Source organism: Xiphias gladius, chromosome 18 (genome assembly GCF_016859285.1).
Source record: "Xiphias gladius isolate SHS-SW01 ecotype Sanya breed wild chromosome 18, ASM1685928v1, whole genome shotgun sequence".
NCBI lineage: Eukaryota > Metazoa > Chordata > Actinopteri > Istiophoriformes > Xiphiidae > Xiphias > Xiphias gladius.
This window is the reverse complement of record NC_053417.1, coordinates 21,821,456-22,065,248: the sequence shown is the minus strand read 5'-3', so window position 1 is coordinate 22,065,248 and position 243,793 is coordinate 21,821,456. Positions and strand designations below refer to the sequence as shown.

Genomic DNA, 243,793 nt, shown 5'->3' with positions numbered 1-243,793 from the left:
AGAGAAACGATCCAGCCTCAGAGAGAACTGAAACTGTGTGCTATACACTTCAGAAGGAAAACATACCGTAGGCTCCAGGTGGTTCGCTCAGCCTGCATCTGGAAACGTCACTGCTCAACACTCATTTGCGTCTCAGAGAGGGTGGGAAGAGGAAAATTAAATGTCCATCCTCCCTCCTGCAAATCTAGTAATTTCTCATAAATTTGTCATTCGAGCCTTTACCTGCTTCTCTAGAAAAATATGACATCCTTTCTATGGAGGGACAAATTCCCATCTTTCCACCCCAGTCCTCTCTGCTGTAGAATCTTTGAAGTCTTCCAGTATTTCCACATTATTCCCCAGAATCAGGTGATTTCTCCTCAGGCAGGCCCTTGCTCTGCTTCCACGGTTTGTCCCTGTCTTAGATGGCATGGTTACTGTAGCTTATGTATGTCTGCTTGGAGGCCAGCACTGCAAGGAAAAGTGTAGGAGAAAGAAGAAAAGGGTTAAAAATGCAGTGGTTGAGATTCAAATAGACGTGAAACTGTAATCTTTCAGAGCACATGTTGGAGTCCAAATTGATGGGATGCTCTATTTATGGATGAATTCATCAATGAGAGCAGATTCAACCAATTATAATAGCAGGGTGTTATAATATAAAAATTGTATAAAAAGGAATGGCATCTCCTCTATCATTGTATTGCATGTAAACTGAAATGTGTCATTTGTGAAGTTGAAGACAGTAGAAATGTCTGTTTCAGAGGAAACTGTTATAGGTATGTAAAATAAAAATAGTTTAGGGCTGCAACCAATAATTACTTTTATCATCAATTAGTCTTCACATTGTTTTTGTCAAGTTCTCAAATAACTGTTTTAATCTATTAAACATCAAAAAAATTGTTTAAAAAATTTTCATCACAATTTTTTAGAACTCATATTGGTTGTTTTGTCTGAACCAACCCTGAAACTGAAAGATATTCAGTCTGCAATATTACACAGAGAAATCCTCATACTTGAAAGAATGGAACCAGATAATATTTGGCATATTGGCTTGAAAAATGAAGAGATGCCCATTAATTTTTTCTGTCAATCGAAATTTTACGATTGATTACGATTGAAAGTTATAATATTGGGGGGAAAAAAATTACTGTTGAATGTTACAAGTGAAGCACTGATTGCTTTTGCACATTTTAAAACTGCAGACATTTTAACAACATACTACCAATGAAATATTGATCAAGACACTGATGCAGAATCGGTCAGAATCACTGGCTGTTGCAATGGTCTTTCCAGTGTAAGTGCCTGCTATTACAGTATTCATGAAATCGGGGAAAACTCTGTCACAATTTCCTCGCAGCTGATTATATCATTACTTTGTATCAAAAAAAGCACTTTATACAGTCACCGAGCAGATCACAACATTGGTATAGAATACAATAGTAATCATTCAAATGCAAGTCTTTTACCACATGCAAAGACCTGAGATTTCTCTGTGCACCAAGCAATGCATGCAGCAGTCAGTCACTGTCTCACCACTTTGAATTGTAATTGCGTATTCGATGTACAATGCTATTAAGGCAATATGTGATCTGACTTGGCACCGTAAGAGTTGTCATCAATGTGTGATAGTAGTGCTCGTTTTTCTTGAATATTCTTTTCAAGTTTCGTTGAATTCGATCTCAGCTGCGATTAAAACACATAAGACATGTGACTGGAGGGCAGACCACAGAGGCCATAACAAGCCCAAACTGCTGGTCAAATGTGACCGCCATACCGTAAAGTACCTGTTTGTATGTGGGCCGTCATGCTTGTCTGCACACATGTCTATGTGCAAGTGTCAGCGTGTACCTGTGTTTCATTTTTTAAATAAAACTGTCCTCAGTGAGCATGCTCAGTGGAGGTAATCACAGTACAAATCTGCCAATCTGCCCACAGCAGCCTTGGCTGATTGAATATGTCTGAGGGGATGAATCCAATCAGAAGACAGCTGAAAGCCGGAGTCAGGGCAAAAGTGCTGTAGAAGAGAGATGTGTAATGGTAAACATTTCTGTATATTCGTCAGTGCCACGTTAGGTGTGTGAATGTGGGCGGCATTCTCACCATTTCATCCAAAGCATCTCTTCCAAAAGAAGCATTGATAAATGGACCTTATTTGAATATTTATGTGCTGCGAGGCCAAGATAAAGAATAGATGGTCCAGAAAGAATTGGAGCTGGCAGACCCATCTGTCTTTTCCTGTTCACTCTTATTGTTGTTGTTGTCCCATTACCACATATTCCTTCTTTTGTCAACAGGGAAACAAATTACAGGGGACACATGGCTATCGCTTGTCTCTTGCACTCAGGCAGAGTGGTGTCATCTTCCCACATTAACGGGCTTTACCATTCCGATTGGCCCTTTTACAGCACCGCACACCAATATTGTCTATCCAGGTTAATGTCTGTTGGTCAGGGGTGGATTTGTGAGGGTGTGATTACTGCCTTGTGCCATTCAGAGTGCTGTATTTTAGCCAGGGGCAGCGGGGATGCTTTGTGCGTAGTATACTGTTTGCAGGCACGGGTGTTGTGGTGAACATTAGCAGAAATTTTTCTGGGGGGAAAAAAAAGTGGTCATAAATAATAAAAGGGCAAAATCATTGTCTAATCAGGTTACCTGAGAGTCTAAAGTCCTTCACAAGGCTCCCTTCCCTCAACACAGTCTGACACATAAGCACAAAGAGCATTTGTTAGATTAACAGTTCAAACCAGAGCATGAGAATCAGCACCTATGTATGGGCTCTATAATAGGATAAGTTACAACAACTCCATTCTCAGGTCAAAAACAAAGGCATACAGTACATGCAAGTGTGGGTGCAGGCTTTGTAGTCCTAATACACATCATTCTGTACTGTTCAGCTTGTCAGAGTATAAATCAGGACCTTCAGTAATCGGAACATGTGGGGTTTCTTAATTGGATTTAAACCTGCCCCTACACAGGGACTGCCTACTCATATATTTTGTCCTGGTTGTTGAAATATCCTCTTTTCCACCACTGAGCCACCCGTGTCTTTCGTTGCTTTCAAAATCAGAATAGTGTGGGCACTCTGTCACACCTCCTTATTCATAAACCCCGTGTGGTGAGAGTTGGTGAGAATAGAACCGTTTTTCTCTCCCGTGTCCTCAAAATGCTGGATTATCCTGGTGAAACAGAAAAGTTACTTCCTGCCTTTTTGAAACACATTTTTAGTATTTCCAGTGTAGAACATAACAAAATTTAAACTATTATTGAACCTTGCCTAATCTAAGAAGAGTAAGATATTGTATTATTAAATCAATAAACTAAAGGCTGTAAGCGTTAGTTTGGCCTTCCACTGATCAATGAAATCCTTTGAATAATAGGGAACTGGGAGAACCCTAATCCTATGCTAGCAAGAGGCTAATTTGAAATCAGTTTCTGTTTATGTCATTGTCAGCGGCCCCTGTTCAAAGAGAAGCCACAGTGTAACAGCGCTTTAGCTTGCACTGAAACAGCACCCTAATTTCTCATATACTCATATAACGCTTGCTAATTTCCAAAACTGCTTAAGTGCAATATAATATTGCCATCAATTATGTTGTCACCTAAAAAGGAGTTAATTACTTCGAATAGACATGTTTTCTATAGCTGCTATTATTCTACACAAGTAGCTCATTGCATCAGCATGAAAATCAACTACTGGTTGAGGTCTTTTTTTCGCCTTTCCTGTCTCTTTATTGCTCCACCAGGCGTGATACCAACCTTGTGTTTCAAGACTTTCACAGAGTTCAGACTTGGCCTCTCCATTTGGCCTCAGGCCACCTTTGGGGTTGAACTTGTTGGACATGGTGGCTGCAGTGACCACAGCCTTCAGACTGCGCTTGCGCTTGGGCACGTTCTGCTCTGGATGGAAGAGAACCACGTACACCTTAGGCATGTAGAGCATTCCCAGCGAGACAGACGCACTGAGGCTTACGGAGATGGTCAGAGTTGTGGTCTGGATATACATCTGTATTGTGGAAGAGATGACAGTGGAGACAAAACAGAATCATTTGTTGAGGCCACCCTGAGTAATGGGCAGTGATGTTCTAGTTTTTTTTAGAATCTCATGTTAGGCTGATCACACAATATTGAAGGTTGAACCTGCACAGTTTGAATTTAGTCCATCAAGGAAAATCTGATTCACATCTATTATTCTGAGAGACAATTTTCTAATAAAGCAACAGAGAGAAGAATGGTTTCTGGGGCATGTGATGACTGAGGCTTTAAAAAGTCTTCCATGTATGACAGATACTGCAAGTCATATGTGAATAGCGGAGGATAATATTTTCATGTAAATCACAGCTTCTTATGTAGACACACTTAAGTTTGCACCACTCTCAGTATCCCATAATCATCACATAATAAGACATGGTGATGGCATACAGTGCCTTTTATTCCTATTCTTTCATTTTCATGTGCCGGGTTTATCACTCCTGAGCTCTGCTTTCTTTGGTTTGTTTGTGTATTTATGATATACAACTAATATAAGTGCTCCCCTAATGGGTGTCTATGTATTCTGCGTATAAATGTCTAAAATCCCAGGGTAAAAACAACAGCATAGGGATTGTGTACTCTCTGAAGCCAGTGACAGCTGCAACTCACAGCTGGGTAGCAGATATATAGCTACAGGCAACAACAATGGAGCAGAAAGAAACATCCTACAGCATATTGAAAGTGCCTGCCAGTGATTTTTCATTTATGATAATCATCCCAGTGCTCATACACAGTCCAGCTCTGATTTGTTGATGTAAGGAATGTAGTGAGTCGGTGCAGGGGCTGTAAAAATATAATAGGGATTTAAAATACTGATACATGAATATGAAATTCTTTGAATATTAATTGAAGCTGCCTAAACCAAATAAAGAAATGATATAGAAACATGATTTCTTCAATTTAAAGTTGTAGTTTCGTGAGCAAACAATTAAAACCCATCAAAGGAATCAGAAGACTTGTTTCTAAGTGAGCCGACTCCATCTTTTCACAGTACTCTACTTTCAAAAATATTAATTAGAAAAAAGAGGAAGAAGAGAACAACTGATTTATTCCTCTTGGATGAAAATTGCTGGGGTCATCTGAAGTTGGTGAACACAAAGTGAATAGTGTACAGTGGAAACACAGCTGGCAGACATCCTTCAAAGAGATCTGCCTGAGGTTTTTTTCTGACATTACACTCTCAGACATCACAAATGACTGAGTCGTTTGGCACGGGAATAGCCCACAGGGCCCTGAACCAGGCCAGCATGTCAACAGTTATAGATGAGATTTCCCGACATGGGGTTATGACATACATTGTTTGTATGTGAGCCTACATACAAACCATTTTATACAAACCATTTTAACTTTCAAGCTGAGACTTTTAAAAGTCTCAGCTTGAAAGTTTAAGCTTTAGGTAAGTGTCAGTTAGTGTTACTCTCGCAAGATAGGAGGTATTAATCGAACTGCATATGTTTTCAGTCGAGCATTCGTGTAGCTTCACTTTAGCTATCTTGAGTGTTTTTGTACAGGTGGGGCATTGATTTGTAGGGCATTCAGTCAGTTCAAGTGAGAAAGCAAAGATGTACAAAATGAAATAAATAGCATGACCTTTCATACAGTGACTATAATGATAAAGTAAAAAAAAAAAAAAAAACTATAGAGAATGCCTTGCACAAATTAAGTCCCCTTAAGCCATGTCAGTTGAGGTAAAAAGATGTCAGTGCAAAATGGAAGTGACGGGGTATTGTATTCTCTCATACTGCAAGCGGCACATGAGCATTCCTTGGCGATAGAAGGGGAGTGTTGTAATCTCCTGAGAAGATTACACGTGGCCTGGGGTGAGTGCGGAACAATATTGCTACCCCTCTGGGGTACAGAGTGGAGTCACTCTGTGAGGGTAGCCAAGACCCTTGTCCACTTCCATCGGCCCTGGTGACATAAATTTTCCTGACACGCTGATATGATTGCCAATCTGCTCCATCGGCACAGTGAGAGAACAGGGCTGGGGACAGAAACCATTATGAAGTTTCTTTGAAGCAGGATTGCTCCTTTTTGTCATTAAGCATCAAATCTCTGGTCCAGACAGCTGCCAGTGCTGTCCCTACCTATACGCAAAACATGTGAGCTGAAACACACTTCCATAGCTCTTCCTCCTCTTCCTCGTATCTAAATATTTTGGCTTAGGTTTTTCTGAATATACAAGAAATTACATTAAATTGCTTACAAAATATTTTTTTGTCTATACGTCCTGTTTGCCCCAGCACAACATGGGCCTTTTTCACAGCAGACATTTTGACATGTCGCAGTTGAAAAGCAAAAGTGAAAAATAACAAAATAAATAAATTCCATGCGGCTACCTTGGTTTCGGGCTCCTAGTATTGTACATGCGCTGGCTCACTGTCACGTTGCCGTGGCCTACTGGGATACTTGAATGGAATGGAGCCATCATAGTAATTAGTAGCACCTATGCTATTCCTACTATGACAAGTCAAAATATCTGCTGTGAAAAATGCCTATAGACCTTTTTCACAGCAGATATTTTGGCATGTCATAGCAAGAAAAGCAAAGATGTAATTAATAACATTATATATGACTGTATTCCATCCAGCGTGCTATTATTTTGCATACTTGCTCACTGCCATGGCTTACTGAGAGACTTAATTGAACTGAGCCATCGTTAATGAAATTTGTATCATGCTTTTCCTGCTATGATAAGTCAGAATTTCTGATATGAAAAAGGCCTGTTAACTCAAATTTGGTTTCGTCCAAACATAGTGTCTGGTTCTTTGGAACACAATTTACAAGGCCAGATCATAGTGAGCCATAGAGTATCAGGTTTTCAATTATTAATAGATGGGCTACTGAATAATGAGTATTTCAGCAAAGCATATACATTTTATTCACATTCAACATAATGGATTAATATTTAATGTTGTAAATAAGACAATACTAAATGAACAGGATACATTCCATCTGGGGAAATCGAAGTTGATTGCTTCTCAGAAAACTGGAAAATAAAATTTAAGTTTAGTGGGCCTTATTCAATCCTGATGTTTGGGTGTTTCTCATGATAGTTTATAGTTTGTGATTTTATTTTACAGCTAGACTGTCTAAAAAATTTTTTTTCATGTTGTATATCAATATGACCTTGATTGTCCAAATGCCAATTGGATTTTGTTGAAAACCTGTTAGACTGAGAGTTGAGTTCCTCTCTTAGTTTATCCACATGCTATTCCGTGGCAGAGATACAAATGAAGAACAGATTATTTGTATCTTGGCTGCCTGTTTCATCCCTGGCTGTGTTTATATGCTGATAACTTTAAACTGAGTGTCACTGTCAAATCATAAACCAGTTGACAGAATATCCTTTCCTCCTAGTATTGTATTCTCCACCAGCAATTTGACCAAATGGACTCTGGATTCTGCCACAAGGTGGTTCCATATTCATGGATAAAGTTGTTCTCTTTACTAGGCAGGCATTGTATTTATCAAAAGATGGTAATGCACTTTAGTAGTAAAAATAGTATTCTGGAAGAACGATAATCTCCGAACATTTTTGTTGGCAACTGGATAATGTTGTTAATGTTACTGATTTACTACAAGTATATTTTTTTTAAACTGCGGAGAACAAAAAGTGTGTCCCTCCCTCAAAGGGCACATTACCCATAGCCTTTGTCCAATAAACGCTTTCTATCTTTTAATAGGTGTTGAGGCATTTGCCTATACTATTATTTTATTAGTACCCAATGCAGTTTAAAGGCTGTCTAGTTTGTTATGGTGCAGTGCCATAGCATTCCCACACTGATGCTTGTATTGCAACCGGTAGTTTGACTATTCCACTCTCTGCTTTTTTAATGTACTTATGTATTGAACAAACTCAAAATTAGCACAGTTACAGCTAATTTGTGATTCAATTTCAGCTGACAAGAAAAATTAATTTTATGCTACTTCACAAAAACGCGTTATTTCTCTCTGTGTGCTTGAATGTGCAGTGATTGACTACTGGGCATTCCCACCCAGTGAAGCTGAATCAAACACACAGAAATACAATTAAAGAAAAACAAATCCAAGCAAACTTGAGGTGAAACAATTATCCTCAAAAGTTGATTTTAAAAGCCTTGTACTCCTCACAGTGGAGCACAAACCCATCTTCTCACGATGAATAGTGGCAGCATCCACAAACACCGAGGGTTATGCTACACAACAAACATAACTTGAGTGGCCATTTTCTTCACAATGAGACACAAAGGAACTATAAAAGAACTCCAAATGGAAAACTGACCTCCAGAATGCACAATTAAATTAATTGACTTGCTGCCATTGTGCTCTTTGTAAATACAGTGAAATTGGGGAAAGCTAAGTGAATGTATTGGCTTCTGTGCATAGATGTAAAAAAATACAATGTAAGAATGGGGCAAACTTTGTTGGTTATTTTACACTTCCACAACATTTCAAATCCAATATTTACCTTTTCTGCTGATTGTGAGGTCCCAAAGAAGATGGGGATGAAGGCAAGCCATACAATGCAGGTGGTGTACATGGTGAAGCCGATGGGCTTGGCCTCGTTGAATGTCTCTGGAACCCCCCTGGTCTTGATGGCGTAAACTGTGCAGGTGACCATCAGCAGCATGCTATAACCCAGCAGACAGATGAGGGACAGGTCTGATATATCACATTTCAGAACACCACGGGCCAGTTCAGGATTAGCTGTACGCTGGTCCTCGTAGTCGATGATGGCTTGTGATGGGTCAACACCAAACCAGATGCACACTCCAAGGAGCTGCACTGATATCAGGCTGAATGTGATGACTAACTGGGACGCTGGGGAGATGAACCGAGGGGCACTGACCGACATCTTGCCCTGCTCAAAAATCCTGTAGATCCGATTTGTCTTGGTAAGCAGTGCTGCATAGCTTATACTCATACCCAGGCCCAGGAAAATCCTTCGCAGTGAGCATATAACCACATCAGGTGTGGAGATCATGAGGAATGTTGTAGCATAGCACAGAAAGATACCCGTCAGCAGCACGTAACTCAATTCTCGACCTGATGCCTTAACAATGGGTGTGTCATTGTAGCGTATAAAGGTTACCACCACAAACAGCGTGGCCATGATGCCCAGGACAGCGATGAGAACAGGGATGACTGCCCATGGGGAGCTCCACTCCAGCTTGACAATGGGAATGGGAACGCAGCCAGTGTGATTCTCATTAGGCCGCAAATCAAAGCGGCACATTTTGCAGGTGTAAGTGTCTGCCTGATACTGGTAACCATCACAATTCTCGCAGTGCCAACAACATGGAATTCCCTTCACTGTCTTCTTGCGCTGGCCAGGACGGCAGGGTTGGCTGCAAATAGAGGAAGGGACTTCTTGTGTTCCACCAGGCCACTGCATCTCATTCATCTGGAGGGAAAAGTGTGAGAAAGTAAAAGAATTTGCTGAAATGTCCACAATACAGTGTTATACTCACACACTCATATACACCTTGAAACCCAAACAAGGTTAAAAAAAAAAAAAAAAAAAAAAAAAAATCTGTGCAATTATTCAGTATTAATGCATTTGGACAAGTTCATAATCACAATTAAAAAGCACTTTTAAACTAGGATTAAACTAACCTTTAAGGGTCAGTATATCAAAAACAGTAACACAATTTGCTACATATTGTTTCACTAGCTACATATTAAACCCACTACATAATGCATGAGGGCACAGTTCAGTTAACACATGGTAGATTAGTTTACCCACAGAGACTGTAAATGGGATATTTATGGCAGCTTTTTTTTAAAATTTTTTTATCAACACATCAATGTGTAAACTCACTGAATTATAACTGAACAGGAAATGACAGATGTTTAATTGCTTCCATGGAATGTTGTGCCTACTTGAGGAACGATAAGTAAATAGAGTCTAGTTTCCTGGCACTGCAGTCTCAACACAGTGCAATGCAGTATCATGTGCCTGGGCTGTCGCATGGACCTTATGTATTTTTATTACAATGCAGTTTGCTTAGGGCCTTATTAAGAGAAACGGGGTTCAGATAGGGAAAAGGAGTATTCAGCTATTCAAATAACCATCTGGATGGTCCAGGTGATAGGAGGTGACTGCCATGCAGGTGAAGCTGATAAGTTGATCTGTGTGCAGCAGTAACTCAGGACCTTGATATCTACATTAACTAATACCATACCTACAGTATGTGGATTAACGAAATAAAAATACTTGGGGGTTCATGTATAAATGAATCATAACAACATAAATAATGCATTCGCATTTGTTACCCAAAAGGTTTGGCATTTAAAACAAAGCAGTTTTGAAAGATATGCAACATTGCAGATCTGTGCTCCATGTATATGTAAATGTTGATGACGAAACTGGTAAATCTGTATCATTAATGACTGCAAATGTCAATCTAAGGTTAATGCAGAAAGATGGCCTTGTCTTTTTACTCCATTGTAGACCTATTCATATGAGCATAATTGTCAGTGGAAATGTTGTGGAAATGCCGTACAACACATGCTGTATTGAGCTAACGCATTTGTTAGCCTGTATGTTTGTAAATTTCAAAGCCAATCAGAAAGAGGTGGATTTATTATTATTATACTGTCGACTGTTGCCCTATAAAACCCAACATTGGTAAGATGCCTTCCGCATAATCTTTGGTAGCAGTGATAAATTATGAGAAGGTGAATAGATGAAGCTCGACTATATGTGACAATATTCGAGTTGCCGTAAATGTCACAGATAATGGTTGCATGTCAAAAGGCTGCTTTGGCAGTGTTGAAAAAAAATAAATTGAAATGAGAAAGTATGTTTTGAGATCATGTTGGCTTTAGGTACAATTGATGAAGGGTGCACTTCATTGCAGTTTTTTTCTTTTAAATAACTGTGACAACTGTGATAACCTTTCTCTTCCAATTCCTCCACACAAGACTGATGGTCAGAATAATCATTATAGTTGTTGAGGCTGCTGATTGTAGTTTTAATGCTATGTTCTTTTTGTATTTTCTTGTCAAGACTCAATGAGTTGAATTAGTAATGAAATGCCAAATAGCCAAATACGGGATGTCTGATGATAGGTCATTTTGGCTGATGGTCAAAGTCTAATGTAGATAATGAGCCCGATGACCAGCACAAAAATCTGCCGCTCACATTATCAGAAAACTTTCACAATCTCCCGGACATATTGTATCCAGTATTGAAAATATTCCTACGTCTAAGTGAAGCTGATCTGTCCAATGGCCAATGATCTTGTACTCTGTGGTGTTATTTGTGATCTGGTATTGGTAGATTTCATAGCGACCAGGAGCATCTCCATTCACGTTGAAGACCACTGGTGTGCCAGCAATTCCTGAGGATGAAAAAGAAAAGAGGATAAAATTTGTTATTGTTCTTTTAAAGGGCAGACTGTAACTTAATGCAGAATTCCAGTGCTGGACAGTACAGTAAAAACTCCTATTCTCACAATGCCCTGAGATTAAATGGGGCTACAGGGGGACCTCAAGCCAATGTTTTATAGTGTTGATGATGGGAGCAAAATAGATGTTGACAGGCATGTTGTCCTGGTCCTTTGAGTAGAGCCAGGCTTGCTGTCTGTTCATGTTCCCATATCATTTCACACTCCTTCATTCTGCTTATTGCCCCATTGCTTGTTATCCACAAGGTCCCCATTCAAAGTGGTAACGAAATGACAGCACTGATTTTGATTACCACTTTGAGGTCTCTCTCATCCCTCTGCTTCCCATTTCTGTCTGTTTCTGAGCCAACCCATAAACCCAACTCCAGCCTAAAACTTGTTATGAAATTGTGGTGTGAGGGAATGAGGACTCGTAGATGTAGTGATAAGAGCCCACCCCAGAGCGTCTCTGAGGAAAGGACCATTAATAGCATTTCCATTTTTATTTTCTCCTACCAAATTTGTTTTCTCTTCTTCAAATGCAAACTGCTAATAGTCAGCAATTCTGCATGACTATGACTGCATGTTGAAATGGGGTTAGAAAAATGCTATTAGTTAACTATTAGCAGAAATGTGTTTTTAATTGCCCCCAGTTACTATTTGTGTGTTGTGTACAATAGATTGCAGAGTTACATCAAAGGGATAAGAATGCATTTTTTTTTCAACAGAAAAAGGATATACATCATGCCCAGACCCTTGACTCAGTGTTTTCAAGCTCCTGCATTTTATGAAAGAGTTGTTCATGTTCCATAAATATTGACTATACTCTGCTCTGTCATAAGAATTATTCATTTGAGTGTTTTATTCTCTTTAATAGGTCACAGTATTGACTGTTGATCTTTCTTTGAACCTGTGAATCAGAGTTGGAAACCTGTGTCTCAGACTTTGAGACTAGACTTGTTTTTTCCCCTCTGACAATTTGTGTGTGTCAGAGGTGAGATTAAAACCCATAGGGTGTAATTGCATTAACACAATCCTGCTGCATTATCTAGAGGGCATGTCTGACAACAACAGGCAGTCATGTAATTATGAAGATTTTCTTGCCCATCTCAGCAATACAGGGAATTGAGTTGGATGTATTTTCCTACTAATTTGATTGCCTCAATTGATTAGTTTCACCTCTTAACTTGTAGAAAGGCATTGCAGTTTTCATGCACAGCCAGCAAATATTAACAAACTGCTTGTTTAATAACCAGGTCAAATTTTTGAGTAAACGCTGCAAAAGAAAACTCTTCAGAATGAATATATAGGAAAAACCATCTACTGCCATCAGCTGCAGCTCTGCACAAATGCACTGAAAATGAAATGGTCACGGTAAAATTATCTGTTAATTTAACTCTAAATGTGCTAAACTGGATTCATGACAGTGTGTGTACAAGACTCTATGTTAATTCTGTATGGAGAGAAAATGCGTGCAGGTCAGTGTGTAGGCACTGTATTATCACTAACATGCAATTTCAAATCAGATGAAAAAATATATAAACACGATTAACGTTTACGCATTGTAGTTGAGCAAAGGCTGGGAAACTGGGCTTTGGTTTTTGCATTCCTTAAATTCAAATTAGTCTAAATTTTCCCAGTAGTAACTAGTCTGCTAGTTGAAATTACAAACCTGTTGATGTTTTTCTTAATTTTAAGGCTTTTGTATTGAAGACTGAGGCACATTTGAAAGCTATACTTAACCTCTCTTAAGAACTGATAATGTATCCAAACAAAACAGTAATTTTTAGGATGTCATGATTGCAGTTAAACAGGAATGACCCTTCCACTCCATTAAAAGCCATTAGCCAAAAAGCCACAAGAAATCTAATGTGTTTACAAATGTTGAATAAAAACTGATCAAAATAAAATACGGATTTTGCTGCTGAACTTTAAAAGGGTGGAGGTGGCGTCATTGAACTCAATTGGGGCGGCTGTGGCTCAGGTGGTAGAGCGGGTTGTCCACTGATTGCAGGGTAGGCAGTTCTATCCCCGGCTCCCGCTGTCTGCATGCCGAAGTGTCCTTGGGTAAGACACTGAACCGTAAGTTCCTCACTTGTCAGTCGATTTGGATAAAAGCCTCTGCCGAATGAGTAAATGTAAATATTATGTAATGTAATTTCTTTGATGAGGGCATTTGCTGAAAACTCAACAATGCACGTTAAAGAAAACTGAATTATCATGCTTGTTTCATTAAATGCAAAGATTAATTTAAAATACCAAGATTCAGAGATGAAAGACGCTGTAATTTATCTCTACTCTAAATGGAGGCCGAGCTTTACATGGTTATTAGATATTAAATTGGGCAGAGTTAGGGGCCAATGCTGTGGTTGATTATCTTTTCAGAGTTCTCTCTTCTTTTATGACACTGACGTCAGGAATAGTTTAGTTACAAACTGTATTGTATCCTCACCTTCGCCTATTGCTTAATATTTCTAATTCACAATCCAATATGAAGGAGTATATACACGCTTCAACTTGAAATCTTATTTCTATATTATTCTATTATATATAAATTAGTAATCAAACCTCATGAAACCCGGCAGCTTTAATTGACTATGTTGAAACCCTGATGTTACAGCAAATCTTTAATCACAAGTTTAAAACTGTTTTCCTATCAGCTTTATGTCTTGCAAGGTTACTTTGCATTTTGCGTGAAACGAAATGTCTTAAGCAAAGCATTACCGTTAAGTACTGCTTAGTATGTACTATTCCTGAATGTAACCAGCTGCAGTTTCCTTCAGCAAATAATCATACCATGCATCAATAAGTAGTAACTTCATCTACAATATCTGTAGTGCTTGGGCTTCCTCTTTCCTTTAGTCAGCATGGATGACTATAGACAATTCCCAGAATACACTGGGATCATGTAGAGTTTGCTGCTGTTTTCCTACAAACCTTTTAAATTCTCCATCCCTTTGAGCCGAGAGACTCTTAAAAGCAAGGCAGTATTCCGGTAATGTGTAGCATTGATTTTTGTAGCCATCCTTGTTCTAAACCCAATGGCTTTGGTGCTGACAAGCATTCCAGTAAAATAACACCATAAATGAAGGAATACATAAAGAATTGAAGTTTAATTTTTTGACAAAAATCTGTTGTACAGGTTTCTGAGCAAAGCGCTACTCCTTTGCTAGGAAAATGGATCCGTCTTGTAAAACTAAGCAAATATGACTTCAGAATACAACTCCAAACAATTTTTGGTTTTATTTTTTTATTTTACACAAATGAGGACTGACCTCCTTACATACTAATAAGCACACACAGTAAAAGGTAAACAGTGTTTTGACTTTGAAGATGGGGCCTACAGTAAACACTGCAGAGCGCTGCAGAGCTTCCTTTCAATATCCATTAGGCATGAAGAGTAACTTCTGCAAACCGAAGTGTCAAATTAATCTTTTAACATCCGCAGCGATAAATGTCATGTTGACTATATTTGAAACAAAAAAAAACCATGTTCATACATCCCTAACTTATATTATTGTTTTTCAGTGTTTTCTCTGGTAAACACCATAGCATTCCTTACGTGAAGGTTGTTTTTCCTCAGTTTAGTTAGAAACAAAATTGATCCCTGTTGCTGCCAACTCCTACTGTCACCCTGCGGAGGCTGTACTACCATGTGCCTTCATGGAATAATGAGTCCAATAAGTCCTCCAAACTAGGCAACAAATTAGGTTGTTTGTCATGGTCTTCCAAAATGGCACATACAAGCTTTCCTGATCTGACACCCTTATCAACAGGACAACATTGTTCATCAGCACTCTAAAGTAAGACCATGATCTATGCTGGTTGCTATGGTTGAGGTCTGGTTAAGGCGAATAGATAAAGCCCGATTTTAGTTCTGAACTAGTTACCCTATTTTGAGTTTCCCTATTCTGATAATCAGGCTGAATCTCTGATAGACAAGTTGTCGTTGGACATTCAGTCTTGACTGGAACTGTTCTGTGATACAAACTGAACTGCGCTACAGGACAGAGACCATATTTTCTGCATCTTGCAGGCATCTACGGCTCCATATTTTCCTTTTTTTTCTTCTTACTTTCCATTCATGGTTTTGGAATTGTTAGTGGGCAAAACCAACCTTGGGGTTCTGTGCTTATGTTCAGTGTGATCAGCCAGATCTCGGCAGGTCAGTTTATCCGTACAGTGCTAACTTGTTCAGGTCAAGCACTTAGGTTGAATAAGATGTGTTGTTGTCAAAAGACAAAATTCAATTTTAGCCCAGCTTTAGATTCAGGTACTAAAACTACTTGGTCAACAGTAGGGAACTGTCATGTTTAAATAACTACTTGGCTGAGGTTAGGAAAATATTACTGTTAAAAGGAACCAGTTTTTGCCATTGGTAGTCAATAGGGAAACGAACAGCTGTGTCTCGTGTTTAACCCGGGTTGACCCGTCTGTCCATCCAAACTTCCTCCCTACAAGGTTTTTACCCTTATTAATAATGGGGCACTAATTCTGCCATTCTTCATCTCATACAAGAGCCATAATTCACATGGCCACTGGAACTTCTTGTCAGTTAACTTAAACATTTGTCGTATATGGCATTTGAGCAAATGACAAAGGCCATAATTTTTCTTGTGAGGAAAGTATCTAAAGTAACTAACTCCTTCATTTCCCTGACCATGAAGTTTTTCATCATGAGAGCCTAGTAGAGATTTAAACTGTTTTCCCCTAAAAATGTAGGGTTAGCCCCTGACCAACAAGTAGCAACTGTTGTGTTGTGTTCTTTGGAACATCCAGACAAATTGCAGGCACTGAAGCTGGCAGTTGAACTCTGGATTCTGCCACTCTGGACAAGTGTTTTTGTTTTTTTTGTTTTTTAATTTTCATGCTCAAGATCTTTTATTTTTTCTCATTTATTGTAAATTATTTCCGCTATGTACTTGCTGTGGCGCGACTGACCCTCACCCAACGATCCCACTCTGTAATTGTCATACAAATAAATGTATCTATTACTGTATAATCATCTGGGAGGGTGGAGCAGGTTTGAGACTGTGTCAAACCACTGTTCTTGCGTTCAGCTTGATTGCAGGAACATTCTGACCCTCTACTTCTCTGACGTACAATTATCTAAAGTTTTTAGAACTACTAATGCTGACCTAAGTTAGAACCCATGCTGCACACATGTTTATTATATCTTCTCGAGCCAGCAGTTGGAATTCAACCACACTTTGCTTTAATGACCTTATGTATACATCTTGTCTTGTACATGTAGGCCTATAATTAAAATTCAAAGTTTCAAAGTGCAACTTACTTGTTGGTGCAGTATATTGTAGTGTGTTAAGACTTTAAATTAATACCTAACTTTCCACATTCTAAATATCAGTTTGTCTACTCTTGTTGAATATCTTATCACGTTCATCCTCTTCAACACTTGTCATCTCACATTATGATTTCCAAAAGCAGTTGTCAGAGAGGAACAGCAGAAGACAAAACACTCTCAGTGTCTACAACACTAAGCTAACAAAGCCATTCCTGTGCAAATTGCACAAAAAAGTACATGAACTGGTCAGAATATGTACATCGTGTAGGCACTTTAAACTCATGCAGAAACAGGAAGAGAGCAAATATAGTCCAGTCAGGTTTTCCCCTTTAGTTGTTCCTCAGGTAACAAACAATTGCAAGAAAAAGAATAAGAATCTGTTTTAGCGGTGAAATATTCATATTTTAAAAATTTCTCTACTAACGTCCCTCATTATCATACTTAAAATGTTGTTGCATCATTGTGGAACAATAGCAGCTTATGCGGATGACATAAGAGGTTGTCTTCTAGGCCTCAGTGGAGGACTTACACTTAGTTTTATAGATAGCCAAAGTGAAAGTGAACTTCTGGGACTGTTTGAGACAGAAGAAAACCTCATTCAAAATAACAGTGACATTTGTACGCAAATAACTAAAATAAATTCAGCCCTGAAACATAATACTCAACAGCATTAGGTGTGGTTTGGGATTTCAGTTTTTTAGTGTCCTTTAATGAACACCAGTTCCCGTAAGCCATAGGCCATATAAAACATTACGGCTTGACAAAAGAGACGAGTCCGTGGGCCAGTTGAGGGGCCGTGGCTTGTAATAACAGCAGGTATGAGAGGCATGAACAGATGTTTTTAGAGATTTCAGCAGAGATTACAGCTGAAAAGTTGGAATGTTGAAACTGTTAAAATCACAAAGACGTCAAGCTCTAATCGCAAGTTTTGTAGAGGATATAGCCTGAACAAGACTGCATTTTGAAACCGATACTGACATTGATATATGGAAGTTTATATGATCTGATATGGTTTTATTGGTCAATAGTATTTTTTTTTAAACATAATATGAAACAATCTTGATGCAGATCCCTTAGATTTGTGTGTCTTGTTTTTTTTTTTTTTAAATACTACGATCATATACACACTAAATGGGAGATTTTACAGTTGAACAATCAACTTGTCAGCGGACAAACTGTGTAACATTGGCACTGTTTCTAAATGACCCCAACCCTAGTGGAGCATTTGTGTACTGCAATTTCTTGTTACTTATCAGCCAACAGCTGCGATAAGCTGATGTCGGCTGATATCGGCCAGGCTGATCCACTACTAGAGTGATGCCAATTTGTCTTGCAATATGGAAAATAAACCATCAGAGCATGTTTCATTTTTTCAGAAAGACCAATGAAAGAAATGCCTCATAAGGGATTGCATTAAGTTATAGAAGCTAGTGGAGGCTAAACAGGAAGTGACATCAAAACCTTGGCTCTCTATTACATTTTAGGTGTTCATCTGAAGCTTTTGCAGATAGTAGCTTATAAAATTCCATGGTCAAAGCTATGTGACCTGTTTTGTGTGTACATACAGTAAGTATATTTAACTCACAACTGTTTCTGGTCAGAGATAACGGCATACTAGATTTGCCAGTAACACTAAAAAAGTCGAGTTTAACTTTACTTAGGACAACCACTGGAAAACTACTGATGCCTGTTTTTGCCAGTGCTGTCTTTTAACTCTCTTCCCCCTCTCATTTATGTACAGTTTTAACTCCACAGCCAGTGCACTTCAAGCAGGAGATCTCTTGCGTGGGCAATTCAATGCTGACAAGATAAGGCGGGAAATCTCACAAAGCACAGCCCTTTGCACATCTTCAGCCACGATAAAACACACTGTTCCGCTGCTGATTGTCAGCCCTCCTACAGATCTCAGCCTCTTATACTTGCTGGTAGTAATTTACATTCAGTACCCCGATAAATGGAGACCACTGTATACTCGGAAAGCCTCTGCGTGAACATGTTAGTGAACCCAAAAATAGGTCATACAAGTTCGAGATCAGATGGCGCCACACAAATGCCTCGTAATGATACAGTTGTCCAAGAATGCTTTGGTAGAAATAAAGTGATTTCTTGTGATACCATATACACTCTTACTGAGTGAATGCTGAGTGAAATTGGTGGAACCTTATTTTTTTCTTCTTGTTTTTAATTGATAACAACTCATGCTTTATCTGCAGTAAATATACATGCAGCTGTGAGCCTACCAGGCTAGAATTAGGAAATACACACCTGTGAAGTTGACGTTGCGGATATACTTGAGCAGCAGCGTGCCGTTGATGGTATCCATCTTGGAGCAGAGGCCAACTTTTCCGTGACAGAGATCTTTGTGCATGTTGTGTAGAGCATGAGCCATGGAATAAACTGCGTCAATTACAAACTGTACCTTCCCCTCCTGTTCGTAGGATGAATCTTTCCCGATCCGCTCATGATCTACAAGAAAACATGAACAACGCAAAAATAACAACTCGTGAAATTTATGATATTTGTTCCCATGTTGTGTTTTACTGGCAATCATGACAGGCATTCAAGACTAGAATATTTAAATGAATGAAAATATAATAATATTCACAACAAAAACGCTGCTCCACAATCAGTCAAAAATGTAAGAACTAAATAAGATTGCTAGATGTGTAAAATCAAGCAAATGATAGCCTCCCAAGAGGCCTGATTACTCAATTGTGAACTCATCTTTTATTTTCACATATTTAATTTATTAGAGATTGGTGTTGAATTGTGCATGTTAACCATTGATTATGTGCTATTTCTTGTAGACATCAATCAAAGAATCCCCTTCTACAAAAAAAAAAAAAAAAATGGCCTCATGTCCAGCCTTTTTCATTATGGTGTGTCGATCCCTGATTAGACCCCCTCAAGATCATTCAACACAACTCTTTTGGTTCACATACCCTGATCTGCCTTTCTAATTGTAGTTAAAAGGCTTTGCAGCACTGCATAGCACCATGCCAAGATCTGAAGGTGTTTCAAATAGGTTAAACTAAGCACAGGTTTGTCAATACAAATATAGATTGGAAATGTTCTCAGAGCACTCTCAGGAGGTCTTGTTTATATGATCTCCTAGTCACGTGCCACCTCACATCTATTAATCAAGAGCAGAGAGTGTGATTGAGTGGTGGAGAAGGAGTGGAAGACACTGCAAGACAGGCCTAATCATTCTTCAGTATTAATGTAATTAGTTATGACAGGAGTATATTAATCATGGCTGAGGTTGTTCTAATGCTTTAAAAATGTGTTAATTGCCAAGCAAGGTTTCAATTAGGCTTGGTCCTTTTATTAGCCAATGCCCTGCCAGATGAGTTGAGCAGAAAGAGTACCTTTTAAAAGTAGCTTGAGTAGAAATATAGTTTACAAAAATCAGTCATTCTGCTGTAAGCAGCCTGTTTTCTTTTTTGGGTTTGTTAAAATTAATAGAAAACCTGCAGTATGAATCCAAGTCAGGACCTGTTTTTAGAATTTGTTTAGAATATTTCTTGTTATGTGGTGATAGTAAGCAGAGATGAAGGTAACTCTTTGTTTACTTAGTGACGGATAGAGCCACTTATTTGCATCTAAAGATTTCTGTGCCATCAAAACCTGCATCAGAGGGTTTTTTTTGTCGTTGTTGTTTTTAATCTTCATTTATGTAATTCTTAAATCTCAAAATAACAAAATGGTAGGAGAAATTAGCAGAAACAGGAACAGGACAAACGCTCACAGATCAAACACTGTTCTATATCAGACTTTAGTGCGGGTATACAGCGGTGATGAAGAGGGTTGAGTAAACAAAGCCACGCCACATGTGCACCGCTTTAACTGTCTTTTATTTATTACCCATTTGACTCTGCCATTCTTTCCTTCTAGTGTGCTGCTCACTTCCCTCTTTCTCTATCAAGGCAAGACTGAGTCTCGCAATCTGAATTTGTGACAGAAAGGTCCTTTGAGAGACACTTAAAATTTTAAATGCATGTGAATTACAGAGCAATGCAAACAAATCCCTCTAGGAAATGTGATATATTTTGTAATCAGAGACAGGGGAGACAAGTGATTGTTGAAGTTACAGATAACTTCTGATGCTTTTTTTAATTCTTTGTGACAGTGTCTCAAGAGCTTATTAATATCAAACCCAAAATCATGACATTCTGCAACGGAGATTCATTTGCATCGACTCAGTAGACGGTCAATGTCAGTCTGTTTCAACGTGCTTTGAAAGTTGATGCTTTTGTGGTATAATTGAATCCCCTCATTTTGAACTCTGCTCAACTTGAGGGGAAAAATGTTTGGAAAAGTAATTTGTATTACATCACCTCATTTCATCTTAATACCATTAAAGAATGACTTCAAAGAGTTATTCTGAATAATAGCGCATGTCAATAATACATAATGTGGAAAAGTGGAAATCAATTTGGTATGATAATAGTTGTGGGCAATTGTAGCCTGTCTCCTAATAACGGAGGAGTTCTTGTTGCTTTGACATTTGGTAATTATCATACACAAATATACAGTATAATTTAAATGATGTGCTTGCTGTCAACACAGGAGCAGTATTGGAGGTCTTTGCTCTCAGTTAAGGTTAACCTCCATGTTACTCAGCAAATACTCAGTCCTTTTCACTGTTTGCGTCAAGACAAGCACAACACAAGACAATGAAAACAGTGCCTCATCATCAGATAACAAAAACAAATTATAAAGCAGTTGATACAGGGGAATCATATTTTGTAAGATATCTGAGGCAGGAATTTCTTATCTCAATAGAGACACTTCATTTTAACAAGTGCTAGCTTTAAACAGATGAATAGTTTTTGTTTTTCTTGTTATTATCTATAAGCTCTCCTAGTATTTGCTCGTTTAGAGGAGGCAATTTAACATCAGTGACAAGGCTCTGAATGTTTAAAGAGCTTGAATATCGGCACTTATTCTGCAAATGTGCGCTACAGGCAAAGTGAAGCTGGAATAGACAGTCCATCTTTTTTTGTGGCTGTCACAGACTTTTAACCCCCCCCTCCTCTCTCTCTTTTTACACATACAGTAAATATACAGAGACATTATTTTGGCTCATTAATGGCATGATGTCTCAATGGTGTTGAGACGTTGAGACATCAGTGTCACAAGACCATTGAGACATTGGTCTTGAGACATTGCCAGCCAGAAGGTCCTGTATAAAGTTGCATGTCTGCGTTTTTTTCTTAAGCTCCAGTTTCCCCATTCAGTCCAAAGACATGCAGGTCAGGTAGACTGGTGGTTCCCAACCCTTTTGGCTTTTGACCCATTAAAGTGAAGAAATATGCGCTTGTGATCCTTTATCACAGGTTCTGACCTCATGTGGTATTTGATTTAAAACATTTTTATGGAAATGAACAGGTAAAAGCATCCAGTATTTAAAAAGAAAAAAATGACGAATATGTAGAAAAATCACAAGGCATAAACATAATCTTGTGCAGCAGTGTTTTTTTTCCCATTCTTATCCCTTTAATGATCATGTGGCCCCTTTAGGTTGGCAGTCACTGGGGTAGAATGAAAATTGTAGGTTGTGTGTTAAGTCCGTGTATCAGGGATCCAAACACAACTAGCTTTTTGGCGAATGCCACTTTTTTCACGTCAATTTGGGTGAATTGGTACGTACAACGCATCTGAGAAGACGGGATGTCAGTTTTTGACTGCCTGCATGGCTTAAGGCAAGAATCTCTTGACGGTATGTCAAGCTTGGAACTGTTCATTAGCCTGATAAGGTTGAGTTGTTTTGATTTAGTGAACATTAAAACCTAACATTAGCTAGTAACTGTAACGTTACGGACGTTAGGGCTCTGGGACTACTTTAACGTTACCAGCGTTACCATTTTGCCGACGATTACAACATAAGTTGAGCGCCTCAGCCTAAGTGCCAACTTCATGTTAACGTTAGCACCTGATGGTTCCATTTTCTTTATGCTAAGATAATATTGGCAAGGCTAATACTGTCATAACTCCAATGTAATTAAACAATTTGCTTTTGGATTTGTTTTGGAATTTGAGACTAATTCATGAGACAACGGTGTACACATTTAGCTAAGATGGACCTACGCTACTTTCGATGTAGTCAAACAGAAAACTTGTTATAGTAGCCTTACTATGTCGCTTGAGAAAAGGGGCAAATGCCAAGCTTAACGAAAACGACAGAAGCGGAATTGAAATTACCTTGTCAGAGTTTTTCTTTCAGTTGTAGTGGATTTGAAATCAATCTATAAATGTCATGTCTAAGTCCTGTCTTTTAACTGACCAAACAGCAGTTGCAATAACTGTACAGCGCCTGTGACAATGTAAATTAACATACTGTATAGAACTGACTGTAATGTTAGTGTTACTGTACCTAAAGGCTAAATTTGTGAACTGTGTTAAGATTTATCAACTTGTAAACCGTTGCCATGTTTATGTCAGATTTTATCTTCTATATTCTTGGCCTGGTCACAGCAAGAGCACAGCCAATAATTAAAAAGACTTTCTGGGGAGGAAACACCTGTTAATACATATATAAATTTTGTCTAACATCATATGTCAGTATCAATGTATAGGCTATGGTGTAAAACAGTAAAACTGTTCATTTTGGTAATTTGAATAGAACAGTGAATTAATGAACTAACTAATTAATCAAAGTTATAGAAAGAATATTGTCTAAATATAATTTCAAATTTTGCTTTTTAACTATGGTTTTGACAGGTTGTTATTTTTATTTTTTTTTGCATTATCTGAGTAAGAAAACAGCTGCAAATCTTTGATCTCAAAGTTCCTGTGGATGAATAAATCTTTATTAAAGTTGCATCTGCAATGTTTAGTTTTAGCTAAGGCTGCCCCCAACAAGTCGATAAATCGATGCATCAGTCGAGAAGACCCCAGGTCGACTGTGTAGTGTGAGCTGCCTCACAATACACAGAGCAATGCAGTAGCAACAGTGTGGCGGGCTGTAAACTTTACAAATCTCTTGTCTTGTCTTAAAATGACCAAACCACAAAACTAACTGTGATGAAAGTAGAGAGGAGTGACGGAAATAGACGGTAGCACAACTTGCTTCTGTTGGCCGTTCCAATACTCTCTCTCAAACATACTCTATATTTAAAGAGTTTATTCCTCTCAAACATGGCTTCTTTGAGAAGAGGGAGAGTGACAGGATGTTAAGAAGTGCCGCAGGAAGGTTAGTTAGAAGTGAAAAACAAGCAATTATATGAATGAAGCTTAAACCTTGCTGTTGTATCTTTTTATCAATGTTCAAGAGTGTTCAAGGCAACCTTGAGACTCTGAAAGAACACAATGCTCCAGAAAGCTGCAGGTCACACTGTATGTTCTTGCCATCAGTATTCCTTTGAATGGAGGCAAATTGTTATTTTTGCCTTCCTTTCATTCACGGTAGATCAAAAATTTCATTTTCTTACTCCTGCACACCTATTTCTTTCTTTGTGATGCTGAAAATTATAGGCTATCTGTTCAACTAAATGTGCTTAGATGATAAAGCAGACCGGATGGTTCTTTCAGTTTGGGTTGGGCGTAGTTCATTTTGTTCCACCGTAGGCGAGTCAACGACACATTCAAGCCACATTTCAGAATAATGCATGATACTATGTTCATGACTCACAATATTTTTTTAAAATGTTTGAAAAAAATTAAAAGGTGGGCAAATCCTTACTTGTTACTCTGTTGGCATTCGGTGTGTACAATATGCGTGTAGACCATTCTTAATATTCTCAATGTTTCTTGTATTTTTGTGCAAAAAGAAAAGAAGGTCTCTTAAATAAATAAATAGAAAGAAGGTCATTTACGCATTTCATCTTCCCATAGACTATAAGCAACATCCGGTGAATTTCCATGTTTATAAAATGATTTTTTTCTAAACTCTTGTCGGGTTTTACGTCAAATCTATAAGTTTAATTTTTTAATTATTTTTTTTTCCAATTGTAAACTGTTTGTATTTTACGTTCAGTCCAGTTGTGCCACGCTAGCAAGGTTCTAGTTATTTCTGCTGAAATTTACTTTTGTCATCATGTATCAGAAAACATACAATAATGTAGCGCTAACTTTAAGCAACTGTGTGTTTGGGGCAAACCCTCAGGTATTGTCTGCCTTTGGTTACATGTATTTTCCTGGTATGAAAGATGAGAAAGTCTCTAAAATAATACTTAAAATGATTTCTTACTGTGGCCCTATTGAGGGGCTTGACAAACTTTGGTCGACAGCCATAACAAAACCCTCTCATTTTTTTCTTTTGATTTAGAAGATTGGGCATCAACACCCAGAGAACAGAAATAGACTGCAGTGCTTGACAATGCTTCCCAAGCCATGGTCGGTCAGATGAAGTGAGCTCACTGTTGCAGCTGTGAGCTATGGATAGCAATTGAGTTTTTCTTGCTCTAAATGCCCTTAGAACATGAATTTATTAAAAGAAATGTCTAGGTATAAGAAATTTGGGATAGCAAATTACTTTTAAATGGGATACCACCCTTTCCTGTCATACAATGCAATTATTCTAAACCACTGCGGGTCAACAATAATTTCTGCACAGTGGAGAAAAACACCTTTTTTTTCTTTTCTGGTTCATTATTTCTCCAAACCTTGAGATTTGCATTGCATCTCCAGAGACTCCAAGAGCTGTCGAACACTGTTTAGTTGCACATGGTGTCCTTGATGTTTTCAGTGAGCTATGGGCGTCAGATAATTGAGCAGGCATGTGCTCGTGTCTGGTAGCCTTGATGACTCATGTCTGCAGGGATGCAACGCAACAGAGTGACTCAAGCCAGTTTGCTTCACTCAAACTGTGAGCCTCAACGTGTGCTGAAATGACGTCAACAAGAGGCATCACACCTGCGGAGGCTGTCATCTCGGCCAACAGCCCAGCCAGACAGAAAACTTTAATTATAGGAAATACTGCATGAAATGACTAGGCTGTGGGCAAATTGCTCTTCTCCATATTCTACTTCTTAATATGTTACATGTTACATGTATGCAAATTGAAGTGATGCTTTTAGAAAAAATTGCCATAGAGAAATAAAGCACTGTCATGCTTTTATGCAACAGCATTCTCAACAAGCAAATTTGAAGAAGAGAGTGTCTCAGTGCACCGCAAAATAATTATGACCGATGTGTCAGCCTTGCTCCTTACTGACCAATGCATCTCTAATGACAAGGAGAATCTCATGATACTGTGCAGCATCTTTCTATTGTTGCCGATTTGTCTCTTTCTTTTTTCCCCCCACAAATTCAGGCCCTGTATCAACCACTTCTTGTTCATTCTGCTCAGCAAAATGGGATCATGTTTTATGGGTCAGTAGTGTGAAATAGTGTGATGTACAGTGAATGGTCTGAGCAGATCAGATAGCAAACTTGAAAATTATTGGTTTCTACATAGCATACTTTTAAGGTAACTCTCTGTTTGAATTTCCTGTCGACGTCCCATGTCTAATTCGTTCCTGTAACCTGGACTTTCTGGTGTTCCTACTAATTCTGTGGTAGAAACAATAATCCTGTTCTTTTTATGATACCGAGAAAATAGAAATATCTAAGAGGAAGAAAGGCAAACTGGTAGTGCCCTTTTAAAAGGTTGATAGCACAGTTTTCAAATTTGAAACATCGAAGCAGCTAACTTACATAATGCTGATAATTTCTTACTTCCACATTTGTAACTATTAATTGTATTTGATATATCTTTTTCTTATCGCAGAAGTACTTTACACTCCAGGAACTCCAATCAAACTCGTTACCTAAATATTGCATTATGTTTTCCAGGCACAACTAGTCGAGTCCTCATCCTCAAATCCTTTTGTCCTTGAATGTTAAAAGTGACCTGCTGCTTGAGAATACAAAACAGTATGTAAGCTAACGTTACCTTTAGCTAACTAGCTGTAGCTAATTAAATCTGCTGGCGACGATTGTGATTTCAGCAAGAAATTACAAACCCGCTTTTGTCTACCTCTGTGTGAATTCAAGGATCCATTATTTATAGGATTATTAAGAATTTTGAGTAGTAAAGTTTCGACTGGCTGCTGTTGTCATTGTAAACTGCGTGTGATGTGTGAGAATGGAAAGCTTGACAGGTGCAGCAGTAACTTAAAGGAGCAACGCTTAACAAGGTCAGTTGGCAAATTGATTGAACATTGTTTTCCTAATCATTTCTAAATATCAGTTCAGTTATAACAATTGCCTATAGTAATTTTGACTTTTAAGCGATACACTATCTTATATTGTAACATACATGTGAAGAATTAGAGTAGGTTATGACCTGCGTACAGGTACTCTTGATAGTATTTTGCCACAGTCTGGGAATATCCATACAGAGTAGTAAAATAACTTGTGGCCTGGGGATGACAATGTAGATCTGAAACTACAAAGTCAACCTCGGCCTCTGAGGCAGCAATTACAACAGCAGTGGCAAAGGATGCGGCAATAGCATGGGAATTATACGTCTGCACTCTGTGTTGTTTTCCATGCACTCTAAGTCAGATACACTTTAATTTCTCAGTCCTGGAAGATGATCTGTTACTACCCTGCTGTTACGGCGCATAAATCAGTTGCCAGCGACTTGTATTGTGCGATTAAAAGCTTTGATATTACACAAACATACAATAATTACATGCCCATCTAATCATGTTAGTACTTTAAGAATATAATTTTCCATTCCCCGGTGGTTGATTACAGTCCTCCATAGATTTTTCAAGCAAGGAATTTACTTTTTCTACTTATTAAGCGTGTTATTAAAAACACTGTTAACACTGTGTAGGTTTTAAGTTTCTCCTAAAATTTTTCTTGTAACTTTTTACTTTGTATACTATGCTTGGTCTATACAATACAGTATTATAGTGACTAACAAACACCAAAAGTGGGGACAGGAAATGATTGTGCTTACAAAAGGAACAATTGGGAGGGTAGTTATAGTACTTGCAAAAGGCTCTGAGTGAAATGCCTGCACCTCATGCCTTTCAAAATGTACTGCGCCCCGGAGGCTACTCGGAGGAAGAAAAGGGGCTGCAGCAATTTAGCTCATAAGCAGCCACCATGACATGACAACTGATAGATACAGAAATCATTTAAGATTACGTGCGGATTGTTGGAAGCATCTTTCTCTTTTGCCAAGGGACGCAGTGTTGTTAAGAGAGTGACAATTCAATCTGTGCTTAATTGGTTAGTTTTGCCTGTTCGTCTACTGTACCAATTTAGTTTGTCTCCTATGGTGTTTGTTGACATTTTGAGGTTGCAGTGTCCTATACCAGCCAGATTAGGGAGCCAGAAAATAGAATTATACATGATCCACTGACAGCAAGACTCAACAATAAAATGCAGTGTTTATTATGTGATGTCCTCAAACAAAAATAACTAATCTTGTAATTCTGTCACTTCGGAAAAATGCTCACATTTTATCTACAGAGCTACTATACCATCTCTTCTACACATTGCGCTGATGCCGCCATCCCCATATGAGAGTGCTGAAATATCTCCAGAGGGCTCGAACAGTAACTTGTGGTTTCTGCCCATGCTATTCTGTTTTATGAGGATCACAAAAAGATCCAATCGCAACTCATGTGCTGCAAGTGCAACATCAGTTCTCTAAATCTCAAAAACGTTTCCTTTCAGAGAAACAGTAAATGGATCTCCCATGAACCATATGAGGTCATTTGAGTTCAACAACTCTCAAGCTGCGTACTTTTCCCGTATTCAATGTCAGTATACGCTTCTTACTACCATATTAAATAATCACCATCGTGGTTCAACAGTAGGCAGTGGAGTTTGATCTTCAACCTTATTTTCACTGAAAGTCTGCAAATGTACGAGTATTTATGTTGCTTTTTAGCCAAGATAAGTTTTTGCCATATTCAATTAATTTCGGAAAACACTGTCAAGAGCAGTATACCTTTAATAAAGAATATTTAAATTATTAAAATGTGCCTGATATGTGATATTCTCCCACACCCCTACAAGTCACTACATTTAGTTCCAATTTGAAATGTTGCACCAAAAACACAAATTTAGGAATGTGAACGGTGGTTCGCACCCTCACAGTCACATTGTGACGCTTTAAAGGGAAACTAAACCCTCAAATTCTGCTAGAACCCTCTCATGCAGCATATTTTTTACAAAGTAACAAAGGAGTGGGGGAGCAACGACTGTAGGAGGCATGGCCTCGTTGCGGCGTAGTGTGTAACACAGGGGGTCAGGGTACCCGGGAATGACCGACCGCTTCTCAGTGCAGCATGGACAGCAATCTAGAGCTGATAGTCAGAGTTAACCAGCCATGAGCAACTACTGTTAGACATTTATTGTGCTTTCAGAGAGTTTCTCTGTGGGTGTCTGTCTTGTAGCTGAGTTAGCAGCTCTACTATGAGACGCTCTCCCGCTGTTGGTGTGTGTGTGTGTGTGTGTGTGTGTGTGTGTGTGTGTGTGTGTGTGTGTGTGTGTGTGTGTGTTTGTGTGGGAGTGTCAGTTCATAGCCATAGCCATGTGGTTTATTGTGATTAACGTTACTCTTTGTCAGCCCTAAATAGCTTGTTATATCTGAATATAAGACAGTTATCGGTGGCGCCATGTGTTGTGTTTCATGTCACTGCAGAGGAATAAATCTCGTTCATGTACGACGTCGTCTTTCCAACAAGAGTCTTTACCAAGAAGAATCTATGTGTTATGTTCACAGTGGGGGGAAAAAAAAGAAAAAGACAAAAAACAGATATCAGATTTATCTCCAAGCTAATGTGGTCTCATTCTGCCAGTTGCAGGTGACAGTTATAAAGGCTGTTTAAAAGATTGAAGTTGCCTAACATTACGTACCAGGTTACTGCAGTTAATAAGCTACTGGTTAATTGCAAACTTGTTTAGGTAATAAACACATAAATGTCTTCCTTAGTGACAAAGATTATGCTCCCAAACTGTGATTTTATAAGGTGTACTTCACAAAAAGTAAAGTGTTGATCACATACTTTTATACTGAGTCATTCTGTGAGTTAATATAAATAAAGATGAAATTTACTAGCCTGTAGATTGATATTGTAGATGGATAGCATCCAATAATTCATGAAAACCTTGCCATTGCCAAATGCCCTCCGCCAGACATTTGTTTGTAACAATGTGCATAACTAAAAAATGTGTTTTACTGTGTGTTTTTGTAAAGAGCAAACAGTTTGTGTGGACTGGACTAACATGAGCAGTGTCAGTTACGAATTCTGAACAAGTGAAGGACAGGTGCAGTCCTCCAAACAGCTGGACATTTCTGAAAGGAAGAGAGCAGACAGCTTCTCCAGTGCTGGTATTTGTGTTGTACAATATGTCAATAAACAGATGGATATGTGAGGAATATATTGTCATTTGAAACATTACAGTTGCCAGCCTTAAATCAGTCAGTCTGGATTACTTGAGATGCAGTGTTGCACTGCGCAGTTGGGTGGGACATGGACCTGGAGACTCTACTGATTTTAATGACCTGAAAGCTTGTTTCTAATGGGCTGATTGGATTTTCTATTGATTATGTTTTCAGCACATGTGGTGGCACATTTTTGTGATTGGTATTGTCACCCACTGCAAATTGAACCAGCTAACAAACGAGTAATGGGAACATTAATTTCTCTCAGATGAAACTGGAGAGTCCTGTTCACTTATCTACGCCCATTACATTTCACCTAAATCAGAGAAGTGTGATTGTTTTCTCCCAGATGACAAATAAATTTAACCAATACATACCAAGCACACACACATGCACACGCACAGAACACACACATAATGTATTCACAGCAGACCCAATCAATATACTTGGTCATTGATCGAGTGCTTCCCATTGTGCCTTTACTGCTATTAAGTGTACACTCACTTGTGCATTTTTTGATGCCAGATCCTTTCTTAACAGCATGTCGACTAAGCTTGCACTGGAAGTTGTTCTCCCAGAACTCTGCGAACCAGATATTCCTTCGGTTGTTCTCTAATGTTCGGCTGATGAAGTAGCGATCAAAACCTGAAAGGAATGGGCGACAGATGCTGTTAGAATTTAATCTCTTACATTTTCGACATTGAATAAAGCTCTCTGTGTCAGGTTAAGGTAACTATCCATTTAATATCCTTTGTAACCAAAATGTAAACTCTGTTGCTGGAGGTTCTAGTCGATAACTTTGCCTATGATTTCAAATGAGCCAAGGTTTTATTGTTTCTAAAAGCCCAGCTTAAGACTTACTAGAGCAGAAGCAGTAAAAAAAAATTAAAAAAAAAAAACCCCAAATCCTATAGATTGCTCTTAGCTTAACAGTGAAAACAGTTCAAATGAAGGCACAGTGTCTGAGTATTATTGGATCTTTTAGAGTAAATGTAAAGGATTTTCATTTCACTGTGCTGACTTTGCTGAATTGTTATATGCTATCCATGGGCTTTCAAGAACATTATTCAAGAATCCAGTTCTGCTAAATCTTTTAAAGCCTTAGAGGAGTATGTAATTATTTAATAGCATAGAGACAAACACTAGACTTTACTGTATTTGTTGTTTTCACATGGCCACATTAAACTACAGTCTGAATGCATACTTTGTTATCCCTCGGCAACTTAATTCATGCTTTACCAACACTGTTAAAAATCAGTAGCCCTACATTTACAATGATAACATAAGGAAAATATACGTGATATGGTATGTTATTGATTTAATCAATATGAAAGGTGGGGAACTGTGATGATTAAACACTTTATGTCCAGTGTGTCTCTAAGTGGGGGAAAACGGTACAAAGTAGAAGCGCTCCACAATGAAATCATTTATTTTGAATGTAAAAGGGAGATATGATTAGTGGAGGGAAACATTCAATACTAATAAGCAGAAAAGTGGCAAAAATACCAAGATAAATTTTTGTTATAAAAAAGTTTAAAAAAAAAGTAGTAGTCGTGAGCACTTTGTAAGGTAACCTTAGGAAGTATGTTATGAGTACCTTTGATGGACTGTCGTTTGGGTAGGATGGTGACGGCGCCTTCTGCCATTTCTTCCTGGTTCAGAATTGGGGAGATTTTGGAGCCCCAGCTGTCTGAACCCACCCAGATGAAATGGCCTGTTTGATTGGCTTTCTTAGCTGCTTGAAGGAGCCGCCTTTGTGACAGAGAAGGGGAGTGATGTATAATTGGACCATGTGATGTTCAGTAGTCAGTGTTTTTATTTATTTCTGATATATTTCATTGCCCATACGGTACAGTGACATATCACCCATGAAAGAATGTTGCTACTTAAATGCACTCTAAAGAGGAAGCGTAGCTGCTATACAGCTGATTCCATGACTAGAATATTCCCTTCTGGGTCAGATAAAGTTGTCCTGAGGCACTCTGCCAACATGGGCACTCTGTCCATCCCCAGGGAAGTTCTTCCTGGCTGTGGCAGCATGACACACTTGCCACATTTGTCCAGGCTTGTTGCCAATGGAAGTAAGTTTAGGGAGTCGTAAAAAAAACTGACAGCAACCTCTGCTGTAGCAGCAGAGTTAGATCAAGAAAGCTTGAGCACGGCAACATAAAATTTAAAACCAGCCACCTGGCATGTAAAGCATTACTGACCCTTATATTGCCTCAAAGATGCTAGAGTAAAAAATAAATATTAAGCATCATATTGTAATGTACAAAACGTCAGCTTTTTTACATGGCAGATACCTTTTAGCATCTAATATAAGACTTTGCAGTAGCAATGAGAAGGACGGTATAACCTTGTAAATAATTACTACAGGTTTTTGTAAAATATGAAGTGGGTAAGCAGTGACTCTTCCTACCAACTTTATGTCTCTTTACCTTAGTTTTATGACCCCAAGGATTTATGTTTGGTAATGACCTTCCCTGAGTCTGGTCTCCAGAAATTTGGTGAAGTGAGCATGTCTTAAGATGCAATTATGTGCCCCCATGTAGGAAAAATGAAAGAAATAGATTCGCCCACCATCAGGAGATTACATACAGTAACAGAGACATGACTAGACGGTCTGACAAGTCTAATGTGAAAATAACACAGTGGGAGGTGAAGGTGTTGTCAGGGTCGTGGAAGGGCGTACCCACTTCCCTGCAACTTTGACAGCCCAGGTTCAGTTCCCATTTCACATTAAGTTCTTTAGTGTGAGTAAAATTGTACTTATGTTACAGTAAAACCTCTATGCCACCTTAAATAAAGTTTTTACTTGTTTGTTACTTTGCTACTTGCATAACCTGTTTTTTTTGGCCACTTGGTGTAATCACATTACACATTCATTTGATCCAGTGTTGATGTAAAAATATTCATTATAGAAGCTTTAAGTATTACCTGACATTTTACCTTACTAAACCACTGAAATTTTCAGGGGATGAAAAGGTCGAAATGACAGTTGTAATTTGTTTTATCGTTAAGTTTTCACATGATTAGAATACAAAACCAACAGTAGTTTAATTAAATAAGTTTTAATTAGTTTTAATTTCATTTACTTTTTTCAGAATTTGTAATCATCTCACTGAAAGTTATGAGACCGTGTTGTTGTTCCCACAGAGCAAGTACCACAGTACTGGACAAACCTACCTACCTGGCTGGATTATGAAAGGCTAACACAGAAACATTATTTTACTTACTCTTTATAACCTTGGAACAATGCAGTATATGTATACACAGAAACTGGTTAAGTATCACATTAAAGGGCTCCATCAAAACAGCTCTGGTCTCTTATACTTTCTAAGAAGACAATTTTTGGTTCTTATAAGGCTGCTGCCAGCTCACACTGGCTAGGTTGAAGGATAGAGCCATAATGCAGCGTTGAAATCCCCCCTTGGTTTCTGTAATTACTATATATCCAGGCTATTACCCGTTATCAGGGCCGGATTAAGTCAATGAGCACAGGGACTTCTGCCCTGGTCATCATCAAGAGACCAACCCAAATCACTGCCCACTCCTACTAGGAATACAATGGCCTACTAACTGGTTGCTGGGGAACATTTTCCCTCACAAAGCCACAGCAGTGCTTCGTGTGTTGATGCATCCTGCAGCTAATTAATACATTCCTAACACATACTATCCGTCTTAATAGTAGATAATGAATTTAAATTGATTCTTTTCTGGTAACAGTACTTTAGTATGGTATGGTAATATTCAAATAAATGGGGACAGCAGACCAGATGTCGAATCAGATGATAAAGCTATTGGTCAGATAGAAAGGACATAGTGGAGTGGACAAAATGTTAGAAAACACCTTTCGATATGGGCTAATGCAGCTCAAAATAGGTACAACACCCTTATGAAATATGGCTTCAAAACTGACCAGTCAACCCCTCTCTGACACAGCCTCAACAAAAAATAGCAGTTGTATAGTAATATCACAGTGTAAATATACTATGTTACAAGTTACGTTCTGGCATTCAGAATTTTAGTTAAGTACAAATACATTAGTTTTTCAGCCAATTACACTTAAATTATCTAAGGTTTTCATTATGTAGAATCAATCAATTATCTAGTGTTATATTATTATGTATATTCTTGGATTATTATTATTGATGTGTTAACATGCAGACAGCATTTTATTGTTGCAGATGTTGGACAGTTTCATCTATCAAAATGCTTCACATTTTATTTGTCGAACATATATTTTCAATCTAAACTCACAAAGTACAGTACTTGAGTAAATGTACTTAATTACATTCCACCACTGGGTAGTAGTTATTTGCAGGTAGCATTAGATCGCATTATTTTTCTGTTATCTCTGTGTTCAAAACTGCTTCACTTGCCTGTAGATACCTGTGATAATGTCTTCAGTGACAAGGTTAAGTAAATGTGAATACACCCAAATATAAACATATTTGCCATTTATAACTTATAAATATTAACATGTGGGTAGCAGACTGTATTTTTCAAGATAAGGGCAATTTCATTTCCTTATACACACAGGAGACATTTGTGACATTTTAACATCAGCTTCAAAGGCAGCTTCAGGTAAAGACATTACTAGAAAACATTTAGATGTTAGCAGATTTTGCAAACTCTTAAACTGCCTTACTTCAGCTTCTCAAAACTCAGTGTATTTTCATTTAAGGAAAAAAAGCAAACTAGCAGGTACATTTTATTAAGCAAGTATCCAACAGTTGTAGAGAAGAGTGAGGTTAAAAGCTATGGTAACTGACAGCAATTAGGATTTCACTGTTCTCACCTGATGTCATCCTCATTGGCAAAGATAATGACTACTCGGGCATTAGGATTCTCACTCAGTCGGCGAATGATCTTGTCAAACTCTCCAGCTCTTGGTTCACGTGGTATTTTCACCGACTGGGAAATGCACAAACCACCTAATTGGAAGACAAAAGAGAAAATTTTAAAAGACTTTAGAAAAAAAAACTTGCCTGTTCTTCTATAAAACATCTGAACAGATCTCATTAGCAGAGATTTTAACTTCAACCTCATATTAATGCTGCAATTTCAGATGAGTCTTTTTCAAGTTCTTTGTCACCCAGAAATATCTGCAGGAGTCTTCCTTTTTTAAAACTCAAACAAATCTTTTTCAGTCTTTGGACCTTTTTATGATAGATGCACTATTAAATGTGTACAGATGCAATATTTCACAGCACGTGGGATGTAAGGTATTAAAAAAAAATCTTTCCCTCGGCCACAAGAGGCAACTTTAAGGCATGGAGACCCATCATTTCAGTTTATGGTTCTGTCAGTGAGACCAGGGAAATTTGGGAGCATTTGGAAGTACATAAATTTTGTACTTTAAAGCTGGATCCATTTGTTCAGAGAGATTTTTCCTATTAAACAGGTTGTTTAATTTTCTTTAACCTAAAAACTACTTTTTACTAAATTTCTTCTTCTAGATTCTGGTTCTTGCCTGAGGATGGAACCACCTTTGAAAGACAGAGAGAAAAGAAACATGAAATATTTTGCCTAAATTTCCAATTAAATCACTCAATTAATTACATGCTGGCAAACTTATAGTATTGTCCAATGAAATTGATTAGTTTGGTTTACCTTGTTAGGCACTGGCCAGCTCAATACCTACACCGACTGTAATTCCCCATTCATCAGTTTGAAGGGAGTCCTCAGCGTTAGAGATGCTCTAGTACTGAACACAAGTCTAAAGGCGGCAGTGTACGTCCCCTGGCTACCACCAAGCCAAGGCTTTTTAATTCCCAATGCAACATTTGAGGATAACTGTTTTGTCGCCCTGCCAAAATGCCACAGAGAATATGTGCATGCTAATGAATTTCCCTTTCGTGACCCAGTACAAAGCCAGCCCAATGAACAATCAATGCAGGAATAATACCCTCTAGTTCAGTTCATGGCAGCCAGACTAGCACCATAAAACAAAGCCTGGCCCCAGCTCAGATACAAATAGGTTGGGAAACTGGAATTATGAGTAAAGAAAAGGGGATGCCATTAAATTAACAATGATGTTGGGCTGCTTTGCTCATGGGTACAAAAAGTCACTTCCGGTTAAGTCAGTGAGCGGCTTCAGTAAGTGGCCTTGTACTATTGTTTTGATCGTACGCTGGGGATGAATTTAATGATGTTTCCTATTTCTTCAGACCCATGGTTTTGCTATTTCACCGGGGCTGTTTATTCAGAAAGGCTGCGTGTATAGGTTACCTGTGGTCATGCATGTAACAGCTACAACACGACAGTTCTGGCTTATACATTCACTTGGCTGGTTAATGGATTAGCAGTTCGTTCACTAGAGGAATAGACTCATTCCTTTTTGTGTACTGGTCCATGTCTTGTTATTGAGTGTTGGGGGATGTTTCCTTCTGCACTCAGGCAGGACTTTTTTCTTTTTTTATCAGCATAGCCACATCAAACCCCTAATTTAGTTATTTTTCCACTTATAAAAATGAAATCAAATAGCACAATCAAAACAAATTTCATCATTCAATAGTCTGAAATTTCAAAGGTTACAAAATAGATATTATACTTAATGAGCTATAGGGCCAGCTGTATAAATGATAACACATGCCTAAAAGCCACGCATGTGCTATTTTCTGACTGTGACATACTTCAAACTAGTCATACCCATTTCTTTTTCCAGAGTGGCCCAAGGGTGACATGATAAGATGGACATTGAAACGGGTGAAAGGTGAAAAGACAAAACATTGTATGAGGTGGGAAAGCTGAAGGGAGGGCCACAAGATTGCCACAAGGGGCATGTGAGTACAATTCGTTATCCAATAGAGAAATACAAGAATACAATACAATACAAAGAAAGGTGCAACTTCTTTTTGATGAAATACTTTTGTATGCTCAATTTTATCCTTCTTTTCATTTGCATTGCAGGCATCATTTTATTTCCCTGGTGGCATATTCTTTTCATTTTATCCTTTATTTTTGAAGCACTTTGTAAAGTAGGTTTCTCTGTGAGTGCTGTAAACTAAATACTGATGTGCAATGATGGTGACTGAATCACTGGCACATCAATATCCTGGGTACAGGTGCATGCAACAGATCAATGATGTATGTGCTATACAGTAAATATCCAGATCCGTACCTAATGTTAGCTTGCAATGAGAACTGCTCTAGTGGTCTGTAGTCGAGAACCAGCAATGTGACACAATCTGTGAAATTGTGCCGCTTCTTTGCCATTCTTTCCACAATGATTGAAATTTTAAAACAGAACTATCTGTGTGCACGGCTTTATAAATCTGCATGTGCATAATTCTGTGTCACTACATGTACTGTAGTTTTAGGTGCCAGATGTTTTACTGAGAGATAAGTGAAATAAAATGTATGAAAGTGTGCAAGAAACAGTATGCAAATAAAGCCCTTTACAGTTGACAATATTTGCGCACCTCTCTACAATCTACATGTTCCTGATTGTTGAGTCTTTTATTAAACTGAAGCAGAGGTATATCAGGCTATCTCTCTGTGTCATTACACTAACACAACCCAAATGGGCACATGGGAAATTTAGCAGCAGCGTGGCGGCAGCGTTGGCAGCAGCGTAGCAGTAGCGTAGCAGCAGCTCTCTGATCTCAGAGACTCTATCAATCATTAGATTCTATGTCTTTTCCCTTACTGGTACTTAGGTCCCCCTTTCCCCCAACATCTGCTACGTGGAAGCATTCATCCCCTCCTTTTCTTCTCTCCACACATCACCAGCAGCAGGCCGCAGCATTACTTAACCTCTGGAGAGAATAGGGAGAAGACCAGGGGATAAGAACCCAACTTCTGGGATTTGAAGCACAATCAACAAGGCCCTCCATGGGCCCGGTGTTGTAACACTGTTATTTGAAGGGTAGAGACGGCAATTTGTTTTATTGCACCCACCATCCATTCAACTACGCATCTGTCCATCCATTCCATCCAGTATAGGATGGTCAAAGACATGGTCCCTTGACTCGAGGACCCAAATTCAAACCCTGTGACAGGGAACAGCTACTGAGTAAGAGTGTTTTTTCTTTTCTGTAGCTACTGCTACACCTTTCCCCCAATAAGGTTCACTATGTCTCATATTTTTTTATTATACCATTATATATGCCAAGCTGCTCCAAAATTACGTCTTAATACAACCTAAGTGTCTTTTAATTTGTCTTGGTAATTATAGGTCTTGCTCATTACATATTTTATATTAATGTTAGCTAACGAAACAAGTCTCTTTACAGGAATCTGATTTCAATAAGACACAATGCTAAATTCCAATTTGCCATTGGACAGGATGTAATTAGGGAAATCCACTGTAAGACTCTCCCTTCTCTTGTCGCTTCACCAAATCTCATCAGACTTCCCTCAGATTCAACCTGACCACCATCTCCGACCTAATGTTACTTTGTGAACACAAAAACATACTCTGTATGAGGCAATTATAAAGCAATTAATTACAAATGTGTAGCGGCCCAGAAAAATCCCACCATTTACCTTCCTATTTGTGTCTCCAGAGACATACAGGATAATTTGTTGATTAATTGCATCTATGCATTAAAATTGCCTGGATGTGATCTCTGCAGAGTAACAATTAGTGGCGTCTGTAAAAATAAACAGAACAACTGGTTTTTGCTTTAGGTCTGGCAAAGTGAAAAATGCTATAATTCATTAATCTTCATGTTTAGCTAGTTTGCTCATTTTCCATGATTACCTGTTGTATTGTGCCAAATCCCCAATAATCTATCCGTAAACCCAAGTATGCAATTGCAAAGTCAAATCAAATGACAAATTGAAGCATCTTTTATTCTGCATCTACTGCTGAAAACTTCATGAGCAGTATACTTCTCTCTCGCATCCTATACCGCTTTTAACTTCTGAGCCACATCTAAAAACCGCCTCTAAAAATATCTGTTGCTGAGGAGACTGCGAGCCTCCTCTCTCACGTCTTCCATTGTCGGCCCCAGTCTCTACCACCCCTCAGACCACTAATATTCCTTTCGCATTTGATACCCGTGGGAGAGACAGTGCTGCAATAAACATTAAATATTCCCTGACACTGTGGCTGATTGCAGTAGTGCAGAAGCACACACAATACACCCAAGTGGGCACTGTGATGAAGGTGCAGGTACAGAAATAGCCTCTTTATTGGGATGCCCTTAGTGGGAATACCTACACAAGCAAGCTTAATTTGCAGCTGAATAACGTTAATAGCATCAAAAATACAGTGTATTAAAATTAAAATAATTGAATTAATGTTTCTTCTACAGTACTGATGGTCAAATATTCAGTGGCTTTTGGCTTGAAATATTGTGACTTTTCTTCAACATTGACTGAAAACATCAACACTCTAGAAAGCCTGTTTGAGCTGCACAGAGCTTTGCTTTCCCACCTGCTTTACACAGCAATGTTGCTCTACCAATCCACTGATAGTACTGTACATACTTTCTGGCTGCTGACAAGCGTAATGTACAGAACAGCTATGCTCAGCCACAGTTGTGAGATCAGATTGGCTCACATTATACGTACAGATATTCTCAAATGAGATCAAAGTAATTGAAAATGTTGAAAACCAAAACAAGGTGATGTGGATAGCACTAAATAGGGAGATAAGTAACATCCCCCTCTGATTTAGGAAACTGTATACCAAATGATTTATGCAAATCAGTTGATCAGAGGTTCACAATAAACTGGCAATCTGTCCAATGTTTTCATGCCTTTCATCCAATGCATGCTGCGACACGCTCAGTTCCCTGAGAGGGAGAGAAAATGGATGGGTGGATGGAATTGATTTTAGACAACAAAAAACAACAGTACAGGTACAATCCTGACCACCCTTTTGTAGCAAAATATTACCCCTGAGCTGTAGGAACTGTGCTGTGTTTTAATATAAGTGCAGTACCTACTTCTACAGATTGTGTTTCCCAACTCTTGTCAGAAATACAGCTGCAAGTGAGTGGGAGTGAACTTTTGGGAGGAGGGAGAGTGAAAGAGTGGGCTGAAATCATTAGGGGAACTTGACCCCGAACTGAAAAAGACCAGGTTCAGCCCCATATTCAAGCAACCACCCTGCTAAAGTGTCGTGGAGCAAGACACTAAATCCCCCACAATCCCTGAGGCGCTGTTCTTTCAGTGTGCTCTCACCACACTGTGCAGGGCTGAGGGGATAAAATGAAATGTATTCCTCCTCAGGGGATCAATTATAGTGTAATATCCCATTATAATTGTTACAGATTGCTGAGCCGCAAAAAGCTGAGCCACATTCGAAAACTGGTTCCAGTTTAGAGCCAGATCTGAATTGTCCGTCCGTCGGAATCGTATGGCTCTGACCTTATCAATTCCTTTAATTGATGCTGGCATGTTTTTTGTGACAGTTGGGCATTGCAAAAACAGTGATATCAAACTCATGCATTTACTCTGCTGGAAACTTGCAACTTGAAGGATTCATGGCGGAGAGGAAGAAAGGCACCAAAGCGTGGCTCCATTTCATGAGGAAAGATGACATTAGCGCAATGCAGGCAGGCATGGGAGATTTTTTTTCTTTAACTAAGAAAATCTAAATGAAAATGGAACAACTTATCAGGGACTTGCTGAGTCTGCAGGTTAATATCAGAGAGCGGCTTTGGACTGGAAGTGATGAGCCCCGGGTTCACAATTGTTGTACTGGCGGAAAAATGAGGCTGAGCTATGGTTTAAGGTGAGGCTGGCGAGAGTCAAGTTTCCCCCCCCCTCAGATTTCACTAAGCAGGACACAAACACATGCCCTCTGTCTGGCTTTGCTCTGCTAGTGTAAATCTCTATACTGGAGAACTGATATGCAGAGTGACCAGAAAGACAGAAAGATCTGTACTCTTTATTGATAATTCGTGTTTTTTATCTATTCAGCAGTGCATTTTGAGGCTGTGCATTGTGATGAAGTCGAATTGGTCTTTATTGTATTGAATTTGTGTATTTGGCCACTTCATTCATAAATAAACAGAGGGAAAATGTTTGAAGAATCTGAAAATATAAGGCATGAAAAAACATTACACTGCTAGTGTAATGTTTACTCAAAATAAGTATTGCTAATATCCCATGAGACCACTTGAGTCAGTTTAAAACTTTTCAGCTTAAACAACTTCACAGAGTTCATACTGTAAATATTTGGAATACTATGTGTTTTCATTGATTTTGTTTCAATTAGAGACAGATCAGGATGTCGGAGGATTAAATAAAGTGGTACCAAAATATGTCAGCTATCTAAGATCAGCATTAAAAAAGTGTCGAGCTATTTAAAACATGGAACAACTGTCAGCAAATAGTTCAAAGAAAATCAATGCACAACGCAGAGGCTGCGTTTTTCTTTTTGTATGTAGTTCCAATTCTGTATGCATAACAAAAAATGTCCATTATACTATGACAGTTATTACTACGTGAGGCCTGTTTTTATCCTTACAGACAAATATTCTGTACCACTGTGATCCAGTATCTAAATAATACATACAGAATTACAATGAATACAAAAACAATGTTACAATACAAATTAATCAATCTACAAAATATCTCCCTACAATATGGTTTAAGCTTAGGACATCTATATTACTGGGTAGTTAAGGCCGATGTTAGGTGTTCTTCAATTCTCAATTCTCAATTAATCTTCTATAACATGTAAAGAAACCACCGATCAGGGCAGATTGCATGAAAGACTTCCGTGGCTTTGTGATTTTGTGTTTTTGTTTTGTTTTTGATAACTAACCATATCGTTTCTCTGTAACCCGGCCTTTTGTTATGTCATTGAAAGAAAGTGGTGCTGCTGAATATTTTGGTATCAAAGGAGCATAAGATGAAACAAAATGAAGCAATATGTAATTTTCCAGCTTTCTGTGTTGTCTTTTATAGTGGGTTTCAAATGTACTCAAGGGGAGATGCTCTGATGCTCATAAGAAAGACATCTACATGGTGATTTGTGAAATTAAATAGGATTAAAGAAGACTGATTAGTCTGATGCATCTCCCTATATGGTTTCTGTAAAAGTAGTATTCCTACATTTTTCTGTTAAAAAGATACCTCAAATAAAAGCATGTTCTACAGTATTTTCCATCACTGGCTGCATCAGTAATCATATTACCATAACAAATATTTGTTTACATCTTACTCTAACTGCTTACTAGGATTAAGACGATGTTCCAAATGTTACACATGCTCGTTCAGTCGATTCTCATCACATTAATGTCTTGCAAATGCTCCCTAATCTTGGCGATAAGTGTAGCTACCGATCAGTAATTTATCATATCTTATAAAATTTTTTGAGATGCCAGTATCTCTTACAAACAGGAGCTGCACTGTTTTAGCGTAGATGAACTTAGAAAAAGTCACACATTTTTTTGAATGCAAAAGTAATATTGTTGTTTTTAAAAATTGCATTGGTCTAATCTTTGATCTCTAAAACAAAAAAAATCATCCTCTCGGGTTTGTATTGATGACTCTGCAAACAGTCTGTGGAAGTATATATATATGAGACCCCAGCAACCTGGAACCAAGGGTGCACCCTGGCGTCAAAGTTGATGGATCAACTGAAAGTATCTGTTGGCATGGCCATTTTCTTAACCCAAATGGCGACCAGTCGTGGTATCACATCTGTCAGCAACTCTGCCCTATATCAGCATGCCATTCCCGGGGGGGAAATGGACCTGCTCTCTATTTATCCCCACAGTGCAGGGGGAGCTCACGGAGGGCATGAAGGCAGCAATGACAAAACATGTTATTGTGTGCGCATTATTCATCCCACACTGTTCTTTCAGTGTGGCGCATGTTTTAACCATGCATTACCACCATGGTAATGCGTGCTACTGGAAGCACATCATTATTTTAAGGGGAGGTTGGAAATTGAAAAAACAAAAAAGATATTGGCTAGTAAGTGCTGTCGACCTCTAATATGAGTACGGTGAACTCGGATTGTATACTGCGTTTTGTATAAATGAACGGCACTTTTTCTGATGAAAGTCCTTAACCAGAATGGATTCCCAAGCCACAGTCTGATTGGATACTGCATGATATACAACAGAGTTCAGTATGAAAGACTCTCTAGACTCTTGCTTTATTGTCATTTCAACCATATACAGCTAATATAGTACACAGTGAGACAAAACAATGTTCCTCCTGGACCAAGGTGCTACATAAAACAACAGAGCTACAAGGGACTACACAGAACTAAGACTACACAGAACACAGAACTACACTTGGGTCAGTCCAGTCACTGGGAATTGAGGAGCCTGATGGCTTGGGGGAAGAAACCGTTACACAGTCTGGCTGTGAGGGGCCCGAATGCTTCCGTATCTTTTGCCAGAAGTAGGAGGGTGAAGAGTTTGCGTGAGGGGTGCGTTGGGTCATCCACAGTGCTGCTGGCTTTGCAGATGCAGCATGAGGCTTAAATAACTGTGATGGAGGTAAGAGAGACACCAGTGATTTTCTCAGCTGTCCTCACTCTCCACTGCAGTGTGTGGCAGCCGGAGATGGTGCAATCCCCAAACCAGGCCATGATACAGCTTCTGCATCATGTGGTGAGGATGGAGGGTGGGAAACCACTGAATATCAGCAGTTCTTAAGGAACTTCAGTCTAAAGAATCTGTCAAACTGCAGGTAAAATAGATTTTTTCTCGTGAACCGTAGTTTTCAGTAAAACTATGGGTTCAAAAATAAACTTTAAAACATTGTATCTGCAACAACAGGGAATAGTTCTTTAAAACACCACCATGACAAACAATAAAAAAGATTATTTCAGCTTGGTGGTGTAAGCACAAATGATCTTTCTGCGCCGGCAGGAGCTTGAGAAATCCAACACTGCCCTATTTTTCGGCAAGTTCAGAACTGTGTTAATAGCAAAGGTTTTTTTTGTTCAAATGTGGCAATTTGGCCCGAGGATACACACTTCACATACAGAAATTTTGATAATGCATTTCATATTCTTCAGGAGAGAATAGTAACTCCATGTCATTGTCAGCTATTGAGCAGTTTTGCTGGAGAGCATGCTGTCAATTCAGCTGCCAGATCCTGAATGAAAAAAATCCTACATGACAGCAGGTTGTGGGGCAACTATAAATTAGATTTCAAATGACTGAACGACATTTCCCTTCTCAGTGTAAATGATTTATAAATCAAAGACAGGCCTCTAAGCACTGTGAAATGAGCTTTTCTGCACTGTGGCAAAATAACTCACCTGGCAACCATGGGATTTTTCGCCTACCGAGGAGAATTCACATAGCAAGGCTTTTAAGATGAAAATGTTGTTAAACCTCAGCTGAGGAGTTTAAAGTATATACTGCTTCGTCTCATGAGGCAAAGCAAAAATTAATGGTGCTGTGTAATCAGGCATGAGCACGGGCGAAGCGCCAGCGTCAGTCGGCCTTGAGGTACACATTCCCACATTGTCAAAGAGCTGCTGAAAACTTCCCTGCAACTACATGTGATGTGAGACTGTCAGTGTCTATCAGATGATATGATAGCTTCAGTAGCTAGCATACATTTCTGACAGCAGATGAGTGAAATAATGGTTGACATTCTAAATTTGATTCTCTTATTTTATCCTATGGCACATCACAATAGTTTCTTTATCAGTGCTCCGGATGTGATAAATAGCGTGGCTTTGCTGGCATTCCCCATCGTAACCTGCTGATAGTCCCTGCAGCAAGTTCGGTGTGGTCGCAGACAAAGAGCTGCAGCAGTATGAATGGTCAGTGGTGCTTTTTTGTTTTTGTCAGTACAGTACGGCACTACTTCAGGTACCAGTGCTCACCCGGCTATATACAGTATGACTCTGCTCGCTTTGGCGTGAATAACTGTAAGTGGCGAGACGTTTTTGTATCTATAAAATGATAAGCCCAAATTTGACCATCACGTGCCACTATATCGTTTCTACCCTGGCAATTAAATTACAGAAAAAGTGCTCGTGAGTGGAGCTGCAACAGTTAGTCGATGAATCGACAACGATTATGGTGATTGATACAACGTTTTAGCCATTTTTCAAGCAAAAATGCCAGAGGTTTGCTGGTTCCAGCTTCAAATGTGAAGATTTGATTCTTTGCTTTGTCATATATAATAGTGAACTGAATATCTGTGGGTTTTTAGACAGCTGATTGTATAAAACAATGAATTTGAATACATCACCTTGGGCTGCAGGAAATTGTGACAGGCATGTTTCTATTTTCTTACAATTTTTAGAGAAAAATATTAATTGATTTATAAAGAAAACAATCAACAGATTAACCGATGATGAAAGTAATCATTAGTTGCAGCCCTGCTCAAGAGCTACCTACTGAACAGTTGGCTTTGTATGCAGTGATTAGTAAGAATTGCTACTGTCTGTGAAGATTCTCGGTCATCCAGGCCATTATGTTTCCAAGTGCTGTACGAGGGCTTCAGAACTGAAGAAGCTTTTCAGATGAGAGGTGAAATCTCTTCAAGACCTCCAGCAGGTCCTGGTGCCTTTGTATAGCACTTGGAAAGAGTTGCTGCTCCATTCAGAGTTGAGAATTTAAAACTGCGCAAGCAACACGGATTTCAATTTGCAATTACGCTCTTTCCCCCAGAAAATAAAGAGAAGTGTGACACTCTAATCCTGTTGATTTTACTCAAAACCAGTGATACACTGTAGGTATGGAGATTTGAATTAATGACTACAGAGTCAATCTTATTAAATAGTGCAAAAATAGATTTCTAGGGGCTTGTGAAAGAGAGCTCTAACGGAGAACACCAATGCAAAGTAACGTTATAGGAAGACGGATCATAGCAGGATCAAACTACCTGAAGGTTCATCCATTTTGTGTTAAAGTGTCTTCACCTGTAATATTGCCTCCGGCATGCCCCTTGACAGCCTCGCTGGGCATCCAACTTCTCCAAGATACAGTAATGACCAAACATCTGATTAATTCTCCCCTTTGTTGAATTGTTATTGGGCCAAAGTCGTGGTGTAAATGTGTCTGCCTTTAACTTGGACAAGGTTGGATATTCAAGAACATCTGGCATATGTGCAGTAATTTACCAATTTAACTGTGTTAACTGTTTAACTGCGGACACGGGATATCTTATTTGCACATTTTGCAGACTAGCTAACTAAGTGGAAACTAACTTTCCACTTCCATTGCAATGATAAAATTTTATGTCAACCCAATTTTAATGCAAAAGATTAGATAGGATAACTGTAAACCTTTGAGCTGATAAACTTAACCCACAGATTCCAGCTTTGTTGTCTAAGTAGAAAGTTTGGGATATTCTTTCATGCAGACGTCTCAGTGACATGATAGAGATAAAGCACATTATGCAAATAGCAAATCTGTGGCAGAGTCTTGACAATCGTTCTCTCTCTGCACACCTGCAACTAAAACCCTTCACTGATTTTCAGACTGTCTGAAGAACGAAGATCCAGGTGGTTGAAAGTAACATAAAACAGCCTTTGAAAGTGTAGCAGTGACAGATTTAAAGAAATGAAACCATTTACTAAATGCTGCAAACTGCTAATCAAACAAGGTAATGAAGAGTGGAAAATAGAGAGTGCTAACTCGGCAGAGCAGCATAACAATGTAACTGAAGTGACGTTATAAAAAGAAGATGAAATTTAATCAAAATGTTACTGTTTGGATTTAGTAAATTCTTCCTTTTCTTCATTTGGTAAAGTCATAACAGATGTTAAAAATATATTGTACATACAGCAGTTTTCACACCTTTCTCACCTTCCACTGGATGGCTATACAGTAGTATAAATAATGTCAGCAGGCGAACAGTCTTGGGTATAACAGCTGAAATACAAAGGATACGCATGTGTCTTTTTAACCCTTTAGAAGCCTAACACAGCATTCATCAGGACTCAATGAGGCCTGAAGCAGGTGGAGCAGCTGTCAGAGGCCTGACAGGGATTTTCTGTGCTTGACATGTTGAGCCAAGGGGACATGAACTCCTTCCTTCCTTCCTCTCGTCTTTCCTTCATGCCTCCCTTGCCTCCTTTCTTTTTCACACAAAGTATACTTAGAATAAGAAGGTACATTGATCAGGAAATTTGTGGAAGCTACAAATTTGCATAATGCCAACACTGTATTTATTCTGTTGCTCTGGTAATTCGTTTTATCATGGCACAATAAGTCTATAAACATGAAATCAATTCATTACAAACACTACAGTGCTTTGTCTTGATCATTGTAATATCTTAAAAATATCTACAATATCATTATCTCATAAGGTGTATTTACATAATAAGTAATACCCTGTTTGTATTGCCCATACAGAACATTTAAAAATATCACTGAAAACCCTTTTTCAGACAATATTTTTTCACTCTGTGTTTCAGGTTAATGAGTATTCAAATCCTTCCTTTTGACATTTCCCTCATGACAAAGGGCGCAGTACGCAACCCTCATTTCAAACATTTGCATAATCTCCCTGTCATCCCTGTGCTGCTGTGTGCTGTCTTTACCCTCCACCTCCTCCCCTGCTTCAACTGTCATTTAATAAAAAAAAAAAAAATCAGCTTAATTAAGATTAGATTTGAAATCATCCACCCAACTAATCTTAGATGGTAATATTAGAATTTCAGTGTCCAAATTTGGGATAAGGGAAGCACACCAAGAAGCACTAAACAGCACTAAACGTTGTTACATATATATATATACACACATATTTAAAGTTTTACTTTATAGGCCTACCTGAGATAAATTCTCCCAATACTTTCATTTCAAAGAGTGTATCCACCTGACTCTGTAAAAATCCACAAAATGTGACTACATAAGGGATATAAAACATATATATATATATATATATATATATATATATATATATATATATATATATATATATTGTACACAATATCCACTGAAAGAATTTCACTGAAAGAAAATCACACTACTTTTCACAAGGTGACAATAAAATGACATGGTGTGTCAGCCTCCATTACTGCAGGGGACTGTACACTCTCTAATAAGGACACTGGAGGAACAACAGCTTTTCAGACAGAAGCACAAACAGGATGATATCTACTGAGGGAGCAAAGAATTGTGCATCAAGGACAGTCTTGCATTTCAGGGGTGGCAACAGCAAGACATCATACTGAAACACAGTTTTATCCCTCTTCTCTTGTAATTCTCTTCCATAATTACACTCCATCCTTAATCCCAGAGGGCAGTTTGATAGATGTTATACAAAAGGGAAGGACCCAAATGAAAATACAGTTTTTTGAAAACAGCTCTGCATCCTGAAGATGGAACATTTCAGTAACAGTCCAGCAACTGCAGATGAAATGATGTCTGCTGTATTGCCATTTGACAAACTGTCCTGATGATGACACTGTTCAGCTTGCCCAAATTCAGGGTCTGACACACTTGAGAGACCCATGCAAACAGGTTCTGCATGTGAAGCTTGCATGTTCTAACATTAAACAATTTATGCCTTCCCCCCAGTTCTTCAACTTCACTGCTGAGAATTCTTGTACTGGATCTGCTGTGTCCTATTCCATTGAAATGTGTTTTGGTTTGACTAAACTATTTCCTGCATGGCCCCCTTTAGAATTCATCTTCAATACTTTGCTCAAAATATAACCTGTTAGGTGTTTTAACCTGACATGACATTATAAAATTAATTACTAGTTTTTAAATAATGCATATTTATGCAGTGCACAATGACCATGGTTACAAAAAGGCAAGTAGCCTAGTTTGACACTGGTATGACTTTTTAGCTTCCTTAGTGCCGTGGTGCTAGGAATGGCAGTCGGTCGGTCTGATGGTTGGTTGGTTGATTGGCTGGTCGACCACTTTGGTCCAGATTAGAATATCTCAACAATGGATGGACGGATTGTCATGAATTAATGGTCGTCAGAGAGTGAAGCCAACTGATTTTACTGATCCCATGACTGTTCTTGAGCTCCACCATGAGGCTGACATTTTTTGTTGTATTGAAAATGTCTTGACAGCTATTAGATGGACCAAGAAATTTGGAATAGATATCCATATTGCCCAGAGGATGAATCATAATTATTTTGGTGATCCCCTGACTTTACCTCTAGTGCCAATAGCAGGTCAAAGTTTTCACTTTTCCAGTGAACTATATTTACATCTTACAAGGGCACAGAAATGTTGGTAAAGGTGTTCATGGTCCCCAGAGGATGAATCCCAATGACTTTGTTGATCCCCTGACTTTTCGTCTAGCTCCATCATCAGGTGAAATTCATTTTGTCTGGTCTATTTATATAACGGTTTGGTTTTCTTTACACTGAGCTTCACAGAAGCTTTTGCATGACTGTACTTTCTTGGTCACGTTATGACCCACCCAATCAATAAAATTACAATTTAAGCAAAAAAGTTACTTATTTTACAATGTACTGTATCGTATTATGGTTGAATTCACCAGTGACGCTGGTACTCAGTATGATAGCTCGAACATCCAAGGTTATATATTTTTTCGGTCGATGCTACAAGTATTGCGTATTTAGAGAGTACAAAACTTTATTCATGATTTTCATATTACTTATATTTATGAAATATTATAACTCATCTTAAACTTGTTCTAGATTTAATGTACAAAAGACAAAGTAATTTAAGGAGCATGCCACATTGTCTTAATTGTTATCACCCTTTTCAGCTCAAGTTCACGCTTGCCCTCACAGAAACACTGAAGATTATTCGCAACCACCTCTGAGATATCGACTGGCCCAGTGTCAAACTGTTTCTGCTCCATGGTAGTGATGCTCAAGTCCACTCAGTCTGATCAAATGCTGTGTGAGTTTCCAGTTAAATTCTCTTTCCACTTGAAAGCCCTGTAAGTTGGATCAAATGATATTTGCTACTCTTGCCAGCAGGACCTTGTGTGATCTTACATCTGACACAGCACTTCAACATCTACACCTCAACCCCCCTTCCCCAAAACCACTGCTACACACACACAAACAAACACACACACACACACACACACACACACACACACACACACACACACACCAATACTTTGTGAAAATGTTTATTTAATCTAAAGTATAAAATAGAAAAACAGTCAGCCTATAACTAGGGGTCTGTACACTTTTGAAAGTCAAATGTAATGAATTTATTTAATCCTATTCCCTTTTGCCCGGAGGCAAATGGACATACAGTAAAACTAAATGGATGTTTGAATGGCTGGATTACTTTTGATAGTCTATTTTTGTCACATTATGGGTGGAATTTTTACATTAGTCCTCCAGCCTTAAACAGAAACATTAAACTGCAGGGTGCTGTGAGGAAAAGGCTAAATTAAAAATGTCACAATATCCATTTATGAGCTTGAGATGAGGTGTGGACTCAACCGGACATAGAAATAAATTTCACCACAGAACCCAGGAGAACATCAATATTGAGGATGCTATCACAATAAATAAATACATAAACAGATCTCTTAATTTTGGTTTTTACAGTTTTGACTAAAGAAGTGCACAAGTCTTGTTGTTAGGGCTTATGACTGAATTACACATAATTATGCATACAACATTTATAAAAACATTTATTTGGATGGATTAACTATATACCAGACCATAATTATGACTCTAACAGAGCAGTAATAGATTGTTTCCAAGATGTTAATAGTTGCTGTTTTTTCACAAACAGTAGAAATTGAGCACAAAAGAAATAAATGTGTAATTTTATCCAATAAAACTGGAGAATCTATTGTATTTTTTACCTACATCATCATGCACAACTTTGCCATTCAAAGCTAAAATCGGCTTTCCTCCGCACAATGCAGCACGGTGAAAACAGGGCCACTGTGACAGTAGGTGGGTGAGACTGCCGCTCAGTATGGCCTTTGGCTGGTTAATGAGATAGAACATGTGGCCAGTTCTGATCTGGCTGTTTTATTATGTGAGCAGACAACTGCTGAACCCATTTAGCAGCCAAATACCTGTGGCTTTGATTTTGACAGAGCTGCCTGCTTGTCCTCTGTGTCTCTCTCACATAATCAATCAAAGCCAGAATTGGATTAAAGGACATGGGAATCAAACAATATTTTGGAAAACAGACATGTGAACATTTTGCAAAGATCCCCCCAGTCATCAGATTTAAAAACAGCCTTAGATGGTTTGACTTGACAGATATTTCTCTGAATTGTTTACAATAGAAAGGCTGCAAAAAGGGTGCAGTGTTTCTCTCTAAGCAATGATTTTGCCTGCATGGTTGATAGTTGTTGCCCAACATGCTGTCTTTTGCTGTCAAGTGGTTAAATCAAATGACAGTGAAATTTGAGGAAAAACAAGACTTTGGTCAAAACTTCAAGTACTTCGTATGTTGTGCCCCCTTGAGTTTCCTGAACAAACACAGCAGTACAAATGGCTTTTAGAAACCACATCAAATATCTACTAAGACAGCTGTTTGACCTTTATGTGCTGTGACATTCAAAACTAGAAGCTTCCTCTTCTTGTAGTGCATCTTTGTCTTGACATGTCTTTAGTCTTAGTGACACTGGGAAATGTACAGCAAACCTGGCAGGGCCTACATTTGTGTACTTGCTTGTGTATTTAGATACTTAAGCTGAGGCCTCAGTCAAATATGCCTTAGAGCTATACTATACTTCTACATGTGACCAGAATCCGATTACTATCTGCTACTAGAAAATAAGAAAAGTTGATTTTTAAGTACAAGTTGAAAGTGCAAAATTCAACCTTTATTCTGTGAATTAGCATTTCAGACATTCCATCGTGAGTTGGTGTCATAAAGCATGAAAAGAAAGAAAGAAAATACAAAATGAATGTGAATGTACATTTACACTCATGAGAAAATGATTTCAAGGTGCTGAATCATGGAAGACCATCAGCTCTAAAGTGGTTTAGTGGTTCTTATGTTTCCCTTGTTTTTGTTTGATTTATTGGTATGTATGCTGTATATACTATACTGTATTATATATTATACTGCCCTACTACTATAGTAACCGCTTCTTATCATAATGTTAGAGAAATTATTTTAATCACACTTTAGTCAAAACAGTGCTTGTGGCTATACATGTACAGATGTTGCAAGAGTTTCTGTTTTCTGCAGCAATTTGCTAATTGATAGCCTAAATTATAATTCAGATAGATGAACATAGTAGCATTTCATTTGTTGACATTGATGAAACCATTTCAAGTGTATTCTGAAAGACCTCATTTAAAGTGGCAATCTCAAAGATTTCAGTCCTGGTTGAACTACAGCTGCGGTCACAGGTGGTAACAGGGAATGCACTTTAATACTACAGGTCACAGAATTCTGGGGGGCAACAAAACAAACTATTGTTGTTTTAATAAAGAAGTCAGGCAATAATTGGCCTTTTTCCATCATCCTGCGAGCAACTGTGATCTGATTTTATGCGGCACAAAGCATGAGCCTGCAAACAGCAGGGCACAATGAAAGGAATTAGTTACGTGGCTGAGAAGTTGGAGGTGTGCAGCCTGTCGCCTACAGCTCTTCATCTAACAGCTCACTTTGGCTGCTCCTTCTTGTTCCATTATTCCCTGCAATATTTCAAACTTATCCTGATGATGCTCAGTAGCGCTAAATGCTAAGCGTCTGACAAACACATTACATTTCCTGTAACTACTTCATAATTAAAGTCATTTCATGTTTCGCCAGTTACATGTGTTTAATGTGAGGCTGCAGGATTAGGAAATGTTTGGTTTGCATTAACAGTAACTTAATACAGGATTTTTTTCCCGGGAATGTTGCCACAGACACCCAATTCCTAAATACTGCAAATATATAAATATTGCATTACTTTCATCAGTGGGCCATGAGCTCAATCACCATCGTGTTACCTCATTCAGTAATAGCGATTTAACAGACACTTGTTTACATCAAAATCTTTGAGATTGGATTGGATTGGATTATTAATAGCAACCATTAGCTGTATACAATAGATTTATTTTGTGAACTCTTTTGAGGATACTCTAAATTAATCCAAGGAACACAACAACAACACAATATACCACCCATACCACCATGCCCTACTAATAATACATGATCTTCATCTACATAATGCAACAAGCATGCTGCAGCTCTCCTTGGAGCTTTACAGAACCCTTCTAATTAAGGTGTGACCTGAGGAGGCACACTGGACTGTGACATGATATCACGAAATGCAGTAAAACCGCTTGGAAAGAATAAGATCTCTATAGCTGGAAATTGAGGTTTGCAGGGCTTTAAGCATTCATGACTCAGTGAGGGCTTGATGTAATGAATGGCTGTGCTGAGAGTGGATTGAAATGAATCGGAGGCACCTTCAGGGATTCTTCATTGGACTCCAAGTGAGACATTTTGAGCATAAAAAAACAGCGGATCCAGAAACATCCACACGTAGCTGTGAGTTCAAAGGAAAAATTTTACATTTGTTTATCATTGAAATGCATTGTATACTTACTACCCTTAAGGCCTAACGAAACTTGTGACTATGTTTCCTATCTCATAGAAGTCTTTTATTTTGACATTTTTTAGACCAGAGTTGTTTACACTTGCTTGTGGTCTTCTTCTAGTACATTACAGCCATAAACTCTTACTCAGTTATTTGATATTTTATTCAGCCTTCCACAGATACATAACTTTGTATAAAACTGTATTTTGTTCATGTAGAAACACTTTTTAAATTTTAAAAATACAATAAAAAGAGGGAATAAAACTCTCAGCTAAACCAACAAACAGACCTTGGATTTCAGCTCTTGAAAACAGTTACCTAGCAATTTATAGGGGAGTTAATTTTGACAATCGCGTTCCACCCACTCACTTAAAGGATAATTCCAACCTTTACATAACTGTAGAAGCCATTGTTACCATCTCTCTGTCTGTCCTTTTTATTGGAATTTGGAATTGTAAGGAACTGATGGGTTTTCAAAGGCTCACATCCAAATATTTAAATTATACGTGCCAGGTTAGGCTTTAATTTTTTATAAATAAAGAAAAAAATTAAAATGTTTTTCCAAAAAAATCATTACAAGCTCAAATCATACTGGAGCTGTCGTGTTGGGTTTTGAGTCCCCATTGTATGGATTGTAAGGCAAATAGGCAGCTGAGCTGGACAGACTGGAGGGCTCTGCAGGAGTTATCTGCTACCAGTGCCCCTCTAGGACGACTGATGACAGGCAGCAGCTTAGAGCTGGCAGAAAAGACAGGGATCCAGTGGCACAGAGAGTACTAGACATGTCGGTAGTCATTACATTCTGCTTCAGAAAGGGTCAGGGGTCAGGCTGAACGTGTGCTGGCAGCTTCCTGCGCCACACCGACTATGTTCCCAGAACTGTACGATGCAATCTCTTTATGTTGCTCCTGCTAGCTCTGCAGCCTCACTTTCACACCGTCACTGCTTCTCAGCATTTGACTTCATTGCATCCACTGAATGCACATGTGTAGCAGATATTCCCCAGAGGTAAGAGCAGAGCTTGCTAAGACAGATTTCAAGCAAAGAATTCAGATAACAGCATTAATCATACCCCAACAGTCTCTGTTTTACTGTACATGTCTCAGGAACATTGGCAAACAGTTATTAGGCAAACAATACCTTTGAAGTCCTGGTTGCACCATGAAGGACAAGTGTGAGATGTATTTGGAAGCTGTCTTTGTAGTGCAACAGCAACAGAAACTAGCTACCTCTGGACTAGCTTCTAGCACACAGGATTTCTGTACTGCACCTTTTTTTTTTAACATTTCAACATAAAAGCATAGGATCTTTTAGCAACAAATAACCTATGTTGCTTTCTGAATAACAACTCTCAGGTTAACTTAAATGCAGCACTATAAGCATAATGAAGTAAATCGTTTTTTTACAGTCAGCCTTGTTTACACGAGTTTGCTTATTGGGTGGTGTTTAAAAAATATATATTTTTGACAGACTGAATTGCTTTCCCACTCACAGGGGAACACTTTCAATGTGCTTTCAGTGCACAAAATGAGATTCACATAGTGAGAAACACTTTCAGATCCGTATGAATAAACTAGGATGCTTGTAAAAATGTTTGAAGAAAGACTCACCATCCTCTCGAGACTTTTGAATAAACGCATCAACGCCACTCTCTCCATAGTTTCCCTCCGAAGCTACAGTGGAGACATAGTTCCAGCGCATGGCTTTGACGATGTCCACCATGGCCTGGGCCTGGTAGGTGTCTGGGGGCACCACCCGGGAGAAGAAGTCATAGCGGGTGTTATCACTCAGCTCTGGAGCCGTGGAGGCATAGCTCACCTGTGGGATCTGAGAGAGATGGTGAAATGTATAAATAATATGCTTCATGTGAATGAATTATATGTACAGCAGGAAGGTTCCTTGCAGTTTCATGTACAAATACATGATTATAATATGACGCCTAACATCTGCTGAAATCTTTCAGCTGCTGCTTGGTGGTTATTCATCCTCTTCAGTTGGCACGCTGTTGCTTTAAATAGTCCTGACGATCACAGGCTTAGCTACAATACCTTCTGAGAAGTATTTTCCACACCAGTCAAGCAACACTAATCTGTTCATGAATTCACACTTGTCTCTAACATAATGTGAGATTTATATGGTGTTGAAAAACATATAAGCACAAGACGATCTCCCTTGAGCTGAAATAATACCCAATGTTCCTGTCAGAATTCACAAAGCCATTATTGTATAATGGGAAAACTATAAATATACTATAACCTTATTGTGTTACTTAGAACAATTTGAATGGAAGTAGAACACAATAAGGTCAAATGTTGAGGGACAGCTCGATAGAATAGAAGATAATCAAAAGCAAGTCAAACTTATTGAACTGATGGAGACTGCCTTTGGATAATCTTGAGAGAGTCATTGAAGGAAATCACAATATTATTTTGATAAATCTGTTTAAAAAACATCTCGGTTGACATGTAAAAACAGCTTAAGTTGGTGAGTGCAACCCTTTAGAGTTCTGGTTGTCTTCACATGTGGCTGTTCTAAAAGGTTTAACACCGTCTGCTCTTTCAGAAGCCGCATGTAGCAGGAAATTCTTAGTTGGTAATCTCAACTTTTGCTTGCTCAAGTTATTTCAGATTTGTGGCTGCCACAGCTTCTGTGATCTTCCTACTGTATGATGGCTTCTGTGCTGCACAGTTTGGAAAATAACTGACCAGATTTTATGGCATTCAATAATGTGTTTCATGGTTTAACTTTAAATATGGACACACTTTTTAGGCCGATGCCGATTCCCCAGGGTTGATTAATTCAGGCAGTAGATGTAGAGAGAGTCGCTGCTGCTTTGAAGGAGAACAGAGTTTGACTGCATTTGAGTCAGTTGGTGACCAGCCCAGTATTAGAGTAGACTGCTTATGTATCATGTATCTTTTTCATAGTAAGAACAAAAAACACTGAAAGCAATACACAAACAAAAAAAACGTAATGCTGATAAATTATGATTTTAAAAAATGTTGCTTGTAATTATTGCTCCGTTTTTGTAGTTTTTATGTTTTACTAATTATTTTAATAAAATAGTATTGCAATAATATTGCAATGTCTTTCGGATGTTAAGTTATAAGATCCAAATAGTCTACTTTTACTGTGCCTTTCATGATGAGTGACACGTAAATGAAATGTTGTTCATCCTTTCCAAATACTGTTTGTCATGGCACGTCAGTGTAGCCTTGGGGATTTTGACAAATGCTGTTACCCATTGAGCATCCATACTGAGATGAAGGGATGTGCGAATGGAGGGGTAAGCTGAATATGACACTGAAAAATACTTTGAAACCTTCATTATGTTAGAACAACATTAATTTGTTACAGCTTAGAAGACGTATTTCCAAGTAAAAATGGCGTGTTTTGTGGAAAACATATGTAGAGTAGCCGTATCCAGCAATGCTACATCAAAGTAAGCCTTACCCACCATCAGTCCGATTTTAACAATATTTTCTCCACTAAGTGCAGACAGACCGCTGAGGAAGTGATATCGTCCTTTCCTCTCTCCCTCACTTAACACAGCGGAGGCCTTTGATGTGGTCAGCTGTAGCGCTGCACTGATCCTGCTTCTACTGCGCTCCGTGCTCGTCGCCGCAGCCTGTGTTAGGAGCACAGCTGTTCAGTCTGTACCTATGACCTACAGCTCCTAACAACTCATAAAAACTCCGCACCAAACTTTTCTTTTTTTTTTGCCACAAGGATCCACTGGGTAAAGCCAGAACCTGTAATACCTGGTGTAATAACATCAGGTATTTGAGGTCCACTGTGCATTGGCAGGGGCTCAGTGCAGGCCTGGCTTCATAGTTAATGCCTTGTGATGCGGCAAACATGCCGATCAAAGGCAGCCTTGTTAACTCGATTGCTGTTCAATGAAGAGAATAGTTAGAGAAGGGAAATATCTGTGTGTGGTAATGGATGATGGGCATTTTGTATGTCAGCCTCCTGGAATGACGGCTTTTCAGTTTTCCTAGACCATCACACTGTGCTGTGTCCACACTGCCTTTCTGCCTTGGTTGTCTTGTTTTCAGCTGGAATTGCTTGTGCAAATTGCATTGCTTTTTTGCTTTTGAGCACTGAATGACATCAATGTTCGAGGCTGATGTGCTTCCTGCACGTGTTCCCCTGGGACGCTCTTAGAGAGACGGGCCTTGAGAGGATCTGAGTCTGCACCCCGCGGACCGGTGGCTGTCAGCTGACTTTTTGATTTAACACCTGGCGGTAACAGCCAGCTAATTCACAACTGACCCCCAAGTTTTCTTACTGTGTGTCTGCTTTGACAGCAGGCGGAACTGTCGTCTCTATACATCTTGTGTTTTTCTCCCTCTTGGTAGCGATGAAAGTGTGAACCGTTTTTTTTTTTCTCACACTCCTTTGAAGTCATGAGGTGGGATCTATCAAACTTAAATTAAACTGTTGTACAAAGGTGTTTGGAAAGTGTTAATGATGTCTGATTTTACATTATTCCAATATTCTAGCTCATAGCAGCAGAGTGAAAATGAGCCTTTTCGCCACTTGCACCAACAGTTTTTTCCGTTTCCGTGTCAGTGACAGTTGTGCTTATATTTGTTAACTTTGCAAAAATAGTTTGTTCGTTAGATTAAAATATAAGGTGATAACACATACATAAAAAGGTCTCTGGCCTGTCCTTTCTATAAAACAATAAAGAGTCGGTAACTAAATGAAAATTGAATGTTTTGTTTGTCATGCCAAAATATCTAGGTAAATGTTTTGCCCCCGATTTAGAATTTCTCTCTTTTTTTGTGTTTTTAATTTTGTTGCTGTCATGTATTGTGGTGAAGCTGTGACGTGTCTAGTCCCATATCTGCCAAGTAAGTGGGTGTTGCAGTGAAGCTACCCTGTGTTGTATTTTTCACCTGAGGGATTTTCACTGCTTTAACAATCTCACAATTTCAGCATTCTGTCAAGAACCGGGACAGGCAGAGCTTATCATGTTTGTGTTGGCGAGATTTCTTGCTCACTGGACTACAGCGATAGTCCTGAACAGTGTGCTTCCTCTAATAGAACACAGTCACTTCTTAGCATTGAGTCAGGAAATTAAATTCCTCAGCAAGGGCCCCCTCTGATCTCCCTCTAGAGAATCAAAAGAAAAAGGGATTGGGAGGAAAAATAAAATGATGATGTGATGTGTTGTAAAAAGGGAATGGGCTATTTGCAGCAATGAGAGAACATCTGGGCAGGGGTTTGACATATGAAAAATGCACAATGCAACTGGGTTTAGGACTAAACTTGCAGCCAGATTCAGTGGTAAAGATCTTAGTAGGCTGTTTAAAAATGTTCTTGTGGCTTATTTTTAGTGATGCTGTGTACACTTACCATCTGTTCAGGCTGAGACTAAAAAAGTTGAGCTTCCTGTCCTCTGATGTGAGCTCTTTGTGACCCAATTACTTCATACAGAGTATACAAATACAGTAACCCCCCCCCCACACTCACACACCCAAAGTTTGTAGAACTGCTTTAATCTGCCCCCCCCCCCACTCCAGCACTACCCATTTAATTGCTGATGGGCTTGGGAAAATATGCTTAATTGCTGTGATGTGAGTTTCAAGCTGATTTTTGATGCAGATTTAATATTTAAATCACTTGCTTTAAATAACTGTGCCTTTTTAAAAATTCAATGAGCTCATTTGGCACTGCATCAATGCAGGAGTAATGATGCTCATTAGAACTGTACAGAAAGATAATACATCTGTACTGTATTATGGGGAAGAAAAATCAAAAGCTTTAGCTGGGTTCTGGAAATGTTTCATCAAATACTTCCTGCAAATATGTTTGCGAAATATTTTTGATCTATGAAAACAGAAAGAAAGGGTTTTGCATGAACTAACTTTTTTGGTTAGTCTTACTGACAGTTATGCAGGACTGCTGTTACTGCTTAAGAGGTGTTGATGTTTCATCCTAATATATAGTATTACAAGGTAAAACTTGTAGTTGTGTTCAGTGACGTTTTCAGAACATCAGATTAGGCTAAAACCTTGCATCGTCAAAGGATGACAACTGACCATTCGCTAAACCCCTCCCCAAAATCACGACTATCCAATGATAGCTTAGCAACTGTAACTAGGCACGGCCGGCCTGCCAAGCTTTGTATTTCTCTATATGCCCAAGTGGTGTGTCTTTTGTTTGACCTTTCCAAAATCAAAAATATTTCATCTGCTTCATCTGTCTCTTACAGGTGAAATTGTAAGAAACAGATGAAACAGGGTGCTTATCTGTTCTCAGGTAAGCTGCAATACTAGCATGTCTGGCTAACTAGCTCGTAGTGACCAAGCGTTACTTCAAGGAGTGTATTATTACCTAACTACATTATTTTGTGAGATTACAGGTTACATCAGAAAAATCCCCGCTCATGCACTTCTACATCCACAGCAGAGTTTAGAGTCTCACTGACACCTGTAGATCAGATAAACAAAACATGGACCCACTCATGGAAAAACAGCCACCGGGAACCGTTAAATTTGCCGAAGTAATGGATTAGTCCTCGACCTAAAAGCCTTTTCTCTTGTAAAACAATAGAGCATAAATCCCAACTCTGCATTTCTGTCCAAGTATGTTTTTCTATAGTTAGCATCTCGTAACATTTTAATTACATTTTTATTTTGTAAGACTGTAATATAATACTAGGCCTAACTAGCTTCAGCCTGCAATACATGAACAATGGAGCTGTTTAATGATGCTGTTTTTTTACCTGGGACATGTAGCTTTATTGTTGGTTTTTGCCATCACATACATATTTAAGGCCCTTTTAAGTAAAAACTAGTCAGCTTGAAACTCACAGAGTTAGCGTTAATTAGCTCACTAGCTACAGCTTATAAAATCTGACAATAGTTGTCATTTTAGCCAAAGAAATGAATGGTCCATGGATAGAAAATCCAACTTTTCTATGCTTCTGTGTGAAATCAAAGAACCATTGTTTCAGAAATTACCATGATTCGAGTGGTAAATGTGGTTGTCAATGTAAACTGCGTAGGTGCAGTGCCAGAACGGAAAGCTTGACAGGTGAAGCAGCAGTAACTTAGAGGATCAGGGCTTAGTGAACAGTCAATTCCCCTCAGCCTGTCAGTATCCTTGAAGGAAACTGTACAAGTAGCTCCAATGATGGTGCTGTAGCTTCTAATTTACAGAACAGCTTTACACCTGTTTTTTTTTTTTTTTTTTATGTTCAGTCAGTGGCAAGTGCAGTTCTGTTTGTTCTCTCAGGAGGCCCTCGAGAGCCAAATGGCTCTCATTCGCCAACACCTGCAGGCACACATAGTAGTCTTCACCATTCAGTTAAGAAGCAGCTAGATGTAAGACTGGATCTTATCCAAGGTGAAGCCTCCAGTCTTACCCACTGATAAATGAAACAATTCTCTTCTTGGGATACTGATTGATCAAACCATTGTGTTGTAGACAATTTTTATGTGGTTTCCTATTTTCAGCTCCTCCACAGTTTCAGTGTTCTTGTCATTAAGACACCTCACTTCTGCTGAATATAAAGGTTGCGTTCTCTACAGCTTGGCTTGACCCTGTGACTAACTGTATAGCCAATCTGCTGAGTCATAAAGCACATTGTGATCTTTCCACCCATTGTTACCAAGATCAATATGGCGAAACCAAAGTGAACAATGCAAGCTCCACACAGATGCCTGGGCCAAGAATCAAACTCTGATCTGCCTTTCTGCAAGGTACCACAGGTGCTTATTTATTGTTTTTCAACAATCCATGTTTACAGCTCATTGCAAGAATCCCTAGTATTTCTTCCAGAATAAAGTAATGGCCTCTTGAGAATTGTTTACATTGGGTAATACTGCCTTTGACCTGCTGCAATCCCTTCTAGTATAATATATAACCTTTTAGCTTTAAGGGGGGAATCAGGATACTGAAAAAATGCAGGAGCCCTTCACCCTATTTTCACTGAAACTTGTTGTTCTGACAATACAGAACATTCCTATAGTGTATCAGGTAAGGAATTATTTTGCAATGATTACTGTAATGTAATTACTCATCAGTAATGTGCCAACTCTACTGCATGGCATGAAATGTCTAGGCTGTAATCACTGATCCTGGCTGGTTTGCCATCTGCACTGTGGTTCTGTGATGGCTGTCATAAAGTATGCTCTTTCTACTGCATACAGTTTAATTTTAATTCATGAAATGATGAGTTAAAAATTATTAAAACATTTTGCATATAGATGGACATGTTGTGCTATTTCTATTAACTAATGTGTTTTCCCCTCTGACAGTATTCATTCTGTTTTGCTCTTTATACTTCCTGCTTAAATCAAACTTAAATTGGGTTCAGCCAGTGTGCCGGGCTAAACTAAAACTAAGCTACTGCTAATAAACGAACCATCCCTACATTCAGCAGGGTAGCTGACTAGCAGCTCAACATCCGGGGTGTAGATCCCACAACTTTTGTGTTCTTAATAAATTCAGCCCTTTATAGGTTCAGGATACTCTAAAGCCCCAGATAGACAAAAAGTGTCTGACGTTACTGCACTTATTGTTCTCGAAGGATGGAAGTAAAACAGAGACATTAAACACTTTGGTACTGCTCCAAGCTTCAGTTCACAGTGAAAGTCCACTGACTGCTCTCCCCAAGCTTAAAAGCGTTATACTTGAAAAATGTTGACGTTTAGTGCACGTGGAAATTTGCTACCTAGTACACTATATTGACCCACCACCATTTATATGATAGTGCCCGGTAATATTCCAGACAGTACCTAGTTAGTTCAAGTCTACTAGTATATACGTTATATTGTACTGGTAAGGTGCTTTATTTGAATTGCAGAGATGAGCACTTAGAATTACTACACAATCAATCTATACATACTTACAAGTATGTGATACTACAGAAATCAACTAATGTATAATGATGATAATAAAAGAAAATATTCATAGTTTTGGTTTCAAAATGCAAGTGGATAGTAATTATTGTACAAGCAAAACACATTATAGTGTCCATGACACGCTAGCAGTCCCGCAATGCAATGCCTTACATTTGATGCAGTAGATGCAGAATTTACAATCATGTGACACTACACCCGTCAGTAATGTTATAAAATTATTCGTTAGTGTTCATATTTAAATTTTCTGCTCACTATACACTCTCAGAAGCAAAGAACGCCTGCACACTGAATACATTTTCCCAAAAAAAGGCAATTTATTGAATGAAGATACAACATTTTGACCTTACGTCTTCATCAGATACAGTAATGTTCAGTATGTGACCACAAAGGTCCACATAATATAAACTTCGCTTATTTCAACCCAGGCGTTCAATCAATCACATCAATATAGGCTACACATCAAATTATTAACAATACTTACAACAAGAAACTTGAAATCCACCGCTGGTGTACAGTCAAATTCCCTGAAACAAGGACCATCTGGATATAATGATGTAACTTGAGTAACTCTTGTATTTCATAGCATACCCCATAAAGTCAATGAAGATATAAAGCCAAAATGTTGGCTTTTTGGGAGCATTTATTCAGTGTGCAGGCATTCTTTGCTTTTGACACAGTTTTTGCTTTGCTACCTAGAAATGCGTTGGGATGTACATACACTACCATGAGGCACTGCTTGCTCATTATACAGTAAAATATTAAATGTCTGTAATGTAGAGAGTAGTGAGTGAAGCAGTGATTTTGGACATAGCCTTAGATGACACAAATAAACACCACCTGAATGGGGGTGTTGGTCACCCTAGTATCATGTCATTGGATTTTGTAATTGGATTTCGTGAGAACAGGCTGCACTTACAGCATGTACAGGAAAATGAGAACTGGTCTGGATTTTGATCAAAGATAGAAATTCAAACGTATTTGTTTAAATAAATACAAAGAGCTCAAACTAGGCTTGAATTTGTATATCTTATAATACTCGACCCGTATGCTACAAATTGTGGTTCATAGGAAACCAGATACACAAACATAGCATCAAACAGAGACAGGATTTAATAAACAATGACCAAAACTCCACTTCACATATCCTCTCCATACACACACACACACACACACACACACACACACACACACACACACACACACACACACACACACACACACACACACACATATATAGGCAATCTAAATCAATGACTGCTTCTGACTCTTTGCTCAGCACCTGGTACTTATGCTGTTTAGATCCTTAAGTGTGACAGTCATGTTTACAGGGTACAGGGTAATAGCAGATGTTCCTAGATGCTGTATGTGAAATAAGGGTCTTATTTATCAAGACTTTGATTATTCCGCTGTCATAATGAACTTTGTGGGATGATGTCTGAAAGAAAATGATATAAGGCAAGAAAAAAAGTTAAAGCAAAGTAAAAAATGGTCCCATATTAAATGAAAGTCACAGTTTTTACAAGACATGTTACATTTCCTGTATTCCCCTTCCTGCTTTACATTAATGTAGAATGCTTCCCTATGTTTTTATTGCTTTCATCACATTATATGCTATGACATATTTTTCCCTTGTCTTCATTTCTGTGCAAATTAGGTACACTACTCAATGAATTTGGCAGCAATTCAAAGCTTTATTTTACATGAGAAAGGGCTATAGAGGAAATATTTGCTCAAGTTCAATTAATAAATGCCAAGAATATTAGGGTCCCAGTTCTTCTTTTGAATACAAAAGCAGAAAACGGCAGCTCATATGTCCTCCTGAGTGTGTGCCTTAATACGAAAAGGTGAGTGGAGGTCATATTTGCAATGTAAAATGCAGTTGGGGGCTTTTCTTTAAAAGTGATGTATTTGTTTGTTATTGTTATTCATGTTTTCTAGGTTTTTTCCTGTAACTGTTTTCCCTGCTTTTTTTTATGTTTGAATATCTACCTATCACTGAGGGCAAATGAGCTGCATTAATTTAAAAATGCTCTCAATAACATGGTGTTGCTAAAAAATCTCTAGATTGTTCAGTGAACTTGTTGAAAGGGAAGAGGGATCGAAATATGTGTTTCCTCCAACAAAAGAAAATGAAATATGTTAGCCTTTGGTGTGCCTTCATATTTTATGAAGAACGACACATACATGTTTGAGCGTTGGAGCTTAATTGATTTATCGAGTGATGTTGTGTAAATTCAGCTGTATTTTCCACCATACCTAACTGCAGTTTCACTGATTGGTTTGCTTTCTGTCACCCAACGTCCCCAGGTCTCTTTCACTTCAGTGTTCCGAGACCTGATTTACAAGTTTTTCAGTTGTGAAAGCCCTGGGTGCGATATGATGTACAATACAGTCTACACAACTCCTTTTGTCGTCATTTGTTTATTTAATTGTGCACTCTCTCACATACACACACCAAACTCAGTGCAAAACAGTAGCCTTTTCTTCATTGTTACAGTTTGCATAAATCTTTGTATCTCTACAAAACGAGAAAAGACAGGAAATACTACATAAGAATTTATTCCCCAATCTTCCTGGGGGGTCGGGGGCCTGTTCCATTTCATTTCAACCATTTGTCTTAAATAGGTAGTTCATTTTTCATACTTTGCCTCAGCAAAAACAAAGCAAAACAAAATAATGTTGCACCTGAATTAAATATTTGATGGGCCGTGGTAGTTATTGTTTATCCCCTATTTTTAAAGTCACTCTGCGCTGTTTCTACACAGGGTTGTTTTTCAGTTTGTTAAGCTTTAGCAAGCATTAATTTGGCCAGTGGCAACTGTGATTAATTGTCTCATTACAAATTGAATTATTACGTGCGTTAAACATGCAAATGATTTCAACTAAAGGTTGAGAATGTTGTGGGATTTGAACCAAATGGCACTTTTGATTAATGAATCACTGCATAAACAATAATGCACTTGTTTAACACAAAATTTGAAAGGAAGTCTTAAAAAGTGCAATTAATGATAAGGTTTGACTGATCATCCGCCTGGTTATACTGAATAAGCTTTAGAAACCACACAAAAAAGTTGAACATGTGCTCAAAATACCATTGAAACTTTTAAAATTCTGACATAAAAATCCCTCTTTGCCTCAAGTGATTGATGTTATATATTATATTATATTTATTAAGCTATGAAAAACCAGGTTCTTGTATTAGAGGTCTGGGAGATTCACGATAGATGATTAATAAATGCGAAATACAATGAAAGGTCTGGATGTATTTGCAGTTACCACTATGGATATCTCTTTCATGTTCAGCATGAAACTGAACTGGTGCCCTCCTCCGTCTCTCTCCCTAGGCAACAGAAATTTCTACTGTAATGGTTCAAAAGGCATCAATGAAGGGAAAAGGGGAAATTCCCAGCAGTGCCTTGGGATATGAATGGATTTAATATTTCTGGGAAAGGTTCAGGACAAGGCCTGCACGCTATGTCAGATTCATACTTTATTCATCGATTCAGCCCAATCTTGAAAATGTCCTAAGCATCTTGAGGAAAGTGGTCCACAAACCTTCTACTGTATATTGAGGTGCCTGTTGTTCCTGCATATGAACCACATATTCCTGAAGAGTTTTACATCAAATTTATTTCAGTGCTTCACACCGATGACCACTGCCAGTTTTGTTTGATGGAGCCCCACCAAAAGCGACCAATGGTGCTGCAGCAGTGACTGCTTTTATTATCCTCTAGGCAACTTCACAACTTCTTTGTATAATGATATGCTTGATTCTTTCTTCTGTAATACTGATTTATGACCTATAGAAATCCAGCCCAAGCCAGTTCATTAAAGCTTTTGTATTTGAGCCTGTAGTTTGTTGGCAGTAGCCATAAACAGCATCAGCAGGCACAAACATTTGTTGACAGACAGCAGTGTTATCGGTAAAACTGGTGATAACGGAGGAAATGCAGCTAATTAAAAATAATGAGTTCACAACAAATCACATTCTCCTGAGCGTACACCCTAACCTGGTGGGAAATATCATGTTAAAAATACAAGAACGGATCTCCAACACATTCAGATAGGCTCATTTACAGTACTGCATTTCAAATGTGGCTTATTTAACCAGTTCAATTTCCCCCCTGCATAATAAGTGCGAAATGTATTCTAGAGCATTATATTTCTGCGTTGAAATAGTATGTTCTGTTACACAGCAGGTCTGCATGAAAAATTATATTTTTCCTAGCATCAGTGTGCCGTAGCCTTAATTTCCAATATTTTGGTACATTCAGTAAAGAAACAGTTTTTACAGGAAGAAAAAAAAAGGCAATCTTTTTGTTGATTCCCCTTTTGAGATAGAGGCAAGCATAATGCTGTTAGCAAATAACAATTATTGTATTTAGCACATTTTTTTCTGGAGATACACAGGATGTGATATGTTTTATAAAAGCAGTTGGATTGTGTATTATAACATTAGTATGTCCCAACACAGGCGAGCCGTTTGCAGACCTCCAGTACTTAAGGTACATTGTTTTTAGGTTGTCTTTACATCTATGGTAATTTGTGTATTTTAAAATGTTCTTATGTATATGGCTTTATTATTAGTATGTTGTTTTGAATGTTGTTAGCGTTGCAGTACGAGCTCACCTAGCCAAGGCCAATTCCTAACAACATTTGTTGTACTGTCAGTAAAGTGCATCAGATCAAGCATGATTTGATTTCTATGGGTGTAGCAAAACTGTAAATACAGTTTTAATTGAGATGTCCAAATTAAACATAACTAATATTCTTAGTAGTTTTCATTTTTTAAAGCCACTGTTTGTAGAAATAGAAAATGTCTGGCTTTGGTGACCCCCAGTGGTAGTTTAAGATTGTGTGACAGCACTGCAAGATGATGTTTTTTTTTTCCACTGGTACCATCTGTTAAATATAGAAAGATGGACTCCATAAATAATTGAGAACTACACCTTGTGTGTAGAGAAGTGACAACATTTATCTAGAATGGATAAAGACATTAAAAATGACATAAAATATGAAAATCCTCCCAGTAGACATTAAGAGTGATTGGGAATTCAGATGAGTACTCCCTGCAGGTGGACAACAGGGAGCCAAGTCGAGGCGTCATCAGCTCCATTTACAGAGGGTGTGTCCCAAATCTTTTCATTAATGCTCCTTCCTCCTTCTCCTCTTCACAACTTACTGTATTCTACTTTGGGAATCAAGTCGGCAAGACAAAGTAATGATTGATGGGAGAGATGGAGATACATATACTGTGACCTTCTGGCGTCTCTGCCCTGCCATGTAATGGAATAATACAGAATCTATGTAAAGAAAGAAAATTTGGTAGCATGGTTTTTGTCTTTGACTTTCACAATTATTATAGTTGCTCAAAATAACTAGCTTTCTGAGTGGGTGTTAATCCACATATGTGAGCAAACGAGCTTGTATTTTCCCTTTTCTCATCCTTCATGCACACAGTGGGAAACTGTGCCAGGCTAGACTACGCTGTGTGGGGTAGGTAGAAACACCCTGCAGAGGTTGCCCACCAAGTCCATTTTGGAGACAAGTGCTGTTTGTGTACAGATACTTTACAGATACTTTGTAGTAATTTGCATTTAAATTTTGCAAAAGTAAGCACTGTCTTACTTGTTCTCAACCGGCCAGGTATGCACAAAATATAAATATAATAAACATGTGTGCTCAGTACATAGGTAATGATCATAAAGTATATATATTGGTGCAAATATCTGTGTTTGTGTAAAACAGCATCTTCTATCCATTAGGCTTCCCAACATGCTTTGATCAGGTGATTTTCAACATCATAACTGGGAAAATATATATGTATATGTATGTGTATGTATGTACGTATGTGTATATATATATATGTGTGTGTATTTTTTTTTTCTTGCTCCCATGGAGGAATAAGGATTGAAGAGCTCATTTCGGAGGGGAGTGTAACAAGAAATAGAGGTCAGAGAAAGACCACTGCTGCCCAGTTGTTTTGTTCACAAAGACAAACTAAAAAGCCAAGCAAAATTGAATCCAACGTGTAATGTGAAGACTTGTATCAAGTGAACAAAGTAAACGTGTGTCATTGTTGTTGATGTGAAGAGCAGAAATTGGTGCTCATTTCTGTCAACCAGCAAACCAAGCCAGCAGATCCCAAGCACCTCTTAATAAAACTGTATCAGCGGGGAAATACAAAACCCAACAGAAAACGTGGGGAAAAAAATTACAAAAACAGGATAGAGCTTTGACTTAATTATTTCCTTTTCCTGCTGAAATACCAAACTAATCTCACACACGACAGAATTCTACCTCTCCCTGCTCCAGACCATAACAGGCAGTACGGAGGTCAGATGAGTTGGGGCAGTGTACTATATTTTCTGTGTTGATCTCATCAAAGATTAATGTAGACTAGATGCCTTTATGCTGCAACTTTTAAATCAGTCAGCGAACGAAGAACATAGTTTTGATCTAATTTAGTTCCATAAATGTGAGAAGACTTACTCCAGGCAACTTCCTTCTCCTTTAAGCATAACATTAATTGTGTTTGTTTTGCTCTGAAGAAACCTAAAACCTTTTGCAATTTGGGGGTTTATTCAAGGGAGGCTGTTTCTCTGCTTGGTGAATCAGTTAAGTATACACATTTGTAGACAATATAAGTCACTTTATTTTTTTTTCGAATGTGTCCCCACAGGAATCATGACCTGTTGCGATGTGGCAAAGATTAAGGGAAGATCTACCTACCGAAAATTATCCAAAGACAAATAGTCCCAGTATGTATAAATCCTTTTTAAAAAATAAGTAGTTGTGTTTACTGTATGTCCTTTTTCATGATCCTTACCTAAATGTTCAGGAAGGAGCCCAGACTCGGAGGACAAAGCTACTTAACAATAGTGGCTATTATATATTTATGATGTTATTCCACTTTTCCCCCTTCCCCTGTCTACATATAAAACAGCTCCCATGTTACGTATAAATTAGAGGTCCGTCAGCGACGCCAAACTGATGAGTAAGAGCAAAAACACTCCAAAGTCTTTTGAGGAAATGGTTTAACTAGGGTAGTGATATCGCTTCTTTCTTTAAATGTCAGTTTGGAGTGAGTTTTCTGTGGAGGCTGAAAGGAAGCATCCATTCTTAATCATTCTGTTTGAGTTCTATTAGTGCTTGCTATCCAGCAGTATTCAATCGCGATATCTCATAAAATTAAATACATTTTGATCTAAACAAAGGTGCACCAACTTGTTTACTGATGTGAATGATGCCGTTTCCAAGTTCTAATCCTGTGTTAATTGTTCGCTTATCTCTTCGTTTATATGTCAAAAAATAATTCTTGAATTGTTTTTCATCAAAATCCCACTTTTTTTTTTCTTCCTATAAAATCTTAAAATATTTTTGATATTTTTTACTTATCTTGAACTTGGAGGCGTATTCATAAATTGATCCAATCAAATGTGATTTGGGTTGATTAGCTGCCTATTATATAAACCCACGCCTAACCATTAGCTTGTAGATCTTAGCAAGCTGAACAATATCATAGGCAGACATATGTGTTTGAATCTGAAGAGGCAAAAATTTTGTTTACATTTCCAGTGAGCATCGCTCCTCTAACAGCGCGGGTGAGGGTGGTATGGTTAGAAGCCAACAATCCCTTACAAATCCGTATCTGACCACAGCCCTGTAACACTCTGCTGAGCAGTCAAATCAAATCAGGCGAATTTGATTTAGAAGTATATTCAGCGATTCTAATCCAATACACTTTTTGTCAAATTCAACGAATATCTCCTCACGGTCTGCTAGCTGTCTGTTCTGTGTGTGCACTGAAAAAAATCTGGTGTTTATGCACAGCCCTGGCTCTGTAAATGTGAAACAAACAAAGTGGCTCAATCAGCAACAGAGGGCGTTCCCGCTCGTGCACATGACAAGGGGGAAAAAAAAAAAAAAAAGAAGAGCGGAGATGGGGGAAGGGTGGCAGTGGGAGCAAGAGACGGTAAATCCGGCACATGCTTACATGCTGAACTCCACAACGTAATCACAATTTCCAAGAAGGAGAGATGGCTGAGAAACAGCCAAAGAGGATAGGCTCAGAGGAACAGACAAATTAAAAAAGAAGTGCCATGATCAGGCAAGGGCAAAGAGCTAAGAGACCTCTGAGAGTTGAAAGGCATGCAGGTGGATGTGGAGGTTGCTTTGTTTCTGCTTGACAGGTGTGTAAAACGTTAGTTTTAGCCAATAGGTGTTGTTTGCTCTATATCCTGGTATTTGTCCGTACGACATGCAAAAAGGTTTTTGTTTTTTTTTAGCCACAAAGACCTAAAAGCACAAGTTTGCTAGCAAAGTAGAATTATCTGGATTGATGCATAATAATGGAAACAGTCATTTTTGTTTTGAGTTGCCAGGTAACGTTACCTTCCTTGTTACCTTAGCTACAAACCTACGGTCCTCTCTTCTGTCACTGTAGTTTTGTAAAAATAGTCTAAACAACTCACTTTCACTAGTTTTTACGCCTTTATCTTTTGGATGCTGTGTTTGTGTGCGCGTTGTTTGTTTGATGAAGTTTTATATAATAAGGTTTGTTTTGCATCAGCTATGAGAGATTATCCACCTTGACGCCGTATAAGACGCTCTGGATTCCGCCATATTTCTCTCTTGCTCAGCTGGCTCAGCTGTTAGTGTTGTGGCCTTGACAATGTGCATCTATTAATTTGAAGGAGCACTGAAGGGAGGGGTGTATTTGTTTTGTTGTTGAGTTCGGATATCAACAGTCTCTCTAAAGAGTGACATTCACATTACAGAGGGTAAAGAAACTTTAACTGCTGTTTCACTGAAACGTCAGTAAGTATGCAGTTTTTAGCAGTACTCTGCTTCATTTTATGTAGCATAGCATGTAGCAGAGCACTGCAATTGCGTTTCATTCTTACTTCACCATCAGGGGCTTATTCTTCAGCTGTTTGGCTACCAGCGGAATAGTAACATCCAATCATATTCATGCAGGGGTAGAGCACTGCCGTTATAACATGGCACCTCTCACTATTACTCTGCTGATATGCTCATACCGGTGCCAGTCGCAGCAGCCCCAACCTCCTCCTTAACACCCTAACTAACTGCTTGTTGTATTCGCTCCTGAACAGAACCAGTGTCTACTGTTACAGTATGGCCAACAGTACTGGCGTCATAGGAACCCAATCATAATCAGTTTCCCTCTAGTGATGCAGAGACCATCACAAACCATCAGCTGGCTCTGACAGAATATTTCTGTGTGTAACCCAGCATGTTATGGCAGGATATTATTTGCAACATTTCAATTTATAATTCTTCCAGGCAGTACATTCTGAACATTATACGACACCTTTATTTTTAGATCCTTAATCCTTGATAAGAAAAGAAAAATCATAGAAAAGACATACTTTTAAGAATGAGGGTTTGCTTTTTCCCATTTCTTCTATTTACTCTTGTTATAATAATCACTATAACCTAAAAAATAATCTAATATTTAAATATTTAACCTTTAGACACTCTAAATATCTTATTAGTGAAAACAGTCCTGGTTGATCTGGTGACAGCTGTAGTTACGAGTGGTAACAGCAAATGTGGTTCAATACTTCAGGTCACAGAATTCTGGGGGGCAGCAAAACAAGCTATTGTCACTTTAATAAAGAAGTCAGGCAATAATTGACCTTTTTCCATCATCCCGTGAGCAACTTTGATCTGATTTTACACTGCACACAGCATGAGTCTGCGAACAGCAGGGCACAGTCAAAAGAGTTGGTTACCTCGCTGAGAAGTTGGAGGTGTGCAGCCCATCACCTACAGCTCTTCGTCTAAACGCTCACTGTGGCTGCTCCTTCTTGTTCCATTACTCCCTACAATATGTAAAACTGATCCGCTGTCTAAAAAGGCAGAAAATGACCATTGTCTTGCTTTGTAGATGCATTTTTGATGAACGATAGTGGTAAGTGCTAAGCACACTGACAAACACATTGCCTTTCCTGTGGCTACTTCATAATAAAAGTCAGCTCGTGTTTCACCAGTTAAATGCATTTAACGTGAAGCTGCAGCAGTAGGAAATGTTTGGTTTGCATTAACAGTAACTTAATATAGCATTTATTCCAGAAATGTCGCCACAGACACCCAGTTCCTAATACTGCATGTATACAAATATTGCATTACTTTCATCACTGGGCTATGGGTTCACTCACCATCGTGTTACCTCATTTGGCGATAGGTAGTGACTTAACAGACATTCATTTAAATGAAAATCTTTGAGATTTCCACTTTAAAGTGTCAAGCATTTAAAAAGCATTAAAATTCATGTTTACTTACCACTATTTATCTGAATGTTTTGCTAAACGTATCTCTGTTTTATCAGGTTGAATCCCGAGTGTCCAGTATATATAATAATAAATGTAAAGTACATACATTTTTGGTAAAACTTTAGCTTGGTAAAAACTATTACCAGTAAACCGCAGTTCTTCGGTAAACTGTAAATTGATTTGCTGTATCTAGACAAAGTTAAAAGACAAAAACAAGTGGTGCCTTTATTTGCTTTTACCTATACTGAAAAAAATATTGTGCATTTGTTCCTCTGTAGCCATTACATTACTACTCTGCACAAGGCAAACTCAAAAAAATCTGGTGATTGTAGTCCAAAAATCCAGAAAGCGAACTGCAAACAATCAGTTTCTATGATGAATGACAAAAATCATTAATTTGGAAAATGAATATTAGAAATATACAATAATTCAGCAATGTACAAATTAAAACCCCTTTTCCCTATTTTAAGGCTCCTGTTCATGTGCAAACTGATCAATATTGAATAAGTCAACAACGAATGTTACCTCACACACTCCCAGCAGCTTCCAACAAAGAACTATTGACCAGTGGCTGGTCTTACTGACCAAAAGATGCAATTACGCAGTTTACCCAAAATATTTTTAGTATATCATATTATATCCCTTCAATTTAGCTGTCAGCATAAACAAAGCATTTTTTTTGTCTCGGATATGATTCATTTTGTGCATTGACAAATTCAGTGTATAAAATCAGCAGGATTAAATAGAATTATCTGGCATCACTGCTGTCCTGCTGTGAAATACTTTTTGTGTTTGTCACACGCTCCTCTGTAAGATGCAAATCCCAACAAATGATGTATCTTTCTACAGATGAACTATTCACACCTCCGGGGCTTTCCAGTTCGGGGAAAACACACTAGCTCAGCAAAAAGCATCTGAGATATGGCTGTAAATAAGAAAGTGATGCAGAAACAGGGAGGAGGGATGAGTGCTGATGGGAAAGCCCCACCTTCTTCTTACAAGACAGTTCATTAAATACCTTTCACAGCCACCATGGCAGTATGCCTGCAATGAAAAGCACGATATACGCTCATGCAAGTCAAGGGGTTCAACCCGCTGTAGAAGTCCACTGATAAATGCCGAGACAGGAGCAGTGAGTGAACAGCCACACAGGAAGCACAAGGTAATCAGAGTTAGACTGGATCACGTTTATCTAAAGACAACATTTATCTAGGAAAACGCCTGATCGTCCACCTTGTTCTCTCCCTTATATCTTTTCATTGTTTGAATTGAAAGAAAGTAATGGAGAATGATATTTAACGACTATCAGCATTATGGAGTGTTTGGGAAACACTAAGTAGATTGTCCTTCAGAGCTGTGAATACATGGCAGTGGACTAGGCTACTAAGATAAGGTGGTTTTGTCCTATTTTCCTCAGCAGTCAGATCTAACATGTTATATAAGTGTGGACATTGTTATGGGAAAATTTAATTTAGTCTGAAACTAAAACACAAGAAACAAAAATAAGAGGGTCATCTGTCTTATGGGCCTTTTTACAGCGTTTGTCATGACATTGTAATTAAACGACCTCTTTCTAATGAGAATTCTCACAGCTATAATTTCTAGTTTAACAAATGTAACCATATAGATAAGCACCCTACAAGTTTTGATGGACTTTTTGTGGGGCATACCACTGACAGAGAGTCAAATTAATGACCTCCCTGGAGAGGAGGACTGGTGTATGGGGAGGCTTATAAATAGAGCAATGGTATGATGGAAAGTCTGTGATGTCTGTGTGTGGCTCCTACTGATTCTAGACGACCCACCAAGACTGGAACAAAAAAAATCTTTTTGGACTGCAGCAGGTATATATTGTTTCTTTTGAGTTAGTTATAACTCAGTCTGTAATCATCAGAAATTGCCTATTTTAATCTGCTTAAGAACCTCACGATAAAGAATGGTGGATAGAGTTGACACATTTACTAAACCAGCAAAATTGAGGATTAAGGTATGGCAAATCCATTCATATCAATATATTCGATATAAACAATGGATTGGCAACTAGATCTTGGCAAATTTTTGTATTGAGTTCACTTTCCCCTGCAAATTTGCAATGTTGACCAGCAGCAAGCAGTCCTGACAGTACAAAATGGAGAAAATTACTAAAGGTTATTAGTTGTGTGGCACCATCCATTTTTATTTTGCTTCCTCTGTTGGAGTATAATCTCTAATCCCCCAAGGAGGAAGTGTTTTAACACAGTTGTGAGACAGGAGTTGATGATGCATCTATGTCTCTGAATAAACTATGTAAGTTATTGTTCTGTAAGTGGCCAAGCTAGTGAACTTGCTAAGTGACAGTTAGTGAGCAGCTAGCAAACCCATTAGTAGAACCTGACTGATAAATCGGTGGGAGGATTTTATTGGCCAATTTAAACTAATCACAGATAATCAGTATCAGCATTTATAACGGCAGCATTTATAACTGGTAGTTTGTCTCAAAAGTTTAAAGCTGAGCTACTTGCTGGCTAGAACTGGTAATATTAGAGGGATTGTTAGACCAGCATAAAAAATAAACACGTCGACATTGAGACAAGTAAATGACAGTGAAAGCTGATTCAGACACTCAGACACTCCCCATGCCCCCTTGAATTACATTATGTACAGTTTTGAAAACAAAGGGGAGAGGTAGTGGTACAGTACAGAGAAACAGATGCTTGGGGTCCCAGCTGGCTAGCATGTAAGTGGTTAGCTCACCAGCTACAGTAGTTTACCCACTAACCCTGTGAGTAGTCGCTGCTTAACATGGATGAATTTTACTCTGCCACTCTCTGGTGTGACTAAGTCTTTAGACTGATTGATGGTTCAGTTTTATCTGATCTATTGTCATAAACCATATCTGAGACCATTTAGACTCACAAAACAAGTACAATGCGTAAAGGTTTCGGACAGCAGGTTTATCTCTGTTTTAATACTTAAAGGATATTTTGATGACGTGTTACATCACAGAGAAGTTCACCCCCCTTCAACGTGGGACTCAATTCCAAAAAGTCTAAAACAATCCAATCATAAGCAATCTTAGCCTAGTCTGAGGCCCTACTCCTGTGACGAATCAATATACTTGAGGGTGGAGGATGGAGACCAGGGGACTCGCAGTTAATAGGAAAGTGAAATGAGAATCTCCTTAAGTACCTCTACACCCTGTGTGCACAACAGGACTAAAGTGGCCCCTGAAGAAAGGTTATTACATCAACTTTTCAGTGCCTTCTTTGACGGGTAACAGCTCAAGAGCTTTTACTGATATCCTCAAGCCATCATTAATGTGTATATGGCGCTCAGTGATTCAAGGGTTTGGATTCATTAGAAAGAAACAACCAAACTGAGTGTATGCTTTGATTTGTGTTTTATCAAGATGTCAAATAAAGAAATGTTGTTCCTTGGGTCGTTGTATTTTCATAGCCATTTGGACCTTTTCTAATATCAATTTTGGCATGACAGAAAAACAAATTAAAATCGTCAGCCTTCTTGAATTAAATATACTGAGGATAATATAAATGTGTCCAAGTGATAATTTTAATTGGTAGAAAAGGAAACTTGAAAAGGCTGCTTTGAAAAATTAGCTAATTTTCCTTCTTTTGTTCTTGTTTTGGTGAATTCATTATTTTACCCAACATTCAGATTCAAGAAAAACTCTTCAAATAGAGTTATTAGTCTGTTCTGATTTGAACTGAACTAGTACAATGGAAATTAGAGTCAAGGTAGAGCGAGAGATGGCGACTGATATGAAACAGGTGTCAAGAGCAAAAAGGGATTGTCTTTTTCGTGTATTTTCTTTATCATTCAGTGGCTATTTTTCTCTGTAGTCGTGTCACATGCAAGTTTCTGATTGTTGCCCACCAAAGAATTACTTTTTGAGTCCAACATGCAGACAAAAGCCAGGTACAACTGGGCTCTATAAGATTTCACACTGTTGATCACAGCAGTTGGTGGAGCGCGTTACCCTGTATACTTTTATCTTTTGTAGCATAAGTGCGGTTGTATACAACTCACAAATCATGTACTCCGTGAGAAAAGTGTAGTATCTGTACCTACAGTAAAATGTATGGTGGGGCTAAAAACACTGATAAAATCCTTGTTCACTTTGATTAAACTGTGTTCTGTCAGATATTTACTTGCCTAATACTGGAATGGATAAAGGCTGGCATGAAGCATTGGCAAGTCATTATACATGACCTTTCCTTCAAACCAAAATCAATCATCTCAAAGTCACAGCCCTGGCTTATCAATACCTAAACAAAATGAAATGTACCATCCAATAGGGAGCCTTTACCATTTTGTAAGGATCACAGCTATTCACCAAAGAGCCATTTAAGTAATGCCTTTCATTGTTCTGCTGTAGTTGTTAGGTGGCATAAAAGCAATAGAGGAAAGGGCCGTATGTTATCAGTAAGAGTTAAGGAAATAATGCACAGACAGTCCTCCCATGGTTTCTCTGTCAATGATAATTGGTAATTCAGAGCATCTTCTAATGTTGATGTGAGCAGCCTAAGACAGAGCACACAAGAAGGATTAAAAAAAAAAAACCGGCAAGACTGCAGCTTGTTGTTTACTTTAATGGTTTTGTTTAAGGATACAGATGATTACATGGTGTGGGACCCAAAACTTGATAATCACTGCCATGAAATATGGAAGTGGAGGTAGACTCAGTCTGTTTCTATAATTTTAAAAGCAGGGTTATTAAACATGAATGTTTTCATGAAAGCTAAGGCAATCATTGTATTTGGATTACTGATGGAAACATGTCAAAAGCAGAGGTAAACAGAAAATCTGCAGCAGAAATCAGACCCTATAATCCAGCCAGTCTTTTATAACTCATTGATCCTTAATGGAAGAGACCTTTGTGTGAACCTCTGAAAATTTTCCTCTCCTATTCATTTCGCACAACTACACTTCAGCTAGTAATATGCCTTGATATGGTAATTGACCATTGGTAAACATTATTTATCATGCAGCTGTATTGGGAAATTGCAATTTGAGCAAATCCTTCTCTTGAAAATCTGTTTTCATTGTACATTTTTGTTTAGGGAGAATCACAACCGCTGACTTCAAACCACAGTTAAAGGTTCTGCTGTATCTTTATCCTCTTAGGACAATGAGGACTGTTTTCTGTCTTTCTTTATGTCTATCTGTTGGAAATGACAGCCTCTTAAGGTAGCTTACAGTTTGTTTCTGTGGTGGAAAAGTAAACTTTGCTACAAGATTGCTAAACAGATTTTGGGTTGCAGCCTCATAGACATCTGGAGATTCTTATTTCACAAGGTTGAGTAAAGATTTGATACAACCAAAAGTGCAAAGAAATTAAACGCAGCAGAATTTAGAATGTTTCTTATGGAAAACATATGTTCTAATTACAACCTGGTGCTATGTGACTAAGTATCATAGGGTTCAATTGAAATGAAAATGCATTTTGCATTCAAATTTGCATTTTTGTCTTTTCAGAAGTCTTAATTTGTGATTACACAACTAGTATTCACATTACTGGGCCTCAGCCTAATGCTTGATTCGTGCTTGTTGATTGTTGTCTGTGGTGGTAGTTGATTGCTGACCAAGTAGTTAGACTTTAAAGGACGTGATTGGACACACATTAAATCCACACAGCAGCCAATGTACTGAAATTTGTGTTTTCCTTTAGCAAAGCAATGGACCACCTAACTAGTTATGTAAGTTAGTCAGGAAAATATCATTTACATTAAGTCCCTTCATGCACTGTACATGTACATGCTAAAATCACCTATTTATGGGACATTCAACATACTAGTATCTACACTAGATGTGTCAGTCATCTATATTACATATGTGTGATGGAACACATCACTTCCATTTGCACAAAACAGCTGTCTATACCAGTTGACTCTATTTGTTTCCCACTTAAATTCAGCACTCTATTTGAAACCTCAGGAAGGGGAAGTATTGCAACCAAAGGATAAATACCTCTCTTGCTGTTCTCCACAAAAATATTTTCCATGTTTATCCTCCAAAACTGAACAAAAAGACACAGAATTCCATATGGGTGTGTTGATTTGTACTGGGCTGAAGAAACTTTTCTGCTTCAGATGTATCCCCCATGACACTTTCTGATTGATTGAGACCCATTGCCCTACAGTAACCCTTTGCCCAGTCAATGGGCTTTCATTAAAAATATCCTCCATCTAAAGACTAATTTTCACACATGCTTTCAGAAATGCATAGTCAAACGCAGTCACGTTTCAGATACTTTAACGATGAACCTGGTGGCACAGTGGTTGAAATATAAGGTTCTGCTGCTGTCCAAACATGAGGATACCGCAACAACACCACTGTTCTGGGAGAACAATTGCCACACACCGCCCAATTACTATCATATTCTACCTAGAGCTGACCAGAATGTTGAAAACAGCTTTAGTACTTGTGGTATCTTACAAATGGAGGGTCCGTTAATCAATATGCTCCCATGGTTCTATTTTCCCTAGAGACAAATGCTTGGCACTGAGGTGCTCAAAGCATTGCACATATAGTACAAATCGACAGCAGCAACCTGTCTGGGTTTTGTCAGGCAGCAGATGATGCCGTCCTTGGCTGTGTTGTTATCTCAGGTACTGAAAAAGAACATTTTCTGTACATGGTCTGTAACATTGAACATATTAAAATGAAACGCACTACAAAATACTTTAGTTTATTTACTGAATCGATTATAGATAAGCGTTTGTTTGTTTGATAACTGCATCTGCATGGCCTCTCATTTGATGTTAGCTTCAGTCAGTATGATGAAACAGAGTTATTTTATCAAACAGAAGCAATAAAGTGGGTCCCTCATGCATTTTTTCAATATAACCTCACAGTGACCTTAACCACCCTGACTGTTTTGTCTTTGTTTATGGAGTGATGAAGGGGAGAGCAAGTGAGGTATACAGAGTTAGAGAAAGAGGGAGTACTGTAAGTCTGTGGCCAGAGAGATCCCACTACGGCTACAAAGAGCAATGGCATGTTTGATTACATTTATGTTTGATTGAGTTTAGTGCTCCCTTAAGCTAGCTTGGAGAAAATGAGATTTCCCCTCCCAAAATATTACCCCGAATCTCTCTTCCAGGCCATCTATCAAGGTCCTATGCAGTTTACCACTTTGCCAATTTTACAGATCCCACCAGGTACTCTCAGACTATCCTTTTCTCCCACACATTACACTCATTTGACCATCGTAAGCCACTTAGACCTAATAATGATTACATTCTTTGAAAGTCAATGAAATCCTTGAAGCAAGCTCATGCTGTGATACCGACTCTCCACATGTTCTTGAACACTGCAGAACAAACACAGCTCTTCAATTATTTATATTGCAACATAAATTTCAGTTGTAACGAGAGGCTGTATGCACTTACAGCTCAGCAAAAATGCATACTGCTTGGTTGCAGTAATACATTACATTCCACATTGTGTAGCAGAAATGTGTCACAGTTTGAATATGGCACCCTACTCCTAACAAATGGAAAGAAAGGCCACATGCCACTCATACTGGCTGCTATCTGTCATTAAAATGAGGCAGAAACTAGAAAAACAGTATGAGAGAAGGAAACTAAGATCTTTTAGTGCATTGGGTGTGTATTTTTTTTTTTGCTTTATTTGTACTTTTTTTCTGCCCTTTGAACTGTGAAGAGAATGGAGCAGAGCAAAGGGAAAAGACAAACATACAGTATATTACCTTTGATTGCATCAGGCTGTATATATGTGCTCTCAATCTGTCACCCTTATCGTAGACATCTATCTCTCTCTCATCACATGGTTGCGGATTGGAGGACACTTATATAAAACAGTGAAGAGGGAAGATTTTATGTGAAACAAATCATTGTTTCATCATCTTTTTGTCATTTATCATCGCCTGCTCATGTGTTCATTGATTTTACAGTTTAATGCATCTCATTGTGTGTCATCACGGTGTTGCTCATCTAATGTCAACCCCCTCAAGGAGCCGTAAGTGGATATCAACACACCCTCATGTCCCCGGTTTGCACAGAAATGCCAGGAATACTCATTGATAAGACGACCAGCTCTGTGTCATTTTTAGCTTGATATCTCTTTGGCAACATTGTCCCCTCACAGCAAAGGAGGATCAATTGTATTACTGCTCTCCACCATTGAACACTATTGAGTTTTTGGTATCATAATGGCCATTTGATTGATAATTTATGTCTAGGTATAATTTATTGTCCAAAATGTTTGTTGTTATGCTATCAAGCTGTATGTTTTGGTGGCAATCTATACATTTATTTACTCTCTCTTGTGGACAGAAAGATGTTAATCACATCCACTGTAATGGTTACTATCGCTGAATTCTTTTGAGACCTAACGGGCCACTAATTAAACATGAAAAGATTTAAGCTCTGGGGGACCTTGTCACTCTCACTTAATTTAACTCAAAACATAGGTGTGCATACTGCAACAGCAGGTGTGGTGATATACAGTTTATCATGGCACAATCTTTTTTTTTTTTAAATACATTTTAATCACTTAGCAAATGTATTTGTGCACATGCATTATTTGTGCTTAGGCCTGAAGGACTTTTTAAAACGTAAACGACCACCTAAAATCAAGGTGAAGTAAAAAAACAGCTTTCGAGGCCAAGGCTCATGGCATGTTGGGCTGATATCTGTGGCCTAGCCTGTACTCTCCGCTGTGTTGCCAGCCCTTACTTGACTGTGTTCTTTCTAGCCTGATGGGTCTCTCTCGGCCCATAAAGCCGGCTGCTGTTGGTTACCTTGACATGAAGGACGTACATAAAAAACACATTAGTCTGGGTTATGGGTATCTGTTCTGTGTGCTGCTGCAAGCAGTGTGGAAGTCATTTTGACATTTAGCTTCCCAAGATTTTCTTCACTTGGATGAAAAGGAAAAATCTGTCGTCCTGCTCAATATCAAATGATATACATGGAATAATGACTATGATTGTGATCCACAATTATGGCTGGGTTATGTTGTAACTGAGCTTCTTTCCAAACATACATTTTCCTGATAGACACCACATATTGTATAAATGCTGAAGGTTTTCTCTCATTGACACATCTTTTCACCACTGTTGACCGGGGAGTTTCTTGTAGTGTTTAGTGCAGCTCCTCTCCCTCCCTACAGCAACATAGTTAGGATCCTTTGATCATGTCTCAACTGAGGCTCCTTGGCTCTCTGAGATGCTCTAGAGATGCTCACAGATTGCCATCATACACAAACCCTCTCTAGACTACTCGGGTAGGGGATTTGATTAGCGTATCATCTTAGCGTGGAGGTTCCCACGTAGGTCGGTGTGATTATGCCAAAGTGCAGCAACAGCCCTGGTGAGTCTAGATGTCAGCATTACCTGACGTCAATGAGAAACAGTCAGATGCAGCTCACATGCTGCAGTATAATGTTCCTACTGCCATTAAGATCCGATGTTCACATTCGTGTCAAGAATTTTAATCAACCTGCCTTTATACAGAAATAACACCAACATCCGTTCCAGAAAACCTGTATGCACTCCGGGAGAAAACCAAAGTCCACAAAAGTAGTATTTTACAAGAATCGGTTTTAACATTATAACTTGTCTTATAAATCATATTTAATTCTTGTTCTGTTGTTTTACGCTTCTACAGAGGCGAAATAGCGCACACAAGACAGGCTGGGTAAACAAATGGATCTAAATTACGCAATCTATCAATTCAAGAGGGACATGCAAATACCGAGCTGTCAGAGCCAAATGAAAGCCATTAGTTTGCAGCGATCAGAGCCTTTGAATTCCTTCGATATAGTTGACCTGCCCGACTGATGTCAGCAGCTATTCTAGTAATAACAGCAATGATGGCACCTGCCACAAAGAGGCAGTGATCAAGGTCGTGGTGTACAGGTGTTCGCAGTAATCTGTTATTTAATCTGTCTCTCCGTTCTACACTAGAAAGTAATTGTCATTTTATCACTGTAAAAGTGGCAAAAGTATGTGTACTCAAAAATGTCCATATGCATTGCGGGTTGGAAGGTGGAAAGAAAATAACAATTATAAGGACAATGGTGAGGTGCATCCACCTTGGAAAAGAAAAAAAACAAAAATGTGAAAACATTTCGTGTGTGTGTACTTGTACATGTATATTTGTGAGGACCAATTTCAGTTTTGGATCTTTGGAATGAGGACATTTTGGCCGGTCCTCAATTTGGGACAGACGTTCAAAAGGGCTGTTTGAGGTTTAAGACTCGGTTTTAGGGTTAAGGGTAGAATTAGGTTTAGGCTAGGGTCAGGGTAAGGTCACAGTTCGACTGATGCCCACTAGCATCTGCCTTGTATACCTACTTCTAAAACAGTGTGGTCGGAAAATAGGTATTGGGTATACGTACTTACTTTCTTATTACTATATATTGTTGAAGTGAGACACAAGCTTGAGTCGTATTCTGGGCGGAAATATACATAAATGCTGTCCGAAATTTTTCCCATATCTACACATTGTCCATCAACAAATGGTTTGCAATAGTAACACTTTACTTTAACCTCTCCATTCAGCATTAATAAGCATCATTTGAAAGTATTAATGTGTTTTTCAACAATTACACCTCTTCTTATAGCATCTGTAACTGGTGTGTAAATGTTTAATGAATGGCTGATAACACAGTATAAAATAATTAATTATATTTAATGATAGTTTATATGAATTCACACTATATGCAAACAAGTCGTTATAATTTATTACAAAAGATTAATGAATTGTTAATGCACATGTAAATTATTCACATGTATGTTTAAAAACATGTTGAGCTTTAAGGTTCATTCTCGACTGTGGAAATAGTGGTTTGACAAAAAAAAACAAAAAAAGTTTAACTTAAGGCCCACTAAATAGATATTTCTCAAAACTTTCAGTTGCATCTAATTGCTTTCATCAGCAGAAGAAGTTTGCTTAGTTGTCATTGAAAGTGAAGAGGTATCTATAAATAAAAAAATACCTATGACTATTTCAAATACTTAATATTTTATAGTCATACAAAATGTGACGGCGTATTTTATATAATTAGAACCGTGTTATATTGTTACACATTCATTAACTGTTATTACAAATGCACAAGAGACGTTATAGTTGTTGACAAACTCAATTAAGGTAATATAAAATGTCTTCATATAGGCTTACAACCACATTGTTGTAAGCAACCACAGTGTTTTACTGCTTATAAATGATAACACTTTATTTTAACTCCTAGTTATCCTAGCAAATTTAAAAAGTCCGTCCAGCAACACATGTAATCTGGGATGAAAAATAGCGGACGTATTGTAGACTGACTCGGTTTGTGACATTGTTATTTTTGATGTACTGATATACATACACATAGTCTGTCCTTTTCTGTTTTTCAGAATGCAAAAACTGCCTGCTTCAAAAGTGTGTGCGCTGAACACTGCCAGTATGTTTCACACTGAAATGACTCAAATCTCCTGACTAGAAATTCACATATAGGAAAATATTTGACTGTATTTAAAACTCATTTAATTAGAAGAGTAAAATATCAAAATTCTAGAAGATAAAATAGAAGAATCAAGCTTGCTTTTTTTCTTTTTAATTGAATGAATGTCAATTAAAAACTCTATGTCAAAACCCACATTTGAATCCCTCAGAGCGTCACATCCAGCACAGACCACAAAAATAACAATCTACCATCACCCAGAAATCATCCTAACTGAATGTCTCGAATGTCTCCAGGGCTTTGCTGTTCAGTATCCAGTTCACCATTTTGAGCTCCTCGTCTAACTGAGCTCCTATTTTCTTTCCACATTGTTTGATTTAATTATTTTATCTATATTTATCTTGTCTGGATTTTTGTGTGTACGCTGCAAAAGATAGTCTCTTTGTTAAAGTAGGGCACCTCTCTCATTAGACACTCCCGGTTTAAAAAAAAAAAAAAAAAAAAAAAAAACTGCACGAGGGTTTTGCACTTCATTATCATTCTTACCAACAAGAAAGTTCTCTTTCTTTTTTTCCTAAATGATTAAGCAGGTCCTCTCCGGCTCAGCGTATTTAACTGTGCAACTTTCAGCGGGTTGATTTGGAGCCATCAGTGGAGGAGGAGAAGAGAGGAGCTAACATTTAAACAAAAATGATGCACACTTACAAGCATCATGTTGTCTCTCTCACCATGGGTTTCTAGCATTTTTTTTTTTTTATCACTCTCAAGCTGCAGTCCCTCTTACATTCATTTTAAAAGAACAAACACAAGTGACACAAGCTGTAATTACAATACACAGAACTCCAATCTACTGTGGTTACTATTTAATGAGCAAACTGTTGGCTTGAACAAAATAAGCAGAAAGGCCCTTGTGAGTGATTCTGAGACCTAAAGTGTTACATGCGAGGAGAAAAAAGAGGGAAAGAGAGAATTTTAATTAGATGTTAATATTTGAGGATTTAGATGTGAACATGTTGAATAGTGTTTCAACGACATCAAAGGAAGGAATGTTTTCTTTATGCGGTAATCCTGTATGCCCTTTGCATGGACCATTGGCACAAGAGACATTTCTGCAGCCCAGGTCTTACAGTCGTTCTGTGTGGGAGTGATCATTTGCACAGCATCTACAGGGCCAGGGGGGCTGGCTGCGGGATCAAGAATGATTTGAATTTCAGTGAAATGAGGGATGTCAAGGTAATGCAGCCTACAGTACATAAGAGATGGAAGAAATGTGAGTATAATGTGTTTTGAATAATTAGGTTAAAAAGAACAGAATTTGCTACTCTGTGTTGAAAAATAAATGAGATTCAACACACCCATTGATGGGTTAAAATTAAATATAGTGTTAAAAATACATTTTGAAAAACTGACATGATTATCTTGTGTTGAGAGACATTTTATATATTTTTTAATTCCATTGAGGGTAAATGTTGTATTCTGTAAAATCCATTTTGAATAAGTAAGTTGTTAGTTGTTTTGGATACCTTGTATTTATGTTGATTGTAGAAGTCACATGACTAGACTATGGCCTAAAGAGAGCTGAAGTGATACCGGAATTTCTGGGTTCTGTTGCAGACAGAGTCCAGGTAAAAATCACACTGACATTTGTAACAAATGACTAAATGACTACATTACTAAAAATCTAAGCTTGGGACACAGCCTCACTCAGCAGTATGTTTTGTGGTTCACTGAATACTGTTTGGCTAGATCAAAATGTTTCTGTTGTTAACTGCCTTTACAGACTGCAATTTCCCATAAACCTAGACCACTAAAATGTCACCAGCTCGACAGAGGAGGCAAGTCCATGCGTGAGTTAAGTGGCTGTGGCTAGTTCAGACATGTCTGTGATAACAGCTGAAAGGGAGGGCCCATGATGTAGACTTTTTAGGCAACAGAGACTACAGCTAAAAAGGAGGTGTATGGGTGGAAATCATGGATATGGAAGAAACCGCGCTGAACATTTCTTCAGCAATTTTTATGCCTTTAATTGGCCACTGACAGTAGACAACAGGAAATGAGGGGAGATAGATGGGGGAATGGCGCGCAACAAACGTCCCTTGCAGAACGCGGATCAAAGATGTTGCAGTTTGTTGCCGGCACTTTAACCCCCTAGACCACCAGGGTGTCCCATGCTTGTGAATTTTAGTCTAAAGTTTTTTTGTATGCTAACAAGTTATTCGTTGTTTAACTTCAACTTCTAATAGTAAGTGCTGTTGCACATGGTCATTTATCTTTGAGACTGCACCAAGCTACACAAGTTGGTGAAATAGCAGCTAGCCCAGAGGTGATGTCAGGACTTCAGCTCTCTCTACATGAAGGAGCCGGAAATAACATCAGATATCCCCCAAATATCCCCCAAAGGCTGGAAGAAAATAAAGCCGAAAACATTTGGTAAATAAATCATCTGATGATGGAAACTCTGACTGGTCTGCACCTCACAGTGTATATGCTCCCAACACATTGCTGCAATGAAGACCGGAACGATTGGTTTGTTATACTGCAGGGCGATCCTGGATGTCCTGTAAAGATTTCTGGCTTTTCTTGGAGCAGTGCTGAGCCACAAGGCACAGAGGAAGACATTCCTGCACCTAGGGCCTTACAGTTACTCTATGTGGGACTGATACGTAACACAGAAGCACCCAGGGCTAGAAAGACACGTTGCGGGATCAAAGCAACACTGGGCTCTTGGATCTCCGTCCCCTCGGCCACATATTCCAAGCATAACCAGGCTAATGGGACTTTCCAGACAGAATCATGTGAGTTTGAAAACCTCTAAATGATGGAAGTAACAGGGCAACTGCAGTGCCGCCTGAAAGGTTTAGATCTCAGCTCTGCCAGAGATTTAAATTCCAGCAATGCCAGCATGCTGTGTCAAAAAATTGCCTGAGTAGCAGTTGTTGTTATCTGAACTTTGGTAATACCCCTGTGACTGCGACTTAAAATTTATCTTCTAATTTTTTTTCAACATTTATCGATCATACTGTGTATCATAGGGTCTCTCAGCAAATGTTTAGATAAGAATATTCTTGGGTATTCTCAGATAGCATATCAATATTCTTTGATATGCTATCTGTGCAACTATGTGACTGACAGATCCCGTTGCAACAGCATAAGTGTGGATAGAGAAATGATATACACAACATACAATATTTTCCACTGCAGCAAAGATTTCTGTGTAATTCTACCTCACTCACCTCCTTCCTTCTGGATATTTCCATGTTTATGTGGCACTCCTCTTTGTAGACTCAACAACAACACATGGATGTCCAGTATTAAGTAGAGATGGACAGAAGATACCATTTTTTCTGAATGTTTAAAAAAGGCCAAGATGCCTAAAATATTTTGATCTCAGAAACAAAAACTCTCTTGGGGGGTCTGGTAAAGTTTTGGATTTTGGATTTCAGTCCACATATTTAGAGTTTACTAAGAATAGTATGTTGAGCAAAAAAACATCCAGCTAGCTGCCGTCTGGAGGACCAAAATGCCTCATTATCTAGAGAGGTCAGGGGAAAATGCCAAAATGTTTGCTATCAGGAGCAAGAGCAAGCAAGAGCTCAGTACAATACTGTAGGTGACCAGAAAGGAATTTATAGTCAAAATACACACAGTACTGTTTGCAACTTAAGATTCACAACTCATCAGATCTTGAAGTAGTAAGTGCCAACTGAGTAATGGAGTGAAACTGGAGTGACAAAAATTGGTGGTTGATATGCGGATTTTGTTTCAGTGGCATATTTCAATTCTGAGTGGTATGTCATTGTCAGTTTTTGGTATGCCATTACTGCTCTACTGTCTTATGGCACATACAAGCAGTATGACACTCACGTGCTACTATCATATACCACTTATAACTGGTATATACAGATTAATGCTGACTGTCCACCACCATAAACGGTACAAGGGTTGTGTCACTCTCATTTTAGTGTCCTATGTCGATTCATAACGGTATGCCACTTTGAGTGGTAAAATGTCGCTTCTGTTCAACCAGCATGTGGCACATGGAAACAGCACGTCACTGGTGGTTCACTGACACGTTCCACTTCACAAGGGCTTATAATGATTTCTTTGGGTGTATGCCGCTGCTGCTTGTGGGATGGTGTTGTTGTGAGCCACATAAAAATGGTATGCCACTTTTGTTCCGCTGTCAGCTGTCACTCCACTGGCTATTACAATACAAAATTGGTAGCTATTTCCATTACATTATACTGGAAGAGAGCCACTCACTGTAGGCAACTGACATTAATGTGATAAATGTACAATTGATATTTATCTTAGCTGTGGCTAAGTTAGCTGTGGTACCTACATAGCCACTTTTGGACAAAATCTGACCGTTAATGCTGGCTGTGGGCCAATGGGCAACCTTGTCTGGTACCAATTACGTTTATATACAAGTAATTTGCAACTGCAAATACGTTTTGAAGGAAACGTTTTCTATTCATTCGCAAATATATTGATACCGAATGTGTCAGCAATATCCACTTGTATTGACTACAGCATTATTACACTTTTTTATGGTTATGTTTAGGCACTCACAGCACTTGGTTAAGGTTTGGGTAAGATTGTGGTCTGGTTTAATACAGAAAAAGTTCACAGTGACTTCAGACACATTATATTTATTACATTTTACCAAGCCATGATCTTTCCTTAAACCTAACCAGAGTCCTTTTTTTTTTTGCATATACCTAACTACAGGCGGGTCAATGGATGTAAGTCCTGGTCTCTGGTGTGACAGTTGTACGCTTTGTACACCAATTATCCACTCCAACCACCTCCTTGCGACTCTGCTGCCGTTAATAAATATAGTGCTTCATTCATTTAAAAATGAATCTAAAAAATGAATGTCTCACATCATAATCCAGTCAGCGTTTATGTGCCACAATAATGTAACTGGGAAAAAAGTTAAATAGTATATGAACATAATTTCTAGGGGCCAGGGTTGTAGTTAAAATTATGTCAAAATGTAACTTATTTATATACTGTACATATACAGTCAGGTCCATAAGTATTTGGATATTTTCATAATTTTGTCTCTGTGCACAACAACAATGAATTTGAAATGAACGCATCAATATGTGTTGACAAACGCAAGTGTTCACTTTCAGCTTTAATTCAAGGGGTTTCATAAAAATATTGAATTAACCGTTTAGGAATTATAGCCATTTTTGAACATAGTCCCTCATTTCCAGAGGCTCAAAAATAATTGAACAATTGAGAATTGATCAGTGTCATGGCCAGGTGGGACCTGATCACTTGTTATTTCATGATAAATTAAGCAGATAAAAGGTCTGGAGTTGATTCCCAGTGCATTTGGTAGCCGTTCATGGGAACTCTCAACATGTGGTCCGGTGAGGTGTCGATGCAAATGAAGGAGTTCATCATTAGGCTGAAAGAACAAAACAAACCTATCAGACAGATGGCAGAAACTTTAGGGGTGGCCATATCAACAATTCGGTACATTCTTAAAAAGAAGTAAAGCACCGGTTAAGCTCAGCAACGCCAAAAGGCCTGGAAGACCGCTGAAGAGAACTAAAGTGGATGATTGCAGAACTCTTTCCTTGGTGAAGAAAAAACCCTTCACAACATCTAGCCTTCATGAATGTAAATACAGAGGGTTTCACAACAAGGTGCAAGAAAAAACCAAATGAAATGGCAGTAACATGCAGTGTATTTGGTATACTGTGCTGTTGCCACAGCATGAGTATATGCCATTATAGAATTGTTTTATGCTGATGGACAGTGATATGTAGCAGCGGAAGACCAGCGACATGTCGTTTTCATCTGCCGTCTGCCAGCCTGAGAGCAGTGACATACCACTAGTTAAGATGAAGGATCGGAATGTGACACAAAAAAAAACAAAAGTGGCACTCCTTGTATATCAAGATATCTCCCAGTAAAACAGAAGTGACGACCTGTTTTTAAATTGTACACAGCAGTGGCATATTATAATCAGCCATTATCTGCATATACCGGTCTGAAGTGGTATATGACAGTGTGGTATGAGTCACAGTCCATTTATTAGTGTCATGGGCTAGTAGAATGGCCACAGCATACCAAAAACTAACAGTGACAGACCACTCAGAATCCACATGCTCCACCAAAACAAGAGTTGCATCACCCACGTTTTGATCTTGGTGCTGCTGGAACAGATGGTGTTTCCCTTCGTGGCCACAGTCCAAGGTTTTAGAAGGGATACCTCCAGCGGAATAACATGCCCTTCCCAGTGCTGACTTTTAATGCAGCCCTCCTCATTATCTAAGAGCAAATGTCAGCGACAGGTGTAAGCAGACTGAGAATGTGTAAATAGTTAAAGAAACTCACAGGGAAATTCATTATTCAGAGGTCATGCTTCGCAGTGCTTGTTATAGGTTTAGCTCACTAGTTAGTGTTAACTGCCTGGTACAGAGTAGTAACTATTAACTAATTTTCCTCACTCAGTCTGAATACATACTGTAGATTTGTGTCCATTGTTGAGCTGAAACAACTTATATTAGTCGAAGTTAGGACACTTACATTGACAGCTTATCCAGTATACAGTGTATATCAAAACTGTCCTTCTGTTTTGTTCTCGACGTGTTCTTCAGGGAAATTAGTCGCTTGGTTACTGCCAGGCTAGTAGGTGCTCTAGCCCATCGTCATGGCCGACTCAGCCACCCCAAGCGAACCCTAAGGAAGCCACAATGTTTATCATGATGACGAGCATTTTGTGCTCTGTGAGTAATTTCCCGAAAACACTATAAATATGGAATTTTTTTCCCTGAAATTAAACTTTTTGTGGTATTCAAGGTGTTCTTAATGCTGTATAATTTCAAGACAGATTCATGAAGATGGTTTGTGCTGTCCCCAGATTTCAACACAGCACTTTTATGATAAGGATGTGTGTGAATTTGCTGCTATTGTGTTCCTCTTTCGGCTGTCTGGATATCTTTGCTTGAAACACTGTCTCAGTATATTTTGCCAACAAACATATTCATTTCAGGTAGATGGAGTTTGCAAAATGCTGATGGCATGGTATACAAACGCTCCACCAGTGGTTGTGTGTTTGTGGCTGTTGTTGCTGATGCATGCATGACAGAAGATATTTTAGATAATGAGGTGTGTGACTGTACAGTGAATTTGTTTTGTTTTTTCAGCACGTTGGGTGCAAGATGTGGTTAATCTTATATAGTACATGCATGATTGAAACATATAATACATATAAGGAACATTGGTAGGTCATCTTTTTTTATGAAAAAAATTATTGCTCAAATTGATTACACTTTTTATTCGTCGGCATATTCATATATCGGGGTAAGGTTTCAATATTTAACCTAGGAAAATTTATTTTCCAATGCATTCATATTTGATTACACTCATATTATTAGGGTTTCGTCTTTCTTCAGTAAACTGCGGTTTGTTGTTTGATTAATTGATTTAGGTGAAGAGATTTACTTCCTCCCAGCTGGTAAATAGTGCACTGGGGAGGGGAGTAAAACAAACGATAGCTCTGCTGATATTTCTGCTGAAGGGTAGAGAATATAAATCGCCCTTCCTAGGAATGCATGACTGTGCATTTATTTAAAATAACAACTCAACGCTGCCTGCATTTGCTGAACATTGCTGTACACTCATCAATAAACATTAATTTATGGAAACGAGCTGATTATCTGTGTAAGAACAAGTCATTATGGTGCTTTGATAATTGAATCTCCTTCAAACTTTGCAGATGAATTTTTCTCATTTATCTGCTGACTGTTATTGCATTTTTGATTTGGTGTCTTCGGTACATTGCAGGTGCCACAGGAAAGGATTTTTCGTTCTTACACTCCTCTTTATGTCCTATTATCCAGTTCAGCTGTGAGAAACTGCTACTCAAAAAGTGGGAAAACAAATTTCATTTTTTGCCTCTCATTATTATCTCGACTCATCAGTGTCGTTGTAACTTTTCAGGGCATTTGTCCAAATCACAAGAGAAATCATGGAATGTCAGTCTCTTTTTGAGGTCAGTAAAGATGAAAGGGGAGACGTGAGTTAGAAATACTGCAATTGCTTTAATATATATATCTAAAAGCAAGTGAAATTATTCATTCAGATGGAAAAGTCTTCCAATCCATATTTGCATTGAAGAATATCAGGACTGAAAACTGCTTTTCTGCACACTTTAGAGTCTGACAAAGCTTTTTTTGTCTAATATTCTACCTTTTTTTCATAAGCCTACTGGTTACTGTAAGTCTGTTGACGCCTCATACTGAATTTTTAAAGCTTTTCTTTGCCCTAGGTGTGTAAACAGTGATGAAATCATGTCTAATTTGGTGAAATAAGTTTCGTACCATGCCCACCAGTGTTACACCCTCTGAAATACTGAGACCGCAATCTTGAGAGCCTGTTATGTCTCGCAGGCATTTAGTGGATAGTAAATGTTTTCTGATGTGTGAAACCTCAGCTGAGTAGCCCATGGAAGACTGTAGGTGTAGGTATTTTTGCAAAACACTGATCCCATCTAGTTATATGATTTCTATTTTGTTTTGGACAAATACCCAGAAAAGCTGCAACAATGACAGAGATTGAGAAACAAGGAATTACATTTGTTGTCCCAGTTTTTGACTAACAGTTTCCTACAACTGAACTGAAATTGCTGAACACTCACTACATAGTGACATAATTGTTTACTGCTCTTTTAATAAAAAGACATAAATAGATGGGGTGTAGCTTTTGTACAAAAGAAAATTAGACACTTAAATGATGGACTTTCAAAGTGCATACTCTGAGTTTCTTATATTACTCCAAATACAAAAAAATCATAATTCACTTATTAAAAAGTCACAGTGACTTCAGACACAGTGTGTTTACTTACATTTAACCAAAACTACAGTCTTTCCTGAACCTTTTACCAAACTGCTTTTGTTGCCTAAACCTAACCACAGATGGGACTGTGGATGCAAACCCCGGTCTCTAGTGTGACAGGTATGCACTTTGTATGCCCACCATCCACCCCAACTCCCTCCTGGCAACTCCAATGCCATTAATAAATGCAGCTCTTCATTAAAAAAACAACAAAAAAACAAACAAAAAAAACTACCTCTGAACAAAATTGCAGCCAGCAATGATGTTGCAACTACAACCTAATTGGGGAAACAGTTTAATAGTTTATGAACTAAATTTCTCAGAAACAGGGTTGATGGTGAACATTAGTGAATTTCAGCTGAGCAAAAGACACCCAGTCTGCCCAGTAAGAGAGACAGGGAAGACATTGTGGTGGCAGGAGTAGAGGATGAGGAACCTCAGGGAGAGGGAGAGCAGCTGGAGAAGCAGCATCAAGAGCTGAGCCTGCAACACAGGTATATAGCCTACTACAGTTACTACTACTTCATCCTCTCATGTTGGACTGAGGGCAGACCGGACGCTACTGATGTGGAAGACTTTCTACAAAAGACTCTGAACACAATTTAACACACTAAACACTGATAGGGATAAAGTGAAATATATTCTAAGTTTAAAATATAGGAGACAAGCAAACCTTATCACAAGAAGTCAGAGGAGAGTCTTACAATCATCTTTGTAGTGTTTCTTGAGACAAAGAACTTAGTCCCTATTTTTTATCTTCAACCCAAACACATCATCCAAAGAGACAGAAACATATATAATGTTCAAGCTCTGTCCATGCACTGGCCATAAATTGAAGCTCAGACACAGCATAGCTTAGCTTATTTCCATTTATGGTAAGGCTACAGGCTGCTCCAGAGGTAGGCCCCCTTTGACTCATAAAACATCTGTCTAAGGCCCCTGGGAGAGACCTTGAAACCTTTATAGGAGCATCAGTCGGTCCACTACTTTGGTCCTGGCTGAAATATCTCAACATCTATGTGATGGATCACTATCAAAATTGGTTCAGACATTACCGCCCCCCTTGGGATGGATTATAATAACTCTGGGGACCCCAGGCTTTTTACCTAGTGTAATTATCAGGTCCAGATTATACAGTATTATAATAATAACATTCCCATTAGTTTCAGCTGTACTTTTTTTTTTAGTGCTCATTAGCAACTTTTAGCATACTAAAATGCTAAACTTACATGGTGAATATGATAAACCTGTATGCTATCAGCATGTTAGCATGGTCTTGTGAATATGTTAGCATCCAGACATTATCATTTCACTCAAAGCAAAGTTGTGACTAAGTGCCGCCTCACAGAGGGGCTGGAACACCTGTAGACTCTTAATCTTGTTGTCGACTAAAAATGCCACAGTATAGGTTGGGCAATGTTAACGAGAACAACAACATGATAAATGGGACATCAGTTAATGTGCCTTTTAGTTACAAGACCAGAACAAATTCAAATTTGTGTTACTCAAAAAAAAATTATTACAATGTATTATCTACTTCTTCAGTGTACACACAACCGTAGAATTTTGTTTTACTGTCTTTTACACTTGACTTTTGACATGATACTGCTTCTTGGCTCTAAGCTTATTTTCCTTGCCACTGCACAAGAGGAGAACAAAGAAAAAAAAACAAATAAAGTAAAGCCACCCAAGTGGCACAGAAAAACAAAAAAGAAAGAAAATAAAAGTATTACTGACAACTTGTTTCATCCAAGAATCAACTGCTGCTAGTGTTTGCTGCTAACAATATTCACTGTCTCTCAGCTTAATGAGCCCTAGTGAGGCAAACATAGGCTCCAATGCCGGTGTCAGTGCAACAGAGGTGGTGTGTGTGGGGCAATGCCAACATACGCCCGGAGCCAGGGAGAGTTATATTTTAGAGTGATGATACTAAAGATGAGGAAGATGACAAGCAGCATCAAAATAAGATAAATGACACCATATCGATTCATATTCAATGAAGAGTGACATTAATTTCCTCGAGCTGGATGAACAGCTCCTGTGTCAGTGCACAGCTGTTGCTGTGTACCTTGAGGTCTTTCATTCACACACTTCTCATCCTAAACTTGCAGGTAATGAAATGACAGTTTAGACTGATAAAAGAAACAGCTATAAAAAGAAACTACCCACTGTCAGTAGTGACACAACTGCTGCAGAGAAAAAATAACTTTAACGATGCCATGAGGCTTCAATCTTGGATTGGGCTTCCTGACTACAACCTTAGCTGATGTTTATTTTTTAGGCTAATATTGATATTTAAGAGTTTTACAAGTCTGATATATTAGCCAATTATTTTGCATACTGGTAAACAATTTTCCTTGAATTTTTGATTTAAAGAGACAGTCAAATAAATTAGTCATGTGAAGAAAACTATTTAATGGAGACACTATTTCTAAATTTCCTCAAACTATCTTTGGCATTTATGTACTGCAATTTCTTTTTACTTACTGGCTGACCCATTCACTGATATAGCTATATCTGCAGTGAGCTTATATCTACCAATATACTGGCCCAGTGGATTTATCTAGCTCTGTTCATGACTACAATATTTTAACCGAAAGCCTGCATTCCAAACTGGGATTGTAGAGTTTAATTAAGTCCATCACTCCAGGGAGTGTCTTACAGGAAGATGTCATTAGTTGAACTAGGGTAATTGTAGGGTCCAGTGATTTTAGAGGTTAACCTATACCAGGGACAAAAGCATGAATACCTCTGCTGTATCAGTTTTGACTATTCTTTTTTATAAGGGTTAGTGGTGTAGGTCTGTTGTACGTCCACTACCTTATGGACCAGACTGAAATATCTCAACAACTATTGGATGGATTGCCACGAAACTTTGTACAAACATTCTTGGTCCCCAGAGGATGAAGCATACTAGCTTTGGTGATCGCTGGTTTTTCCTCTAAAGCCACCATCAGGTTGACATTTTTTTTAATGGTAAAATGTCTCAACAACTGATGGATGAATGGCAATGAAATTTGGTACAGACATTCATGCCACCCTCAGGATGAACTGTAATACAGTAACTTTGGTGATTCCTTAGTTGTCCATCTAGTGCCATAATCAGGTCAAAATTTCAATTTGTCAATTTGGTTTATGGCCAGATACTTGAAAAATTATAACATTCCCATCAGCCTTGGCTGCACTTTGTTTAATACTAATCAAAAATATGTTAGCATAATAACAAATGAAATTAGGTGCTTAATGCACCAGTCTGCCTAAATACAGCCTCATGGAGCCTCCAACATGTCTGTAAACTCTTTTTCTTGTTTTAATATGTCTCTTGCAAATTCCCAAACTTTATGAAAGTGGAATACTAAATGATTGAACTATCCTTTTAACTGCTAAAGTGGGTTCATTTGTCACGTGATCATAATGTCCATGTCATACTTGTTGTTAAAAAAAGCTTACCATCCAAAAAATCTGACACTGGTCAAGCTAAGTAGAAGCAACATCTCCCTTGTGAGCAACAGCAGGTATTCCTTATCAGCTTCACAATACATGTTAGACATTTGTTGGCCTGTGTGTGGACAATCCTTTGGGGAAACAGACCCTATCATAGTGTTTGTGCATTGTAGAGGTTTTCCATCCGATGCAGACTTACCACTCTACCAAATACCGGCTTTCATTCTGGGACCACCATCTATTTCATGTGTCTTTCTTTAATTCAAGAGGGAGCGGCTCTACTAAATAACTAAATCAAGATTAGCATTCGAATAAAAAACAAACCCGCACCAAAATGTCTCCTTCCTGTATTTAAAACATATATTCTGTTTGGTAAGCATGAAAGAGATTTGAATTTATTATACTTCCTCTGTGGATAAGCCCATCTGATTCATCAAACAGGGTATCCCTTCCTTTTGATTGTATAAACTCTATCAACGCTGAGCAGTCCACAGTCAGCCTCACTGCAAACTAATCCCTATTCACCTCCTGCAGTCATTCCACTGAATCCCTGTTCAATTTTCTTAAAATTCACAATTTAAAGAGAAAATGTATCTCCCAGAATATAACTCAAACTTTGTCTTAAAACCCGGAAATCACATTAGTGGAAGCAAAATTTCCTTAAGTGTATGCCTTCTGATGAGTTTAGAATCGTATTGTATTTAAAACAGGATCTATTATTCATGAGACGACAGTAATTCTAGTTTCTGCTCCAAAACAGACTGCAAGTTTATTAAATCCATAATTAGGACAAGGCTAAAGACCATGCCAAGACATTACATCCTATTAATAATCAAACACTGTGCCTAAGTGATGTTGTTTGTCTTGTACTATATGAGTGTAGAACTATGCCTTCCATTCACAATGACACATACAGTCTGTCTGCTGTTGGAACTACTAGGTGCTATATTGTTGATGACAAGGATGTCAGTGCTAATTAGGAGCAAATGGCTAATTATGCCCCGATGTTTACCTTTACCTGCTATCTGAGTATTTCATTTTTTCATTTTCCAAAGCAAACTAATTTACAACAAAGTCAAGTACCTACATTTCTCTGGCTGTGAAGTGGCAGTGACTGACAGAGTAAAGCTAACTAAAAAATGCAAAGCTCCGTTTCACTCAGAAACAGTTGAAATTGCCAGAAAAGGCTCTGCTCTTTAAGATGATTCCATAATGAGTCCAAGCAGCTAAACAAAACTGTTTTCTGTCTCCCGATTTTTTCAAAGGAGTACCAAGGCAACAGCCTCAAACAATAGAACCAACGCCACACCCGTCATCCCAGAAGTTAATACTCAGCCAATGTGAGCGAACAAGCTTGATGTTATTCTTCTTGGATGCTTACAAATGCTGTCTGTGTTGTGTGTCCTGTCTTTCCGTTTTCTGAATTAGCACCAGTAAAGAGGACGGATCAAACAAAACAAAACAAAGAACCAAAGAATTATGTTGGTCTTGAATAATTCCCCCGATTGACGGGTGCAGACTTAAGACCAATGATTTCTGCAAGATTGTTGATAAATGTGGGTGAGTCAGACTAAATATTCTCTGATGTAATGGCATAGGTTAAGTGGGGCTGTTGGGACTACATTTCCCAGCAGTCTTTTCTGGTAAATGAGATCTTATTTTCCGAAATACCTTTGGAAGTAAAGGCCCTGGTGTCTAATGAGTTCAAGGGAAAGTGTTTTCTATGTGCCAGTGTTTAAGATCCAGTGCATGTGTGGCTGCTGATGAAAGGAGCAGGATAATGAGACGTTTCCAAGGCCTGAAGCAGGAATTTATAACTGAGTCAGGCCTTGATATAATGAAAAACCATTGGCTTAAAGTACAAGTTTGGACTTTTGGCTTCTTAGTAGGTGTTGCGACTCACACTGGTAGAAGCTTACTTAGTTACAGTGGCATGTAGCAATGTAGTAGTAAGGCGCAAAACCAGAAACAGCAGGGCTGGCATGAAGCATTTTTAACATTACCTCACTGATTTAATTGAATTGGGTGATTGGTGGCTGCTTGAGTCACCTGACAGCGATCAGTTGATGTGTAAATAGCTTCAACGTTCAGCCTTTTGAGCATCCAGTAGCATAGCAGCTGTTTTAAGTCAGAGTTAATGCCAGTAGTGATTTCCTACCTCACTTCATTCAATAATGATCCCAGTCAACTACCAAGCAGTGAGCAGCTGTCCTGTCCTATTAATTAGTTCAGCATTAATGGTAGCTTTCCATTTGCTTAACTCTAGCTCATATACTGTGCATGGTCTAGAGAGTCTAGGAATAGCTGTATTTTCAGTCTGCTGGGCTTAGCAAGGCCTCCAGTTTATTTATCATGTCAGCAAGGCCTGAATCCCTTTACCCACTATGTACTGTCTTACCTTGAACATCCATTTTTACATTTCTGCATCCAAGCACCAACATATTGATGGTTTGCTTTTCTCATTTTATGTGATGGGAGCAGACTGGTCAGATATGTACAGTATCTGTCTTTCTAATTGGAGTAGGAGATATATTATATATAGATATATATATAGATATAGATATATATCTTAATATATTGTAACATGGTAACATCGAAGAGCAAAACAGAGCTAAAAAGAGAGTGAATATTGGACTTACTGTACATCAGTTAATGCAGGTTTTGGAATAGGGGGAATACAACCAATAGGCCTACACATGTTGCACCAAATTTCATGGTGAAATGCAGAAAATACTGTGAAATATATAGACATACACATGAAACTCTGATGACAAACTGTCTCTCTTATTAAACCTACAGGCTCCACATGGATTTGTGGTGGTCTAGCATTTGGCCTCCATTTAGGCCCCCCAAATAGAGCTCACAAAAATCCATCAGCTCCATGTGGACCCCAAATGTGCCTGCTCATGTGGGTCACTAATGCTGCCAACATGAGCTATTAGATGGGCATGTGAGCAATCATCCAAGAGCTACGATTGGGCTAGGGTGGGCTATCAGAAGGGCTCCTGTGAGCACTTACAATATCAAATTAGGAGATTCTTGCTGATTTCATCCCTACTTTCTAGGCACTCATTTAGAGGGATATTAAATGCTTTTTTTATCCAAAAACCTAAATGTTTTATATAAATTGTTCTCCAAAGGAATGGGTTCTTCTTCACGTCATTATACATATACAAGAGTGTGAATTTACAGTAATGCCTAATGCAGTGTGCCGGTTCTGTGCCTAAAATTTAAGAAATACTGACACGAAGTTGATATTGATGAAAGATTAGGATTTCTTCAAGAAAGCCACAGAATGCGAGCTGACAACATCACATATTAAATGAAGCTGTGCTGGACACACAATTTATGTATCTCAGGATTTCAGGAAGCGTAGAATAAGATGTCAGTAAGCCTCTCAGTATTGTTTCGTCTTTGCACCTTTCCTTCCATAAGGTCCCCTTTTAAAATCGATGGCTAAAAGAGGATGTCAGTTATCAATGAACGCTTGTGACAGAGCATGCACTCAGGAAAGCAGTGGAAAAAGAGGGGGATGTGGTGGAAAGTTTGCACATTTCCGTATTTTTGTTGAAAAATCCCAGTGACATGTTTCTGAAAATGATGTGTTATACTTGAAATAGGATCTAGCATCAGTCTGTGAACAGCAGAGAACTGTGCGCATGTAAGGTGAGTAAACAGAGAGGACTCAGAGATGAGGTGTAGAAACCTACTTGTCATTTTTTTCGGTGATATTCACAGGCCAGCAGTTGTTCTTGTGATTGCCACTTTCGATCCATCACAACAAACCAAAACTATTTCAAGCCCTTAAACATCTGCTTTTTGTTATATATACAATATTACCTAAAGGTACCACAGAAATGTTGACAGGTAGTATATATAATAGCTTCCAGTAGTATTTTTTATTGAATGCTAGTGCACCTGGCCACATTTTGTATGCAAAACTTCCCCATATTCCTGTAGCCACAGACTAAGGCTAATGTTAAATTGTCCCTGGCCAGACTGTAACTCCACCATTCTTCTACACCCCCGGATTTGCCAGTGTTGTTGCACTAAATAACTCTCACGCTGGACTGCCATGCCAGGGGGCATATCAGTAACAGTCTAACTCACCAGTGAAATACACAGGCCTCACATGGAGACAAAGAAACTCTAAAATATGCAGTTCTTTCTCAACCATGATATCACTGGCACCAGCACTCTAATCCATTACCCTAGACGCCTACACTGGAAGGGATCTGTGGATGCCTGATAAACACAAACATGAACAAGGCCCGAAGACTCTGCCCATATTTACTGTATGTTTTCCCCGCCATTATCGCTCAGTGGTTTAGTAGGAGGAAGTAGAGTACATGCCATTATATACAAACTCTTCTTGAACAAAACAGTTTGGGGTTACGCGACCCTAGGAAGCCATTTCACGGGCTGTTCCAGCACTTGAGGAAAGTTTTAGGATTTGCAGGTGGCTCCAGTGAGTATGGTGCCCTTTTTCTGCTGAACCACTAGAGTCTCTCCATCTCTTCAAACTTATTCACTTTTGTTCTCCCTCTTTCGTGCTGTTTCATTTCACTATCCTCTTTTCTGTTAAATAATTCCTCAAAGGTGGCCTCTAGCGACAAACAATCAAGTCTCCCCCCGTTCTCCAAGGCAACTCATTATCTGACCGCTTTATAATTGGTCAAGAGCTATTACAGATAGCTAATAAAAGTGGAAGTTGATAATTACTGGTCTGTCATGGAGTGTCAAGAAATGAGGAATAGTTGTATTTTGGAGTTGAGAGGAGAGGGTTGGAGTTCCCAGTTAAGGAGCAAAAGCTAATTAGAGCTGGTCTCCCCAAGCTCCGGCTGACAAGTCTGAGTGTCTCAGTATTTTGGAATAAATGGGAACAGGTGTTGACATGAATAGAGCTGAGTATATTTTTGTGTTTTGTGCTTCTCTGCCATCATCTCTCAAAGCATTTTCATCAAACAAATTCGGTTCACTGTTGTATTAATTACATGGATTCAATAGGATCCCAGAATACTTACCATTCTATTAATATACACGGTATCAAATACAACTGACTTATGTCTCATATTCAATAATGATGCTCCCTACACTTCTCTAGGTTTTCTGTTAAAATATAGTACCCACATTTTCTGTACTATTTGCCCTATGCACAAAAACAACCAATAAGGATCACTGGACAAAAACACAACATTACTACAGTGTAACATGGACAGAAGCAGCGATAGTCCTTTCTCCTGAAATCAAGTGTCCTGCAGGTTAAGCTCAAATTTTATTTGATGCAAAGGGTTAACAGGAGTCCCCTACGGCTAAGTTTTGATTTATAATTCAGCGTGTCATCCGATGATATCATCACAAGTGACGGTGGTCTACACCAACCCTGTCTCTTAAATATTACATTCATATACTGCTAAATGGTTTTCCCAAATATTTTTTGGTGGCAACGTAATCGCTGTTTGGATTACGTTCATTGTTGAATGACTGAAGTGCTACATACTGCAAGATCAGATATTTTGGCAAAAATAAATACAATATGTTGTGAACATTTTACTGATACATGCATTATCGATGTATTTATGACTTGCCAAAGACGTAAATTAACATAATTTCCTCATTACGTTGATAGAAAATGTAATCTGTTTCCTTCAAAACATATCTGCTGTTGAAAATTAGTTGTGTATAAACGTAACTCCTAGGCAACTCTGTCTCCAAAACATTGCGTTTCTGTACAACTGATGTGACAGTAACGCACTCTATATGCCCACCATCCGCACCAACCACCTCCTTGCGACTCCACCTGCGTTAATAAATCTGGGGCTTCATTCATTCAAAACATATATCGCCTCTGAACATAGTCCAGCCTGTGATTGCGTTTCCCACAAAATGTAATTGCTGTCGGAGTTCAGTTGTATAGAGACGTAATTTCTAGGAGACAGTGTTGCCTTCACACATTCTTATAGAACCGGCTTTTGCCTTGTTTGATCACTGAACAGGATGCCAACCTTACTGGTGCACAATCGCCATAATTTTTCATTCTTTCATTCACTTTGATATGGGAGGGTCCGTCTTGTTATATTATTTGAATATGAGAGTACTCCATGCAGTTGCCATATTAGATTCTTTCCTTCACTGTGATGGAGAGCAGGGGTCACAGTGAGCAGAATGTTTGCAGCTAAGATGGCTTTGGTAGGTGTGTGTTTCATGAAAGGGAGAATATAACTGAGCCTTTTTCTAACTTGCTCCATGTTGTCATTATTATTAACAATCTCTCCTGGCAACAGAAAAGAAAAGCAGCCCATGCTGACCAATCACAATCTAGCCCCACCTTGCACTTACACTTTTGAGTAGGCGTACCTCAGCTGTGCTGTAGCTGCCGCGGCTACATGTGAAGGCTCTATAGGTATCCATAATTCAATCTAAACGTAATTCAATCTTTATGGCAGGCCTGTGAAATGTCACAGCTGTTGCTTGAAAATCTTGCAATGCAAGTTTCAGTTGGCCAAAAAAAAAACCCAAAACAAACAAGAAAAGGTTGAATTAGGTATTTAAATCTGCTTTAGTTCAGCCTTACATAATGGTACATAATGTTTATTACAATCCTAGTTAACAAACTTAAATTAGTTTAGCAGTACATGAAAATAAATAAAATTACTGAATAGAAAGTTATAAACATTGACTCGTGAACGGATGCAGCTGTTCTCAAGGCCTTGATTTTTGAGAGGACAATTTTTGTGAGTTAGGATTTAGCAGAGAACTGCCGGTTGTTGAATAGATTTCCACTGTCTAGGATTGTCAGGCATTTTTTCTAATGCGACTGAATATAATGTTGTGTTGCTCAAATTACAGCAGAGCACGTTTAGAGAGTATCAGCCGTGAGTACCACCTGTAAATCCAACATTTAGTTCAGATTAAAGCTGACAGCAGCCCTCATCTACTGTGTTGTTATAACTTTTAATTCAAAACTGTTTGAACTTCTCTCAGCTTTGCACACACATTTACAACTTATATTCAAAGCCCTCCAATTTATTTTCATTCTATCATTAGTTTCTTTTAGATTCAGTCCTCTGCTCAAACACCTAAAACCCATTTTGTTTCCCATAATCAACTACAGAGCACTTTGCTTTTTGCTATTTTTTAGAAGTGGAAAATGACTCACGGATGTTCATGACATTACTATATTTGCCACAGGAACAATATGGGCTCAGAAATCTGATTGGCTGTTTGCAGATAATAAGTACTAAATCTCCAGCTGGAGTTGTATTAGTTCCCAGGTATCACCCTGGTCGCGCCACTCAATACAAAATGAAAAGGCCTCTGTTACTTAGCAATCTTGTTGCTGACATTGTGAATATTTACAATTTATAAAAAATGTAAAATGTCATTGTTACCTAATAGCAAACATCTGGTAAGCAACGGAACGGATGAACAGCTAATGTTAGTCTTTGTCAAAGCCAAAAGCACCTTTTCCACCTGTTCCTCCTGTTGTTTTCAGAAATCTGTCACGTCCAGAGGGATTCCTGCTTAATGCCATCTTGTCATGAACTCTACAACATTCACGACCTCATTTTAATGCAGACATTTGGAGCCTTGAGCAGTGCAAGCACCCCGACATGCAGTGCGGGGTGAGGGCTGGCAATGGGTTTCAAGGTGGTAGGCTCTCAACCTGCCTGTTTACTTCTACTCCAGTTAATTATTACATACTGTATTTTTCCAGAATGTGTTTTGTGCCTTTCACTGTAATTTTCCATAACTGAAGCAATGATTGCTGGATATTAAATGGTGGTTAAAGCATATTTAGTGATGAGTGGCTTACTGATGTAACTGTTACACTTGAAGAAATCTGTTCTATACATGGCTTAGTCACTTGAGTAGATCCACTATCACCCATATAGTAACATCCCTATGCGTTCCTGTGTGTTTACTGTGTATAAGATTAAGTACATGACATACTACATGACTGGATAATCGATCAATCAGTGAATCTATTCTGTGAAATGTGGCTTCATGTATGTAGCTCAATAGATGCCATACCTTTTAAATTTAAACCCAGTTTAAACATTTTGTAAAACAGCATCCACTGATGAGTCCTGGGTCCTTTTTGTTGTTTGATGATGCGTTTTACTTGTACCTGTCATTAGGGGGCCAACTAATGACTGCTGTAATAGACATGTTTTGCATGCAAGCCACAAGTCTCACTTTCTCTGTCTGGACAGTTAACATTATCATCCTTCATGTTTTAACTGGAATGCAATTTGTTTGACATCTGGGTTGGTTTTTTTTTTTTTTGCCTGTTTGTTTACATTTTTTTTTTAACCTATAATATTTAACCTATAATCAATAGCTTGTCTCCCGTAAGAAATATATTTCTTAAATATTTGTAACAGTGATTGTACTGTGAGTGGTGTATTATTTCCAATCCAAGTATGAACCTCAACGCAGATGAAAAGTTTTAAGTGAAGCATGTCTGTTCTGACATTTTACATCTCGGTTGTTGCTCTTTAGAATGTAGCTGCGTAAACACTCTGGTCAGCGCAAAAGAGACTGACAAATTCACAGCGCCGCTGAATTATTCAAAGCACGCTGCCATCCATTCATCCTGCCAGCTCTTAAAGCCTCTGACTGCACTATTGATCTGTATTCTTTTGGTGTACCCCATCGGATGTGTATTGAATGACCAAAATCAAATGAACAAGAATCGTTTAAAAAAAAAAAAAGTTTTAAGCTTTTAAACTGATACAGGCAAACATCCCGATGGCAAGTTTTTCAACTCAAACCTATGTAGAACATCTGTTATTCAGTAACTCTAAAATATAAATCTAGGGTAGGTTTTATCTGTCCTTTTAATATTATGGGATTTGAGTCCCCTCTGAATATCCCTTAAGTACTTGAAGGCAACTGATTAGGACCACTTAATTATCTATTACAAAGCTATTAAGAACCTCTTCCTAAATAAAAAAAAAGATGTAACAGGGTTGTTTCTTTCCTTTCTGTGACAGACCATAGAAAAGAAGTGTTATAGTAAAACAAAGTATTTTTTAAATCTAAACTAGTTTCTGGATCACCTCTTTAAGGTGAAATAAGAACGTTTTAGTAGAACAACACAACACAATTTACCACAAAATGAAAGAAATGTGTCTCTAAATGTTCCGATGCTTTGAGGGTGTACACAGAATTATGAATGGTGTGTGTCTGTGTTGTTTAGGGTGGCATTATCTCCCATATTGTAAAGCATTTTAATTGCTGATAACTAAGTGTGCTGAAGTGCACAAAAGATAATGCAAATTACATTTAATTTGCATAGATTGCTTAATCAAATTAAAAGCCGTCCCACAGAGACCAATTCAATAGAATCTTTTGGCAGCATTGTCTCAACAGTTGAAACTGGTGTAAACAAGAGGGAAACAGCTCAATCTCATTGGCTCAACTCATATAACCCTGAACAACTAGACCCCAACTAAGTCATAACTCATTTTCATTCTTCTCCCTGTCTTCCCCCTTAAGTTGTGTTTCTTTATCAGGGAGTAGATCAAGGTCAGCCTACACCTACATGTGCAACTTCTCTGGGACTCAGAGTACTAAAGAAAGGCATTCCTTTGCAAACCCCGATAGTTGGTTTTTGAATATTGCATTACAGCTTTTTCCAGCTTAACTTGCAGAAAAGAGAAGTGGGGCGGTGAAAAGCATTGATAGCACATGCCGTGTGCAGCAGTTATGAGACAACAGAGTGGGTTGAGTGAGTGTGCCTGCAGTTTCTCTTGCTCAAAATCAAGCTGTGCCTAGCTAATGTCTGTTAGCAGTGCAGGCTGATTGCCTGAGTGTTTCAATCTAGTCATTCCTGGGTGTGCTTTGACATTGATGCCAACAGACAGCTAACTTATCCATGTGTAAGCAAACCAGGCTTTTCACCTGAGGCAGATCTTTGAAGTTTAGGACCTGCAAATGGAAATAAGAAGAAACATTGGTGTAATACTTTTGATGTGGCTTTTACAAAGACTGACGGCAGCATAAAATATTTATAACAATCAGTAAATTTGCTGAAAATCATAAAACTACAAACTGTTGTAGCACTGCGTCAAAGTTACCACTGATCAAATGTTGTTATCAAAATCACATGACACAGAACTCGAAAAAGTGTGTGGCTGTTGAAAGCCCCATGTTAGTCTGATATCCATTATAGCTGCAAATGGTAGACCTATGCACCCAACTCTGACTTCCCCATCTAAGGCTAAAACGCATGTTATGTCCACAACAGGCTCATACTGAGCCATATATAACACATTACCTTTAGCAATAGTGACATGCAGTATGTTGTGTAATAACAGTATTGGAAGTTAAAATTAGCTTTTGTTTGTGGTGCGCTGGTCTGTCCTGGTAATTCTGGACAGACCGCAGAACTCACTGTGGAGAGGTTTTAGCATTTTCTGCCTTTAAAAGTCTCCAATCAAGGAAGTGAGGTTTGTAGATTATCCAGGAGATTGTCTCTGGAGAGGTGTTAGTTTTCAATGCAGCGAATCAACAAATGAATTTCCTGTTCTTATTATCATATGTGGAGAACAAAAGGGAATTTTATAATGTGCCTCAGTGTCACATGCAATCCACATCATTTATTATGTAACATTAAATTACAAGGAAATGTATTCATGCATGAAGCACATGTGATTAATTTGCAGTACATTCACCAAAACAATTAGTCAGCCACGTCTTGTTGTTTACTAATTAAAAATGTTGCTGTTTACTTCACTGAGCTCCACCTAACGGATTCAGGGCTGCTTTAAAAACTATTTTCCTATCATCTTTCCTGTAGACACATCACGGACACCATTTTCGCTGACCAGAGTTAGCTTTTGTGCTTTTAAAACATTTAACAAAAGTGAGGTAAAAAGGGGAAAAAAAAACACTCTGCTGCAGCTGCAGATTCACTGAAGGTGTCCGTGTCAGGATCTGATGCCTCCATTAACACTGACTAGTTGATTAACTGTGAGAACAGTACACTGGCAGGTAATGTATTCACTAAGTCGATGGTAATGGCTTTTAGACAAGAGTGTCACTGTCTGCACCGGTTCATTTTTTTTTTTTTAGAGGAGACACATGCTGTTACGAGACAAGAGACTGGCTGGATGCCTTTTTTTTTTAAATTACAATGCAATCTTTTGTTATTAAAAACATTTTTCCCCTTAAATGTTTAAAATTGCGGCTAATTTCATAAACCATTCAATGGTTTCAAATTGATAATTGATTAATAACCATTTTCTCGTCATTCTCCAGCCTTAAACCTTATCCTGTGCAGCTGATCCAATGGTAAAAAAACCCACATCGATTAAACCCAAAGTTTCCTCAGGGTTTATCTGGGACACTCAGAGCCTACTAAGTACCATTGAAAGTAATTTCTGTTTGTATAAAACCAAGTTTCAACCTCACATTGGGCATAATTACCCGTTTTCTTTAATTGAATATAATTATGTAAAGCTTTTTCCCCCTTGGCTGCTTCATTGCTCATAGGGAGGAATATTTTCAGTTACACTGTTAGAGGTATTTCTCCCATTAACAGGAAATTATTTTTAAAGAAAAAGGGTTTTAGCGTTTTCATTTCGCATGCATCAAAAGTCATACCTTGCACACAGTATTGTATCTGATATTTTATTCGGAATAGTAGAAGAGAAATAATGTTGAGAAGATTTTTTTTAAAAAGCACTAACTACTCTCGGGATTCACATAATAAAGATAAATCTGTGCTGCAAGAAATGTCATCTCAGCATGTTTTCCACTCAGACACAAATAATAAACACTAAGTGAGTTCACGTTTCTCCAGAGGCATTTAACAGATTGTTTGACACAATGGAAACTCAACTATTTGTATCAGAAATATTTGTTTTTCTGAACATATCAATGACAGAATTAACAGAAAGTTTAATTTGCCATGCTCGTTCACACATATCATTTAAATCTAATGGCACAACACCTTTGGATGACTTTGGAACAAGTCCACCCACTCACGGTACTCTTCTCCATGTTGATACTGCTGGGGCTTTAAGAAATGGTCATGCTTCAACAGGGGTCAGTGGGATCTTGTGGATTTACAAGCTGTACTGTTGACTTTGCAGTGTCATTGAAGACAAAAAAGACGGTAAATCAGGGGTCAAACAAAAGACAGGAAGTTGTAATTTTAAGAGTAGTAAATCCTCTCTCTGATTTAGAAAGTCATGCATGCTAAAATTAGGAATGTGACATTGTTAATGTGATTAAACCGCCACTTTGTTGACATTTAATTTACTAAAAATCAGCTGTGTTGCGAGCTGCCAGTGTCCCAGAGAACTGCTGAGGCTGTGGATCTCGTCTCAGTTTATAGAATTTCATTGAGGAGCCCAACAGGGTAGAGATCTCCACCCTCAGATGATATCGTGTCATGTGAAAGTTCTAAAAGTAGCTTGTGATGCAAGAGCATCCTTCACAGTGACCCCAGAGCTCCTGGGGTTACATCTGTGAAATCTGCAGAAGTTTAATGTAGACAGACGGGGGGAGTAAAATCTATTATAAATTAAGGTTTAAACAACACGGTAGCTTGAATCACTAGATATAAAGCAATTTCCACCAGTAAAGAACATTATCTTCTACTTATATGTGAACATGATTTGTCATGCCATGTCTTCATGTCATTTTATCTTAAGTCCAATCTTCAGATATTTGCTTAGAGTGGGGCCACCACACCTTCTTGTAAGTATAACTGAAACCGACCTCCCAAGTAAAACAACAATATCTGCCCAAAAACGTACATATGACCTACACTGTAGTAAAGTTACACCTACTGATTCTGCCCACGGATAACGATCCCATAGGTTGTCTGTGCACGCAGGTTATTATGACCCATAGTTGCTCTGTATTGTTAGGTGACCTCAGGTGACCGTAGTAATTATCACGGGAGCAAAGGAGGGAGTCAGGTGAAGTAGTATAAAAAGAGAAAAAGTCTGCATTAGGAGGAATTTGGGGTGGATAGATGAGTTGACAGAACAGAGGACTTTCACACAAGAGGCTGCTGTTTGATTCCCGTTTGAAACCAATAATCACTGTTGCTTCCTTTATCAAGGACCCTTCCATTCCATTAACTTCTATTTTCCTAAACCTAACCAAGTAGTTTTTGTGACGGTGACCTTTCCACAACTTTAACGGCATGTTTGTTATTTTTACCGTGACTACGAAGGTCTGTTACGCCTGCCGCTGGTACACTCCTAAAGGTCGTAACTGAGGGTACGGACAAATAACTTATATGGTCATGTAAGTCGGAGGACTTGTCTCTTAAACATGACGACAATGTTTCTCTGACTCAATGTACGATCACCGGAATCTAAGAATCGTTCTGTTTTCATTGTCTTAAAATGAGCTCTTCATATCGACATAGGGAGCGGGTCCTCGTCTGCAGAGCCTGCCATGCTGCACTGCCATGTTTCTACAGTGAGGTCAGATCCTAAAAAGGCTTATACATGTTGTTCTGAAGGGCAAATACAAACAGCATATTTTGTTGTTTAATCTGTTGCTATAACTTCACAAATCTGCAAACAATTTTAAGAAATTTCAACACAGCTTTCATCTGTACATCCAGCTCAAGGATTAATATATAGTTAAGTTTGCTGTAATTGTTGTGTCATACAAATTTCATGATAGAGTTACATAAATTATACGCTTGGTTAGTTTAACTAGCAAATCAAGTTCTACAAAATAAAATTTTAATCCTGAAACTATGCATCTTAAAAATGCAGAACAGAGTCTAGACTTATACATGTGGAATTTTGGTAACATGGTCAAATGGTTTTTGGCATTTTCAAGTGCCCTCAAACGTGAAACAGCATTAAGTATTAAAGCCTCAAAGGATGTCCAATATCCAACGTCCACAAACACTTATCCAGCTTACATTATTATTATTGAAGTACTTAAATACTTCAGGGGAAGCCAGGAGTGCAAAACTACCAGCTATAATGTGGTGCAACCAAAACTGCATAAGATGACCTACAAGATACAGTATGTTACATCAGAGGGCCAACTGTTTAACTGTAACAAATTATATTATATGAGGCGGATCAGCAGTGACTAATACAAAGCACCTCAAGAGACAAAACACTGCTTCTACGTGAAATACAAATCGCTGGTTCCTGTGAACAAAGTTTCACAAAGAATCTGTGGCTTAGCAGCCTCATGAGAGATGACTATTATTCTTTTTTTATTACTATTCTTATTACTGTTATAGTCAGAACTGCAAAGTATAGCTACATGGTAAGAGTCTGTTGGGGCTATGGGTAAAGCGATAATACTGAATTTTAAGCATTCAATCCGCCCACAGATTAGATTACTGTTGACACACGATTTCACCACAAGAATTAAGTAAATTATCCTCAGAGGAGGAATCAGAACAGAGATGTTGACAGTTTGCCGCTAGTATGTAAGTAAAAGAAAGTTAGGACGTATTTATCTAAAGTTTAATATCAGCATTTCACCTTTTGAGAAATCAATAGCAATGTGTTCCAGGTCCAAACACCAACTTTAAGTCTCAGAAGGATAAGGTAAACATGTCAGGAAATGAGGCATGTTGTCACTACAGCTTTAAGACACTGGGTCAATATCCAGGCGTGTGTTTGTAATGGAAGGTCTTCAGATCTTGATTGTTTAATGACTGCAGGTTAAAGAAACAAGGTGACGGGGGCCAGTCTGTAAGGATTTATCATGTTTTTACTGAGTGAAGAAACTCTTGAAACAATAATTAGCCTGCAAATGAGAATTGATCCTCCTATTTGCAGCCAGTGTCATAGGACAATGGTTTTAGATATCAACTGGTTTCAAACATGGGAGCCACTGTATAGTCATACAAATAGTCTCTTCCTGTGACGGCAGGCTCCACCTTTGCACTGTAGCACAAACAGAAAACTGGGAGTGCCTGATGGTATCGTAATAGAAGAAAAGTTAAACAAATTCATGAGATTAGCGGGACCATCTGGTGTGAGAACATTAGAAATGTATACTAGAGATAGAGGTAATGGCTTTAAAAAAACAAATGAATAGTGTACTGCCACCACAAAGCCTGTTAGCATACATAAATATCAGCTGTTAAAGTCACTGAGTCCATTTCATTCAGGCTGTTCACCAATATTTTGAAATAGCAAAACAACCACATTATTGATTTTCTTGGCATGTCACTAAAAGTCAAGACTTTTCTATAAGAAACGATAAGCATATATTCTAGAAGTAATCAATGTCATATTCATCATATGGATCTGCAGCTTCAAAAAAAATTATAAATTATGTCTCTGGAGCATGTATTGGGTGAGATTAGGTTAATCAATTGAAATGATTTCTGCTGGGACAGTCAATGGAATTAATTTAGAAATTCATTAGTAGAAATTCTTGACAGTGTCCTCATTAGATCTTTCTGGCGCTGCACCTAGTAAACTACAGCACATTGGTATATACAGTTTTGGGAAGTTATGCTTTTGTTGGCTCTTGCATTTTACAGAGTGTGTTTAGAGTTTATATTTGCTTAATTAAAATATGTATCCCCATACGACATTCTAATTAAACATCACTCAAAGCTGAATGTAGCTAGTGCTCAGCACATGGCATCTTTTCTCCTATCTAACAGCAAGTATGACTATCAGCCTGGTTGATATATTGTAGTCATTACAGTCAAAGAAACTCATATAATGTGTCAGTATCAGTGCATGACTATTACCATCAGCCTGCTGCTGTGGATTTTTAGTCCATTAGTCAATGTTTTTAACCATGCTAGCGGCAGGGCTCATGGGTTAGTAATGTTGGTTTGTCAGCCATTGGATCTACCACTTTGGTCCGGACCGAAATATCTAAACAACTATAGGATAGATTGCCATGAATTTTTGTACGGACATTTGTGTTGCCCAGAGTTAGAATCCTAATGACTTTGGGGATCCCCAGATTTTCCATCTAGCACCAACAGCAGGTTAAAATTTTCACATATCCAGTGAAATATCTCAACATCTACTGGATGGATTGGCACAAAATTTTGTACAGAAATTCATGGTTCCAAGACAATTCCCTAACTTTGCACTATGAGGTTCACATTGTGGTTTTGAGGGGAAATGTTTCGACAGCTGCTGGATAGATTTCAGTACAGTATTTTTGGTACAGACATTCATGTTCCCAACAAGATGATTTGTAATAACTTTGGTGATCCCTTAACTAGTGCCATCATCAGGTCAAATTTTTAATTTGTCCAATACTTAAGCAGTCTATCACTAAATATCTCAAAAAACGAATGACATTTCCATCCGCATCTGCTGAATTCTGTTTAGTGCAAATTACCAAACATTAGTATGCCAATATGTTAAGCTAAGAAATTGAACATGGTTATCATGGTACTTGCTAAATGTCAGCATCTTAGCACTATTCCTGTGCACATGTTAGTGCGGCTGTAGGGCAAAATACATTGTATGGACGATTAAGTTCACTGAATACACAGTAAAGGAAGAAATTGCAGATGATCCTGCCATTCAGCACGTTCCACAGTAACATCAATTGCAGCAAATGGAAGAAAATGTAGATTTTTTAAAATAATACTTTATTATAACATTCATTGTGGCTGTCACTTTAGAATATCCGTGTGCTTAACACAAAACCAAATCATAATTTTGAAAGTTTCAAAAGAACTGGCCCCAGTCCTATTTATTTCAGAAATTGTAGCTTGAATGTTCTGTTTTCATGGTAAATCCCAACTGCCTCTGACCAGAATGCGAATCCCTTTGTGTGACACAGCAGTGACTCATGGGAGCCTCAATGTTGTCTCATGTGCTGGAAGGCTGGATCATGTCCAAGCTGCTTAGCCTGAAGGCAGCCAAACTTTCTCTTTCTGTCCCTACTGCAGGGTAGGCTGAGGATATCAGCTGGCATTAGGCTGACAGAACAATCGCTTTAAGATCTCAGGCAACTTTACAGTGGCTGTATGACAATTTTATTATATTGACCTTTACTTGCTTGTATGTTTTATATTTATTGGTCAAGAAAAGTGCACAGAAGTTGCTGAGCCGGAATTAATAACTAACAGAGCTTCAGATCATCACTCATTTTTCCCTGCTGACACTGTCACTTTGATTGCTCAAATTTAAAAAAAAAAAAAAAAAAAAGATCACTCTCCTTCAATCAATATGGAAGGTACCATAGCACCCCAGATTAATTTTCATTTAAATGTGTTTGAGCTACTCAAGGTTTTCTGTTTTCTCTTCTGGGGCTTCCAACCTTTGTTAAAGTAACATTTAAACAGCAAAGCCTCACACACCAGGATTGACGGATTGGTGGGTTGATGGTGAGATTATGCAGGTGAGACAGTTCCAAGCCTTTAATCCCATGCTCTTTTCAAGGAAACTATGTGATGGCTGTGCTCTGTTTGTTAAATTCTTTTGTGAAGATGTGAGTTTCTTAAATTTTTATAGAGAAGTCAGAGCAAGCAGCCAGATGCACAAATAAATGTTAGAAATTGGGAGATTGCAACCACTGTGGTAAAGTGACAGTGCCAGCACAAAGAACATAAATGAACCCTGTGGATATTTATGTTGTGCTCTTCGCTGCCCCTCTCTTGGCTTTGAGAATTTCACAGCAATGCTCAACAGAGTGAAATCATACATTTGAAAAAGAAAAGACATTTGGCCCCTCCTGCCAGCATTTCCTCAGTAGGCCTGTTAGTGCACATTAATTAAATGCCAGAAATTAATTTCAGTGAAACCTAACATATCGAGAAAGAGAATGCACAGGAGGAGACAGCCACACAGTAGCTTTTTGTCCCTGTGCTTGGTGATTACCAGCAGTAGTTCGGATTTGCCATCAGTGGTTTTCAAAAGGCAGGAGAAAGGGTATAAAATAGTGCCAAGAATAAAATACAAGGTTTTGGGCAGCCCTCACTCATGACTGTCCTGGGAATTGACCGCTCAGCTTGGGTGGGCAAAGTGAGTTGAGTCGGAACTAATCCTGAACCAAAGGAGCTGTTCCTCTGTAGCAAGAGCATAGTAGATGGGGGACGTCTGCAATCGGGGGTCGAGAGAGACAGCTTCATGGATTTGGTCTGCTCAGTTGTAAAAGTCAAGTTGAGGGGTAAAGATTAAACCATGGAAAGCCCACTGGACTGTGAACACACTGCGGCTTGTTTGTAAGGCATTTATTTGATTCGCTTCCCTGTTTGTTTGCATTGGTTGGACTTTGCGGGAGCAGGGATTTCAGCAAGTACATGGGATTTGTTGGGTACAGGTGGGTGGGTGTGAGGGACTGGGCTTCATGAATGAACTAATGTAGCATAGTGTGCACCAAAATTACCCTTAGCACAGAATGGGAGTGTGCCCAGTCAGAATCAATTCTCCTGTCCAGACCTCTCTCTCCTCAATTACCACCAGGTTCCAGGGTGTTGAGGCTCTGTGAAGGTGACAGGGCACAGCATGGGAGCACTGTCCAGGTGTGATGAAGCACTAACAAGTCATAGTGTAGCATCTAGCCATACTACATTCTGAGGAATATAAGTCCCAAAGTAATATAGCATTTATTAAAAAATATGCCCTTCTTACACTACTATTACTAAGTTAGTAGACATCTCACCAAATTACTTAGTTATGTGAGAACGGTCGCTTGTAGTGACAAACCAACAGAGAGTTATCACCAAACTCTGCAATCTCAGTTTTATGAAGCGTTTTAGCATCTTTCAGGTCATTGTTTTGGTTTTACAGTCCGCAGCATTACTGTTTTGATTATGTCATATCACTCTCATCAACCTTATTTTCAGCACACAGCTGTTTTCAACAAGAACGAAAAAAACGCTGTGACAAGAATGCGTTGTTAGCAACTAGAAGGTAAACGCAGTGAAGCGTTAAAAAGCTAAAAAGCCACATATTTCCCTCAGAAATTGGTGACCAAAACTGGGTTAAAAGGAAAGTGAATATTGGACTTACATTCGAAGCCAGTAAACACAGCTTCAAATGAATGCTAATGTTTCTCTGTGTCTGTAGAATGTGTAAATAGGCAACTGTTCGCTAACATGCTTGCCATAACAACTTTATGTTTTATGGCTAATGACTAATTAAGGTCACAAAAAAAAGTGATTAATGTAGTTTAACCATCTCATAATATTTGGATAGTCATTATTGATTCATGGTGTTTAGTGAACATGTCAAATTGGCTTCATAATCAATTTAGCTACACAATCTATTTTTCTGACTTGTACCCTTTCAAACACATTTCTGTAGCGTCACAGCAACATTTTACATAAAACATTTTATTTTAATGCTGCTGTAGTTTTAATCAGCTCTGACATTGATTGAAAGTGATATTCACCTTTATGGCTAGATGAATAGATTGACCATTAACAAGTGCAAGTAAAGAGCAGCTGTGTGCATATTTTTTAGGGGCCTCTAAATCTTTCAGTGTATTTTCACTGTAGGCTGATGGGGTAATGCAACAAGAGCCCTGTCTCAACACAGTGAAATGCTGACGGGGAGTAAGGCACTGTGCCTGAGGATCTCTGCCTCTGTCTCTAGTGAGGGAAAAGAGAGGCGGATGGAAGGTCTCTGCCTCACAGACAGCACAGCAGGCAACTAGTTAACCCTCTTCTTTCTACCAGAGTATACCCAAGTACCATCTCTCTTCCTTCCACCTTTCTCCACAGTTCGTAGCTCACTCCTCCACAGAGGCCAGACCTAGTCTGACTGTGCCTGCTTGTACCTAATTTAGAGAGCTGCTGTGTTGAAGTTGCCCAAGCTACACCCACCTTTGTCTGAAACCGTATGATTGTCTCAGCATGTCAATCTAAAGACCTGAAACACAATGCGTGCTCCTGCGGTTTCAGACTGTTGCAGCTCAAGCCAGTCAGTATGGCTGTTTTCAGTGATGTGTAAGAGACACAATCAAAAGCCCGGGGCTTTAATTACACTCATGTGTCTTGAGTATTATAAGCAACCAACCACAAACTACAACAGGACCTGGTTCACTTTGCTCCTGCTTATATAGCGGCATAAAGAACCAGCTGATGAAAACAGGACAGGAGCTGGACCCAGTGATGAGGGGATGCAGACAAGGGAGCTTTCAACCCCAATCCCTAAGAGTAAATTATGTAACAATATAGTAAAATATTCATGACACACTATGGGGACAGAATCCTGCCTGCTCTGAAGTGCTGAGCAAACATTTAGCCCTGAGCCACTCTGACTGTGAGGAGGATAACGAAAAGTTTAAAAGTAAGGAGCTAAAAAACAATTGCAAGCATGAAGCCAGTTACATTATAGTCAAAGATTCTTGCCTTGTGAGGATGGCAAGCAGCGTCAGTTCCAAAATTATGTCGGTGATATATTATGTTTAGGTTGTATGCTTTCATGCCTTTCGTGCCTTTGTATGTATCAAATTTTATGAAGCAACTTTAACAAAATACTGTGGGGAAAAAAGGAGCCACAACATTCCAGCAGACATAAAGCCATAAGGAACTACTGACCAGCACATCATGGTGCATACACCCATGTAGAAACTGTATCATATACAAAAAAAAGACTCACTATCATCAGTTTAGCTTCAACGCAACAGCTCGGGTGATAAAAAGAAATAGGTTGAAAGGTTGATAGAAGCCAAGACCGACTTTTGAAGTCATTAGAGGGAAGTGGTGAGCAGCGAAGCCCTCCATGCCACTCAGTGGAGTGGAGTCCTGCTTATGGTTTTATGTGACTTTAATGATGTAGAAAAATACCGGAACCTGCTGAGACGTGCCATGCGAGAGTACAACCTTAGCTTTACTTATTAATCAATATCCTTGTGGCCTGTGCAGAGGATTGCATTTAATTGCAGATGAGTGGTTTCTGATGGGTCGGATATTCCACAGTGTGAAACTGAAATTGTAGTTGTTCAAACAGGCCTCTATGAAAGCTCATCATAACGTGTTTAAAGTAAAAAATCTGCTCTTGGATATTATTACATTTTAGCTATCAATAGTATGTTTTCTGTATGTCTTGTCTGTATTCCATTAATTATTTTTAGGTATACCCACTCTGCCTCCACAACTCATCTTCTACTTCAGTTAGTGATTATCTGAATTTCCCACAATGCCTTTGGACAACTGCCAGAGAATGAGCCTAATTTTTGTTACCAAGTCCTCAGACGTTCAGGCATTGCCACCGGAGGTGAGAGAAAAGGAAAACTCGGCCAACTAACTGACCAATACTCTGTAACATCCTTCTAGTTTGCCTTATAACAGCGTTAGAGGCTCTAAATATATTGCGGGTATTTGTTTTTTGCAATACTAATGCATTGCCTAGCAGCATTGTCACCTGTAAAATGATAAAGTTTTTACCTGAAGTAAAATGCAATCAACAAATTCATTGATTATCACTTACAAGCCTAATTCTACTATGAAACACGTTATTGAACAAAATATCACAGTAATTATACTAAATCAAGCAATTAAATCAAGTAAATTCAAATATAATGCAAGTGAGTAAAACAGATGATGGTGGATAGTAGAGATGATGAGCTAAATTAGAACAGTGGGAACATTTTATCATCTTGTTTTCATGATTTACAATAAATTTGTTTTCACGTAGATTAAATCCTGATGAGAAAATGTTAGAAACAAGGTTACAAATTAACTTATACAAGGAGTGATATGCATCTGGTGCACTACAGAGGGTCTATCTCATGCATATGCAATATCATCTTGTGACCCACTGTAGTGTTAATACTATTAAAAATATCAAAAACTGTATTATTATTTTCACCTGGGGCAACTTTTGGGCCCCATACAAATCACATTTCCATGGTTTCTTGTTTCTCTATCAGTATGATTCATGAAAATTGTTCCACCTGTCAAGTCCAAAATGGAAGATAAGTTGATTAAAGGCTTTTAGCTTTTCTGCTACAAAAGTTTATTTGAAATCCTACAGGAATAAATAGCCTAGCTAAAGAACAATGCTTTAAGAAAGGTTGCCACCATTGTTGTAACGGGTTTTTGCTTTTATTTGTAATTAATGTTTTTTCTGTTATATACATTATTTTATGTTCAGTGCTACTGTGAGGTGTGGGGTGTTTTTCAGACAGGCTTGATGAATTTTTCTGTCAGATTTTAGCTGTATGAATAGAGTCACGGTCCATATACCTGATTGATATGTGCTGTCAAAAAAGGTTGCAAACATCTCCAGCCTTAAAAAGGCTGGACAACTCATTATCAGAGTGTTACATATACAGACTGGAGAAATTCTAGGATAATGTTGGGACAATTGTTGATTTTCCAGGTTAGTTTTTTATATATACAGTGGGGGCCAAAGGTCTGAGGCTACTTTCCAATTGAGTTGAATGGGAAAGTGGTCTCAGACTTTTGCACCGCACTGTATATATACTGTACAGTCTGTTCTTTTTCTTTGAAATAAAGCACGACTACGACCAAACTGCCTTTTTACTATCCATGTTTTATCGTGAGTGTACTGCTAAGCTATGTTATTGTTCTGAAACAAACTTGAAATGTGTCAGAAATCTTTAATGCTCCACTGACACAGGACTTCCTGATACATTTTAAAGCTGAAATGATGTGAACTGTACATTTGGAGACTGAATACCCTGTGTTTTTGCCCGTTAGCCACCAATGAGGCTGATGTATTTGCACATACTCCATCACCTAAAAGCCTGTTCTACGCTTTTCTATCCTTCCATCTGATCCCACTGTCGATGCTGAGAGTCAGACAGGTGCAGAGCATGGTTATTCTGCTGCAGCGATTTGATATGCAGAACATGCTCAGCTAACGGCAGCACCCAATATCTCTCAGAACTTTATTATGTCAAGGATAGAGTGGATATTGTAGGATTTTACCCAGAAATGGCACAGGCCATTCAACGCATGCATGACCAGCCCAAAAAAGTGACACACAACACTCTTATGTGTCAGCTATCTAGTGTCATGAGTGGCTTAGAGAGAGGGGCTTTTTAGCAACCATCTCTTGAAATATAGAGTTTCCTGCTTGGAGTGAACTGGTAGCATCTTGTAACATTTTCCTCTGTCCCTCAGTTTGATTTGCCAGTCATGCTCAAGGCCCCGTCAAGGAGGCTGTTCAAGCCCACTGGGCAGATACCTTAAGGCCATTGTCCATCAAAAAATGATTCCTGCTTTGGTACATCTAAGGCCTATCATAATCTTAGTTTCACTATACTTGCACAAAACTAATTTTTTGCCCAAGAACAGTGAGTCTTGGATGGTGTAGCTCAATGCCCTTTAGAGAAGAAAAAAAGAGAGAAATTCAAAAAAAAATTTTTCCCTTTGCACGATTTGGCATACTGTTTGGAACACACAGCAACTCGCTGGCAAAATCCTGCCAAAACAGTGGCTTGCCAATTAGCTGTGTGAAGACATCTCACAAGCCTTTGAGTGGACAGACCCTCCTCTGGCAGTTCATGTGCCCTTCACAAGGAGTCTGGCTGCATTAACAACCGTGTTTGGTGGAACATTTAAAGTTGGAAAGTTATGGAATAGCTTAATGTGTGGCAGTCAGCCTGGTTTTTAGGCAAACTCTTTATCCTGCCACTGTTGGCCTCTACAAGGAGGTAAAGATGGCAGGGATATATTTTTTGGTTATGTATTTATGTCTCACTTACTCCCTGAATGGTGGTCATTGATGGCCTACTGTAGACACATCTACCACACACTCAGTGCAACTGGGTCCTGTGCAGGTTAATTTGTGATAGTGTGCTGGGGGAGTGTACTGACCAACCTGTGTTTGTAGGCAAACGACTGCTTGCTTCTACAGTGTTATGCAATGAGACGTCACGTATGAGGTGTCACCAACCTCCTATTTGCTTATTTGATTGTGAAGGCTGTGTGACAGGTCTGTGCAAGGCACTAGAAAAAAATTGTGGTTTTAGAGGACTGGTGCTTGTGATGGCTGGACACTGATCCCAGCCGTGTGTCAGACACCTCATCTACAAAAAGCAGAAAGAATGTAGTAGCGCAGCATTTATTCTGGTTGACTTGTGACATGTCAATCAGGCTTGTGATGTGGCGTATTGTACTATTCACCCTCTTGCCCTCTGCTGAGCAGTTAGTCGGCCCCTAGAATTGCAGCAGACAAGTGAGACATTGTTGAATCAATCTCACAGTAGGTGATTCAGGCCTCGACTTCTATAGGGCCCTTTTAAAAGACGAAGCCTGTGTGAATAGAACAAAAGCTACAGTGGCGTCCAAAAGTGTGGGACCATGAAAGTGTCTGTTGCTATTTGGAAGCTCTAACCACGTTGTGTGCCACTCTGCTAGTCACTTCAAACATAAACGGATTAGTTACAAGGAAAGTAAAGCCATTATGTACTTTATGCTCAGCCTCTATAGGGTTAAATACATTCATGCTGATTGTTTGGCTTGGCAATGATCTGACTGTCTCCCCTATCTAATCCGTTACGGTTATGTGCATTCACTACCACATGTTGTTCCAGGGTCTCATAATAATTATTGAACAGTCTCTTACCTTCCGTTCTTCTCAGAAGTACTAGAAAGAATTGTGTCTCAGCAGCTTTCAGACCAGATATCCAACAGTAATCTTTCTGAAGCTTTTCAATCTGCTTTCCAGGCCCGTCAGTCCACTGAAACTGCACTTGCTATAGTAGTGAATGATCTTATGCTTCTATGGATTCAGATTTCACCTCTGTGCTTCTCTTATTCTATATCAGTGCAGCTTTTGATACCTTATATGCAGTCACGGAATTAATTGACACTGTTACGCTGATGATACTCAGCTGTATCTTCCTACAAAAGACCCTTCTCAAATTATCAATTAGAGGCCTGCTTGTCTGCTGTGAAGAGCTGGAAGTAAAAAGATTTAGATGCTGGTCATTTTCTTTCGATCGGCATATTTCAAGACATCACCAAGATGGCCTGTCTGTAACCTATGAAACATAGCTAAAAGTCAGTGTTTTCTGTCTGTGGCAGATGCTGAGACCTTATTTCATGCTGCAGACTAGAATATTTTAATGTTTTGTTTTCAGGCCTGCCACGTGCTAGTACTAAAAATCTTCAGAATCACTGGGTCAGAATTCTGCAGCTGGCATTTTAACTAAATCCAGAAAATTTGACCACATTACACCCATTTTAGCTTCCCTTTACTGGGTCCCTTTCAATGTCAGGTCAGCCTTTAAGGTGCCTTTAATGAAATACAGAATCATAAACTGGCAGGCCTTGTCATAACTGTCTGATCCCCTTAAACCTTATATTCCACCCCGTGCTATTCATTCTCAGAGTACAGGGCTCCTCATTGTCTCCAGAGTTAAAAAGAAAAGGCTGCAGAGCCTTTTCCTATTGGGTCCCCTGCCTCTGGAACAACCTCCCTGCTGACATCAGACTGTCTGACTTCGTAGAGGCATTTAAATCCAAACTTAATACTCATCCTTATGCCTTAACTTCCAGTTTGTAGGTTATTCTTTGATTACTTCATGCGTAGTACCTCTTGCCATTCTCCCACCAGAGGATCCATGTCAGTCTTAATTAATCCATTAAACCTAGTACGTACAGTATAGACCATGTTGTCCATCCAACGAGATTACTGTAAACTTTCTGATAACCACTGCATCTCTCTAACCCTCTGTTTATTCCCTGAAGCACATGAGCGTCCAGGTTGCTCTGCTGCTCATCCTGAGGTTTCTTCCATTTTTTCCCATCCTAGGTTTTTTTTGAGGAGTTTTTCCTTGTTCTATGTGACGGTCTAAGGACAGAGGGTGTTGTAATGCTGTACAGATTAAGTCCTTTGAGGCAAATATGTGATTTGTGATATAGGGCTATATAAATAAAATATGACTTGACTTGATTAGACTGTACATTTAAATTTTTAGTCAGTAGAAGCCTGAAGAGCTCATAAGAGGACCTCAACGTTCTTCATAGAGGGTTACGATATATAACCACTGTCTTTCTTACTGCATGTACTCTGGCATGAATAGCGTGATATTACAAAAAAAAAAGACAGCCTGTTTTGACACAGTCTTTATGCTCATTATTTTGGTTGTGGCCTGTAGTTTGCTTTGACAGCACTAAGCAGGTAATACAAAAGTCCTGTCATATATTGTTTACGTTTTGCTCTCATTTGCACATTATATTTGCATCTGGTGAGCCAACACAATGTAGAAGCTCATTTTACACACAATATTCAAAAGCAATGCAATGAGCTCATGGTGCCACGCATGACTTCTCTGAATTAATTAGAGGAGGGCAACACTAAGGACTCTTGGCAAATTAATGTCATTAGTGAGGAGAATTATGGTGTAATGATCAGCGCCTAGTGTGATTTAAGCTTAGGAGGAAAATAAAAAGGTCAAAAGAAAGGCAATAAGAACACGGACTGGGACATGCTGAATAAGAGTGTATGTTGGTGATTTTGTGTGTTTGTATTTGTGTAGTGACATTGGCACGGTATAACTGAAAGTCTGAACTCAAAAATATATTGCAAAGAATATGCTGTATGGAATTATATTAAATAGCCGTGATCTGCAGAAAGATAGTGAAGTAAAGTAAACTAAGAAGTAGATCTTGTGGAAGAAACTGACCTTGAATAGACGTAAAATGTTGGCTACCATGATTGACACGGAGCTGGCGGACGCACCAATCACTCCCACCACTCTCTCAGGCTTAGTGATGATGGGTGGCCCTCCGCTGAGACACTTGACATCAGTTGAGTCTTTCTCAATCAGTGCCTGAACAAACGTCAGTGACTGTTCCAGAGCATGGGTGTCCCGGGAGCAGGTGTCCAGGATGCGTGCCCCTAGAGTGATGTTTGGCAGCAGCTCATTGTCATTATTGATACGATCCAGGGCAAATAACATGGCCTCCAGCCTATGGATCCCTTTCTCCTTCTTTAGCTCCCCACAGGCTTTGCCATCGTTCCCTCTGGCATGCACCGGGAACAGTCCACCCAGAGATATGTCCCCATCAATGCGTATTGAATTGAGATGTGTGTGGCCTGGCATCTTGGGTTTGGCTGCTAAGGCAATCAATAAATAACAAGCCAGCAGCAACACCCAGCAGCAGACACCCCTATGGTCCCAAATCCACACTCTTTTAAAGCCTCCTCGTAGAGTCATAATGAAAGGCTAAATCCGCATCCAAATACAAATTCAAGTCCTTTGAAAATGAAAGAACTGCATGCATATAACCACACACACATACAAATGTCCTTAAGGTTAGCTGCAATGTTTTTCAGAGCCCAGTCTTTGCTTCAGAAGTCTCTTCTCATGGTTTCTAGCTCTGACACAAATTCGGTAATACTAATTATGCAGCCTCGCTCTCTTTATCTCTTAGCCTTTCTTCTTTCCTCTGTGTTTTTCAGTCGTTTCCTGCACCTGTGATTGGTGTCTACATGCAATAACTAAACAATGCAGGGTGAGCTGAGAAAGGGTGAGTCCACAGAGAGAGTTCTCATAAGGCAAGAACAAAGGTGGGAAGTTTGCCTCCTGTCTCTCCTTCTCTAGAACCAATCGGGTGCATTTAGTTTTCCTTCAAGCGGGCAGAATGTCAAGAGACAAGCCAGTGGGCTCCACAGCAGGCTCCTGAAAAAAGAGAGTAGAGATGTGTGAGACACTGAAGAAACAGCAGTAAAAGCAACTTCTGTGCATAAAAGATAATGAAAGATTAAATGGAATCACATTAATCTGACATTAACAAAATACATTTATGTTTATGCAGGGGTTTGTCCTGTATTTGTCTACAACATAGTCGAGATTTTGTCTCTGTTATGGAATCTCCTACAAAGTATTACTTATGTCAGTGGACGGGAGATGTGCTGCATTGTCAGACTCTCCATAATGTAATTGACATGAAATTCAGAACCACAAAGCGCATTTGCATTGGACAGTCAGAGTTCCAGCCTAGTTTCCAGATCCTAAAATTCAAGCAGAAATAATACCTAAACCCCGCACTCCACGTAGGAAATCCGTTCTGTGTTGCATCCATGTCTCAACTGCTTTCAGAGCACTGCAATGAATTATTTCTATGTGCCTTGAGCATAACTGATTCACTGCTGCTTGGCACCGCTCCATAGACTTCATAGCCACACACTGTTCTGCTCATGTAGATCGTCTCCAGAGTGTTTTACCAAAAAGTTATGAAATATAGAGCTAAATTAAGAGCACGGGATTCTGATTCTGATTATGTGTGTGCGCGTGCGTGCGTGCGTGTGTTCGTGCGCTCTCTCAACAGTAGGTTGGCTTCCTCTATAATGCCAGCCTAATACAGCAGTGGATCTGGCCACAGTGGGAGAGGCCTGGAGCCCTCTGTGTCTGTCTCTCTCTCTCTCTCTCTCTCTCTATCCCTCTCTCAATTGACCGTCACACACACATACTGTATCCGTCAGGCTTTACTTCATGCTGCTTTTGTATGCTAACATACAGACTCCTGCCATGCCAGGCAAAAACATGTTCTGTATCAGAAAGTTGTGCTACATTGCAGCAGCTGTCAAACCCATCACTGTGGAGCAGTGATATTTTGCAGTTATTTTAATGGGGATGCAGGTGTAGTGGTTGGCAGTAATGTATTTTTTTTCATCTCTCATCGTTTTCTCTAATGTTGAATACATATTTGGAGAACTATCTCATTGAGGTTTTCAAGAGATTTTTGCCACAACTCATGAATTATAAACAGCTTTGCCATCTGTTAGTCATATGTGCATCTTTGCTTTCTTTCACTTTGGACATCAAATCAAATAATAAAGATGCCCTGCTCAAACCACTACACTGTGGCCTGTCTTGTGCTGCTTCTCCCATCCTGCTGGGAACCAAAAGGAGATATTTATATCATGCTGCACAGATCATCCCTTTAAAACGCAGCATCCATAATGTATGAAAGCCTACCAGTCGCTGCAAAACATCTCGTTCTAGGGGAAAGCCTAGAAGAGAAGGAAGAGGAAAGGGTGGCTACACGGGCTTGCTCTTTTGTAAAAGAGTTGAAAACAGGCAAACAGATAGAGAAGCAAACTGCCCCACATGCCCGGGTAATGATGATGGAGCAACACCTGCTTTTTATCCAACACCATCAGACATTTTTTACAAAAGCACCACAAAGAGGAAAATGGTCCGTGTTGTATGGACCATGATAATTCTCCAGAGCACTCTATGCTTTGCTGTGAAAAGGTTAGCAATATTGGTTGCTTCATTTTTGGTGTGGTTGCATTTCTCTTTGTAGGCAACAATGCCCACAAATGATAATTTTCCACGGGATCATAATCTAAGCCTGGAAATTAAGGAGAAGAGCTGTAGGCAAAGAATCTGCTTCATATTTCAAATCAGCCCATCCTTCATCATCGTGATTACAAACTAATAAAGCCACAATCGGGATAATTACAGTTCACTGCTGAACAAAACAAGCAGATAAATGTCTTGAGGGCTGGACAATTCTCTGGTAACCGAGTTAGGTTTTAGCCTTGACATCTCAGAGATAAAGTCCTCTGTGCCTCTGGAAATCTTTTTGGATGGGGTGGACAGCAGTGCCCCTTCATTGTCATCACTCTCTGAAACACTGCATGCACAGTGGCAGCTTTACCAGATGTTTAGTCACAAGGCCCAGATGGGCAGAGCAGATAAACATCAGCTGTCTGCAGAGAGTGGGAGTTGGGGGAAATTGCAGAATCCTCACAGCAACCGTCTCCTCTCACTGTGACGAGAAGGAACTCCAGCTTCCACTGCACTTGACCACTTTCCCCTGCTGCTGTGTGCACTGCTACACTGATGGCGAATAGAGCTGAGGGTTTTAGTCCAGTAAAGGTTTCACTACGGTGGAATTACCCATTGCTATAGAATTCACTTTTGAATGCAATATTTACTGGAGTGTGTCTAGAAATTAAGAAACAAAGAAGCCTTTTTTTTCAGCATTTGTGTACTTGTACATGGTTGAGTGAGTGGGAACCATTCATTTAAGTTCAATTAATCACTATTAAAATCTCTTTACATTGTACAGCAAATCAATCAGACTAGTGCGGTGCCCATTTAAAAGGCGCCTATTATTTCATTGATAGTTCAGTTTTATTCAATCATCTAATCATTATCTAATTTCCAAATCACTGTTGTGTAATGATATTAATCAAAATATACTGGACCACAAACTCAAAAGGATTGCTGTGACACATACACTCACTTGCCTATTTATTTAGTGCACCTAGATAAAACTAATGCAGTATAATTCAAGTTTACAATAAATCCTCTCTTCGTGAGGATTATAATGTACAGCTTGTATTGAATCTGTTTTGAGAGAGGATGTTGATTTATTTTAATGGTCGTTTTGGAGGTGTTCCTAAAATTTTGCCAACCTTAATTGATAGAAACGGGATGGACAAAATATTAGAAACACCTGTCAGTATAACCCACTACAGTTCAACCGCACCACAAATTACAGCCTCCAAAATGACCATTAAAATAAATCAACACCTCTTAAACAGAGTCAATAAAGACTGAACATTATAATCCTCATGAGGGGAGCGTTTATTGCAGGCCTGTTGTATTACACTGCATTAGTTTTAACTAGGTGTACTTAATAAATTGGCAAATGTGTGTATATGAATTTAATCTGTGTGGCATATTAACCCTTTCCCTGAACAGGAGAATCAGTATTTTTACTGAATAACTTGACTCAAAACTTAGCTTGGGTATGACATGGATTTATTTCATCACTGGAATATAGTTTAGTTTTAAAAAAATGAAAAAATACAGTGGTCGAATAACAGCGTTAGATGACGCATGGTGTAACGTTACTCGATCATAACAGCAGCAGTGCTCTACTTGATCTGCCTGTTAATAATCCTAATATATCATGCTTGGGTGAGGGTAAAAAATAAACAATACGATGCGGTCTTGCTGTCGCTCCACAGTCAGCACTGCACTTCCCTGGGTCCTCAACACTACACACGGGAAGTCTGAAGTCGATTGGATGAGCAGTTGGTGATAAAATCAAAGGACAGACAGAGATTCCTCCATTTATAGGTAGATTTGCAACAGTAAATAGCCAATGAAGCCATCTCACCGGTTAGTATCTCACAAATGTTCAGTTAACTTACAACAGGTTTTTCACTTTAAATTAGATTGAAGAGACTCAAGGTAAACGTGGATGAGTGTGCAGGAAACAGTGATTTTAGGTCGTTTCATTCTCTCTTTACATGTGCAGTTGTTAATAAAAAGGTCAGTGATGAATCAAATAAGGCCTCATACATCATGACTGGCTGTCAACAAATGACAATTGTGGAGAAAGAGCCCTTCATGATTAGATTTTTGGAGACTTTGTAGAATCTGTTGCTAATTGTTTCCTTGGCAATTAGCTGCATGTCTTTGGATTTTTTTTCTCTTTCTTTTTTTTTCTCTCTCTTCTGACATGTCGATCGAATGCAATTCTCTTAAATTTCTAACAAAGCGTGGAAACGTTTAATGACCACTAGGGGGACTTCTCTTGGGGATTTAACCAAGCATTGGTAGCTGGAAAAAGATGAAATGCTAAAATGAAGGGCCACCTAAGAACTGCGTCTGAAACAGTCTGGAAAAGTACAAATCTTATCTCTGCCTAATGATCAAAGATTGCCGACAGTAATACTAAATTTTGAATCAGGCCTTGGCTCCTCGCCAGCCACCACCAAGCCACAGTGACAAACAGATTCACGGCAGACTGCTTCTGAGGCAACTCAGCCAGTAATTAGCAACTGCCTTGCTATAAAAAGGTTTTTGTTTTGTCTTAATTTTTAAACCAAGTCTGGTTTTAGCCTTAGCTTGAGATTCAATTCACACTGTATATAAGAAAAAAGACATCCAAGTGATTATAGCAGCCGCACTCAACCACATCCTTCCACTACGAACCTTCATTCACATTTAATGCTTCTCGTAATCATGTGAATAATATCTCAGTTATTGTTTATAGCATCAAGGCCGTCACACTAAAAGTCTTGTATTGCAGTGAGTGTCTCCTACGCAACAAGCTTTCGATGAATACTTGAACTAACTTGAACTAAGCAGGAACGCCCACAGGTGCTGCAGCTGATATCCGCATCCACAGTGATTTTACAGTGTGTAAAGCCGTACAACCAAGGTAAACTAGTGTGAAAGTATTCATTTCAGAAATACTAAATAATCTGTACAGAAAATACTGGTGCTACAGCTGTACAGCTTTCTTTAAATTATTTGGTGGTGTCACATTTTGCTGTTTTATTCACTCAGTTTTAAACACTGAAAAGCGCCAAAGAAATGCAAAAAAGGCACACCCCTCATTTTTACATCCTGTCATCTCTGCAAAGCCTCACAATGAAATGCATCCCGCTAATAGGTCCGTGGGAGAGGAGCTGTGCGCCGTCCGACAGTGATGTCCTAATCCGACAGGGAACTGCTGCTTTGGCCTCTGCTTCAGCAGGGGAGATACCTAGGCCCAAAAGGTCAATATGATCACAGCAGAGAATGGAGATAAAGTCCTCAGTAGATGGAGTGTTACACCGCCAGCATGGCTGGCTGCTACAGTCTGTTAGAAAAATACAGATAAGGTTTCTGTAGCTTCAGATTTGTTGTTTACTCCTATTTGCATGTTCAATCAGTGCATTTTATTTTTTTATGTGCATGATCAGGTACTATATGAGTTTAACTGCATGTGATTTAAAAAAAAAAAAAAAAAAAAAGGAAGGATGTTGCAGTAGCTTCTCGTGGCACAGTGCGCAGCTGTTTTTAAGGTACCTGTCATTTTAACATTGTTGTCTTATTTAAAAAAAATCCAGAAATCCATCAGAGGACAGAATTCTAATCTTCAGGCGCCTCTGTATCATTTTTCTGTGACACTGACAGTTTCTGTGTCAGTTTCTGCTGAAATAGAAAAGAAAGAGGAGCTTAATTATTACTGGCGTCAAACTGATGACTGTCACCATTGTTTTTAGACAATAAAGGCATTGGGTAAAAAAAAAAAAAAACACTCGTCAATGCCAAGGGGACTAGTGACAGATCCTTTAAAAGCAGTGACTCACCCTCTATGGTATTCGAGAAGAATGCAGTTTATTTACAACACAGTATATTGTAGGAGAAGAGAATGTAATGCAGTCTACAGCATGTTAGAAATGTCTTGTTACCATGTTTATATGTGTAATTGATTTTTTTTTTTTTAGATTTATTGTCCTTGCAATTAGTTAATTACATGCTTGGAATTACATATTACATAAGGAGCTGCTGTTTCTGATGTGGTGCTAGACTTGGGATTTTCAAAGTCTGACTACCCCTCAGACAAACCTCACCCCAGGGATCTTTTTTTTGAGTGCAACATGAAAGAGTTAACATTAAAGTTTTTATCGCTCGTATTATTAGTCTTTGTTTTACTTTGACTTGAGGGATACTCGTGCTCTATGTTTTGGAACTACAGCCTTTATTTGTTTACATTTTGGCAAACTGGCCCCATTATAAATATGCTGAAGTAGCTGTTGGCAGTTTCTGTTTGCAGTGTACCCATGGACGCACAGACAACTATTACTGGATCACTTCCATACGGAAGAAAACCTAAAAATGTGATGATTCTCAGGCAAGTACTGGAGTTATAAGATGGGACTTTTTTCTCTTATCTCTAAGCAGATTTATGGATGTTTATTTGCAAAGGACATTGGAAATAGTCATATCCTCACTGAATCTTAAAATATGCTTAACATGTCTGTGTGCTCAGAATGTGACTGAATTATGACTCTGAGAATTGGATCTGGGGTGATCTTCAACTCTACACAGTGGGATGATCTGCTATGCAGAATTGTTTTCCTTAAAGAGAAAGTGGCGAATGTTGCACAAATCTCAAAGGATGCATTGTATTCTGAGTCAGTGTCACCTTAGTTCTGTGTGAAATGTTCCTTGTATGATGAGTCATATTCAAGGTAGTGGAAAAAAAAAACAAGATTTCGGGGACATAGAAAGTACTTGAAAGGAACGGAAAGCAGAAGAGAGTGTGCACAAAGCTTTATTACATGCATTGTAACTCTATATACTAGCCTATCCGCCTTCATCCCATTTCCATAACAGACATCAGGCACCCTCCTCTAAGTTAATTCCCCTTTTTCTCCATTACCCTCTTCCCCCTCTCCAGGACACTGTCCATTAGCTTCCTCCAGCAGAGGTGGAGATATTAGGGCGGATTCATTAACACTTCTCCATGCAAAATGCAGATTCCATTAACAAACAGTCTTTGTTACTGCCCTGGGCTAACGGGGAAAATGATTCAAGGCTCTAACAGTGAAAATCCAGAATGGAACAAAAGAAAATCTCTTTAAATAGGTCATAGAAGCATAATAATGACATTACACATTCACAGGCCTGTTTATTTTTTTTTATACTGTACATCTTTAATCTAATAGTATCTTGGTTATTGAAAATATTCTCAAATTTGATTCATTTAAGTTTAACTTTACAAATCTATCAATACAGACTGCATGAAGACAGAAAAGAAAAAAATGTGTGCGTATGAACAGCAGCACACGCTGTTTGAATACATAACTTCCCTTCAGCTGGAACCCCTTTATTGCCTCTATAGATCAGGACAATAGAAATGAATCGCAAAATTAAACTGTTGGTCAGATGCAATGCCTCTTTATACAGATTCTGTGCCACATGACGCAATTTCCACTGTAAGCAGTGTTAAACCATGTCTTTCCCTCCTGCATGTACTTACAATGTGAATTATTCATGGCCAAATACTTCAAGCCTCTGTCAACATATGCGGAATTAATGTTAGAAAGATCGTGGGGGGGGGCTGCTATGACTTTGTCCTGGTGTTTCTTTTATCTGTAATTCAAGACAGGTCTTTTTTTCAAGAGAGAAAGATAAGAGATGTGTGTATGCGAGGTAGTGAAGCAATGATGTCCCACTTTGCTTGAACTAATTTTTCATGTTGCACTACAGTTAACAACATCAGCACACAAAAAGCACCCACTGAGCTTCGCTGTTGAGGAGCCAAGTGCAGCAGTTCGGAAATGCTTGGATCATAACGTTCTAAATATGGACAAATGAGACAGAGGAGTGGACAGAATGAAGACTACCAACAACCAACAACCAAATAAATTGCCGCTTGTTTGCATTATTGTGAACCATGACTCAGAAAGAAATCCTAATATAGATTCACCAGTCTAAACCGCATTAGTACAAAAATAATGAACATGTTGAACATGCCAATTGCTCCACATGTGGCTCTTGATTTGCCAGGGGTCTGAACTAGAGAATGAATGCAACTGATCGAACTGATTGATAGTCAAGCCAGATGACGCTGTGACACTTCGACCCGTCAGATCAATACACTTGTGTCATACGTGGCAGGATGAATGATCAAAGAGACGGGAATGACACATACTTTATTATCATTATATGTGGAAGAACTAAAATTTGAATTTATTTTTCACAGTTAGGGCTGAGTTGAGGACCATTTAGAAATGAATTTAGACGTATACAACCATTCTTAGGTACACCTACATCTTTTAGTTTCAGGTACATTTCAGGCTATGTCCTTCCAACGCCAAGTGGAAATTAGATCGCTGTAAGTCTGAAGAAAACAACAACAGAGCTAAAGACAAAGCTAACAGGCAAATTTCTCACAAGCTTGATCCCTAACGTGAAAAACGTCTTATGTCTGCTGCACAGACATCAAACGAAGGAAGACTGTGGCAGCTGCCATGTAAAGCAGTCCCTGAACCGGTAAATCTCTTCCCGAGAGCGGCACCCTAATAGTCAAGTAATAGCTGGCTAACAGTGCTGAGCACATTTCAGAGTGAGCAGGGGAGATAGTTTCGTCACAGAAAGCAAATGCTCCGAGTGCACCTCCCTCAGTGGTGACAATAGGTGGGCAAAGACGTATTTGTGAGGAATCACATATTTCAAATCACACATTGAGCTTCTAAGTATAGCCCGGGTTTATCTGCGCTCCTGGAGACAGAAGCTATGAATACCGTATCCCTCTGGTTGCTGCCACCCTGTCAAAGAGGGTTTCAATGTTGAGGCATGCTTGAATGGATAAAGTGGAATTTTTATCATGAGAACACCGCCATTTACTTCTCTTGTACATTCCTTTACATACAGATGTGGGATGCAGTGAGGGGCTGACTGTTCCTGAAGGGCTCTAAGAAAACATTATGTTTGAAAAGATAAAGGAAGAACGAAGGCATTAGAAACTCCCAGTTCTTTCCTGAAAACTCTTTACATCAGCAAGTGATGTCCCAGTTTAAAATGAGGGCCAAGTGTTCAACAGGGGAATCAGGGCGGGAGGCAGTCTGTTTACTGTGTCTGTTTCAGCTGCTGGAGCTCAGTGGTGATTTCTACTTTATTCTTTGTACCCAAAACTTACTTCCAAGGCCCGGTAAAAGCAGGCAAAATTAGTTCTGTCAGTTCAGAGGGGTACAGCTCTGCATCCCTCCTATGATTTCACTGCTGAACACCTGGTCCTCATTTTCACTGGCACCGGCACCGGTGGAGATCGCCATGCATCACTTTCCGTGATGCTGTGTTTTTCAGGAAACGTGGAGTGAGCGCCAAACCCGTACAGCACAGTGCCAGGTTTTGCCAGATGGGTGTGGTTTCCACACAATTTACATTTGGCTCACAAGATGGAATGTGCCGTATGTGATGTCCTGAAACAGTGGTGGTTCCACGTGACGCAAACAGTGGCAAACACTGGAGACTGGTAAATGCAACCAATTCACATGGCATAAGTAAAAATAGCAAATATTATCTTTTCCAACGTTTGCAAGTTGCCCAAATTTGAATGTACACTTTGACATCAGTCTTACAGAAAGTGCTAAAACATTTTAATACGTTACCCTTCCTGATATTTATGCTATACACCCAATACTTAATGCAACTTGTTTCCCTCAAGAGGTAGCCAAACTACCTGCCACTGTTTAATCATCTTTTTTGGACTGTCAGCCGATATGGATTTAATGTAATACCTGCCTCTCGTTCTCCGTCTAAGTGGCTCTCCCCACCCCTGTCACTACATAGCATGTGCCGTGCCGTGTAGCTGGACATGGGTGGGGATCGGGTAAATATCATAAATATCGGGAAGGGCGCAATTTCCACTACTTAAAATGTTGTTGCACTGTCTGTAGGGCTACGGACAACCATGATTGATGACAAAGTGTACATTCATCTTTAGGCAACTAGCAAATGTTGGCAAAGATAAAGGTTACTCAGCGCACCCTGAATAATTTCAATGAGTGTTAGGAGGTCACAGCAGCAGGCACTTAATAACTCATCTCTCTCCCAGTGCACAGAGCAAGGCAGTGATGCTCGAGTTTCATTTGTCCCCTGTACAAGAGCTCAGCTGAACCTCTCAGGAATTTTAATCTGTTGTGGTGTTCCTACCCTGTTATACTCTATTTATTTCTTTACGGACATATTTATCAGATTTATTGTTTTCACCAAGATCATAGCTTCTAGTGTTTTTATTGATTTTTAATGTTCTTGTATATCCATCTTTCATTGTACTGCTTCTAGAATACCTGCACTTGTTGTCAGTGGTGCCTAGTGAGGTAACCTTTGCTGCAAAAGTAATCACCCCTACCCCACTGGGGACAAAAGATGAAGCTGTTGAGCTGCTCATAGGGACTCTTGCTATTCTAGGAAGGGAAGGGAAGCTAATATATACCGTACATTGCTATAATTATCATAATACTATACTATAATACTATAAAATACTATAATACTATGCTAAATAATATAATAATAACATATAGCTAAAGTTCTGTTCATGTTCCTGAAAATTACCTTCATACACAACTTATTTGCAACAGGAAATATGTTTAGAGAGAAATATACTGCTATCTGCATTACGTTTTTAGTAGTAAATTTACTGATCATGTCTACAAATTAACAAATGTTTCATTCTGAAATTATCAGTATGAATATGTTCAGTATGAAATGTTACGGGAAAAGTTTTCACATATTAGGAAATACGCTTTTTTGCGTTCACCAGTAACCTCCTGGAGTCCTAGCTAGCTGTTTCCCCATGTTTTCAGTCTTTGTGCTAATCTACCACCTCCCTTTGACTTTTGTGCATTGTTAGAATATGGAGTCCGTGGACTTCAAAAAAACATCGCAAATGAACATAATGCATGTGGCAATTACAATTCCTCTAAAACAGATAGACAGGACCATTTTGTAATTAATACATATCATTTTTAAGGAAACTTGGTTGCAGTAAAATAGCTGTGGTTACATACAATATCCCCAAAAAAATGAAACCTGTATATGTCCTCCAAAATAACTTCCCTTGCTCAGGCTTCTGTGGAAAAGATGTTTTCACAGATCGCACTGTAGTGTGGTACAGTAACTCCATGGTATGCTATGTTGTGCAGTGATGTGCTGCTGTTGAGCCACTGGAGCATCAGGCCACACACTCCTGAGCTCATATTAAAGGTCCCTGTCAACATCACAGCCAGTACAGTTTCAGGCACACTCACTTCCTCTTGCTGTCATCTTTCCCTTTTAGTGGTATCATTACTAAAAAACTAGAGAGCAGAGCCCAGCTTACTTAATGCTATCTGTCAACACTGAAATCTCTCTTCTATTTTGCCATTCATCTCTTCTTAGAGGGAACTATCCAGCTTCAAAGGGTACCCTGTCAGCCTTTGGTCTGATGACATGGATTTAATCCCCAGACTAAAGATTGTATAAAAGCGATTTTTTTTTGCCCTTCTTCATCATGTCAAATCTGCATGCTGGGCAGCTGAAGTGTGGGGTGAAAGAACATGTTATGAGTCTGCCAAGAGGAGTGGAACTGAAAGCTAAATACAGGAATATAAACAGTGAATCAAAGGGTATTAGGATGTAAGCTTTGCATCATTGCTAATTGGGTTGCCAGTGCGCTGTTATTAAAATCTGCCACCCCCCCCCCTTCCAAGCCACATTCTGCAATTCTGGGTAGAAAGTGTCTTGCAAACCAGGAGAGAGGTACAGTAGAGCGCTGCAGGCAAATAGTGCATGATGATTGTTACAGTCAAACGAACGATACAGCAGTGTGTATTATCCAACTGAGCATGGAATGGAAGCAAATCACAAAATCATTAAAAGCAAATTTAAGATTTTGTCAACGCTTAATCTGTGCAGGTGTCCCCTTGGCATATTCCTCTTTGTAGCCTTTCCCTCACCATTTTCTGTCTGTTTCATGTTTAGGTAGCAGTTATTCTCTGTACTCAGTTGACGGTTTGATGTTGGTGTGGAGGGGATGTCCTTTTCATTTACTGTTTTACGATCCTGCTGTTGTGAAGTGTTTCAAGGCCATAACTCTGATTAACGGCTATGCAAATACACTTCACTTGACTTTGTGAACACAATATCTAAAATCTGACCTTACACATGCTTTCTTAGTTGAAGAAGCACTGAACCAACTCATGAGACATACATAGATCTTTCAGAGAAGGTCCAGCACATGGTTTTGGGACAACGGCTTAGCCACAGTGCTTGTCTGCTGTGATCCAGCTGCCATCAGAAACCTCTGAGCTGTTCTGCTGCAGAGGCTGCCCCCAGACTTTCTACTGTATGAGCTCCCTTCTGGGAACTTTGAAGCAGTGGCAGTGAGCTGCAGTGATTAAGGCGTTAATGGCCAAATGAGACGTGATGATGGGCTGTCCAGCTGACCATCAATCCCACCAGAGCTCAGTGTCCAAAGCCAGGTTACCTTACACAGTCCATATCCAGTGTTCACAAAATAAGTGTGACCTAATGCAAGAATACATCCAACTTTGCTTTTTATACTGTATCTGCCGTGTCAAAACGTCAAATGTAGTTATAACATGATTCAAAACTGAAACGTACACAAAAAGGACTTTTGTTTTCTCATAGGCTGCTGTCTGCCTCTAGAATACTCTGGATTTTATACACAATTTTGTGCTGATACTTCATTGCAAGATACAATTCATATATTTAGAGCTGAAGCAATTAGTCAATTAACGGATTAGTTATTTGACAGAAATTGAATCTGCAACAGTTTTGATAATTGGCCAATCGTTTAAACAATCTTCAAAGGAAAAATGCCAAAAATTCTGTGGTTCCAGCTTCTCAAATGTGAATATTTGCTGGTTTTCTTATGTTTCCATGATAGTAAATTGAATTTCTTTGGGATTGGGATTCTTGGCTGGAAAAAACAAGCAATTTGAAGACGTCATCTTGAGAATTTCTCACCATTTTCTGGCATTTTATGAATAAAATGAATAGTCAATTAATCAGAATATATCAATAATGAAAAGAATAATTTGTTGCATCTCCACATTTATTAACACCCCAATTAGTTTTATTTGAGCCTGGTTAAGTGAGAAAGATCAACTCAATTTCAAATTTATTATCATCCCAAAGAAAATTTGGTTTTCAGCCTGGAATTAAACATATTGATTATATGAATTCACCAATGAATATAAGCAACAAAAATCTATAGTCACAAACACAGAAATATAAAATGTAAAAATATAAGAGTATGAAAAATATGAGAAAGAAATGGTTAAATGTTCCGAGATTATCTTAATGTCTGCCCTATAAATCGTCAGATTCATTAATAAACACAAAAAACAATAGAAAAAGTAAAAAAGTTAGACGTTGAAATTACTCGTTGGTCTCCCCCGCCGACTTCAATAAAATAGAAAGTAGGTCCACCATGTCAATGCACTGTAACAGTGGATACTCAGGGCTTTGTGCCTCTTTTGTGGCTTTCAGCGGGAAACATTTGATTCCAGGCTTCTCCCTGTATAGTCTCAGTGCTGACATCCTTGTGTCTGATCTTCAATGTGCCATAGATTCAGGGTCCTGACATACTAAAATTACAAAATGCTTAGATTCTCCTTCTCCATCTCTCTTTGCAGTATCCATATTTAAAGGCTTGCTCTGAGCATCTTGGGTTTTTACAATTGAAAACAACCCCTTAATTATTCACCCATCTATGCTTTATTTCGTGATTTTCACAGCCTCCTTAGTTCTCTTTATCTCTCCCCTCGGTCTTTTCTGTTGAATTCTCAGCAGCAGATAGTGGGAGGATACAAACCTCCCTCTGTAGTAAAGCTTAGCATAAACCAAGCCAACTTTGTGTAAGGCAGTCCTTTAAGTGTAGCGTGGAACCTGATAATTGTTCCTTTCATCTGTCTTGTTAATTCTTGGATCAAAGGAGATGAGGCAGGGCATGAATAGGACATTGACTGCAAACCACAACATGGAGTTGGAGTTGGACGGATTAGGAGACCCACAACACTGCCATCTTTGCCTGGAGATCAAGGCAACATCTAGGCAAAGCATTTTTGTGAAAACTGTCTGTTTCATGTCCCTCTTTGAGACTATAACAAAACTCTCACCGGTTGCCTTCAAAGATGCTCAAATACTGTTTAGGCAAACCCCTGCACAAGTTTCCAGGCCTTGTGTGTGCTTCTGCAGTCATCTCACATAGCTGAATTAAAAAATTTTGTTCTAGTAATTGTGCTTAAAAATTAATGCAGGTTTTGAGAGCCAGTCTACTGCAAGCATTCATCATGTTCTGACAGCTTCCCCAGAAGATTAAGCATTCAACCTCAATGCCAGAGGAAAATAGGGAGGAGCTCAGATGAAAAACAGGGTCATTAATTTGAGGCTCCTCAGCGGAAATAGGTGTCTGATTGAGCAGTTGGGATTTTCTGAGAAGAACGCTTTGAAAAAGACTTTGATCCATAAGGGATCGTGTAAAAGATTTGTATGAGTGTCTTTGTGAAATATGGCACAGCTGGATACTGGGTGATACTGTGGTGAAGATTAGTATGGAAGTATTATTTGTCTTCTAGTGATGCGCTGATCTTTTGGTTCTGGATGAGAAAACAAAAGCCGATCACTAAGTCCATCAGGTGCTGTCTGTGTGCTAATCTAAGGTGCATTTAAAATAGATTCATTGCACAGCAGTTTATTGGCCCCCCTTTACACAGAAGTCAACTTATTTAGGAGATTAGATGCTAAAGAGTGAAATGATGACACTTGAAACAAGTACTTTAATCTTCCCCCTTTGGAGGGGACGAGTATTCAAATTATTACAAGATTTCAGAAGCACCATTTCCAAGTTTGCTCTCAAACATTTATCTCGTTCAGTCTTTCTCCAAACTTTGTGGGTCTGCCTGAAACCTTTTAGTCTGAGTACCTTACCAATCAACGTTAATTTGTTCTAATGGATTTAAAGATCTAAAGGAGACATTTTGCATTAATTTTTCAATAGGGTAATTAAAAAATAGAGCAGTATTTGTAAAAACTGTTTTTTAGTACAATTACTGTATTTAGTGTACTCAAGTGATAAAAATGTACCTTTTAACAACAGCATAATTATTAGGAAATACTAAGAGAAAATATCCAAATGTTTTAAAGTATAGAACGGTTGTTGTTGTTGTTACGTCTAACTCTCAGTGTTGGTGTGGGAAGGGTGTAGGCAGAAGACGACTGGGTCCTATTGACCAAACCAGTTTCCAGGACATGATTCCTCACTGGCCTCCCACTTGGGAGCACGACCAGTTGTGTTTAATGGAGCCAAGCCAGAAGCACGGCCCCCCCGCAAATGAACCAGGGTCTCAACAGTGGTACACAGGCCTGACCTAACTAACCAGTAACTGTACTTTCAACCTGCTGTAGTGAGCATTTTAAAATATTTGAAACTAAAACTATCAGTACCTACTTTATGCCTTTATGGTGGCTCAAAAGATATGCATCTGGACCCATTACGTGCCTGTTATTGTAGATGTGTGAAAAATGTACCTTTTCAGAATGTGAATACACTTCTTCTGTATCTCTATTTTTTGGTGAGTAGGTTAGCTAAGCATGAATGCTCTTTTTCAGCTACGCCCTACTGCACACAGTCACAGCTGGAGGCTGCACAGTACACTCACAATTTTATCTGTTGGTCACTGAGAAGCCCCAGTGGAGCTGTTGCCTCTGACTAACTGGTCTTACTACGTCCGGAAGTAAAACCTTGACAAAACAACAAAACACAGAAGTTTGCACACAACTTTTTATTTTTTGCCAATATGCATCACACCTAAAACTATTGTTGTGAAACCTTCTGTAATTTGTATTTAGAATAGCCAGATTTCCAACACAATACAAGCCTTCTGGTGCCTGAATGTAAAATAGCCATTACAGTAACTATTAGTGTTATAGTCATGTGTATTCTAGCTTGCAGTGGATAGGGAGTTCAGTGGACAGATTGCTAGTTCTCTATAGACACACAGAGAAACACATTCAGACTGAAATTAAAACCCACAGGCAGTTTCGACTTTTCAGTTCACCTAACCTGCATCTCTTTGCAAACAACAAACAAAGGTAGTATCCTCAACAACACCACTAGTAAATTTTTTGCGAAATTAAAGAGACCCTGTGGAGTTTTGACCACTGGCAGCACCATGGAGCAATGTGATGATGAGCCAGTCCTGGTTTTTTTCTTGTGTTCTTATAGCACACAAGAACGCATATATATATATATATATATATTCATATATATATTTACACATATATATATATATACATATATATATTTACACATATATATATACATACACAGGCACAAGCAGGTGATATACTATATTATTATCATTAACTTTATTATTAAACTGACTGACCATTGATAGCAATAATGGGTCACAAAATGTAAAAATGCATTTGCGAAATGTGGAAAAGAAGTAGATAGCAAGCCAATGTAAATATGAATGCAAACAATTCAGGTTTTGAAATATTCAAATAAAATCAGCTTTACAAACGTTTTATGAAGGAAATGCATTAAACACATTTGTTAGGCCTCAAGGAAACACTACAATACAATGCATTTTAACTGAAATAAAACCCACAGAGTATCTTTAAAATATGGGTGTTTTTTCGCAGGATACAGGAAATGTATTTAGTACAGAAAATTTAACCATACACAAGTTCACATTTTGAATAAACACACATTTTGAATAAATTTGCACAATCTGTGGACGCTGCAAACCAGTCACATAACGTATAAAGGCCTGTGGCTACACTCTAGCTTTGTTTCTTAACATACTGTACTGTATATGCATCGCATGTCTTGTTGCTAATAAAGGTCCTGTCAAGCAAAGCCAGGGGGCTGCTTTGCTATGCCATTGCATAATTCTACAGGTCTCCCTTGTCAGCTCTCCAAAGCTCCATGTGCTCGACATGAGGCATCAAAGCAAGAGAACAAGGGTCACAACCACTAGACATATCATTAATCACAGAATCTGTGGGTTTTAGCCTGGGATTATCCATCCCTTGGGGGGCTGAGTCAGTTATGGAGTCCCCCGTAGGTGCTGCAGCTTGAGGGAAATGTCATTCGGCTGGTGTCTGATGGACTCTGCCCTGGTTGAGGCAATCTGCAGAGAGGATGAAAGGGCTGAAACATTGATTTCACTTCAAGAAGCAGGTGGGAGGAAAAGGGAATAGGAGCCAGTCAGAAAAGCCTTCAAACTAGCAGTCTATTCCCAGTTGAGGGAAATGTAGTCAGATAAAGTGTGGCAATGCCCGTGTGGGTGCAGCAAACTCGAGACGATTCAGGTCACTTTCTCAAAGTAATCTCTTATGATTGCTTCTACTCCTTCTTTCATCCATTCACCTTATATTTAAAAGTCGGGGGAACCAGCAGTAGAATACATACAGTATGGTATGTAAGAAAAATATTGAATCACAGCCATTTTTATACACAGTCCCTCATTTTTAGAGGCTCAAAAGTAATTGGACAGTTTTCAGTCAGACAATCAGTTTCATGGCCAGGTGTGGCCTGTTCTGTTGTTAGATAAAAGGTCTGGAATTGATGCCAAGTGTTGAATTTGCATTTGGTAACTGTTCATGGGAACTCTCAAAATGCCGTACAGATTACTGTTGATGGCAGTGAAGGAGTTCATCATTGGGCTGAAAAACCAAACAAACCTATCAGACAGTTAGCAGAAACTCTAGGAATGGCCAAATCAACAATTTGGTACATTCTTAAAAAGAAGGAAAGCACTGATGAGCTCAACAACACCAAAAGGCCTGGAAGACAGCTGAAGACAACTAAAGTGGATGATTGCAGAATTCTTTCCTTCGTAAAAAAAAACAAACCCTTCACAGCATCAAACCAGGGTAAGAACACTTTGGAGGAGGTCAGCGTATCATTATCAAAGTCTCCAATTAAGAGACACTTTGATGAATGTAAATACAGAGGGTTTAAAACAAGGTGGAAACCAATTGTAATGTTCAAGTACAGAAAGGCCAGATTAGACTTTGCCAGAAAACATCTCAAAAAAAGCCTGCCCAGTTCTGGAACAAGATTCTTTGGACAGAAGAAACCCAGATTAACCTGTACTTGAATGATGGGAAGAGAAGAGTATGGAGAAGAGAAGGAGCGCCGCATGATCCAAAGCATACCACATCATCTGTCAAACATGGTGGAGGCAGTGTTATTGCATGGGCATGTATGGCTGCCAATGAAACTGGGTCACTGCTGTTTATTGATGATGTGACTGCTCATAGAAGTAGAAGGATTAATTCTGAAGTGTATAGGGCTATATGATCTGGTCAGATTCAGCCAAAAGCTGCAAAACTGATAGGACGGTGCTTCACAGTACAGATGGATAATGACCCCAAACATACTGTGAAAACAACCCAAGGGCTTCTCAAGGCTAAGAAATTGAATATTCTTCAATGACAGAGTCAGTCACCTGACCTCAGCCCAGTTGAGCCTGCTTTTCACTTTCTGAAGACAAAACTGAGGGCAGAAATACCCAAAAAAAAGCAGCGACTGACATTGACTGTATGTATGTACTTAACTGTACATATAATAGCCCCAGTAAAACCCTCTTTTGTGTCAAGCTATTTCTGTAGAATTTTCAGATGTACTACATCATACTCTGCAGTGTATAGAAATGTGTAAACTTTATCTGAGGATGTGTGAATTCATTTTCCTAAATGTTTATGTAAAAGTGAAACAAACACAGGTGACATGATAAGGATTATACAGGTAAACATATTCAGAGAGAATTAAAGGATTAAATTCAGAGCTACTTTCATTATTGCACAGTTCTTTTCTTAATCCACTCCTCTGAAGGTACTAGTTTTCTACCCAGATTTTGCAAGATTAAAATGGAAATAATGTGCCACTGACATAGACAAAGAGGTGAGGATGAGATGAAAAATATTGGTAAAATACTGTACAAAATTAAAAGTGTCATATTTGAATCCCTCTGTTATCAGAAGGCATTTTGTTCCCTGCTGTATCACCCAGCACACTGTCCAGGGCATTCCAGGTTGATTTCATGAGTTGTCTGGGACAAGGAGAACAGGTGCCTAGTTTACTGACCTCACCCCCTAAAGAGAGGGAGGGGGGGGGGTCACCCGCCCCCAAGGCTGTTGTCTTAACCTGCGTGATTAATGGTGCATTAAAGAGATGGCAGGTCTTTGAGCCCATCATGACTCTCACATTGCCTCTTCATTATTAATGCCAGTGCAAAGAGCCTGTTTAATGAGCCAGAACTCTCTCAGTGGATGTTGATTAGGCATGTGATGGGTGTAAAGGCTCACCCTTCTGGATGTACAGTACATTCAGAAAATATTCAGACCCCTTCAGTTTTTTCCAATCCTGTTATGTTGCAGCCTTATGCTAAAATCATTAGTCGTTTTTTCCCTTATCAAGCTACACTCCCCCATAATGACAAAGCAAAAACAGAATTTTAGAAATGAATTTTTTTCAAACTTATTATAAAGGAAAAACTGAAATACTACATATCACATTCAGACCTTTTCCTATGACACCTGAAATTTAGCTCTGGTGCCTCCCATTTCTCTTGATCATCTGTGAGATGTTTCTATACCTTCACTGGAGTCCAACTGTGGTACATTCAATTGATTGGACATGATTTGGAAAGGCACACACTTGTCTATATAAGGCATCACAGCTGACAATGCATATCGGCGCAAAAACCTAGCCATGAGGTCAAAGGAACTGCCTGCAGAGCTCAGAGACAAGATTGTGTCGAGGCAGATCTGAGGAAAGCTAAAAACATTCTGCCATCTTGAACTTTCCCAAGAGCACAGTGGCCTCCATAATTCTTCAATGGAGGAAGTCTGGAATGACCAGGACTCTTCATGGAGCTGGCCGCGCAGGCCATACTGAGCAATCAGGGGAGAGGAGCCTTGGTAAGAGAAGTGACCAAGACCCCGATGGTCACACATCGCTGAGTTCCAGAGATCCTGTGTGGAGATGGGAGAAACTTCCAGAAGGACAACCATTACTGCAGCACTCCACCAATATGGGTTTAATGGCAGATTGGCCAGATGGAAGCCTCTCCTCAGTGAAAGACACATGAAAGCCCACTTGGAGTTTGCAAAAAAGCATCTAAAGGATTCTCAGATGGTAGGAAGCAAGATCATCTGGTCTGATGAAACCATGATTGAACAGTTTGGCTTAACTCGAAGTGTCATATCTGGACAAAACCAGGCACTGCCCATCACCTGCTTAATACCATCCCAATGGTGAAGCGTGGTGATCGCAGCATCCGTTGTCAGGAAGACTGGTCAGGGTTGAGGGAAAGCTGAACGGAGCAAGATACAGAGGTATCCTTAATAAAACCTGTTCCAGAGCCCTCAGTACCTCAGACTGGGCTGAAGGTTCACCTTCAAACAGGACAATGACCCCTAAGCACATAGCCAAAACAACGCTTAGGGACAATTCTGTGAATGTCCTTGAGTGGCCCAGCCAGGGGTTCAACCATCTCTGGAGAGAGCTGAAAATGGCTGTCTACCGACGGTCCCCAACCAAACTGTCAGAGCTTGAGAGGATCTGCAGAGAGGAAATGCAGAAAATCACCAAATCCAGGCGTGCAAAGCTTCTCAAGTCCTACACAAGAAGACCCAAGGCTGTAGTCGCTGCCAAATGTGCTTCAACTAACTACTGAGTAAATGGTCTGAATACTTCTGTCAATTTAATATTTCAGTTTTTCACTTTTAATTTGCAAAACATTCTAAAATTCTGTTTTCACTTTTTGATTATGGGGTATTGAGTGTAGATTCATCAGGGGGAAAATTTATTTAAATCATTCTAGCATAAGGCTGCAACATAAAAAATGTGAAAAAAGTGAAGGGGTCTAAATATTTTCTGAATGCCCTGCATGTACCTTTCAGGGAATGAGATTTTTTTTTTTTTTGCCTTTGCTTTTGGCTGATATATATAGTTGGGGTTTTTTTTGCTTTTTTATCTTTAACAACCGAAGTTTGAGTCACAGAAAAGCTTGGTACAGTTAGAGGAGTTGACATGTGATAGATGTCTTGGTCAGATTAGCCCACTAAGGCCCTGCAACGCCCTAATAACTTTGATTTTTTTATTTCAATTTAAATATCTCTTGAATTTTACTAATTAAAGTTTATACATAGGTTAATGCTGTGAGGACACATTATAAAGGAATAGTTGGACTCTCTCTTGCCAAAAGTTCAATATCTTTGTCTACATGGTAAAGATTGTATGAAACTATAGCTATTAGCTGGTTATCATAGTTCATTTTAGAATTGGAAAAATAGGGACTACTATCCTGGCTGACAAACTCAAAGTCACTAGCCAAGACATAGTTCAGCTCATGACAAACCCCCCAAAGTGAATAAGTGTTTTTCCTAAAAATATAACTGTGCCTGTAACACAAAAGAATACCAGATGCAACTGTTTTAATCTCCGTCTGTCCCTTTTGTGTTTATATTTGGTTTGGTGTGTGTAATTTCATAGATTCTCCTCTCATTGAAGTGACACATTTATTCTTTGACATTCATTATACTCGTTTCCTATGGAGCAAGCTAAACAATTAGAGAGAACAGGTCAAATTAAAATAGCAATTTAGAGCAATGGTTGTACTGGATTTTACCACTAGCTAGATGACTGAATGAGTGAGTCCATTTGACCAAAGGAGAAGTGAAATTGCCGTTGTGCAGCCCCATCACCTTTCATCAATGTATAACCATTTATGGCTTTTCTGACTTTTTGACAATACAAATCCACTATCTAGATCAATGAATAAAAAAAGATCACAATATGTACTGTTTTTCAGAGGACATCTTATGCAATACCTTGTGTTTTAATGTTAAAACTATTTTTACTACTATAGCCCAAGGACCAAACATACTTTTTTTTCTTTCTTTTGTAAATATTTTCAAATCTTTGTTATACAGTTAATGCTTGGCACTGCATGGTGACATAGAAAATTACTTTTCCATCACATTTATTTCTGTTCTTTGGCTTACATTACATCTATCCAAAAAAAATCTGACGCTTCGAATATTCCTTACTAATTCAACAATCATATTTTTAGCAAAAAAGTGCACATGAGCTGTTTTTAGAAAGACTGATGGGAAGTTGAGATCACTGTCCAGGGATATATGTGAACCAAGTCTTTATATGATGATATATCTGTGGTCATGTATGGCCAACAGCAATTTTCTGATGGTGCAGGGACAATTGAACCAACTAGGTTATCTTTGCTCTTGTTAGGTTAGTAAAACATGATCACAGCAAGGCCAAATAATGTGTGCTGCCTCATTATCTCTGCCTACCTGACAGGAGAGGAGTGGCAGGGAGAACCACAGGCATGTTAATCACTGTCATTGACCAGCACATACATTTCAGAGGGGCAACATGCAGGTCTGCACTTGCCTTTGACAAGGAAACTTTAAGGTGTACACTTTTTAATGAACATCACTGCATTGCACTGTTATTTCTTGTTTAATTGCACTAATTTACACATATGTGCAAGACTCTGAAATTCCTAGGCTCCTTGCAAATTATTTCTTCAATTCTTCAAATAATCTGAATTTCTTTCTGGAACATATTAGCATTTATTTATTTATTTTTTTTTTTTTTTTTTTTGGTCACGCAACATCATTTAGCAGCATCTGTGCAACAATGCAGCTTTGAGTGCAGAACAATAACCAGTTTCTAGGGAGAACGTTCGTGCACAATTCAACAAATGAATCCATGAAGGAACAATTACTTTGACTGGCTGCTATTATCCGTTCAAACAGTAGCAATGTTGCAACAAAGGTAGCAATTAAGAAACGTTCTCCTTAAAGACGAGGCTACATTTCTGAACAGCTCTAATTACAGCAGAGAATAAAGCTCGTCTATCTGCGGTGCTCCTATCAAAGGTCTATGCTGTTGTAACTGCTGTGAGGGCTAGAAAGGTTTCCACATTATAGTAATCACTTTAATTTCCTTACATAATCAGCATAATCAGAGCTCTCTTTAGTTTTTGTGCAACAAGGGTGAAGAAGAAGATGAACTCTCCCAGTGTCAACCAGTTCTTTGTCACTCACATTGTACAGCATCAACACTTGATGAATACAGAAGCAGATGTGTTAGAAATCTGAACTCATAGACAGCAGCAACCTTCTGTGTTCTCCATTCTTGAAAAAATGCATTGTTCTGTAGCATTTTGTTAATGGTCTACTGATAGTGGTGAAAGTCCGGGACAAGCTGGGCACAATGACAAAAGATAAAATGCTCCAAGCATCGTTGTTCATCTCTTTGAAGTGAGGGTGCTCAGTAATTCTCAGCTCTTAATGGTTTTTCTTGTCCTTAAGCATATGGGCTACAGTTATTTTTTCCTCTTTTGTCACTTTCCACTGGACATTGGAATCTCACCATCAATCTCAGTGACTGCAGCAGATGGATCAACCATCCTGTGGCAGACACAAACAAATACAAACACTAAATGCTTGCCCAGTCAACCAGCAGATCTGATAGAATTGCAGGTTTAGAAAACTGTGTGTGTGTGTGTGTGTGTGTGTGTGTGTGTGTGTGTGTGTGTGTGTGTGTGTGTGTGTGTGTGTGTGTGTGTGTGTGTGTGTGTGTGTGTGTGTGTGTGTGTTTGTGTCAGTATGTGCCAGTATGTGCATATGTTAAGGGTTTGTGTATCTCCCTCTAAGACAATTCAGTGTTGCCTAGATACACAGTGCATTATCTGATACAGAAACGACACAAATAATTTGTAATGCTACAACACGCTGCAATTCATGAAGTAAATATATAATTTTCTCTTTTAATTTCACATAATGAATCAGGAATGATCCAAAAAATTGTTTTCTGCCACACAAAAAACAGTAAACACATACAGTGACACACCAAATAATCTTAAAGCCAATCCTTAAACTTTATTTACTTTATTTTTTTTAAGTACTGTACTTGAGTACAGTTTTGAGGTACTTTACTTGAGTATTTCTATTTTATGCTACTTTATACTTTCACTTTCGGCCAATATTGTACTTCTTACGCCTGTTTTACCTAATACCTCGAATTAACAGCACAATTTGAGATGCCATCAATACATTTTTTTACATCCCCGAATGTCAGACTGAACATCTGTGACTGACTGAGTGAAGCTTATTCAGTGAGTGATAGAGTTGAGTTTGTGATGGAGTTACACCATTGGTCGGCTAGTCGAATGTTGGAGTTTCCTCATTGGCCATTGCTGTTTCAAAATGAATTTATGCAAACAGTTTCTATTACATCATTAGGGGGGTGTTTACAGGCAGTTTTGCCAACTTCGTGTCTTTGTCGCTAAATTTACCAACTTTCCAGACTCCTTTAGGGACTGTTTTCCAAAAGAGCACCTAGCGACAAATCTAGCAACTTTTTGGACAAAGCTTAGCTACTTTCCGATGTTGAGAGTCGCCAGTATTGCCCCACGAGCGCGAGGTCGGGGTTTCCCTCCGCAGACACACCTCTCTATACGTCTCATTCAGTCGACAGCAAAGTCGCTTACACAAACATGAATCAGCTTCTAACTTTCTCTCTGAGCGATCATTTAACAAGTAAATATGGCCTAAATCACAGCAAAGCCATTGTCTTTAACCTATGTGTATGATGATTTTGTAAGACGACGGCACAGGTATATAATCAGGATTTTAGCAGTGCAGGGCAGAAGCTTGAATATGGCTTGGAAGTGACGGCTAGTTAACTTAACTGGCCACATTTCAGTCACTGTTTGATACATGTTCCATTGTCTGACAACAGAAACAGAAAAACATGTAAACGAGAACAGGTTTATTGGGAATTCGTCTGGATTAAATTGCTGTATATGTGAGTACAGACAGTAGGAGAGAAGCAAACAGATAAAGAGCCAAAACCGGCTGACACTAGGCAGAATGCAAAGACGATGTGATGACGTGAATGAATATGCTAATTAGTATATTTCGTCATTGAGCAACATTAAGTGACTTTTCGAGCAGGCTTTAGCTAATTTCTATTGAAGTAGTTGTTTACAGCGGCTCCACAACAGTTTTCAACTACGTCCCCAATTTCGCACTTTGACCACACACGGTCCAGCAATATACGAGGTTTTGACCTAGTCTTGTTTACATTTTACAAGGGCCAGAGAGAGAGAGAGAGAGAGAGAGAGTGTTACTTGGAAAGAATCATATCGATATTTAAATTTTCCAAAAGTTCATGCATAATGTGGTTTGAATCTGTTGCACTGCATTGATGTAGTTGAATCTCCGACTTTTATATCAGTTTTCATATGAGCTGAGTTCATCTTTACACCCCTAGCATATACTATATAGCGCACCTCACTGGGTAGATCATATGACTAAAACTGCTGGTTTTGAGCCATACTGTAATGTAATTCCCTCATGGTAGGATACAGCATTTTTTGATCAAAGTTTACACCAAATGGTTTTTATTAAAGTTCCACCTGAAGGGTTCTCACACTGACTTAAACATATGGTAGTAAAATCCTTCATTTATGTGTGTAAATGGGTGTGTTCGTGTTTAAATATGTGCCTGTCTCCATGGCAGTTTTGGCAATAGTTGCTTGACATGGAGTCAGTTCATCAAAAAGAACCTTGCTTATTAAATCAACATTTGCGATGATTCTATAAAGACTACCAAGATTTCACATCAAGACATTAGCACCTGTGTAATTTCAAGGCCTAACTTACTGTATCTGTAAGTGAATACAGTAAAAGTGCTGAATAAATATTGGTAAAGAAAAACTATGTAACATGCATTATAGCAATGCATAAGGGAGCTGCACCTTGCCTGTGCTTCTGTTTTCAAAAAAATGCACAATTTCCACACTTTGATAATGCCCTGAGGCTTTGGAAATGTGATTTAAACCATGGAACATACATTCAGCATCTGTTCCCCTCCCGCAGAGACCAGAAACCTTATCTGAAACTTTAATGTTTTATCAGACCCTATCTGCCTTAACATGTACTGGAAGAAACCACATGCGCACAGGGATACTGTGGAGGACAGACGCTCTGTTAAAATGCTTTAGGAGCACTGGGAGCCTAGAATGCCATACTGTGACATAGAGAACATTATTGACATGGATTTCTGGTTATTAGCATACTGAAATTTGACAGTAGAAGTGAGAAGAGCAGAGAGCTAATGTGCTCACCGTGACATTTCCCTGTGGCCCTGTCAGATGAACTCTCATAACCCCTTTAGCTTTTCTCATCTCCAAGAGAGTTGCTGGAGTGAGGGTCAGGTCACTTCCTGCTTATCTGTCACAGAGACACAAGAGGATGGAAGCTGGCAGAGAAGGAAAGCATTCTCTGGGTCACTGCAATATGTTCTCTCGGCTCTACTGTGCTGTTTTTGCTAGTCAACTTTCCTATTAGAGGCAAAGAAAAAGTGCTGCTCACTATGCACATAAAATGTCTCAACAAAAACCATGATTTGCTTAAAGTTACTCTCTCAAGAAGTTCTCTGTTGTGAACGAAGTGACAAGCTTTACCAAGTTTAAGTGAGGATCGAAGCTTTGGCCCGGAAAATGAAATATCCGCACCCCTGTGAAAGCACTGTCACTGTCTTTGGGTGACATCACAGTTTCCAACACAAGTGTCAAATCATGTGCTCTGTGAGGGAAAGAGTGGGCTGGTTTCATTTTAACCATAACTACACCAGAGTCTGTTTATTCACAAATCTGTTCAAGTGAGACGTGAAAGTTTTGCAAGTGCTGAAATTCAGAAAAAATCAAAATAAGGTCGAGGAGAGAATGGCTGCAGGAACAACAGAAATGGCCACAGAAAAAGGCTTCAAACCCTGGGTAACAGAGTTGGAAAAGTCCTGCGGATTAGATTGTACATATGATATCTGTGGTTCATCTTCATCTCATTAGGGACGAGTTTGTATTTCTCACTCGATAAATCAGTGCTATTACACAATTAACACAGTTCAACAGCTTCAATTAATTTCATTACCATAGAATGTGCCCACCTTGTGAGCCAATGAAGAAGCATTGGATATAACAGACTTCTGTAGTGTTGTTGGAATCACTGATCTGACACACATTTGCGTCATCAGACGATGAACGACAATATACATATTTATGTAGGCTTGTCACCAAACTTTAGGTGAGAAACAAAGCTGTGACTAATTTTCACCATCTCCTTAAATTAGACGGATGAATGTGTAATAATATATTTATCATATCCACCCGAATTAAAGGCAGCCAGTGTCATTTTGTATGTATTGCATGTACCCCAAAACTATATACAGAAACTGTATACAGAAATATACCTATAGGCCCTATTTACAATTGACTCAAGTGTCCTGTATGCAGATAAAATCCAAATGCTTTTGTTTTCATGTAGTCACTTGTGTCTCCATTGGCCAGATCATATATCTAATTGCAGTCCATCTTGGTTTTCCCAGGTCACATGCAAATGAGGGTCAGACCTACTTTAGTCCAGCTCTTTTTGGTAGCTGCCACAAACGTCTGAAGAAGAGTACCTTGTGCACTTAAGCAGTTTACATACATGGTTATAACAATCACAGTTAAAGTGGATTGCTAATAACTACCCATAAATACACATAAAACAAATGGATGAATCGCATTTATTGACTACAAGCGACCCACACAGATCGATCAATGGCTGACCTGAAGATCAATCAAAAATAAATCTTCCACGTCTTTGTGTTCTTTCTGTGTGACTAGATGTGTTAAAAATCGCCAGAGCCGCTTTTCCCTGTTGCTTTCAGACGGAGAGAAAAAAAGGCTGATTTCAGTGTGATTCCAGAGCTACTTTAGCTGCCATTAACACGGGGGACCAACCCTTTGAGTAGATATTTCCACAGACCACTTGCTGACATAGTTACATTTGGGAGGGGTAAACATTACGTATGCATTTATGCATGCATATGCAATTTTGATATCCTTTTTTGATATCCAATGGCTATCCAATCCACCCAAGATGTTGATGATATTTGGGAGAGATATGCAAATACGTTTAGAGAAATCTTCAGAGAACCACAATTCCAGCTTTGGAAATGAAATTGTAAACTAATGTCATAGTATTGAGATTTTTGTGAGTTTTTGGATTGCCAATTCATAAGTTAGACACAAACAAAGCTCCTCGCTGAGATAAAAGTTTTCGTCTTTTCAGTTCTTGTCTTTTTTGAGTCACCCGCAGCACTTTCCTAAATCACTAGAAGTTTTTCTGCTAAATAGCTTTCTGAGAGAACTTTCTCAATGTTTCTGAATATGATCCCAAATGATTTGACTAATTACTCCCTCCTCTCTCCTCATCTCTTCATCCCCTAGGTGAAATCACCAGGTATAATCTGAAAATGCTCTGCCCTTCATGGCACATGATTTGACATGCCTGGCTTAGTCTCTTTGTTAGCCTGCTCCTAACTGCAGGAATGTTCATGTGCTGAAATACCAAACTGTTCAAAGAAGTAGAAAGAGGATCCCTTGGGAAATGCTTTGGAAAGTCTGTAATGCCACTGCTTTGCATTTCCACATCACGCTATAGATTCTCGTGGCATACCATGTCTCAAAGTGTGCACTACTGAGGAGCTCTGTTGCTTTAATATTCTGTATTTCCTATGGGGTCCGCTGGTTAACGATCAAAGATGGAGACAACCTTGAAATGCCTCTGTCAATTTACACATGGACGGTATCAATGAGAGAAAGTAGGCTAAAATGGGGAGAGACAAAGAGATTGAGCATTAAAACAAAGAGAGGGGGGGCAGGAAGTGAGGAAGAGAGTGGGTTGTGTCTCAGTAGTGGGAGGAAGATTCACAACCTCAGACTCCATACTTTCAACTAATTAAAGCTCTTAGGCCTTTATTTATCACTTTTGAGTTCTATTATAAGCGGCTAGGCAGCACATTGAATTTTTGCTGTGGACCCAGTTTAAAAGACTTGTCTGTCCTCCATCCTTAATAAAAAATTTAAAAAAAGCACACGCTTTACATCGTTGCGTCAGTAACTCAAGACATTCAATTTCTAGTTTCTTTTATCTTTTAAATGAGCTATGAGAAGATGCAGTTCAATCAGCTTAATTTCTAAAAAAAAAAAAAACTTGACAAGAAATAAAAGATCTAAGATTTTCTTTAATTGTCTAAATATGAACAGGTTGTATAAATTGCAAGTGTCTGCTAACAAGGCCACCACATCAACATAAAAGGTGATGATACTGTGTGTCAGTAGTGTGTCATAGTTTATTGAAGTTGTTTTATTTTCTGTGAGCATAGGAGACGATATTTAAGTGAGAAATGTATCACCTAACAAGATGTTCATTTGTTTTGCTGAAAGTGTTACAGTCCAACCCTGTAAGCCTGCCAGCATAACATTTACATAAAAGCAACTCAGGTGCTTTTTCAGACATGAAACCAACATGTTATTTATGTAATTTGATGTAATACTTTGTAGAGCCAACTTTGCTTAATTACAGCCATCAATCTGTTTGGATATGTCTCTACTAGGTTAGCACACCTAGATTGGGGAATTTCTGCCCATTCTTTCTTGCAGAATTGTTCAAGTTCATTCAAATTCTGTGCTGAGCGGCAATGGACTGCACTCTTCAAGCCCATCCACAGATTTAAGTCAAGGCTTTGACTTGGCCCCTCAAGGACATTCACCATCTTATCCGTAAGCCACTGCCTTGTTCTTTTGGCGGTATGTTTAGGATGGTTGTCGTTGTACTTGACAGCTTCCATTTTCCCTTCAATCCTGACAAATTGCCCAGTCCCCGCTGAAGAGAAACACCCCCACAACATAATGTTGCCTCCAACATGCTTCACAGTAGGTATGGTCTTTTTTGGGTCGTGTGCTGTGTTTGGTTGTCACCAAACATAGCGCTTGCAGTTCAGTCCAAAAAAGGTCAATTTTGGTCTCATGAGACCATAGCACCTTTTGCCATTTGGCATCGGATTCTTTCACGTGTGTTTTTGCATAGCGCAAACCAGACTGTTTGTGGCACTTTTTCAGAAAAGGCTTCTTTCTTGCCACCCTGCCATACAGGCTGGCTTTCTGTAAAGCTTGTGAGTTTGTTGTCACATTCACAGACAACCCAGTCTCAGCCATAAAGACCTGTAACTCCTTCAAAGTTGCCGTTTACCTCATGGTAGCATCACTGATCAATGTCCTCCTGGCTCAGAAATCCAGTTGGGACGGATAGCATGACGTAGGCAAGGTGTCGGTTGTGCCATATGCTTTCCACTTCTTAATGATGTTCTGAACGGTACTCAGTGGGATAACTAAAGCCTTCAGAATCTTTTTGTAGCCTTCTCCTACTTTGTACCTTTCTACAACTTTATCCAGGAGGTCTTTTGAAAGAACTTCCCCAACCAAGGTGAATTCTGCGGTACTACGCACAACTAGTAGTGGAATCTTCAAGAAACAGCTGGTTTTATTCTGAAGTGATTAAAACCAACTGATGTCAGGTTGGGCAATTAGCCTGGTGTTTGATCTGGAAGTTGACTGGTTGCCCATGAGCAAGTTTATGATGGCACACTCAAAGAGGCTGATCACTTAACCAAACCAGGAATTGCACTAATTAATTTTTCATACACTGTCCAGAATTTTAAAAAATGTTATTTTATACTTTGATTATGAAGGTTACAATGTTGACACAGCTCAAAAAAGTTGCACGTAATTTATTTTAATTTCTAGGATGTAATGTGACCAAAGGTAAAGATTTTCACTGGGTATGATGACTTTTATAGGCACTATAAATATCAGGAACGTAGTGAGGATTTCATACCAGCTGCAGTCCTGTGAATGCTGCCACACGGTACCACTGCTGAACTGTGTTTAGTGGAATGTTTGGCCTACCTTAAAGAGAAAAAGGCTCCAGCTGTTTGTGGGATGAAGGAGGCGGGTTTCTGCTTTACACTCTGTACTCTAGAACATCTCATTCAGGTTTCATGTGGTTGTGCTGTGAAGTTCACGGAAGCAGTTTGACTTCATCTTGGTGTTCGTGAAGGTACTGCTGAATTTCTTGTGCAGTATGTATGGCAACAGTATTAACTTAGACTATTGGAGCATTATGAGAGAAGAATGTGTCAGATATTAATCCAACTTGATGTTCTTTTAAAAAAAAAAAAAAAAAAAAAAAAGCCTCATAATCTTTGGCCTCTGCGCGACAACGCTAAACACTGTCTGACTAAATGGCTGCCCAAGCCATCATAGATCTGGCACCATGTTTAACATTAGCCAATGCTGCTTACATTGTAGGTCAAAATCATTGTTTGGCTTTTTGTAATTTTAAGCCCATTTTGATTACTGTTTTTTTTTTCCAGTGTTAAATGATCCCAATGTGTTTCATACAATATGTTATCCATTCACTTACAGTACATTGGTTGTTGAGCAGATTTCTGATGGCTGTCATTCTGTTAATGCCAGATTTGTGAACCTCATATTTGCAATTTTTGTTTTATATCATAACACAGAAGTGCTGTTTGTTTAGATAGTGTTATATAGACCATAGCTTTATAGGCTTCATAAAATTTCCTGTTGATTCAGTGAGCTTGAACTGAAGGTAACTGCCTCTTTTTGGTGATACAGTTTTTCCATTTTTGTCACTTGCCAAAGGCACAATATTAGTTTTGGTCACGGTATATGCAGTGCGACTGTGACTTTTTATCAGAAATTCAAACTACCATTGGACGTGGTTTAAATTAAATATTTGTTCTGTAATAATCTGTTCTAATTAAAAATTCTGAGTGTGTATGCTTTGCCTTGTGCTTCAGGTGGCCCTCTCAAAATTCACTGTGCGTGTGACCCCCTGTGTATGCCCTGTTGCCCTGTTAGTAAATTAGGCTATTGTTGTTCTCTTCATTAATGCAACCTGGAGAAAAATAGATATAATAGTAACAGCACCAAAGAGTCTGAGATGTAATACGAGAAAGCATTCTAGTTTTAACACCACAGATGAAACAATGTGGATAAAGGTAAGTCTGTTTGCTGAAATACTGCCTTACAGTAAAGTTACTTTGTGCTCAAGTGAGGCAGCAGAGGCATCACTGAATGGACATTTACAACAACATAGTTTAGAATTAGGCTCCAGTACTTGAGTTTGGGATTCACTTTAATTTCACTCATCTGCGTTGCTGTTCTTGAAGTTCTGATTTATGTAGTCGTAAGATAAATACCCTTTTCATCTGGTGGTTCAATTATTTTGCCCTCCCTTTTCTATTACAGTGCAAATGCAGTGCAATTAAATGGTTCAGTACCAAAACACATTGGTACTAGCATATACAACACATCACATTAGTGATGTTTGGAAATGTTGGACTATCTGTTCCTGTTTATCATGGAGTATACCATACTGTATGCCATTTTGTAACTAGTTAATGGCGGATATTCTACACTTGAAACCCCTTATTGTATTAAATTGGCTGTGTTTGGAAAGGCATACATTCCTGACTATGAAATCTAATCACTGAGACCAACTAAATGTTGAAATGAGTGACAGCTACAGTATCTTCAAACTCATTTTTTGCTTACTTGTCTGACACTTACACAGCGAATAAATGAATGTATCAGCCTAGCTGTAAATGGAGAGACTGGATAACAGGAACATAAGAGAGAGAGAGAGAGAGAGAGAGAGAGAGACAGGCAGGGGACAGAGCTGCCTCTTCTGTCTTTCTACTTTTAAGCAGCACGGCAAATAGCCGTGTCTCTGTGGCACTTCTGAAAAGTCAGGCTCAATCCATTAAACTGGCAGTTGGGTGAACTTTGTACAGCCCTCAGAGCTTCAAAGCATAAGAAATATCCTGATGTTCCCTCAGGGCTCTGATCCCAGTCCTGAAGTGAGGAGCTGATGTTTATCCTATAAGTCTTTAAGGGAGCTGAAGATGCTGGATGCCCCAAATACAAATAATACGAGACCCCTGAATAGTAAATGCAGAGAATAAAATTAATATATTTGAAATGTAAAACAATAAATACCTATCAAGGTGCCACTCAGCAGAGAAACTCTGTTATTACATGACAACCAATCCCCTGGATGGGCAGAATCACTTTGTTGATGGCAGATCTCTCAACATTAATTTGAAACACAGATTGGTATAAAAAGTGTGAGAACAAGAGAAGGCAGAATAATTATTTTGAGTAGTTTTTAAATGCAAAGCGTCAGGGGCCTGCCTAAAACTGAACATGACATGATACCCTGAAGGGCACTTGTGGTTAAGGGTTTAACTGCCCTGCCATTTTTAATCACTGTCGGCGGCTAGGTGTAGACAGGCGACAGACTAGCTTGGGCTCACATTGCCCTGTCACCGCTCCGAGCCAACGATTCAAGATGACAAGTGTCACTGTGCCATGCTGATATATTTCCCATAAACCGCAACCTGACCACCTACAGGACTATACTGAACTTCAGTCATTTCTGCCGGCTCTTTATTCAGCAGAGATGCAAGAATAGACAAGCACTTCTTATCACCCCTTAAGAACTTCTTAAACCTGTGGTGTGGTATGCTGTTTTGTTTTGTTTTTTATCCAAATAAAAGTCCCACAGCTACAGTATCTCTTGATTTTATTTCGATGTTGTATTCAGTCCTGATCTTTCAATCTTGTATAAAGCTTTTGGGATTTAAAGAGCAGGCATTTACACTCTGTGCCTCTTCCTTAAAACCCTAGATTCTCTTTCTAGGCACTTACTCAGGGAAGAGAGCATGGTCCCTTGTGTCGATACAACCCCTGGTGACAAGCCTCATTACATAACCACTGGCAGAAAGTAAACTATGCAGCAAATCTAGCAAAGAAGCAGATACCACAGTAATGAAAGATAGCCTTTGATATGCAAGGCGTGACATATAGAATTTAGAAATTACAACATTCAGTGAAATATGCTTTAAAACACCTAGAGATGCTTAAGCAGTCATATGGCATTCTGAAGACGTGACTTATCTGTCTCATTAATGCTCTGCTGTGTCCTAGTTTGCTTTAATGCTGTTTTTTTTTTTCCGTGCTTTTTGTCTTGCTTGTTTGTTCCATTTACTTCGTAACATCCACCTGCAGAAGGAAATTTGCCTTTTGGCTAAATCCAGCACATTCATTTACATCACACTGATGTTAACAATAGAAAAAACAAACAACAAAAATTAACAATTACTCCCAACAAAACAGTACAGCAGAAAACAATGCACTGTAGCAGAAACTAACGTCGTAGCTTAATAACTTAATAACTTTATTTATATAGCACCTTGCATAGATATAATGCAACTCAAAGTGCTTTACATTTGAAACATAAAAACAAGAGCAAACAAATGCAGCAAGAACATATAAATACACCAGCACGGATGAAACTACATTAAAACAAGTTAATAAAGATAAGTTAAAAAAGAAATAAAACAAGAATAAAAATAAAGAAATAATAACATGTTTAAGGAATAAGACACAAGATTAAAAAATGGATTAACTAAAATTCTTCCAGTAAAGGTATGTTTTGAGTTCTTTGTCCACAGGGGTTGCCTGTTTGATATACACAGGCTGGGCGTTCCAAATTTCTGGTGCGTAATTCATAAAGGCAGCTTCTCCGCTTTGTTTGCTGGGTACTTTGGGTATGATCAGAAGGCCAGCTTTGGAGGATCTCAGGGCTTTTTCTGGTTGATAGGATGTTAAAAAATCAGAGATGTAAGAAGGTGCCATGCCATTAAGAGCTTTGTAGGTAATTAAAGGGACCTTCAAATCAATTCTAAAAGAAATAGGGAGCCAGTGCAGTTCAGCAAAAAACAGGAGGGATGTGCTCTCTCTTCTTGGTATCATTTAAAAGTCTAGCCACAGAGTACATATAAGTTGCAATTTCTATTAGATTTTTTTGGGAGACCAGTAAATATAAAAGTAAAAATAAGTAAATGAATTAATAATAGCATGAATTAGTTTCTCAGCATCCTGTTGTGTTAAAAAAGGCTGCACTTTGGCATCATTTCTCAGGTGGAAGAAAGCGGTCTGGGTCACCCTGCTAAAATGGAGCTTAAAACTTAAATCAGAATCTAAAATGACACCCAGACCTTTAACTTCTGATTTGGTCTGGTGAGCAAGGCTCCCGAGCTTGCTAAAAACAGTGTCTCTCTCTTTGGTCCAAGTAAAAGTATCTGTATTTTGTCCTCATCCGCTTTAAATGGTTATCACTCATTTACTGATTTATGGTGGTCAAACAGGCCGTCATGGAGAGAAGGTCTTCTGGGTTTTTTGGCTCAGTGGAGATGTACAGTTGTGTATCACTGGCATAGTGTGGAAATTAACGTTGTGTTGACTGATGTTGTTATCTAATGGAAGCATATACAGGGAGATAGCAGGGGACCCAGACAGATCCTTGAGCTAAACCGAAAGGTTTACACATGATTCCCTGGACTAACATAAAATCCTCTGCCAGTAATGTAGGTTTGAAACCAGTTTAAAACACTATCAGAGACACCAACCCACTTCTCAAGGCAGTGAATTAAAATGTTATGATCAGCGGAGCCAAATGCTGCACTCAAGTCTAAAAGAATAAGGATTGACACTTGGTTTGACTCCGTGGCAAGTCTGAGATAATTTACTATTTTGACTAAGGCTGTTTCTGTGCTGTGATGGGATCTAAAACCAGATTGCAATTTCTCTAGGATACCGTTTTCATTGAGGAAGGTACTAAGCTAATTTAAAACTACTTTTTCAAGCACTTTGCTCAAGGAGGATAGGTAGCATATAGGCCTTTAAATACTGAGAATAGTGTTGTCTAGATTAGATTTTTTAAGTAGAAGTTTCACTAGAGCAGTCTTAAAGGCAGTATGAATCAAGGGAGCCAAACTATCAAATATTTTCTTGAAGAATTTACTGGGGGACAGGACCGAGAGCACATGTTGAGGAGCTGGTCTGAGTTACAAATTTTCTGAGTTCTGATTTTGTAATCAGATCCGGGGGGCTATTTATGGGTGTATCACAAACGTTTCGTGTTGTATTAGCAATGCTAGCCCTTATAGAGGGGACTTTGTCTTTAAAAAACCTTGCAAATTAGTCACATTTTAAAGCAGATGCCCGAATGGTAGAGTGTATTGAAGGGGGTTGGATTCAGTAGTTTGTTAATGCTTGAAAAGAGAACCCTAGAGTTTCCGCTATTCTCTGTAATAATCTTAGGGAAGTGGGTCCTTCTCTCACTTTGAACAGTTTTTATTATAAGTAGCATTTTTTTCTTTTAGAATGGCACAGTGGACTTGTAGCTTATTTATTCTCTATGATCTTTGTAGGTCACCAGTGTTTTCGTTCATCCAAGGCGTCAGTTTGCTACAGAAGCTTTTTTTAGTTTTTACCTGCTACTCTGACAAAATGTTATACTATCCTTACTATTCTAAAGCCACTAAGTCATTCTGGTCATATTTTTTTATTTGTCCATCAAATCAAACCATGAGTTTCAGCTTTTACTTTACAGTTTGTGTGACCCAGGATACATTACCTGAAACATTATCCGGTGGCAGTCGCGTTGCCTTTAAAACTCCTTTGCTGTTGCAAATTAACTGTAAACTATATACATGTAATTTATAGGAGACAGGTTTGATGAACATTAATGAAATTAAGACGTGTTTGCAGCAACTTTTTGAAATTCTTTAAATATTTTTTAACTATAAGACTGAATATAAATATAAAACAGCGTGGCCATGAATAGCAGAAATACTCCAAGCTAACTCAACATCTCATTGGCAGTTGAAAGTAAAGAGAGACTCACTTGTAAAGCCTCACTTTGTATTTTCACATTAACATATAATGCAGGTCTGCCCAACGAAGCACACCCTGCATCAACCTTTCTCTGAATTCCAGATAGATACAGATTTATCCAAATCCAAATAACAATTTGTGCTCTACAGGTATATGCCTTTATATCCAGTTTTCAGTGCTCCATCCTCGGCCTCATTATGACAGTCATTAGTGGCTCTAGTGATGCTGCTGCTGTAGATAAGGTCCTCACTTTGGCCAACTGCATGAAGCCCACCCTCTCTATCTTCCTTTCTTGATTCCTCATCTGAATCCGATGAGTCACTGGGAGGCCAAACGACTACCTGTTCCTCTCTTTTCCCTCAGTAACTGTTGATGTTGACAGAAATTGACCGAAAAGATTCAGACACTGATAAACTGCTGTTCAATTATTTATAATTGACTTACCACTGAGTTTTGAATAAACTTAATGTTCAATAAAATTTAGTGCTGCAACTAATGATTATTCTCACGATCAATTTATCTGGCAGTTATTTTATTGATTAATTGCTTAGTCTGTAAAATGTAAAATAGTTTTGAAAAAAATCTGTTAGCACAGTTTCCCAGAGCCCAAGACAATATCTTCAAATGTATTTTTTTTTTTTTTTGTCTGACCAATAGTCCAAAACCTGAAGATATTTGCTTTGACCAGAGGATGTTTTACCTTTTGTTTTAAAAATCACTGAAATTATTAATTGAATATTAAAATAGTTGCGGATTATTTTTCTTTCAATCGATGAATTAATTCAGCTGTAATAAGTTTCATAATTGAAGTCTAAAATCATAAACAAATATACATTTCAACTTCAGCTTCTATTGATTTGCTGGCTGTAACCAACTCAAAATTATACTAAGAATCTTCGTTGTAGAGAGCCGCTATTTGGGCAGCATATACAGCAGCAGGGATACAAACATTTCAGCACAAATTGCCAGAACGATGTAAATGAAATCACTGAACCTGAAACAGTTATCTCCGGTTTAATTAATGTGTGCTGACCCTGATAAACACATACTGTGAATAAAGAAATGTAAGTAAAATTAAAGGGGAAGTCATCTAATCGGTTAACAGGTCAGGGAGTACCACTGCATATGTGAAAGAACTTGTATAAAACCATTTGTGGCTCCAGAGGGAGATGCACAAAGTCTGATAAACTGCCTCAATTGATGTCACTTGAGTCAGCTTCGTTTGGGCCTGAGGACTACGAGTTTGAAGATCTTAGGGTGTGGAGAAAGCATACCACCCACACATAAATCTCAGATCGAACTGTTGGCAGTCGGGATGCATTGTGGGCAATGTAGGCACCATGTTTTGACAAAAAGGAAGAATGTGTGGAATAAAAAGGAGGATATATCTAGTCCTGCTGCATCTGTTTTGATCCTGTTTTTTTTTTTTTTCTTCTGCCAATCATGTTACAGGAGTTCAATGCTAAATCAGAAATCATTTTGTTGATAAGGGGATTTTAATGCAAGACCCATGACATAATAAGAAAGGGGTTTATCCACTGGTGCAGCTGACAGGCAATAGCATGAGGATTGGCCTATGATTTTAACAATTAGCAACCTTTTCATTTGAGAGCAAGATGAAAATATCCGCTCACTTGTTAATTAGCACAGTTGCAGGGCTGTAAAATCAAGTTAATTATCAGCCATTGCCTCATGAAGGAGAATGACAAAAGAACAAGGAGGCACGGCCAGTAACCTTGGCAATGGATGGAGCTTCAGCCAAGTATGGATAAACAGGCAGGTGTTTTGGTGAAGCCATGAGACCACGAATTGGCAGACAATCACCCACGGACTTTTATTTTTTTCTTTGGCGTCGAGCATATAAGCTGGCCTCAATCATCATCCTATCTGCACAATGAAAAGCACCACTGTAGCTCAGAGACATATCTTGAGTAATTGAACTCCTACTAAGAAGGCAAAAATAATTATCCTTTCTCCTTTCAGAAAGCATTTTTTGTCTAGAGAGAACCATTTTTAGCCGCAGCAGATGCATAACAGGAAAAAGCAGAGTTCATAGTGCACTCTGTGATAATGACATCTGACTAATTCAAATACTGTGTAAGAGTATCCAAAAAGAACTGAAATGAACAGAATTTTAACCAGCACTGTTGACTAAGGTTTTCATGAAAGTAATGTGACAAGAGAGCAAAACTGGAACTAGATAAGAAAAAAAAATAACTGTGACCAGTATAATTCAGATGGAGCATGACCTTTAAATTGAGTATTACGTATTACGTATTTTACATGAAAACTTCATCAAATAGTTTGAACTCTCCAGTTTCAGTATAATTGTAATTTATTGTCAAACAGTGTTGGAGAGTTATGCATATGGTCCTACTGGGGCTCGCTCTGCTGTTGTTATCTTTCTAAGAACAGAAAGTGTTATTACCCTTGCAGATGAGACAAAAAAAAAATAATGACCCAAATCTGGAAAAGACTTTTGATAGTAAAGAACAAAGCAAGAAAAGGAAAAGGGTGGCACGGTGCCATCTTTTCCTCTCATAAACCAAGAACTAACAGAGGAAGTGTTAGCCCTTTAGAGGCTGGATATAATCTTCTACATTGTGACGCATGGGGTGATCACGGTGCCCTGTCACCAGTACTCCTTGTCACTGATTAAGGCTTTTCATCCTCCATTGCGGTTAGCTGTGGACCGCCCGCACTTTGTCTTGTGACATGCGTAATTTCCTCCTCACGGTCTCCCCATCTTGATAGTGAGCTAATAGAAACTCTCTCCAGATCTGCTCCTAATGAAGACAGATCCTCAGATGGCCAACAGTCTCATTTATATTGCCAGTCTATCAACTTGTCTTAAGCAGATTAGGCATGTTCTGTGCGACAACTAAAGGAGGGGTTTCAAGTGTATAAAAACAATTTACAAAGGGAATTTACAGAGCACTATTATCATTTAAGCCATATCACAGCACTAAGGGTTGCTGAGGGTTGTTTGGCTGAGTAGATGGGTTGAGGTGGCTGAATAGTTTAATGAATGGTAGAGCTGCAACTAACAATTATTTTCATTAATGACTGATCAGTTATTTTCTTGATTTATCTATAAAACTTCAGAAAATAGTTTACAAAATGCCTTTCACAATTTCCCAGATCCAAAAGTCACATTTTGACATTACTTGTTTTGTCTGATCAACAGTCCAAAACTCAAAGATATTCAGTTTATAATGATATAAAACCAAATAAGCAGTGAATCCTCATATTGTATAAGCTGAAACCTGCAAATGTTTGGCCTTTCTGTTTGACAATGACTCAAACACTAGCGCAAAATTAATTAATTTGCTGTTCATCAACTAACCAACTAATCATTTCAGTTCCATGCCAATACAGTACATGAATTAAGTATATGCAGTAGGAAGGCGACTTACATTCAGATGTGCACTGTAATTATGCATAAATCCATATCAAACTTAATGTAAAACATTGATGTGCTGCAAAAGGAATCCCTTACTGCAGACGGACAAAAAAAATCAGCATGAGAAAATACTAAAATCAAGGAATCTAATAGCAGTTCAGTACATCAGATGCACTCTATGGCATGTACTAATGCAGTTGATGTAACAATATAGACAAAATATAAAGAGAAAATCCTACACAAGTGCACTCTGAGCTTGGCATGTTGTCCTTCGAGGTTGTATGTTTTCATTACTACAGCAGCTGACCTCAACCAGGCTATCATTAGCCTCTAATGATCCTGTGCATCCCACTCATTGAGCTCAAGGAAACATCCAACTCTCACTGGCAGAGCCTCTGGTTTATGAGGCTTGTTAACAAATATTATCAATACTGATTCAGCTCAACCCTTTGATAGGTAAAAATCTGGCCGAAATAATAGCAGTGTGTCTTCGATGATAAGTTTTAAATGTGTTGTTCTTGTGATACCATTATGTTAATGAATGCCTCATGTAGACCTGCAGTGTGCTGTTATATAAAAAACTGGAACATGATAGTATTTATTTGTTTCCTAAAGATAAAGTGATTGTGACTAGAAGACATCTACTGCATAATGCCTAAGTGAGTCCTTAGGTTAGCTAAGTTTAAAGTTTTTTATTATAGCTGGAACAAGAATTTATTTTCTGTATGATTAAGATGGCTATTATCTTTGTTATTAATCTGTTAACCATTTAGTTTATTAATTGTAAGACCTAAAATGTTCATCATTTAACTTGAAAAATGTTTAGTCAAGAGTTTTCCAGCCTAGGGATTGGGCCCCACAGAGTCACAAGATAAATCTGAGGGGTCATGGAATGATTAATAGGGTAGGAAGGAAGTAAAAACCAAGCTCTGCTACTTGTATTTCTATGTGTTTTTGGACTTTCTTTCCAGTATTCGCTTTATGTGAAATATTGGATAATTTTACCTATTTGGGTCTCGAACAGTTATTTAAATGAAACCATCTGAGAAGTTTAGAGGGGGAATGTCTCTTTGGTGGAACTGCAAACAATTCATAGACATCTGAAACATGAGAAGGGTTCACAAGCCGAGAAGGTTGGAGATAACGGGATTAAACCTCAACAATGCATTGTTTTTTTACCTTAATCTGAAAAGTAACCAGTGACTACAGCTGTCAAATAAATGTAGTGGAGTAGAAGTATAAAGCAGCATTAAATGGAAATACTCAAGTAAAGTACATGTACCTCAAAATTATACTTTAGTACAGTACTTGAGTAAATCTTTCTTTCCACCACTGCATTTCCAAAATATATCAAACAAAGTTGTTGCCAAAGTGTTTATATATGGAATTTTGCCCTCATTAAAGCAACTTAATATAGTTCTATCCTATGTCGGGGCAAACTACTAACTAGCTAATTTATTTTGTACCTTGTGGGCAAGTACAGTGGTCTAAATTCCAATAAACATCTAAGCAATGCCATGACATGCAGCTCCACCACTCTGTTGGTGGAGATTATTCCAGAATTCGACCCTGTGGTCATTTATGTGGAGTGCAACTTTAGAGGAAGTGTGTTGTGTGTTGGAATTTGTGGCTGCTAAACACATTAACATCAAAGAAAACTAAGCAATACCCATATATGAAACATCAGCCACAGATCTTCAGTTATCACTGCTGCCTTAATTTGTAAAGAGGGAAGGCCACCACACAGGATGGAAAATTACACAGGAACTAATCTGGAACTCCTTGAAAAGAAATCCATAAAATGGAGAATCACGATGACTTCCTGATGAAGCTCCAGCAATGGCTTCTCTCCTGCTCATAATTGAAACAATGCTGCAGGATAGCAGAACTCAATGGCACATAATGCATACCAGTGCAATGAATGTATGAGGTTTAATAGATCATGAAAATGGCAGTCTGATGACAGAGATGGAGCATTTCATTAGAAAGCCTGAATCGAGTCTGTACGGTTGGTTGCTGTCGCACTCTAATACACTGTGATGAAAGACTGGCTGTTAGACTGCCCACACAGTACACCTGGAAGGATGGCCTTTTGTTCACGCAATACCCAAAATTAGAGGTTCTGGGAGCCAGTACTATTTTGGATCCACTTCTAAATTGTTAGAATACCTGAACTTGTTAAGCTCCTAGTCTCGAAAATCTCTAATGGAATCTTTTATCGTCTCAAATTCTATTAGTATGAAGAAATGTACAAATCATTAAAGTACTCATTCATCCAAATAGATAATTATTACAGTTCAGGTATGGGGGAACTGGGATAGGATCCAAATGCAGCCCTAAGGAAGAGGAGGTCAAACTAAAGGCACTTCACTAGAACCGATGGTTGAAAAAAGGCTTATGGTTGGCAAAAAAAGACAGTTTGAGCAGATCTGATATCAGCTTATGTGTTAGCCGATAAGTGACAAAATATTACAGGAATGCAGGAAAGATATGTTTGGGGCAATGCAGAAACTGCAAAGCCATTACACAGTTTGTTGAATACAAGTTTATTCAACCAAAGCTATCATTAGCGAGGTAATATGCTCACAGTGCTCACATGCTGATGTTTCGCAAGTATGATTAGCAACTGTGATGTTTACCATATTCACCAACTTGTTATAATGCTCTTGTTAGCATGTTTGCTCTATTAGCACTAAACAGCTGAGGCCGGTGGGAATCAGGTATTTGGTCAAACTATATTATTTGTCAAATTATTTATTTATTTTCTATTTTTTTCCTTGATGTTGGTCCTGAACAGAACATGAGTGTATGTACGAAATATCATGGCAATCCATCCAGTAGCTGTCGAGATTTCACTGCGACCAAAAAAATGACAACCTCACAGTGGCACTAAAACCAGTTGATCACCAAAGTCAGTAGTGTTGATCAAAATGGGAGCTCTGAGTATCTGAACCATCATTTGTGCCATTTTTTTCTCTTAGATGTTAACATATTTAACTGGATAAATGAAAACTATGATCTGCTAGTGTTGCTAGAGGAGGGATCAGGGGATCACCAAAATCCTTAGAATCAATTTTCTGCGAATCATGAATGTCTGCTCAAAATTTCAAGGTAATCCATCATTTAGTAGTTGAAATATTTCAGTCAGGACCAAAGTGGTGGACCCACTAACACTGCCATCCCTTGAGCCATGTCTTGGCTAAAAACTGGAAGTGATAAATAATTTGAGTGCATCCAGTTTTTTACTAGACTGACTGAAAATCCCAGAGCATCTCAAACTAACCGGTAAAGGTCTGACACAAAGTTACTATCTTTATCTGTTTATTTCACAAAATCATCTCCATTGAGATTTATATAGGTGGGGCCTTTGCTGGAAGTTTAGTTTATTTGTCTTGGCAAATATGCATTATGGAAAATCATGGTGCTTTCGCTAATAGCAGTTCTTGTTCGCACTGTACGGAGAGAAACTGTCATCTGGATCTATCTAAAAGCACGAATCTGACAATTATGAGACCAGATCTGCTGTTCATATCTGTTCAGGGAGCATTATCTGTTCGTAAATCAAAAGGCCATACATTGTTATACTTATAGCCTACAGTATGTTGGTGGTACAAGTACAGCCAAAACTAGTGGAACATCCCAAAATATCAAATGCACTCTATAGCATGTACTAATATGTCTCTACATGGATAAGACATCACGAGAAGAACAGCCTAAGGCATTTTAGCAGTGCCACTCTGTGTGCATGTTTATGTGTGTGCACTTCACGCTGCCAAGTTATGAAGCAGCTGGGGTCTAGAATAGTGTTTGTATTGACTGAGGAAAGTCTACAGAGCTCCCATTACAGCCGCGCTGTAAACAAAGACAGGACAGTGTGTAAGTCAGACGGGGAGTCCGAGGTATCTTGAATTATGAAACCAATATGGCTCACAACAACAGGTCTTTTAAGATGCTGTCCACACTTTTCTCTGTTCACACAGCACAGCTGTAGAAAATACCACAAGTCAATGGTGGTTTCACTAAAGCAAACTTTGGGGTGAGAGCAAGTTTTCAAACATTGGAATAGTATATGAACCATGAGTAGTATTATTTGTCCTCTACATTTAACATAATTAAAACAAATTACTTTAGTTCTGTAGCCTCCATAGCAGTTCAGAGAATGAGCTGGCTCTTTTGAAAAACATTGATTTACATGTATTCAAGAATGTTTTATGAAATAAAAGAATAATAAATGCAAATTATTGACCCTGTCTACTAGAAATTACATTTACATACTAATCATTTCCAACAGCAAAAAATTATGAAAGAAAGTTAATGCAACCCAGACCATCAACATAGAAACGTTTTTAATCAACATATCTACAAAGTCGCAAAATGTTCCTGAAGCTGAACTGAACGTGTCTGGAAAATGTTTATTGTCAACGTTTTTCACTAGTTTTTACTACAATATCTTCTTGTAAACTTGTAAACTAAAGCATGATTAACATGTTTAATGATCATGTTTACGCAACCCAAAGTGCTTGGTTTAAAGAGATGTTCAACATTTTAGTGAAATACGCATATTTATTGTCTTCCGAGAGTTAGATGAGAAGTTCAATACCACTCTCATGTCTGCACGGTAAATACAAGGCTACATCCAGCACCTGAATAAGTTAACCTAGCACAAGGACTGGAAATAGGGAATAAGCTAGCCTGGCTCTGTCCAAACATAACAAAATCCGCCTTACAGTAATCTAAAACTCAGTAATTAGCACATTATATCTTTTTTGTTTAACCCATACATAAAACATAATATTTTGTTACCAGGCTAGCTGTTTCACCCTTTTTCCAGTTTTTATGGTAAGCTAAGTTAGCTAGCTGCTGGCGGTAGCTTCATACTTAGCATACGGACATGTGTGTGGAATCAATCTTCTCATCTAACTCTCTGTAAGAAAGTGAATAAGTGTATTTCCCAAATTGTTCAAAGTTTCCATAAAGGTTAGGGGACGATTCTGGTCTTGGTTAAATATTTAGAGTAAACATGAGAAATCATGTGTCTTCAATATTTAACCAAAACCGACCAAATCTTTCCCAAACCTCAGTCAAACAACAATATAACCTATTCTAACCTTAACCAAACCTAACCGCATGTGAGACGTAAGGCAGGTAAGATGATAATATTATTATTTTTCTTTCATCATCATCATTGTTCTTATTATTCTCGCTTCGGGTTGTATATTTATATATGCTTTATCTACTCCATCCTTCAATGCACATGTTTCAAGAGATAATGGCTCTTGCTTGGGCTTCCCACCGGATCCAGGTCTTGTTTCTGCATGTTTGCAATATGAGTAACCATTTTTAATTCCCCTCTTACAGGTGTCAGACACGAAAGCTGGCAGTGGTAGACATGGTATCCCGTACTGCTGCCTCTGCATTAGTAATCAGTACTTGGTGTAAATACAGACATCACATTACCAGCGAGCTGAAGGCTGGTACTGAGGAAGGGCAAGGGCAATGACAAGGATTCTCTGAGTAATGGGCTCTAACAGATCAGCACACCATTAAGTGGACCTGTAGCGCACATAGTAGCCCTGCAGACCCATTATAAAGCAAAACGCAACCAAGTGAAACAACTAAAGCCTCTAATGGTAGTATCCCTTTACAAAGCAATGTTAAACACAACTCTGTGGATGTTGAGGATTGCAACGTGATTGCTAGGCTGCACCATTGACAAAGCAAGCAGGAGATGCTGAATTAAACATTATCCTGCATGTTTTTATTTTTTGTACTTGCTTTGCTTATTTTTCGTACATTGATTTGCGTATCTTCCATGCACTAATATGTGCCAGCCAATCAACAGTGACCTGAGGTAAATGGCGTTCACTCCTGCAAAGTCAATATGTTAATGCATTTTGCTCAGAAACAATGGCATTGTGCTTCCTCATATTTATCCTAAACTTCCTCTCTCGTGTCGTTCATATTCGATTGTGGAGACTGTGGACTGCAAAACAAGGAGAGCATGGAATTGCAATTAATCATGTCCGGTGTCTGCCAACAGTGATACCTGTATTGGTCTTTGAACCAGTGTAGGTTATAGGATGACCGCTTTTTGCATCTATCTTCCTTCTAGGCATTGGCAGGCTAATGAGAAAATCTGATCTGAATGGTGGATCTATGAGCATTTGCTATAGAGCAGAACAGGAGCAAAATAAGATTACTGCCGGGTTCACCGTGTTTGTACAGGATTTGCAGTAACTTGCTTCGCTTTTAAAAACCTGTCACATCATAACACTGACCAAATTTAGAATATGCTTTAAAAACTAAAAACTAAACTAAAGACTTTATATTAAATTACAACCATCCCATCCTACTGTACATATAATTGAATATTTCCGTGTGGCCCTTTCTTAGGAGCCAGCCACTGTGGCACACAAATTTTAATCAAGGCCAGGAATAGTGCACAGAGAGCTGGGTGGCTGTTGACTACAGGATTTAGGAACTCGGCTGTGCCTTCCCACTGCCGCTGGCAAGAGATTTCTGCCAGGCGCTGGTGTGCAGAACAAGAACTAATCTGGAGTGGTCTGTTGCAGCTAAAAGGAACTGGCCCTGAAGTCATGCATTATGGGAAAAGTGGGGATAATTTCTCCCACTCATTTCTACAATTTTCTGCTGTAGGTCTATATAGAAAAATTATACTGAATATTGGCTCTTATCAAGAGTACTGTTTTTCATTGCCTACCGCTGCTCAATGGATTCCATTCAATCTGAATCGTTTTGACTAAAATGTTAATCAATTCAAAGCCACTGCCTTACATTACCATTATGGTCAAAAGTTCCCTTTTAAAATGAGCGGTGGAACTATTTCTAAATGTGTTAATATAAATAATTTGAGCACTGCACACTGTAATACACACAAAAGAAGCAATATCGTTCATTCAGACTTTGACTGCACAAAGATTTAGCCGGTAGTTTACAAGCTAGATCTCTTTAAACTGAAGATATGCTCATACATATTCATTCAAGAAAGTGGGGAAAATACCTGAACTCACACATTCTGAATATTAATGAAAAATCCAGAAGTGGGCTCTTCTGAGGAACATGAACCCATTTATTTATTTTTCAGAACCTGAAAATAGGGGATGACAGATAATAAATGTCGGAAATCCAGGCAATATCAAGTCCATATGTGGCAAATATCTCTGATTAATGACCCAACAGGGGGTTTCACTACCTCTGGCACCACATTACCTTTAAGGAAAGGTGAACCAGCATTATATTGCTTCCATGCACAGGTGGCTTGTAAATAATGCAAATTTCAGGTTCAAGGAATGTATGAAACTAGAGTACCCTATATTCCTGTGTATAGGCAGAGTTCATGAATCCTGGGTATCCATGTTGTTGTCTGGATATCTGTATGTTTCTGTGTGTGAATCTATCCATCAGTAGGTAGGTAGGTAGGTAGATATCATTATGACTAGACAGTATATGACCAAGTAGAACATTTATAGGAAACTGAATCTGATCTGAGGTATGAAATTTAAAAAAACAATAAAATACCTGTTAAAACTCCCCACAGATGAAATACCACTATAGTAAGGGTATGTCTGTCTGTTGTATGCAAATGATCTCGAGAAGACCATATACATATTCCAAATGACCTAAAGATGTCACATGAAAACAAATCCACATGACTCAGGTTGCTATAGTGACACATTAATCCCTGAGTCAAGATAAAAACAAAAACCAAAGCAAAACAGCCATAAACTGTGTGATCGAACCAGAGGAGCTTTAACATCCTGAAACTGAAACACAGCAGAGGAGCCTCGCCACGTTCAGCCCAACAGGTGACCAAATGAAAAGTTTGTCTACGTCATGCTGAACGCCAGCAGAACAGGATTACCAGCATGAAAAAGCACCTGATTTAGCTGTTAGCTACCTGCACCCAAACAACACAAACAATTACAGGAGCGGCCTTTCTAAGAAAAACAAGAGCATCATTCATTTCAGCAAATCCCCAAAAACAACATACATTTGAGCTCATGGGACACTGTCCTCCAGTGGTCATAGTAATTATTATTCTTGTCCGTCAGGAGCGAAGGAGGAAGTAGTGTCACATTGTTATAGAGCCACAAAGTCTCCAGAGGGAGGAGGTCGGTCGTGGATGGATGGGACAGCAAAACATTGGACTTTAACACTGAAGATTTAAGTTTGTTTCCCATTTCAAACTGACAGTTTACATGAGTTTCTTTTAACCTTCCCTAACCTTACCCACCTGGTTATTACTGTAACCATGATGACGACAATCCTCTGACCTTAGCAAAGCAGTTATTTTAACCCAAACCATGATCTTTTCCTAAACCTAACCAAGTCATTATTGGGACTAAACCTAACCAAATCTCAACCATGGCATTGCCAGATCCTAAAATGGATTTATTTATTAACAGTGATGAGCCAGTTCCTTAACTGACATCAAACAAGTTTCCTATAAATGTCAAATAGTCAAATAGTCTTGTCTGATAGAAAATGGTTATACATTAGATATATTACAGTCATTCTAGAGGGCATGTATGTTTTGTTTAATTTGGAGGACTTGTTACAGTTATCGAGTGAACACCATAGCAAGATCTGTATTTTACTGTGGGTTTCTGTGTATTTAAGCCTCAAGAGAAGGAAATTTGGCGTTAATGTCAAAGCTTAATGTCAAAGCTGCAGCTATAACAGTCAAATAAGTCTGATGTTCTGGTTGCTTAAGGAATTTATCCTAAGGAAACGCTACCACTGCCAATTCGTTTGGAGTCACTATATCCTGTACTAAATCCTGGCCCAGTTTGATTGGGCTGAAATGCATACAATATCCTTTATTGCTGTCATTTGGAAAAAGTTGTTTGGATTTTTATGGTGGAAAATCCAGTGAAACCACACGCTTCCCCTGTGAAATCGCACCTCAATGCAACACTAATCAACAAATCTGTCAATTACACAGCAAAACTGACACCCAAGGAAGAGCAGTATGCCCAAATTGGGAAAAGTTCACTATCTGTGACGAACGCGTTCACAACTGCTCAGAACGGAGCCACCGAATCAGGAAATAAAAATTGAAGCAAAGCCTTGTTAATGACTTTTGCAGCAGCTGATGGCAAAACCACCAGCAACGTTACCCATCTATTTAATTAAAAATTCACAATGTTGAATTTCCTGTAGCTTTATCTTACGAAGTAAATTAAATGTATTGGGAAACTAAATATGATCATAGTCCTTGATTAAGAAAATGTGCTTGTTCACTTTTTTAATATTTAAGTATTCATTCCTGATTCGTTATCTCACATACATGACTCTGTAGGTAAGATTAAAACTCCGTCTGAGTTATGACTGATGTGATAGTGATATGGCTCCAATATGCTCTTGACTCGTTTGAATGAATTCTGCCTGCCAAGCGAGACGAATTATTTAAAATGTGAGTTGAAGCCAGTTTTTCAGAGGACAGCGTGTGGCCTTATGGTCTTTGATAAGAACAAATGTTAATTCAACACCTAGTCAAATGTGACTCCTTTTATGAGGAACTGTCTTGCTGGGATGGAAAGATTATTTGCGTCATCGTTTGTGTTGTAAATCTTGTAAATTAACCAGAATGCCAGTCGATGTCATCTCTGATTAGTGTCAGCAGGCCTCTGAGGAAGATGTTCAACCTGTAGGCGTGTTAAAGCTCTCATCCACGGACTCTGTGATAAGAGAGTTCATTTACAGCATGGTTTTATACAAGAGCATGTGGAGAGAAAAAAAACAACAACTTGAGAGTGAAAACTTTAAAAGTCCAAAGTCTGCAACAAAACACTTTTACCAAACGACACATATGGCAGAAATTACTAAGCCTTTAAAAGAACAGAAAGCCTGTTGAAGGATCACCGAGAAAAGGAATCAGCAGTTTAGAAAATAGGATTGTGTTGAGAGTGTGAGGGGCGGAGATCATCAGACTGTGGTCTGCACGGCGAGGCCACACAGACGGCCCTCTGACGAACAGATGGACAGCCAGGAGGGGAAAGCAGAGAAAATGATCCAGAATGTGGACTCTCCATGATCATGATGCAGTGATGAGGAACAACAGAGGAATGGATAGCTAGAACTCTTCCAAGGCACGGGGAAAAGGACTCTCCGCTCATCTGTCCGTCTGTCTGTCTGCCCCTCTCAGGAGCTGGATGCCAGAGACTTCAGCGCTGATGTATGCTCTTGCCCTCAGCTCGGTGTGAAAGGAAGAGAAGCCGACAGAGGAGAATAATTTGTCCCACCCTGTTCCTATAATGTCACACTAACTCACAGCAGCATGGAAAAATGAATTACAGGAGATGAAGGAAGTGACAGTAAACATATCCTGGATGATTATCTGGGTATAAGGGGAACATTGTCAGGTCTGGAACAGATAAAGTACAAGGAGACTTGTTTGGATGTAAAAGTAAAAGTAACAGGCATTTTGCTGACAGCCAGTCTCTTACTCTGTTTATTAGAGCTTCTCAGAGCTTTGCATCTTAATGAGACGGTTTTTGTTTCTGGGAGAAAGTTGGTAATGAGAAATAAATACCAAATACTGTCTCGTGCCATTAGAAGCATTCAGAATACATCAGGTATGCCTTTGAATGCTCAGGTATTCCCTTCAAGCACTGGAAAATTTAGGGTTTTTTGTGATGCAAGCATTTTTCTTTTTTCTTTTCTTTCCTTTTTTTTTTTTTTTTTTTTTGAGCTGCCAACAATAAATTTTGCAGTAATTGTTTCTTTCCCTCAACTGGGTCTCTGGGGCAGCACTTCCTCCCAGGCTGCGTACAAATCCAAGCTCTGATTGGCAGACCCTAAATTGACCTATGTCCGGAACCCTAACCTCAATAACCAAAACCTAAGACCGCAATTTAATTGGTGGATCGTGTTGGGGGTGGTGCACAGCTTCAGATAGGGGGATCTGTGCAGGGCAGGAAAAGGTCATCTCTGCAGATTTTAGAAGAAGAGGTTGTTCTAAAAACACCTTCGTATACTGATTAAAAGCAGCAGCAGTAGTAGTAACTGCAAAGCAGCTGAAGCTAAGCGTAAATAAAGAAATAAAATCCAGTAAGAGCAGGATAATTAAATACAAATACACTCTGATGAAGGCCAGCAAGTCAAAACATGACAACAAGAGAAGCCAAAAGAGTTTATCCCCAGATTTGAATCAGAGTGGCAAATAATAAGGGTCCGTGAAGGGTGAGAAGTTCTTTTCTCCTGGATAATCACTATTGCACACGTACTGTGAATGCCGATGGAGTTTTAGACTCCAGACGGTGGGAAAATGCTCAAAGGGTAGTGCTGCAAAGATTCAGTGAGTCTGCCTCTTACTGTGAGAATGAATGACTTAAAAAAAAAAAAAAGGAAATGTGTTATTGCGATGAAGGGTTCTGATGGGTAAAAAAAAACAAAAAACAACAATTAAATGGTTCAAATGAAATTTTTTGTGTCTCTGTGAAACATGTCCTTGTGGTAACAGCTGTTTTCAAGCAGTGTTTAGGGAGAATCTGATTGGTCTTTAAAAACCAATAATGTAGGAGTTTTAAGTCTTTCTTTTGAGGGTCATTTGCTACTACTCTGGTTTCTTTTTTTTCTTTTTTCTTTTTTTTCCTGGCATTGAATCATCTCAAACTAAAAAAATTTTTGTAATTGAAATCCAGCAAGGCATTTGAAGTAGATGAGGATGCTGGACTCGAGAGATCCTGAGGGTTATAGAGTGGAACTTAACAAACCTCCGGCAAAAACACAGACTGCCATAAAAATGAAATGAAAAAAAGGAAATAGAGCAAATCCTTTGCACCTCTGCCTGGTGCAGAAATCTCCTGTCTTTCTCTCTTAACCCAGAGGAAGAGTAGAGGCACAGCACATCAATTGAAACATTCTCCCAGAAGTAAATATATTCTTTGAATGTTTCACCATGTTGAAACAAACATCACGCATTCAACAGCCTTACAAGGAGCAGCATGAGCAGCATCTCTGACAGTGGTGCATAATCAAGCGAGGCGTCACCAAACCATATGAACCCAACAGGGCGTCATGTCTCACTTGAAAATGATCAAATGCAAAGATGGATCCCCAGTGTTTCACGAAAACAAACCCGTAAAAGCTCACAGATTTTGGTGCATCTTAAAAATAGCACCCACACAGCCTATGTACACTGTCTCAACTGAATAACATTAGTTGAAAATGGACTGCCTGTCTTTATCTGGGCATTGATTAGACCTATGGACTCCTCGGATTTGCTCATGTGAGGCACAACAGCACAAGCCCGGTGGAGCGGAAATGAGAGAGGGGCTTGCAGAGGGGGCTCCCATAGATACAGCTGATGAAGGGGTTCATTGTATTGTCAAGCCCCCCCCCCTCCACACACACACACACACACACACCCACCCACCCCCCGTCAGCTCCACGACAAACGGCAGCCTCGTTCCTGCTCCAAAAGCCTTTCAGCGAAGGTGATTCATCTGTTGAGTCTGCGATCACAGAGGCACCACAGCCCCCTAAAAAACAGGGTCAGACACGCGCACACACACACACACACACACACGCACGCACCCAACATTCCCAAGGAAAGCGTTTGTGAAGTCGGTATGTGCGACTGAGCTCAATCCCAAATGCCACCAGAGCACATGGGTGACCTTAGCTGCGCGTACTTTTTTTTTTTCTTCCTCCTCATACGATGCGAACAAAGCTTTTAAAACTCACCCACCTTGCGTCCGAGGAGCCCTGTCAAACAGTCAGCCTGCCCGTGCGGCGCACCGTCACGGACAGAGGCCACAGCACAGCTGCGTAACTCTGTGATGCATGGGTGTCATGCGCCTCCTAAACCCCGCAGACGCTGAGGTGACGGCGCGAAAGAAACGAGGCAGTCTTACCTTTAAATCCTCCCGGTACAAGTGGGTCTGAAGCGGGAGGGAGGGGGGGGGGGTGAACTTCTGCGATCTCCGATGCCGTCCAGGTTTTGGTTTTTCTCTCTTTCTTTCTTTCTTATCTTTCTTTTTCCTCCTGCCTCTTTGTTTGCCCGCGCCAGCTCCAGTCAGCTCTGGACCCGCCTGCTGTTTGAACGCCGCTCGCCAAAAGCGCCACACAGATCAAATTCAAAAAGAAGAAGAGGAAGAATAAGAGGAAGACAGGTGCGGAAAGTCAATATGATAGTGTGATTTTCTCTTTTTTTTTGTAGCTGCGGGGAAATAAAGCGTCCTGTGCAGATGCGGCGTTACTCCCAGACTCGAGGTTTGAACAAATCTCCCGTGTCTGGATCAACTCCGCTGCTCAGACGCTGTCCAGTAGCGAGAGGTGCTGAATGAGACTCCAGGGTTTGCAGAGATTTCCTGCTCTTGTTCCTCTCCTGCTCCTTCTGTTTGACTGCACAGATCTTCCCTCCCACCGGCGCAAGACCGAGAAATTATCTCCCCTTTTTCTATTTTTTTCTTTTTTTTCTTCTTCTTTTTTCTTCTGTTTGAGCGCAGCGCAGCAGAGCCTCACTGAAGGCGAGCTTTGTCTAGCACTGGCTCTGCTGGTAACGCATTCCACAACAACAGCAGCAGCAGCAGCAGCAGCAGCAGCAACAACAACAGTAACAACAACTACAACAGTAACAACAGTTACAGCAACGAAAGGTGACAGGAACTGACTGCGTAAAAAAAAAAATCGATGCTTGAAAAATTACATCGAAATCTGCTGCATTTAAAAAAAAACAAAAAAAACAACGGATCAATAAGTTACCCCCGAGGTCTGAGCTTATGAATCTTTAATTGGAATAAGACGAAAAACGAGCAAAAAAACAAAAACAGGTGGTGGTTTCCAGTTTTAGAGACACACGGTCTCCGCGTGGTTGTGGAAACGCGCACTGATGCGGAAACTGGTTTCAAGCAGGTGACAAGTCATTTGAGGAGTTTTTCTCATTTGACACGTGCAGCCAGAGGAAGATGACGGAGACATTCGGCGGAGCCGGCTGCGTCTTTGTCGTCAGAAACGCTGCAGACGCCGCGACCCGCAGCTGTTAAAATGTAGCAGCTGCAGCTGTAAACCCGAACCCCGTCCTCCTCTCTGCCCCCCCCCCCATGAAATCTGCATTCGGGGTGACTTACACTGCACACTGATGTGGAGACACGCGGCTCAAGAAAGTGTATGGTGGTTGTATCTGATCACTTATGGCTGGGACGGGTGTTAGTCCAGGTTTGGGTGAGCCAGTCTTCCCCTGTGTGCAGTGTGGTCCAAATTGACGCTTCAACATCGAAATATTAAATTTCATTCCTGAGGCGCCGACTAGCGCATCTTCAGCTCCACTGCCTCCGCTCCTTGCTGCCGTCGGAGTCTTCCTAGTTCTGCGGCGGAACCCGCGTTGGAGAGCGGGTCCCCCCCCCCACGCAAGCATTACACATGCGTTTCAATCACACGCACAGACGTCTGAGTCTCGACGCTCATGGACCGGACCGTTCAGGGATCGTCCCTCGGGTGAATTTCGACTCGTTCACCACCAGTCGCTTTTCTTTATATGTTTGCCATTGCCGTGCTGATTGCGGTTAGGCCTATTGATTCATCTGTCTAATCAGTTGCACCGCACTCTCCCGGTGCTAATGAATGAGCAGAGCCCCCCCCCTGCCCCCGGCTCTTTAATCCGGGCTCGGTTTGTTGTGTTTCTCAGACCGACACACTGCAACACCCGAATTTGGTGTTGCAGTGTGTCCAGCGGATTTGCTGGACCTTTACATACATTTTTACATTTACAAACACGTCTGCGTCGCTTTCCGATACTAGTAATGCTTTCTACATCTGTTACGGGCCGTTAATGAGATCAACTTTCGGGTTGCCAGGTTGTGGAAAACCCACAAAATATTAGGGATGCCCCTCCAATGGACTGTTATGGACCAGGAACATTTTAGTTATTAAAATGTATAGTTGAAGATGTCTGAAAGTGAGAAACAAGTGACCCTTTGTTAAAACTTGTAACTGCAGAATTCATGGTCTATTAGAAATCAGTTATTCTTAATTGATGGTTTACTTTTGATAGTAAATGACTCACTCACATTTTTGACTGCAGACTGGACGGTTTGCTGTTTCCACTGTTTCCACTCATTTTGTGGACTTTTTCGTCATCATGACCAAACTCCACTTATTAAAAACCCAACTGCAGACTTGATGGAGTACTGTGAAAACCCTTAACAATAATAATTAGTTATTAATAACTTAATAACATTTATAATTGAGGATGAGAGAAAGTGAGAAAGCTATGAGCCTTTTTTAATGACTTTCTAATATTTCTATATAAACCTGATGACTTATTAGAAAGTGAGACACCCATGAGTATTTAATAATGGTTTACCAACATTCATAACTGCATTATTGCTAATTAGAAACACACACCCAAGTTATTACAAAAATTAAAAGGGTACACGATGAACTTTGTAATATTAACATATAATGAAAACAACTCCCTACATTTTTACTATATACAGAAAATTATTTGACAAGCACTGTGACAATCAGTCATCATTCATTTTTAAAGCCGAAATGCCAAACATCCTCTCAGTCCTGCGTCTCACGAATGTGGGGACTTGCCTCTTTTCTCCGTTTTTGTACAGTTGTGAATTGAGGATCTTCAAGTTTTGGAATATTGCCCGGCCAAGAGATGTGGCCTGAACACATCAACTTCCGCTCTGTGAAATTCGGATTGGCATTTTCACTGTTTTCTGATATCTTATAGACCGAGTGATTAATCGATTAGTTGAGAAAATAATCAGCAGAATAATGGATTCAATAAGTAATCGTTTGTGACAGCCCTACATCCAACCAAACTCTGTGCATTCGTCATCAAATCAGTGGAAACAATAAAACCATTCAGTCTGCAGTTACTGATTTTAGTAAATCTTTTATGAACCAAGTTAAACCACCAATTAAAAGCAATTGATTTTTAATAAACCCTCAATTTTAACATTACAAATGTTAACTGATTTATTTATAATGGGTAACGTTACTCCCTTTCAGCTATCTTCAGTTATAACTGTTATAAACGATTAGACAAATAAAGGGCTCTTAGAGTAATCCATCAAGCCTGTAGTTGTAAACGTTACTGCGGTGTCTATAAATGGATTATACTGCACCAATTATTCATAAGTTCAAACTTCGTTTTCTTCTAACGTAAGTCTTTACCAAGTGGAGATTTACACATGACTAAATTAAAAATGGGTTGCACCACAAAAACTAGTACTAGAGATTAGTCGTTGCTAAATATTTACAGCCACAAACTGCCAGGTGTTACTGTCGTGTAGCTGTAACTGAACCCACTGGCAAAGCTCAACCCGTTTAGAGGTAACACCTGAATCTTGATAAACGTTGGTAAAAAAAAATGTCAGTCTTGAAAGTTTTACCTTATTACTCATAACATTTGACCAAATGAGAAAATAATGTCAGTTAGTTTGGCATAATCGTATATTTTCCACTCAAGTAATACTTACATTTACAAAACAACAATCTTCTGGGCCTCTGGAACTGTCATTTTTGGAAGCCATGTGAACTTGTAAGGCTACAGTGACTTCTTTTTTACATAGTTGATTGCTCTTGATTGTACAGAGCCACGGATGTTTCCCAGCAACCGTTTCACACATTACTAAAGCCTTTTCTAGCCAAGACATTTCATACATTTTGCCGGTGCATCGCAATTTAGCAGCTCGCTGGTTTGAAACTAGCTCGCATTTACTAGGAACTTAGGAGGGACTTTTTGTTCGAACTGAGTGATAGATTTATGAAGAGCTGGTGCGGCCCAACCCTGATGTGCTGCAGCCCGATTCAAGAAGCAAAGTGGTTGGGCAGTCCATTGGAAGGGTCTTCCTAATGAATTAAAGAACTAAAAAGACAAAGCTAGTGTATTTCCGGAGGAGGATTTTCCACAACCTGCCAAGTTGTTCTTATAAATGAAAATAAATATATGAATAAATATAACTGATCTATAAAGCATTAGCAAATGATTCATTAAACATTAATGAACCCATTAATTACACTTTATAAACCTTTCAAAGGTGCCTTATTAGACGTTAGTACCAGCATGTCAAAGGTCATTATTGGGATGCACTGTGTTCATCGTCATCATTTCTTTAAAACAGAAACAAGGGTGCATCTTGCGAAAGGCTCTGAAACTGTTGGTGCAGAAGCTTGATAATTTGTGACAGTCAGCATGTATGACAGCTCAAGCAAGTGCAGGTGGCTGACAGTGACTGTCTTCATTCTTACACGAACTGCGTACAGTAGGCACAGGCATCCCAGTCACCAAACTCTGAAGGCACTCTTAACATGTGCTGTACTCATTTCCATCTTATTGTTCACCCAAACCGTGGACCTGTTGGTGCCTTACGAGGTGAGTAAGGTTTGGTTCTTACAAGGTATTTAGATACCTTCTTTTTTTTTTTTTTAAGATTTTACCTCCCATGCTAGCATTGTTTAATAAATGCTGCGAAAACACAGCCTGTAAACTATGTTGAAAACGGACCAACATAGTAGGAGAAAGGGCAGTTTGTTTGTCTACATCTAAAGTATAGTCCACTCCAAAAAAGCCATTTTGGCACAGAGATCCCTTCATTTAGAAAAGCTCGTTAGGCTACAGTAGTATATACTGGTATTCTTGTGGCAATAGTGAAAAAAAAAAACTTTCATAAACAACTCGCACAGCCTAATTTTTTTCCTTTTTATCAACTTATGCAAAATTCATGAGAAACTGTCGAATATGAAAAGCTTGTCAGCAGTTATTTTCCTAAATCATTGAAATAGCTTTTCCAGTGTTGCTCACAAGGCAGCAGAGTTATGCTATGACTATGCTATGTTATGATATAATTATAGATCAGGCCAGCTGATAGCACTGATTTCATTTCACAGAGATAAAATCGCAAATCCGCGATTCAATTACAAAACCCTGAAAGAATAAAGGCCCAGATTTCTAAGTATGTAGGTGTCCTATCTGAGTTTCAGTTGTATATTTTTCTCACATCTCGTCTGCAACAGATACAGGCTAAATGTATTTTTCCCCTTCAGAACAATGTTGCTTTCAAAAACACTTTGACAATTGAGACCATAGGGCATAAAAGTGCTTATTAGGGAAAAGTTTTAGAAATTTTAAAAGCAGAATATGTAAAACTAACCTTAATGCTCCACAGTCTTAATTATTGAATTGATGAGAGCCAAGACAGGATTAATAAACTACCTGGGTTGTAATAAAAGTCTCCCTATTTTCACCTTGAACTGTCACATGAGCTTTGGGGTCCATGAATTATTCTGTTCTTCCCTAAACATGATCCGTCCAAATTGGGTGGGCAGCATTATTTGATTAGCTCTCCTCTAGTACTGCGGTGACAGACCTGGGATTAGAGGAGAGTGATTCAGTCTCAGTAAATGCACACTCACACCCTTGTTTAAAAGCCAAATAGCAAATAAATCAAAATTGCGCTCTTTGGAATAAAACAGGTAATTACAGAGCGGGGTGTAATGTTGCCGCAGTGGCTAAAAACTCTTACAGAGCGTATGAGATGCTGTCATTTGTAGGTATTCAGAATTCCCCCTCATATCAATCTCCCGCCAGGGTGGTGATGCAGTGCAGACTGAGGGAACCGGGCTAACAGGGCTCCCATAATGAGAGCATCGAGAGAGCTGCAAGTCAGCACACCGCAACAAATTTGTCTTCTACAGAGGATCTTCACTTTTTCAGTAAATCTGACAAGCATTTCATGGTGCTCAGAGTGAGAGTTTTGTGAGGTTCTACAAAAAATCCTATAATCAAAGCACGGGTCGAAGAGTTAGATGTTTACAGCCAGAGAAAAACCTGGAACAGGTCTCACAACATGTTCTTTATGATTAATAAATCAAAATGGGGCCACTCATTACATTTTAATGTTTAGTTGTGAATTTGGGCTTTTATTATACATGCTCCTGTGAGTCAGACCACACCATTAAAAACAGATTATGATCCAGTTGTCCTAAAGAGTATGTACTGTTCAGTTCAAAAATGAGCAGTTTGTTTGACCATCAACATTTTCTGTTCATTTTTCCTGTGTTGCATCTTTCTCTAACACATCCTACGTCAGTATCCGTATGCACACGTCTCTTCTCTACACACTATGTTTAGAAGTGTGTTCACACATACCGTCCTTGCACGGAAGGGTGAAAGTGACACACTGAAGACGGAAAAAAGCACAAAGAAATCCCTCGGTAAACAAAACTGGCGGTTGGGCAACACTGGGCATAAGGCAGATGAAAGTATTTACCTGCGATCGCACCTCACCGTAATCGCAGGGGGCGGATAGATCAGTAACGTGCTACACGTTACATAACCCAGACATCAACAAGAATTAATGAGATAACACAGTAATAAAACGTCAAGAAAAGGTGACTGGTTGTCCAACAGTGTATTGTTTATCTAGCTATCTGTCATTCATATGCACACACACATACACATCCTTGTTGTACTATATTAATGGGGACCCGTCATTGAACATGTACATTCCCTCGCCCCTTACCCTAACCTTAACCTAAACCTCATTCTTATCTGAACCCTAAAACCCAGTCGTGACCCTCAAGCAGCCATTTAAACTTGTGTGGTACCAGCATTTTGGTCAAAGCTGAAGGAACCCACAAGTATAGTGGGCTCCCGGTTTTCAGACCCCACGAATATAGTATAACAATAGTAAAACGGCCCCCCCACACACACACACACACACACACACCCATGCTCTCAATCTCTCTCTCTCTCTCTCATACTTTGGGAAGTGGTGATAGAGGTCACTTTAGCAGGCTGGGAGAGGCACTTTGAGCACCGGGACCGGGCAGCGGAGTTCTGGGCGTCGGGCCATGGATCTGTTTGGCCCAGTGTCCTGCCTGGCAACACCGCAGCTCTCCACAGATGTAAATGTAACAGCAGGTGGCCTTCACAGCATTAAGCATAGCTTAACAGTACAGTAACCTCTCCGGTCTCACAGATATGGACATCTATTCGTGTAGATGTGTGTGTTTGCCATCGTCTGTACCTTGTTCTACCGCAGTGCTTTTTTAATGTTTATTGTTTCAGCATGAACTATTGACATTATCCATTATTATAATTCCCTATTTGTGCATACCCGTTTACAAAATCCAGTTGAGTAATTTAAGATGCAAAACCCAGTCAATCTTTTCAAATAATCCATAGTCTTACCGTGACAACTGATTTTTGTCGAGCGTGGCATTAAGTACGATTGTCCGACCTCTGGAACTTGAAGCAAGTGACACTTGGAGGTTCACAACTTTTGAAGTCTGTCTCAAGACACTAGTCAGGTGCCCATATGAACAATGGAACGGGTTTTGCTTGCAGTTATCAGTCCTCATGTTCATACTGGCCATTAAGGAATCCCTTCCTTAAGCAATTTCAATGTAAGTGCAGGGGAACCAAATCTACAGTCCTTGTTATATATAAAAATATATTCCCAAATTTATCTGAAGCTAATATGCTGCTTCAGCAGTCTGATTTAGACAAATCAAGTGGATATCTTCCAGCGTTGCAGTCTTTCTGGTGGAGAATTCCCTCTTTATATTTCCACACACAATGTTTCGGTGCTGAGATCCACTGGAGGGATAAAAACACTTTTCGTTCTTTGGAAGATATCCACTTGGTTTTTCTGAGACTGCTGAAGTCTCATATTAACTTAACTTAACTGAGATCCACTGGAGGGATAAAAATACTTTTCGTTCTTTGGAAGATATCCACTTGGTTTTTCTGAGACTGCTGAAGTCTCATATTAACTTCGGATGAACTTCTGGTGCCACATCAGTCAAGAACATTGTTCTTTGATCAAGCTGAGACAAGTCCAACAATATCCGGTTTAGAGTTTGGCGACCAAAGACTGACTGACCGTGACCATGTAAGAAATTTAAGACCAGAATCCCTCAATGTGACTGTTACTACTACCCATGTTTACAAGCCAGACTAAAACATTAAATAATGCAGAATTTATTAGTGAGCTAGGGTAATGCTAAAAATAAATAAATAAATACATAAGCCTATTTACTTCAAACTTTGAAAAATCTACTTTCTATGTTGCCCTCTTTCCTTGGCCTTGACAGACTTCATACTTTCCTTCTCCTCTAATTTTGTGGTTTTCTGTAAAAAAGAATTCAGTTTTTAAGGCCTGTTTATTTCACTTTTTATTGTTCTTCTATAATTTCAGAACATGAGAGATGATGTATAATGGAAGTTGAGGACATGGTTCTGCTTAAGTCAGTTTTTCTTTCTAGTCCCATCGCAGCATTACCATTCATGATACATTCACCGCACTGTCTGACTTGTCTCAAAATGTGATATCACACAGCCTCGAATGCGATCAAGACTTTTTAGACCCATCTCAGACAGTGTGACACACGGTAAACAATCCACTTTTAATGTAAGCTGGCATGCTTATTTCACAAAATTTTTGGCATAAGTAATAGGATTATTTCAAACGTCATATCATCATAAATACTAGCTCTAACGCGTGTGATTCAAGCAGGTTTATATGTGGTTTATTTATCAAAGCACACTGTGCGACATTTAATTTATAATTCATTTCTCTCACCCAGCTTGCAACGAAGAATGTTAAGTCAAGTTTCTTTCTGTTGCCATTCATCACGAGTACAGTATGTTCCAAAGGTCTTTACAGAGATCAAGCCTTCCAATCAATCACACAACAACACTGGTCACAACCAGTACAAAGCATAGGAGAACAAGGCAAAAACAAGTGAGAAGAGTAGGAATAACTCTTGAGACAGACCAAGATGTTAAAGCCTTTAATTGCACAGTGTAAAGCAAATGCACACAATTTACTTCTGCTGAATTTACAGTTATATTAAAATAAGTTATATTATGCAACTCCTGCATTTTAGCATATTCTTATATATTTGGACAAATGACTGTGCTAAAGATCTAGCACACAGTATATGTGGTATTGAGGTGATTTATAGCATTGTTTTATATAAAAAAAATACTTAATGAAATTCCTACTTTTAACTTTTTCCATTGTTTGTTTTTGGATAGGTTTCCATAAGGACTGCTACACACTTATGAGAGTTGGGTTTTTTTTTTGGCTCAAAACTGCTAATCATTGATTAGCAGTGATGAAAGATCATCATTGAATATCTACTGTATAATCTTACTATAGCCATTGCAGACTGCAACGTTGTGGACATTATGATAATGGACAGTGTGTGGTTTCATACTCTTAATTGCAAATCTAGTAAACATACAGATAGAGTTTACTAGTGCAAAGATAAAAGAGTAAAATACATAGCAGACTCACAGTCAGAATTCCAGTGTTGTATTAGCAACACATTGACCTCAGACAGCTAACTAGTATAATGGCTAGCTGGTTAGCAGCAAACTGATTTCAGAAAAACTAAATTTTCAAAACATAAAACCACAAGAAAGATCAAATTAAAAGAGCACTTACATATAATTCTTCAACAGGGGCCTTTGGGAAGAGGATAAAAGATACCTGTCAACATTTGCTTGATCTGACAAATTGTGGGTTAAACTGCAACTGTGTTGCTACTGGCAACCAAACCCACTGCTGGTAGATGAATAACTAACGCTAAACTGTAGCGCAGCGCTCATGCAGGGGATGAGACGTGAAATCTAAGCCGACCAAACTGAAACTAACCAGTTCATGACTTTACAACAACTGACCAGTCAGCTCCACTTAACATGGAGAAGCTTCTTCATTTCAAATCATGGATTCAGGTAATTTTGGGATCTGAGTTGTAAGCTTAAAATGTTCTTGTCTCCTTTGTCGCACATCCATCCCTTCACTTATTCAAAGAGGCTGATTCCAACTGTTTTAATCTTTTTTGAATGTATTAATAGCTACAGCTACTTGGCCTCGAGGAAAAAAATCAGGATAAACCTTGTCTGAAATGATTAACTTCTTACATTCAGGTCTGGCCCGTGCGTCATCCAAAATTTAGGAACGATGCTGGTAAAAAATCAATCAGCATCCTGGCATCCAAATAAGTAAATTCAGTGGCGGTGCTTTACAGAAAATCTTATTGAAAGGTTTTATTTAAGGTTTAGTGAGGTAATCAGTGGCTCTTGGGATTGAAGCATAGCTATTATTTGGGTTTCTCTTACATTTTTTTCTGTTTACGGAATAACTTGACATTTTTGTAAATACGCTTATTCGCTTTCTTGTCGAAAGTCAGATGGGAAGATTGACGCTACTTTTTACATCTGTCTGCCAGCAGCAAGTTAGCTTAGCTCGACTAGCATAAAGACAGGAAGCAAAGGGGAAAAGCTACCCCGGCACTGTCTTAAAGTAACAAACATCCGCCTACCAGCTCATCTAAAGCTTGCTATATTTTGTTGGACCCTCTTTGACGCTTAAGGGGTTCCCTTTATTCTTTTCCAAAATATCAAACTGTTCTTTTAATGAATGAATTCAGTACTCAGTAGTACACAGTGCACTCTCAAAAACGTGAGCTTTGCAAACTTCCCATTTTATTTTAAATGAATTTTCACTTCTGCCCTCAGAGATGCGCTTTCTTTCCATCCTCTCCTTCAACCATTACCACAGTTTATCTAGGATGAGAATGTTGCCCACCATACATTGTGTTAATGTAATCCAATTCAGAGAAATGTGTGCAGCTGCAGCCAAGAGTCATTGTTATACATTGAGACACCCTATCTGGAAAAACCCACAAAACCGCCTTTACAATCACAGCGTGCAGGGTAAGTCATGTTTGGTTTTAATCCTCAGAAGCAGCTGCAGTCGGAACACAACTACAATGCATTTTTATAGCAGATGAACCTATGACGTGTGGGAGAGAAAGCTGCCTAAAATGAACCCATGAAAATATTTACACATGAAGATGATGTTTATTCAACAGGATTATCAATGGCCAGCTAAAGAATAAAAGCCTTTGAGGTTATATTAGCAAAAAATACAAAGATTTAGCAACTGTCGGATTGAAAATGTATGTGCAGTAGCATTTACATGCAGCATCCCATAATTGCGCAAAGATGTACCCTCTTGGACACAAAGAAAATATTTAAATAGAGTTATGGCTTGGTCTAAACATGAAAAAAGTAAATTGAGCATTCCCGCTTATCTTAATTGCTTTTGCTTGTGATATTCCTCACCAGTCCATCAAAACTAAACCGCCTTTACTGTTGCAGTGTTGAGGATCACTCAGTATGTGTTTTTGCCACAGCTGCTTCTGTGAGGATTTAAAAAAGCAGCTAATATATGTTTGGTTTACACTAGATAAACCTGCAAACTGTGTTAGACAGAAGAGGTAAACCTGCAAGAATAGCCACAGGAAAAGCCTTCGATCTTTGGCTTTTGTTGGTCCCACAAAGGATGTAACAAGTGTTCTAACTGGCCATCAACATCCATGTGAATATCCGTAAAAGTTGCAAAGTAGCACAAATTGATACTGAATGAAAACAGTGGAAACCCTAAAAACTTGAAATTTCATTTGGCGGGCACTTCATCTTGGCATCTACCAATGTGTTTAATCAAGTCATTTTTCATGTGATGTGCACACTAAAAATATGTCAGCCATTTTACTTAGAAACCATGCTGTCATGTATAGGTGAAAGTGGTAAAGTTGTACTGTACCTTTAGAGGGTAATTCCACTCCCAGCTGTGAGCCTGACTCTACCCACTCCCTGATTTTGAAAAATGCTAAAAAGTGGGCAAAGGACTGAGAAGTGTGAGGAGTTGGTCAGCGACACCCCCATGCCAGAGAAAAATGGGGAGCAACACAGAATCGCAAGGCACCTATGCTAGAGGGCTCTTTTGAGTTGGAGGTGTTTTCTCCTCCAGAATCCCCTAAAACAGATATTAGTATGGTGGAGGCGCATGGTGGTCCCGAGCAATATCGATTTTAGCTCCAGCCCCAGTAATACCCGAAGCCGGAGCTCTCGGAGCCCAGCATGAGGTAAGAATAGCACTCTTGTGAAAAATGCAGATTGCGAATGTAGATAGCAGTGTGTCGCTATCGAGGGATCTGCTGAGATGAGATGAGATAAGATAAGATAAACTTTATAGTCATTGTATGCATACAACGAAATTATGTTTGGTCACTCTTAGACCAGCTGCAATGAACAAGGTAACGAGGGGGGGGGTGTTAAGGGACCATGTGAGGTCTTTCGTTATGTGGATTACCAGGAATTTGATGTTCTCAACGGTGTCTACCTCTTCACCATTTATGTGAAGTAGGGGGTGTGTGTTCTTCCTGGATCTCCTAACATCCACAATGATCTCCTTGGTTGTAGTGGTGTTCAGGACCAGATTATCACCACCAACACCACTTAGCCAGATGTTGGACCTCCTCTCCTTAGCATGTCTCCTCATCATTGGTAATGAGTCCTACTATAGTGGTGTCATCAGCAAACCTCACTATAGTGTTGGAGGTGTGAATGGGAGTGCAATCACGGGTGAACAGGGTGAAGATGGCTGGAATGATCACACATCCCTGTGCCACATCTGTATTCAGGATAAGGGTTGAGGATGTGTCCTTACCTACACATTGTACGGTCTGTAAGTGAGAAAGTCCGTAATCCATGAACAGAGTGAGGTGGTTAATCTTAGGTTGTTGAGTTTATGTACAGGTTTATGGGGGATTTAGTGTCGAAAGCGGAGTGTAAATCAACAAAAAGCATCGTGAAATGTGTGTGGGTAATCCACGTGGGACAGGGCTGTATGAAGTGCAATTGAGACTGCGTCCTCCATAGATCGGTTCCCTCGATAGGCAAACTGGTGGCTGTCTAGATCTGTGGGGATGATGTCCGTGACATGGGATAATATAATCCTCTCAAAGCACTTTTATAATAACTGGGGTCAGGGCAACTGGGCGATAGTCATTAAGGCTCATAATTGCTGGCTTCTTGGGTACAGGTACAATGGTGGTGGATTTAAGATAGGTAGGAACTACGGTCTGTTGTAGGGTGAGGTTGAAGATGTTGGTGAACACCCCCGTTAGTTGGTCGGTGCATGACTTGAGTGTGCGGCCCGGCACCCTGTCTGCTCCTGCCACTTTGATGATACTGATTTTCCTCAGACCTGGTGGTGCTGTAGGACAAGTGCATGCTCACCCTTGGGCAGGGACACTTGAGCCCTCACCCCGCTGTTCTGCATGTTGAAGCGTGCAAAGAACTGGTTCAGGGTGTAGGGGAGTGCAATGTCCTGGTAGACATGTGAGGTGCGGCTCATGCAGTCCATTATGGTTTTAACCCCCCTCCAAGGAAAAGATTGCAGTCTGGTGGTGCTTCTATAGCCGTCAAAAGCACAAGTCCAAAGCAATGCGCCAAAATTGAAGAATACTAAGAAGATGGTTAGCAAAAAATAGCATAAACTCCAGCAAATGACGAGTCTTGATCAGTATATATTTGAAAATGAGCACGATTTCACAGAATAACACTGAAGGACGGCTGCTGGGAAGGTGTGCCGCCCACCTCTGATCAGAGGGCGTTAACTTTGTTTTTTTATATATAAATTCCATGATGTAAAGAAGAACCGAAGGGTTTATTCGATGTCAGCATTTGCCTTGCAAGGTTCAGGATGATTTAAAATGGCGTGTTGAGCCACTTTCAACCCGTGAAATGCCACGGGTTTCATCACAGCACAGTCATATCATTTAGATTACAGCTCAAAAACAGTTTTGGTGTAGGTATTAGGTCGTGTTTTTTTCTGGCAGAGTCTTTTAAAAATGAATAAATTCAAAATATCTCCTTTTATTTTCCAATAAAATATCAGTGAATTGCTTCGTAAGGGTCTCTCAGATCACTATATGCTTTAATATTTTGACGCTGAGACTGTTGTGATTTTTGTTTTAGGTTAGCGTGTGTTTTCAAACTCCAGTTAGCACGGCATAAGTAGAAGCTGGGATACACTGCTGTGTTCTGCAGCTTGTGTTCAGCAATGATCATGAATGGTTAAAAAAACAAAGAAAAACCAAAAAAACGGGCTTCAATACCAGCTTCATTAAAAGGCATTTTGTAAAATAAATTTAATGTGAAACATCAAGTCATTGGTATTTATGACTGACTCTATACAAGCATTTGTCACATTTTCTCCAGGTGACTGATTTCCATTCAGGTGTGGAATTACACAAGACTGTCCAATGTACCCACTTGTCTTTCTTCACTGTACACTGTTGTAACTGGTCACAGTAAAAACAATATTTTAAAGTGGACATAAGCTGCAGGAAGGGAGGTTTTCACTGAGTCAGTTAGTGGATGATACTACTCTTACCTATAAAGACTTGAGAATGTTATTGAAATAAAAAAAAAATGAACATGCTTCACGTTTGTCTAGACCTCAATTAATTACTTGCCTCTAAAGTCTATTACCTATGTATGTAATATGAATAATTATCCAATTAAATGTCATATATCTAATGATCTAAAATAGTATAAAAATGATTCGAGGTGTTCATGAAAAACTAACCCAAGTATAGCTAAGACTAACAAAATTTAGAAGAATAGTTCGAGAATGCAGACTGGAAACCACAGCTTGTTGTTTTTACACTTTGGTTTTGGTACAGATTTAAAAGACAAGATACATTGTGTTAATTATTGAGCTTCACATTGATGTGAGAGGTATGACTGAACCAAAATACTAAGGTTGCAGGATGTTAAACCAAAATAATAAGCTTGAAGAGTCAGAGTCTCTTATTTCCATGACTGTGCAGATACACTGTTAGTTGTGACTTTTGGTTGTGCTGTTCTAATGAAAATCATTCCACACTCCAACTTATTCAAAACCTTCGGAAGGCACATAGAAGCACTGCATTTCTCAAATAAATACCTCAACTAGAGATCTCGTACCTAAATTTAACTTTGAAACTGAATGTAACCTGTAAACTGGAGTTGGTTGGAGATGTCACAGACATATTTACTTTCTTTCTGCTATTGTGGTCAAACAAGCCATGCACACTGGAAACAGAAGGAGCTGGTGTTATTCTTTGATCTAACATCTTGAATGAAGATTGGTAAAGAGTAAACAATGGCTGGGCAGCCTTTCTCCCACCGACCAAACCCTCCTTCAATTACATCCTGGTCTCTCCTTTCCTCTATTCTAATTTTTTTTTTTTACATCCCCTGTGACCTTTCTGTTGGAAGTGGCAGCAGTCAAACGTCAGTGTGTGAGCGTATTAATGATGGAGGGATGGAGGTCATTACCAGCAGTTGTCTTGAAGAGGGCTTTAGTCCCCCAGAAAGCTAAGACCAGAGCCCGGCTAGCGGAGTTGGCTTAATTACTGATTGGGCCTAATTGGCTCCTTGTAGGGGCTGTGATGCAAGCAGGATGTGACACTTAAGGCTAGACTTCCTCTGCTGTCTGCCCTTTGTGTCAGTCCCATTAACCTTTCCCTTCTGCCTTCTCCTCTGCTTTTCTATGTTCAATTAAAGGCACTATTTAAATAAGCAAAAGTGGTAAGACTGAGAACTTTGTCGGGGGGCATGTAAAAGGAAATAATTGCACCCTAAAAAACTATTCAAAGTGGACTTGGCATCTGAGAGGAGAAAATTTTCTGTGATGATAATTATATTTGGTTTGTTAATGTTTAGCTTTCTGAGTTTGAAATTGTTGCGCGTTATTGATGTATGTCTGAAAATATCTGAAATATGTGCATGAATGCGTTTATTTGTGGTTGTGTGAGAGAGTTTCTACCACTTTCACATGTGGACCATGCAATGGATATAGACATTATTACTTACTGTGTGTCAGCAAAATTGTAAAAACTTCCAATATTAGTATTGTACATTCAGAGGGAACAAAACTTCAAAAGGAGGTTATAGCCTGCAAAGTAAAGCCACGTTTGACGTTTGCCCTTTGGGATATTGTGTGCTTTGCTGTGTATTGTCAGTGCTGTGTAATTAATCATACCACCTAACTGCATTCACAGGGTCCCCTATGGTTAATTGGACTGCAGCAGCAGAATGGACTATGCAATGATTTATTCAGCAGGCTGGTGGAACGTCGCCCTGCAACCCCCTCCTTCCAGGTACCAGGGATGGATGGCTCACTCCTGCACCCGGCTACTCCCTGCACTCCTCCATCCCTCAGGCCAATCGACTCTGAGGGCACATTTACAAGACTGGCCTCGGGGTGACAAAATGAGAAGAGGAAAGGTACAGTGGAATCAATCTTCCCTCTTTTCTCCATATTCAAGATTTAAACTGGTAAGAGCAGGACAACAGATAAAGCTATTGACCATTTGTGAAAAGTTAAGTAAAAACAAACACCGGGGTCGGCCAGAGGTGATGCCCTTTAGACATTTGCTGCGCGACCCACTTCATGGGTCTCTGTTTTATTTATTGGCCCTGCTGCGAGGCAGACCGGCGGTAACTACATCATTTCAGGCTTGTTGGCAAGCCGAGCCCCTGTGCCAAGCTTTTCTACAGCATTTTATTCGAGGTCGGGAATATGGTCGCACTGAGCAGAGTACGGTGTGAGTGTGTGGTTAAGACAAAGAACTCCTTTACATCTAGAGTTACCAACTGTGAATAGTTTTAATTGAATCATTTAGTAAACTAAACGCAAAAGCCAATAGCACTTGACACTAAGGGTTTAAACATTCAAACACATTTTTTTTCAATTTAGTTTAGAGTGTAAACGTGTAGCATTCCTTTAAATTAGAGTTAAGTGTGTAATTATTGCTCCTGTGATGTCAGGCATCCATCATATACTGCAATGTGTTGTCCATACAACAGTTTAATGCCAGATTACATTGTTTCCATTCATTTCCCTGTTCCCACCATATGTGACAACTCACAGATAATCATAGGAGAATGGACCCTATAATCTACAGAGGCAGGGCCCATACATCAACATTAGGAATACACCTTCCCTTGCTGTAGTTTGTTTCAGTGCTGCTGGCGCGCCATTACCCCGAGATAACCACAGTTTAATAGTTAATGCAGCTGTGGGGCCCCCTCTGCATTACAAATGTGCCCATCCATCTCACCTAGACCCCCGTGGGTGGCAGCGCCACAGTCCATCTTCAGCAACTCTAATCATTCATCAATAGGCTGCTACCTGACACCCGCTTACACGGGATACTGAACACTGTGATGTGGTCAAGGCCAGAGACGGACATCCTGGTGTCAGAGAGGGGATCTGTCAACTGATATTACTCCCGACACCGCCATGGTACTTCCCAGCTACAACAGCTGGATTGCAGGCTCCAGGTACCCTCTACTTGTCTAAATCCTCCCCTTTTTATAAACTGTCTAGACACTGAAGAAGGACAAAGAAATGGATGTGTTCTTTACCAGATTAATGCATCATATGGTTTAAAGGGAAACACCACTGATTTTTTACGAATCAGACTCTTTTTGCAGGTCTTGGGGACTACTACTGATTGTGTGAAAAAAAAAAGTTGTATTAAGCCTTTTTTGGCGTCAGAGGCAGGTGCTTGAAATCTGATTACCTGCCTCAAAAGATGTCACTTGAGTCAGCTTCCATTGGGGCTGAAGAGACTACAAGTTTGAAAAAAAAAATCTGGGAGTGGAGTGGGAGTTAAAAAGAAAGTGATCTTAACAGACCCTTGTAGCCTGCTCCTCATCTCTGGTTGAGGCTAGCTGCTTTTGTCTACATCAGCCACTACCAGCAGAAAAAACACCCGACTTAAACTTCAATTAAGATTCGGCTGCGCATTGGATTGCATTGTGGGTTACGTGGGTACCATTGTTTGACAAGGAAGAAGAATGCACGGAATAAAAAAGCCGACATCTCTGCTGCATCCGTTTTTTATGCTTTTTCTTAAACTATCCATCATGAGTCTGACATTGATATAGGAGTTCATGCTAAATCAGTACTCTTTTAATTATGTGTGAAAAGGAGCACTTCACCTGTTTTGCAAATGATGCTTGGTTTACTCATCATAGGTACCACTCGGCCTATTAAAACACTTTTATATTGTTTTCCATGGATCGGGAGGAGCTTTCTGTAGTCAAAAATCAAATCAACAACACTGATGATTTCATCAGTGAAAGACACCACTGAGTTGCATTATGGGAAGTGTGAAATGGTTTTGGAGCTTGACCCTTTCTAAAGACTCAGCTTTCTCTCTGCTGCTTCAATTTCGACCATTTCTTTAAAAAAAATCTCCTGTGAGTCCCCAGACTTTTTGGAAGTGAAATACTAAATCACTGGAGTACTCCTTTAAATGTAATTCTAGTGCACAGATTGTGTAGAAAACAATGTAAGCTGAATGTGTTCCTTTCCTCTAAGTTTTTGGTGATATTCTTAAAATGTCACTATCCGGCAACCATTTGTCCATAAGAATTGTGTTTACTCTGGTCGAGAGGCAAGAGTGCCCTCTTTCCAGTTTGGCTGACAGGGGAATGCCAGTCAAAATGCAATCAATAAGACAAATGCTGGAGTGACTCAACTCTGTGGCCGAGCCTGGCACCAGTGTTGTCGAGGAGTTTGTAAACCTTTTATCCCCAGCTGTAAAGTCTGGCTCTTATTTGTTGTTATGGTCATCACATCAGCACTCTGCCGAGAGAATCTACTTTCCATTCCCGATGGAAATGAAAAAGAGTGATAAAACTCAGCACAGATCGCCTCGGTAAGTAGCCAGCACAGATGTAGCTCGGGACGGGCGCTTCCTCTTGGGACTGCAGCTGCCATACAGGGATGTGACAGGCCAAAAATGGGCAGGCGGGCCCCTTCCCTTTTGATCAATCAGGTAAGACAGAGCGGGGTAGCGTGAATTCTAAAACTCCAGATGCACCGTCACCAAGGTGACTCTCATCTATTTCCACTCCCAACCGCTCTGAACATACGCTCATCTGTCAGAGTGACAGAGCTCCTTTGCCTTCTCTGCTTTAGTTGGATTCAGACTTCATGAGGGTCAGTTGAATTAAGCGGTAACTTAATTCCGCTGCCCCTAATTGTCATTTGCAGAGGGCAAGCTTTAAATCACACCGCAAAATGTGGACTCTATGTGCACTATATTTTATTAGAATTAATGAGGAAATGGGGGCGCTAGCAGTAAAACTGTGCCCCTTGGAATAGCCTTAATCACATATATATAACACATTTAGAAATTAACAGCAATTTCCAAGGGCTATTAATAGTTTGTTTTGTCTGGATGGATTGTCTGGGAAACATATTTCCATACAATGGATCTAGTTGACTACATAATTGAAGCATGTGTACTGCATTGTCTTTATTCCTTTGTGACAGCAAACCTGGTGCCCATGAGTTTCAGGTGAGGAATCCATGCTGAGCGGTTTTTTCTCTGGGTGAGACCACCCTCTGCCGGGCTTCATCACCAACGTGCTTGGCCGGCAGCCGACATCCTTGACAACCAGAGCCGAGGCATGATTTACAACACGGTGACACTTCAGCAGAGAGGCGTGTCTCCAGGGAAAATCTGTTCTTAGTGGGTGGTTGGCAGAACGAGGAGCAGAGGTGCTACCTCTACTTTGATTTTCCTCTGACGTGTAAATAAGCAATAATGTTTTACAGACAATGAAAAAAGTACTGTTCATGTGCAAGTATGTCCACAAGATGGTGACATTGCTCAGAGACGTCACATGGTGTTGGCCTCAGTATTAATTTCCAAATTTAAACTCTGACTCCCACCTATTGGTAAAGAGAGAAGACTTCCCTGTGTCTGCCAAGATAAAGAAATACTCATCTACAGGTACCTATGTAATAGATAATATATAATCTTTAGGAAACGAAGCCTCTAAAACAAAAAATACATCTATGTTGATGAATCCACACAGGATAGTGTGTGTAGTCCAGATTTAAAAGAATGTGAATATTACATATTTCATAAAGCCGTTGCGATAAAGATCAGATTGAAGAGTGTTGCACTGTAGCTGACCCTAACTTCTGACCTCTCCGTAGAGGCACCGAGCAATGAGAGTTTTCCTTCAGGGATGAATAGATTTTAATGCAAACAATGATCAAGCCAACGTGATGTGTGTTTTGAATATTTTGTAATGCAAAAGCTCCACTGTATGCATGATTCTTGGCAATTATATACTACTGGTATATAGTATATTTAGTATATTGAGAGAGGCCTATACTCCTGCCAGAAGAGAGAGAAGTGTATTTACAAAGCACAGAAGGGTAGAAGGGGCTGGAAAGTATCCCAGTGTATCTCAGCTGTTTTGCTTTTAGACCTCCTCTACATAAGATCAGTGACAAATTCCACGTCCAATTGTTTTCTGCTGTTTTGTGCTTGAGCAAATACCTTCTGCCTAGTACTGTCAAAATACAAGCTGGTCCCTGGTGCTCAGTGAAAACTGGAAATCGGAAAATCAGCTTTTAAAGAGTCTTTAGGGGTTTCTGGAAATACCTTCGGATAAATATAGGTGTTTTTAAAAGACAGACATCACCGGTTAATTGTTATTATAAGTTATTATTGTTTGAGAAACTGATGGTTACCTTTTTGATTCGATATATGTTAACACATGATAGGCACAAACTGGGGCTAGTTTATAAGAAGATATAAACTCCATTGGTCCGGCTAGTATTTAAGTAGTATGGACCAGTTAATCAACACAATTTTGAAAGAAAGGGGTCTGCACTCGCAATACCATAACAAGCCCATTGACAGCGCAGATAGACAGTCTACGTGTCATGGTGCAGACACTGTGACTTGAGTTCTCGATTTCACTGACTCATGTCAGGTCATGTGCTCATTACAGTGAAGTGAGTGCAGAGAAACTAACACATTTGGTCATTTACAGCAGATACAGGCTAAACAAATCATAAGTCATCATGTGAAAGAAATCATTGCTGTGTTGGAATTCCTTTTTAATGTATTTTTTATTTTCTATTCTTTTTTCTCAGGTATCACATGTCACAGTTGGTGGTACGCACCCGCGGTGTCGACAGCTCCTGACCCAGCCCACACTCTCTGAGAAGACAAAGGAAAAACTCCCACTGAAATCCATACACCAAAGGAAAAGTGGAAGAAGCTTTGGCAGAGAAAATTCGAAGAGAGAAATCCCTCCGCAGGTGCAGCCAGGGGTCAAAACAGGAGCCAGGACACCGATAGTCCTGCACTGATTTAAAGTACCGTTGGCCACTGAATGTCACTTTTGTGGTTGTATCATCAGATATTTGGCCATATGTCTAGGACACTCGGGTAAAGAGAGGAGCAGAGCTGTCAACTGACCACGACCTGGCGGTGAGTTGGATCAGGTGGTGGAGGTGGAGGCTGCCAGACAGACCTGGTAAAACCCAAACTTGTAGTGAGGGCCTGGGGCCGCATGGCTGAGGCGAAGAACGTTTTGCGTATCCCGGGGGAGGTTCGCGGACACGGAATCCGACCGGGCCGTGTTCAGGGCGTCGTTTGTGGAGGCGGCTGTTCAGAATTGTGGTCAGAAGTTCGTAAGTGCCTGTCGTGGGTTCCGATCATTGGTGTTATTCTACTGTTTTAAAACCTTGGACTTCTTCCTTCCACTTCCTGTCAAAGGCCCCCGTAATGTCCAGAGGACAGTGTTTATGTGGTTATTTACTGGAAATTATTTGTAAAAATATTTTCAGATGATAGTCAAAGACAATATTTTCACAGGAATGAACAGGGCTTTTCCCGCTCCTGACTCTCAGACTTAAGTTATGTTACCAGAGACTAAAATGTACCCTGGGCTTATCTCAGCTCTTTTCACGTTATATTGGTACCAACGTAAAGTAGCATAGAGCCATACGTAAAGACCCTGTCATACAAGTACAGTATGTTCTTCTCAAATCTGCTTAAACAGGGGCAAACCACCTTTAATATGCATTTTCCTTGGGAGAAAATCACACCCAGACCACAAACACTTCCTGTTTCCGCATGAATGCAGCCATGACAGAAATCTGATGTGTGCTGTGCTGACAAGCAATGGACCCAATTTATTACCTCTAAAAATGAGATCAATGTGGTTTACCAAATAATCAAATCTGGCCTTTCATTCCAAGAACAGACTTCCACTTTTTGAAAAAATATCCTCTCAACACTGATTATCAATGACACTACGAGCCCTGATCAACAGTATAACAGCAATATTTAGATATTGTGTTAAATACAAAGAGATATTTTATTACACAGCTTTGATGTAAAATCCCAAAACTTGGGTAACCTGATATTGTCAGGCAACATTGTTGTCCATATTTTTTAAAAGCAAGATGAGAAATCTTTGTAGACACTGCCACCTTGTGTCGTTCCTATCTCTGTGCAAAGTGCGTGTGTTAGTTTCCTTACGTTCAGACAGACTAGTGCAGTGCTCGTTCAAAACACGCTTGTTATCTCATTAACAGTTCAATATTTTATCCAATCATCTAATCAGCATCATCTAATTCCCACGTCACTACTGTGTTATGATATTATTAATAATAATGATATACTCTATTTGTCAGATAACTGATCAGAAAATACTGGACCACAAATTCCACAAAAAAGGATTGCTGTGATACATACACTCACTTGCCTATTTATTAAGTACACCTAGATAAAAACTAACGCAGTATAATACAGGCCTGCAATAAATCCTCCATTCAAGTGGATTATAATGATCAGCTTTTATTGACTCTTGTTTAAGAGGATGTTGATTTATTTTAATGGTCATTTTGGAGGCTGTAATTTGTGATGCTGTTCAACTGTAGTGGGTTATACCGAGAGGTGTTTCTAATATTTTGTCCATCCCATTTATATGAATTAAGGTTGACAAAAATATTAGGAACACAGTTTTATCTAGGTGTACCGAATGAATTGGCAAGTGCACGTAGATGAATTGAATCTGTGTGTCATAGCAACCCTTTCCCTGAACTGGAGAATCAGTATTTTTACTGAATAACTTGACTCAAAACTTAGCTTGGGTGTGACATGGATTGGGTGAGGATGAAAAGAAAACAAAACAGTGCAGTCTTGCCGTCGCTCCGGGATCCTTTGCTTCAAATGACCACGCACAGCATTTGTAGTGCTGTGAGGATTCATTTCCAACTTGCAGAGTTTGGGTCTCTGTCTAAAATCCCCCCACGCTTCAGATGATCCTGTGTGGGGTTTTGTTGCTGCAGCTTGTTCTCCGTAGAATCCATGCGTTGACTGGGAGCAGCCATCTTTGCGACGGCCGTCGTCCTAATCGATGACGTGGATGTGTCATCCCAGCCCTAACCAACTGTCATTTCATGTTTCTCTTTTTATATTCCTTGCGAACCGCTCATCCAAAAAGAGTTGACATTGCACTTCCTTGGGTCCTTAACAATACACACGTGAAGTCTGAAGTCGGTTGGGTGAGCGGTTGGCAAGAAAATGAAAGGACAGACAGAAAGACAGACAGAGGATCCTTTTGTAGTTGGATAACTGATTGGACTTGATGTGATGAAAAGGATTTGATGATCATAAGAAGTATATATTTTCAAAGCTTCAATGCAGATTGATTCTCATTGAACAACAAATATAAAAAAGAAAACAAAATAAATAAAAAATACAACATAAAAAGGGAGACCTATTGACACGTTAAGGCTTTTGTTGCGAGAGGAAGTTTCTAATATGGCACTGTTTTCAATCTCAGAAAAATTTCACAGGCTTGAGTCACAGTATGACTGATGCACCCGCTACATCTCTGCCCAAAAATTTCAGGATGTGGAAATGAAACTATTTGAAAAGGGGAGCTGAGTGTTGACTCAGCGACCGACGCACGGAGGTGAAAATAGGTAGTTTAAGAGCTCCCATTTTTCCCTGCATATAGGAGGATCACGTAAATACAGTGCTGTGTTCACTAAACAAGCCGCACGCGCTACTTCCTGTGTTTGTGTGAGTCAGATACTACTCATGAGCCGACTGAATCAGCCGGGCCCCATCCCCCGCCCACTAACCTCCATCCGCCCCCTCTCAGAAGTATAAAACACACCCACACACGTATTCCCATCTCCGCCCACCTTGCCTTTCAACGGCTCCTACACTTTTCCTCTCCCCTCCCATCAGATTTTCTCTCTGTCCCTCTCTCCTACTCCTTTCTCCCTCTTTTTTTTTTTTTTTTTTTTCTTCCTCTCCTCTTTGGAGCAAAAGAGGGAGGATGTGAGTGGCGTGTGCGTATGTGTGTGTTAGTCATGTTCGGGCTCATCCAGGGCCAACAGCAGCACAAGCAGGGGGAAACCCAAGCACAGGCAGGAATAGGATGTTTTGTCCACATCTGTTAGTTGGTTTGGCTGCTGCACTTTTGCGGTTTACACAGCGCCTAAAAATGGATTGCTAGAATGAGCGAGAGAGCGTGCTAGAGGGAAGGACAGATGAGCATATAGGAGGAGGGGAAAAAAAGGGCAGGAGGACATAGGTGGGGGGAGGGGTGAGCATGCCAAAGTTGGCCAAGAACCCCCCCTCCTCCCAATGGTTAATAGGATTCTGTCTGCCCTGAGCTGCTGCAGAGTTCATGGGCCAGGAGACGGCTCTGAAGAGGGCGTCTGATGTGGAAGTGTTTGTCCCTTGTAAGATTTGATTACCATTTAAATTCAATCTGACTCACCGGTTTGTTTCATGGGTTTATTTTGTTTTATTTATTTTTATTTTTTGTGGTGAAGATCGGGTCATTCCAATACAGCAAAAATGCATGTATCTAAGTCTGGGATAAGGAGCAGTGTTTTGATTTACCATCACTTAAATCTGCAAATACTTACAAACTAAAGTAAATGTATTTGATGATCCCGACATAAGTATTAAAAAAATGTCATCCCTCAAAATTCTAGAGCTTAATAAAGTGACCATACTGAGTGGAAAAAAACAGTTGGAGTATTACTTGAGAAGGGAATTTCATTAAAATGTTGACCACATTTCACCAGGATTTGCAAATTTTTTGATAAGATGCCTATTATGTAAGTCAACGAAGCTCAATTCCAACCTTTTAAAATGAATTTGTCCTTGAAAGTGACGTGCACAACAGTGTTTTGTTCTCAAATTGCTGTCATGGCTATATCCTCCTAGCTGTATATTGATATTCTTCAGTTCCTTTCAGCATTTCATGCTTGTTGGGGATCATCAAAGTTGAGCAAATAAAATATCAAATGATGAGAGCTGCTCCGGGAGAGCATTAAAATTGTTTTATATGAATTTGCAAAATCATGGTCTCAAATTTCAGGACCATCCTCTCGATTTACCCTAAATCATCATCTTATGAGGTACACCTAGCTAAAAATAATGCAGTCTAATACAAAGGTCCTGCAATAAATCCTACTTTCATGACAGTTTTAATGTTCAGTTTTTGTTGAAAATGTTTTAGAGGGGTGTTGATTCAAATGTGTGATCCTTTTAGAGGCTGCAGTTGTGGTGCCATTGAATTGCATAGCTTCATACTGACAAGTGTTTCTATTGTTTTGTCCACCACTTTTATATCAATGGGGGTAGGCTAAATAACAGAAACAGCTCTCCTTATAATGCGATACAATTCAACCGCACCGTAACTGCGACCTCCAAAATGAACATACAGTTCAATCAGCACCTCTCTAAAACAGCTGCAACAAAAACTGAACATTATAACCTTCCTGAGGGTAGGATTTAATGCAGGACTGTTGTATTTGACTGCATTGGTTTTAACTTAGGTGTACCTAATAAACTGTCAAATTAGTGTATAAGATAGGATAAAAAGTCATTGTGGTCTGTTATCAATTTCAAAGTATATGCAGTAATTTTACAATATTCGTAAGCAACTGTTTTGCTTCACAAGTAAATGTAAAATGCTAACATTTGTTTTGCATCGTCACTGATTAGTCACATTATCCAGTCCCCTCATCCGTCTCCAGGTGGTGCCAGTGGTTGAGAAGGACAACATTCCTCACACAAACACACACACACACACACACACACACACACACACACACACGCACACACACACACAGTGGACCTATTTCCCTGTCTCCGTCCACATACTGAGGGGCTGGGTATGGCAGAGATGTGTGAGGGTGTGGGGGATGGGGCTGAAGTAGTTGTGGAAGATAGAGAGGAAGGAAGTGAATAGAGTGAGAAATAGGGAGGGAAGGGGGTGGCATGCAAGGCAAGCACATGCTGAGCAGAACATTGGACTCATTGAGAAAAGCGCTCTCTCCATTCATGCCCTATCCGATCCCCTTCTCACCAAACTCCCGCTCTTCTCATCATGTACGTACAGTGCATTAATATCTGCGTAACATCTCCAGATGACAAAGGTTCTGGGATGACAAAGTAATTTGATGTGTTTGAGGTGCATCAAGTCATTTGAGATCAGCCCTGACAAAACCCACGGAGAGGTGAAGTGCACACAGATGACAGCACACTGGCTGTTTCGACCACTTTCAGGTCACTCTACATTCTCGGTATCTGTTTTCCATTGCATAGTAGAGGACCCATCAACTCCAGATGGGCATTTCATTTACATCAGAAAGCCTCGTGTGAAAGTACCAGTAGGTGGTTTGATAAGAGCACAGTTTGGAGTGTTTCTATACCATCTCGCCTTGTTTCCTCTGTATCCACCACACCCATGCAACAGACATCAGATGTTTATTTATTTAAAACACAAATATGGACACACCAACACCTGATGGGTGCAGCATGAAGAGTCCACCTATATATGTGTATATATATGTATACATATGTGTGTATATGTATATATATCTATATATATGTATGTATGTGTATGTATGTTTGTGTGTGTGTGTGTGTGTGGTTATGTGTATGTGTGTGTATGTGTGTGTGTGTGTGTGTGTGTGTGTGTGTGTGTGTGTGTGTGTGTGTGTGTGTATATATATTTGTGTGTGTGTGTCTGTGTGTGAATTAAAGAAGCAGCAGCAGTAGACAAGTTAGTTTTATTACTTATTAACTGACCTAGAGCCATAATCAGGATTAAATTATGTCTTATGGTGTAGGGGCATGTAAACTCGCTCGTACTTGAGGGTGAGAATAACTTTATACTTACACATAATGTTATGAAGGGGTAATTGAGTGGCTTTATTGTGAAGCTGAATGAACTTTCACCGAAATTAAAGTGAACCACTACAGCTGAAATCACATCCATTGCAGACTACATGTTATGTGTTACTGCCTGCTCTGCAGAGGGATCAGATATTAAACAACTGCGCTGCCATTTCAAGTGAGCAATTAGCAAAGAGCAGAAGAGTAATCTTTATTTGCTTTAGTGCTGTTTATTTTATGTAATTTAAGTTTTTTTTTTTTTCTGCTGAAACTGAACTCTGCTGAACTCCGCTGTCTCCACTCAACCATCCAGAGTATTGAAAGTGTCACTGACAATGTTTTTTTAAACTTATTTTGGAAGATTAAAAGTCAATTTATTCTTGCCAAGGTAAGCAGCATTAACGGTGAAATGATATAAGACAGAAAACACAAAATATGCCACAAGTCATAAAAAGAGAAAGTTGTGATTATGAAATCATAGATAAAATTTCTAAAACAATCGGATAAAAGATCTAATCCCCTCGCTCCCGACAACAACACAGCAGCCATCTAAAGCTATTGGCATAAATAAAGACCGATCTAAATAAATAACTTAACCACACTAAGACAAAAAGATTCTAAACACACTGGTTCACAAACTGGGGGTCGGTACGCCACCAAGGGGTCACAAGATAAGTATAGGGGGACATGAGACAATTGATAGGACAGGAAAGCGGAAAGAACGGACATTTGCTACAAAGATTACTTTTCCCACTATTTCTCCAGTCTTTGCATTTGTAGAAGTAAATGTTTTGTGTTTACGTTTCTCAAAAATTACCAAAAGGATCCCTTGGATTATATAACACATAGACATATCCAGCCGTTGATGGTAGGGTTGCTAGTAGGCATTGCCTCATTTTAACGGGTTAAAGGGCAAAAAAACTTGTGCTCTAAATTACCCTAAAGCATCCAGCCAGAAGAGAATGGACAGATTGTGCAGTAATAATTCAAATTCGCAGAGAGAGACCAAATTTAACCAACTAACTAACTAACTGCAGAAAGTTCGAAGAGCATATATATTATATATTTTATATACCTGTGTATCTATAACATAAAGGTACATTTTAAAATAATCTAAGTAATATACCAGTAAAGCATTTTTACTTAAGTAAAATACCGTACATGAGATACTTTAATTTCATGCTACTTACTTATACTTCTCTTCCAAAGAGGGAATATCAGAGGGACATGTTGTAATATTTATTCCACTACATTTATCTCACCATTATAATTACCAGTTACTTTACAATTTAAGATGTTAATAAAAAAACATACGATTAATTAACAAAATATGCTTTATTATAGATTAAGCCGCTTGACAGTCTATAACATTGTTAAAATTAGCTCCAGCTACAACGGCAAAATCCTAGTTACGCATTAATACATCTCTATGTAAAATCCAAAAATGTACGACACAATACTGTAACACTGACATTGGGCACTTTTTGCAATAACTTTTGATACTTTACGTACATTTTGCCGACTTACATGCTTTCCCTCTGAGGAACACGCTGGAGACCAAGGTATTTACTTTTGAGCGAATGCATAAACTACGAGATACAATTCATTTCTATAATTTAAAAAAAAAATATTTTTTTTTTTAACTTTTTTTTTTTTTTTTTTTTTTTTTGCCTTTTACTGAAAGTGTAATCTGCAACTTTTAGACATGTGTTTTGGGATCAAACCTGGGGAATAAAAAGGATCCAGGAAGGTGGTGTGTGTGCGTGTGTGTGTGTGTGTGTGTGTGTGTGTGTGGGTGTGTGTGGCTGGCTGGGGGGCTGGGCTCCTCTTGTACTGTTGGTGGCCCATTTATCATATCTCCGCCCTCCAGTGTTTCAAGGGCGGCTCTTTAAATTGCCCCAAAACTCCTCCTGGCTGGCGCCCTTTTTCCCTTTATCTGTAGGAGAGGAGACGCACGTGCTATTTATAGGACGCCGTTGGAATAAACTTCTCAACCTGCTGGTAAAAAAAAAAAAAAAAAAAAAAAAAAAAAAAAAATATTCAGCATTTTTTTTTTTTTTTACAGTCTGTCCTCTTCCTTTTCTAATTCATAAGTGTTTTTTTTAACCCTGCATGAGCTGGGATTTTAAAGGGGCGGGCTGTGTGTTGTCTGACGAATAAAAGCTGTAGCCTATAGATCGGTGCGAGGCTTTTTAACCGGGTACAACCAGCCTGCCTTAAAGGAAACATTTCGTCTTAAATTTAGAGCAGAGGTTATAACGGAACGATAAAGGTGAGTGCAAGGAACGCGACGGTGAGCGAGGGAAACTTTGCATGCTCGGTAAACCCAGAAGCGATTTTTCTTTTTTTTTTCTTCTCGGGTGCATTTTACGGAGCCGGAGCTCCGGCGAGCGGGGGGCTGCATGCTTTAAATGTGAAGCCGTCTTTTGTTGCCTTGGCCCGGGCTCCGGCCGCCGCGAGTGAACTCATCCACCTCTCTCTCGCTTGCAAAAGCGCAAGCGCCCGTGCAGGCGAGGATTTTTTTTTTTTTCTTTTTTTTTTTTTTTTAGCCCGCACGTCCCACCTAGCACACACCGGCCATTGTGTGGGTCGGCAGATATCCCTCCGTGGCCCCGGCTTGCAGGCACGCTGCGAGATAGTTTCATGCGCAGGCCCGATTATTGGCCACAAGAAGTACGGCAAACGGGGCCTCTAAACATGGCTGGTACGGGAAGGGAGCGTCGGGTTCAGCAGTTTTTTTTTTTTTTTTCGTTTTTTTTTTTTTTTTTTCTCTGCAGATTTGTGCGGCCTGCGACCGCCTACTGAGTCCCGGCAATATCATGGGAGCCGGTTTGTTTCATTCCCTTGTTTGTGTGGCACCGTTGGCTGTGTAATGGAGCGTAGATGAGACAGGAATAGACCTGGAAATAAGCGCGGATTAATTGAGTTAAACGCGTTACCGGTGCGGGGTTAGCACGGTCCTTTTTGGTCTGTTGTTGCGGTCAGCGAGTTTAATAGCCCGAGTGTTTTCTGTGTGTGTGTGTGTGTGTGTGTGTGTGTGTGTGTGTGTGTGTGTGTGTGTTTGCGCGTGCGCGCGAACTCGACGCCTCGCCTCGCAGCAAGCCTGACCGGTGTGATTTATTCCCCCAGGTTCTGGAAGCTAAGCAAACATGAGCGACAAGGGGACAGTGTCACCGAAAGAGAAGGAGGCGACAGAGAAGAGGGGGCGTGGAAGACCCCGCAAGCAGCCCCAGGTGAAGACCTCTGACGTAAGTCGTGCCAGTTCGTTTCTCACGTTTTGATGGATTCAAGTGCGTTAATCGGGTTTGCGCGTCCCGAGAAATATCCCCAACCTGACACGAACCCAGAATAGAGCTGTGCGTTGAAACGAGGAAGGGACTTTGAGGTGTCAAAGCAGACCGGTAGCTCACATCTGTTCCAGCTGATGCTCGGGTAGATATTATTATTATTATTATTATTATTATTATTATTATTATTATTATTACAGCTAAGGTGCTCATGCATATCCATGTCCTAAGCCCCCCCCCCCCCCCCGGCCATACAACCAGGCCCTGAGTGAAATCAAAGAATCCTGATACGGCTGCAGCAACAGGGGCCTGGTGACCATTTGTTCACCCCCTTTTTCCCTCGGTGTAAGTGTAGACACCAGCAACAAACTTCCTGTGTCTCTCACCGGTTTGTAAGCCACCTGTAACCCAACACCTTTAAACTGCTGTTAACCCCCACTTCAGGACACACCCCTGCCTCTCATGTAATGGATGACACAGCAGAGCCCCGAGGACGGACTGGCCCGTACAGCTGTCACTCAGCGCAGAGTGTCTTTTTTAGTGTTGAATTGCTTGGTTGCTATGAGCTACAATTGTAAACACGCTAGAAGTGCAACAGGAGACGCGTCTGCCATGACGCAGCTTACAACCACAAATTATCATATGAATAGGGGCTCCCCTCTCGTAGTGAATTTACCTTGCGTTTTTGAGTCGATGGTAATCCCCTAGATTTCAACTCAGATATTCCCCCCGTTTTCTTTTTTGAATTGCAGTGTGGCTGCCTGACGCTGCTTTAGTCGGTGCTTTTTTTGAGAAGATGTTTATGTAGGTCTTTGTGGACATTTCATGGAGTCATAGTTTGTTTCTACGTCGGACGGGGGCAGCCTGTGACTCTGACCACCTGTCAGCCTTTAAAAGTGCCCGTCAGTTGTGCTGCCCCTCGAAAAGTGAACTTCGGTGTCCAATGAAGTCTTGCACGTAGAAGCGTATCCATCCCCGTGTTATTTTGAATACTAAATGCTGAAAAATGGAAAAAAAAAAGGGTTTTTGTGGTGTGCTAACTTTTATTCTTGATTTGTCAGGAACCAAGTGGGTCCCCTACTCCAAAGAGGCCCAGAGGACGGCCGAAGGGCAGCAAAAACAAGACAACCGGCAAGGGCAAAGTAAGCCAATGCTGCCTCCGGGCCTGTTTTCGCACGTTGACACATCATGATCATCGTGATTTCAGCAGAACGCTAACTTGCATCCCGAACCGGATGACGCCGGGGGCCGAGAAAGACAGACGCGGCCTCACAGTGACACTGCACGTGGCGTTTGTCGTCCCATCTCCTCTGGCGGGCATTCCATTTCTCTCGACCCCCCGATTTTTCTTTTTGGTTGTTGAACGTTATAACGGTAGCTAACCTCATCCTCTTTAAAGGATGTCCTGCTGTAACTTGTGATATATTGGTTGGCTGCAGTTTTGCTGCTTCCCCTCCTGGTGTCAGAAATAGCCTGGCTAGGGTTTCCCCCATTGTAAAGACCTTGGTTTGGTGCCTTAAATTTTTTTTTTTTTTCTTCTTCTTCTTTGAGTGATCCTCAGTCTGTACTTCCTGTCCTCCAGCTTCCTGCAGCTTGTCATGCACAGTGCGGTGCAGGTGCAGAGGCCGCAAGACTGTTTCCAAGCTGACACTAAGCACCCCTCCGCCCCCACCCAGCACACAGCCCTAGTTCTTCTCTGCCTGTCGTCTCCATAGCAACAACTGATTTTTCTCCCTCGCCCCAACCCTGCAGCTCCCCCGTGCGCTCTGTCTTCGCTGCTATGTATGGGAAAGGGAGATAGAGGGAGGGAGAGTGCGACGCGCATACGCGTATGCTATAGGTTTCGCAGCGAGGGCCGAGCTGCGGAGGGTTTGTGTCTCCGCTCAGTTCCACCAGCTGTCTCTGAGCCTCAGACCAGGTGGCCAGCGAACTGGAGTGCCCTGTGTGCAGTTCCTGTCGGCCTTCCAGATAATAGCCAATGAACCCAATGCCCCCTCTCCATCTGTCTCATTGCAGAGGTGCTACTGCCATCTGCAGGCAGCTAGAGGCAGAGCTCTGTGGAAATAAGAACGATTTATACCACAGGTTTTGCACTGATTTTTTTGTTTTTTTTGTTTTTTTCCCTTTGCCAAAAAAAAAAAAGGCCTGGCTTTAACTGAGCAGATCATTAGGTCACTGAGCATGAAGATCACAGCAAAATGCATTGTTGGGGCCCCACCCATAGCCCTATTAACTTTTATACTACTTTATTTCACAGAAGGCAACAGCACCCCCATCTGCAGGGGGAAAACGCAGGGGAAGACCCAAGAAGGAGGTAAGATAAGAATCCTTGGACAAACACAGTAACATCAGTGCTCAGATTTGTCAAACCATTCCTCTCCCAATTGAATTATGATTGGTATGACTGTCTGCAGGGCGAAATTTCATTTTCCTAATTCCCCTGCCTCCCTCCTTCCCCTCGGACGAGACATTTTTACTCATCACAGCTATTTCGGTTCTCGTGTGTTCGTTTTTGAGAAGCTTTTTGTTCGCACAGGGTCTCCGCCTGCTCTTATTGGAAGGGAAATCCGAACCTGCCTGACAATTTTCTCCCTAAAGATTGTTCTTAACCCAAATGTTGTGTAACTGACTTTTTTTTTTTTTTTTTTTTTCCAAAATAAGTTGCCGGACCATTTTCGAACGGTCGAAAAGCATGTGTTCAATCTCGGAAGAAATTGCGGTCTTGTAGTAACATTCTGTCATGTGCATGAGTGGTTAGGGCGTACTCTGAAAGAAATCTGGATTGCATTAGTCACAGAAAGGAATGACCCAAAGTTACCCTCCTAACTAGCCCTCTCATTTTTATGAATGAACATGTTTGGCAGCAGTAGTGAGTGTGACGAGGAAAGGCAAGAGAGCAAAAAGCAGGATGCCTCATTGTGACTCACCACTCGTATGAATCACTTTTCACTACAGATGGCTCACCCTTCCCCGGAGTGGTGTTCATGCCACAGTGGTTTATCGAAGAGATCTCTTAATGGTTTTTTATGTTTGGTATTTGGGTATGGGTTAATAAAAGGTAGGAACGGTCACGTTTGGACATGAAGCACAGACAGCTATTGCTGAACGTTGATGGCACTTGAAGCTTTTTCCGTGTGGTTGTAGATGAGGCCTGACTGTTTGTTTTTCTTTTTTTTTTTTTTTTTCTTTTTCCTGTCGCAGGAGAAGGAAGAAAAGGCGTCCCAGGAATCATCTGAGGAGGAGGAGGAGGAGGAAGAGGACCAGTAATTCACAACGCATGCTACCTCACTCAACATACTGACTTACTGTTAACCAGAACTGGGCTGTATCTCCAACACCAGTGCCACCACATGACCACTGTTCACGACAAAGCCCTCTTTGCCAAAAAGGAGGGTTAACACAGTACATATATCATGCAACAGCACTGGATAGAACGATGGACCTTGCTCAAGCATAGATCTAAGAATTACATGAAAGGTAACAGCCCTTTTCTCTACATGTCATGTTATCACAAGTCTTTTATACTGGACAAAGGTGTGCTCTAAGGAGCCTGGACGTTTCCATTTTTCCCCAAAAGATGGTTTGTAGGACATTTTCTCTGCTTAATGTTACTTATTTGTTGTACCCGCATCTGAGATGGTAGGGCATATAGATTTTTCTCCGTGTTTTGTACTGGACAAAGGTGAATTTTACCTATACTTGCTTCTTTTTTTTTCTTTTTTTTCTCTCTCTCTCCCCTTTTTTTCTTTTTTCTTTGTGTTTGTTCATGTGAAGTGGTTAACCTGTCCTTTGCATCATATTAGAGATGGAGTTGAGCTTCAGCGTTTAGGATGAGAATAGGTAACTGATGGTGGAAATGTTTTTGTTTTTTGTTTTTGTTTTTTTTTTTCCCTTCCCATGTCTAATCTGCAGAACTGATTTTCGCCTCGTCTCACCAGTAGAGCAGAATCATCTTTACCCCCCCTCATAGGACAGTTTAGATTTTAGTTATGCTTCTCAAACTTCCTTCTCAGTCCTCGGCGTGTAGTGGGGAGATGTAAAGTGTATCATTAGTCATCAGAATAGTCTGATCAGACTTACTGTTTTGTTCCTTCGGGTTACATACCGTTTTAAAAAAAAAAATAAAAAAAACATGAGTGTGCTGCTTTTCATGTTATAATAAAACTCATCTTTTTGGTATAATGTGTGTTTTTAAGGATAGGGTTGGCAGAGTTCTAGGCCGAGAGCATCAGTGTCATTTCTTCAGGGAGCTTTTACAAATGCTGTTACATTGGCGTCTTTGTCTTCACATGGTCCTCAGTTTCCAAGCGCTCACTCAATCACTCGCAAGGCAAACTGCAATTGGTCAAACAAGGAGTTTGATTGTAATAGAGGATAGTTGGTGGCACTACTATCCGACAGGGCTGTACGTTTTTTCATTCCATCTGGCTCTCACCGCTCCACCTAGCTTGGTCCTTCTGTCATCACTTAGTACAGTAATATACTTTTCTTAGTCTTTTTGAAGATGTGTGTTGTATGACGTCTGCTACAGGAAAAAAAAAAAAAGATGTTTGTGTGTATTTCTAAGTGTCAGGGAACCCGCAGTCACAGTCCACTTAACTGGGTTTTTCCACACACCTAAGCTGCTACAACCTCAGTTACGAAACCCGGAAAACTGCAAACAGGTGATACAAGGCCTGGAATTTCATACCTCACTCAACAGCTTACTTTACCATATAATTGCATTTAACTGGTTTTCTGTTGTTTTAAATGTAACCTCTGGCATGAGATGGAAAGATGTCATTATTACAGAGTTTGTGTAAAAACATTTTTTTTTTTTTTTTTTTTTTAAAAGCTGACTGTAATAAGGTATCTAAGATGTCAAGTGTGTGATTCTGTGCATACGCAGCAACACGTCTTGGCTCATTCAAAACCGGAGCATGCAGACAGGTTGTTTTAAATGTGTGAAGCAAGTCAGGGAGACCTGTCAGCTTGACAACTGTGTTCGCTGACTGTGGTAGATTAGCAGGTGTGTTTTTATCCTTTTTTTAAAAAAAAAAAAAACTCTTCTGGTGCACTGAAATGTTGGTTCAGATTTTCATGGACAAATGTTTGTGTGTTTGTGATAGACTGGGCGCTCTTTCCACTTAACTGTTCTGTTGGTCACCGTGTGTTTGGCACTACCACACACAGCCACCCTCGCCATACTCATACAATGGTCATACAAAGGTCATTACGGTTTTTTTTTTTTTTTTTCTCCTCCAGCATCCTCCAACTACCCTCGACAATATCAGTGTCATTCTACATACCAACATCTTGCATCCGTTCATTTATATACTGTAAACTCAATAGGATGGGATCATTCTTTTTAATGTACACCGTATATAAATGTACAATGTCTATATTTCTATGGTGCCCTACAACAATTTGTATCAGAAATGGTCAATAAAGAGAATTTTCTTTGTCATTTTTCTGACTTGTATCCATAGTGTTACATATCTGCCCAAAGGCTCAAAAAAACATGTAGGGTAATTTTCTGTAAGGAAGACTTGGCTAATATAATGAGTTACACTACAAAGACAAAGTTGCATTACTTTTATTTACAACTTCAACATTTAAATCAACCTTATCCATACTCTCAAAGCCACAACAGTACAACAATCTGCAAAGTAAAACTTCATGACAGTGCTGCCATTAACATTTACATCAGTAGTTCTTTGACTTTTCAATGTGAAATCTGAAATCAGAGCCTTCCATGAAAAGTACACCAGTGTGAATCAATGTCATGTGATCAAACATTTGTACAATTTAAGCAGTGAATGGCCTGTTTCATACTTTTTTTTTTTCATTTTATATGGAAAAAAAAAAAAAAAATCTAGATAAATGCATAGAAAATGAGCCGCGAGGTGTAAGAATGACTGGGGAGCATCAAGGGGCATGTTCTGGGGCTAAAGATTTCAAGTCCAGAAGTGACCACAGAAGAAAACTCCTACGTATAAGCTCATCCTCATTCTGAAGCACCTCTAGATGTCATACCTGATAATATCACAAGTTTCGAGCATTAGCTGTACATTACAATACACGGAATAGCTAAACGGAGCATTATTCTCCTTCAAGGACAGTTTAACAGTTTTCTGCTGTTCTTAGTTTACATTCACAAATGCAAGGCAAATAAAAGGTCAGGACAGGTTATAATTCATCAAGAAAAAAAGAGCAAGGTTTTCCTGAGTGCTTGATACAGTCAGACCTAAGGCATTCATCTGAACAGATTCTTCTGCTGGGGGTTAATTTGTGCTCGTGCCATGCCTTCTGGACAGGACATATTTAGGGCACTAGTCACAACTCATTTTGGGGATGAGAGGAGGTTGGCGTTATTTATTTCCACGTCTGGCTTTTCATGCCTTTGATAAGAGTCATAGGATTTGGCTAAACCACAAAAAGATCCGGCTTGTCGGTCAGCTAGTTGAGTTCTGTGAGCAAATTAAAACTAAAGAGTGTGTGTAAGACCCTTTGACTCAAAATGAAAGAGAAAATGTACCAAACCCTTATTTTAACAGCTATGTCTAACTTTCTCAATAGAAAGCTTTGAAGTTAAAACTCTTTTTGAGAGTGGTATTGTAATGTTTCATGTCAACAAATGTGACTGTTGAACATAACAGTATTTCATCCAAGAAGCCACATTTGTTATTAATGCAATGGAAACGACCTCTATACAACAACCGGCCCAGGCAATGAACACAAACGCTCTCACAGCAGGAGTGATGATTTTTAAGCAGTGCAGAACATTCTTACTCTTACCACAGCCTCTAGATTATAGTCAATACGAAGGCCTACTGCAACCCACAGGAGGACAACTTCTAGCCACATGTCGCCCACATTATACATTTAAGAAACAAAGTACACCTACAAGAACTTGTATCTTTAGATACATTCCACCTTTCTAAACTTTGAGTCATGTCACTGAATACCACAGTAAAACAAAGTCTGAATAAATAATTTCAAATAAATAAAGGAACCACATCTGTTAGGCATACAGGATTGGCATCAGAACCTCCCAAATGAACAGTCAGTCTGTACATAAAAAGAAAAATGATGACTCTCGCTGATGCTCACCACACGGTATTAAAGAAAAACAAACGTGGAACGGTCTTGTGCAGGACTCTGAAAATGACGGATCTCAGTGGCTGAAGGCAATCTCCGTGCTGACAAGGTTTGATGCCGTGGTTTACTACTATCATGCCGTGACGTCTTTGGCCAGAAGGGGGCGACGCTGTTGATACCCTCTGGCCCAACCCTGTACAATCTGAGGACATGAAATGCAAAATGAGAGCAAGGTTTAGTTCAGCGCAGCGATTTTTAACGGCCATGATTGTATTATGGTTTTCGGTTAGGATGTGTGGAGCTGTTGTGACTATGATAAAGGGTCAGTTCACCCAGATCTCACACAAACACACACGCACACACAAATATTTCCTCACCTTATTCCCAGTGGTATAAAGCTATGATGAGGCTTCTCAACCTAAAGTTCTCAAACTTCACTTGAGAAGTGACAAAAAATTCTGAGTAAACAAACAAACAAACTCAACAGCAACATGTCTATTCAGGGGACCAATCCACAGACCTATCTATGAACAGTTTTCATTGGAACTACTTTCTACCAAAGCAAAGTGTTGACAGAGTATTCTGTGGATAATGCTCAATAACAGGTACAGAGAGACAGGTTGCTTTTGATTTTTTTTAAGCACCACAAAAAAAACAAAACAAAAAAAAACAAAAAAAATCGGTTCACTTCATTTATATTGGATTAGCAGAGGCATAGAACTCAGGGGCAGATATCACAAAACCTCAGTAGATTAAACCAAAACTATCTAGAAGCAGAGGTGTGATTTGGGCGAGCTGACCCTTTAATAAAAGCTTTTTAAAAGCAATACAGAACTTGACATGATAACACCGATCTTCCAGTTTCACATTTTCACAACTGTGGAGTAAAACTTAATGAGCAACTGTGCCCGTTGAAATACTGCCACCTAGTGTTTCTCGTGGATTAGTGCATTATTTTTGACTGGACTCAACCAGGCCAATAATTTTATTTTTTCAGTAGCGTTTTTCCAGCCATAACCTTATGTTTCTATTTCAGCTATTTCTAAACTAGAGTTATTTTACCATGAGGAGTATCAGGAGAGCTTCAGAGGCAGGTAAGACTTTTTTTTTTTAACCATTATATAACATGGCAACTTGTGTGAGAAGAAAAGTGTATCATGTTTAGAAAATAACTGAAGAGATCCTAAAACTAGCCACTAAATGCTATTGTGAGAGACTTGAGGCTTGCACATATAGTGAGTAGTGCAACCTTTCTACTATACTACTACTACTGTATCACAAGTCTATGTTTCTACTATATATGGAAGAGGAAGAGACTAACCAATTGAGGAACTACAGTTCTGTTAGAGTGAATAGTTCAACCAAGGAAAGTCACATGGTAAAACGAAATACAATGTGAGAACAAAAAGCAACAGTAGATATGTCTGAACTCTAAATGAAAGTGAACATCTTTTGTGGAAAATGTGGTCAGCTGCAGTAAGATCTAGCATGCTTTACCCAATCTCATACAACTGGAAATATCACATTTCTTTCCTATTAACCTGACTTAGAAAAAAATTTTTTTTTTTTTCTAAATTATGATCTAGCTATTTCCATCTGATTTCATAACAACAACCTTTCCCACAGGTAAAACTGCCCCGGGGAACAAAACATTTCAAACATACCCGTGTGTCCTCTTCTCTCCACAACATTTCCTGTTCAGCTTCATTAAGTTCCTCTGAAGGATCATACGTGTAAATTGGTAACAGCTGATGACGGAGCCTGTCAATTCTGAGGGACAAAATAAAAGAAAATCAAAACGTGATGTCATGAATCGCACTGGGACACAGAAGTGACGCAATCAAGTTTATCACAAAAGCATTGTGCCATGAAATCAATATGGGTAGATTAAAAGTCCTACCTCCTTTTCTTACGAATATACATGACCTGAAATAGAAAAAATGAAGATTATTACATATACTGTGTATATGTAGGTCAATCAATTCTGACTTATCAGTGTGCCTTTTATTTCTGCCATAAGTTAATGGTAATATTTGCACTGAATATCTATTTCAGCAAGTCAGCTTTGTGTCAGTCGCCCTTTTGCCATCCAGCCCAAACAGCCCAACAACTTACCACAGCTGCAGCTATTCCAATGATGGTGATGAGAAAAAATGGCACCAACACATAGCTGACTGCCACATCCCCATCAATGACGGCAGGGGGCTGAGTAGTGCTGTTCATTGCATATGATCAGGAAAGGGGGACACGCGGGGGCTGCTTGTGCAGGGCCCTTACAAGCAGCAAACCCCCTCCCTGTAGCAGACACTGTGCAGCGGCTCTCTCCTCAAGCTGCCCCTTTGTTGTTTATGCCTCATCCTTGTGGTTCATGTGACTTCCACATGGTATCACTGCCCTCCCTAATCAGAGATAGAACTGAGGGAACACGGAATGGAAAGAATTTGCACGGTTATAAGCATCTCAAGGAAGTTGTAGGGTCACATGGTGGCAGATAGGTTACTTGGGCGAATGATTTTTCCACCAAGTTGCTTACATGCCTGTTTTTTTTTGTTTGTTTTTTTTTAAATTGGCAAACATGAAATACATTTTAAACATTCAAGTCGACCATTTCAATACAACATAAAACAGTTAATGTTTTTTTCGCCAGTCCCGGAAAAGCCACTTCTCTCCCCCGCAACGGTCGCGTAGGTTCGCCTGTATTTTATAATGTCTGCTCGGGTAACTGGTAAACCACCTAAACTAAAACACGAGTTAACCATTGCTGTCGATCGACGTTTGTATTTTAAAAGCTCCACATAGACCAAACGGCATTGAACAAATGACCCAGCGTTTCTAGCAATGTAAACACAGCTACCGTTAGCCGCGCCGTGAGATGACACCGCTGCTATCAAGTTGTTTTATAGCAAAAACAAGCTGAAGCCCCCCCGCATTAAAACGAGGTTGATTTCTAACGAGCTACCTTGGACCTGCTTTTCGTTTTTGGTCAGTCTCAGTAAATTGTCACTCACTGTGCGATGTGCAACGCCTCTATTTCGGATAACGTTACGCTGCGGTTCACAAGCAGCTTTATTTTCCACCAGCAGCAAAAACAATATCACTTCCTGTCTGGGTACTTCAGAATAAAAGCGTCACGACCACATAAAACGACGGAGGCGCATTGCATTCGCAAAAGGAAACAAACTGAGACATTAACTCGTAGTAATGACACACGATCTCTTAATTACAATAAAAAAGGGTTAACGTGGTTATCAATCATGGCTATTGGAGAAGAGAAACGTATTATGGCGCCACCTGAATTCATTGTTTGTCTTATAGGCTATCTATGTAATGGAGAGCTTAAATATCAATATAAGTTGTTTTTTTTGTCAACAAAGTACAATGTAAAATGTCAAGTTAAACGTTAAAAGTCTTCACTTGTGTGAACGGATGCAATCTTTTACAAGAAACAGGAAGTTTATTGTTGCCATGGATACAGTGAGTTAGGCTACACTGTGGACTGGGCTGCAACGCGAGCCCCGTTTTTTAGTCTATGTTTGTTTACACTTGGAAAAGTGTAGGGAGATTAATTACGAGGTTAATTACGAAATTAATTACGAGGTCAGGATGTCGTACTCATGAGACAGTAGGTCATAATTACGACATACGGGCTCCATTTTTGTTTTTTTTTCCTTTTGTGAACGCAATGCGCTTCCGTACAAAACTGCACAAAAATACTCCCCCTCACATGCTCCTAGGGCTGCAACTACCAGCCATTTGCCATTATCGATTCATCTTATTTATTCGATTGATAGATTTTTATTTTTCCCATGAAATGTCGGGAAGTATTGAAAATGCCCGTTTTCATTTCGCACGGACCACGGTGATACCATTTGTGTCAACACAGACACACAGGCTTTCCTCTCTCATTCGTCCCGGAACCCCGATTAGACACAGGCACCTTTGGTCATAGTTTCTTTTTCTGACCATGTTGTCAGTAGGGCTGACGGCTGGCAAACATACACAGGAGGCAGACCAGGGGAGGCAAACCAACACGGGGTCACACACGTCTGTGAAAGCAAAGCTACCCCAGACCGGTTTAAGTGAATTGAACTCAGTTCGGGTAGACTGAATGAAGGCACAATAAGGATGTAAAGATTTAGATACATATATTGGTAAGTTAGGGGAGCGGGTGCAGCCTTAAGTGACCCAAATCCATATAGAAAATCTAAATGTCTGTGTATGTGTATGTGTATGTGTGTGTTTAATCAAACAATCATTTTATTTGTGGTGGAGAGTAACTAAGTGCCGTTACTCAAGTACTGTGCTTGGGTGCAATTTTGCAGTACTCGTGCTTTCCTTGAGTATTTCCATAACATAACATCTGCTCCACTACAATTCAGAGGGAAATTTTAAACTTTTGGCCGCAGATTCAGATTAATAATACGAAACATATGATGTTTAATTAAGATGAGACTTTATTAATCCCAGGGGGGGAAATTCACAAGCTATCCAGCAGTATATTAAGTAATTAAAATTAGCTCCACCTTTAATGGCTTGACTGTGTAAGTGATGCGCACATTACTGCAGCAATAATTAAAATCCAATACTATAATTTACTGTATATATGATTCTGAGATTGGCTATGCAACGTAAGAAGAACTTTTAGTTAATAGTTTTGTATGTTTACTTAAGCAAATGTTTGAATGAAAGACATTTACTTGTTATTGTACACTGTGGTATTGCTACTTTTACTCAGGTACTTAGGTTCTTCTACCACTGCTGTTGTGTGGCCCCTACGATACCCTGCTAGCAGCCCCAACTTTTGCCTGTACTGTCTGGCTAGCAGTCAGCTCCCTTTGATTACAGGCAAAAGTCAGGGAGCAGGTGTTTACGGATTGAGCTGAGATCCTTACCACAACTTCGATGAAAAAAATGTAAGGTTTGGTCTGAGGGTTGCACCAGAGGCCTTTTGGTACCTGTTTGTTATGGCCCTTTTTCCTAAAGTGCGCCACATATTTGCCAAAATATAAATTTTAGCCAAAGTTGGAAAAAAAAAAAAAACCTCTTCCATCATAGTATATCTACAGTCTCAAGGATGAATGACAGAAATTCCCTTGAAATCAACACAGATGTTTCCACTTATTTTGAATGATAATTAGGCCTCTTTTCACTGCTGACATACACAGACAGTACCTGACTGACACCTCTGGAAAACTTAAACTTCAGTATTCTTTTGAGTATATTCAGTTTGAGACGCACCATCTCTTTTCCCAAAATCAGCTTGAGATTAAATCGGCTAAAGTAGCAGAAAACACCTGTATTTGTGGATCACGGTAGGAGAGGTTTAACAAAAAAACATATTAATTACTCCTCTGAAATTTGTTTTATTAGCTATTTGGAAGAATTCAATACAACAAACAGGCTTGATATGTACATACAGATTTGTGTCCCGTTGTATTTTACAAACAGCTTAATACCCATGTCATGGGACTGTGGAAGGAAACCATAGCCCGTGGGGGAAAACCCACACAAACACCCTCCTCACAGGAAAGACCGGAGCCAAGATTCAAGTTCGGGACAGATTTCCCTCATCATCGTCCTCAGGCACATGGAAGCAGGAGGAAAATGTCCTCATCAAAGTGGAGAAGAATCTCTGGATTTCCTTCATTCTCTTCTTCTTCTTAGGCTCGCTGACCTCTGCAAATCAAAGGTATAGTAAGTGCTTTAGCCAGCTTTGAAAAAATTAGTGTAAATGGATCTTGGAAGGACATGACAATTCGGACAAGTATAAGTAAATATTTCCTACTGGGTGTGGGCAAGGAATTTATGCCGTCGGGGGCTCGGTTCAAAGCAGAGTCAGGAGCCGGAATTGTTGATGGACACTGACTGTGACCATCACTGACAGTGTCAGTGTCAGTGATGGACACCAATTTGAGGTCTTCCTCCCTAGCCTTCTTCTTCTGCACAGCCTGGAGACTACACAAACACACACACACACACACACACACACACATACACATACACATACACATACAGAGCCATTGTTGTCCATAGAAAAGAACACTGCCTGTCCAAATTAGAGGGAAGCAGTGACATTATATTTTGAAGGGCGAAGGTGCGGATATATTGAGCACGTCTTCAACCAGCTGTTTCTTGTTTTGATAGCACCTATACAAATTTAAAGCAGTAATATACAGGTTTCTGGGTCACATCATCTTGGGAAGTGGGCATAAGCCCACGGCAGAAACAAAACCAGAATGACTGGGAAGTTTTGGGGAGGCCTGCGTGATGAATAGACTACAGTTTTATAAATATTTTTGTATATGTCTCATTTGATGTATTTAGCTGGCGAATAGCAAGAATTTCATACTTGCTGTTACAGCTGCCCGAGAAGGGGCAGCCGCTGTCTTAATATGTGCTGCCCATTTGTGGTCTGGGAGATTGTATGAATGAGCCTTTCTTTCACCACTTACAGTGACCAATGTATTTGTGTGTTAGTAGGTCAGTGTTGCTACTACCTGCCCTTTCTCACATATTATACTCTGTGTTGCGGGAAGGCAAAGATGAGTGTCCAACATAAACTGACATCTAAATACATCCTTTTGCCAATGGCAATTTAATTTATGTAGCACATTTCATAACACATAAAGGCAACATAAATATAAGAATATGAGCATGAGTAAAATGCATAAACTGAAACAATGAAGGATACACCTAACATACATTAATCAGACCACACAGCAAGAAAAGCCCAAGAACATATAATTTTACTAATTCTACTTGTGTTTTTCAGCAAGTTGTGCTATTTCCAAATGTCCAGTTGTCACATACATATAAGGTGCTAACGTTAATAGTTGGAAGTCTGGACTAAAGTTACAGGGAAAAGTTGAAGGATCATAACGTCACATAAGAGTACTACTAGCCTCTGTTTTGTTCTGGCAATAATTCAAATAAGATAGGTCACAAGTTAAACAAAATAATAAAATGTTATTAGCAATGGTGGAAGAATTAGGCTATTTAAAAAATTTACTTAAGTAAAAGCAGAAGAGTCATTATAAAAATACTCCATTACAGCTTAAAGTCCCATCATTTAAAATGCTACTTAAGTAAAAGGACAGAGATCCTGGTGACAAAATGCACTTGAAAATTAAAAGTACTGATTATGCAGAGTGGCCCCTTTCAGAGTTATATATATTATTGGATCATTATTATCGATGGATTAATACGTAAGCAGACCTTTAATGTTGTAGCTGGTCAAGGTGGAGGTCATTTTAACTACTTCATATACTGCTGGGTAGTTTCATCTATAATGATGCATCATGTTTCATAAACTTCTCATGTTTTGTATGTAAAACCTTAATCCGAAAAGTAACTATAGTTGAATAAATTTAGTGGAGTAACAAGTTCAAAATTTACTTCTGAAATGTAGTGGAGTAGAAGAGTGAATAAAATGGAAATTCTCAAGTACAGTAAATATACATAAAAACTGTATTTAAGTACAGTACTTGAGCAAATGTACTTAGTTACTTCCCACTGCTGATCATTGGATTATTTTCTTATTGATGCGTTCATGTGAAAATAACATTTTACTGTTTTAAGTGACTGAGGTGGAGCAAGTTTTAACAATTTTACACACTGTTGTGTATGACAATGCATAATATTTTATAAGCTCAATATGTATTTTATATATAAAATCCTAGCTCGTTAATTCACAAGTTAACTATAGCTGCCAAATAAATGTGGTTGGGTAGAAAGTAAAATATTGATCTCTGAACTGTAGTGAAGTAGAAGTGTAAGTGGTGTAAGTATTAGTGAGTGATGGTTTATTTTATTTTAATTTTTTTCTCTTTTTTTTTTTTGGCCACCTGGGGGCCGAAGAAACAACCAATGACCACAGCACTGAAATATCAACATCACCGTTTACGTTGGTTTGGCGAACTAGTCGGCGGTGGGCAGCCATTGCGGCGCGACGTTATAATTCAATTGGACTTGTGTTTCCGGCCACCTGATGAATGCAAGTCCAATGGCCGCTCTCTCTGAGCTCCGCTGAGGGTAGACGTCTGGCCTATCGGCGGCTAAATGATCCGCTCCCCCGGCAGCTAATGGCTAACGGTGTCTGTCTGCCGCTCGGTGCTCGCCGGGTGGCGTACACTGTTTTGCCGTTCACAGCTCAACAGTGAGCTGAAACTCGCTATGCAGCCCCCGCGGAGCCAGAGAGAGAAGCAGACTCCGGTGATAAGTGTCTGTAGGTTAATGTCTCCGAGCGGCACCCTTCACGCCGCCACATTGTTAGGGTACATTGTTGATATGCAAACCCATTTAAGGCACAGTACTTGAGTATGAGCAAAAGAGTTTACGTTCCAACCACTGGTGGCCTACCGAGATTTCTGATGCGCGAAAAGGTAAGTTGCTAATTATTTTAACCCACAAAGTGCAGGTGTGCTGGGGCCACCCTGCTTACCTCCACAGCTTTTAATGTCATCATCGCAGAGAACAGTAATATACCGGAAGTAAAGGTGCTCGCTCTGATGCCGGAGAGTACTGTTAGTGCACTCACCCATCAAATGTGATCATAATCACTACTATGATATTGCCTAACTCCGTGTGCCTTTTCTTTGACCCTCATTAGTGGTAGGACCAGAGGAAATGGTTTTACCTTATGGCACAGCTCTGATTGGTGGCTCCTTCAGTCTGCATCGTCTTCTCAGTAGTGCTGGCACACAAGGAAGGAACAGATATTTTCTACTGCTACTTTTGCGATTTCGATACAAATCGAGTTTACACCAGAACCTACTGCCTCCGGGAAACAAGTTTATGCCTGAGCAAAAGCTTTCACCTTCTCTCACCCACTTGGCTTTTACATGTTACCAAACTACCCGTCAGCAAAACAGTATATTCCACTAAACTCAACTCGACTTGGCTGATGCTAATGCCAGCTCTCCTACGGACCCGCTGCCCTCAACACTTCCCGTACATGCCGAACTGCAGCCCGTACGCCGAAGAATGCCACAGGGACCAAGTGGGAGCTCTGGGGTTCGCCGGACTTGTTTCATGAACCACAGTCAGACAGTAGGTTCTGTGTTTATTAGCCTGTTAGCTTAGTAGCTTGTTACACAGCGTTTAGTGCCAGCTTATGTTGTTTTGAATTGTTTGCATTTTTATTTGAATACTTTCATCATCTCCAGGTTATTTCTTATGCTACTACTTGTCATAATACAACATACATACGACTTAGTAAATTTTTGTTTTACTGTAAAAGCAATACACACATAGCATCAACACAATTATCACAGTAAGTTAAGTAAAAACACTTTTTAATTTTAATTTTATAAGTTACCCGCTTTACGTAGCATATGGCTTAATATGTTTTAGAGCCAACACCTGGCTGCAGTTTTATAAGACATCTACGGCAAATAAAGGCGCATGCACTTATCAAACACTGCCTCCCCCCAAAATATATTGTTTGGAAACATATAGCAATCCCCCTCATAGTCAGAAGGATGCTGAGTTGAAAGCAAAGGTTTCAAACTTGCACACTATACAGACTATACCAGCTAGTAAAGTTAATCTGCATTGCCGATTGTCTAATAACCTGTGTACCTAGAAGGCCTGATATACAGACTCAAGCACACCACTCGTCACACTTACTGCGAACTGTTGCTCGGACTGAGAGGGCTCCCTGTTATGAATGGATGGACCAGGAGTTTACTCGGTGTAATCCTCTTCTTGGGATCCATCTGAAGCATTTCCTTCAACAGCTCAACACAAGCGCTCCTACCAGCAGCCTCTGCGCTGTTTAGTTGGTGCGGCCTCATCTAAAATTTGATGGGTAAAATTGACATTAAGCCCTAATAACTGCCTGACTCACAAAAAGGGACTATTTTGTGGGTCATCAGCAGGCGGCATCTAAATGACAACCTACTATTTTCAGCTCATCCAGAGAGCTAAATTTGTGTCTCCTGGTTTCCACTGGCATCACGCCTGTTTCAGTGTAAAACTCTTCTGGCATCTAATAAGAATACAAAACCCACTTCAGGTATCTGTTCATCAAAGTTAACTTGCTCATACTGACAAAAAAAAAAAAAAAATCATCTAATAAAGGATCATTCATGTTTGGCCAGTCAGGTCCAAGAAGGTTTGGTACTATACCTTGAATGTCCAGCGTCTGAAGAAACAGTACTTTTGACTTCTGTGGTAGAACACCTCTGTATTCTTCCCATCATTCAGAAGTCTCTCAGGAGGTTCACCCAGGGTGGCGATGATGAATCGCAGCTAGAGACAAAACACAGCATAACATTATTATGGCTCCGTGGATGGTATGCCGGTCAGTCTGTCAGTCTGTCAGTTTAGTTCACCACTTTGGTCCAGACTGAAATACCTCAACACCTATTGTTTGGATAGCCATGTAATCCAGTACAGACAGACGAGATCCCGATGGGATGAATCAAACTGAAGCTGATGGTCCTCTGATTTTTCCTCTAGCTCCTGTTTGTGGCTTTGAGTGAAAGGTCCCAACAACATGTGAATGGATTGCCATGAAATGTGGTACACACATTCGTGTTGCCCTCAAGATGAATTGTAATCACTTTGGTGATCCCTTCAACTTTTAATCTGGTGCCACCAGCCGGTCAAAATTTCAATTTGCCCAATACTGTGGTGTATGACTACAGACTTGTAAAACTAATTACACTCCTGTCAGGCTCAGTTGTACTTTGTATTTAGCATGCTTATACGGTAAACTACGAGGGTCATCATGGTAAACTTTGTACCTGCTAAATATCAGCAAGTTAGTATTGTTATTGTAAGCATTTTAGCATTTGACTCAAAGCACCATGCAGTGTGTAAAATCTCAAAGAGCTCCTAGCATGGCTGTGGACTCTTTTTCTTGTTAGCACTTTTTTTTGGTGCAGCTGCTCTCAGAGAAGCCAAAGTATTTAAATTGCCCTTTTTGAGATTAGTAAATGTCAAAACAAGATTACTACATGTATTAAGAACACTGTAGAAATAAACCAGCAATAGTACTGACCACATCATATTCATGTCTCCCCGGGAAAAGTGCAAAGCCGAGGAGCATCTCAGCCATCATTGAGCCAAGGGACCAAATGTCGATGGCTTCAGTAAACTGGACGCCAAAAAGGATTTCAGGAGATCTGGAGTGTGGAAGAACAGCAATAGACAAAATGGAGAACACTGCCTTGCATAAAAATACAACTCAGGAGAAGGGAAATCCTCAAAATAAGGTTTTGGGGGGACAACTATAGTGAAAACTCAGATATGTTTCATTTTTTTAGAAAGAGTTTAAAAAATATATTGGGAAATTTTAAAATCTAGTCGGACAGACGGTAACCGAGAAATGAGGGGGGACTTTGTTGTCTTCCAGCAGAGTAGCGTTTGCCGATATTAATAACTGACAGGAAACTTTAACCCAAGCAATTCAAAAAAAAAAATGTCTCAAGGTCTCACCTATTCCAAAGGGGCTGAACACCTAATCCGGGGCTGGCTTCAGATGTGTGAAGAGTGAGGCCAAAGTCAATGAGCCTCACCATGAATGGCTGTTGCTGATGATCCACCAGCATGATGTTATCCAGTTTCAAATCTGCATGGATCAGTCCAACACCTTTGAGGGCATTTAATGCTGTGGCCACCTGCAAGTAAAGTCAGTCGAAGACAATGAAAGATGTGCCAGAGTGGAAAATCGATAGAGCTTTAAATTCTACTTTCTATTTGGTGCTGTATCCTTACATCTTTTATAATGGTCCTTAAGCCATTGAGGGGCAGAGGAGCCCATTTTCTCTGGCACATGTAATCGAAGAGGCTCATATCCAGAATTTCAAACACCATGAAGGTCCAGTCGATCCAGCGGAACCATTCGTGGCATCTGACGATGTTAGACTTATCGGGGTCCAAACATCTTAGCTTTTCCAGTATGACTACCTGGGGGGTAATTGACAAGTTTTAAATAGCTATGCAATCAGTGCCAGGCAATGTCCTTAGTAATTGTGATCATCAAAAATTAGCTCACCTCTCTTGCGGTTTCGAGCTGTGAATGTCTTTGTTTTAAGACCTTGACAGCCACAGTCTCTTCAGTGTCCTGTTTTAAGCATTTGATGACATGTCCGTAGCACCCCTGTCCCAGAACTTTGAGCATCTTATAGTTTTCTAAGAATGTGCTCGTTAGGGGAGGATTTGCCATTTCTGCAGCGAAAACTGAAAACCAGTGTGAATATGTTATTTTCAGTAGCGTACAGAGACAGTTTAAATTTAACAGAAAATGTTAACGTGTATTCTCAGCAGGTCAGGTACACACAAAACTTAACATAAAGTGGAAGATGTCCCCTTAAGAGCAAGTTAGAGTTTCTTGTAAAATATGGCCTTTATTTGATTATTAATAAGTACATCAGAATGCTTAGGTTAACATCTAATAAATAATTATATTATTAAAAAACTGCAACTACATTATTAATATCTTAAAATTCATAAAGTGGAGCTTCAGTGACCTGCTTTAAAGGGCCGTTGTAATATACCTTACAAACATTTCCACAAAGGCTACATTTTGCATCTTACCACAGTTTATTCTAGGTTTTTCCAGCTAAAAAGTCAACTAAACTTTGTGGGACATAATTTAATATTTTCCTGCATCCTACTAATAAATGGAGGAATCTCTGTCTGTCCTTTTGATTTTCTCAACAACTGCTCATACATTCGACTTCAAACTTCTTGTGTGTATTGAGGAGGACCCAAGGAAGTGCAAACTGTGAACGTTTTTGGAAGAATAGTTCTCAAGAAACATAAAAATAAAACATTTTAATGACAGTCGGTTAGGGCTGGGGCAACTCATCCATGCAACTGACATCATCAATTAGACAACGGCTCATTGCAAAGATGGCTGCTCCCAGTCAATGCATGGATTCCCCGGAGAGCAAGCTGCAGCTATAAAACCTCAAACAGGATCATCTGAAGTGTTGGAGGATTTTAGACAGAGACTCAAGCTTTGCAAGTTGGAGATGAATCGTCACAGCAGTACAACTGCTACGCATTGTCACTTGAAGCGAAAGCATCCCAGAGCGCTTCGTTTAAGACGCAGCGACAGCAAGACAGCGCCGTTTTGTTTGCTTTTTATCCCCACCCAAGCATGATATCTCAGGATTATTGACAAGCAAAACAAGAAACAAGTAATGCACCGCTGCTGTTGTGGTAAAGTAACATTACACCATGCGTCATTTTTCAATTGTTGTATATTTTCTGTTTCCTTGAGAAAATGGCTTAAACTAACGTTAAATTGTTTCGGATATTTTCCTTGTTGATCCAAAAGTACATTTGCCAGTGATTTTCTTAACTGCATATTACTCCAGTGATAAAATAAATCCAAGTCATACCCATGTTAAGTTTTAAGTCAAGTTCCTCAGTAAAAATACTGATTCTCAGGTTTTTCTCAAGGGAAAGGGTTACTAAACCCAACATAATAATCATGAAGGGAAGATTTCTATTGCAGGTCTGTTGTATTACACTGCACTAGTTTTATCCAAGTGTACTTAATAAATTGGCAAATGATTGTATGTGTCACAGCAATCCCTTTTAATTTTTGGACCACTGTTTTCTGATCAGGTATCTGACAAATAGGGTCTAGTTTAATAGTTTAATTATTAATATCATAACACAGCAGTGATGTGTAAATTGGATGATGATCATAAGAAGATTGAATAAAATTTTGAACTATTAATGAGATGAGAAGCATATTTGAACAGGCGCTGTGCTAGTGATTAAGAAATGCTCTTAACGGTATTTGAAAGCCTCAACTTAATTATTTTAATTAGCTTACCCAGTGTTTCTGCAGACAAAAAAAAATCAGCTTTTATACACGTAAGTACATTTGGAACTTAATACTAGTCTGTTACATTTGAATTTCAATATTAGGGTAGTCCGCCAAGTTTGCGTTTGTGCAGTTTTGATTCAAGATTAACAACTTTGTGAGCACACTGTGTCACTTAACTCTGACCAGAAAATCAGGTAAATTATATAGGCTATTTGCTTTTACATCTCCCATAACCTCAGGCTAAATAAAAAACTTAAATCTTAAACATACACTTCAACACCAATGTTGCATATTTCGCTCATCTTCCCGCTCTGGGTTGCAAGTTACAGATTCGCTCAACCTCAAACACTTTGCTGTAACAACGAAAAGGAAACACTGGCTTCACCTGTACCAGCTACCGAGTGTCTCACGTTGTCCAGTCGTTATGTTAGGTCCAGTTGTTGGGATCTCGAATGATTGGTTCGGTTCAGAGGTTGTTCCCTGTCCGGTAGTTAGCAGGAGAATGGTACGTTTCCACAGCCACTGATGTAGAGCACACGCCGGAATATCTATATGATGTCATAATGCCCTGTGTAGCAACAGTTTGGATTCCAACGGGCCTCGGTTCTGTGTCACGTCAGAACTACGGATGATTGGACAGATGAGAAGCATTCAGATCCTTAAGTGAGGGTGTTGATACCAGGCCGTAAAAACAGACCAATACGAATAAAAGTCCTGCATTCAGAATCTTTCTTTAGTTGAGGTATATAGGTAAAATCGGGATAATGTACTTCAAGTATCTTGTAAAGTAAAAGCACATTAAATTCTTCGATGATGACACTTTATAATACAGTCCACAGTTTACAGTGTGATTTTTATTGTATGAATCAGGCACCAATAAAAATACTCTGTTTCCTACTGATACTTAAATGTAGGTAGCGTGGAAGGAAACACAAGGGAGTAACAATTGGACATTTTTAGAGATTAATGATACTCTAAAGTGTTTTGTTTTTTTTTAAATGCAGGGTACCTACAGGTTACAGTAGTGGGAAACAAAACTGCAGTTTGGGGAAAATGGTGTTTGTAACTTTATTCTTAATGTGTAAGTGAAGAGGGGGGAAAAGGGGGAGAATAGTCATAATACAGCCCACATACCTTACATGATTATTTTCTTGATTAACCAATTGTTTTTTTGTTTTTGTTTTAATTCAAAAAGCAGCAAGTCCTGACATTTGAGAAGCTGGAAATGTTTGACATTTAACATGAAAAATTACTTCAACAATTATCAAAATAGTAAAATATCAAAACCGACTAGTTAATTAATTGACTGCTGTAATCATTTGAACACTAAGTACTGTATGTATACTGTTGAGTTGTTTAATTTGTAACAAAGCATCATATTTTACAAGCTTTTCATATGTTTTTTTATGCAAAAATCCTAATTTAAGTAATTTAGTGAAGCAAAAACCCTAATATTTTCCACTGAAATGTAGTGGAGAAGAAATATAAAAAGCGTCAAATTTGTACTGAAGTACAGTACTTGAGTAAATTTACTTAATTACATTCCACCACTGAGTTAACCATGCATTCGCCAAAAACATATTATACAAAGAGATTTTTATTGGATGGTCAGATGTGCTTCAATCCCATGACTTATCATGCATGAGAAGAACAAAGTAAATACGTTACCTCAAGGCCTGTGCAGCTTTGATGCAAGATTTGTCCTTTGTGCTCCATCTGATGACTGTAATTACTTTGCAGATTAGAATCTTACATACACAAAGTGACATATTGAGTGGAAGAAGTATTCAGATCCTTAAGTAAAAGTTGCAATACTACATGTAAAAATACTCCATTATAAGTAGAAAGTGCTGCATTTAAAAACTTACATACCGTATGTAAAAGTTCAGAAGTAGCATCTGAAGAATGTACTTAAAGTATCAAAAGTAAAAGAACTTGTTCTGTAGTAAACTGATCCTTGTGACTGATATATTACTATATATGACATTATTAGATTGTAAATGCTGATGCATAAATGTGTAAGAAAGTTTTAACTTTTGTGGTTGGTCGAGGTGGAGCTAGTTTTCATTAATTTATATTATTAGTTTAGTCCATTGGTTCCCCTAATTTTTTTTTTTTTTTTTTTTTTTTTTTTTACCATTGGATAATTTGACCTATTTGAGACTTGAACAGTTATTTTACTGTGAGAAGTTTCAAGGGGAAACTGTCTCTCTGATGGAAGTGAAAACAATACACAGACATCTGAAATGTGACAAGGGACTTCAATCAGTGCTAACTGTGGGAGGCCAAAGGCTAAAAACAAGCCAGTGTGGTGTGTTTTGTAAGCCTTTTTTTTTAAATCTAAAATCTTAATCTGTAAAGTAACCAGTCAGATCAGAATCTGTCAGATAACGGCAGTGCAACAAAAAGTAGAATATGTACCCCAGAAGTGTAGTAAAGAAGATGTATAAAGGGACGTCAAATAGAAAGTGCCTCAAAACTGTACTAAATACAGTACTTGAGTAAATGTACTTAGTTACATTCCACACGGGAAATTAATTCAGAAGATACTGCTAAAATCCTCCTCCTTTCTTCATCCTTCATTTTCCCCTTTTTTCTTTGCTCATTCGTGTCCTTTTCATCAATCCCGTCTTCTGTCCAGCATTTCCTTCCTGTCTGCCTTTGCATAGCATCTTCACGTACTGTATGTTTAAGCGGAGATTATACAACACTTTGAAATTTACACCAGGTTTCTGCCACTGATGCTTCTCCTAAAGGCCCTAGAAGAGAAATTAGTATGATGAAACTACTACTACATTAATAGATGTAGAATGATATGGTGACCACATTAGGTTAATGAAGAAAGGATGATTATACAGTAAAGTGAAGCAATGCTTTGGTTTTGTGTTCCTCGTCCCTTTTTTTTTCATCATGACAGGACTTGTGCCAGTGTGGAGGGTTTTGATCTAAATCTGTGGCTCTCTGTAACTGTAAGGATTCAACAAATCTCAACTCGGTGTGCATACAATTTCAAAAACATCACAAGTATGAGTTTGAAAACATCAACAGTATTTGCATATTGCTGCAGTCGAACGCGACCATATTGTGTTAAATCCAAATGGTTAAAAGGTTAAAATGTGTCTACACCTAGTATGTCATATACAGCGTAACTTGTTTTCAATTAGAGAAGAAAAATGCATCTCATAGTGTTTTCACTCTGTTTACAGCAGGTCCACAGTTATGGTTTTTGCGCTGTCAGTCCATCGCCACTAGATGTCACTAAACACCTGAGGGTTCACAAGAAGAGAGCATTTGTTGAGGGTAAAATTTTTAATTTCCCACGCTCGAGAACATTTTGGATAATCAGTAAAAACTGCCTTACATGTTCAGGTGATATATTACAGTGTAAACTTTTAGTATTTTCCAGCAGTTAAGGTTAATCAATACAGCAATAATAAACCGCGGGCCAGAGGACCCCAAAGGGATCCCAGCCCCTGGCTCCTTCCTCAGAGGGTGTTAGTTTTTCTAACACTGGGTATCTCAGCATAACTGCTTACAGGGAGATCAACAGTAGACAGTATCAGCAGAGAGAAGGAGACATTGAGGGTGCAACGTTTCATCAAAGCTGAAAGGACGGAGATTTCAGTTCCTCAGTCTTCGCTTCTCAAAGGAACTGTTTGTGTTAAGGCTTGAATATAGATTAAGATTAAGTTATTTGTACGGGATTATTTAATGTTTTGCATCGGTTAAGAGTGTAGGTTAGGCATGCCATGGAAACAGTCCCCAAAGCATTTGTGCATTTACATATAAAAAGGGATCGTTCCCGTGTGTGACTGTGCAACGGAGCATTAAAGCACGGCTGTCAAAATGAACAGTTATGCAGAAGTGTGTGACTGGAGCGATCGAATGAAAAGTCTGTATCGATGGCACTTTTATTAAATCTTTGGCATCAAGTTATTGGTCTTTAAAGAGTCAGACCGAAAGCAGCACCCACTGAATCTGCTTCAAGGCATTTTCTCCTCCGCGAATCCCGTCTCCACAGAACAAAACCCCTGCTCTTTTTTTCACCCTCTTTGTGTTAGATGTTGAGGGGCTTTTGGCAAGGGCGCGTTGCTCCACTGAGAGTTGAAAGCACCGGTTCTGCAAAAAAACAAAAAGGTTACGATTCCACCAGTCCATGAAGCATGAAGGCAGATGGTGATATGTCTAATTGCTTGTGCATTAATACAAAGTGCGCTAAAAAGGGAAGGGTAATGGAAAGACCCTGCACTGTGAGCGTGAGCTGTCTCGTGTTTATACCTGTGCTCAACAACCTTCCGTTCTTGTGCCAATAAAGAGAAGATTAACAGAATATATTTCAAGAGCTCTAATTTGACCCTTATTTGCTTCTTTGAAATCGAACTGTTGTGTCGCAGTGTTTACACCCCGGATGACAAACTCAGCGAATAAAGGAGACGCCATTATTTTGATTTTGTGGTTTTAGTGTTGGTGAAATTCTCACATCGACCTACCGACCCGACGCTAATCGTGCCTTTCTAGCAAGCTACCAAACACGGTAAATCTGCCGCTGGGGTTTCCAACTGTCCGTCAGAGCCAAGGAGATCTCAGTGCTACTCTACTCTTTGACCTCAGACCATGTTCCCTTAAAGGTGTCCAGTGTTACGTTTCTGTTGCTCACCCATTGGCTGCTTGGTCGCGGCTCTGTTTACAATAGTTTTGGCATATTTACGGTCACATTTTGTAATTTAGGGAAAAATTCTGGCAACCTGCGGGTGGACAGACCTTCTTTATGTACTTGAAACGGTGGATGTATATTTAAAAGGCCTGTTAGGCAGCCAAGGGACAAAAACACTCCATCTCCCTCCCCTGCAGTGTAGTGCAATGTGGACGTGATTGACAAGAAAAGAGGGGACGCCTACTCTTACCATCCGCTCTCCTCATTGGCTGGAAAGTGAAAGTCAAATTTGGGACCCCCCCCCCATTGCAGAAATTATGCATTATCTGTTATGAAAGTTATTTTCCCACAGACCTAAATATGATCACCAAACGTTCATGCTGCTCATGAAACCTTAAAAAAAATGCAAACCACCCGCTCCCACCTGCAGATGCGGATACATCTGGCAGAGCTCCCCTAAACTCGTGGGGGGGGGGCTGGGATTTAAACAGTCGAGTTTCCTAGTTGCATTAGCTCACTCTTTTCCCCCCGCAGCATATTTCTGTCGTCCATTGAAAGGAACTCGCTGGGCCATCCCCCCCCCCCGACGCGCGCCTGTGCTGCGGAGCTCCCCCTCGCTGCGTGCATCGTGATCCAGCGGATGCGGAGACTTGCAGAGAACGCAGGGTCACCTTCTGTCACCGCAAGGGGAAACACTGAATTATCTGCAGCGTAGGCTCTTGGGTAGCGGTGCGCCTCGGCAGCAGCAGCAGCGGCAGCGGCAGCAGCGGCGGCGGCGGCGGCGGCATCTCTGGTAAGTCCGTCCGTGTTGGGTCTGCGCCGTGTTGGTGCCACATTGCTGCACCGGGAAGAGAAGCTGGGCATCTTTTTCAGCGAAGGGCGACGCGGGGATAAAGGAATCTCGCATCGCTCCCCGTCGTTTGGATAATGTCTCGTCGCCTCTCTGCTGCCATACCGACCGAGTACTACAGCTTCATCAGCAACACTATAGCAGTTTTGAATAATGCATGCGTCATTTTATATGGTGTACCGTTGTTTGCATACGCCAAAGGTGAAGAGGACCATCTTGCATCATCTTGGTTTACTATTGGAGGCTTCGCTCCTAAGCGAAACTATGCCACCGAGCCCGCTAGTTTGGTTCTGCACGGTCTACCTAACGATCTTACTTCCTTCGAAATTACTGGATGATGCAGGGTGTTGTTTTTACTATGCATCTCTCTCTCTCTCTGGCCCTACGAATTGCCGGGATGAGCCAAATTTGACCTCAGCGTCCAAGTGTGCGCTAGCAACGCAGCGCGTTTTGTCCGCTTTACATGCGCCCCCCCCCCACACACACACACACAGAGATCAGCGCAGAAATTGTCAGTATGATATCAGAGACTGTTGCCGTGTTAAGTGCACCGTAGTGGACGGGGATGGTGGCAAAGGCTGAGAGAGGATTGCCGTTTTTATGCTCCTTCCCATGCGCCAAATCGGTAAACAAGCCAGGGAATATGAAGTGCGTCGACCCAAGCCGTCGCAATCATCCCCACTTTTACCTACGCGATGCATTTGATCGGCGCAGATACAGCGGACGGGGGCCGGGAATCGCCCCCCCTGCGCTGCGTTTGAGGGTTTCTTGGCGAAATGGACGCGAATCTTAACGAGAGCACTCCGCTTCGACGTTATGTAATTGGTTGTCACAGCGCAGCGAGGAGCCATCTCTAGCGTCATTGTTGTTGTTTTTTCTCTCTGACAAACCAACAGAGGAGGAGCATCCTGTTTTCTACACGGGATTAGTTGCATGTGGGCTTTTAATCATTCATCAGATCAGCTCCCGAGCTGAAATGCGAGCAGGCACACGGCTGACTAAAGTTTTCTCACAACCACGTTTAGGCGTTTGGCAGCACAGATGTTGCCACGTTATCATGTACTATGGTGGTGGTGGTGGTGATGATGGTGATGATGATGATGATGGTGATGGTGCTGGTGATGATGATGGTGGTGGTGGTGGTGGTGGTGGTGGTGGTGATGATGGTGATGGTGCTGGTGGTGATGATGGTGGTGGTGATGGTGATGATGGTGAGGGTGCTGGTGGTGATGATGATGATGATGATGGTGGTGGTGGTGATGATGGTGATGATGATGATGGTGTTGTTGGTGATGATGGTGATGATGATGATGCTGTGTTTTAGGGGCTGGTTAATTGTACCTGGGGCGTCACTCTTGTTTAAAAGCATGCAGCTTCTTCTCCACAGTAAATGCACGTTTGCCTAAGGGGGCTATGATGCGTTTTTATTTTTAATTCATTTTATTTTATTTATTTTTCTAACAAATCGCACCCTGTTGCTCTTTGATGGTGGCCATGGTGGCCTGGCAGATGACCGACAGGTCGCCCGCGTCCGCCTGGGGCTTGTTTTGGAGCTGTCCGCGGTGCTGAATCCACTGTTTGCTGGAGCGCATGTCTCTCAGCAGCCAAGGTGCCCCCAAGAGAGGCTGACACGAGGCGGCAGGGAGGAGATGATGATACCGTCCCGGGGGGGGGGGGGTTAATCCAATTGAATTGTGGAATGGGGAGTTAAAGAGTACCTGCTATTTATTAGCACACTCCTCACTCCTCACTCTGGAGCCAAGTTAAAAGTGTCTCACCAGGAACTCCTTGATATTTTTATTTTATTTTACTGTTTTCTATCTATCTATCTATCTACCTATAATTTCACTGTTCAGAAAGTTCCTGCCTTCAATCACAACTTTGCTAGTTTTATTTTGGCACGGTTCATCCATGCATCCATCTGTAGCAGTGGTTCCCAACCTTTTTGGCTTGTGATTCCCTCTCACAAGTAGTGGCCTCCGTTGGAGTGTGTTTTTTTTGTTTTGTTTTTTTTGTTTCCCCCCTTCTCATTTCATTTGAAGGTTTTTATAGGGCGGAGGAAAAGTATTCAGTATTTTACAAGCAAAAAAAAAAAAGAAAAATAAACAATTTTGTTTAGTAGAAATGTTGTATTTTCTGTCTTATCCCTTTATCTTCAGATTTACCCCCAAATTGGGAACCACACATCCATAGTATCTAATTTAGGTCTAAGTTTGGGCCTAAATATTGGGCCTACTAAGTAAGGGTATTGATTGTTTGTTCCAAAATGTGCCTATAGAACCTAATATTGAAAACTAAGAAGCACCTGAAAGCTGGCATTGATTGTCTGAACAGGACATGTTTACCTATTCTTTCATCAAATAGTACCTGATATGGATCAAAAGAAAGATTACTTTATTTGGGCAAAGGTGTAGTATGGTTGTGTTTATGCAACATTAAACATTTATGAAGTTCTCGTCTGCTTCTTCTCTTAAATTAAAAAGGGGTTTTGTAGCAGAATATGTCTCTAGTTCTCAAACTTATTGACAGAAGTATCATTCTGGTATCAATCCCATTGGCACTGGTACCAAAAAATTTCTAGCCTTGTCCTACATGCTTGTCCGAGTCATTGAGAGACAAAGAGCCATTAATTAAGTCACAAACTATTCATCATTTCCCCTTTGAGACTGGTGTTCAATTTCTAAAGCCACGAGTATGTCCTCGCTGACTTCCTGTAGTGCGTAGAGTATATCTGCCGTACTGCTCATTTTGTGTTTCCATGCTCGACCTGTTTTGTTTTTGATTGTGTGTGAGGCAGCATCTTCCTGCTCAGGAGGTTTGTTATCAGAATTTAATTATGACTCACACTCATTCAAACACTGGCTTGCTATCGCTAACCATTAATAGAATGGTTGCGATATGAATTTATGTCTACCAAACGGAAGGTATTGATAGTGTATCGCAACCTTAACCCAGAAATTGAAAATGTAATAGTTCTAGGCAGTTTTATGTAGTCTTTAATCAGGCTCCTCTTCAATTTGGTTTCTTTTGGGCCATGTCCATAATAAGTGACATAGGATTAACAGGAGCGTGAGATTTGTGGGAAGCATTGGAGTTCAAGCTATTGTCGTTTGGTTGTTTATTCTTCTATTTAATGTGAGATATCTAAAATAGGTGCAGCACTTCTGGCAAGCGAGGGTTGCCTTGTTAAATGGAAGGCGGTGATGAATTAAGGATAACACTGATCACATTAAATGCCAATTACATCCATAATTAATTTCCCGTAACAGAATTTAACCTGGACCCACAACGATAATTTGTTTTCAGATGAGGTTTCCCTTCTCTAGGTCACACAGTTGGTTTTTAGATCTTATTACAATACATAAAGATAAAGTGAGGGCTAATAGAGGAACTGGTGCAGAATACAGATTTAAGCAAAATCAATTTTTAAATGCAAATCTACATCCAAACAGTCCAAAACAGGGTTTGGTTACATCTGATTCTTCCACATGCTTCTCTCAATATATCCCACGTGGTGTTTGCTGATGTTGGTGACCCGTGAGTTGTTGTTAGTCCTTTGTGGATGGTCCTGAGACGTCACGTGTGAGGGAGAGAGGACAATGTGTGAAATAGTGGGATTGTTTTTTTTCTTTCTTTTTAAACCCTCTTCAATGTGCTTGCTGCTGAAAGGGTTAAAAGGCGGCTGTTCCTCTGTTAAAAGAGGAGATAGTGGTGTCTGACAAGGTGTGAAAAAAGAGGCAATGTAGGAACAGAGAGTCTGAAGGGCAGCCGGAGTGTCTGATTTTCTCTCTGTGTAGAGGAGAACACACACACAGGGGAAGACTCTATCCTTGGCAGAAGATTTATGACATTGGAGATGATCAAAAACAGTGTCTTTCGCACCACGGGAAGAAGTTTGTTTTTCAGTCTGTGAATCTGTTTTCACCAGGATTTTACACTAAAAGCCAGAGAGATGGACAAAGATGCTATTAATATTCTATTAATGAAATATTTCTAGAATAATCAATTCACTAGATGTGATATTTAACACTGATAAGGAACGTCTTTTACAGTAAGTACATCTACACTGGGGGTATATCAGTAGGTCGTACTTCTCCGGTGTTCTCCTCACACATCAATTGCGTTTCTCGTTGTAGGAGAGTTTGAATGAGGTTCATGTTACCTGGTGCCTCTCATGCAGTGTCACCACAACATGTCAGTGTTTGCCCATTCTTAATCACCATCGTGTGGCCGCGGCTCAGCGCGAGGCGGAGCACTCACTCAGTATGTGTCATGATCGTTAGGGCAGTTCAGAGTGGAGCCCCGGTGTGCCAGCCGAAGGCATGAATCATGCGCTGGCGCTTGGATCAATACTGGTGTAGATGGGTCTGAATGCAGCGGTTTCAGGTCTTTGCTGTGAACACTAGAGGGTGTTTTCCTCATGCACTTATTAAGAGAGATAGTGGGAGCGACAGAAAAAATGTAGTGTCTGCTTGACTGGATGGCATGTTTCTTGTTTAAAAAGTTCATCATAATGTGTATGCATGTTGCTAGGGTGGCAACTGACCATTATTTTCTCTATCAATTAGTCGGCCTATTTTGTTTGCGATTAATAAATGGTCTTCAGAATGTCAAAAAATTGTGAAAAATGTTCATCTCAGTTTCCTAGAGCCCAGGGTGGCATCTTCATATATGTTGTTTTGTCCGACCAACAACCTAAGACCTCCAAATATTCAATTAATTATCACAATGGACTTGGAAAACAAGCACAAATTCACATTTGAAAAGCTGGAACCAGAGAGTTTTGGACACTTTTGGTTAAAAATGACCTACTCAGTTATCAGAATTGTTGCTGAATCATTTTCTGTTGAGTGACTAATCAGAAACGTCTGCGAGCTGTTGAATGATTAGCAGTCGCTTGCTGGGGGTTTTCTTCCTTAGGAGACTCTGTATCCTTTAGAACTATGAACAGTCAGTGCTGGAAAAACACCACACGCATAAACTGACGATGACTCAGCATCGTAACATGGATTTGTGCAGCTTCATTTGGATGTGGCAGTTGTCAGGCATGCCATTCAGCCGTCAGAGGCTGCCCACATCTCAAAGTTGCCTCATTCCGTGGGTGGGCTGCTTCATCGTGAAATTCGGTCCACCCTTCCATTATCACAACTGCTTATCGTGTGCATAGGGTGCAGGAGTCTATCCTACCTTACACGTGCCCTGTGAGAGACGGCTTACACAGGGAGAAAGTTTCACTCTACGTAAACGACGAAAAACACACATTTATTTAAACAGACATTACGTGGACAGGCAAGATGGCTGTAAGATGATATGAGCATGACGTTGAAGCTAGAGCTGCAACTGATGTTTATTTTCATCACTGATTAATCTGTTGATCATTTATTGGGTTAAGTTGTTTAAAAAATGCCCATCACATTTTCCCAGAGCCCAAAGTGACATCCTCAAACTACTTATTATTTCCTCCCAAAACCTAAAACCTAAAGATATTCGGTTCGCGATGACACGTAACAGAGAAAAACAGAAAATCCTCACATTTCAGAAGTTGGAACCAGTGAATATTTGGCATTTTTGCTTGGTAACTGACGGTGCTACAAATGTTTGATTTCGATTGTTTTTGCAGTAGATGAAGCTACAGTCCATGTGTTGCAAAGCGTATCAAACCACAGATTTTTACATTCAGTCTCGGTTTATTTTCCTTTTATGTTTATATTATGTTAATTCCAAATTTAAAACCAGCAAACAGCAATGGAGTTATTCATACAGGGAGAGAGCACTTTGATCCATTTTAGTGCATATAAACATGTAGCCTAAATTACATGGTGTTTTAACTTATGCAGACGGCAAATCCAGGTAAAATATTAGCTGGAGCTAAAAGAGAAAAAGGTCTGGGATTTTTCAAGAAAAACACATGGAGTTGCATTCTCACACCAATATTAAGCTTTAAACACGAATATATATGAATTCACTGATTCTCACATACTGTAAAAACTGATTTTTAGCTTGAGCAAAAGATGCTACCATGCAATAAACACCTTTCTGAGGATTATTATTTGTAATTTTGGCAAGACTGAGACAGAGCTGTTATTTAATAGTTATGGTGCTGCTGTATTGGAGTACACATTAGCTCTATCTAATATACCCCCGCCCACAACCCACAACCTCCCTAATACCAGCCATGTTGCCGTTTGAAGTTTTGTTTGGTAGTGTGGGTGAGCAGCACGTGTCGAATTTTGTGTGGGCTGCATACCATTAAAAATGTGGTATGCGTTAGTGAGAGCAGAAAGGTTGCACTTTTTTAAAAACGAATGCTGAAAATTTACATTATCTTTTTCAAAAAGAAGCTTCCCGATTGCTCATCTTGTGTCAGTTGAATACTGTGTGTTGTCCGCTGTCACGTATTTTTCAAAAATACAAAAAAAAACAAGATATCGCAGAATTCCCACCAACACAATTGTCCTCTCACTCCATTTAGAACATACAGTACATAATCATCGTTCACTGTATTCCAACAACACTTGTAATGAAGTTCGTAACTTGATTCTAGTTTATTTTAACATCGACTAGTTTATAATTCTGCCACCATTAATTCTGCACGACAGCTGGTGTATTAGTGTACTGCCATAAGGAAACAGAGGAGGATGATATTATTAAATATTCCACTTCCCACAGTGTCAGAGTTTATTAATATCCCCCTTGATTATGATAGTTCAAAATGAAATTCAACTAATCCCTTAATATCTTTGCCGCTGTAAAGATAATTGGTGTTTTGACACTTCGTTTCAAACATGTTGGGCTGATTTCCTTTTAAGTGGCTATTTAGCAGGACTTAACTGTTATTTGATGCCGAAAGGACTGACCCCCACCTCTCGTGTTTTTCCTTTCCACAGGTGATCTCCTGCAGGGGACCAACAGTTCTCTCTAAGGTTTATGGAAACCTGACCTCCCACTGGTGGAGAAGGTGAGCCGTCCCTTTTTGTGCTGTCTGTCCTTCAAAATCTTCCCGTTTCCTCGATCTTCATTCAGTCTGAGGTTGAAGAGGTATTCCAGAAGGACAATACCAGGCTTTAGCACAGACCCAAACAAATTTTGAGGCCCTTAAAAACGTATAATGCTAAACATACCACTTGAGGTAATTAATAGCTCTTTGTCAATGCTGTTAATATTTCACGAGGGTGTTCCAGTCTGTTGCTGGTCTAACCATAGGACGGGTCAAGTTTGTTGCCGATGTGAAACCTTTATTTCGGATTGTTCTTTATGTGGTCTACTTTGTGCATTAGCACGAGCAACATTACATATAGGATTACATTGCAACTGTATGGATGCATTTCAGCTTTCTAGCTTCTCCGATTGATCGTCTCCACCGATCTGTAGTCTCTAGGGTAGCAATAACATTTTGACTCTCTTAATATTATCATATTTTTTGTTTTTAGGTTAGATTATCTAGGAATTTACTTTTATTATCTCACTAAGATTAGCTCCCACTTGCTCACAGGGAAGAATGATATCTCAGGGGTAGCTATTGATTTCCTTGCTTGATCTCTTTGTTTTGCATGCGTTACGACAGACGCTCGCCGCTGCAGGGAGGTTTGATGAGCACAGACTGTTGTTTGTATATATAAGAAAGCTCATCAGAACATGATGGCCCAGTTCAGTGAGGCTTCTCCGGGGATCCTGTGCAGTTTGGACTGGGAGAGGAAGCTGGGTCAAAAGAATACAGCCTATTTATATGGAGTGTTTATTGGTAAACAAAGTATGCTTTAAGGTTTAGCAGGAACATAAGATTACAGAAGGAAACACAGCTACGAAGAAAATGATATCACCATCAGCAATACTGTAACTGTTAGTCTTGTCCAGACATTTATTTCGTGCTCCAGTTTCTGGCTTCTATACCACATCACCTTTCTATTGCCATCATGTAACATCTTTGATTTGTAGAAAAACCTCTTTTCCTTTAAGACTTTATATAACCACTATCCACAAATGGATGATCAGATCAGGGCCTTTTTTAGTTTTCAAATATTTAATTCGGGGACGAAATGGACTCATCTCATTCTACATTACCATAATATCAGCATGGCTTTTAGTTAATAATCAGAGAAACATTTCATATATTGGTTTTTCAGAGTGATCTACGCATTTGTAACAACAGACAGAGCTGTTTTAGCTGTTGATGTTATGGTGCAAGTCAAAGTCTCAGTACAAAGTCACTATTCCTTCTCTATCCAGTCATAAATCATCATGACACATCTTTGAGTTTGCTGAATGCTCTCCATGCCCACGATTTCTCATCATAATACACTATTCCTATGTTTAATACGTGGGCAAAAGAACATCTGTATTACTCTGCAGTGTTTACAAAAACGGGAAAAAACATATCAAGAAATAATTTGTGTCTTGGTGAAAAAAGATGAAAATATGCAGAAATAAACAGCATAAAACTGCTCATTTGATTTAGTTCATTTTCTGTCTGAACTCTGCTGCATGGCCTATCAAAGTTTGGAAGTAGGATAGTGATAATCTAATTTCTTAAAGTCAGATTTAGACCTCCAGCTGAGGAGGTCGCCTAAGCTCACTTGCTTGATTATGCTCTCAGGATGGTTAGCCAATACTTAAATAGAAACATTGACACCATACTTATTTATCTTCCCTCCCTTTTTATTTAACAACCACCAGCACTAGTTTGGCCCGTGCTTTGGCATACCCATCCATCACTCAAGAAAAATTGGCAATGTCAGTTGTCAAGACTGCTCCAAATAAATACAGGCACGAGCCAATTCAAAGTATGATATGGATGCAAATAAAAGTTACGCAGATTTGTTTTACGAGCAATTGCTTGCTGCGGTTTTACTGAGTCAAATCTGACCAGGGTTGTGATTTAAAGTCAAATCGCTTGTTTGCTGCAAGTTGACTCTCACTGCAAACAGGTCACGGTCCAGTTGCCAGTCCAGTCCCTTGTTTTTTGCCACTCGGGTCTAATTTGAGTCTCAGGTCGTTGGTCTTCAGCTCTGTCACTTGGCACACGGTGGAATCGGTCACTCAGTCTTCCTAAATGGCCTCTGGGTATTAGAGGTGGGTATAAATAGGGATGTAAGGTGATTATGGTCTGGACATTCAGTTGATTTATCTCTGAGCAAACTGGTGTTGTTGCTTTTATTCTCCCGTCAGTTTCCTGATATAATGATCATGCAGTCAGATGTTCAGATCTTCAATCACACGATGTACAGCATGACACCATTTTACTCTTGTTATATATCGGCTTATTAGCGGCATTGTGAGGGATACAGCTCCCATGTTGGTGGTAAGTATTTAATAACACGAGACTTCCCATTCATAGAAATCTTTAGCCACGCTTGCGTTGTGGCTTTACTGATGGGAATGTGGGTTTGTCATTTTGTACAGACATTCATGGTCCCCTGAGGATGAATCGTGAAGGTGATCCCCTGACTTTTCCACTGGCGCAACCATGAGATTGACAACTACTGGGTGGATTGCCATGAAATTTGGCTGAGGTGGTCCTCTGACATTTCCTCTTCTGCCATCATCCGGTCAAAATATCAATTTACCTAATACTTAATGTGGCCAAACACCTGCGAAACTAATAACATTCCTATCAGTGTCAGCTTTGTGTTTAGTGCTAATTGGCAAATGTTAGCATGCTAACATGCTAAACCAAGATGGCAAACACAGTAATGCTTACCATAGGCACGTTGTCATCGTGAGGATGTTAGCATGATGACATTAGCTTTTTAGCTCAAAGCACCGGTGGCCCTAAAAACAGCCTTACATTGCTCTTTTTTTTCATCTTTTTTTCCATCATCAAAATACAAATTGAATGCAGCTGATTGTTAGAGACTTTCATTTTGCTGTGTAAGCAGCCCCTCCTCTCTTCCTCTCAGGAAATGTACAAACAAAAGATTCTTATTTTTCATCAGGAACATCAAGTTTCCAAATGGTTTTCAAAGTCAGCATGAAAGCATTACGTTTACTCTAGAAAATGAACAAGAGGATTTTACTAACAAGCCTTGGGGCTGTTTTCGTAAGAGGAAATTGAATTTAAGTTCTGCTTTTTGATGGGCAGTAAAATTAAAACACCTGTTATGTATTTTTCTTAAGTACACTAAGACATGCAAAACGAGAGAGAGATAGGTTAGCTTTAACCACAATAGAATGGTCTTTTACAACAATAGTGTGGTGAAATTAGAAAGACCATGCCGACGATCATTCAGTCATGTGAGATGGGTTATTCTCCATGTAGTTGATAAAAGTGCCGTATTTTATCGAAAAGAAATTGTCTTAGTCCTTAATGAGTAAGTTATCTTTTCCAGTTCGCTTTTGTGAGCCACAATACAATTGGCAATGGCAATACATTGCAATACATTTTTTGGCAATGGCCAGTAGGTTTTCTCTAAGCTTGATGGAATGACTATGTGTTAGATTATATTTTGAGAGGCTGTCCAAAAGGCATATCATGGGGTCCATAGGGAAAGTAACTCCATGAATTTTGGATAAAGCATCACAGATCCCCGGCCAAAAACCTTGTAGTTTACTACACTGCGGAGTGGAATGAAGGAAAGTTCCCTCTGCTAGACCACAGATGAGAGATTGGGGTTAAACCCATGTAGCTTGGAAGAGGTAAGATAAAACTGAACTGAAATAACCTATATCATGAAAATAGTGTACACGTAACAC

The 243,793-nt window shown here is 39.4% G+C and overlaps 3 protein-coding genes across 7 annotated transcripts; 1 reads left to right on the top strand and 2 right to left on the bottom strand.

The window, feature by feature from the left end:
- Positions 1–400: 400 nt before the first annotated feature.
- On the bottom strand, positions 401–123,347 carry LOC120804238 (metabotropic glutamate receptor 4-like). The gene is made up of 10 exons (XM_040153564.1): positions 122,814–123,347; positions 54,985–55,201; positions 34,821–34,956; positions 31,617–31,771; positions 30,524–30,664; positions 18,949–19,149; positions 11,200–11,336; positions 8,459–9,394; positions 3,736–3,982; positions 401–450 (listed from the first exon to the last, which is right to left on the bottom strand). Exons 1-10 carry the CDS (start codon positions 123,345–123,347, stop codon positions 401–403), a joined length of 2,754 nt encoding a protein of 917 aa, XP_040009498.1.
- Positions 123,348–205,333: 81,986 nt separating this feature from the next.
- Positions 205,334–210,905, top strand: hmga1a (high mobility group AT-hook 1a). 4 transcript variants are annotated; one of them, XM_040151735.1, is made up of 5 exons: positions 205,334–205,442; positions 206,571–206,689; positions 207,790–207,870; positions 208,986–209,042; positions 209,930–210,905. In XM_040151735.1, exons 2-5 carry the CDS (start codon positions 206,591–206,593, stop codon positions 209,993–209,995), a joined length of 303 nt encoding a protein of 100 aa, XP_040007669.1. In that variant the 5' UTR covers positions 205,334–205,442; positions 206,571–206,590; the 3' UTR covers positions 209,996–210,905. The 4 variants fall into 4 exon arrangements, with proteins under 4 accessions (XP_040007669.1, XP_040007668.1, XP_040007672.1 ...); XM_040151734.1 differs by lacking the exon at positions 205,334–205,442 and adding an exon at positions 205,583–205,713; XM_040151738.1 differs by lacking the exon at positions 205,334–205,442 and adding an exon at positions 205,718–205,761.
- A 1,382-nt stretch (positions 210,906–212,287) lies between these two features.
- smim29 (small integral membrane protein 29) lies at positions 212,288–216,918 on the bottom strand. 2 transcript variants are annotated; one of them, XM_040154037.1, is made up of 5 exons: positions 216,817–216,918; positions 215,924–216,223; positions 215,709–215,734; positions 215,473–215,578; positions 212,288–214,010 (listed from the first exon to the last, which is right to left on the bottom strand). In XM_040154037.1, exons 2-5 carry the CDS (start codon positions 216,029–216,031, stop codon positions 213,942–213,944), a joined length of 309 nt encoding a protein of 102 aa, XP_040009971.1. In that variant the 5' UTR covers positions 216,032–216,223; positions 216,817–216,918; the 3' UTR covers positions 212,288–213,941. The 2 variants fall into 2 exon arrangements, with proteins under 2 accessions (XP_040009971.1, XP_040009972.1); XM_040154038.1 differs by having other exon boundaries at positions 216,768–216,837.
- Positions 216,919–243,793: the final 26,875 nt, after the last annotated feature.

What these genes read in the sequence shown, in the direction of transcription:
- LOC120804238 (XM_040153564.1), bottom strand. Translation starts at nt 123,347, where the DNA reads ATGACTCTACGAGGAGGCTTTAAAAGAGTGTGGATTTGGGACCATAGG. An exon ending in TCAAAAGTCTCGAGAGGATG is followed by an intron (nt 34,957 to 54,984) that starts GTGAGTCTTTCT and finishes TCTTCCAATTAG; the next exon opens with GTGGTTTGTGCATTTCCCAG. An exon ending in TGAAAGTCTTGAAACACAAG is followed by an intron (nt 451 to 3,735) that starts GTTGGTATCACG and finishes TTTTCCTTGCAG; the next exon opens with TGCTGGCCTCCAAGCAGACA.
- hmga1a (XM_040151735.1), top strand. Translation starts at nt 206,591, where the DNA reads ATGAGCGACAAGGGGACAGTGTCACCGAAAGAGAAGGAGGCGACAGAG. An exon ending in CCCAGGTGAAGACCTCTGAC is followed by an intron (nt 206,690 to 207,789) that starts GTAAGTCGTGCC and finishes TTGATTTGTCAG; the next exon opens with GAACCAAGTGGGTCCCCTAC. An exon ending in AGACAACCGGCAAGGGCAAA is followed by an intron (nt 207,871 to 208,985) that starts GTAAGCCAATGC and finishes TTTATTTCACAG; the next exon opens with AAGGCAACAGCACCCCCATC.
- smim29 (XM_040154037.1), bottom strand. Translation starts at nt 216,031, where the DNA reads ATGAACAGCACTACTCAGCCCCCTGCCGTCATTGATGGGGATGTGGCA. An exon ending in TTGGAATAGCTGCAGCTGTG is followed by an intron (nt 215,735 to 215,923) that starts GTAAGTTGTTGG and finishes TTTCTATTTCAG; the next exon opens with GTCATGTATATTCGTAAGAA. An exon ending in TATATTCGTAAGAAAAGGAG is followed by an intron (nt 215,579 to 215,708) that starts GTAGGACTTTTA and finishes TTTGTCCCTCAG; the next exon opens with AATTGACAGGCTCCGTCATC.